At 46.4% G+C, this 217,561-nt stretch overlaps 3 protein-coding genes, 1 long non-coding RNA gene and 1 other non-coding gene across 10 annotated transcripts; 1 reads left to right on the top strand and 4 right to left on the bottom strand.

Annotated features, from left to right (window-relative positions):
- Window positions 1-47,877: 47,877 nt before the first annotated feature.
- On the bottom strand, window positions 47,878-112,144 carry LOC105471284 (solute carrier family 37 member 3). Of its 4 annotated transcripts, XM_011723672.2 has the most exons (15): window positions 112,033-112,144; window positions 95,147-95,308; window positions 92,976-93,084; window positions 80,946-81,038; window positions 75,918-76,001; window positions 72,722-72,867; window positions 69,771-69,867; window positions 65,899-65,983; window positions 65,114-65,292; window positions 62,490-62,631; window positions 59,718-59,819; window positions 59,063-59,110; window positions 56,949-57,100; window positions 50,489-50,554; window positions 47,878-48,105 (listed from the first exon to the last, which is right to left on the bottom strand). In XM_011723672.2, exons 2-15 carry the CDS (start codon window positions 95,233-95,235, stop codon window positions 48,013-48,015), a joined length of 1,485 nt encoding a protein of 494 aa, XP_011721974.1. In that variant the 5' UTR covers window positions 95,236-95,308; window positions 112,033-112,144; the 3' UTR covers window positions 47,878-48,012. The 4 variants fall into 4 exon arrangements, with proteins under 4 accessions (XP_011721974.1, XP_070950471.1, XP_070950469.1 ...); XM_071094370.1 differs by lacking the exons at window positions 92,976-93,084; window positions 112,033-112,144 and having other exon boundaries at window positions 95,147-95,272; XM_071094368.1 differs by lacking the exons at window positions 47,878-48,105; window positions 50,489-50,554; window positions 56,949-57,100; window positions 59,063-59,110; window positions 59,718-59,819 and adding an exon at window positions 64,117-64,217 and having other exon boundaries at window positions 62,496-63,956.
- LOC112424879 (small nucleolar RNA U13) lies at window positions 87,609-87,710 on the bottom strand. The gene has a single exon (XR_003015817.2). It is a non-coding gene; the product is annotated as a small nucleolar RNA U13 (small nucleolar RNA).
- A 3,374-nt stretch (window positions 112,145-115,518) lies between the features above and the next one.
- On the bottom strand, window positions 115,519-118,364 carry LOC105471282 (uncharacterized). Its single transcript, XR_981055.3, has 3 exons — window positions 118,098-118,364; window positions 116,512-116,583; window positions 115,519-115,670 (listed from the first exon to the last, which is right to left on the bottom strand). It is a non-coding gene; the product is annotated as an uncharacterized lncRNA (long non-coding RNA).
- LOC105471283 (RAB19, member RAS oncogene family) lies at window positions 117,666-142,186 on the top strand. Its single transcript, XM_011723668.2, has 5 exons — window positions 117,666-117,754; window positions 117,982-118,130; window positions 121,526-121,749; window positions 125,165-125,348; window positions 140,069-142,186. Exons 3-5 carry the CDS (start codon window positions 121,549-121,551, stop codon window positions 140,335-140,337), a joined length of 654 nt encoding a protein of 217 aa, XP_011721970.1. The 5' UTR covers window positions 117,666-117,754; window positions 117,982-118,130; window positions 121,526-121,548; the 3' UTR covers window positions 140,338-142,186.
- Window positions 142,187-159,119: 16,933 nt separating this feature from the next.
- Window positions 159,120-179,852, bottom strand: LOC105471280 (makorin ring finger protein 1). Of its 3 annotated transcripts, none has more exons than XM_011723663.2 (8): window positions 179,506-179,852; window positions 171,822-171,950; window positions 165,215-165,444; window positions 164,226-164,443; window positions 161,489-161,703; window positions 160,627-160,737; window positions 159,932-160,070; window positions 159,120-159,571 (listed from the first exon to the last, which is right to left on the bottom strand). In XM_011723663.2, exons 1-8 carry the CDS (start codon window positions 179,688-179,690, stop codon window positions 159,359-159,361), a joined length of 1,440 nt encoding a protein of 479 aa, XP_011721965.2. In that variant the 5' UTR covers window positions 179,691-179,852; the 3' UTR covers window positions 159,120-159,358. The 3 variants fall into 3 exon arrangements, with proteins under 3 accessions (XP_011721965.2, XP_011721966.2, XP_024645312.2); XM_011723664.2 differs by lacking the exon at window positions 179,506-179,852 and adding an exon at window positions 179,183-179,311; XM_024789544.2 differs by lacking the exons at window positions 171,822-171,950; window positions 179,506-179,852 and adding an exon at window positions 169,952-170,007.
- Window positions 179,853-217,561: the final 37,709 nt, after the last annotated feature.

The raw sequence follows: 217,561 nt of genomic DNA, 5'->3' as shown, positions 1-217,561 counted from the left end.
TGCTAGTTCCAAACACAGCCCTCAACCAGCCTGACAGCCTCTGCTTCCTGCTTCTTGGAATACTCTCCTCTTGAAGAGCTCCTTCCAGATCCCAGCTGGCATGTTGAGAAGCCCAGGCCACATGTAGAGGCCACAAATAGGTGTCCAGTTTGACAGCCCAGCTTGGCTCCCAGCTGACAGTCAATCTCTGCAGCCAACGGAGTGAGCCACTCAGATGTCCAGCCAGCAGATTCCTCAGATGACTGAAGGTCTGTCTGGCCAGCATCCAATGGCAACCACATGTAAAACTCCACAAGATCCACCCTGCTGAGCCCGGTCAACCAAAGAGCCATGAGAGATGAAACTGACATGTTGTTTTAGGCCACTAAGTTTCAGGGTGGTACGTTTCGCAGCAACAGTTAACTGGAACATTTACTCGCTTAATTAATCGTAGCACTTATCACCACCTGACATTAGATCATAAGCTATTTGTCTCTTGTCTCTTTCTCTCTCTTGATTTTGCTTACTGCTAGACTCTTTGCACTGAGAGCAGTGCCTGGCACATGGAAAGCCCTCAATACATATTCTCTGAATGGATAAATAAATCCAAAGACATTTGGTGAAAAATCTTAATGCAGTAGTCAATGTGATTTCATTTGTTCCTGATAAGCCTAACACTGGTTTGTTTCTGAGCATAGGCTAGGTGTCAGATTTGGTTGGATTTATTCATTAGCAACTGTTTATTGAGTTCCTACTATGTGGTAGGCCCTGGGGATAAATCAGTGAACAAAAGCAAAAATCCCTGCCCCTATTCTAGTGGCAAGGAGACAGGCAATAAATAAAAGACATAAGTAAAATTACTTGGTATATTGGAAAGGGAAAGATTGCAAAGAAAAAAAAATCTGATGGCTGGGTGCAGTGGCTCACACCTGTAATCCTAGCACTTTGGGAGGCACCCAGGCGGGTGGATCACCTGGAGACAGGAGTTTGAGACCAGCCTGGCCAACATGGTGAAACCCCATCTCTAATAAAAATACAGGCTGGGTGCAGTGGGTCACGCCTGTAATCTGAACACTTTGGGAGGCCAAGGCGGGCAGACCACCTGAGGTCGGGAGTTCGAGGCCAGCCTGACCAACATGGAGAAACCCTGTCTCTACTAAAAATACAAAAAAAACCCCAGCCAGATGTGATGGCACATGCCTAAAATCCCAGCGACTCGGGAGGCTGAGGCAGGAGAATTGCTTGAACCCAGGAGGCGGAGGTTGCAGTGAGCCGAGATCGAGCCATTGCACTCCAGCCTGGGCAACAAGAGAGAAACCGCATCTCAAAAAAATAAAAAATACACATACAAAAAATCAGCTGGGTGTGGTGGTACATGCCTGTAATCCCAGCTACTCAGGAGGCTGAGGCCGGAAAATCACTTGAACGCAGGAGGCAGAGGTTGCAGTGAAGCAGGAGAATCACTTAAACCCAGGAGGTGGAGGTTGCAGTGAGCCGAGATCGCGCCACTGTACCCCAGACTGGGTGAAAGAGCAAGATTCCGTCTCAAAAAAAAAAAAAAAGAAAAAAGAAAGAACAAAAGGCCAGCGGAGCCGGGTAGAAGGAGCGAGGAGGCAGAGAGGAGATGAAGCGAGAAAGAGAACCTGGGGCAGATCAGGAAGAGCCTTGAAGGACTCAAAAGGAATTTTCAGGCTTTGGAATAAGAACTTGCCAAAATCCACCAGATCCTCTGTGCCTGGAAGAGCTTCTCTTGTTCCTTTTCTACTGCCTCTGGCTCCAGGCAGTGCATGGCAGGCACTTGGGGAACCCTAGGTGAGTGAAGGAGCATCCCAAGTTCTTGGGAACAGGTCAGTTCCCGCCTCCTCCACCCTTCCTGAGACTCCTTCTCTCCGTATCCGTAGCCACCTGGCCAGCCTCTCTTCTGCTTGCTCCAAGTCTGCAAGCCACTTTGTTAAACTGACACCTCATTCTCTCTCTGGCTGCCACGTAGTCTCCAACTTAATTTTGTCGTCGTGCACTGCTCAGCCCAGTATTGGTTATAACCTGAAACTCAGCCAACTCCAAGCCCCCCTGGCCCATTCCTATGTATGCAGTGTGGACCAAAGAACCCCCGTGTGGTCTAACTCTTGTTCTTGGAACCTGGGATCCCACGCTGCCGTAGTTCATAGAGAGGCCTCACACTGCAGGCCTCCTCTGACCCCCTCAATAACCTACTTCCATAATAACAGAAACTGTTTATGATACACTGATATCGTAAAAGAAGCAGGATGTAAAACTGCCCATTCAATGTGTTTCCCATTTCCTTAAAAATTACTTGGGCCTAGAAACAAGACGGAGGAAATACACCAAAATGTTAACAGTTTTCTTGCTGATAGTGGTGGTATTTTTATTGATATACTTTAAGCTTTCCTTCTTTAAAAAAAAAAAAAACAAAAAAACTGTGGCAATAAAAAGTCGTTTTCAGAACGCACTTATGAACCATTATGCCTAGCTTGAATGCAGTGAAATAGCAGAAATCCCTTGAGGTGATAATCCAGGTGGGTTCTACACTGGACACTTGAAAATTCAGGTTTTATTCACATTGCAAAAGGACTTCTCTGCATTGCTTTCTAAAATTTCATTCATGGGCACTGATTCAGGATCCCAGTTACTGCATAAATTAAGACCACTTGGAACAAAATTGCTTTTGCCAGATGCTCTGCACCCTATCCCTACCCCGGCCCAACAGGACTTCAGTTATAGCCTTTTAGGATGGGCAGCCAGGCTTATCACACATTCCAAAGAAGTCTGTGTGTGTGTGTGTGTGTGTGTGTGTATTGTGTATCTATACATAGAACACACACACATGCTACTGGTTCTGTTTTTCTGGAGCACCCTGAACTGATGCACTAGTTCCTAGGGGAACACTCCCTGTAAAGGGGGTGTTCACAAAGAGATTGGCCATTTCTTTCCCAGAAAGAGCCTTCTAAGGGCTGAGAGGCAGTGCAGCATGGTGACCAACGGCAGGCTGGGACCAGACTGCCTGGGTTGGGAATCCTGACTTCGCCACTTGCCTTTTTTTTTGAGACAGAGTCTCACTCTGTCACACAGGCTGAAGTGCAGTGGCACAATCTCGGTTCACTGCAACCTCTGCCTCCGAGGTTCAAGCGATTCTCCTGCCTCAGCCTCCCGAGTAGATGGGATTACAGGAGCTCACCACCATGCCTGGCTAATTTTTGTATTTTTAGTAGAAGTGGGTTTCACCATGTTGGCCAGGCTGGTCTCGAACCTTTGACCTCAGGCCACCTGCCTCAGCCTCCCAAAGTGCTAGAATAACAGGCATGAGCCATCGCGCCTGGCTTGCCACTTACTTTTCTTCTTCTTTTTTTTAAGGCAGGGTCTTGCTCTGTCATCCAGGCTGGAATGCAGTGGCATGATCTCAGCTCACTGCAACCTCCGCCTCCCAGGTTCAAGCGATCCTCGTGCCTCAGCCTCCCGAGTAGCTGGGACCACAGGCACCTGCCACCATGCCCAGCTAATTTTTATATTTTTTGTAGAGACAGGGTTTCACCATGTTGGCCAGGTTGGTCTCAAACTCCTGACCTCAAGTGATCCTCCCACCTCAGCCTCCTAAAGTGCTGGGATTATAGGCGTGAGCCACCGATCCCACCCCCAACTGTATGACCTTGGGCAAACTGCTTAACCACTTGTGGCGGGCAATATCATGGCCTCCCCAAAGATTCCCACGTTTGAATGCCTGGAGCCTGGAAATACATGACTTTTCCTAATAAATGGATGAAGGTTGCAGATGGAGTTATGCTGGATCCACAACTTCACTAGCAAGAGCCTAACGGGGAAGTGAGAATACCGCTAACAACTCTATGCTAGGAACTCCAGAGAGGAGTGGCCAAGGGGAAAAGATCCTAAGGTGGGGCAGGGCAGGGCAGGTGGTGAAGAAGAACATGATTCCTAATCCCACCCTTACTTCTAGAAGCTCCAACAAAATGGAGGAAAATGGACAAAACCCTTAGCGGTCCCATGGGGAGAGCTCCCAGTCCTGAGGCAGAAGAGGAAGGAACATTCTGTAACTTGAATAATGAAACATAAAGTTAATTTATTAGCACATCTCATTCTGTAGTAGTGTAACGGGGTGGAGGAAGGGAAGAAAAAAATTGGATGAAATATATATGAATTATTCATATTAAAGTAAGAAGAAATGCTTGTAACTACTATAGCCTTCATTTATGTAGTTGATCTCATGACTGTAGCTGGTATTCTTAATCCTTTTCCTCAACTAATCAACATCCCCTTCCCCCTCAACAAGAACACTGGAGTAAGGATAAATTTTTTTTTTCTTTTCCTTTCTTTTTTTTTTTTTTTTGAGATGGAGTCTCGCTCTGTAGCCCAGGCTAGAGGGCAGTGGCGTGATCTTGGCTCACTGCAAGCCCTGGGTTCTCGGCTCACTGCAAGTCCTGGGTTCATGCCATTCTCCTGCCTCAGCCCCCCGAGTAGTTGGGACTACAGGCACGTGCCGCCACACCCGGCTAATTTTTTGTATTTTTAGTAGAGACGGGGTTTCACTGTGTTAGCCAGGATGGTCTCGATCTCCTGACCTCGTGATCCGCCCACCTTTGCCTCCCAAAGTGCTGGGATTACAGGCGTGAGCCATTGCGCCTGACCAGTAAGGATAAATTATAAGCAGTAAGTGTGGTGGTTAAAACCAGCTTTTAAAATATTCATTCACTGGCTGGACACTGTGGTTCACACCTATAATCCCGGCACTTTGGAAGTCCGAGGCAGGCGGATCACTTGAGGTCAGGAGTTCAAGACCAGCCTGGCCAACATGGTGAAACCCTGTCTCTTCTAAAAATACAAAAAAAAAAAAAAAACAAAGAAAAATTAGCCAAGTGTAGTGGGCACGCCTGTAATTCCAGCTACTTGGGAGGCTGAGGCAGGAGAATTGCTTAAACCTGGGAGGCAGAGATTGTGGTAAACTAAGAATGTGCCACTGTACTCCAACAAACAAACAACTCAGCTAGACAGATTCCTTGAGTGATGGGGTGACTCAAGTATTGAGTTCAGGAACAAGAAAGCAAAGGAGAGGAGGACAGTGACACCTCACCTGAAGAATGCGAAAAAAAGCGACAATCTGAAATGAAAAGGAAGCTTCACTTCAACAAAGGACTCAATATTAAATTAGCTAGACAACTAATTTCAAAAGACATACATCATGATGACAAAGATGAAGAAACGTTAGAGAGTGCAGATGGAGAAAGCATGAATACGGAAGAATAATAAAAAAACGGACCTACTGCAAGCGACCAATGGTAAAACAAATCACAAAGTTCACGGAGGAGATTGGTTCAATGCTGCAATCGTTTGTTAGATATAAACTGTGTTACTATAATACATTGCTTCTAGTTCTCCACAATTCATGACTTAAGTACCAAAATGCATACCCATGATTATATGTCACCAAGAATTAAATGATAACCTTAGAGACCGACTAGACTGAAAATACCTAATTGATACATATATATTCTTGTGCCTAGTACTTTACCACAAATACAGTGTAATATCATCAGTCCCAAACTGCATTCTGTATTACTTTTGTAAGAACACTGGTCAATTTGTATACGAAATTATACAGCTTTTTATGCTTTACAGGTTAAACAATATCTTTGGGGGGAACTAATTTATTTTCATCACTCCAAATGTGGTGGTAGCTCTATTTTTTTTTTTTTTTTTTTTTTTTTTTTTTTTGAGAGGGAGTCTTGCTTTGTCACCTATGCTGGAGTGCAGTGGTGCAATCTTGTCTCACTGCAACCTCCACCTCCTGGGTTCAAGTGATTCTCCTGCCTCAGCCTCCCAAGTATCTGGGATTAAAGGCATGTGCCACCAAACCCAGCTAATTTTTTTGTATTTTTAGTAGAGATGGGGTTTTGCCCTGTTGGTCAGGCTGGTCTCGAACTCCCAAAATCAAGGCATCTGCCTGCCTTGACCTCCCAAAGTGCTAGGATTACAGGCATGAGCCACCTCGCCAGGCCGGTGTAGCTCTTATAAAGTGTATTGGTTTGTTTGTTTGTTTTTTAAATCAAAAGCCAATTGAACAATAGGATAAATAGGCTGATAAATATTTGGGCTAAATAGTATTTTAATATTTGTCTTCAACTTGATTTGTCTGTTTAATAGAAAACGATTGTAAGAGTTACTGTTGGATTTTCTGGCCTACTATAACATTCAAAATTCCTGTTGAGTTTCTTTGTGTTTACAAGGAAAGGACTGAACTTTTTTTCATCAAAGTTAGCTTTTTCCCCACAAATAAATTATCAGGTTAAACTTGAAAAAAAAAAAAGAAAAGAAAAGCATAGAGCATACACCAGCTCTATAAGGTGTCATCATCTGGATGGTAGATGGTCCTGTGACTCTTCAAAAGCTCATTCCATTGTTCTATTGGGCCAGCTGCTTCAGGGTGGTGGGAAACATGGTAAGACTAGTAAATTCCATGAGCAGGAACCCACTGACCCACTTAATTTGCTGTGAAATGAATTCCTTGGTCAGAAGTAATGCCATATGGCCTACTTTGACGGTGGGTAGGGCATTCTATAAGTCCACTTACTGTGGCTCTGGCGGAAGTATTGTGGGTAGGGAAGGAAAATTCATGTCCATAGTAAGTTTCTACTCCAGCAATTACAAAGTACTTCCCCTTTCATAATGGAGGTGACCTGATGTAATCAACCTGCCACCAGGCAGCTGATTGGTCCTCTTGGGGAATGGTGCCATATTAGGGCCTCAGTATGGGCTGTGATCTGTTGTCAGTTCAGGCTTGGAGGGTAGAAGACCAGGTTTCTAAGCCCTTGCATCCCTTCTATTGCTGCTGCTATGTCCCCTTTGTTTGTGAGTTCATTGAGCAAGGATGGAATGGCTGGAGAAAAGGGACTGAATGATGTCCACAGAATGAGTGTATCAATTAAGGGTTTAATCAGAGAGGCAGACCCATTAGGATACATATTTCTCTGTGTGTGTGTGTGTGTGTGTGTGTGTGTGTATTTGTTGTGCAAATTTGATCTTAGTAATTGTGAGGCTGGTTAAGCAACTGTGTGTATGTTGTCCTCCTGGATGGGATGTCTGATTCTAGAGAGTCAAGTTCACAGGGCAGGTGGTTAGGAGGGAAATGGATATAAATAGAGAAGAGCAGGACAGCCTGTAAGCTGCAAGCACAAGCTGGAACCCAGCAGCATGGACTGGAACCTGTGCCAATCTCACTGCCCCTGAGCTTGAGGGTCTGGATGTCCTGAAGAAGCCAGTGCCCGTTGTCGTGGAGCTGCCCCACCTAGCCCAGGAGTTGGAGAAGCTAAAGGAGGATCAGGGAAGGTGGAGTAGCTGCAGGCATGGCTGCCATCCACACTGATGAGGGGAGCCTGCAGGTTAAATGACAACAGGTAAATTACAAAATGGTGACTGCCTCACTTCCACCCTCCAATTCTCTCTTGTGGCCCACCCCAACTGGGGACATAGTGGGAGGGAATTCTGAGAAACGGAGTTCAACGCAGCCAGGCTGACATATTTTAAAGTCAGCACAACTGCTCCCTTCTCGAGTTGGCACCCACACACTCCTCTTTTCACCACATTTATCCTCCAGTTACGGACAGTAACAAAGTGACGCTTCCTCCTAACAGAATACAGCCATCCCACAAATCCACACGCACCCTTTCCCCAGCAAAGATGCAAACTCCCTTTTTGTCTTCTTCTAGCTGATTCACACTCCCTTTTTGTGCATTTTATTATCACTCTTTAAACTGTGTATAAACACATCATAAGCTTCTTCCTCACTGATTCACACTCCCCCTTTGAGATCCTGTGACTGAAATACTGAGAGAGAAAGCTAATTTCTATTAACATGCCTTATGTTAGATGTTAAGGGGATAGGAGAGGGGAAGATAATGAACATATTTAGTTAATTCATAAATACAAACATTCGTATCCAAATCATTACTATGGTTCTCATTTCTGCCATTGGTCACGTGTCTGTAGTTGACATTGATAATTACCTGCCACCACCCATTCACTTCTAGTTGCCAATTTGTTATTTAATACACAAGGGAGATTTTTGTTTTTAAATCCCACATATACTGTTACTATCACCAACATTTTACTAACATGTCATCAAAGGAAAGAAAGAGCATCTTACCACCAAAAATAAAGAAAGAGGCCGGGCGCGGTGGCTCAAGCCTGTAATCCCAGCACTTTGGGAGGCCGAGACGGGCGGATCACAAGGTCAGGAGATCGAGACCAGCCTGGCTAATACGGTGAAACCCCGTCTCTACTAAAAAATACAAAAAACTAGCCGGGTGAGGTGGCGGGCGCCTGTAGTCCCAGCTACTCGGGAGGCTGAGGCAGGAGAATGGCGTAGACCCGGGAGGCGGAGCTTGCAGTGAGCTGAGATGCGGCCACTGCACTCCAGCCTGGGGACAGAGCGAGACTCCGTCTCAAAAAAAAAAAAAAAAAAAATAAATAAATAAATAAAGAAAGAATAGTAATGAGAGGAGCAGAATCTCAGAATAAAGTGTCCTTGCACATAAACACTATAATTGGCAACTTACTCTGACATGTCAAAAATTTTTAAAACACAGAATGTCCTAAAAAAAAAAAAAAAAAGTCAAGCAAAAGAAATTGCAGCATAAAATATTATCCTAAGATGTGGCATTGCATTTTCATTTTTAAATTGTGAACACTGCATACAAGTGAAAGAGCACATATGATGTTGATATCTAGTTTTAAAGAATGATAATGAAATGCGCAACAGATAATACAAAACTCTCCTGGTATCTTGGAAGGCCCTGGTGCTCTTCACCACCTTCCTCTCTAGCTCTTGGAGGACACTGCCATCCTGTGTATTTATTAATCACTTCCTGTATTCATTCTCTCTCTCTCTCTATATATATATATGATGTTATAAATATATATATGATTATATATATATGAGATATATATGATTTTTGTTGTTGCTGTTCTTTTTACTTTTGATGAAATCTTGCTCTGTTGCCCAGACTGGAGTCCAGTGGCACGATCTCAGCTCACTGCAACCTCCGCCGACGAGGTTCAATATGTACATATATTTTGTTGTTGTTGTTGTTTTGCTTGTTAGTTTTTGAGACAGAGTCTTGCTCTGTCACCCAGGCTGGAGTGCAATGGCACTGTCTCGGCTCACTGCAACCTCCACCTCCTGGGTTCAAGCTGGGATTACAGGTGCCGGTCACCACACCCGGTTAATTTTTGTATTTTTAGTAGAGACGGGGTTTCACTATGTTGGCCAGGCTGGTCTCTAACTCCTGACCTGGTGATCCATCCGCCTTGGCCTCCCAAAGTGCTGGGATTACAGGCGTGAGCCACCACACCCGGCCTCTCTTTATATTTTACTACCTATGTCTCAACCCAGGAACAAGGCATTAATTTTGTTGTTGTTTTTCTTTGTTTGTTTGTTTTTTTGTTTTGAGATGGAGTCTCACTCTGTCGCCCTGGCTACAGTGCAGTGGCGAGATCTCAGCTCAATGCAACCTCCGCCTCCTGGGTTCAAGCAATTCTCCTGCCTCAGTCTCCCGAGTAGCTGGGATTACAGGTGCCCGCCACCACACCCGGCTATTGTTTGTTTTTTTGAGGCAGAGTTTTGCTCTTATTGCCCAGGCTGACGTGCAGTGCAGTGGTGTGATCTCGGCTCACTGCAAACTCTGCCTTCCTGGTTCAAGCAATTCTCCTGTCTCAGCCTCCTGAGTAGCTGGGATTATAGGCACACACCACCACAGACAGCTAAGTTTGTATTTTTACTAGAGATGGGATTTCGCCATGTTGGCCAGGCTGGTCTTGAACTTCGACCTCAGGCAATCCACCCACCTCGGCCTCCTAAAGTGATGGGATTATAGGCGTGAGCCACCGCAGCCAGCCATGTTGTTTTTTTTTAGAGATGGGGTCTTGCTGTTTCCCAGTGGCTGCCCATCAGCATAGTCATAGCTCACTGTAGCCTTGAACTCCTGGGCTCAAGCAATTCTCCCACTCAGCCTCCTGAGCAGCTAGGACTACAGGAATGCACTACCACATCCAGCTTGCTTTTACTGTTTCTGTGAAAGGAATCATGTTGTATATGACTTGCTTTTTTTTCCCTCTTCAAAATAATGGTTTTCCTTTTTTGTTGTTGTTGCTGTTGTTGTTCTTTTTATTTTTGATGAAGTCTTGCTCTGTTGCTCAGACTGGAGTGCAGTGGCACGATCTCAGCTCACGGCAACCTCTGCCAACCAGGTTCAAGCGATTCTCCTGCCTCAGCCTCTGGAGTAGCTGGGATTACAGGTGCTCACCCCAGCTGATTTTTGTATTTTTAGTAGAGATGGGATTTCACCGTGTTAGTCAGGCTGGTCTCAAACTCCTGACCTCAAGTGATCCACCTGCCTCAGCCTCCCAAAGTGCTGGAATTACAGGTATGAGCCACCGCACCCAGCCCCCACTCAAAATAATGGTTTTCTTGATTGATTCCTGGTTCACTGATTGCTATCTTCTCCCTGAGTCCTCACATGGCCAAATCGGTGAGGGAGCTCTTGGGGTTAGGAGTTTTACATATGAATTTGGTGGGGGACACGAACATTCAGACCATTCCAGGACTGGGACTACAGGTACGTGCCACCACACCTGGCTAATTTTTGTATTTTTAGTAGAGACAGGGTTTCACTATGTTGGCCAGGCTGGTCTTGAACTCCTGACCTTGTGATCCACTCACCTCGGCCTACAGGGGCTCGCCAGAGCTCTATGAGGAGAAGCTGGAATGGCCACTTTATTTATGCAGCAGTCATTGCTGAAAACCCAGTTTCACCCACACTTGTGGCTGGAGAGGGAAGCAAGGCTCCTCATGCCCGCGTTATGTTTTTGTGGGTAACAGCCTCCAGGTTTCCAGTGGTTTCTACGGGGCAGGCAGTCCAGGGACCCTAATGTTGGCTGCAAGGGCTGGTCACCAGCCGATCATTCACTGGGATAGCCCAACTTCAGGCTCTGGTCACCACCCAGCGGTTGGAAAATCACCTTCAAAAGTGCTGTGAGCAGGTGAACTTCACAGACCCACACAAGAGCATGGGCTGGCCTTGGGAACTGCTGCCCTGTCGGTTATTAGCCCAATAGGTTAACAGGATAGGCCTAGGCTACTTTTACCAGATCCCTGGATCTCTCTAAAAAAAGATCCTGACGATACCAGTCTCTGGATCCTTTCTAGAAATACAGAATCAAATGCTGTAGCAGAGGACAAATGAATCTGAATCTTACTTTTTTTTTTTTTTTTTTTTTTGAGACAAGGTCTCACTCTCGTCCAGGCTGGAGTGCACTGGCGCAATTATACTATATAATAGCTCACTGCAGCTCCAACACATACCCGGCCAACCCTGGAGCTCAAGACATCCTCCCACCTCAGCCTCCTGAGTAGCTGGGACTACAGGCACGTGTCACCATGCCCAGTTAATTTTTTTTTTTTTTTGTAGAGACAGGATCCCCCTGTCTTGCCGAGGCTGGTCTCAAACTCCTGGGCTCAAGTGATTCTCCCTCCTCAACCTCCCAAAGTGCTGGGTTTATAGGCGTGAGCCATTGCACCTGGCCTGAATTTTGCATTTTAATAAGATCCCAGGTGACCTGTACCCATGTTCAAGGTTGGGAAGGACTGGCCTACATCTTTCATTGTGTGCATATTTTTAAATAAATGTTTTCATTAAAATAGAACACACATATAGAATCATTTGATAAATTATCACAAAGTGAATCCATAGAGGCACCCAGTCCCCAGATTAAGAAATAGAATAGGGCTAGGGTTAATAGCACCCTAGAAGTTCTCTTTCCCAGACACTCACCCCCATTTCTGGTCCCCAGAGGTAACCAATATTCTAGCTTCTAACAGCATAAGTTAATTTGAAAATCCACATTTGTTCTTCATATATAAGGAATCATATTGCACATTTTTTGTGTGTCTGTCTGCTTTTGTTTGTGAAGTTCTAAATCCCTTGCTAGGAACCCCAGCTTTCCACTGTGTACTTATACATTTTATACTGCTCTCTCGTGTTTCCTGAGTCTTCCATCACCAGAAAACTGTAAAGTTAAGGAAAGCCCATTCTATCCAAATAAATATTTAACGATCACCTACGCTGTGCCAGGATTGTGGGGGACTGAACCCCAAAATGTGTTGCCAAATCGAGAGTTCCATGTCATGTGAGGCATCTTGCTTAAGTAGTTTTCAGAGATGTGGAAGAGTCACATCGGTATGTGAATTCAGTCTCTGAAAGGAATTTATTACCTACCCTAAAGACACCCCAAACTGCAGTTTAGCGCACAGCTACCAAGCGACAGCAGGCTTCTCGCTTACGTCTCTAGAACACATCATAAAACGTAGTTCCCAGGAGCTTCTGTCTCCATGATTTCTACTTTTCTTCAAGTGTTATTTGGTTAAATATTGAGATTCCCTCAGCTAAAAGTTGTAACTCTCGCAGAAAGCCCTTGACGCTTGTTCTTCTCAGGGCTTCGAGAAATAAATTATGCATGGATACTTTCCCCATTGATGGTTGTGACACTTAAGCCCTCTTGTTTAATTGTTTAATTTTTTAACTTTTAAAATATTTTTGAGACAGGGTCTCACTCTGTCACCCAGGCTGGACGGCAGTGGTGCAATCTCAGCTTACTGCAGCCTCCACCTCCTGGGTTCAAGCGATTCTCCTGCCTCAGCCTCCCAAGTAGCTGGGACTATAGGCGCCCGCCACCACACCTGACTAATTTTTTGTAGTTTTAGTAGAGACAGAGTTTCACCATGTTGGCCAGGCTGGTCTCAAACTCCCAACCTCCAGTGATGTGCCTGCCTTGGCCTCCCAAAGTGTTGGGATTACAGGTGTGAGCCCCCACATCCAGCCCCCAAGAACATTTTTTAGTACTATCATTCTGCAGTCATGTGGCTACTTGTGTCAGCTGCAGAGCGTCATGTTTTGCTAAGTGTCTGGTTCCAGCTGAATCTTAAGAAAAAGTGATTCACTTTGCCTTTTTCCTTCCATAAGCTTTTCTGCCCTAACAGAAAGAATACTGTAAAAATGCAGCACCTCTTAATAGCATCACCCTCTGATCTCTTCAGGTGAAGGTCATTTCGTTTAAACTAGCAAGGTCCTGAATCATGTCCATCAATTTTCATATGACCTCAATCTGGGTCCTGTTGTATTTGGCTGGCTCATTTTCTAACTGCTGTAGCGATTCTAACCCTCGGAACGTGTCTGGTTCTCGTAACCAAATGGATGGGAGATGGGAGCATACCAAGATATTGGGAACAATTCAACAATCCCATTGTCTCCACCCAGAGAAACAGCTCTGCAGCAGCCCCGAGTGGCTACATGCCAGGTCTGCCTAACTGGACATAGGTGTTAGCCCGTCACCGGAGGAAAGGAGGGAAGCAGAACCATCCCTGCCCGCCATGTTCGGAGCTCATTAGTTCCCACACAGTCACACTAGGTTACAGATTTCCTGTGTGCCGGTTCCCTGGCAGTACCCTAGCAACAAGTTGAGCCAACAGTTTTCATTACAAACTGCCTTGGTCAGTACAAAGGAACCATCTTATATTTCCTCCAGAGAGCAAAACATGCTAGACTCTTAGTATTCTTAATATTGGCTTCACTGCAGATGAAAGAGGTGGTTGCAGAACTCATTCTCTTCCTAAAATATATATTTCTCTGTTTTCAGTTCTCTAAAGAAATAGAGCTCCATGGCCTGGCGCAGTGACTCACGCCTGTAATCCCAGCACTTTGGGAGGCCAAGGCAGGTGGATCACTTGAGGTCAGGAGTTCGAGACCAGCCTGACCAATGTGGTGAAACTCCGTCTCTACTAAAATTACAAAACATTAGCTGGGTGTGGTTGCGTGTGCCTGTAGTCCCAGCTACTCAGAAGGCTGAGACAGGAGAATCTCTTGAACCGGGGAGGCAGGGAGGTTGCAGTGAGCTGAGATTGCGCCTCTGCACTGTAGCCTGGGTGACAGAGCAAGAGTGCGTCTCAAAAAAAAAAAAAAGAAAAAAAAAAGAAAAAGAAAAAAAAAAGAAAAAAGAAAAAAAGAAATAGAGCTCCATGATCAACCCTTGTGACTCCAAGTGTGGCCCATGAACCAACCACAGCAGCATCATTTGGAGCTTGCTAGAAATGCAAACATCTCAGCCCCACTCCAGACCACCTGGGCTAGAATCTGCACTTTAACCAGATCTTCAGGTGATTCACAATGGTAGGCACATGCAAATTCGAAAAGTACTCCAGAGAAACCACCCAAAGCCCCACTAGTAGACAGTATCTGCCTTACATCTGTGACCTTCTGGCAAGTAATTCATGGTCACTAAATGTGAGCCTCTTTCCTTCTCCCTCTTAAAACCCAGGGCACCACCAGAGAAGCTTAGAGGGAGGAAGGGAAGGAGAAACAGGCCCAGAAGATGAAGCACTTGGAGAAAGAAGGAGTACTGAAGATGGAAGAGTGAAAAATGAAAGGGCTTGGGGTGGCCTTCAGAGCCTCCACATAAGGGGTTCTAGGCCTTCAGGGTGTTCTCCATAGTCACATGCTGCCTCCTAGAGTTACCTGGTTAATAGTCTTTAAATATGACTCACTTTTTAACTTTGATGACTTTTGAAAAGAAAGTGCATGTCTCAGGTTTTATGTGCATGTTATTTTTCTTTTTGAGACAGGGTGTCACTTTGTTGTCCAAGCTGGAGTGCAGTGGCACTATCTCAGCTCATGGCAACCTCCGCCCCCACTCCAGGCTCAAGCCATCCTCCCACCTCAGCCTCCCAAGTAGCTGGGACTACAGGCATGTGCCACTACACCTGGCTAATTTTTGTGTTTTTGTAGAGCCAGAGTTTTGCCATGTCACCCAGGCTGGTCTTGAACTCCTGGGCTCAAGTGATCCGCCCACTTTGCCCTGCCAAAGCACTTGGATTACAGGTATGAGCCACCATGCCCAGCCATATTTTTTTCTAATACACATTAAAATAGATTCATAGCTATTAACATTTTGTGAAGTGTTGTTTGTAACCACTGCAGACGATCCCTGGGGATACCTGCTCTGGAAGAATGGCAGTCCAAGTGGTGCAGGAAGTCCCCTGAGAGCTGGCACAAAATCTACAAGGTTGGTTCTATATCCTCTTTTTGTGTGTGTGTGTGTGTGTGTGTGTGTGTGTGTGTGTGTGTGTGTGTGTGACTGAGTCTTGCTCTGTCATCCAGGCTGGAGTGCAGTGGCGCGATCTCAGCTCACTGCAACCTCTGCCTCCCTGATTCAAGCGATCTTCCTGCCTCAGCCTCCTGAGTAGCTGGGATTACAGCTGTCCACCACCATGCCTGGTTAATTTTTGTATTTTTAGTAGAGACGGGATTTCACCATGTTGGTCAGGCTGGTCTCAAATTCCTGACCTCAGGTGACCCACCCGCCTTGGCCTCCCAAAGTGCTGGGATTACAAGTGTGAGCCACAGTGCCCAGCTTTTTTTTTTCTTCTTCTTCTTCTTTTTTTCTTTTTGAGACAGGGTCTTCCTCTGTCACCCAGGCTGGAGTGCAGTGACATGATCACAGCTCACTGCAGCCTCGACTGCCGATCCTCCCTCCTGAGTAGCTAAGACCACAGGTATGCACTACCATGCCTGGTCAATTTTTTTTTTTTTTTTTTTAGTAGAGACGGAGTCTCATTATGTTGGCCAGGCTGGTCTCAAACTCCTGGGCTCAAGTGATCCTCCCACCTTGGTCTCCCAAAGTGCTGGGACTACAGGCATGAGCCACTGTACTGGGCTGAGGTTCATACTATTTTCTCATGTGTCTAAACTGCATTGCAAGACACAAGGGTGTAGTATAATAGTTGTTATTCAAGCAAGTTAAAGTGGCAGTCCACTGCAGATCAGGAGGACCACTCACACAGAACCTGCTTAAGGGTAGTGGCAAGAACTTGGGATAATGACCGTAGATTAGGCTGAGGGCAGTGGCTCACACCTGTAATCCTGGCACTTTGGGAGGCTGAGGCAGGCAGACCACTTGAGGTCAGGAGTTTGAGATCAGCCTGGCCAACATGGTGAAACCCCTTCTCTACTAAAAATACAAAAATTAGCTGGGCATGGTGGCAGGTGCCTGTAGTCCCAGCTACTCAGGAGGCTGAGGCAGGAGCATGGGTTGAACCCACGAGGCACAGGCTGCAGTGGGCCAAGATTACGCCACTGCACTCCAGCCCGGGCAACAGAGCAAGACTCCATCTCAATGACAACACCAAAAAAAGATTGTAGATTAACAAGCAAATGTTTGCTTAATACTGTAACTTAACATAAGGCACGTGGGTTAGGTTGGCTAGACTCCTCACTACAGTGGCCATCCGAGACCATAATCTGGGCTCAGAGCACGGATCTAAAAGAAGCAAGAAGCCCTCATCTGGATGTGGCTTGGCCTGAAGGAGCCTGGGGGCCTCTGATCTCCTGCAAATAGTCTCCAGCTTTCCTTCACTTAGCGGCTGGCCTCAGCAGAGATGTCAGCGATTCATAGAAATGGTTCTTCCCTTTATCCTTTGAGAAAAGGGACATGCAAAATGAGCCAAACGTTTTCTAGTGTGAACAGACTGAGGTGCTGCTTTTAAAAAGACACATGGAGCAACCGAAAAGTCCAGTGGAAAACAGAAAATAACCAAGAGGTCAGAAACTAACACGAGAGAAGAAAGTAGCGATGATTTAAATGTGCGCATTAACAGTTCACAGGAATGGAACAGAGTTTCCACACACTGAAAGGTGAGTCTCTTTTCCATCTCCACCCAGAGCACAACTTCAAAGAAACAGACTCAAATTGTCGGAAGGGCTAAAAAGAACAACTTTGACTTGTTAGGGATATCAGACTCTGATCCAAACTAACAAAGGAAATAATGTGCTCGCCTTGGAAAATCTTTTTTTTTTTTTTTTTAATGGATAGCTTAAAAAAATAAAAATGAGCCTGGCTGTATTGTGGGTTAGGTGCGGGTTCTGGCTGGACGTCGGGGGAGAGTGTCTGGTGTCTTTCAATCGGTTATAAAAAGCTCCTAGGACCTCAGTCCAGTCTTTTCTAGAAGTACAATTAATTATATTGCACTAACTATTGCCTGTGGTAAGTGGGCATCAATGAAGCTGAGTCTTTCTGTTATTTCTGTTTCCGTGCTTTGAAGACAAGAGTCTTCTCACAGAGCTCTTTGTAAACAGACTTTCTGCCAATTTAATAGTGTAGATTAATTGAACTATAGGAGGAGGGAAAACTTGCAATGTAAAGTGATTCTATGGTACGCTTTACTGTAAAAATGAGAGTCTAGGCCGGGCGCGGTGGCTCAAGTCTGTAATCCCAGCACTTTGGGAGGCCGAGACGGGCGGATCACGAGGTCAGGAGATCGAGACCATCCTGGCTAAGACGGTGAAACCCCGTCTCTACTGAAAACAACAACAACAACAACAACAAAAAAAAAACACAAAAAACTAGCCGGGCGAGGTGGCGGGCGCCTGTAGTCCCAGCTGCTCGGGAGGCTGAGGCAGGAGAATGGCGTGAACCCGGGAGGCGGAGCTTGCAGTGAGCTGAGATCCGGCCACTGCACTCCAGCCTGGGTGGCAGCAAGACTCCGTCTCAAAAAAAAAAAAAAAAGAGAGTCTATTGTAAATGTGGGTTTTTGAAAAGCAAAATGGAAGAGCCCATGCCAGGTAAAAGAATGAATTCCCATCACACATCGGATAGAGAAGCAGGGCGCTGGCAGGTGCCGCATGCACATAAAACTGTTAGCACCATGCCCAGCCCTGAGGACTCAAGCAACACATGGAAGCTCTTGAAATACTATCAGCCTGTGTGGATACTGTTAATCTCCTATTATCCCACATCTACATAAGTACCAGCAGTGACGGAGGATTAAGATTTCATCTAGTGCTCATCAATCTCTTAATCTCTGTTCAGGAACTGACAGTGGTTGAAATCCCAGCTCTCGGCCAGGTGCGGTGGCTCATGCATGTAATCCCAGCGCTTTGGGATCCCTTGAGGCCAGGAGTTTGAGCCTAGCCTGGCCAACATGGTAAAACCCTGCCTCTACTAAAAATACAAAATTTAGCCAGGTGTGGTGGCGAGCACCTGTAATCCCAGCCACTCAGGAGGCTGAGGCAGGAGAATCGCTTGAACCCAGGAGGCAGAGGTTGCAGTGGGCCGAGATCATGCCATTGCACTCCAGTCTGATCAACAAAAGCGAAATTCCGTCTCAAAAAAAAAAAATTCCCAGCTCCCCACACTGGCACAGTTCTCTCCGGCTGCCCTCAACCCCCGCCCTCCTCTCCCTCCACTTGGGTCAAGTCAACCTCCTCCCTACCCTCTGCAAAACTTCAGCTCCTCCCTGCTCATGCCTTTTTCCCCACTCCTGGGGGCGAAGAGATGAAAACAGATGGGTTGCAAATGACTTCTATGGATTAGAGTTGAAATGTAGGTTGAAGATAACTGCGGAGAGAGTACAGGCAAACAAAGCCCAAAGTTCAGCTCCTTCTCTTCAGTTTTCTGCTCCCTCCAACATCCTCTGGAAAGTTCTCAACAGTAAACAGCTCACACAGTTCGGGAAGTATGAGGGGCTTGCACTTTTTCCATGAAACTCTTCAAACACTCATATGAAAATACATTGCAATTATCAGACATCTGGTTTACTTGAATAATATTATATACAAGTACCATTTAATACAGAAGTCAGATTTTATTGCTTTTGGTGAAAGGCCAGAGTAAGATTAAAGAGCAAAGAACAGCACAACGTAACCTGGAGTTAGAGTCAGAGTGAATAACATTGCAAAGGAACTTTCAAAGGAGGAATTATTTCTGGGTCAATTTAACTGTGGAGTCTAAAATAACTTTAGCAGCCAGCTCAGAAGATAAACTCTAAACGGACATGTCTGTGTCAAAGAGTAAGAAACTAGCTTTTTCTGAAACATTTCTTTTCTTTTTTTTCTCCTGAGACGGAGTCTTGGTATGTGGCCCAGGCTGGAGTGCAGTGGCGTGATGTCGGCTCACTGCAAGCTCCGCCTCCTGGGTTCAAGCAATTCTGTACCTCAGCCTCCCGAGTAGCTGGCATTACAGGCGCCTGCCATCACGCCCGGCGAGTTTTTGTATTTTTAGTAGAAACGGGGTTTCACCATCTTGGCCAGGCTGGTCTTGGACTGCTGACCTCATGGTCCACCTGCCTCGGCCTCCCAAAGTGCTGGGATTACAGGTGTGAACCACTGCACCCGGCGCGAAACATTTCTTAAGTGAATATGCGTTAGAATTATCCCCAAAACCTTTCTAGTGAAAAGGGTTGATCGACTGGAAGGGTCTAGATGTGTCACTCCTCAGTCCAAACTGCTGAGTGGGAAATGGGTTCCAGAAAAGGCTTGTCTCCGTTTGGAAAATATAAAGTTGGCCAGCGAATGATGCGATAAGGTCAAGTCTAATCACTGTAAATGTTGTGTCCTCTGCAGCCTGCCTATGGGGCAGCTGGGGCCTCAGCTCTTTGCATTTACACTCTAAGAATCTGTCTCTGCTTATCCTGCCTTCTGCCCTTTTGTAGGTTAAATGTGTCCCCCCAAAAGATATATTGAAGTCCTAACCCCCACTACCTGTAAATGTGACCTTATTTGGAAATAGGATCTTTGCAGATGTAATCAAGTTTAAATGAGGTCATACTTAATTAGAGTGGGCCCTACTCCTATATGACTGGGGTCCTTATGAGATCAGAGATACGCACACACAGAGGGAAGACAACGTGAAGAGATCCAGGGAGAATGTCCCGTGACAACGGAGGCAGAGATTGGACCAGTGCATCTACAAGCAACAGACCACCCAGGATTGTTGGTGACACCAGAAGCTGGAAGAGGCGAGGAAGGATTCCCCACTGGAGGCTTCAGAAGGAGGCTAGTCCAACAGACACCTTGACTGCAGACTTCTAGCCTCCAGAATTATGAGAGAAGAAGCCGCTGTTGGTTGGGCGCAGTGGCTCACGCCTATAATCCCAGCACTTTGGGAGGCTGAGGCAGTGGATCACTTGAGGTCAGGAGTTCCAGACCAGCCTGGCCAACGTGGCAGAACCCCATCTCTACTAAATATACAAAAATTAGCCAGGCATGGTGGCACACACCTGTAATCCCAGCTACTTGGGAGGTTGAGGCAGGAGAATCACTTGAACCCAGGAGGTGGAGATTGCAGTGAGCCAACATCATGCCACTGCACTCCAGCCTGAGCTGACTCAGCGTCCAAAAAAAGAAAAAAAAGAAAAAGAAATTGCTGTTGTTTTAAGCTCCCCAGGCTGTGGTCATTTTTACACAGCCCTAGCAAAGTCATACATCCCCAGATGGCTTTGTCCTCTCCTCTCCTTCTGAATCCCTCCCTGCCCTCATCCACAGAAATGCAGGTTCACAGAAATACAGGTGTGTCAGTCCACAGCCACAGACCTCCACACACAGCTCCCCAAATGCACACACACACACACACACATGCACATTTGATGTGTAACTACTGAACTGCAGATCACCGATGTTTTCATTCTGTCTCTCTTTTTTTTTTAACTTTTATTATGGAAAAAAAATTAACATTCACAAAAATAGAGTGGCATAATGAACACCCACATGTTCATTATGAAGAATTTTGCCCATTGTATTTCATCTAGCCCCCAGCCAAGGTCACTTTGCATGGGGCAGTATGTGGAGCATTTTAAAGCCAACAACACACCATGCCAGGTCATCTGTAAAGCTTTAGTGTAAACGACTTCAGGCGCATTTTTTCAGTCCGCCTCTGAGGAGTATTTTATTACTTATGTAAAAGGAATGAATAGCGTTTTATATCTGGGTCCCCTTTCAGTTCTTTTATAGTTCAGTGATTTTTGTCTGCTTGTTTTGTTTTCTCTTTTTTATAATTTTTTATTTAGTGGTTTTAAATATATTCACACAGTTGTGCAACCATCACCACAATCTAATTTTAGAACATTTTCATCACCCCCAAAAGAAACCCTGTACCCATCATATGTCACTCCTCATTTCCCTCCTCCCCCACACTCCAGCCTCAGACAACCACTAATCTGCTTTTCGTCTCAATAGATTTGCTTACTTAGAACATTTCATATAAAGGGAATCATACAATATCTAGTCTTTTGTAACTGGCTTCTTTTTTCACTTAGCAAAATGTTTCAAGGTGGGTTCATGCTAAAGTATGTATCAGCACTTTAATCCTTTTCATGGCTGAGTAATATTTTATTGCATGGATATGCCACATATTATTTATCCATTTATCAGTTGATGGACATCTGGGTTGTTTCCACCGTTTGGCTATTATGAATAATCCCACAATGAACACTCATGTACAAGTGTTTGTGTGGACATATGTTTCCATTTCTCTCGTGTATATGCCTAAGAGTAGAATTTTTCTGAACATAACTCTATGTCTTGGGGTTTTGTTTTGTTGAGACAGGGTCTTACTTTGTTGTCTAGGCTGAAGTGTAGTGGTATGAACATGGCTCACTGCAGCCTTGACCTTCTGGACTCAAGTGATCCTCCTGCCTCAGCCTCCTGTGTAGCTGGGACCACAGGTGTGCACCAACATGCCTGGCTAACTTTTGTATTTTTTTTTTTTTTTTTTTTTTTTTTTTTGAGACGGAGTCTCGCTCTGCCGCCCAGGCTGGAGTGCAATGGCTGGATCTCAGCTCACTGCAAGCTCCGCCTCCCGGGTTCACGCCATTCTCCTGCCTCAGCCTCCCGAGTAGTTGGGACTACAGGCGCCCGCCACCTCGCCCGGCTAATTTTTTGTATTTTTAGTAGAGACGGGGTTTCACCGTGTTAGCCAGGATGGAACTTTTGTATTTTTTGTAGAGACAGAGTTTTGCCATGTTGCTGAGGCTTAGTCTCAAACTCCTGGGCTCAAGCAATCTGTCCACCTTGGCCTCCCAAAGTGCTAGGACCACAGCCACCATGCCCGGCCTGGTAACTCTGTTTAACTTTCTTTTTTTTTTTTTTTTTTTCGAGATGGAGTCTCAATCTGTTGCCCAGGTTGGAGTGCAGTGGAGCAATCTCAGCTCACTGCAACCCCCATCTCCCACTTCAACCTCTACCTCCCAAAGTGCTGGGATTATAGGTGTAAGCCACCACACCTAACCATGTTTAACATTTTGAGGAGCCACCAAACTGTTTTCCAAGGTGGCTATAACACTTTACTATCCTACCAGCAATGTATGAAAATTCTAATTTCTCCATAAATTCACTATACTTGTTATTCTCCATCTTTTTTATTATAGCCAACCTGGTAGGTGTAAAGTGATATTTCATTGTGGTTTTTATTTGCATTTCCCTACTGATTAATGATGTTGAGTTTTTGTTTTTGTTTTTTTTTTTTTTTTTTTTTTTTTTTGAGACGGAGTCTCGCTGTGTCACCCAGGCTGGAGTGCAGTGGCGTGATCTCGGCTCACTGCAAGCTCCGCCTCCCGGGTTCACGCCATTCTCCTGCCTCAGCCTCCGAGTAGCTGGGACTACAGGCGCCCACCACCACGCCCGGCTAGTTTTTTGTATTTTTAGTAGAGACGGGGTTTCACCATGTTAGCCAGGATGGTCTCGATCTCCTGACCTCGTGATCCACCCGCCTCGGCCTCCCAAAGTGCTGGGATTACAGGCTTGAGCCACCGCGCCCGGCCTGATGTTGAGTTTTTTAATGTGCTTATTAACCATTTGTAAACCTCCTTTGGAGAAATATATCTTCAAATCCTTTGCCTGTTTTTCAATTGGGTTATGTCTTTTTGTTGTTGTTGAGTTGTAAAAGATCTTTATATAGTCTGGACAGAAGTCCCATACTGGGTATATGATTTGCAAATATTTTCTCCCATGTGTGAGCTGTCTTTTCCTTTCTTCCTGGTGCCCTGTGAAATACAAAAGCTTTCAATTGGATAAAGTCAGTTTATCTATTTTTTCTTTTGTTGCTTGTGCTTTTGGTGTGGATCCAAGAAACCATTACCTGACTCGATATCACAAAGATTTAGTCCTATGTTTTCTTCAAAGGGTTTTCTAGTTTTAGCTCTTACATTTAGATGTATGATCCACTTTGAGTAATTTTTTAAATATATGGTGTGAGATAGGGATCCAAAGTCATTCTTTTGCATTTGTATACAGATATTACATTTTGATCCTGTTTCTTTTTGACTTGTTCTATGATATTGTACCTGTTTTCCATAAATCACCTTTTATTTATTTATTTAGACACAAGAGTCTTGCTATATTGCCCAGGCTGGACTCAAACTCCTGGGCTCAAGCGATCCTCTGGCCTCAACCTCCAGAATAGCTGGGACTACAGGCACACACAATCATGCTCAGTTCCACAAATCACCTTTTACATGTCTTTGATGAGACTACACCAAGAGTGATAAAAAAGAAAACCCTAACTACACCAAGAGTGATAAAAAAGAAAACCCTAAATGAAGAAACAGTCCATATGAGGAAGTGGTTAGCCCTTCTTTCATAGCCTGTAATCTGTAACTCATTTCTCCAATTTTAATTTTTCCCCTTTTCTTATAATATTTTACAATGCAATTTAGTACCTGCTAGATTAAGTCAGTGGTAACTGTATCAATTAGTCCTGACCTAACCTTCAGCTATTCTATTCTTTCCCATATCTCTCTCTCTCTATCTCTATCTCTCTATCTATCTATCTATTTAGAGTTGAAGTCTCACTCAGTCACACAGGCTGGAGTGCAGTGGTACAATCATAGCTCACTGTAGCCTTGAATTCCTGGCCTCCAGTGATCCTCCTGCCTCAGCCTTCTGAGTCTCTGGGATTAGAAGCATGAGCCATCAATTTAAAACTTCAATTTGACAAAGATTTTGAGCACCAACAATGTATCTATCTGTTGGTCCTGGGTAAATCAGAGGTGAAAAGACAAGTGCCCTGCCCTCAGACTATCACAGCCAAGATGGAGAGAGGTCTGGCATGTAAACAAATAACGAGGGAGTACGAACATAAGAGGGAAGGAGTGATTGTGTGAGGGGGGCTGGAAAACCTCATAAAGGGAGGGGATTGAAGCAAAGACTCAGAGCAGGGCCCAGGCATGGACCAATGTCTGATGCAAGCTGGGTAAGGCCCTTGTCAAGCTGGATACTAGATGCCCCATCTAGAAGAGGCAGTTTCCACTCATCCCCAGCAGATCATATCACTGTAGGTAGACCCAGGAAGGTCAAAATAAGTTGAAAAAAAATCTCAGCCGGGCGTGGTGGCTCAGGCCTGTAATCCCAGCATTTTGGGATGCTGAGGTGGGCAGATCACCTGAGGTCAGGAGTTCAAGACCAAGCTGGCCAACACGGTGAAACCCCGTCTCTACTAAAAATACAAAAATTAGCTGGGTGTGATGATGGGTACCTGTAGTCCCAGCTACTCAGGAGGCTGAGGCAGGAGAATCGCTTGAACCCAGGAAGCAGAGGTTGCAGTGAGCTGAGATCACACCACTGCACTCCAGCCTGGGCAACAGAATGAGACTCCATCTCCAAAAGAAAAAAAAAGAAAAGAAAAAGGAAAAAGTTGAAAAAAAATCTAATTTTTGTGTGGAATTCCTCATTTTTGAAAGCTGTTAATTAATTTGAATTTTAAAACTTTATAGTGGGTTCCTCAAAATGCTGCATAGAATTACCATACAAAGCAGCAATTCCACTCCTGGGTATATTCCCCCAGAGAATTGAAAACAGGGACTCACAGATATTTGTAGGCCAATGTTCATTGCAACCCAAAGTGGAAATAATCCAAGTGTCTATCAACAGATGAACTGATAAATAATATGTGATATATTCATACAATGCAATGCTCTGCCATTAAAAAAAAAGTTCAGCTCCAATACATGCTACAACATGGACGAATCTTGGAAATCCTATGCTAAGTAAAATAAGCCAGCCGCAAAAGGACAAATATTATATGATTGTACTGCATGAAACACCTAGAATAGGCAAGTTCATACAGACAGAAAGTAGATAAGAGATTACCAGAGGCTGGGGCAGGGAGGTGGGTGGAGGTGCCTAGGAGTTCTTGCTTAATAGTACAGTTTCTGCATGGGGTGATGAAAACGTTTTGGAAACAGTGGGTGATGTTTGCACAACATTGCAAATATAACTAATGCCACTGCATTGTACACTTAATAATGGTTAAAATGGGGGCTGGGCACAGTGGCTCATGCCTGTAATCCCAGCACTTTGAGAGGCCAAGGTGGGCACATCATGAGGTCAGGAGATCGAGACCATCCTGGCTAACCCGGTGAAACCCCATCTCTACTAAAAACACAAAAAATTAGCCGGGCATGGTGGCACATGCCTATAGTCCCAGCTACTCGGAGGCTGAAGCAGGAGAACTGCTTGAACCCGGGAGGCAAAGGTTGCAGTGAGCCGAGATCGCGCCACCGCACTCCGGCCTGAGCAACAGAGCGAGACTCCATCTCATAACAATAATAAAAATAATGGTTAAAATGTTACACACACACACATACATATATATATATATATATATAAAAACAGCTGGGCCCACTGGCTCACACCTGTAATCCCAGCACTTGGGAAGGCCGAGGAGGCAGGATCAGTTGGGGTCAGGAGTTTGGGACCAGCCTGGCCAACATGAAAAACCCCTGTCTCTACTAAAAATACAAAAATTAGCTGCGTGTGGTGGTGCACACCTGTAATCCCAGCTACTTGGGAGGCTGAGGCAGAAGAATCACTTGAACCCAGGAGGTAGAGGTTGCAGTGAGCTGAGATCATGCCACTGCACTCCAGCCTTGGTGACAGAGCGAGACTCCATCTCAACAAAACAAAACAACAACAAAAATGAAAATTAAATGTTGTATATATCTTACTACCAAAAAAACAAAACCAAAAACCTCTAGAGTGGCTAGACAACATGTATCAGGAGTGGCTCTGTGGGCTGTGGGCCAGCAGTTTGGGCCCTTGTGCTCAGTGGTGACAGCCAGCGCCATCTCCACTAAGCCTCTTCATATTCAAGGACCAGCGGTAACGCATAGCTCTATGCTAGACGTTGGAGTGGGGCTGGGCAGGTGGATAAAATTAAAAATATATCTTTTTAATCCTTGAGATTAAAGCTAGAAATAGACCTAACAGTAGTAATATGGCAACGTGCTTTCAGGGGGTTCCAAAAATGTGCCTGGAGAGATTTGGAGAGGAGATCGCATGGATCACACCTGGCTGTGGGGATCACCAAAAGACTGCGAAGGCGCTGGCACATGAGCTGAGCACTGAAGTTTAGGTGAGAGGGCAAGGATGCTGCCTGCCTGAGCAGAGGTCTGGGGGAAGAGCAGAGGGTGTTTGTGAGTACGGATCCAGTTTGACTGGAGCAGACTCCAATTAGAGAAGGAGCTGGGAAGGGAGGAGGGGACTGGGATGAAGAGACCAAGCCAAATCGAGGACTTCCCACTTCATTTTGAGCAGAACAAGCAAAGTTCTCAAAGCTGTTCCTGAGAATGATGAGCCAGGCTCCTGAGAGGAGACAGGGACCTGGAAAGAGGAGACAGGGACATGGGTCTGGAAAGCTGTGGGCAGCGCCAGAGGAATTGAGTCCTGAGCAATTGCAGAGAGGGAGCCTGCTCCTAGGACTTCATTCAAATTCCAAATGGAATATACGGAGTTCTAGGGAAGGGCATGTAAATTCAGTAAAACTCATTCGGACTTTCATTAAACAGCCCAGAGCACAGGTCCTATTAGTGGTGTGTTGGTTTCATCTCTTACGTGAAAGAGGTTTACTGAAAAAAGAGCAGTGTGATAGAAATCAAACACAGATCAGGGCGCTAAGCCCGACTGTGCCAACCAAGTCTGTAGCCTTTGGAATCGATGCTGAATGATAATCTCACTGTGCCTCAGCGTCCTTGCTTCTCAATGGGGTGAAGTCTCTGTCCTACCCATTTCATGGGATGGCTCTGATGAGAAAAATGAAAGCGATCTCCAAACATTTCACATCTAAGTGCCCCGAATTGTCCCAGGGCTGTGTATTTTACCTATCCCTTGTGCTTTACAATGTTACATAACACGTTTGAAATAAGTGGGTCGTCTACCAGGGTTTGGAATTCACTGTGATCTGGAGACCCGGTCGTATTCATTGTAAGTTTTGACTCCTGGACAAAAAGCAAAACATTATTCCCACTCAGCCTCCTCCTGTGTTCTATCCTCACACAGGACATCATCCACACAGCACCCCACTCTTCATCTTACGATGCTCTTTTTGGAAATAAGTATATTTGGATGTTTTGTTACTAAAGCTGCATTCTCCCCGCAGCATGTGTGCTCTGCAGAAACAGGGAAGGGAAAACAGGAACACTCTGAAGCAGTACATTGCCATCCTCACCCACACAGAGCCATGGCTTCCTAGACAAGTCCCCTAACCTGGATGTCTGCAGTGTCCTGGCACGCTGCTGGTAAGTGACAGACACACGCAGGGCTGCAAGGCTAGGAGCTCCCTCTGTGAGGGAGGAACGAGGACACTTCACAGCTTTCACTTGAGTGGATCCAAGAGAATGTTTTGTGAAAGTGGCAAAAGAGGTAAGACGGCTTTTTCGCTGCAGAAGTAAAGTGGGACACCCAGCGAGAGCCTCGCTGAGGGAAACCACGCAGCCTGTGGCCTGGCTCTGGCTGACCAGATGAAGAATGATCCCTTTCTAAGCCTATTATGGCACTAGGATGGTTTCTCAACCCGTGATTGTGTTGCAGGTCAAAGCAGGGTAGCTGTGATGAGCCCCGGGCCTGGACCTACACTTAGAGAGTTCAGTGCTGAGGGCAGCTGGCCACCCCCTCCCGTCATGGCCAGCAATCGGTGTGGACCAGCCAAGAGGCACGGGGGCACCTGGCCGAAAAATTATCCCCAGAGGCAAACATTTAACAGCTGTGATGTCTTAAATAAATATCATTCTTGCTGAGCAAGGGAAGAAAGAAAAGAATAAACAGAAAAGAGTGGGAGAAAGAAAGAGAACAGAATGCAGATTAGATTTAAGAGGGGCAGACACGATGATGAGGGGTGGTATCTAGAGCAGTGCTGGAGCACTGAGTAGCTCGCTAGAGCTAAGCAGGCCCCGCCATCAGACCCGTCCCAAAACTGGCAATGCAGATTCCCCTCTTCTCTAAACGTGCTTAGGGCTTAATGCAGAGGGGAGCCGGGAGCCCTTCAAGAAGCCACGAAGGCTTCACCCTGGCACAGACCCAGAGCAGTCACCCTCTCCTCACTGGCAGCATCCCCTGAAACATCGGCCTCCCCTCTGCTTGGCAGCCTGTAGGGCCCAAGGAGGGCACAGAACCGATCCATGGAGGAAGGGTGATGCGGAGAGGGAGCTGCCTGACTCACCCCATCCTCAGTCACTCAGATCACGGGTGGGCAGGCCTGCGGATGATGAATCACTGAGAGCTGCGAACGCTATTCTGAGCTCTGCCAAGAACACGAGTGCTCTTGTTGGCACCCTGGCACCCTTCACAGTTTCTCTCCTTCCTTGTCTGGCTGCCAGGAGACATGCATTGTAGGAACCGGGTATCTGAGAGGGTTTTTTTTTTTAGCCCAACACAGAAACCATCTAACTCTTTCTATTCTTCCTGCTTCTTAACCAGTTCTTGTTAGTCACTGATTGGAAACCGGAACTGAAAGCCACCTCCTTCCCAGCCTAGCTGAGACAGCCTTGCTGAGAAGCCATTCCAGGGCAGGGCGGACCTTACGGAATTTACCAAATGAATCACCTGGCTACGTGTTTGGCTGTGTGTCTGAAAGTACCTAAGAAGTATGTCAGTTAAGTTCTAGATTCTGTAAGGAAAAATCAGACTGGTACCCAGAGCTCTGTATAATTGCACCACACATGAGTTAATTTCTCAGTCTATCTGGTTCCCATACGTCCGTGAGAACTTTCATCCACTTTCATCTTTCATCCATAGAAAGAGTTAAGTGCTGTACAGACTAAATCAAACCCACCACAGGCTGCTGGGCTCAGCTACCAGGAATTTAAATAAGAACCTGCCTGTGCAACATCCTCACGCTCCTGTGTATTAAATTGCAAGAGGTCCCACAGGGGAAGGTCAGCTGTCCTTCACCTTCTCACTGTCTTGTGTCACAGACCCTTGGGAATGGGGATTTGGAAAAGCAGAGGTCATGCCTGTATGCTTCAGGAAGATGAGGAGTGTATACCTTCCATTCACAAACATATACTGAATATGAAGAAGGCATTTTGAGGGTTACACAGATGGAGGCACCTCAAGGAGATTAAATCTAGTAGGAGAGATAAGAAGTGTACACAGATCATTTTAAATAAGCACCGCCAGGTGCGGTGGCTCATGCCTGTAATCCCAGCATTTTGGGAGGCCAAGGAAGGAGGAACACTTGAGGCCAGGAGTTCGAGATCAGCCCGGTCAACATGGCGAAACCCCATCTCTACTAAAAGTATGAAAATTAGCTGGGCACGGTGGCGTGTACCTGTAGTCCCAGCTACTGTGGAGGCTGAGGCAGGAGAATCACTTGAACCCGGGAGGCAGAGGTTGCAGTGAGCCAAGATCATGCTGTTGCACTCCAGCCTGGGTGATAGAGTGAGACTCTGTCTCAAAAAAACAAAATAAAATAAATAAGCACAGAGTCCTATGTGATATGAAAAAGAATGACCTGGTTTGATGAAAGTTAGGCAGGATTCACAAACTGTGCCTTGAAGAATAAGCACAATTTCCACCAGGGAAGACACAGAGATGATATTAAAGGTGCAGATAACTGCCTCATTCTTCCACAAGGATGTGGGGAGATAAAATCAGAGTGGTATGCGGGGTTTAGACATGCAGTGCCTTAAATGACAGGCTTAGGAGCTTGGGCTTGATCCAGTGGGTCTGGAGAACCCACAAGGCGACAGGGGTGATCCAATCAGAGCTTCCAGAAGCTTGGTCTGGCAGTTGTGGCAAGATGACTTGAAAGGAAGGGAAGCCAGGGAACCAGTATCATAGTTCAGATGGTAACTAATAAAGGCCTGATGAGGGAAGTAACAATGAGATAGAAAAAGAAACTTGTGTGTATAATGTTATGGAGGTAATTAAACAGAGGCCAAACATTCACCAAATGTGAACAAATGAAAGAGGAAGAGAAAGACATCAAAATGATTCTGAAATACTCAAAACCACTAGAGGTAGATGTGTTTTTTTCAACTAGAGAAAATGATTTGTAGCTGAATCGACTGAGAAGATGACAGTGCCATCAACAGGCATATGGACCTCAAGAGGAGAAAACAATTTGGGGGTGGTTCTCCCTTGTGAGGGTGAGAGGCCATGGAGATGACCAGAACACAGTCGAAAATTCATGCAAGTGTGATCAGGGCTGGAGAGAGGGATCCAGGAGTCACCCATGCGGCAGTCACAGTGGGAAGTATGGGACACAGCAAAGAAAAGCATTCCAAAGGCAGAACTGACCAAACAAAGACCTACATTGAGAGAATGGAAGAAACAGAAACAAAATGGGGGAAAGCAAAAAGAATGAGCATTTATTGAGTCACAACCATATGCTTGTGCTAAGAGATTTTACTATGTTATCTGCAAAGTATTTTTTCCATTTTACAGATGAGAAAACTGAATCTAGTCTATTCCATCAAACAACCCAAATTCCACATCAGAAATCCAAGAGTCATTCTCTGCAAATCCATCTCCCTCACCTCTCAGTCAACTGCGACACACCTTGTTATTACTACCTTCTAATCTTTCTTGACTCAATTCCCTTCTTCCAGCCTTACTTTAGAGCCTTCCTTTAGGTCCTCAGGTGTCCCCTGCTTAGGCAATAGCTTCCTCTCTCCAGGTCGCTCTCTTCATGGTCTCACCCATTACCACTCCATCTCCTCTACCACCAAGGGTTCCAATACAAAAATCCAGTTCTCACAACACCTTCAGAAGCTAGCAAGGACCTTGGTGAGGTGGCTCTGCTCACTCTCTGGGATCACCTCAACCACTCACTTGCAGGCACCCCATACTCTGCCCTCACAGACCTATCTGTGGCTCACAGAATACAGCTACCTTCCCATCGCTGCAGGTGCTCCCTGTTTTTCAAGACTATCTCCTACTGTTTTTTAAGAGCAATTCAGGCATCGTATCCTCGAGGTGTCCAAACCTTCCCAGGGGCCGGTTTTCTGTCCCCTTCACTGCCTTGGCCATACCCCCATCACAGCTCTTACCACTACAGCTTAATCTATATGACTAAATCCAATGGAATCTCACTCTCTCTAACACTCAGTATTTTCTGGTGAAATTAATGAACTAATCAATTCAAATCCAAGTCTGATTCTGAGGTTCACATTCTTTCCACTATACAGAGTAGAAAGAGAAACAGGACGGTGCAAGACGACAAGAAGGCAAGAGGCCATCCACAAAACACTCACAGTTAACATCATACTTAACAGTGAAAGACGAGATACTTTCCTCCTAAAATCAGGAGCGAGACAAGGATGTCTGCTCTTATCACTTCTATGCAACACTGTACTGAAGATTCTAACCAGGGAAATTGGGCAAGAAAAAAATAAGGCACCCAGATTGAAAAAGAAGTTAAACTATCTCTGTTCCCAGATGGCATGATCCTATATATAAAAACATCCTAAGGAATCCACAGAATTATTAGAGCAAATAAACGAGTTCAGCAAGGTTGCAGGATACAAGATCAATATATAAAACTCAATTGTATATCTCCATATACTAGTATTGAACAACCCAAAATGAAGGTAAGAAAATAATTCCACTTACAATAAAATTAAAAAGAAAAAAATGGCTGGGCGCAGTGGCTCATGCCTATAATCCCAGGACTTTGGGAGGTCGAGGCGGGTGGATCACCTGAGGTCATGAGTTTGAGACCAGCCTGGCCAACATGGTGAAACCCCATCTCTACCAAAAATACAAAAATTAGATGGGCGTGGTGGTGGGCGCCTGTAATCCCAGCTACTCAGGAGGGTGAGGCAGGAGAATCGCTTGAACCTGGGAGGCAGAGTTTGCAGTGAGCCAAGATCACACCATTGCACTCCAGCCTGGGCAACGGGAGTGAACTCTGTCTCAAAAATAAAAAGAAAGAAAGAAATAAAAAAAAAAAAAATACAAAATAGATTTAACAAAAGAAGTAACAAGACTTGTGCACCAAAAACTACAAAACGTCACTGAAATAAATTAAAGGCATAAATAAATAAAAAGGCATCCCATATTCATGGATTGAAAGGTTTAATATTGTTAAGATGACAATACTCCTCAAATTGATCTACAGACTCAATACGACCCCTATCAAAATCCCAGCTGTCTTGTTTTATAGGAATTGACAAGTTAATTCTAAAATTCATATGGAAATGCAAGGGACTCAGACTCACCAAAGCAATTTTGAAAATTAAGAACAGGCCGGGCGCGGTGGCTCAAGCCTGTAATCCCAGCACTTTGGGAGGCCGAGACGGGTGGATCACGAGGTCAGGAGATCGAGACCATCCTGGCTAACACGGTGAAACCCCGTCTCTACTAAAAAATACAAAAAACTAGCCGGGCGAGGTGGCAGGCGCCTGTAGTCCCAGCTACTCGGGAGGCTGAGGCAGGAGAATGGCGTAAACCCGGGAGGCGGAGCTTGCAGTGAGCCGAGATTGCGCCACTGCACTCCAGCCTGGGTGACAGAGCCAGACTCCGTCTCAAAAAAAAAAAAAGAAAAAAAAAAAAAAAAAGAAAATTAAGAACAAAGTTAGAGGACTCACACTTGCTGATTTCAAAACTTACTACAGGCGAGGCATGATGACTCATGCCTGTAATCCCAGCACTTTGAGAGGCTGAGGCGGGTGGATCATTTGAGGTCGAGTTAGAGACCATCCTGGCCAACATGGTGAAACCTCGTCTCTACTGAAAAAATACAAAAATTCAAACTTAGCCAGGTGTGGTGGTGGGTGCCTATAATCCCAGCTACTCGGGAGGCTGAGGCTGAGGCAGAAAAATCACTTGAACCCAAGAGGCAAAAGTTGCAATGAGCCAGCATCGCACCACTACGCTCCAGCCTGGGCAGCAAGACCCTGTCTCAAAAAAAAGAAAAAGAAAAAGAAAAAAACTTACTACAAAGCTATAGTTATTAAGATAAGACAGAACGGTATTGACATAAAGATAGACATATAGATCAATCTGATAAAAATTGAGAGTCCCGAAATAAACCCTTACATTCATGGCCAACTGATATTAAACAAAGATGCCAAAACATTTCAATGGAGGTGAAAATAATCTTTTCAACAAATGATGCTGGGCAACTGGATATTCATGTGTAAAAAAAAATGAATGAGCCTCCTACTTCATACAATCTGCAAAAAATAACACAAAATGGATCATACACCTAAAAGTAACGGCTAGAACTATGAAACTCTTAGAAGGAAACATAGGAATAAATCTTTGTAACCCTGGATTAGGCCAAGATATCTTATATATGACACCAAACCCAAAAGGGACAAAAGGAAAAATAAATTGGACTTCATCAATATTATTTGTGTGTGTTTCAAAGGACACCAGTAAGAAAGTGAAAAGACATCCCACAGAATGGAAGAAAATTTTGCAAACCCGACATCTGATGAGGGACTTATATCCAAAACATTAGTACATAAAGAACTCCTACAACTCAACAATAAAAGGACAAATAATCTAATTAAAAAATAAAAAAAGATGGCCAGGTATGGTGGCTCACGCCTGTAATCCCAGCACTTTGGGAGGCCGAGACGGGCGGATCATGAGGTCAGGAGATCGAGACCATCCTGGCTAATACGGTGAAACCCCGTCTCTACTAAAAAATACAAAAAACTAGCCGGGCGAAGTAGCGGGTGCCTGTAGTCCCAGCTACTCGGGAGGCTGAGGCAGGAGAATGGCGTGAACCCGAGAGGAGGAGCTTGCAGTGAGCTGAGATCCGGCCACTGCACTCCAGCCTGGGTGGCAGAGCAAGACTCCGTCTCAAAAAAAAAAAAAAAAAAAAAAGGACAAATAATCTAATTAAAAAATAAAAAAAAGATGGCCAGGTATGGTGGCTCACGCCTGTAATCCCAGCACTTTGGGAGGCCAAGGCGGGCAGATCACCTGAGGTCAGGAGTTTGAGTCCAGCCTGGCCAACATAGTGAAACCCCATCTCTACTTAAAAAAAAAAAAAATTAGCCAAGCATGTTTGCAGTGCCTGTAATCCCAGCTACTCCAGAGGTTGAGGCACAAGAATCATTTGAACCTGGGAGGCAGAGGTTGCAGTGAGCCAAGATCACACCACTGCACTCCAGCCTGGGTGACAGAGTGAGTCTCTGCCTCATATTAAAAAAAAAAAAAAAAGAGCAAAGAAGATATTTCACCAAAAAGATATTCAAATGGCCAATAAGCACATGAAAAGATGCTCAACATCGTTATTCATTAGAGAATTGCAAATCAAAACCACAATAACACACCACTTCAAATCTGTTAGGATTATTAAAAGATAGGCAATAACAAGTGTCAGTGAAAACACAGAGAACCTGGAAGCTTCACAGACTGCCGATGGGATTGTAAAATGATGCAGCCACTTTGGAAAACAGTTTGATGGTTCCTCAAAATGTTAAACATAGAATTACCAAATGATGCAGCAATTCTACAACTAGGTATTTACCCAAGAGAATTTAAAACATATGTTCACACCAAAACTTGTACATGAATGCTCACAGAAGCAGTATTCAAAATAGCCAAAAAGGGGAACACAAATATCCATCAACTGATGAATGAATGAACAAAATGTGGCATATCCACACAACGCAATATTATCCATCCAGCCATAAAAATGAACGAAGAGGCCAGGCATGGTGGCTCGTACCTGTAATCCCAGCACTTTGGGAGAGGCCAAGGTGGGCGGATCACCTGAGGTCAGGAGTTCAAGACCAGCCTGCCCAACGTAGTGAAACCCTGTCTCTATTAAAAACACAAAAATTAGCCAGGCGTTGATGCGTGCGTGCCTGTAGCTCTAGCTACTCAGGAGGCTGAGGTGGGAGAATCGCTTGAATCTGGGAGGCAGAGGTTGCAGTGAGCAGAGATCGCGCCACTACACTCCAGCCTGGGTGATAGAGCGAGACTCTATCTCAAAAAAAGTAATGAAAAACTGATACATGCTACAACCTAAACGAACATTTGGCTCAATTGTACCCACAAGAGTTTAATTTATGGAGGTAACCAAGTGACTACACAGAGGTCCATGCCACTGAAGGAAGGCTTTTATGACCTACAGCTCCTGACAGGAGAAGATGCCAGGCCATGTAGGTCCACATGGGGAAGCACCAATTTTGGGCAGGAGGCAGAAGGGTAAGCGAAAAGCCAGGGCCAGAGACTTTATTGTGTCTTCTGCAGGAAAGGCAAGACAGGTTAGGGTTAAACAGTTGAGGACTGACTAGCGTAAATAATTTTGCCAGGCTTTAGAGCGTAGGGGCTGTCAGCTAGTTGCCTGGTGCCTGTCGCTGGGTTGATTGAGGGCGGGGTAATATTAGCTTGGTGTGAGAGTTGGATAAAGAAGACCGCTGATTCGTTTGCAAATGAAAGGTGTTCTCCTGGGCCAGGCCTTGGCGATCTCTAAGAACTGGCTCACTCTGGGAGGGGCAGTGTCTCCCAGTCAGCCAGGCCATGAATAACAAGACATCAAGATTGTAGAAAATAAGAAAATAGAGTTAATCCAGTAGGGCCGTGATGAATGAATGCCAAATAGACAAATACAGAATCTAAGAAAACACAGAATCACCTTGAAAACATTATGTAAGTAGAAGAAACCTGTCACAAAAGGCCCCATATTGCATCCTTCCATTCATATGCCATGTCTACAGGAGGAAAATCCATCCACACAAAATGGAAAGCAGCATTTGCCAGAAGCAGGGGAGTGGGGAGAGTGGAGTGGACTGCTAATGGGTGGAGGGTTCCTTTTTGGGGTAATGAAAATGTCCTAAAGTTAGATGTGGAGATGGTCACACAACTCTGTGAATAAACTAAAAAAAAAAAAAAAAAAAAAAAAAAAATGAATTTTACATTGTAAAGGGGTGGAGTTTCGTGTATGTGAATTACATAAAATGAAGACAGACAACCCGAGGTCCATCAACTGATGACTGGATACTCAAAATGTGGTATATCCATACAATGGAAATCTTTTATGCAATAAAAAGAAATGAAATACTGATATATGCTTCAACATAGATGAACCTTGAAATGATGACGCCGGCCGGGCGCGGTGGCTCACGCCTGTAATCCCAGCACTTTGGGAGGCCGAGGCAGGCGGATCACAAGGTCAGGAGATCGAGACCACGGTGAAACCCCGTCTCTACTAAAAATACAAAAAATTAGCCGGGCGCGGTTGTGGGCGCCTGTAGTCCCAGCTACTCGGGAGGCTGAGGCAGGAGAATGGCGGGAACCCGGGAGGCGGAGCTTGCAGTGAGCCGAGATCGCGCCACTGCACTCCAGCCTGGGCGACAGAGCGAGACTCCGTCTCAAAAAAAAAAAAAAAAAAAAAAAAAAAAAAAAAAAAAAGAAATGATGACGCTATGTGAAAGAAGCTAGTCACAAAAGGCCACATGCTGTTCAATTCCATTTAGAAGAAATGTCTGAAATCTATAGAGACGGAAGTGTGATGGATGCCAGGGGTTAGGGGCTTGGAGAAAATGGAGAGTGAGTGCTAATGGGTATGGAGTTTCTTGGGGGGATGATGAAAATGTTCTACAATTGATTGTGATAATGGTTGCACAGCTCCGTGAATGTCCCCAAAACCTTTGTGCACTTTAAATGGATGACTTATATGGCATGTATAAATTATATCTCAATAAAGTTGTTTAAAAAAAAGACAAAAGAAGAGAGTTGGTCAATACTATTAATTACAAACAGTACATCCATAGAAGAAGAGTGCAGCCTCTGCGTCCTAACAGGTCTCTGGTCTGTCTCAGATTTTGTAGCTAGAGATGAGGATTCGTGCAAGATCTCACACTTAATCCAGCAAGGAAGAGTCACTCTCGACATCTAAGCAGCGGAATAACACCGCAAAAGTCCCCTTAGCAAGACTATTCTAAGAGTTGAGCACAGGGCAGAGTGAAGCGAGGCAAGGCTGGGAGCAGACGCACCAGCGGTGAAGCTCTTGCCAGTCACCCAGGCACAGGATGGTGGCTCGGAAATAAAAATGAAAGATGAATTGGAAAAGTGAGGAGGAGGCTGACTTTTCCTCCTGGAGGAGGCTGACTACATGGAAAGAGAAAGATGTGCCAAAAATGATCCCTGTGGCTGAGAGCTCGGGGGAATTGAAAGACTGGGCTGCCCCCGACAGTTAAAGAGAAACCAGAAAGCGTGAGAATCACGGCCCAGTTGAGGGCCATGGTTCGGGAATCAGAACAACTTCATGAATGAGAATCCAGACATGGCTCGATTCCTAAGGTTCTTCAAAATCGTTTCAAGGAGCTTACTGAACAAAAACCACTAGGAAAGTTATATGGGCAGCAGGTTTGCAGGGACTGGAGGAAACTAGCTATATTAAATTGGGATATCCAGTGATCTCCAGGGAACCTAAGACTGGAAAATGAGTAACAAATTGAGGCTAGGGCTAAATATTTAGTAGTCATTTGTAGATTTTTAAAAATATTAAAAAGTGAACTTTCTAAGGAAGTACTAGAGCAAGAACAGAGAAAATTAAACATTAAGTAATGTTCTACCTCCTGTTTACCAGGCACTCTACTAGGAGATTTTTTTTTTTTTTTTTTGAGACAGAATCTCGCTGTGTCACCCAGGCTGGAGTGCAGTGGCCGGATCTCAGCTCACTGCAAGCTCCGCCTCCCGGGTTCAGCCATTCTCCTGCCTCAGCCTCCCGAGTAGCTGGGACTACAGGCGCCCGCCACCTCGCCCGGCTAGTTTTTTGTATTTTTTAGTAGAGATGGGGTTTCACCGTGTTAGCCAGGATGGTCTTGATCTCCTGACCTCATGATCCACCCATCTCGGCCTCCCAAAGTGCTGGAATTACAGGCTTGAGCCACCGCGCCTGGCCGAGATTTTTTTTTTTAATGATTAGAATGTAGACCTTTCTAGAGTTTTGTAGACTGGTGAAGACAAGGTCGAGTATGAACAAGAATCTCTGGAACACAGAAAATGAAAGAATTTTGCCTAGAGAGTTTCTTGGGATTGAGGATTAGGAGGAAAGAGGAAACCAAGTTGGGAAAGATGAGTAGAGTTCAAAGAACGAGAAGGTACTCAACAATTTCAAAAGGGAAGAACTGGGACCTCCGGTTTGATCAGAAGGCAATAGCGGGGGAAGTGTTTCAATAACATTTTGAAAAAGTGTTTTTTGTTTGTTTGTTTGTTTTGAGAGAGAGAGAGAGGGTCTCACTCTGTCACCCAGGCTGGAGTGCAGTGGCACGATCTCGGCTCACTGCAACCTCCTCCTCCACCTCCCAGGTTCAAGCAATTCATCTGCCTCAACTTCCCGAATAGCTGGGATTACAGGCGCCCACCACCGTGCCCAGCTCATTTTTGTATTTTTAGTAGAGACGGGGTTTTGCCATGTTGCTCAGGCTGGTCTCAAACTCCTGACCTCAAGCAATCCGCCCACCTCAGCCTCCCAAAGTGCTGGGATTACAGGCATGAGCCACCGCACCCGGCCCTAAAAAGCTTTTGAAAGGGAAAGACGGAAGTTGTCTTCAAATACATGGAGTTAGCCCTTCAACGTAAATAAGGAAAAAACTGTATATTACATATCTCAAGAGAAAATATACATTTGTGTTGCTTCTTCCTAGAACCAATGGAAGAAATCATGAGATTCTCAGTGAATAGAAGACCGTTCTAACCATCGGAGCTCTCCAACAATAGAATGGCTTCCCCAGGAGAGCATGCTCTGGTCCTTGAAAGGAGACAGTTTCTATGGACAGGTTAGTGGCCAGCTGGTAGAGATGACACAAAGAAATTCACACATCTGGGAGGGAGGAAGTCGATTGAGCACTAAACTCAATTCAAAGCTGGATTCCAGATGACGGGAGGAAGAGTTGGTGGAAAATAATGTGGTTTTCATAGGTGGACTGTCCATTCAGAGAATCTGTTCGGCATTGGTGGTAGAGGGATGGCAGCTGTAAGGGGCAAAGCGGGTGACTGATGGTCTGTCTTCCCTCCACTGCCCCAATTCAGAGGTCTGGAGACATAAAGACTGAAGAAAAAGGTAGACAGAAGCTAATTTAAGGGAGTGAGATTTCGAGTGAAGTTAAGGATCCAAATCATCTGAGACTTTAGCACAGGCTGAGCCAGGGATTTTGAGGCTGAACCATCTCAGTGGACAATCTCCAGGTCCTCTGCATCTTCCAGTATAAGGAATTGGGAGGTTACCAGCAGAAATAGGAGGCCAGGGGAGGGAACTGAGGACTTACACAGAGGGGAAACTCCTAGCCAGGAGGACATCTAAACAAATGGATATAAAGTGAGACTGAAATAAAGAGCGCGCAGGACTTTCCGTCAAACAAGTGCAGTAGGCAGTGTCTGGGACTTTGTCTCCCCCTGCTGAGCCAAGAGGTATGAATGGCCCGCCATGGGGAAAAGGTTTTCACAGGGCAAGCACTGCTTCTTTGGGAAGGAAAACATAACCAATGGTATAAAAATCTTCTCTCTCACAACCACCACGACCCTGCAGCATTAAAGAAGCTGGTAGAAAGTGACATGGCTGGGCCACAGCTCAAGACCAGATGCACGTGGAAGGGGACAGCAAAGGGGACAGCACTGGGCACCCCATGGCCACTCTTGCCAGGCTTTTCTCTGAAAGCTTCTTCCCTTCACCACCGATCCAACCCCTTTACCCAGAGGCTGTGCCAATGGTCTCTCACGGATTGCAGAGACTGGGGCTGGGAGGGTAGGGGCGGGAGTTGGCCTTAGTTTCGCTTACTTAGAGATCCTTCCTCCGGTCATGACACAGGCTTGCTTCTCAAAAGATCTGTTGGTCAGGTGCGGTGGTGCACGCCTATAATCTGAGCACTTGGGGAGACCAAGGCAGGTGGATCACCTGAGGTCAGGAGTTTGAGATCAGCCTGGGTAACATGGTGAAACCCTGTCTCTACTAAAAATACAAAAATTAGCCGGGCATGGTGGCAAACGCCTGTAATCCCAACTACTCTGGAGGCTGAGGCACAAGAATCGCTTGAACCCAGGAGGCAGAGGCTGCAATGAGCTAAGATTGCACCACTGCACTCCAGCCTGGGCAACAGAGCGAGATTTTGTCTTAAAAAAAAAGAAAGAAAGAAAGAAAAAAAAGACTGTTAAGGGGGATTATGTGGCTCTACACTCTCTCCAAGAGCTTGTTCACAGAATAATCTCTTTTCGGACCCTGAGTAGAACCAATAAAAGTAAAACCCACTAGGGGCATGTGGGGAAGGAGCGCTCTCTGCCGCCAGTACTTTGGTCACTACTCTTGCCCCTCCCAGCCCCGCCTTCCTGGCTCCAGAATGGTTGCTCTTTATTTTATAACCCCATTAACATCTTCATTCTTCATTCTAGAACACAGAGGCCAGTTACGTCTGCTATTTGTTAGGTACTATTTTTTAATGGAAATTAACTGCAGTGCTGTTAGGTTCCTGAGACTTTCCATGGTGAACCTAAGAAAACAAGCACAATGCTAAATAAATAAACAAATGCACATACACGCAAAAAAAAATCTAGGAGTGTAGTACCCTAATGTCACTCTGTAGGGTGTGATAATAACTACTAAACAAGGTAAAGTCCTTTGAAGTCCTCAGATGAAAGGTTTTACCTAAATACAATTATCCCATTAAATCCAAAAGAACATTCCTGTCCAACAGGGTAGCCCTTTTATCTGTGTTTCTCTGCCGATGAATTTCTGAGATGACAGCTTCCTGTGCCACAGTGATAAAGGGGACTGAAAACAGTTTCCAACAATTTTGCTACTTTTTATTTAATTCCTGAAAGGACAAAAAGAAAAAAAACATTCCTTCAACAGAGGGCAAGAACAAGCAGTAAAAAGCTGACCAATGGCATTTTAGAAGCAACAATCTCATTCAAGGTTAATTCAACATTTGTTAGAAAGAGGGGTGCCCGAGCAGGGACCCAAGGCAGACCTGGGTCAGCCAGGCCCATGAAACAGTCACACCTCTGCTGACTGTGCAGACACAGAATGGGGGAGAAACACCAGCGCAGCAGTTTATGAAGTGGATGCTGCAACTCTTAGACTCAAACAGAAGATGCAGGAAAAAGAGTAAAGAGGTGCTGTTTAAAAAGGCAAACCTAGGCCGAACGCGGTGGCTCACATCTGTAATCCCAGCACTTTAGGAGGCCAAGGTGGGTGGATCACCTGAAGTCAGGAGTTCAAGACCAGCATGGGCAACATGGTGAAACCCCATCTCTACTAAAAATACAAAATTAGCCAGGCACGGTGCCAGGCACCTCCCAGCTACTCAGGAGGCTGATGCAGCATAATCCCTTGAACCCAGGAGGTGGAGGTTGCAGTGAGCCGAGATCATGCCACTGCCCTCCAGCCTGGGCGACAAAACTCCATCTTAAAATATGAATAAATAAAAAGGCAAATCTAGTACAGAAGACCCCCTAAAGAGAGGTTAAGACCCCAGGGCAAGGTCAGTCAGCGAGGGTGGCCTGGACATCCCTGTGGGGCCACAGCCCAACAGCAGGAACGGGGCGCAGGTGGTTTCCACACAAAGGTGCAGGTCTGACAATTCTGCTCACCCTTGGGACCCTGGCCCTAGAGAAAGATGAGAACTGGCCACCCAATTTACACCATGGAAGTAAGTCTAGGGGAAGAGTCAATTTAAGGAGAGGCTGCATGGCAGAAAAAGAAGCCACTGAAGTTAAATTTTAAAAACTGGGTTTTAATTTAGTCCTAGTTCTGTTATTTAGATGATTTGACTCCCAGCAAGCCACTTACCCTCTCTGAATCTTGGTTCTCACATGTAAACTACAGAACCATCTGCGGACCTCAGACTGTGTAGGGGAGAAAACAGAGTGGTGAATGGAACAGCAGTTTTTAAAGATGCATCCACCTATGAAGCATTATTTCACTAATGGCTGAAAGACCACACCTTTGGTGTCCAGGTACAGAACTTTTCGAGTATTATTTGATTCACTATGCAACATGCATATGTTCTTACTTCCAAAAAGCCATATAGTAACAAATCATTGTTACATTGCATATAACACACACACACACACACAAATATAAAACCACTGAAGTGATTTGTATTATCTATGATCATGTATATGTAAATATCAGTATTTCATTTTTTTTTTTTTTTTTTGAGATGGAGTCTTGCTCTTTTGCCCAGGCTGGAGTGCAGTGGTGTAATCTCGGCTCACTGCAGCCTCTGCCTCCTGAGTTGAAGTGATTCTCCTGCCTCAGCCTCTTGTGTAGCTGGGATTACAGGCGCCACCACCACACCAAGCTAAATTTTTGTATTTTTAGTAGAAACAGGGTTTCATCACATTGGCCAGGCTGGTTTTGAACTCCTAACCTTAAGTGACCCACCCGCCTCGTACTCCCAAAGTGCTGGGTTTACAGGCATGAGCCATCATGCCCAGCCGGTATTTCACATTTAATTTGATTTATTCTAGACATAAGCTGAAACAAACTTTATGTCACCAGAAATGGCCTAAGGAAAAGCACAAGGCGATGACATTGACTCTAAAGGCACAGAAGAAGCAAGGTAGGAAGGAACATTAGCCAGTGGTGATGAAATGGCTGCTGTGTCCTGGGCCGGGTGCTGACTCCTGTGACTCTCACAATTTAATTGAGGAAATGACAACTTAGCCAGAAACAATAGAGAACAAAATAAGGCAATAAAACCAATCAGCCTGGGGCAGACTGTGTGGTCTAAGGATAAGGGCTTTCAAGAGAGGTTTCCAGAAGGAAAATAGCATTACTAGTAGGGTTATCAGGAAAAGCTTCATGGAGGTGGGCAACGAAGGGGACTATGAGGGATGAAGAGAGTTTGAATGCTTGGAAGGGACAGGCCAAGTAAAAACACACAGCAGAAATAAAGACAGCAGCTTGAATAACATGGAGATTTGTATTGGAGCAAAAGAGCTCACTGTTCGCTGCCGCTGAGCCCTCAGGGAGAGCTGGCGAGGCTGCCAAGAGCCAGAGGAGAGGAGACTGCACTCAAAAGCCACGTAGTCCGAGAACCTGGGCAGCGCCGACAGTCTGCGGCCATTAATTGCAGGCGTGCAGCGTCCTGTGTAAAGCAGGTGGCGGGGCAGTATGCAGGGTCAGGGAGGAACTTTGCCCTGGCCTGCTCTGCCCACACTCCACTCTTGAATCTTCCTCCCACCCTTCCCAACACACTCCACATTTATTCTGCACCAACCATGCGAGGAGCTGGGCACTGCAGAAAAACAGCAGCCGTCTCCTTGGGGAGTTAGATACAAAAATAGGGAAGACAGAAACAGCTAAGCACCAAATAAGCAACACTGACATTACCACTAAGGGAAGGAGAGATGGTAGAGAAGGAAGGGCTAGCATGGCTGGTTGGGAAAGGTTCCTCAGATGAGATGGTGCTTGGCCAAGCCTTGAGGGAAAATTAAGATTCACGAAGCTGGGAGCAAAAAAGCGGTATTAAAGAGAGGTGTCAATCAAGACAAGAAGGTATGAATACGAATGCACAACTTCCCTTTGCAGTGAGTAAACGAGCTAGCTGGTCTGACGCTGCAGAAGGTTCGTGTAGACAGGCAATGGGAGGGTCAGTACAGAAAGTGAGTGAAACTGAACTCTGCAGAATCTCAATCCCAGGTACTTGATTCTCTTGACCAAGGTTTCGAACTTTGTGGTCCAACGATGAGCTTCAAGTTTTGGCCCATGCTCACCCAATAAGAAAATTGCGAATATTTTTTCATATAAGCATTTCAATCTGGGAGACATTAAGTGGCTTTCAGTTTCTCAAAAGGGTTTATGACCTAAAGAGCTGAAAATGATTAATGCAGCAAACTGGCAGAGTGGTCTGTGTGGGGAGGGGAGAAGGGGTTGGGATTATATAAGTCGAGTCCAGTCCCCTCCCCTGAGACCGGCTGTTCTTAACTATGCACCAGATAGTCATTAACAAACAGATGCCATTCCTCTCTTTAGTGGCTTCTTGTTCAATAAGTACTTGACGGGGTTACTGGTAGATTACAAAAGTAGCTCATCAGGGAAACCAGCACAGGGGGAACAGAGGAGAGAACCCAGGAAAAGGGATAGTCGATAAGAAGATTCGATAAATTAAAATGCCAGAGAAGCCAAAGAAGAAAAAGTCCTGGGAAAGACGAAGTGGTTACAGGTGTCAAGCACAAATACGGGATGAGGGGGCAAAAAAATCTCAAAATTCAGTGACCCTCAATGCTGTAGGGTGATGAGAGGCCAGAGGCTAGAGATACGGGGTCCAAACTAGGACACTCAGAGAGCGAAAGGAAGTACCATTGATAATTACGGTGAATGACAGGCATAAACCAGGACCGTCCTGGGCCAATAGATAGGCAGCTACCTAGTTGAGGAGGAAATGAGTAGCACAGACGGGAAGGCAGCAGATACTGTCTATTAACTCAAATAGTTTAGCTGCAAAAAGAAAACTAGGGCATTAGTCAGAAAAGTCAGTAGGGAAAAGAAAAGGCTTTACCATGTATTGATTTGGGAGGCAGGAGGACTTCCGGAGGTTTTGAAGAAGGGGGTTGGGTGCGGTGGCTCATGCCAGTAATCCAGGCACTTTGGGAGGCCGAGGTGGGCAGATCACTTGAGCCCAGGTGTAAGACACCACCAGCCTGGGAAACACAGCGAAATCCCTTCTCTACAAAAAAAAATTTTTTAAATTAGCTGAGTGTGGTGGTGAGCACCTGTAGCCCTAGCTACCCGGAGTGGGCCACTGCGCTCCAGCCTGGGTGACAGAGCAAGACCCTGTCTCAAAAAAGAAAAAAAAAAAGAGCAGCGGGAGGGAAAAAGGAAAAAGGAAAGGGGCGCAAAGGGCTGACAGCATTGTACATTCTCCATCCCACAGAACATCATGAGGCACAGCAGCTCCTCCAATACTGCTGCAGGCATGCTGACTGTGGCACTCTGGTTCCTCGGAACCAGGAAAGGACGGAATAGCAAGAGTAGCGAGAGACATTTCCTCCTTTGAAACTGTAAGAAAAAAAAAACAGCTTCTGAAAAGAAAAGGCAGACCGCAGCATCTGATTTCAACCTAGTGAGCATTGGCGATCTGGCTGTGAGGAAAGGATGCATTTTCAAACCAGCTTTCACTATGGCTTTCTCATCCCTTTTCGAGGGAGAAGATACTAAGAAAATAAAGCAAACTCTTAGATGTTCATTAAAGTTAAATCCTGGCTGGGTGCAGTGGCTCATGCCTGTAATCCCAGCAATTTGGGAGGCCAAGGCAGGTGGATCACTTGAGGAGTTAGAGACCAGCCTGACCAACATGGCAAAGCCCCATCTCTACTAAAGATACAAAAATTAGCCGGGCATAGTGGCGTGTGCCTGTAGTCCCAGCTACTTGGGAGGCTGAGGCAGGAGAATCGCTTGAACCTGGGAGGTGGAGGTTGTAGTGAGCCGAGATTGCACCAGTGCACTCCAGCCTGGGAACACAGTGAGACTCCATCTCAAAAAAAAAACAAAAAAGTTAAATCCTGTGCAGATTGGCAGAACTAGAATAAGGGAATATATCCTTATTTCATGTTGTCCAGTGCCGAGCATTTATTTGTAATTTCATTTTAGGCAGGGCCCAGTGGCTCATGCCTGTTATCCCAGCACTTGGGGAGGCCAAGGTGGGAGGATCGCTTCAGCCCAGGAGTTCAAGATCAGCCAGGAAACAGTGAGACTTCATCTCTACAGAAAATAAAAAGACTAAAAATAATTAGCCGGGCATGGGGGCGCACAGTCAGCTACTTGGGAGGCTAGTCCCAGCTCCTTGGGAGCTGAGGCAGGAGGATCACTTTTGACTCCAGGAGGTCGAGGCTGCAGTGAGCCATGATCGTGCCACTGCACTCCAGCCTGGGTGACAGAGCGAGACTCTTGTCTCAAAAAAAATCAAAAAATGGTTTTATTTCAATACAGCTCGGGGGCCACAGAAAAGTCAGGGAAACAGTCACCAATCTAAGGTTCAAGTGGGTAAGAAAACACTGGCTGGTGTGGGGACACAAAGATGAGACCACACCCACAGTGCAGCTGGAAAGGAAACTCTGAACCAAACGCCAATCAAGAGGTTCGATGAGAAAACAGACGGCCCTTAACTTACAACCAGGCAATTCATCCAAACGGAGCACAGTCTTCCACAGTAGGAAAGGGCAAGTTTTCACAGAACAGATGGAAATGAAGCCACCCCAGCACCTCGGGTGAAGGAGCAGGTGACCCAGCAATGCTGTGGGTTAGCGTGGGCTCACCCGGGAACGCTCAGTATCAGGAAACATTAGGGCACTGATCACATTCTAAATCTCAGCACTCATGGTATATACATTTAAATACCGAAACGGAGGTTCATTATAAAAGTCAGTTTATTTCCCCTTTCTGTGTTTCGTATTTTCCCTTTTTGTCAGTGAATGAGCAATACAATGATTGGAAATCTGCATGATTAAATAATATTAACAAGTTCATAAACACACCCCATATCAGAGTATAAAGCAAGAGGTTGAAAAATATTCCCTAACCCAATGCAAATTAGGTGTCCTTCAAAATTGCACATTCTCCTCCTAGCTTGCTTGTATAATTTAAAATATATACATATACAGAATGATCTTAAAATATTGATAACTAGTATGGAATTCACAGCCCTGAAGATATATACTCTACATTTTTCTAAAGAACGGACACCCCTCAGGCCCTAGTAATCCACTCATTGTGATTCAATGTCACGTACAGTCAGTCCTCAGCTTCTGATTTTTGGACTTTACAATGGTGCGAAACGGTTGCAATTTCGACATAATGTACAGTATTCAATAAATTACATGATATATTCAACACTTGATTATAAAACAGAGTTTTGTGTTAGATGATTCTACCCAACTGTGGGCAATTCTAAGTGTTCTGAGTACATTTAGGGTGGACGAGGCTAAGCTGTGGCGTTCGGTAGGTCAGGGGTATTAGATGCATTTGACTTCCAATGGGTTTCCTGGGACGTAACCCTACCGTAAGTCAAAGAGCATCCGTACTTGACACTTACTAGAACAAAAGGTCTTTCCCTTTTCTCTAATTCTAGTCCTCAGCTGAGGTAACTCCAGGAACCCGGTTGTGCCAGAGATCAATCCTCTAAAAATAGACTAAGCAGATTAGCTTCCTAGAGGATCCTAAAGTTCCCAGACAACAGATCTGGGGTGGAGTTGCTTCGGCTGCGAGTCACACGTCGGAATGTTCGAGATAACTGATGTACCTTATGGTCCTTGAAAGGAAGACTAAATACTTCCAGGAGCCAAAGTTAATTTGAATGAAGATGGAGGAGAACAGTTGACAATAATTTGAAGATATTCATGCTTCTAGGGCTGAATGACTTTTGGATCAGACACAGAGTGACTGAGCCATTCAACGGGCATGTAGTGTGATCTTTCCCACCACAGGGAACAGAGGGATTCTTTGTCCAAGGCAGGCTGGCAGCTCGGTCCAGCTTGAGCATTTGATCGGGATTTGATGCTTCAAAGATGAGCCACTCTCTATAAACTCATTACCAAAGCAAAATGCAATGATCTCTTCCATTTGTGGAACACATCACCAACACAAACCACGCGTGGCTTTGCCTCCTATTCACTCCATTTTTGAGGCTAGAGAAAGTTCAAGTCCAAAACAACAGTTAAGGTTAAAATGCTAAACCTCAACAGGCCACACAAAGATGCTGGCAGAGTCAGAGGTCACTCGGCACATTCATGAAACAACAAAAATCATCAACAATAATTCCTGTAGTGTAGAAAACTCGCTCAGCCTTCACCGCTGGTCAGCATGTCAGGTGGCTGGCAGTGTTGAGAGAGCCCTGACAATCCAAGGTCAGGCTGGTGCTCCTAGACAAACCCAAATTAGGGCAGATTCGAAGCCCCAACGGTCCTGATGTGGCTGACGTTGTTCTTTCTGTCTCGCAGGCACCAGTCACTCCCTCAGTATATGAGCCTGTCTCCTTCGCATGAGAGAGAATATTTCCCTCACTATTAATGGCGAGATAAACACAATTGTACAACTTGTCTGTGAAGAGAAAATAGGATTAAAAATGCAACAACAAGTTACTTCTGTTAGAGCGTCATGTTTTGAACATAACAATGGATTTGTACAATTACATTCATTTTGACTTCATACAAAGGTAACGTTTAATCGTCAATGAATTAGAAAATGATTTTGAAAAGTATGGCTAATACTACAAAATACTTAACATCACATTTCAGTTGCCAAAAAAAAGAACACCACATACACATAATTTGCCATAGGCAGAGCAGAGAACTGAGACCAGAGGCTCAGATTAAAACGATGATCCTTGTAACAAAGTCTTCTTTCTACTACAATTCCTAGCATGATCACATCAGAAAGTTCATCACAAGATACTTCCCTCTACTTAGCACGGATGTCAGAAATGGAACACAAGTTATATGGCCTAGTCTTTGGAAGCTAGATGGGAATTAGATGCAAGCTCCAAGGTATTCCTGGAGCTGGACTATCCCGGGAATCCTTGACCACAGCAAGAGGACAGCTGCCTGGAGTAGGGGTGGTGGAGGCTGCCTTCAGTCCCAGTGCCCTGGGTTTGAGGACAGGATACTGAATGCGTCCCTGGCGCCTTCCACACTCTTGGGTAGACCTGTCTTGAGCACTGTCCCACCAATAATGTGCCTCAGTATGTCACAGCTCATAACAGAGAGCAACATTTTAAAAGCACAAAGCCTCAGGAGTTTGAGACCAGCCTGGGCAACATGGTGAAACCCCCTCTAGGAAAAATTCAAAAAGTTACCAAGGCGTGGTGGCACACACCTACAGTCCCAGCTAATCAGGAGGCTGAAGTGGGAGGACCACCTGAGCCCGGGATCACCTGAGCCCAGGAGGTCAAGGCTGTAGTGAGCTGTATTCGTGCCACTGCACTCCAGCCTGGGTGACTGAATGAGACCCTGTCTCAAAAAAATAAGTTAAAGGCCGGGCGCGGTGGCTCAAGCCTGTAATCCCAGCACTTTGGGAGGCCGAGACGGGCGGATCACGAGGTCAGGAGATCGAGACCATCCTGGCTAACATGGTGAAACGCCGTCTCTACTAAAACATACAAAAAACTAGCCGGGCGAGGTGGCAGGCACCTGTAGTCCCAGCTACGCGGGAGGCTGAGCCAGGAGAATGGCGTGAACCTGGGAGGCGGAGCTTGCAGTGAGCTGAGATCCGGCCACTGCACTCTAGCCTGGGTGACAAAGCAAGACTCTGTCTCAAAAAAAAAAAAAAAAAAAAAAAGTTAAAAAAATAAACAATGACTTATTCTTTATTGGCTATTTCCAAGAAAGCAGAGAATCCCAGCCAAGATTGTCTAGGGCATCATAAATATTTCCTCAAGAAACTATCACCGTTTTAGAACCGGGAAACATGACAGTGTTAATTACAGCAATGCTGCTCTTTTAACTCAGTGTTGCTTGGTGTACATTGTAATTTACTTCAGAATTCCTAAATTATATTCAGCAGATAGAGAGTAGCCTAGAAGAGGATACTGATTAGGGGCTGGTGATACTTTAAATAAGTCTCTTCTTGTTTTTCTGAAGTCATAAATGGCAATATTCATTAGACTCAGGTCAAGAGCAAACTGAGAGCCTTTTTCTTCCTTAAAAAGAAGAATGTGAGGTCAGGCGCAGTGGCTCATGCCTGTAATCCCAGCACTTTGGGAGGCCGAGTCGGGTGGATCCTCTGAGGTCGTCAGAAGTTCAAGACCAGCCTGGCCAATATGGTGAAACACCGTCTCTATTAAAAATACAAAAATTAGCCGGGCGTGGTGGCAGGTGCCTGTAATCCCAGCTATTCGGGAGGCTGAGGTGGGAGAATCGCTTGACCCGGGAGGCAGAGGCTGCAGTGAGCCGAGATCATGCCACCACACTTTAGCCTGGGCAACAGAGCAAGACTGCCTCAAAAAAAAAAAGAAGAAGAAAGAAGAAGAAAGAAGAAAGAAGAAAAAGAAGGAAGAAGAAGGAAGAAGGAAGAAGGAAGAAGGAAGAAGGAAGAAGGAAGAAGGAAGAAGGAAGAAGGAGGAAGAAGAAGAAGAAGAAGAAGAAGAAGAAGAAGAAGAAGAAGAAGAAGAAGAAGAAGAAGAAGAAGAAGAAGAAGAAGAGGAGGAGGAGGAGGAGGAAGAAGAAGAAGAAGAAGAGGAGGAGGAGGAGGAGGAGGAGGAGGAGGAGAAGGAGGAGGAGGAGAGGAGAAGGAGAAGGAGAAGGAGAAGGAGAAGGAGAAGAAGGAGAAGGAGAAGGAGGTGTCTTTTAGACTAATAAAATGTTACTTTTCACAAAGGCGCCTTTAAAAGCAATCAACAATTCTGCTGAAGAAGTGACTTAAGTAAATGCTTTGAACTTAATTAATAGAAAAATGACTTTTTTTTTTTAAAGGAGCACCTACTTACCATGAGAATGAAAAAGTAGAAAACCCACATCCATCCTAGCTTGTCCCGGATCAGAGACACTAAATACTAAAAGGGAGAAAAAAAAATTACAATATAATTCTTTATAAGTTTATAAAAGGAAGCAGCTAAAAAGTAGATTAAACATGGCTATTTTAGAAAATAAGAAGGGGACACAGGATTTGTATGTTTTGCAGTTTACAGAGCTCTTCCACATACATGTGCCTGCTGTGATTAACGGCCCATTTAAGCATGCAGAGTCTAAATGGAAAAACCATATAGTAGAAGTTGTCAGTTTATTTATTTATTTATTTATTGGTTATTTTTTGGGACGGAGTCTTGCTCTGTCGTCCAGGCTGGAGGGCAGTGGCGCAATCTCGGCTCACTGCAAGCTCCGCCTCCCGGGTTCACGCCATTCTCCTGCCTCAGTCTCCCGCGTAGCTGGGACTACAGGCGCCGCCACCACAGCCGGCTAACTTTTTGTATTTTTAGTAGAGACGCTGTTTCACTGTGTTAGCCAGGATGGTCTCGATCTCCTGACCTTGTGACCCGCCCGCCTCAGCCTCCCAAAGTGCTGGGATTACAGGCGTGAGCCACCGCACCCGGCCCAGAAGGTTTATTTTATTCACTTTGCTATTTAGAGAGGAAGATGAACATCCACAAGCTACACCCACTTAATCATTCTTTCTTCCAATGAAAGGTACTATAATTGATGCCTCAAAAAGAGTTTGTCTTTAAGTATGCCACTCATTTTCCAATCATACTGTTTGCTCACAGTGTTGCTGTACTACCTTTGCATCCTACAGCATATCCATTTACTTTTTCAATTACTGAAAAGGATCTAATTGCACTTATTTAACCCATTTTCTTTTTTTCTCTTATTATGGTAAGATATAACTTACATAAAATTTGCCATTTTAATCTTTTTTTTCTTTTTTCTTTTTTTTTGAGATGGAGTCTCCCTCTGTTGCCCAGGCTGGAGTGCAGTGGCGTGATTTTGGCTCACTGCAAGGTCTGCCTCCCGGGTTCACGCCGTTCTCCTGCCTCAGCCTCCCAAGTAGCTGTGACTACAGGCGCCTGCCACCACGCCCAGCTAATTTTTTGTATTTTTAGTAGAGACAGGTGTTAGCCAAGGATGGTCTCAATCTCCTGACCTCGTGATCCACCCACCTTGGGCTCCCAAAGTGCTGCGATTACAGGCGTAAATCACCGCACCCGGCCCATTTTAAACATTTTTAAGTGTGCAATCCAGTGGTATCAGTTACATTCATAATGTTGTACAACCATCACCACTATCTATTTCTAAACTTTTTCATCATCCAAATAGAAACTCTGTTCCTAATAAGAAATTAACTGCCCATCTCCCCAGCTCCTGCTAACCTCTTCTTTCTGGTTCCATGAATTGGCCTATGCTAGATATTTCATGTAAATGGAATCATAATATTTGTCCTTTTATGTCTGGAATGTTTAGCATAATGCTTTCAGGGTAGACTACATTGGAACTTCACTCCTCTTTTTTTGGAGATGGGGTCTCACTCTGTCGCCTAGGCTGGAGTGCAGCGGGCAATCTCTGCTCACTGCAACCTCCGTCTCCCAAGTTCCAGCAATTCTCCTGCCTCAGCCTCCCAAGTAGCTGGGATTACAGGCGTGAGTCAGCATACTCGGCTAATTTTTGTATTTTTAGTAGAGATGAGGTTTTACCACGTTGCCCAGGCTGGTCTGGAACTCCTGACCTCAGGTGATTCACCCACCTCAGCCTCCCAAAGTGCTGGGATTACAAGCGTGAGCCACTGCACCTGCCCCCCCCTCCTTTTTTTTTGAAATGGAGTTTTGCTCTGTCACCCAGGCTGAAGTACAGTGGTGCGATCTCAGCTCACTGCAACCTCCTCCTCCCAGGTTCAAGGGATTGTCCTGCCTCAGCCTCCCAAGTAGCTGAGGTGCCACCATGCCCGGCTAATTTTTGTATTTTTAGTAGAGACGAGGTTTCACCATGTTGGCCAGGCTGGTCTTGAACTCCTAATCTCAGGTGATCCACCTGCCTCGGCCTCCCAGAGTGCTGGGATTAAAAGGGGCAGGGTCTTTCTCTGTTGCCCAGGCTGTAGTGTAATAGTATGATAACAGCTCACTGTAACCTCCCTTCATTTCTTTTTAATGGCTCATTAGTATTCCATTGTATGGATATACCACATTTTGTTTCTCCATTCATCTGCTGATGGACCGGAGTTGTTTCTACCTTTTGGCTACTATGAATAATGCTGCCATAAATGTTGACATACAAATATCTGAGTCTCAGTTTTCTTTTTTTTCTTTTTTGTTTGAGACAGAGTCTTCCTCTGTCACCCAGGCTGCAATGCGGTGGTGCAATCTTGGCTCACTGCAACCTCCACCTCTCAGGTTCAAGCAATTCTCCTGCTTTAGCCTCCCAAGTAGCTGGGATTACAGGCACCTGCCACCACATCCAGCTAATTTTTGTATTTTTAGTAGAGATGGGGTTTCACCATGTTGGCCAGGCTGGTCTCGAACTCCTGACCTCAAGTGATCCACCCACCTCGGTCTCCCAAAGTGCTGCGATTACAGGCGTGAGCCATGGTGCCCGGCCCCCAGTTTTCAATCTTTTGGGAAATACCTAGGAGTGGAATTGCTGGGTCATATGGTAATTCTATTTAAATTTTTTTTTTTTTTTTTTTTTTTGAGACGGAGTCTCACTCTGTCGCCCAGGCTGGAGTGCAGTGGCCGGATCTCAGCTCACTGCAAGCTCCGCCCCCCGGGTTCACGCCATTCTCCTGCCTCAGCCTCCCGAGTAGCTGGGACTATAGGCGCCTGCCACCTCGCCCGGCTAGTTTTTTGTATTTTTTAGTAGAGACGGGGTTTCACCGTGTTAGCCAGGATGGTCTCGATCTCCTGACCTCGTGATCCGCCCGTCTCGGCCTCCCAAAGTGCTGGGATTACAGGCGTGAGCCACCGCGCCCGGCCTTAAATTTTTTTGAAGAAGCACCGAAGTATTTTTCACAGAAGCTGCATCATTTTGCAGTCCCACCAGCAATGCAGGGCTTCAATGTCTGCACAGCCTCGCCAACACCAGTCACCTGTCCTGGTTTTTAATTACAGCCATCACAGAAAGTATGAAGTCACAACTCACTGTGTTTTTGATTTGCAATTTCCTAATGACTAAGGATGTTGAGACTCTTCATGTGCTTATTGGTCATTTGTACACATTTGTCATGAAGATTTGTCCTTATGTTTTCTTCTATGAGTTTTACAATTTTAAGTTCTTAAAGTTAGGCCTTTAATTCATTTTGAGGTAATTTCTGCATATGAGGTAAGGTAAGAGTCCAACCTCATTCTTTTTTTTTTTTCTTTCCTCCCCCACTCCTCAGCTCCAACTTCATTCTTTTCATGTGGATATCCAGTTTTCCCAATACTGTTTATTGAGAGACCATCCTTTCTCCATTGAATGGTCCTGGCACCCTTGTCAAAAATCAGTTTGGCCACAGGCACAAAAGGATAACATTCTTTGATCACATTATTACTGAAATGTACATGTGAAAAAAATTAATGCAGAATGACTATGTGATTTTTATTAGATCACATCATGTGAAGCAAAAAAGAGGTCTAATCATCCACTAAAGGAAGCACAGGGTGCTCCAAACTCTGACTGCAACTTTATCTTTTTTTTTTTTTTTTTTTTTAAGACAGGGTCTTGGCCTGGCAAAGTGGCTCATGCCTGTAATCCTAGCACTTTGAGAGGCCGAGGCAGGAGGATCACTTCAGCCCGGGAGTTTGAGACCAGTCTGGGCAACATGGTGAAACCCCATCTCTACAAAAAAAAATACAAGAATTAGCTGGGCGTGGTGGTGCGTACCTGCAGTCCAGTCTACTTGGGAGGCTGAGGTGGGACAATCGCTTGAGTCCCAGAAGGCAGAGGTTGCAGTGAGCCAAGATCCTGCCACTGCACTCCAGCCTGGGCGACAGAGTCAGACCCTGTCTCCAAAAAAAAAAAAAAAAAGAGAGAGAGAGACAGGGTCTGGCTCTGTCACCCAGGCTGGAGTGGAGTGGTGTGATCATGGCTCACTGCAGCCTTGACTTCCCAGGCTCAAGCAATCCTCCCATCTCAGCCTCTTAAGTAGTTGGGACAGGCACATACCACCATGCCCAGCTCACTTTTTTTTTTTTTTTGTAGAGATGAGGGTCTCACTATGTTGCTTGGGCGCCTCAAGCAATCCTCCTGCCTTGGCCTCCCAAAGTGCTGGGATTACCGGCATGAGCCACCACACCCAGCCTCATGTATAAGTTTTAATGTGGACATTCATTCTCATTTCTCTTGGGCAGATACTGCAATTTAATTTTACTGAACTCCTAGTATATGTCAAAAAAAGCACTAAGCACTGGGTATGCAAAGACGAAGGAAACAAGCACAGCACCTGTCACGGTGTATCCCCTTTACACCGTGACAGGTGCCTACTAGAGGACCGCATCAACTGCTATGGCAACCTGAAGGAGAAACAATTCTTTACTTGGGAAGTCAGGGAAAGATGAGGGCAACAAAGTTATTCAGGGTAAATTAGTACACTGGCTAAGGACAGGACTGATAGAGTTTAACGCTAAGTCACAGAGTTTGGGATTTCACCCCTTAGGCAATGGGAAATCATTCAAAACTCAACATGGAAGAGGAATGAGTAAAGCTAACAGTGACTTACTCCAGATATGCTTCCCCGACCATGAAGGTCAGTCTAGGACCCAAGTTCACAGTGAGGGATCTGGATACTGGCAGGTGAGGCAATCTAAATAAAAGCAAACTCTCTGAAATACTCATTATAATCCACCCATTTAGTTAGTGAAGAAAACATTCGAAATGAAGGATAACTTAAAATAATATAATGTCAGAAAAGGATGCCCAATGCAGTCACTCTCTACCCCAAAGAGGAAAATATCTGAACTGACGGCTGGGAGCATTTTTCAATTCCCACTCCAGAGCATGATCAGGTAAGCACATTTTTCAAGTCTTTGCTAAGGTTTTTGTTTCTTTGGGGTTTTTTGCCCTTTAGTCTTATAATCAAATATGCTAAGCATATCAATCGTTCATTCCACAAGTAATGTCTACCGTGTGCCAGTCACTGTTCTCGGTACTAAGGTGACAGAAGAACATACAACAAAATGCCACATTCAGGAAGCTTATGTTACAGTGGGAGGGACAGACATTAACAAGCGCATATAGACTATTAAAATACGGCTAGGTAGTCAAAGTATTAACATGGCTTACTTTACCTCAATACTTGTCTCTCATTAACCACTAGCAATCAGACATTAGCAATTCACCCCCACCAAGCAAGTAACAATAATCGTCAAGGCTATTAATGACCTCCTAGATGTCAAAACTAAGAGCCTAAGAGACAAATCCTTCAGTTCTCCTTCTACTGACCTCTCTACATCCATGACCTTACTAACGCTTTCTCAAACGCAGTTCCCTTGACTATAGGTTACTCTGCTGCCTTCCTCTTTCTTTGACCACTGGGCATTCCCTGAGGCTCGGCCAACATTCTCTTTCCCCATTAAATGGTTCATTCACTTCCACAGGTTCAACTATTTTTATCCATACAGATGACTCTCAAATCCATCTTTTAGCAAAATTAGTACTCTACAATCTGTAGTGGTATATCCTAGAAGAGGCATGACTCATTACTGTGCCAGAAAAGAAATATCTGTCCCAGAGAAAGCCTGAATTTATGCCAAAAAAAAAAAAAGGTCAACGTAAATAGTTCTAAGTATAGTAGGCCAATCTTAGTGTAGGGATCTCAAACATCCGAGTGCGGAAGAATCACCGAGGCGGCTTGTTGAAAATACAGATCTGTAGGTTCTAACTCAGCGAGTCTGTAGTACACTTGGTGTTCTGTACTTTAATGAGTGCCCCAGATGATTCTGATACCAGACACTTATGGGCCACTCTTTGAGATACGGTCAGAGATTTTTGGACACACAGGAAGTAGAGCAAGTGATTCAGAAGCAGCTGCAGAGTCCATGGCCATGTCTGGTGGGGCCCAGGAAGGAACATGTATGCAGTAGAGTGTCTGGGAGAGGGAGACAGGAGACAGCAATGGTGGGGTCCACATGCCAGGTGGGGATAACAAGAAGCGCCCCTGGCCATGGAACACCAGGTTCAGCCTGGAAAGAAAGAAGGGGGTGGTGGGCTGGGGCAGAAGGATCTGTCTGTCTTATGAGGTCTTAGCTTATTTGCAGACAGGAAGAATCTAGAAGTATAAGTAGAAAAAAGGAACTAAAAAAAATGGAGAGTTCTTCCACATTAGGAGGCATCAGCTGGTTCTGAGAAGAGACGGAAGTCCTTGGGCTCTCGGAACAGCATTCTATAGCACAAGAGTGCCACCTACTGAGGCCCAGAGGGCAGGTTCACGTTCAGGCGCCTTTGAGGGAAGACATTAGAATCCCAGCCCCTCTCCTGTTCTCTCACCTGGCCCACAGCAGCTCCAATGCTCCCCGAACCATCAACAATTCCTGTGACAGTGGCCAAGGCCTCACTGCTCCCTTGGATGAGCTCCTGGCGACCCAAGTCCGCGGAAATAGCAGAACTAATCATATTAGAAGGTCCACCAATAAAAAATCCTGAAGTCACAAACAGAACAGGTTCTTATTAAAACACAATTCACAACCACTAGCAATCTACTGCATAAGGCAAAATAATATCCCAATAGTTTTCTTAATATGTTGGACAGACGTGGAAAAAAAAGGAAACCCCCAGATAGTATCATTTTCAAACTATTAATAGTTAACATCCACGTTCCTGAAATCTCTTCTTGAATTATGTGACACTCTAGTATATTTTGTAGAAACCAAAGATACAAAAATATAGTGAAACACATAGCCTGTCTAATCCTGTGAAGTTTACATTCATTAATATCAACTGCACTAGCTTTTCAAATAAATTCTATTATGGTAGAGTTGCATCATATGATCTTTCCACTACACAAATTCAACCAGGAATACTGAAAAAAAGAGCAAAGAGGAAAAAGCCACTGAAATGGAGCAGGTGACGCTACCTGCCACTGCTCTCAGTGAGGCTGCCCATGAATCAGGCATGGGATGGCCCAGGTGATTCTGTTCTCACTGCTGGTATCAGTTCCATGTACCCCAAGCAGAATGAGCAGCTCACTCTGCCAAGCACGATCTAAAGTTTAAAATAAGTAACTTTTCTGGCTGGGCGCAGTGGCTCATGCCTGTAATCTCAGCACTTTGAGGGGCTGAGGTGGGCAGATAACCCGAAGTCAGGAGTTCGAGACCAGCCTGGGCAACATGGTGAAACACTGTCTCTACTAAAAATACAAAAATTAGCTGGGCGTGGTGGCAGGCGCCTGTAATCCCAGCTACTCGGGAGGCTGAGGCAGAAGAATCACTTGAATCCAGGAGGTAGAGGTTGCAGTAAGCTGAGATCGCACCACTGCATTCCCGTCTGGGTGACAAGAGCAAGACTCCTTCTCAAAAATAAAAATAAAATAAGTTTAAAATAAGTAATTGTTCTGGCTGGGGATGGTGGCTCATGCCTGTAATCCCAGCATTTTGGGAGGCTAAGGCGGGTGGATCACCTGAGGTCAGGAGTTTGAGACCAGCCTGGGCAACATGGTGAAACACTGTCTCTACTAAAAATACAAAAATTAGCTGGGCAGGGTGGTGCATGCCTATATTACCAGCTACTCAGGGGGCTGAGGCAGAAGAATCGCTTGAACCCAGGAGGTGGAGGTTGCAGTGAGCTGAGACTGCGCCACTACACTCCACCTGGGAAACAAAGCAAGATTCTGTCTCAATAAATAAATAATAAATAAAATAAGTAATTTTTCTATAACATAGTCCCTAAATGCACCCAACTATTCTATCTAGTGCTCAAGTGACAAAATGCTGACCGACTCCAACACAGGAGGAGACACAAGCTATTGTGGATTTTTTTGAAAGCTTGTGAATTGGTTTCCCATGTGGCATCTTTCTAAGTCACTTCTAGAAATAAAAGCAGAAGCTGGGACAGTAATCAAAAATCTTAGAAAATCTGCCAGATGCAGTGGCTCACACCTGTAATCCCAGCACTTTGGGAGGCCGAGGCAGGCAGATCACGAGGTCAGGAGATCGAGACCATCCTGGCTAACACAGTGAAACCCCATCTCTACTAAAAATACAAAAAATTAGCCAGGCGTGGTGGCGGGCGCCTGTGGTCCCAGCTACTCGGCAGGCTGAGGCAAGAGAATGGCATGAACCTGGGAGGCAGAGCTTGCAGTGAGCCGAGATCGCGCCACTGCACTCCAGCCTGGGTGACAGAGCGAGACTCCATTTCAAAAACAAAAAAAATCTTAAGAAAATTTCTGTCAATAGGGACTGCTTCTGTCACAATAGGACTGAGGAGGTGATGTAAGAAAGAGCAGAGAAAAAGAATCTGGAAAAGGAGACATCTTTCCTTCTAAAATCTGAATTCTCTGTAATTAAGGTTTCGGTACTACTCAAATTGAGGGAGAAAACAGTTTCCCTTTTCCTCTGAATTGACAGAGTAGCAGAAGCACAGTGGAGCAGAGCCATGGGCCGCACCTGTAACAGTCATCAGAAGGGCATTGATGGCCTTATCGTTTGGAGAACCTGTGAGGGAAGACACAGACAAACCACGGTGACTTAAAAAGCGGACTCCACGTGCCTCTGCCAACAGTACGCAAAGATCTGAGTCTCCGCGACCTCACAAATCACTCCCAGAGACAACAAAGAGACACAACTCTCTCTGCCGCTTTCAACTCTGATTTGTAACGTCTGCCTCTTGCTGGTGCTCAAGCTAACGAGACTTCTAAAAGCTAAAGAAAAGCCCTACTCCTGTCTCAGCAGCATCTTAAGGGACATATACCACACCTACTAATTACCATCTTTCCGCTTTTGAAACCTGTTCCCTTTTTATTGTTTTATTGGCTATAATGCCATGCCTCTGGAGCCTCCCCCAAACAAAGCATATACACTCCCAAGCAAGCTTTTAAGCAAATTAACAAAGCAAAAGAGATGTCAGTTTCCTCCCAAGACAAATAAAACGATGTGATGACAGGTTTCCCAGGCATTCACAGGACAATGCAAAGGTGGCATATCAGGCCTTGAAGCAGGTCTCCAGGCTCTCCCTAGCACTGGTCACTGACTCCAGACAAAATGCCTTATTCCTACCAGATTAGGGAAGCAAAGGAATTCGTAATTGCAAAGGAATACTCACGACTATACCCGACAAGGGACCCAACCGCCAGAAGTAGACTCAAGGCAAGAACCGGCGCTCTCTTCTGTAGCACGTCAGAGATGAAGCCTTGCAAAGTTCCACCTTCAAGCACAGAGTGTCGAGCAATCAAAATCACTTCTAAGTTAGCTCGCTCACCTGAGGTGTGCTCCCCATTGGCCCTCTAGTCTCACTGGCAGCAGCCTAACACTGGTCTATCAAAAAATGTGGCTGGGCCGGGCGCGGTGGCTCACGCCTGTAATCCCAGCAGTTTGGGAGGCCGACGTGGGCAGATCACGAGGTCAGGAGATACAGATCATCCTGGCCAACATGGTGAAACCCCCTCTGTACTAATAAAGTACAAAAAAATTAGCCGGGCATGGTGGCAGGTGCCTGTAGTCCCAGCTACTCAGGAGGCTGAGGCAGGAGAAGGGTGTGAACCTGGGAGGCAGAGCTTGCAGTGAGCCGAGATTGTGCCACTGCACTCCAGCCTGGGCGACAGAGTGAGACTCCGTCTAAAAAAAAAAAATATATATATATGGCTGACTCCCTGAAAAGGGGTCCTCCATTACTTCCTTTTAGGAAGATAAATTGTCTGTTAAATCGCCATGATGACCAATGCGGACAGGCGACCACAAATCAGACAGCAAAACATGAAAAAAGGAAAAACGGTCAAAACCATGGGCTATCCCTTACAAAAACAAGCTGTGAATGCTATTTCTGATTTTTCTTTTTAATTTAAAAGATAATGAATTAAGAACTATGTCTCTCTGGGCATGGTGGCTCACACCTATAATCCCAGCACTTTGGGAGACCAAGGCCAGGGGACTGCTTGAGGCCAGGGGTTCAAACCAGCCTGGGCAACACAGTGCCCTTATCTCTATAAAAGATAAATTAGCCGGGCATGGTAGCACGTGCCTATATTCCCAGCTACTTGGGAGGCTGAGGTAGGAGGATTGCTTGGGCCCAGGAGGTTGAGGCTGTGGTGAACCGTATCGTGCTGCTGAACCCAGGAGGCTGAGGCTACCGTGAGCTGTATTGTGCCACTGCACTCTAGCCTGGGCAACAGAGCAAGACTGTGTCTCAAAAAATAAAAAATTGTGTCTTACAGTATATTGAGGCCAGTAGGTGGACACAGTGGCTCACGTCTGTAATCCCAGCACTTTGGGAGACGGAGGTGGGCAAATTGCCTGAGCCCAGGAGTTTGAGACCAGCCTGGGCAACACAGTGAAACGCCATCTCTACAAAAAATACAAAAAAAATAGCTGGGTGTGGTGGTGCGTGACTGTAGCCCCAGGTACTCAGGGGGCTGAGGTGGGAGGATCGCTTGAGCCCAGGAGGTTGTGGCTGCAGTGAGCCAAGATCATGCCACTGCCCTCCAGCATGGGCAACAGAGCAGTATCCCCATCTCCAAAAAAAAAAAAAAAAAAAAAAAATAGTGGCTAGTAAATATTCACTAAAATAAAATTTAGCAGTTATGGTTTGGTAATAGGACACAATCTTTAAAAAGCAGGGATATGAATCTTTCAAGCAACAATGTCACATACAGCACCATTCTGAGTTCTAGGGGCTACAGGACATCTGGTGTGTCCTTATCAGACAGGAGGCAGCTGGACAATTTCAACTTCAGAGGATACAGAAGTACAGTGAGGTCTAAAGGTTGCAACCTCACCTTTGGCTCTGGATTTAAGAATGCGGGCAGCCAAGTTCAAATACAGTAATATTAGATTGCCTAGCATAGACTGTGTGCTTTCACAAGCTCATGGCAGTTGAGTCTCACCACAATTCTAACCGTTAACATTATTGAAGGTTATTAAGATCTGGCATAGCCATGTAAGCAACACCCACTAAAGTACATTCTGCTCCTCTGTCTTATTTCCTTGTTCATACTTATTACTTCCTTGTTGATACGTCCAGCTACCACAAAATAAACCACTATTAAAATCTTTGTTTACAATGAAACAACTGTAAAACATTCACAAAAGTTAATCCCTGCTGTTACGTCTACCTCTATGATCTGACAACCTACATACTAAGGTGTGGTTCCCCTTTATCCTCAGCCGATATGTTCCATGACCCCCGCATTTGCCTGAAACCACAGACAGTAGCAAACTCTATATATACTATGTTTTTTTCTATACATACATTCCCATGATCAAGTTTAATTTATAAGTTGGGCACAGAAATTAACAGTAACTAACAAAAATAGAAAACAATAACAATATACTGTAACATAAGTTATGTGAATGGTCTCTCTGAAAATATCTTATTGTACAGTATTAAGAGTAACTGAAACTTCGAAAAGTGAAACCACAGATAAGGGGGGGACTGGTGTATTCTCCCTTATTAGGCTGGGGGAGGTGGGGAAAGCGGGAGGTAGATACAATGAACACGTTCACATTCTAACTTGGATCTCCGACATACAATTAGCTTTAGAGCTAAGATATCAATGAGAAAGCCGTATGAAAGGATTGCATTTAAAGAGATTTCCATGTGCTTCCCGAGACAAAAGAACTGATCCATCAACAAAGGACTAAGAAAAAAGAGCCCAGTAAATCACAGCGCTGCCTTAGGCTGGGTCTTCCTTTCTATGGACCACTTGTTTTTTCCTTTTTTTTTTTTTTTTTTTAAGAGTTTGGCTGTTTACTAATAGGACAGTTTAGGGAAATGGTTGTAGAATAAGTAATAAAACTTTAAATGAGGCCAGATTTCACAACCCAGTAAAAGATCACTAGTGACTAACTTTATTATGGAAAAGGCGCATCACTGGCATACCTACGATCCCTCCAACGTCGTACCAAATGGACAGCTTGTCGGCTTCCGCCTCCTTCCAGCCGAAGTTGTTACTCAGATAAAAGGGGAGCCAGAAGAAGAAGGAGTAATTCACTAACTTCAAGCAGGCGTAGGCCAGTGAGTACTACAAGAAAAGCATTCAACTCTCAGTGAGGGACAAATAGCACAGCATGACCACCATTTTTAATGTCATTTAAAAGCAAAACAAAATAAAGGAATTTAGGATGAACAGAACCTGATTTTACAATTAAACATCTCTACAAACCCCCACATGCCTGACTTCAGCCAGTCTCCCTCTGCTCTTCATCCCTGTTAACTTCTAGACAGGCATGTACAGCAGGCCTTTGGAATAAAAAACACATATGGCTACTTCTTAGCTGTCTCCAGTTTCTCCTCCTATCAGTTCTCCAGCAGAAGCAAGCCAGTGTTTGGAGCCTATAAGGCAGGGCACATGCCCACATTTCTTTATTCACACAAAGATGAATGGTATTCATGCCACTAACCAGCGTTAACCACAGGCAAAGAAGTCCAGGAAGCACCACGGCCTTTACTGGGAGCAGCCAAACGGGCTTGGTTATTCTACTCCTTGCCAAGGCAACACTATGAACAATGGAGAGCAAAGGGGCTACACTACAGTTCCAAGGTCTAAGAAGAGCAGCAGCATGATAATCCCTTTCACACTAGTTTCCAAAAGCTCCACATTCCCCGGTCCGGTGGCAAAGAAGAGAGTCTCTCTGGCGAGTCAAAAATGAAAGAACATGTCATCATCGTCCTTGTGACTCTCTCCTTTAGGGGAAAAAATGCTGCAGCTACATGAAGACGGTGGTGGGGCTGAGCCTCCTATATTCAACGCATTACTACCAGGAAATCCTGACATTTAGCATCAAAGGAAAAAGCGGGGGGGGAACAGAGGGGCTGACTTCAAAGGGTGTCTGGCTAGTATATTCTTTTCCCTGGAGCTGCCAGTTATTCCCTAGGTATCACTTGTTTTAAAACAGCTTCCCTGGCAGGCAACAGCCACCCCCTAGAGGGCCAAATCCCAATCACGAGTGCATTCTGACCAGACAGCCTGCTACAAAGACAAAGGAATTAAGTTAACTAGATTTCCTTTACATCCCTGCCCATGTCAGAGAACAATAGCTTGTGAAGAACAAAGGAACAGCAAAAGCGGTCCATATTTAGTCACAACAAAGATCTTTCTCAAAAATTAAACTATTACCAGTAGAGTATTTTAAAAACCAGTTAAAAGATAATAATCAATAGCATAAGAACAGGCCTAAAGCAACCTGCATTTCTCTTATATCGTATATCATCACTGGGTTAAAGGATTGTGGAAAAGCATTTTAACTCATACTTAACTCTGTTGGAAACGTGAGTTCTCTCAGCTTGGGGGCACCGACAGAAGAGGATTGACAGGCACGTATTAAGATGGCCTACAGATCACTCTACCTGAGGGATCACATTCATAAAGCACCGTTGACAAATGAAATAACAACAGGTGCTTGTTCAAAACACAACTGCCCAATGTTACAGGCCCCGGGGAAGACTGGAATAATTTCTATTCCATGGGAAGGGGAACTGAGACATACGGATGGGTTGCGTGACTTACCCCAGGTGTCACAGAAAGTTAGTGGGTAAGCTGGAAACATAACCTAGGCCTCTTAACTTCCACTCCAGTGCTAGAGCGCCCGAAACATCAAGACAGAAAAACTGCAGAAGGGATTTAGTGTAGACGTTAGAAGGCTTTCCTGACTGCACAGGCTGTGGAAAACACTGGAATGCATGACCAAGAAAGACTGTGGAGTGCTCTGTTCTGGACCCTTTAAAAGCGGGCAAGCTGGGCGCGGTGGCTCACACCTGTAATCCCAGCATTCTGGGAGGCCAAAGCGGGCAAGGAGGTCAGGAGATGGAGACCATCCTGGCTAACACAGTGAAACCCCGTCTCTACTAAAAATACAAAAAATTAGCTGGGTGTGGTGGCAGGCACCTGCAATCCCAGCTACTCGGGAGGCTGAGGCAGGAGAATCGCCTGAACCCGAGAGGTGGAGCTTGCAGAGAGCCAAGATTGCACCACTGCACTCCAGCCTGGGTGACAGAGCGGGACTCTGTCTCAAAAACATAAATAAATAATAAAAGGGGCAAGGCAGACTTAGGAACCATTCACAACCCTTCTTCTTGGTCCACATATAATCCTATAATACTTTGAAAGGCCCAAAAGTAGACATTAAAAAATATCAATTTTGCCTTTTTAGTCACATACTAGATCAGGGTCAGGAAAGCAGGGCTCTTTGGCCAAGTCTGGCCACGCCTAACTGTCCCATGTTTTCTGTGACTTATTTTGCTCTACAGAGCTGAGTAGTGGGGAGACTGGATGGTTTCCCGAAGTCGAAAATATTTACTCTCTGCCTCTTCATGGAAGGTTTGTCAACCCCTGCATTAGGGATCAGATAAGCTGAGGGGCACGAGACAACATTCCTCAGAACATATATTCCTAAAATAAAGTATCCAAGACAGGCTCAATACTTAGGGAAGCTTTATCCCAGGCAGAGGGGATGTCACGGGCTCTCACACCTCCCTGGCAGTGGTGAGATGTGAGTGGCTCTTACCGGTATGACTCCAGGAAGGCAACACGCCTGGTAGAAGCTTATTGCCTTGACTTGGGCGACAGAACTATCATCTTGGATTGAATAATTCGGCTCACATTCCTCTTCATTTTCACCACCATTAATTAATGGCCTGTGTGAGTCTTCTTCAAAGTTTTCTTCTGCCTCAATACCTGAGAGACCTAAAACAACAGCGACAGCCACTGTTTATGGAGAGACCACCACGTGCGAAGGGCTCGGCATATATCACTTCTTATGGGGCGATGTTATTTTTATTTCCATTTTACAGAAACAGCAACGAAAGTCCAGAGACCAAGGTCAACTAAGGTCAATTAAAGTCACACAGTCTGTCTAAAAATCCTGAAAAGATAGATGAATTGTACATCTGTTTGCTTCTGTGGTTTCGCTTGTATGTGATCTGTATTTAAGTACAGGTATCATTTTTGTGAATCACTTTTATGGATGAAAAGAAATGTTTCAAGAAGTGAAATTAGAAATACATCCATGTTCATTCCTTGCCAGTGTCTCAATTATAAAAATCATTTGCAAATGCGAAGATTTTCCTGTATCTACAAAAGATGTGCATCACTCCCCTCAAACACGTCCAGCTGTGCCAGGGGCTGGCTACAATGTCGACAGGACTCAAACGGCAGTACTGTTCTCCTTTCACTCACTAAAAGGAGCTCAGAGTTTTCCTAGGAAAAAAGAGATTCGATTTTTTTGGCCTCAGATTTCCTTTTGGCCATAATAGTAAGACATTCGGAATAGAAGGGACGGCTTCTCCTCACCAATTTCTTCTGGTGACACCAGGAGTCCAAAGAAGATAACGATCCCACCGGCAAACTGCACAGACGCCGTCACCAGAAAGGCATACTGGAGGAGAGGGGGAAAGGAGGTCCTTACATATCTGGGGACAGTCATCACAAGCATATTCAGTAAAGGCAGGTGGGGGGAGGTGGGGGTTGGGGAGAGGTGGGAAGGGAGACTGGTAAGCAAGGCAGCACCCAGTGCTTCTACTGGGCCAGGCGATGTGCAAAGTGTTCTACTCGTGTTCTCTCATTTAATTCTTCCTGGTGATTCTATGAGGCTCAGAGAGGAAAATTAAGGTCCCCTGGATACTAAGTGGTACTATTATGGTTGTGAAATTAGACTAGCTCCAAAAATCTAGTTATTTGTATCACATAGCCTCCCATAAAAGACAGTATCTGCCCTCGAAGGTATTACATACAGTTGAAGGGATTAATACATGAAACAATATTATAAAGCACCATGTAGTTGGATAAATGAGAAGGCCCAATCCTACTGAGAAACACATACAGGAATCCAGACGAAGGAAAGAGCTGAAGAGGCTGAAGCAGTAAGACACTGTCTTAGGGAAGAATGGAAAATGAAAGCCAATTGTCCATCTTTCCAGGCACATGGTAAGCAAAGGCACGGGGTGGAAGGAGATAGAAAGCTTACTGCACGACTCAAGGAGAGGGCTTCTGTTAGGGTATAACAGGGAAGAAAACTGATTTGGAAAGGTGACAGGTAGATTAAAGACTTTCCATCATCAGGCTGCACGGCTGAATTTTTATTTAACAGAGAATGGAGCCTGATGTGGACACTCTGAATTTTTAAACCAGTGAGTGACAAAATTAAAGCAGTGTTTCCAGAAGTCAAATCTGAGAGCAGCACAGGTGAACAGAAATTTTCATCTGAACCAACTACATAATCCAGGGGTGAGGCTAAGAAGCCTAGAATAAAGGTGGCCATGAACAAAGGGAATGAAGGACTTCTCACTGACCCTAACTACACCAAAACTCTTGGTGAGCTGTTTAAAAATGTATCCACTTTTTAAAAGAGCAAACTTACTTTTAATAATTTAGGTTTTTGAGTAGGTGATATATTCACATGATTCAAGCAATAGAGGAATAAGATATACAGTAAAGCTGGGCATGGCGGCTCACGCCTATAATCCCAGCACTTGGGGAGGCCGAGGTGGGCGGCTCACCCAAGGTCAGGAGTTCGAGACTAGCCTGGCCAACATGGTGAAACCCCGTCTCTACTAAAAATACAAAAATTACTCAGGCATGGTGGCATACACCTGTAATCCCAGCTACTCAGGAGACTGAGACAAGAGAATCCCCTGAACCCAGGAAGTTGCAGTAAGCTGAGATCACACCATTGCACTCCAGCCTGTGTGACAGAGTGAGACTCAGTCTTGGAAAAAATTAAAAAATGTACAGTAAAAACTCTCCCTCCTACCCCACCTTCCCTATCTGCTCAATTCTCCCAATTTTCCCAACATATAACCATTGCTGTTCATTTTTACTGCCCAGAAATCGTTTTGGAAACATACAAGCTAATACAAGCATATTCTCTTTCATTCTTCCTTCTTACAAAAACGGCATTCAATACAGTTTTACACCCTTGCCGTCTTCACTTAGCACACTATTTTTTTTTTTTTTTTTTTGAGACACAGTCTTGCTTTGCCACTCAGGCTGGAGTGCAGTGGCGTGATCTTGGTTCACTGCAACCTCTGCCTCTCAGATTCAAGAAATTCTCTGCCTCAGCCTCTGGAATAGCTGGGATTACAGGTGCCCGTGACCATGTTTGGCTAATTTTTGTATTTTTAGTAGAGACGGGGTTTCACCATGTTGGCCAGGCTGGTCTCGAACTCCTGACCTTGTGATCCACCTGCCTTGGCCTCCCAAAGTGCTGGGATTACAGGCATGAGCCACCGCACTCGGCCCACTTAGCACACTTTTGAGATTGTTGCAGTGTACTGCTCTGCAACATTCTGGCATTATAAACAATGCCAAAATAAAGAACCTTGTAGATGTATCATTTGCATGTGTTTCAATCTATTCATCTGTGTGAATAATTCCTGGAGGTGGAACTGCTCAGTGTGTGTAGCTGTAATTTTGATAAGATACTGCCTTTTTGATCCCTCCACGAGTTAGTGACTCTGTTAGTCTTTCGATTGTAATGCCTGTCTCTTCAGGTTCTTACAAGTACAACATGTTTTCAAACTTTTGGATTTTTACCAGTCTAATAAGTATAGAGTATAGTTTTTCTCCCCCCCCTCCTTTTTTTAAATAACATAGCTTTAATTTGCATTTCCCTGCTAAGTTCTGTAAGAACAGAGATTTTTGTCTCTTTTGGTCAGTTCTATATTCTACAGTTCCAAGAGCACATATGGGGAGTTAAATATTTATTAAATGAATAAGCAGTGAGTAGAATATTTTACATATAGTTACAAGCCATTTCTATATCCTTTCCATAACTATACATTCAAATTCTGTATCTTTCTGTTGTTGGTCTTTTTCTTAAAATTCATGGATGCTCTTTACATATGAGAGGGATTAGCCTTTGTTTTTGGTGGGTTTTTTTGTTTTTTTTTGAGACAGGGTCTTGTTCCATCACCCAGATTGGAGTGCAGTGGTGTGTTTTGGCTCACTGTACCCTCCAGCTCCCAGGCTCAAGCAATCAATCCTCCCACCTCAGCCTCCTGAATAGCAGGAACTACAGGCACACACCCCCACACTCAGCTAATTTTTTAGTTTTTTTGTAGATACGAGGTCTTATTATATCGCCCAGGCTGGTCTTGAACTCCTGGGCTCAAGTGATTCTTCTACTTCAGCCTCCCAAAGTGCTGGGATTACAGGTGTGAGCCGCCATGCCTGACCCAGGTTAGTCCTTTATCTGTAACATCAGTTGCGGCCGGGCGTGGTGGCTCAAGCCTGTAATCCCAGCACTTTGGGAGGCCGAGGCGGGCGGATCACAAGGTCAGGAGATCGAGACCACAGTGAAACCCCGTCTCTACTAAAAATACAAAAAATTAGCCGGGCGCGGTGGCGGGCGCCTGTAGTCCCAGCTACTCAGGAGGCTGAGGCAGGAGAATGGCGGGAACCCGGGAGGCGGAGCTTGCAGTGAGCCGAGATCGCGCCACTGCACTCCAGCCTGGGCAACAGCGTGAGACTCCGTCTCAAAAAAAAATAAAAAAAAAAAATAAAAACATCAGTTGCAAATACTTCTCAACTGGTTATATGTCTTTAGGCTCTCCATAGTGTTTTTGTTATGAATAATTTTTTATATTAAATAATACTGTGGCCATTTAAAACTATGTAGAACTGTGTCTGGATAATTTTTATGTGTTTGAATATATCAGAAATGTGTCTACTTTTAATGAATATATCAAAAGGTTGTCTACTTTTTTTAAAAATTATTTTTGAATGGAGTCTCACTCTGTCACCCAGGCTGGAGTGAAGTGGTACGACCTTGGCTCACTGGAACCTCCGCCTCCCGGGTTCAAGTGATTCTCCTGTCTCAGCATCCGGAGTAGCTGGAACTATAGGCATGCACCACCACACCCGGCTGATGTTTGTATTTTTTGAGTAGAGATGGGGTTTCACCATGTTGGCCAAGCTAGTCTCAAACTCCTGACCTCAGGTGATCCGCCCACCTTAGCCTCCCAAAGTGCTGGGGTTACAGGTGTGAGCCACCATGCCCGGTCAGAAGTTTGACTACTTTTAATACAAGCCTTGCCCTATCCAGACACAGTTCTGCATAGTTTTAAATGGCCACAGTATTATTTAATATATAAAAAGCAACACACATGTGCGCACACACAGAGAGAGAGAGAGAGAGAGCATGAGAGCTAGAAAACAACACCTACCTCATAACCATACTGAAGAACAGAAGAAGCTAGGCACGCTCCCAAAATGTTGCCCACAGAAGCACAGGCACTCCAGAGACCAAAAACAACTCCTCGTCTAAGATGGAAAACAGTGGGAGACAAAGGACCACGGTCAGAAGAGATACTCTGGGCAGTTCAAAATACAAAACAGCCAAAACCACCAAGGTGCATACTACCAAGACTAAACACGCTATTTTAAAAGTTTTTTAAAATACACTAAAATGGGCCGGGCACAGTGGCTCACGCCTGTAACCCCAGCACTCTGGGAGGCCAAGGCAGGCGGATCACCTGAGGTCAGGAGCTCGAGACCAGCCTGACCAACATGGAGAAAGCCTATCTCTACTAAAAATACAAAATTAGCTGGGCGTGGTGGCACATGCCTGTAATCCCAGCTACTTGGAAGGCTGAGGCAAGAGAACAGCTTGAACCTGCAAGGCGGAGGTTGCAGTAAGCCGAGATCACGCCACTGCACTCCAGCCTTGGCAACAGAGCAAGACTCCGCCTCCCCCCACCCCCCAAAAAAGCTATATCCAGAATGTAAGGCACTCTCAAAACTCAGTAAAATATGACAACAGACAATGCAACAGAATGGTAAAAAGCATGAATCTACAATCATCTCAAAATACAAAGTCTTTGAAAAGTGGGCAAAAGATTTTAATAGATACTTCACACAAAAAAATATGCAAATAAGCACATGAAAAAACACTGAATTGGCCAGGCAAGATGGCTCATGCCTGTAATCCTAGCCTTTGGGAGGCCTGAGGTGGGCAGGTCACTTGAGGTCAGGAGTTTGAGACTAGCCTGACCAACATGGTGAAACCCCGTCTCTATCAAAAATACAAAAATTAGCTGTGCATAGTGGCTGCACACCTATAATCCCAGCTACCTGGGAGGGAGGCAAGAGAATCACTTGAAACCAAGAGGCGGAGGTTGCAGTGAGCCGAGATCACACCACTGTACTCCAGCCTGAGTGACAGGGCGAGACCCTGTTTCAAAAACAAAACAAAGCAAAAATATTTTTAAAAAGATGCTCAAGTCATTAGACATGAGAAAAATGCAAATTAAAGTCACAATGAGATATCATTACACACCTATTAAAATGGCTAAAATCAAAAAACACCAAGCATGCCAAGTGCTGGGAAGGGCACAGAGTAATAAGAATCCTTATGCTGTGCTGATGAGAATGTAAAATGGTACAACTACTTTGGACTGCCAGTGTCTTAAAATGGTAAATGCACCCGGGCGCGGAGGCTCACGCCTGTAATCCCAGCGCTTTGGGAGGCCAAGGCGGGTGAATCACCTGAGGTCAGGAGTTCAAGACCAGTCTAACCAACATGGAGAAACCCTGTCTCTACTAAAAATATAAAAAATTAGCTGGGCGTGGCGGCAGGCCCCTGTAATCCCAGCTACTCCGGAGGCTGAGGCAGGAGAATCACTTGAACCCACGAGGCGGAGGTTGCAGTGAGAGAAGATCACACCATTGCACTCCAGCCTGGGCAGTAAGAGCAAAACTCCATCTTGGGAAAAAACGAAAAAAAAGGGAAATACACACCTAACATATGATCCAGCCATTCTCCTCCTACGTATTTACCCAAGAGAAATGAAAGCATATGTCCACACAAGGATTTGTACACAAATGTTCCCAGGAGCTTTATTTGTAATAGCCCAAAACTGAAAACAACCCAAATGTTCATCTACAGGTGAATGAATAAACATGAATAAATTTCTAATTATGCTGAATAAAAGAAGACACAAAGGCTGGGCGTGGTGGCTCATGCCTGTATTCCCAGCACTTTGGGAGGCAAGGCAGAATAGCTGAGGCCAGGAGCTTGAGACCAGCCTGGGCAACACAGACCCTTTCTTTACAGGGAAAAAAAAAAGAGTACATACTGTATGAATCCATTTATATATAAAATTATAGCTGGGCGTGGTGGCTCACACCTGTAATCCCAGCACTTTAGGAGGCTGAGGAGGGCGAAATCACCTGAGGTCAGGAATTTGAGACCAGCCTGACCAACATGGAGAAACCCTGTCTCTACTAAAAATGTAAAACTAGCCAAGTGTGGGGGTACATGCCTGTAATCCCAGCTACTCAGGAGGCTACGGCCGGAAAATTGCTTGAACCTGGGAGGTAGAGGTTGTGGTGAGCTGAGATCGCACCATTGCACTGGGCAACAAGAGCAAAACCCCATCTCAAAAAAAAAAAAAAATTAGCTGAACGTCGTGTTACACGCCTGTAGTCCCAGCTACTCAGGAGACTGAGGCAGGAGAATCACTTGAACCCGGGAGGCGGAGGTTGCAGTGAGTGGAGATTGCCCCACTGCACTCCAGCCTAGTGACAGAACAAGACTCTGTCTCAAAAAAAAAAAAAAAAAAAAGAAAAAAAAGCTACTTGAAGGTTTAGGGGAAAAAAGTACCCCATTTGATCAAGCCCCAAAGTCTGGTGTTCTTCATCTGAATCTAATTAGAGCCCTTGTTACATGACCTTGGGCAGGTCACATGAATAACCTTTGACCTCAATTTCCTTATCTTTAATATAAAAAGGTTAAATAAGATCACTCTCAAAAATGGGCAGGGAAGGCAAAACCCAAAGGAAGATACACGACAGATAGCAAATGAGATTTTTATGTTCTCTAAAGAAACAATGAGCAAAATAAAAAATTGAGACCTCCTGACTTGGCCCACACTCAGAATCTGCCCACAGCCCAAAGAGTAGTAGGAATGTGTCTCCTGGGCCGGATCACTTCTAGGGCCCACACCATTTCCAACGCACACTGACGTGAAACTCTCTCTCCCTGAACTCCTCTGACTTGCTAATGAAAGATGTGGGTGATATCTAAGGCATCAAAGTAACTGACTTTGACAAATCTGAAAAATTCATCATGGAAACCACTTAAACAGAGAAATCAGAGAGGAAAGAAGTGGCATACCCGGCTTTCCCAAACCAGTTGCCCATAATAGCAACCACACAGGGCCAACCGGTGGACTGCAGCAGGCCGTTCACAATCCACAGGCAGCAGTACAGCCATTTGTTGTAGAAACGCAGCCATTCTGTGAGCGTGCCAAAGACAAACACCTTGAAGAGGAGGAAACAAAAGGAATATGTAACAGCCACACTGAAACTTTCAGGGGATGCCACTCCACCCACTTGCTTCAGAGTAGAGACCACATGAAGGATACACTCACACAGCCAGTGCCTGTAAGTCATGTGGCTGGCATCACAGGGGTCCCGCTCAGAGCCACAATGAGGAGGCAGCCGCCCAATCACTGCCCACCAGAGCGGAGGTGATGTCAAAGACGTCAAGTCATTAAGCTATCAGCGCTCCAACTGACATCTTCCAAGACTAAAAAGTGAATTCCTCGTTTGACATCTATTTCCATCTCCTCACCCTCAGACTGTGCATGTGGAGGGAACAGCAACCTCCAGAGGGTTGCTGTGAGGATGGAATGAGCCCAGGGAGGCCACCTTCCCCGGAACAGTGCCAGGCGCCGCTCTAGGCAGAGGCACGGGGTGAGTACCAGCCACTGTTATGGCTGCAGCTCCTGAGTTAATCAACGAAAGCGAAACCTATCGAACTTGTGATCTGCTGAATCATTTAGCAGCTTTCATCAAGGGGCTGCTTTTTTCCAGGCATTTTGCTCAAGTGGACATTTTATCTACAGTCAAACTCTATTTTGAGAATACTCTGCATGATTAAAAAATAGCATGTATAATACTGTCTGGTTCCAGTTATAAGACATTCTAGAATAAGCAAAACTGTACACAGAAAAATGATCAGGGGTTGCCAGGGGCTGGAGAAAGGAGGGGCAGTCACAAAACTACTCATTTGTTGAAAGTCTGAACAATATGCTTAAAAAGGGCAAGTTTATGTACAAACTGCAGTTTTTAAAAAATATATAAAAAGCAAAAAAGTCTGTACACAGGTTTTAAAATAATATGTTTATATGTGTGGGTGAGCAACTCATAAAAAATAAAGTGCTTCCATCTCTAAAATTTCAAGAGGAAAAAAAGGTTTTACTTACACTCAAATGACAAACACTGAAAAACAATAGTAGGCCAAACGCAGGGACTTGTGCCTCTAATTCTAGTGTTTGGGGAGGCAAAGGAGGGAGGATCACTTAAGGCCAGGAGTTCAAGGATCAACCTGGGCAATATAGTGAGACCCCATGACTAAAAAATCTAAAAATTGCTGAGTATAACAGTACACACCTACAGTCCCAGCTACTCAGGAGGCTAAAGTGGGAGGACTGCTCGAGCTTGAGAGTTCAAGGCTCCGGGATCACACTGTTGCACTCCAGCCTGGGCAGCAAACTGAGACCTTATCTCTAAAAAAAATAATAATCATAATAAATTACAGTCTAACTAAACTCCATGGTTTCATTTAATCAACAAAAATTCCTGACTAGAAGCTAGTAAACAATGACAATTAGTCAGATATAGAGGCCGGGCACGGTGGCTCACGCCTGTAATCCCAGCACTTTGGGAGGCTGGGGCAGGTAGATCACCTGAGGTCAGGAGTTTGAGACCAGCCTGGCCAACATGGTGAAACCCTGACTCTACTAAAAATACAAAAATTAGCCAGGCATGGTGGTGCACACCTGTAGTCCCAGCTACTCAGGAGGCTGAGGCAGGAGAATGGCTTGAATCCGGGAAGTGGAGGTTGCAGTGAGCCAAGATCATGCCACTGCACTCCGGACTGGGTGACACAGCAAGACTCCGTTTCAAAAAAAAAAAAAAAAAAGAAAAGATTAGTCAGATATGGATCCTCCCCTACACAGCACTTGTTTCAAACGCCTCACATACAGAAACTTGCAGTCCTCACTGCCAGCCAGGGAGAGGTAATATGCATATCTCCCTCTGAAGTTCACAGAAATCATAAGCTAGGAAACCACAGAAGAGAGACAGAAACCCAGGCTGTCCTGGTGTAGGGAATCTGTGATTTTAACCACTCCACGCCCACCCTAAGGGAAAGCAAGACTGAAACAGAAACAACCAAGCTAAGCAGCAGACTGTTTCAAGTGCCTGCAAAGAAGCAGGCACAGGAGCTCAGAAGAGAGACCGGCATTCTCAAAGAGGTGTCATTTGGCCAATGCTTGAAGGAGACTGTGAGTCAGACTATGGAGAGCTGAATAGGGGACCATCCAAGGCAGGCAGAACAGCAGGAACAAAAGCACCGAGATAGAAAGGAGCAGGATGAGGCCAGGCACGGTGGCTCACACCTGTAATTCAAGCACTTTGGGAGGCCTAGGTGGGCGGATCATCTGAGATCGGGAGTTCGAGACCAGCCTGATCAACATGGAGAAACCCTGTCTCTACTAAAAATAAATAAATCAGTCAGGCGTGGTGGCGCATGCTTGTAATCCCAGCTACTCGGGAGGCTGAGGCACGAGAATTGCTTGAACCCAGGAGGTGGAGGCTGTGGTGAGGCAAGATCACACCATTCCATTCCAGCCTGGGCAGCAAGAGCGAAACTCCATCTCAAAAATGAAAATAAAAAAAAGAAAGGAGCAGGGTGTTAGTGGCCTGGAAAGCAGTCCAGCTTGGCTGGAGCAAAGGGATGAAGCAGAGTGACAAATATGATGGGAAGGCAGGCTGGGGCCAGGGTCTAGCGAATGCCAGGCCATTTAGTCAGACTACTGATTAACTCTGCTGGTGCCTGAGGGACAACAAAGGGACCTGATTAGAATCTTACTCTAAAAAGACTCATCTGGCCAGGCACGGTGGCTCACACCTGTAATCCCAGCACTTTGGGAGGCCGAGGCAGGAGGATCACTTGAGGTCAGAGATGAGCTTAGCCAACATAGTGAAACCCCGTCTCTACTAAAAATACAAAAATCACCCGGGCGTGGTGACTTGCACCTATAGTCCCAGCAACTCAGGAGAATCACTTGAACCCAGGAGGCAGTGGTTGCAGTGAGCTCAGATCGCACCACTGCACTCCAGCCTGGGGTAACAGAGCAAGACTCTGTCTCAGAAAAAAAAAAAAGACTTATCTAAGTGAAAAGGCAAATGAGGGATTCAAACACTGAGGATTAATCTTACTATTCTATTCTACAGAGAAGTAGGGGGTTGACTTGGATTCTAAAATACCTGACCAAAATAATAATAAGACCTTTTCAACTTACCACGAACGCAGAAGAGCACATGCCGAAAGACAGAACCCACCGCAAATTCAACCGATCCCCAACGATGCCACTGATGAAAAGGCCCTGAAAATAAAGCATTTTCTTTTACAGCTCTAAATAACAACACAGTATGAAAAAGTAACATGCACTGCAAAGCAAATGAGACAAACGCAGACATTATTTAAAATTAACCCTTATTCACATGCCTAGGCTAGCTGTCTACAGGAGTTTCACAAACGTTTCATGAAATGGCAGTGGGCTGGATAACAGGGTCAGTAATGAAGTGAAAACAAAAAAGTTACAAAAATAGAAGGAAAAAAAATTAAAAAAAAAAAAAAAGGAAATGGCCGTGGACTTCTGCATACTCTACCACAAACACACCAAAATTCAGGGCAAACTTTGGTTTTACTTGATTCTCTAACTGGAAAAAAATAAGTAAGAATGATTCTAATGAAACAAGCACACAAACATATTCCATTTTCTAGACTAGATTAATTCCTGCCCATCAGTGATAAGCTCTCCCAAAGGGATTCCTCTTAGCCATCTGCACTCTGGGTTAACATGTGTTACCACACGCCCTGCAGTTTCAGTTCCAAACTTGTAAAAAGTGGAATAGAAGGTTCCAGGGCACACCAGCCGCCTGCTGAATCTGACCTTTGGGTTTCATGACATCCCAAGGCAGGGAGAGTAGGAAGGCAGAGACAATAATTAGTTGGAGACAGGTTCTGTCTTCTACTCTCCTCCCACTGAGGGGCAGGAATTAAAATGCTGAGATCATGGCAGGAAGTGAGACTGAAGACCTTAAGGGCAGCAGACTTTAGGTTTCTTCCATAAATATTTAAAATGTCTTGACTTAAAACCTAAATTCAGTTAGGACCAGGTGTTTCTGATAAATTGAGTGTCTCTATATCACTAGAAAAACTTGGCTGGGCGTGGTGTCTCACGCCGGTAATCCTAGAACTTTGGGAGAGGGGAGAATTGCTAGAGGCCAATAGCTCAAGACCAAACTGGTCAACATAGCAAGAACCCATCTCTAAAAAAAAAAACATGACCAAGTGCAGTAGCTCACACCTGTAAACCCAGCACTTTGGGAGGCCGAGATGGGTGGATCACCTGAGGTGGAGTTCAAGACCAGCCTGACTGACATGGTGAAACCTGTCTCTACTTAAAATACAAAAATTAGCCATGCGCAGTGGTACGTGCCTGTAATCCCAGCTACTCGGGAGGCTGAGGCAGGAGAATCACTTGAACCCAGGAGCCGGAGCTTGCAGTGAGCCAAGATTGCGCCACTGCACTCCAGCCTGGGCGATAGAGTGAGACTCCATCTCAAAAAAAAAAAAAAAGATAAATTTAAATATGAATGTTTCTCCCTCATTATCATCAAGCTTCCTCATCCTAAGAGAACCATGTCAGCCTTAAAGTAAATTCTATGTTGTCTAGCTGCCCCTCACATGGACTTATGCTACACAGAACAAAAGGGACGAAGAAAATCTCAATTCTGCTTTAGACGACATAACAATACATGCTTTTTTTTTTTTTTTTGAGATAGAGTCTCACTCTGTCGTCCAGGCTGAAATGCAATGGTGCGATCTTGGCTCACTGCAGCCTCTGCCTCCTAGGTTCAAGCAATTCTCCTGCCTCAGCCTCCCAAGTAGCTGGGACTACAAGTGTGCACCACCATGCCTGGCTAATTTTGTATTTTTAGTAGAGATGGGGTTTCACCATGTTGGCCAGACTGGTCTCGAACTCCTGACCTCAGGTGATCCACCTGCCTCAGCCTCCCAAAGTGCTAGGTGGGATTACAGGTGTGAGCCACCGTGCCCTGCCAGAATCAATACATTCTGTTTTGCTGCAGAAAGCAAAGTGACCCTAAATTACAGAAGGAAGTACAGCTCAAGATAAAAAACCATGACCATTGATTTTTCATGGCACTGATCTTTTATGTCCTAAATCTATTTATTCCTCTAGATGACTCTATAGATGAGGAAACTAAATACCAAAAAAGGTTAAGTTCTACTTTGCAACCAAGTTTAACACAGCTAGTTAATCATGGCAGAGCTGGCCTTTCCAGTAGACTGCACTGCCTCTTAAAATGGTCCCTGAAGGAAACGAGTGGCTCAAAGAGAAGCAAGCACCCTGTCACCAGCTCTAGCCAAAGCCCAGTGCCCCTATCTGGGGATTTTACACAGACTAAATGAATGACCAGAGAACCATTCCAACTGTTTCTCTGTTTCCTCTTTGAAGAAAAGATACTCTTCATAATTAAACAAATAGACTGGGCGTGGTGGCTCATGCCTGTAATCCCACCCAGAACTTTGGGAGGTTGAGGCGGGCGGATAATTTGAGGTCAGGAGTTCGAGACCAGCCTGACCAACATGGTAAAACCCCGTCTCTACTAAAAATACAAAAAAAATTACCAGGGCGTGGTGGCACATGCCTGCAGTCCCAGCTACTCGAGAGGCTGAGGCAGAAGAATTGCTTGAACCCAGGGGGTGGAGGCTGCAGTGAGCCGAGATTGCACCACTGCACTCCAGCCTGGGCAACAGAGCGAGACTCCATCTCAAAAAAAAAAAAAAAAAAAAATATATATATATATATATACACACACACACACACACACACACACACTATACACACACACATATAGGCCAGGTGTGGTAGCTCACGCCTGTAATCCCAGCACTTTGGAAGGCAGAGGTGGGCGGATCAACTGAGGACAGGAGCTCGAGACCAGCCTGGCCAACATGGTGAAACCCCGTCTCTACTAAAAATACAAAAATTAGCCAGGCATGGTGGCGTGCACTTGTAATCCCAATTACCCAGAAGGCTGAGGCAGGAGAATTGCTGGAACCTGGGAGGCAGAGGCTACAGCGAGCTGAGATTGCCCCACTGCACTCCAGCCTGGGCGACAGAGCAAGTCTGCATCTCAAAAAAGAAATAATAAATAAAATAAATAAATAAATAAATATAATTAACCAAATAAACATTTAGAAACTACTTCAGGACTTTTACCCAGTATTTCACATGGCCTGAACATTGAGAATTAAAAGGCGTTTTTAATAAGGCACACTTAAAGACAGCATCTTATATGCTGGGGAGAAAAGGAAGGCTCCTCTCACAGTCCACGTTCCAGCTGCTGCCACTGTCGGCTCCAGAACTCTAATGTGGGAGCCACCACAGCCGTTCCTACAGCAAGCCAGAGATGCCAGTTGCCTATCCTTATGCTGAATTACTCCTCACCACCGTGGAATGTCTCCCAGGATGCTACCTCTCCAGGATCCCGCCTTGCTTTTTTTTTTTTTTTTGAGACGGAATCTCATTTTGCCATCCAGGCTGGAGTGCAGTGGCACAATCTCGGCTCACTGCAACCTCCTCCTCCTGGGTTCAAGTAATTCTCCTGCCTCAGCCTCCCAAGTAGCTGGGACTACAGGCACCCACATCTGGCTAATTTTTGTATTTTTATTGGAAACGGGGTTTCTTCCTGTTGGCCAGGATGGTCTCAAACTCCTGACTCCAAGTTATTTAACCGCCTCGGCTTCCCAAAGTGCTAGGATTACAGGCGTGAGCCACCACACCTAGCCCCACCTTCCTTACCACTCCATCCCCGCCACCTGGCCCATTCCTCACCCACCTCTGAGGAGTGGAAGCCCTAGGGCTCAGGCTTCACACCTCTTCCCTGCCCTCGCCTGTTCCCTTGATCAATTCATGCAGTTTCACAGTTTTGATCTATAAATCATCTAAAAGGGAAGGCGCAGTGGCTCATGCCTGTAATCCCAGCACTTGGGAGGCCAAGGCAGGCAGATCGCCTGAGGTCAGAAGTTCGAGATCAGCCTGACCAACATCTCTACTAAAAAAATACAAAATTAGCCGGGCGTGGTGGTGCATGCCTGTAATCCCAGCTACTCGGGAGGCTGAGGCAGGAGAACTGCTTGAACCCGGGAGGCGGAGGTTGCAGTGAGCCGAGATCGTGCCATTGCACTCCAGCCTGGGTGACAAGAGCAAACTCTGTCTCAAAAATAAAAAATAATAAAAATAATAAAGGCCAATACAATCCTTGGGATGTGTATCTTCAGCCTGAACCTACACCTTGAACTCCGACTCAATGCCCAAGTGCGTGCTCTTCATCATCTGGGCAGTAGTGGTCAAATGTAATGCATCCAAAAGCGAGTCCCCAAATCTTTCTATCTCCCCAGTTTCCCCTCCGCCATGACACTTCCACCCTGGAGGTGTTCTTCACACATTTCTCTTACATTCCACATTCAAGAGGGAAAAAATATTGGCTTTACCTCCAACACACTACTAAAATCTACTTTCCCGTAACCTCTGTTACTGCTATGCTGGACCCAAGCCACCATCATCCTTCACCTCCAAAGAACTCAGCTCCCAGAGCAAGTGCGCCTGTCCAAACCTAAGTCAGGTCCTGCTGCTGCTCTGCACAAAACCTTCCAGCAGCTCCCATCGCACTCAAGGTTAAAGCCAAAGCCCCTACAAAGGCACCAAAACCCTACTGATCTGAGCCCCGCCACATCTCTGGCCTCACTTCTTACAGCTCTGATCCAAGCACACCGACCTCACTCACCTGCTTGGGTCTTCACTCAAATGCCCGCTGCCTCCTGAGGTCTCCCAGCTATGCTACTAAAAATTACAACATCACTCAGGCCCCTTTAGTCCCCCTTCTCTGCTTTATTTTCCTTCATTGCACTTATCACCTTCAAATGTACTCTACAATTTATTTATAGCATTTGGTGACTGTCTCCCCAAGCTCCCCACCGAAGAACACAGGCTCCATCAAGGCAGGGCATTTTTGCGTTGTTCAGGATAAATTCCCATTGACATGTGCTACATGAGCAATAAATATCTGTTGAATGAATTAATAAATGAATGGGAAGAATAAAAAATATAAACTTCAGAAATACTGAACTCTGCCTCGGTCAGCAAATTCAAAATCCTGTACACATTTCGTAAGGCTCAGCGTTGTTTCCTTTTACATTTTTCTTTACCTTTAAACCCTAGAGTTCTAAAACTTACCACAGCATAGGAGAAGAGGAAAATGGTATCCAGTGTTCCGAGGAAAAGAGTCGCTTTCTCTGCACTGGGGAACAAATGGTTGCTGCTCCAGATCTGCAGTAAGACAGCAGGAATGGGTCAGTCCCTGTGGAATCTGCCAGCGCTTTCTGTTTCCCAAAGCCCCTTCACAAACACTTCCAAAACACCAGTAATGCTCAAGACCAACTTTTACTTCAAATGCATTCAGAAATGACTAGTATAGCCGGGTGCGGTGGCTCACACCTGTAATCCCAACACTTTGGGAGGCCGAGGCAGGCAGACCACCTGAGGTCAGGAGTTTGAGACCAGCCTGACCAACATGGAGAAAGCCCATCTCTACTAAAAATACAAAATTAGTTGGGCGTGGTGGCACATGCCTGTAATCCCAGCTACTCAGGAGGCTGAGGCACAAGAATTGCTTGAACCCGGGAGGTGGAGGTTGCGGTGAGCAGAGATCGCACCATTGCACTCCAGCCTGGACAACAAGAGCAAAACTCCGTCTCAAAAAAGAAAAGAAAAGAAATAACTAGTATTTTTTTTTTTGCTTTTATTATTTTTAATTGACACATAATCATTGTACATATTAAGGGAGTACAGTGTGATATTTCAACATATATTCAACATGTAATGATCAATTCAGGGCAATTAACCTATCACCTCAAACATGTATCATTAGAATGCCCAAACGCTAGTGACTAAGTGAATTAAGTAAGAAAGTGGGGCAGTAAGTTTAAAAGCAGACATTTAGAAGAAATACATTCTGATTATAATCTTTTTGTTTGGCAGAATTCAATATCCAATCAATTAGAAATTATGCCTACCATCTAGGGCCATACCACCCTGAAAGCATGTGATCTCATCTGATATAGGAAGTTAAGTGGGGTCAGGCCTGGTTACTACTTGGATGGGAGAAATTAAGTCTAACTCCATCTAAGGAAACATTTTACAATACTCTTCAAAAATAATTTCCTACTGATCAGTGGTTGCCTAGGGCTGAGGGAAGCAAGAAGGGCTAACAAGGGGTAAAGAGAATCTAGGGAGTGATGTTCTATATCTTGGAATAGTTACAACACTGTATGTGTTATCAAAAACTGTAGAACTGTATACTAAAAAGGTAATTATAAATCACATCTTGATTTTTAAAATGAAAAAAAGTGTCCTTCATTAACCTACTTCAATCAAATCACAATGTCTTGCCAACTTTATTATCTTTCTAGTCTGGTACTCAGAAAACTTACAACCCCAACTCTATGCTTAAGAATTTGTTGCGCTACAGGAGAATGGCGTGAACCCGGGAGGCGGAGCTTGCAGTGAGCCAAGATCGTGCCACTGCACTCCAGCCCGGGCGACAGAGCGAGAGTCCATCTCAAAAAAAAAAAAAAAAAGAATTTGTTGCCCTAGAGAGGCCACTTATCCCAATACTTCTCAGCTTCTTCATAGGCACACAGAGAAAACAATCTTTGTACAACACACTGGGGTAAACTGAAGATGATGTTCAAGGTCAGAGCTGATTGGCCTGGGAATATCCACCAGTCTAAAATCAGGAGGAGACTATCCCAAGCCCCACCTAGCAACCCCAGGAGCTTAGGGAAGGGAGATCGCATCTCACCTACAACCCATTCACGACAAAACAGCTGAGCAGCTCTCAGAGTACCTCAGTGGCCAGTCTGTAGAACCACAAAACGAGTTAAGTTCTATTTTTATTTATTTATTTATTTTTTTGAGATGGAGTCTCACTCCATTGCCCAGGCTGGAGGGCAGTGGCGCGATCTTGGCTCACTGCAACCTCTACCTCCTGGGTGCAAGGGATTCTCCTGCCTCAGCCTCCCTCAGCTAGGATTACAGGCACGTGCCACCATGCCCAGATGGTTTTTGTATTTTTAGTAGAGATGGGGTTTTGCCATGTTGGCCATGCTGGTCTTGAAATCCCGACCTCAAGTGATTTGCCCGCCTCCACCTCCCAAAGTGCTGAGATTACGGGCATGAACCACCGCACTCAGCCGAGAGCTAGGTTCTTTCTAACTGCAAAATGCCATGTATGATTCTGCAGGATGTTTATATTCTTCAGCTGTGCTGAAATGAATCCAGTTTTTAAAATTCCTTTAGGATAAGAACCAAGTCTTACACATATTTATACAGGGTCTAACAGTGAAAATAACCCATGGTTATTTTGTCAGTATCTTTTGTAATGAATTAAATAATGTCCATTCATTTTCATTCTAAAGAAAGATGAGCAGGATATACGAAACCAGGCCATGAGAGGAACCACTGAAGGAAATGGAAATACAAATTTATGCTGAAAAAGAGAGACACAGGGGATCTGTGAAAAGTTATCCTCAACTTTACGAAGGGCCAGCGGTGGAAAAAAGATCTGAGTTAGTTTACAGAACTTTCAAAAATGTAATGGGCTGCTTCACGGTGTAGTGAATTTCCCCCACAATAGACATCCCCGAGGGAAACGGGAAGGTAATTTCTCAAAGATACAGAAGGGGTTCTTCAACAGGATGGGAGATGGACCAGATCACAGCCCTCCAACTGTGGTCCACGGAACTCGGGTAGACAGAGAGGCCTCCAGAGCCTTCCTCCAAGGGGGTCTGCAAGGTCAAAATTATTTGCACCACATTAAAATGTGATGTCCTTTCGACTTTGTTTCCTTCTGCACTGGAGAGAAACTGCCGCACCTTAGCATAAACCAAGGCAGTAATGCCAGACAGCACTAGTAATCACCATATTGCCCACTGCAACATCCTTACAATAAAAAACCAAAAAAATATTTTAAAAAGCCAATGTCGGCTGGGCTGGGCGGCTCACACCTGTAATCCCGGCACTTTGGGAGGCCCAGGAGGGTGGATCACTTGAAGTCAAAAGTTCAAGACCAGCCTGACCAACACGGTGAAACCCCCATCTCTGCTAAAATTATAAAAATTAGCCCGGTGCGGTGGCGAGTACCTGCAATCCCAGCTACTCGGGAAGCTGAGGCAGTAGAATTGCTTGAACCTGAAAGGAGGAGGTTGCACTGAACTGAGATTGTGCCACTGCACTTCAGCCTGGGTGACAGAGTGAGACTCTATGTCAAAAAAAAAAAAACAAAAACAGTGTCACATAAGACTGTCCTTCATGAAGCAGTAAAAATTTTTAATTTTATAAACCTTAGGTCCTTGAGTAAAATAATTTTTCTTTTTCTTTTTTTTTTTTTTGAGACACAGCCTCACTCTGTCGCCTGGGCTTGAGTGCAGTGGTGCGATCTCGGCTCACAGCAACCTCTGCCTCCCGGGTTCAAACGATTCTCCTACCTCAGCCTCCTGAGTAGTTGAAATTACAGGCACGTGCCAGCATGCCCGGCTAATTTTTGTAATTTTAGTAGAGACGGGGTTTCACCATGTTGGTCAGGCTGATCTCGAACTCCTGACCTCATGATCTGCTCCCCTCAGCCTCCCAAAATGCTGGGATTACAGGAGTGAGCCACTGCGTCCGGCCAATAATTTTTCATATTCTGTGTCAGTAAGTAGAAAGTCTGCAAGAATCACTTCTGATACCAAAGCAGCTAGAACGCATTTTGACTTGAAAGACTGACTGAGAAACTAGTTACGGCCGGGCGCGGTGGCTCAAGCCTGTAATCCCAGCACTTTGGGAGGCCGAGACGGGTGGATCACGAGGTCGGGAGATCGAGACCATCCTGGCTAACACGGTGAAACCCCGTCTCTACTAAAAATACAAAAAACTAGCCGGGCGAGGTGGCGGGCGCCTATAGTCCCAGCTACTCGGGAAGCTGAGGCAGGAGAATGGCGTGAACCCGGGAGGCAGAGCTTGCAGTGAGCTGAGATCCGGCCACCGCACTCCAGCCTGGGTGACAGAGCGAGACTCCGTCTCAAAAAAAAAAAAAAAAGAAACTAGTTACTCAGATTTGAGTATTTGGCAGGGATTGCCTCAGACATGAATGAAATGAGCCTGTCACTTTAAAGATCCAAAGAACACCACAGACCAATGGATCTTAATGTAAGAGTATTCCAAAGTGCATTGATAGTTTCAGATTCCATCACTGGAACTAATTTTTAAGAAATTATCACTTACCCAAATTTTGCTGTAGTACCAAAGACAAATGAACATCTACAACTAGCTGAAAAGGCTACAAAAACACTTCCCTCTTTTCTAACTTCAAACCTGTAAAAAGGCCAAATTTTCTTCCTATATTTCAAAGAATTTTTTTTTTTTTGAGATGGAGTCTCATTATGTTGTCCAGGTTGCTCTTGAAATCCTAGGCTCAAGCGATCCAGCATTAGCTTTCTGAGTATGTGGGACTACACACTCCACCATGCCCAGCTAAAGATCTTTGAATAAACTCTGCAATACACTGAATTCAAAAGAGACATGAAAACCCACTATCTCCTATTAACAGACATGAAGTGATGTGCAAAACTGTAAAAACAATGCCACTCATTATTTTGTTTTGAAAAAGTCATTTTTCAGAAGATGTTATTTATGTTACTATTTATTGACTTATTTAATTCATTAAAATGCAATCCCAAAAACTCCAATGTATTTTTTAAATTCTCAGCTTTAATTTCTAAACTAGTATCTATAGATATAAACCCATATAACCAAAAACATTTTGAGGTCCTATGACCAAAAAGCTAGAAAATGCTTGGACTAAATCATTTCTGAGGTACTTACGAATTATAATATCCTGGCATTTCTGAGACGGGTTGTTACAGAAAGAAATTTTTTTTTTTTTTTTTTTTGAGACGGAGTCTCGCTCTGTCACCCAGGCTGGAGTGCAGTGGCCGGATCTCAGCTCACTGCAAGCTCTGCCTCCCGGGTTCACGCCATTCTCCTGCCTCAGCCTCCCGAGTAGCTGGGACTACAGGCGCCTGCCACCTCGCCCGGCTAAGTTTTTGTATTTTTAGTAGAGACGGGGTTTCACTGTGTTACCCAGGATGGTCTCGATCTCCTGACCTCGTGATCCGCCCGTCTCGGCCTCCCAAAGTGCTGGGATTACAGGCTTGAGCCACCGCGCCCGGCCAGAAAGAAATTTTGATTTTAGGCCAAGTACAGTGGCTTATGCCTACCATCCCAAGCACTCTGGGAGGCCGAGACAGGCTGGTCGCTTGAGGTCAGGAGTTTGAGACCAGCCTGGCCAACATGGCAAAGCCCTATCTCTACCAAAAAATACAAAAACTAGCCGGGCGCGGTGGCATGTGCCTGTAGGCCCAGCTACTCGTGAGACTGAGGTGGAAGAATCGCTTGAACCCAGGAGGCAGAGGTTGCAGTGAGCTGAGATTGACACTGTACTCCAGCCTGGGTGACAAAGCAAGACACAATCTCAAAAAAAAAAAAAAATTAGATTTTAGAATATTTAAAGAGGCTGGGTCCAGTGACTCATGCTTATAATCCAACACTCTGGGAGGCCCAGGCAGGAGGATCCTTTGAGACCAGGAGTTGAAGACCAGCATAGGCAACATGGTGAGACACCCCCCACATCTCTACAAAAATAAAAATAAGGGCTGGGCGCGGTGGCTCACGCCTGTAATCCCAGCACTTTGGGAGGCCGAGACGGGCGGATCACGAGGTCAGGAGATCGAGACCATCCTGGCTAACACGGTGAAACCCCGTCTCTACTAAAAAATACAAAAAACTAGCCGGGCGAGGTGGCGGGCGCCTATAGTCCCAGCTACTCGGGAGGCTGAGGCAGGAGAATGGCGTGAACCCGGGGGGCGGAGCTTGCAGTGAGCTGAGATCCGGCCACCGCACTCCAGCCTGGGTGACAGAGCGAGACTCCGTCTCAAAAAAATAAAAATAAAAATAAAAATAAAAATAAGTTAGCTGGGCATGCTGGTGCACACCTGTAGTGCCAGAGTACAGGAAGCTGAGATGGGAAGATCGCCTGAGCCCAGGACTTCAAGGCTGCAGTGAGCTATGATCATGCCACTGTACTCCAGCCTGAGCAACATCTTAAAAAACAAACAAGGCCGGCGCAGTGGCTCATGCCTGTAATCCCAGCACTCTGGGAGACCGAGATGGGGGGATCACGAGGCCAGGAGTTTGAGACCAGCCTGGCCAATATGGTGAAACCCCATCTCTACTAAAAATACAAAAATTAGCCAGGTGTGGTGGCACGCGCCTGTAGTCCCAGCTACTCAGGAGGTTAAGGCAAAAGAATCGCTTCAACCCAGGAGGCAAAGGTTGTAGTGAGCACAAGATTGTGCCACTGCACTCCAGCCTGGGCGACAGATCAAGACTGCACCTCAAAAAAAAAAAAAAAAAAAAGGAAAAAAAAAACAGGCCGGGTGCAGTGGCTTATGCTTGTAATCCTAGCACTTTGGAAGGCGGGGGCAGGTGGATTGCCTGAGCTCAGGAGTTCGAGACCAGCCTGGGCAACACGGTGAAACCTCATCTCTACTAAAATAAAAAAAATCAGCCGGGCGTGGTGGTATGCACCTGTAATCCCAGCTACTCCATAGACTTAGGAGAATCGCTTGAACCTGGGAGGCAGAAATTGCAGTGAGCTGAGAGAGAGCGCCATTGCACTCCAGCCTGAGCTACAGAGCAAAACTCCGTCTCAAAAAAAAAAAAAATTTACCTTTAAAAGAATTTTAAAGAGAAAAATCGCAATCAGCAATTTAAAAAAAAATCTTTATTTTTAATCCATGTCAAGTGAGTAATGTGCCCACGTTGTAACAAGGTCCAAGGGTGGCACATCTCACACGTGTGTGAATACTCAATAATCCAGCTTATGAACAAAAAAAGAATCAAAGAAATATATCTTTAACAAAAAATAAAATCCCCAAATCATAAACAAATAATAAAGTGTGATTCCAAAGCAGTGGAACTCATTTCTGGGTGGCTTCTGGCACCAATCTGGTTACTTTAATGCCACCTCACACATACTGTGAAGACGCGTTCTATCCAAGATGAGAAAGCAGCGCAGGCTCACACAGCTGACATCAAACAGGATTTTCAGCAATGCCAATGTGGGGTCCTAAATGTCTTCAATGAGAGTGACGTTCCCACATTTTCCCTGCAACCACAGTCTTCCATCCTTGTGTGCCCACCAGACTGATCAGGACCCATGATTAAGCCCTGCTGGGTACACGCACCGGTGTGAGCTAGAGACAAGGACCTTATCAAGCAGCTGCTCAAAGTTGTAGGTTTTCTTTACTCCTCCAAGAAGTTACCGAAAACTCCCTGCAGGTGTGGCTTTTCCAAGAATTAACAGATTTTAAACAGCTTTTTTTTCTGCTTCACTGCCAGAATTCAGTTGAAATGTATTTTTTGACTGTTGACTTAAATGGAAAACAAAACCGAACCAAAAACTAAAAGAAGAAAGTAGGACTAACAAACAGATGCAGGAAACAGGGTAACAGAAAAAAGCCTGGAGAAGAAAGTTAACATCAATAACATAGCTCAGATCAGGATGACTATACTACTTGGTTAGTCATGTTCCAGTTATTCACAGTGAACCATCCAATGTTTAATGAAAGTCACCAATACAACTAAGTCAACATGCTAAATGGGATTCAACCTGGTCTGAGCGTACGTTTGATGTGAACTTACCAGCCTGAATGTACTGCAGGGTTTTCTTGTATTGTGCTGGGGGGACTATATAAGCTACTACACTTGCTCGATGTGAGGTACTTCCTGTGCACACACTAAAGGTCCCTGTGTGGGTTTCCCAGGTGAGAATGTTTATAACAGAATAAGGGCTATGCAGGAGGACAGGGGAGGCTCACTAACACGGAAGGGCTTCCTCAAAGTGGTGAGCAGAGGATGGACGACAGGCCAACTTATGCATGCGGTTCTTTGCATAAGGCAGAGTGGAACATGTTTACGTGGGAATCTACCAAGTAGCTGTGCACAAGGTTGAGATGGAATCTCCAAAGACACTTTTTGAGACAGGGTCTTGCTCTGTCACCCAAGCTGGAGTGCAGTGGCACAAACATGGCTCACTGCAGCCTTGACCTCCAGAGACCAAATCATCCTCCCACCTCAGCCTCCTAAGTAGCTGGGAGTACAGATATGTGCCACCACACCCAGCTAAATTTTTTTTTTTTTTTTTTTTTTTTGAGACAGTCTCACTCTGTCACCCAGGCTGGAGTGCAATGGCATGATCTCGGCTCATTGCAAACTCCACCTCCCGGGTTCAAGCCATCCTCCTGCCTCAGCCTCCCAAGAAGCTGGGACTACAGGCATGCACCACCATACCCAGCTAATTTTTGTATTTTCAGTAGAGATGGAGTGTCGCCATGTTGGCCAGGCTGCTCTCAAACTCCCGACCTCAAGTGATCTGCCCGCCTCGGCCTCCCAAAGTGTTTTTTTGTTTGGTTTTTTTGGTGTTTTTTTTCATTTTTGTAGAAACAGTGGTCTCTCTATGTTGCCCAGACTAGTCGCAAACTCCTTGCCTCAAGCAATCCTCCTACCTAGGCCTCCCAAAGTGGTGGGATTACAGGCCTGAGCCATCGCGCCTGGCCCAAGACACTTTAAATTCTTTTTCCTTCTCCTGGGGATAATTTTAGATTCTCTAGCACTATTCTCATGTAAGAACTGTACAAATTTTTATTATAGTTTTTAGCTGAGTTGTTCCCAAATATAATACCTAGTGATTATTATCTATAGACATAGATTTTATATTTATTATGTTTATTTACCATTTCCAATGTTTGTCCATGTCAGTGGATCCATTATAAGTTCTAAAGGTAACAGAGACTGTGTCTGCTGAACTCATTTTGTAAAACACCCAGAGCTAAGCATAGAAATGAAAGCTATAAAAGGTACTTTTTAGGATACTATTTAGAGCACTTAAGAAATGTTTTTCTGTTTAACTTTTTAACTTTTAAAAAAATATAAGCAAAATATTTTTTTAGTTGGCCACGGTGGCACACACGTGTAGTCCCAGCTACTCAGGAGGCTGAGGCAGGAGGATCGTTTGAGTCCAGGAGTTCAAGTACGGCCTGGGCAACATAGCAAGAGCCCCATCTCTTAAAAAATAATTTAAAAACTTTTTAAATTAAAAATTAATGAAAGAGGCCTCTGGGCCTGGCCTCTTCCAGACTTCACACCAGGCCGGCCTCTTCCCTTTGCTGAGTTTACCTCATATCCTCTCACTGGAATAAATTACAGCCACACATACTCTATGTTGAGTCCTCCTAGTTAATCACCAAACTGGGGGTGGTCTTGGGAACCCCCAACCCAGTTACTTAAAAATAAAGGCAGCCTTAGGCAATACAACCAGAAATCTAGTGCCTAAACGAAATCCTGTTTTTCTCTATATTGTTCAGGCTGTACCTGAAATCCCACAATCAGTGCTCAGTGTCACTAAACTACAGCTGAAGGAGCCAAGAATGTTTTGCCTAAACAGAAACTTACAGAGACAGGGAGGAATATTCTTCAAAAGCTGAATAAAAATGTAAGCATCCACCTCACACAACAGCAAGTTTCTTCTGCCTAGAACTACTGAAGCAGAAGCTGGATGGTTATCTTCCAAGAATGACAAAGAAAGATTCCAATCTGGGAGGGCAGGGTGCATGATCTCTCTGAGACCACTTCCATCTTTAAGATTTATGATCTGGGCCGGGGCGGTGGCGCACACCTGTAATCCCAGCACTTTGGGAGACCGAGGTGGGAAGATCACGAGGTCAAGGGATCAAGACCATCCTGGCCAACACGGTGAAACCCTGTCTCTACTAAAAAATACAAAAAGTAGCCGGGCATGGTGGCGGGCGCCTGTAGTCCCCAGCTACTCGGGAGGCTGACGCAGGAGAATCGCATGAACCCGGGAGGTGGATGTTGCAGTGAGCTGAGATCACGCCACTGCACTCCAGCCTGGCGAAAGGACAAGACACCATCTCAAAAAAAAAAAGATTTATGACTCTAGCCAGGGGCAGTGGCTCATGCCTGTAATACCAACACTATGGGAGCCCGAGGCAGGCAGATCACTTGAGGTCAGGAATTAGACTAGCCTGGCTAACATGGCAAAACCCCTTCTCTACGAAAAACAGAAAAATTAGCTGGGTGTGGTGGTGCACGCCTGTAATCCCAGCTACTTGGGAGGCTGAGGCCGGAGAATTGCTTGAACCCCAGAGGCGGAGGTTGCAGTGAGCCGAGATTGCGCCTGACTTCAAGGCACATAAGCAAGATACAAACAAATGAAACAGGCTGGGCGCAATGGCTCATACCTGTAACCCTAAAACTTTGGGAAGCCAAGGACGGAAGATGGCTTGAGTCCAGGAGTTCAAGACCAGCCTGGGCAACAGGGCAAGACACTATCTCTACAAAAAAATTTAAAGTAAAAAAAGAGGCCGGGCGCGGTGGCTCAAGCCTGTAATCCCAGCACTTTGGAAGGCCGAGACAGGTGGATCACGAGGTCAGGAGATCGAGACCATCCTGGCTAACACGGTGAAACCCCGTCTCTACTAAGAAATACAAAAAACTAGCCGGGCGAGGTGGCGGGCGCCTGTAGTCCCAGCTACTTGGGAGGCTGAGGCCAGAGAATGGCATGAACCCGGGAGGTGGAGCTTGCAGTGAGCTGAGATCCAGCCACTGCACTCCAGCCTGGGCTACAGAGTGAGACTCCGTCTCAAAAAAAAAAAAAAAAAAAAAAAGAAACAGGCTGGGTGTGGTGACTCACACCTATAATCCCAGACTTTGGGAGGCCAAGGAGGGCAGATCACGAGGTCAGGAGATAGCAACCATCCTGACTAACAGGGTGAAACCCCATCTCTACTAAAAATACAAAAAAAAAATTAGCCGGGCGAGGTGGCGGGCGCCTGCAGTCCCAGCTACACGGGAGGCTGAGGCAGGAGAATGGCGTGAACCCGGGAGGCGGAGCTTGCAGTGAGCCGAGATGGCGCCGTGCCAGGGCACTCCAGCCAGGGCAACAGAGCGAGACTCTGTCTCCAAAAAAAGAAAAAGAAACAATTAGAAAATATTGAAATACCAAGACATTACAATATGCTATACACAGTGTACAAGAGTTTAGTGAAGGGAAAAATTAGAAGTTGGGAAAAAACTTGATTGAAAACGTGGCATTTTCCCCGGGTGTGATGGCTCACATTATAATCCCAGCATTTTGGGAGGCCAAGGCAGGTGGATCACTTGAGCTCAGGAGTTCAAGATCAGCCTGGGGAAATGGTGAAACCCCATCTCAAAAACAAAAAAAAAGATTAGCCGGGCATGGTGGTAAGCGCCTGTAGTCCGTCCCAGCTACTCAGGGGGCTGAGGTGGGAGGATTGCTTGAGCCCAGAAGGTGGAGACTGCAGAGATGTTTCCTGAGAGATTGTGTCACTGCACTCCAGCCTGGGCAACAGAAAGATACCCTGTTTCAAAAAAAGAAAAAAAAAAAAGTGGCATTTTATCTTGACACAAAGAGAAAGGCAAACTTCAGACAGGTGGAAAAAGGCAAAAGAGCACATAAAAGATAACATGCAATATCTCAAAGACAGAAACGAGTACAGCACTAATGAAAGCCAGTGAAAAAACAGCCTCGTCAGAAGGTGTGATTTCTTTTTTTGAGACGGAGTCTCGCTCTGTCGCCCAGGCTGGAGTGCAGTGGCCGGATCTCGGCTCACTGCAAACTCCGCCTCCCAGGTTCACGCCATTCCCCTGCCTCAGCCTCCCGAGTAGCTGGGACTACAGGCGCCCGCCACCTCGCCCGGCTAGTTTTTTTGTATTTTTTAGTAGAGACGGGGTTTCACCATGTTAGCCAGGATGGTCTCGATCTCCTGACCTCGTGATCTGCCCGTCTCGGCCTCCCAAAGTGCTGGGATTACAGGCTTGAGCCACCGCGCCCAGCCAGAAGGTGTGATTTCTAAACGGTTAGAAATAAGCCAGCTGGAGAGGTAAAATGGGACTGAGTCGGAGTAGGCTTTGAAATTAGTAGAATAGTTTGGCTCTTACGTGATAGGAAACAGTGAGCCATTTCAGAGTCCTGGCAAGCAAAAGATGCAAAAAAGAACGTAAGAAGAATCTAGGGGTGGGCACGGTCTCCTTCAATCCATCCCAGCACTTTGTTCTGCTTACCTCCACAGGCAGCTCAACTGACGTGTTAAAAGCACTTGGGGTCCACTGCTCAGAGATACTGACTTTGACATTGCTAAATGTTTTTCGTGAAGCATGGAGCAATGAATAACTACAAAATAGAGAGAATACAGATGAATGAATAGCAAGGAGAAACAGCATTCAATAAAATCACAGGTATAAGCCCATTTCTTTTATTCAATTGTGTTTTATTTTATTTGGGGAGCAGCCACTTGAACCAAAATAGATTCAGAGAGGCTCTCTCAATTTTATTTATTTTTAGTTTTTGAGACAGGATCTCCCTCTGTCACTCAAGCTGGAGTGCAGTTATGATCATAGCTCACTGGGCTTGACCTCCCACGCTCAAGCGAACCTCCCGCCCCAGCCTAAGTAGCTGGGATTACAGGCGCACCCCACCACGCTCAGTGCACCTGTAATCTTAGCTACTCAGGTTACTCAGGCTACAAAAATTTCTGTATTTTTTATAGAGACAGAGTCTTGCTATGTTGCCCAGGATGGTCTCAAACTCCAGGGCTCAAGTGATCCTCCCACCACTTGGCCTCTCAAATTGCTGGGATTACAGGCATGACACTGAACAATTTTAGAATTCTTCTCTTTTTTTTTTTTTCCTGAGACGGAGTCTCGCTCTGTTGCCCAGGCTGGAGTGCAGTGGTGTAATCTCAGCTCACTGTAAACTCCGCCTCCCAGATTCAAGCCAATTCTCCTGCCTCAGCCTCCCGAGTAGCTGGAATTACAGGTGCGGGCCACCACGCCCAGCTGATTTTTGTATTTTTAGGAGAGATGGGGTTTCACCATGTTGGCCAGGTTAGTCTCAAACTCCTGACCTCAGGTGATCCACCCGCCTCGGCCTCCCAAAGTGCTGGGATTACAGGTGTGAGCCGCCATGCCTGGCCAAGAATTCTTCTCTTTAAAAAAAAAAAAAAAGGATGAGCCAAGCATGGTAGCTCATGCCTATAACCCCAGCACTTTGGGAGGCTGAGGCGGGAGGACTGATTGAGCCCAGGAGTTCAAGACCAGCCTGGGGAACATAAGAAGACCTCATTTCTACAAATAATAATAAAAAAATAAGAAGAAGCCAGGCGTGGTGGTTCGTGCTTGTGGTCCCAGCTACTCAAGAGGCTGAGGCAGGTAGAGCATTTGATCCCGCGAGTCAGAGGCTGCAGTGAACCGTGATCACACTACTGCACTCCAGCCTGGGTGACAGGGTGAGATCCCATCTCAAATAAATAAATAAACAAACAAACAAACAAACAAACATTATTTCTGGTGTCTTTCATAAAGATTAATAATAAAATCTACTCAGCAGAAATATCAAAAAAAGCTGAGTAATAAGGTCACTTATAGCACGCCTCTAACACCCAATGGCCTGATGTATATGCTATGTTTCTAAGAGAACCACTTAAGATCACCTTTGTTCTCCAGCTCCTGGTTTTAACAAATAGAGGACTTCTCTCTCCAAACAGGGTGATGAAAAGAAGTGAGATATGTTGGCCAGGCGTGGTGGCTCACACCCGTAATCCCAGCACTTTGGGAGGCCGAGGCGGGCAGATCACGAAGTCAGGAGATCGAGACCATCCTGGCTAACACAGTGAAACTGTTTCTATTTAGTAGCTGGGCATGGTGGCACGTGCCTGTAATCCCAGCTACTCGGGAGGCTGAGGCAGGAGAATCACTTGAACCCAGGAGGTGGAGGTTGCAGTGAGCCGAGGTCATGCCACTGCACTCCAGCCTGCGCAATAAAGCGATATTCCGTCTCAAAAAAAAAAAAAAGTACAAAATAAAAAAAAAAAAAAAACACAAACAGACCAGGGCTTCTCCGCCTCCACATTATTGACATTTTGAGCCGAAATGTTCTTTGTTGTGGAGAGCTGTCCTGTGCATGGGAGAACGTTTAGTAACATCCCTGGTCTCCACCACTAACTACAAGTAGCATTCCTCCCTGCTCATGACAACCAAAACTATCTTAGACACTGCCAAATGTCCTCTGGAGGGCAAAATAGCCCTCGAGAACTACTATATTAGAGCTATCAAGACTACAACAGAAGGAATAACTAACATTGTAAGTGTATGCCCATCAGTGCATTTGACACTTGCCATGCAATAGCTCTCTCAAAAGAAAAAAAGCAGGAGAGCAGCTTTAGCAACGTGCTTACCTGAAGAAGGTGAGCAGGAACACTACAACGTGATGATGGCTGAACCGGGACAGCAGAGACCCTCTTTGAAAAACACTTGGCCAGGCCATGTTCTTCCTGACCTTCCTTCTCACCTTTGACCTTAAAGTTTGGAGAGAGAGTGATTTACATCATTTCTTCTTTCTGGAAAGACAAAACACATTATGGACTTATTAAACCTTGGCAGATTATCCAAAAACTGAATTATTTCGATTTACAGTCACCATATAATCAGGCCTTGTGGGAAAAAATCTCATGGCCTAGTTGACACCAGAAAACTAGATTAATAATTATGTTAAAGCTATTAGGTAGTCTTTAAAAAAAAAAAAATCCTGGACAAGAGATTATATCTTAATAGAAAGAGCTCATACAAACTGATAAGAAAATCACTCATTCTTACAGAAAAAATGAGCAAAGGAAATAGACAGACAACTCAGAAGAAATGAAATGGCTATTGAACTTAAGAAATAAAAGTTCAATCCCACTGGTAATATTAGAAATATAATTAAGGCAAGAAAACATTTGGATAGTTAAAAAAGATTGTGCTCAATGCAGCTCAGGGTATAACGGTTCCTGAACTCCCACACGCTACTGACAGAAGTAAAAATTAGTATAATATTATGGGAGGACAATCTAGCCGTGTTCATCAAGAGTGTTTGACACAAAAATTCAATTTCTAAGCCGGGCGCGGTGGCTCAAGCCTGTAATCCCAGCACTTTGGGAGGCCGAGACGGGTGGATCACGAGGTCAGGAGATCGAGACCATCCTGGCTAACACGGTGAAACCCCGTCTCCACTAAAAAATACAAAAAACTAGCCGGGCGAGGTGGCGGGCGCCTATAGTCCCAGCTACTCGGGAGGCTGAGGCAGGAGAATGGCGGGAACCCGGGAGGCGGAGCTTGCAGTGAGCCGAGATCTGGTCACTGCGCTCCAGCCTGGGTGACAGAGCAAGACTCCGTCTCAAAAAAAAAAAAAAAAAAAAATTCAATTTCTGGGCTGCTCTCTCGATGGAGTGCTGCCCTTTTCTTCCTTTACTTTTGAATAAACTTGCTTTCACTTTAAAAAAATGTATTTCCAGGGATCTATTCCTTAAAAAATACAAGATGTGTTTAGGCCTATAAAAAGTATTTTTCACAAAGTGTTGGAGGAGATTTTTAATATCAAAAGAAAGGAGGAGCTGGGCACAATGGCTCACACCTGTAGTCCCCCAGCTATTGGACAGGCTGAGACAAGAGGATCCCTTGAGTCCAGGAGTTCGAGGTTACAGTGAGCTATGATCACGCCACTGCAGTCGACCCTGGGCAACAAAGTGAGACCCCTGACTCTAAGCAAAACAAAACAAAATGATTCAAGACAATGTTCTACACGATATTCTATTGCCTTGAGGTGAGGTCCCAGTGCAAGACTCTGGGCAAGCTGCCTAACCCCTGTCTGCCCCCCAGTATCCCCTCAAAATGAAAAAAACTGTGTCAGTCAACGAAACAGAGAAAGAGGTCGGGCCACTCCTTGCCATCTCCTTCCACTACTTCCAGCAGCTTCTTTTTTTTTTTTTTTCTTTTTGAGACAGGGTCTCACTCCGTCACCCAGGCTGGAGTACAGTAGCACGATCTCGACTCACTGCAACCTCCGCTTCCCAGGCTCAAGCCATTCTCCAGCCTCAGCCTCCCAAGTAGCTGGGACTAGAAGCATGAGCCACCATGCCTGGTTAATGTTTGTATTTTTTGTAGAAACATGGTTTCATCACGTTGCCCAGGCTGGTCTCAAACTCCTGAGCTCAAAGCAATCTGCCCACCTTGGCCTCCAAAAGTAAGCCACTGTGCCCAGCCCCAGTGCCTTTTCATTTGACTGTATTCTCTAAAAGCTGCACCCATTCTCTGATATCCAAGAACAATTAAGCATAAAGTAAGCAGCTACACTTAATGTCTCCAGTTATGAGTCTGCAGAATCGATTTAAAGATACAATAATAGGGGAATAATTAAATAAATTATGGTATGTCTGAATGGCTGAATCATTTATAATCATTTGCCATGAAGACTTTTTAATGACATGAGAAAATGTCAAGTGAAAAAAAGTGGGAGCTGGTTATGGTTATAAATCTAATCAACCCAACTGTATTTACATAATACAAATAAATAGGGAATATACCAGTTCTCTCTGGGGAGTGAAATAATGGATAATTTTAATTTTCTTCTATATACTTTTTTCTTAAAAAGCCTACAATAAACATCAATATAATTTTTATAATGGAAACACCCACAGCATTAGAAAAGTACTGTAATTTAGGCTAGACATGTTGGCTCATGCCTGTAATCCCCACACTTTAGTAGGCCAAAGCGGGAGGAACACTTAAGCCCAAGAGTTTGAGAACAGCCTGGGCAACATAGTGAGACCCCATCTCTACAAAAACTAAAAAAAAAACCAATAGCCAAGCATGGTGGCTCGTGTCTGTGGTCCCTGCTACTCAGCAGGCTAAGGCAGGAGGATCGCTTGAGCCCAGGGGTTCAAGGAGGCCGGGAGCTATGATCACACCATTGCACTCCAGCCTGTACCACAGAGTAAGACCTTGCCTGCCCCCCGCCACAACAGAAAAAGTAATGTAATTTATTCTCATATTCAGGGGAAAAAAATACATAAAATGGCTTGTATGATAAATATACAACAGTAGTCAAGGTAGGGAACACATGCAAGAGCTCCCAATACTCAAGAGAGAATCACAGGGCTTGGCTCTCAGATCTATGTTCACTGGAACTGTTACACTACTTATTTTCACTAGCCACAGCTCAATAGATGCACCCAAACCTTAAAGGCTAAGAGACCCAGCAGAAAGGCCATTCTTGCAACTTGCAGATAAAAGAAACAAAGTTGAGATGGTTACAATTATGTACACATAACAGTTGTTTTCCTTACTGGCTGTGAGCCCTGGGACAGGTCATGCTCTATAAATCACAAGTGGTCATCCATAAAATGGCTTATCTCATTTGAGAGCTGTAAGGCTAAAAGTAACAATGTATGTGACATATTCAGATAAATTATATTAGCCACTGATCTGCCAAGGATTAATTCCAAATCAGTAGAATTTAGCTAATTTCATTTTAAAGTCATTCTTCTTGGAAAATGTTAATAAAATTACGTGCAGAGTAGGACAATAAAATTCCACTCACAAAATGTAAATAAACTTCCTGTCTATAATTCCAGGAAGTTACAAAAACAAGAGCTATTAGTGTTATGACTAAATTTACTTCCATCCTGAAAATTAAACATGAAACCCAAGTGGAAAAACTCAAAACTTTAATCATTCTCTACAAATCATAGCTCTTTGAACTGGACACCTTCCCACCTCAAAACACTGTAGTATGTACTCCAGGAAAGGGCATGGGATATGAAATTCAATAATGTATCGTGTAAAATCATAATTCCAAAAATAAATGCTCCAACAGATTGAAATTACAGCACATTGGCAATAGAGCTGCATAATCTAGGGCTGTACACTTATATTAATAGCTTTAAATAACTACCAAGATATTTGAGGCCATTTGGATTTAGCTTCTAAATAGACGATCTTTTCCTAAGTTACAATGACTGGGGAGAAAAGGCTTAATATGCACATTGGGCAAACAGGCTTTATTTTATTCTTTTATTTATCTATTTTTTTCTGAGACAGAGTCTGGCTCTGTTGCCCAGGCTGGAATGCAGTGGCATGATCTCAGCTCACTGCAACCTCTGTCTCTCAGGTTCAAGAAATTCTCCTGCCTTAGCCTCCCAAGTAGCTGGAATTATAGGTGCCCGCCATCACGCCTAGCTAATTTTTGTGTTTTTAATAGAGACGGGGTTTCATCATGTTTGCCAGGTTGGTCTCAAACTCCTAACCTCAGATGATCCACCATCCTTGGCCTCCCAAATTGTTGGGATCACAGGCGTGAGCCTCCATGCCCGGCCTGATTGATTGATTGATTGATTGACTGAGACAAGGTTTCATTTTGTCACCCAGACCAGAGTGCAGTGGCACAACCTCAGCTCACTGCAGCCTTGACCTCTCAGGCTCAAGCAATCCTTTGGGAATACAGGCGCACACGCCACCACATCCAGCTTATTTTTTGCATTTATGTTAAGTCAGAGTTTTGCCATGTTGTCCAGGCTGGTCTTGAATTCCTGGCCTCAAGCAATCCTTCCACCTCAGCCTTCCAAAGTGCTAAGACTACAGGCGTGAGCCACCTTGCCCAGGAAAATAGTTTTAAACATTCACCTGCTGTGTGCGTAATGGCATTTAAGATAAATACTGTAACATTTGGTCCTATGCAATAATAATACCTTTGCACATGTATCCTATCTATCACAGAAGCGATTTCCAATCATTCATGAGCTCAGGGACCCTGGGGTGTACAGGAGTTTGTGTCAAGTCGGAGTCCATCGAACACGTCCTACTTTTTGAAGAATACTCTCTTTACCACTCTAAATACACACTGAACAAGAGTGTTCCAAAATTTTTCAAGTATGTGTAAATGCTGTTAAAATTAATAAAACCCGCCGGGCGCGGTGGCTCACGCCTGTAATCCCAGCACTTTGGGAGGCCGAGGCGGGTGGATCACAAGGTCAGGAGATCCAGACCATGGTGAAACCCCGTCTCTACTAAAAATAGAAAAAATTAGCCGGGCGCAGCGGTGGGCGCCTGTAGTCCCAGCTACTCGGGAGGCTGAGGCAAGAGAATGGCGTGAACCCGGGAGGCGGAGCTTGCAGTGAGCCGAGATTGCGCCACTGCACTCCAGCCTGGGCGACAGAGCAAGACACCGTCTCAAAAAAAAAAAAAAGAAAAAAAATTAATAAAACCAAATTTCAAAACGGAATTTCATTTCAGCATTTCTGAATTCATTGTAGCTTGTCATTCAGTATTTTCTCAATCGGTGAATTTTTATTTCTTTTTTTTTTTTTTTTTTTTTGAGACAGAGTCTCGCTCTGCCGCCCAGGCTGGAGTGCAGTGGCCGGATCTCAGCTCACTGCAAGCTCCGCCTCCTGCGTTCACGCCATTCTCCTGCCTCAGCCTCCCGAGTAGCTGGGACTACAGGCGCCCGCCACCTCGCCCGGCTAATTTTTTGTATTTTTTAGTAGAGACAGGGTTTCACCGTGTCAGCCAGGATGGTCTCGATTTCCTGACCTCGTGATCCGCCCGTCTCAGCCTCCCAAAGTGCTGGGATTACAGGCTTGAGCCACCGCGCCCGGCCGAATTTTTATTTCTTAAAGCCTATAGCACCGGTATTCACAGGCAGTTTCCCAGCCAAGCACTAACCAGGCCCCACCATACTTAGCTTCCAAAGTCCAACAAGGCAGGCCATGTTCAGGATGGTGTGCAGGGATGGTTGCAGACTCTATTAATGAATACTGAATACACAATTATCAACTGATGGTTGACAGCAACAAGATTTTTAACATTACAGTATTTTTAATTGACAAATAAAATTGTATATATTTACCATGTACAACATGTTTTTAAAATATGTGCTCACTGTGGAATGGCTCAGTCAAGCTAGTTAATATATCCATTACCTCACCTACTTATTTTTTGTGGTGAGAAAATTTAAAATCTACTCTTATAGCAATTTTCAAAATAGAGTACATTGTTATTAACTATAGTCACCGGTCCGGCACAGTGGCTCACAGTGGCTCACAGGCCTGTACATCAGCACTTTGGGAGGTCAAGGCGGGTGGATTGCTGGAGTTCAGGGGTCTGAGACCAGCCTTGGCAACACAGCAACACCCTATTTCTACAAAAAATACAAAAATATTAGCTAGGTCGGGTACAGTGACTCACATCTGTAATCCCAGCACCTTGGGAGGCCGAGGCGAGTGGCTCACTTGAGGTCAGGAGTTCGAGACCAGCCTGGCCAACATGGCGAAACCCCTGTCTCTACTAAAAATACAAAATTAGCTGGGCATGGTGATGCACACCTGTAATCACAGCTACTCAGGAGGTTGAGGCACGAGAATCACTTGAACCTAGAAGGTGGAGGCTGCAGTGAGCCAAAATCACGCCACTGCACTCCAGCCTGGGCAACAGACCGAGACTCCATCTAAATATATATACATATATTAGTCCGGTGTGATGGCACAAGCCTATAGTCCCAGTCACTCCAGAGGCTGAGATGGGAGGATCACCTGAGAGTTAGAGGCTCAGTGAGCTGTGATTGTGCCACTGCACTCCAGGCTGGGTGACAGAGTGAGGGCCTGTCTCAAAAAAACAAAGCCTATAGTCACCATATTGTACAATAGTTCTCTTAAACTTATTCCTCCTAACTGAAATTTTTTATCCTTTGGCCAACATCTCCCCAAAACCCCATTAGAATTATTTTAAAAGACCAAAAAAAAAAAAAATCCTTGTTAAAAATAAGATTCTGGACAGGCATGGTGGCTCATGCCTGAAATTTGGGAGGTTGAGGTAGGAGGACTGCTTGAGCCCAGGAGTTTGAGACCAGCCTGGGAAACATGGCAAAACCCCGTCTTCACAAAAAATACAAAAAGTAGCCAGGGGTGGTGGTGCGTGCCTGTGGTCACAGCTACTCAGGAGGCTGAGATAGGAGAATCACTTGAGCCTGGGAGGCAGAGGTTGCAGTGAGCCAAGATTGTGCCACCACATTCCAGCCTGCACGGCAGAGTGAGACCCTGTCCCCCTCACCCCAACCAAAAAAAAAGGATTCCTTTCCTTCCATTCTCTGCAGAAAAGAAAAATATATATATATTTATATATTTTTTTATATATAAAAATATATATATATATAAGATTCTTGCCATCAAATAAAATCCAGAAAACCATTGGCCGGGCATGGTGGTTCACACCTGGAATCCCAGCACTTTGGGAGGCCGAGGCAGGAAGATCACGAAGTCTGGGGTTCGAGACCAGCCTGGCCAACATGGTGAAACCCCATCTCTACTAAAAATAAAAAAATTAGTCGGGCGTGGTGGCAGGTGCCTGTAGTCCCAGCTACTCAGGAGGCTGAGGCAGGAGAATCGCTTGAACCTGGGAGGCAGAGGTTGCAGTGAGCCAAGATCACACCACTGTACTCCAGCATAGGCAATAAGAGCAAAACTCCGTCTTAAAAAAAAAAAAAAAAAATCCAGAACCATAACCTTCTACTTTCCAAAGCAAGTTCACAATCACTAACTCATGTGATTTTCGTAGTGAAGTTTTTCCAGTTTTTCTTAGTCCTAGAGGACTACCCATCAAAAATGGTAATTTCCAGAATGGAACACAATAGTGAAACTGCCTTTGCAAAACTATCACTGAGGAAATTATGACAGTGAAAGCAATCAGAGCTAACCGGCCCTACTTGCTTCTAACCCGTAAGCTGTCCTTGTTCATTCCTGGGCATAGGCTGAACTAACTTTAGGAAGGAATTCAGTTCATGGTTTGACTCTGAAACAAAATTGATAACAGACCCCCTTCTTGCCTGGGGTCCAGTCTGCCTTTGCAGGACTAACCAATTAGCTATAAGATTAGAAATTACAATTTAGGGGTCATGCAGCCTCTGGCTCCAAGGGTCTGAACCTCCCCAAATTGCTCCTGGGGAACACATCACTATTGTAAAACTTAAGATCAGTGCCTGAGATATTTTGCAGCCCCTGCACTCAATGGATCAGCTGACACCACCCAGACCGGTAATGTGGCTCAACCAGCTCTGCCATCCCACCCAGGAACAGAAGGCAGCAAGAAAAACTCCTTTCAGCCCGCGATGACTCCATCTCCAACCTGACCAATCAGCACTCCCCCACTTCCCAAGCCCCTACCCGCCAAATTATCTTTAAAAACTCTGATCCCCGAATGCTCAGGGAGACTGACTTGAGTAATAATAAAACTCCCATCTCCCACACAGCCGGCTCTGTGTGAACTACTGTTTTGCCATTGCAATTCCCCAGTCTTGATAAATTGGCTCTGTCTAGGCAGCAGGCAAGGCGAACCCATTGGGCGGTTACAATAGTGTGCAATCACTGCTTAGTAAAAGATGACTTCGCGCTGCAGCAACACGTCCAGATGGAAGGCAATGCGCTGCCTTCTACAACACTGCTTTGGGATATAAAATTTCCCCCAAACATTATTTCTAATTTCACTTTCTGTAGTGGTATTTAGAGTCCTTTCCAACCCAAATATAAAGCTGTTCTTCAGAGGCCAAGGCAAGAGGAAAACTTGAGGCCAGGAGTTCAATATCAGCCTGGGCAACAGACCTTGTCTCTATAAAAAATTTAAAATTTTGCCAGATGTGGTGGCATGTACCGTAGTCCTAGCTACTAGGGAGGCTGAGGCAGGAGGATCACTTGAGGCCAGGCCTTCAAGGCTGCAGTGAGCTATGACGATGCCACTGCACTCCTGCCTAGGTGACAGAGGAAGATCCTGCCTCAAAAAAAACAAAACAAAACCAAAAAACCCAACTGTCTCGTATGAGGAACTCTCTGAAGAAAGTCGACTGCAGAGTGGGCAGGGGAGGGGTCAGCAGGAAAAGAGATGACATACGTGAAGCCACCACACACCCACTCTGCCCCATTCATCTCTTCTGCCCAGCCTTCCCACACACCCCACCCCCAGCCCTTTTGACCATGCCATCTGGAAACAGAGATACACGGTTAGCAAGCCCCGTATCCTTGCTCTCTGGAAACCTAGTTACATGGGTAGCAGGCACCATATCCTTACAAGACTCTGGACACTTCCGATACCTTCACTTCCCCTAACGCCTCTCAAGAGGGAAAATCTTCCCTCCAGCAACCTACATGCCTCAAGGACACAAGGGGTCCAAGTTGTCTTTGCTCCCCGAGGCCATTTCTGGAGCGTCTTCCTGCCAAGAACCCCCTTCTTTGAAACTCACACCTTGGGGCTCTATAGCCTGCTGTTCCCCATAGATGTCAGAGACTGATCTCCCCGCATCCTGAGCCACGGTCACCCAACCTCCATCCCCACGGCCAGGTGGATAAGTTTCCTCCTGGGTCTCTCAGTTCCAGTTCTCTTCACCACCACCCTTCTCCTCCATCCCGCAATAAAAACCCACGCAAGGCTGAACGCTGGTAACCGGATTTCAAACCTTCTGCTTCCTTTCCTTGCAGATCACTTACCTGAATACACCACACCTCAACAGTCATTTGACCTCAACAAGGCTCCCAATTCAGTAGCCTCGTTTTTCCCTTATCCAGCCCCGTCCTGTCCTCATTTCCCGCCTTACCAACTTAGAATCTACAGTGCACTTCCTTGTTTCTGTCCTTCTCCTTCCCTGCACCCAAGCAGCTGAGTTTTGCCACAGAAAAACCACTCGAGCAGGCTGATTTCACTTTTTATTCAAAACCACAAACCTCAAAGGGCATGCAATACTGCCCAGCAAGCCTACTACGCTTCCAAGTAATTTTGCTTTCTCAAACTGAGACAGCGATTTCACACTTCTCTTTTTAAACTTCCAACATCTTTCTCTCCTCCTTCCTAGGGTACCATGCCTTTATGTCAACAATTCTCAGATTCATGGCTCTAACTTAGACCCTCCAGGATCCAAATGACCACTTCATATCCCTCCATAGATCTAAAACAGAACTCGTAGGCCAGGCTCAGTGGCTCTCGCCTGTAATCCCAGCACTTTGGGAGGCCAAGGCAGGCAGATCACTTGAGATTAGGAGCTCGAGGCCAGCCTGGCCGACATAGTGAAACTCCGTCTCTACTAAAAATACAAAAATTAGCCGGTCATGGTGGCATGCGTCTTGTAATCCCAACTACTTGGGAGGCTGAGGCAGGAGAATCGCTTGAACCCAGGACGCAGATGTTGCAGTGAGCCGAGATCAGGCCACTACACTCCAGTCTGGGCAACAGAGTGAGACTCCGTTTCAAAAAAATAAGATAAAATAAAACACAACTCTTCACTTCTCCCTCCAAATCTATCCCTCCCATGTGGAGTTCTAATTAGAGAAAAAGGAGTCAGGCTGGTGGGATCAGGGGAAACCAAAAAGGATAAGCAGATAAACTAAGTCCGCCTTTCTTCGTGGTCCAGGACACACACCCCTTTTGCGCAAGTAACTTACAATCTTCCTGCACCCAGTAATCACCAGACGCTCAGCTGATAGAAAAATGCAAGTTAGCTCACTGCAACCTTATCGTTATCTGTACTGCACAAAGCCCTCTTCAGCACACAGCACCATCCTATAAAATCTCCAGCAAGCCTTCATCTCCTTGTAGTCAGCTCCTCTCTTGCTGACCTGCCTGTTGCTTCCTTGCAAACATACTCTCCTACCTTCTCTAATAAATCTGCCTTTCTATACCTATCACTGCCTTGGCAAATTCTTCTCACCGCCTACACCACCAGCCCAGATAGTCGCTGATCACCTGCAACATTTTGGTGGCCTGTACGGGAAACTCTCCTTAGGGAGAACCCTCTCCCCTCCCTTTCTCTTTTCCAACTTGGAACCCTCAGTGGACCAGCATCTAAGCAGGAAGATAACTGAAGGCCCTGGCTGGAGCTACACTCCAGTGGGACTGAAAGGTGTCCATGTAACCTCCACCAGCCCAGATAGTCGCTAATGACCTGCGACATCCCTTGGTATTCCCCATCTCAGCAAAGGTACTGCCATTCGTTACAGTCAACCAAGGTAACTACGAGGTAGCCTTTACTTCTTTTCCCTTAACTTCTACATCCAATCCATTACTAAATCCAGTCCTTTTCACCTCCAAAATATATCCCAAACCCCAACATCCAGATGGATAAGCTCACTCCCCAGCCTCTTGGTTCTGGTCCTCTTCACCGCCACCCTCTCCTCTCCATCCTCACTGCCATCGCCTAAGATAAACCACCAGCAGCATCTCCCACCTGCCTACCTCGACAGGTTCTGCTTAAAACCCTTTACTGCCTTCCCAAGACTCAGATAAAAACACAGATTCTTTGCCACAGCCTTCAAAGCCTGTCTAACCTCTGCAGGTAAATAGGATGCTTAGGGCTGGGAAGGGACTGGGCTGACAGATGCGTTGGTACAGATGGAGGAGGAGCCTGCTGGAGCCAATAACTAAACTGCAGAGGTTGGGTTTTGTTTTATTTCATTACTTTTCAACTGGTATTATATACCTGAGGTATAAAATTCAAAGGATATGGCTTGGCACAGTGGCTCACTCCTGTAATCCCAGCACTTTGGGAGGCTGAGGTGGGCAGATCACCTGAGGTCAGGAGTTTGAGACCAGCCTGGCCAACACAGGGAAACCACGTCTCTACTAAAAATACAAAAATTATCTGGACGCAGTGGCATGTGCCTGTAATCCCAGCTATTCAGGAGGCTGAAGCAGGAGAATCATTTGAACCCAGGAGGTGGAGGTTGCAGTGAGCTGAGATCACGCCACTGTATTCCAGCCTGGGCGACAGAGCAAGACTCTGTTCCAATAAAAAAAAAAAAGAAAAAAAAACCTCAAAGGATACAACTCCCTCCTGTGTTCTCAGTCCACCCTGATCTCCTAACCAGTTTTTTTCATATCTTCTTTCTTTCCTTCAGGGGCACAATCTGTGCCTCTGCACACATACCAGGGAGAGCCCCCAAGATCACACATGCAAGCACACAGCACACACTATCTGCTGTGCATTTTCTTCACTTCCCAGAGGTTGGAGGTCCATCCATATAAGCAACCGCAGAGCTGCTGCACTTTTCTGAACACATGTACCGTCCTCCCTGACATGAACGAATCTTTAGATATTTAACCAGTCCCCCACCGGGCAGCTGGGTGGTTCCCAATCCTTTGCCAGGCCGCCTGGTGAGGATCTAGCCTGTCTCCTTTCTACTTGGCCCACCTACCTCCCACCCTCACCACCACCACTGTCTCCCCACACCTAATCCCTCTCCTGTCCCTGAACCCATCAAGCCTCCTCTTGCTTCGGGCTTTGTGTTTGCTGTTCTACAAGAGAAGTGCTTCTGTCCTGCTTCTTGGCAAACGGCTTGCTCCTTTTCTTGGCTAGTCAATGAAATGTCACCCCCTAGAGTGACCTCCCTGACCACCCTATCTAAAATGGTCTCCCCTGGTTACTACCTGTCTCATCTCTTTCGTCATTTCTTTCCTTCAGAGCATTTCTCCCAATTATCTGGTTTAATTGTTTCCATGTCTACTGTTCATCTGTAAGCTCCATAAAAGCAGTGGCTCTCTCTGTCCTGAGTCCCACAGCTACATCCACAGGACCCAGCAGAGCACTGAGAATGATCAATAAAGATTTTTTGGGCCAGGCGCAATGGCTCACACTTGTAATCTCAACACTTTGGGAGGCCAAGGCAGGCAGATGGCTTGAGCCCAGGAGCTCGGGACCAGCCTGAGCAATATGGTGAAACCCTGTCTCTATAAAAAACACAAAAATTAGCAGAGCATGGTAATTTCCCATCCTCAAAAGGATGGGAAAAATAGCACACCTGTAGTCCCAGCTACTCAAGAGGTGGAGGCGGGAGGATTGCTTGAATCCGGTAGGTGGAGACTGAAGTGAAGTGAGCCAGGGTTGCACCATTGCACTCCAGACTGGGCAACAAAGTGAGACCCCATATAAAAAAAAAAAGTTTTTTTTTAATCAATGAATTGGCTGGCTGAAGGCAGAACACTGAATGCTTACAAAGTACCAGGTACCATGCTAGGTACCTACCATGCATTACTGCATTTAGTTCTCTCAGTATTTTACAGATGAGAAAACAGATATTAGAAAGTAATCTCTAGGTCTGGTCCAGTGGCTCATACCTATAATCCCAGCACTTTGGGAGGCCAAGGCGGGAGGATCACTTAAGCTCAGGAGTTTAAGACCAACCTTGGCAACATAGGGAGACCCCATCTCTACAAAAAATACAAAAATTAGCCAGTCATGGTGGTGGACACCTGTGGCCCCATCTATTTGGGAGGCTGAGGTGGGAGAATCACTTGAGCTCGCGAGACTGAAGCAGCAGTGAGCCATGACTGCACCACTGCACTCCAGCCTGGGGCGACAGAGCGAGACTCCATCACACAAAAAAATTTTTTTTTGAGACAGGGTCTCGCTCTGTCACCCAGGCTGGAGCACAGTGGCATGATCTTGGCTCACTGCAACCTCCACCTCCCAGGTTCAAGCAATTCTTCTGCCTCAGCCTCCCAAGTAGCTGGGACTACAGGCATGCACCACCACGTCCAGCTAATTTTTGTATTTTTAGTAGAGACAGGGTTTCACCATATTGGCAAGACTGGTCTCGAACTCCTGACCTCGTGATCCACCTGCCTCAGCCTCCCAAAGTGCTAGGATTACAGGTGTAAGCCACTGCACCCAGCCCTCAAAAAATTTTTTAAAACAGAAAGCAATCTCTCTTAAGAGATGGAGTGCACATTCCAACTCAGACCTAACTCTAGATCCTCCCAGACTTCATTTTTTTTGTCTGCAGAGTAAAAAGATTATGTGTATTCAAAGTGTAAAGAAGAATGTGGGAAATTATTAAAAGGATAGTTGAGTTCACCCTTTTTTTTTTTTTTTTTTTTTTTTGAGACGGAGTCTCGCTCTGTGGCCCAGGCTGGAGTGCAGTGGCCGGATCTCAGCTCACTGCAAGCTCCGCTTCCCGGGTTCACGCCATTCTCCGGCCTCAGCCTCCCGAGTAGCTGGGACTACAGGCGCCCGCCACCTCGGCCGGCTAGTTTTTTGTATTTCTTAATAGAGACGGGGTTTCACCGTGTTAGCCAGGATGGTTTCGATCTCCTGACCTCGTGATCCGCCCGTCTCGGCCTCCCAAAGTGCTGGAATTACAGGCTTGAGCCACCGCGCCCGGCCAGAGTTCACCCTTTTTACAGTATTGTATATGATGCAGTTCAGCATCTCAATGCTCACACTCATACAAGTATCTTTTTTTTTTTTTCCAAAGACCGGGTCTCACTCTGTTACCCAGGCTGGAGTGCAGTGGCGTGATCATAGTTCACTGCAGCCTCAATCTCCTACCTAGGCTTAAGCGATCCTCCTGCCTCAGCCTCCAAAAAAGTTGCTGGGACTACAGGTGGACACCATCACACCTAGCTAATTTTCTTAGTTTTTATAGAGACAGGGTCTTGCTATGTTACCCAGTCTGGTCTTGAATTCCTGGCCTTAAGAGATAGATCCTGGCCGGGTGCGGTGGCTCAAGCCTGTAATCCCAGCACTTTGGGAGGCCGAGACGGGCGGATCACGAGGTCAGGAGATCGAGACCATCCTGGCTAACACAATGAAACCCCGTCTCCACTAAAAATACAAAAAAAATTAGCCGGGCGTGGTGGCGGCGCCTGTAGTCCCAGCTACTCGGGAGGCTGAGGCAGGAGAATGGCGGGAACCCGGGAGGCGGAGCTTGCAGTGAGCCGAGATCGCGCCACTGCACTCCAGCCCGGGCGACAGAGCGAGACTCCGCCTCAAAAAAAAAAAAAAAAAAAGAGATAGATCCTCCTGACTCAGCCTCCCAAACCCCTAGGATTATGGGCGTGAGCCACTGCAGCAAGCCACAAGTATCTTTTTTATCCCACATTATCTTATATGAAGCCATTTACTTGTACCGCATAATCCTTTTTATTCATAACTCAAGTCTTCCTGTAATTTTTCTCTCTTCTTAAATTGTCTCATTACCACAGACATAAAATACCTGGCATTTATCTGTAAATATCTCTCATCTTATTCCAGGGTTTCCAAAACCACATTCTTCCTCCCTGTTTTTGGACATGTTTCTTTTTTTTTTTTTTTTTTTTTTTTGAGACGGAGTCTCGCTCTGTCGCCCAGGCTGGAGTGCAGTGGCGCGATCTCGGCTCACTGCAAGCTCCGCCTCCTGGGTTTACGCCATTCTCCTGCCTCAGCCTCCTGAGTAGCTGGGATTACAGGCGCCCGCCACCGCGCCCGGCTAATTTTTTGTATTTTTAGTAGAGACGGGGTTTCACCGTGGTCTCGATCTCCTGACCTTGTGATCCGCCCGCCTCGGCCTCCCAAAGTGCTGGGATTACAGGCGTGAGCCACCGCGCCCGGCCGGACATGTTTCAAAGACAACTAGTTTTCAAGATAAAAATCTTTTCCTCTTCTACACAAAGGATTTATAATCTAGTTAATGGTCACTGTAGTGACATGACATTAGCACTGATGAACAGAGACAAATCAGAACCTTAAACAATGAACAAGACAGTTGATCCTGACAGCCAGAAAGCAGCAAGACACTGTTGACTTAACTTTTATAAAGTTATTGTTTCCGGGTCACCTTCTTAGGCAGAGACTGGAAATCAAAGACTAATAGAAGAATGGTGTCATTCAAGAGACAAGCCAGGTATGGAATCTAAGACCTTCCACTTAAGCAGCTTCTCTGAATCTCAATTTCTTTTTTTCTTTTCCTTTTTTTTTTTTTTTTTAAAGACAGAGTCTGAGGCCAGGCGCGGTGGCTCACGCCTATAATTCCAGCGTTTTGGGAGGCCGAGACAGGCAGACCATCACGGCCACCATAGTGAAACCCCGTCTCTACTAAAAATAGAAAAGTCAGCCGGGCGTGGTGGCGGGCGCCTGTAGTCCCAGCTACTCGGGAGGCTGAGGCAGGAGAATCACTTGAACCCGGGAGGCAGAGGTTGCAGTGAGCCGAGATGGTGCCCCTGCACTCCAGCCTGGGCAACAAGAGCAAAAACTCTGTCTCAAAAAAAAAAAAAAAAAAAAAAAGAAGAAGAAGAAGAATAAAAAGACAGAGTCTGGCTCTGTCGCCCAGGCTGGAGTGCAGCGGCATGATCTCGGTTCACTGCAACCTCCGCCTCCCGGGTTCAAGTGATTCTCCTGCCTCAGCCTCCCGAGTAGCTGGGATTACAGATGAGCGCCACCACGACCGGCTAATTTTTGTTTTTTGTTTTGTTTTGTTTTGTTTTAGTAGAGACGGAGTTTCATCATGTTGGCCAGGCTGGTCTTGAACTGCTGACCTCAAAGGATCCACAGGCCTCGGCCTCCCAAAGTGCTGGGATTGCAGGCATGAGACACCACGCCCGACCTGAAGCTCAATTTCCTCATGTATTGATTAAACGAGATAATTTATATGGAGTTTTTAGTATAGAGCCTCGTATCCAAGAAACATCAAACCAACGGAAAAGAAATCAAGCACCAAAGCACTGAAGACATTCCCTTCAACAACTATTACATATATATGTATGTATGTATAAATTTGTGTAAAGGTAGAAATAAAGCGGTGGACAAAAAGGTAACAACTGAATGATTTTGCTCACCCCAGGAACCACTCCTCCCTATAAACTTTTCAATAACAGTTACCACGAGATAGCCTACCATCTTACATTTCAAGAAAACACTAAAAACTCCGGGGACACATTCCCATTATCTCCTGTCAAAACTGAGAATAAACAGAACACATCCTGCGAAGAAGAGTAAAGAGGGAATGACGAATAATTTGACCAAACTCCTTCATAGAGTTCATGCTACCAGAAAACAAAACCAGTCACTCCACTGAGACCACGCTTCTTCTTTGATCTCTATACCTCCTTCCCAAAGAGCTTCCTTCCCTACCTACCTGAAAAGCATCCCCTCTCTCCTGGTCCGAACGACAAGCTCTTTTCTGATCAAGTCAGAATCTCCCAACCCACGGCTGGAGGACAGGCGGGCGAGGAGCACAAAAGCCGCCGCCGCGTGGATCCAGGCCGGGCCGCAGGGTCCCCCGGGGGTCCTTCTCCTCCCCATCCTCCCCATCACAGCCTCCCCGTGACCGCCGGGACGCCAGGCCCGGGCCCAGGGAGTAGATGTAGGGGGCGAGCGGCCGACCCTGCCTAGTCGCCCCGCCCAAGGGGGGCCGCCACCTACATCTCCCCACCGCCCTACCGACCGGGGAAGCCCCTCGGATTGGACCCGCCCCAGCCCCCGCCCCTAGCAGGTCTTCGGCCCCACGCATCACGGCTCGCCCACCCGAGATCCGCAGTGGTTGCCGCTCTCCAGCCCCGGCTCCGCTCGCGGATTCGGCTTGGCTCCGCTGCCGGCCGCCCCCGCCGCCAGCTCACCCCTGGCGCCGCGGCCAGGGTTTCCGGACGCCCACGTGACCCTCCCGTCCCGGGGCACGCTGGGAGTTGTAGTCCCTCGGCGCGGCCTCACCTGCCGGCGCGGAGAAGGGCGAGGAGGGCGGAGGCTGAGAGCCCAGAGAACTCGGTTGCTGCAGACCTGGCCAGGAATGTTAGCTGCAAACACCAGAGGTAGAGAGAAGAAACGATATGGGGAGAACTGGTGCATACTTTTTCTTTCCCCCCCCTCCCAAAAAAGCGGTATTCGGTCTTTGTTTTTATAAAAAGTAACATGCTGCTAAGTGTGCCACTGACCAGCCTAAATTTTAGGTGTCTAATTAAATGCAGGCCGGGCACAGTGGGCTCGCGCCTGTAATCCAACACTTTAGGAGGTCGAGAAGGGAGGATCACTTGAACCCAGTAGTTCAAGACCAGCCTGAGCAACATAGCCAAGACCTCATCTCTACAAAGAATTTAAAAATTACCCAGGGGTAGTGTGGCATGTGCCTGTGGTCCCTGCTACTGCGGCGACCGAGGTGCAAGGATCGCTTGAGCCCAAAAGTTTGAGGCTGGCAGCTGTGATCGCTCCACTGCACTCCAGCCTGGGTAACAGAAGGAGACCCTGCCTCCAAAAATAAAAATAAAAAAATAAAAAATAAAATAAAATCTGGCACAAGTGGCTCACACCAGTAATCCTAACACTTTGGGAGGCCGAAGTAGGAGCATCATTTGAGGACAAGAGTTTGAGACCAGCCTGGGCAAGATAGTGAGAGCCCCCCACCACCACCACCAGCACCGCAGCCGTTTCTTAAATAAAGGGAAAAAATACAGACACTTATCCGAATTTTAAAGAAAAAAAAAAACTTCTCTTAACCCAGAAAATCTCCACAACAACCATTACATAAGATAAACGATCACTAGTCTTCAAATAACAGAACTTGACAACACCTTTTGTCAAACATAGTTCCTCCTACTTAATAGTAGTAATTGGGTAGACCACTCATGTTGGCTTTATCCAGAAGCAAAACAAACTTCACATAACTTTTTGTTGTTGTTGTTCGTTTTTTAAACTTCGCATATCTTTTTTGTTTTGTTTTGTTTTTGAGGCGGAGTCTCGCTCTGTCGCCCAGGCTGGAGGGCAGTGGCGCGATCTCGGTTCACTGCAAGCTCCGCCTCCCGGGTTCACACCATTCTCCTGCCTCAGCCTCCCGAGTAGCTGGGACTACAGGCGCCCGCCACCTCGCCCGGCTAGTTTTTTCGTATTTTTAGTAGAGACGGGGTTTCACCGTGTTAGCCAGGATGGTCTCGATCTGCTTACCTCCTGATCTGCCCGCCTTGGCCTCCCAAAGTGCTGGGATTACAGGCGTGAGCCACCGCGCCAGGCCAAATTTCGCATATCTTTATAGCAGGAGGTAGTTTTATAAGTTGAACAAGGCGCCCATGCCCACTAAGTGTAGTCTCCTACCCTCCTGTAGGAACTGGGAGATACAGGCACTAACTCCACTGCATTTCAAAAAGATGACCCCCAAGTCCTTGAGGACACATTTCTGAGTTGTGATACTGGCAAGAGGCTCATTTTGCCGTTATAAAGATTTGTATACATTTGAAAAGGACAGAGAAAGAAATTTTGAAAGAAAAGAGAGAAGGCTGAGAAGTCTCTATTTCCAGCAGAGGAATTAAGCCTGTTATTTTTCATTTTTATTTGCCCTTATACAGTGGTAGTTTTGTCTCTGGGCATCCAAGGAGAAATATGATGTCAGGGTGAGTAAAAATAAATGAGCCAAATATGTTACTTTTATTTTTAAAAATATATTGTGAGTCGTTTATTTTTCAGCCTAAAAAAGGAAGCAAATTCTGACACATGCTACAACATAGATGAATCTTAAAAAACGTTATGCTAAGTGAAATAAGTGAGACATAAAAGGACCAGTACAGTACAATTACACTTATATGATGTAGACAGAATAGTCAACTTCATAGAGTCGGAAAGTAGCATAGTGGTTGCCCATGGCTGGAGGGAAGGGGAAATGAGAAATTGTTGTTTAATGGCTATGGAGTTTCTATTTGGGATGACAAAAAAGTCCTGGAGAGGGATGGTGATGTTGGTTGCACAGCAATGTATTTAATGCCATTGAATTGTACACTTAAAAATGGTTAAAATGGGCCGGGCGCGGTGGCTCAAGCCTGTAATCCCAGCACTTTGGGGGCCGAGACGGGCGGATCACGAGGTCAGGAGATCGAGACCATCCTGGCGAACACCGTGAAACCCCGTCTCTACTTAAAAAAATACAAAAAACTAGCCGGGCGAGGTGGCGGGCGCCTGTAGTCCCAGCTACTCGGGAGGCTGAGGCAGGAGAATGGCGTAAACCTGGGAGGCGGAGCTTGCAGTGAGCTGAGATCCGGCCACTGCACTCTAGCCCAGGCTACAGAGACTCTGTGTCAAAAAAAAAAAAAATGGTTAAAATGGTAAATATATATACATAGAGTGAAATACATACTTTTTTGTATTATATTTATATATGGGTGTATACATATATATGTGTGTGTGTATACTATCAAGTATATGACCTGTGTCACCACCACTCAGGGCTAGAATGCCTTCTTAGCCACGTGGTGGTGTGGACCTGAAGTCCCAGCTGCTAGGGAGGTTGAGGCAGGAGGATCACTTCAGCCCTGCCTTTGGAGGCTACAGTGAGCTCTGATTGTGCCACTGCACTGCAGCCTGGATGACAGAGGAAGACCCAATCTCTTAAAAAATAAAAAAAAAAGGTATATATATACACACATATTTATACATATGAATGCCTTCTTTCCTGTAGCCCAAGCTATGCTCTTTGTATTTATAGTGACCTTGGTGGAGAGGGTCGGGTGGTAGACAGAGGCAGCATCTCTCTCTCCTTGACTTCCAAAACCATCAGGATATTTAAATATTTGTAAAATGTGTTTTCTACCTGTAGATGTTCTCCGAGTGCTCAGTGGGTCTGAGTCAGGTGACTTTTTTTTTTTTAAACTGTAACCACCCGGGGTGCAGTGGCTCACCCCTATAATCCCAGCACTTTGGGAGGCCAAGGTGGGCAGATCACCTGAGGTCAGGAGTTCGAGACCGGCCTAGCTAACATAGTGAAACCCCATCTCTACTAAAAATACAAAAATTAGCTGGGTGTGGTGGTGGGTGCCTGTAATCCCAACTACTCGGGAGGCTGAGGCAGGAGAATCGCTTGAACCCGGGAGGTGGAGGTTGCAGTGAGCCAAGATCGCACCATTGCACTCTAGCCTAGGTAACAAAAGCTAAACCTGATCTCGGAAAAAAAAAAAAAAAGAAAAAAAAGTAACCATTACCGGAAAAAGACAACATTTGGACACTTAGCTTCATGACATTGACACCTAACAGGTTTTATTTCCCGATCACACATTTGGGGCGAATCTTGACCTACACTGGATTTCCACATTGTGCTGGTGGTTCTCACCCTGCAGCAATATTTGGCAGAGTCTCTTGTTCTCTTGCTCTGCTTGCCAGTGTTGAGTTTATCTCACCCAGAAGAGAGTATCCTGAAAATGGATATGTAACTGGAATTTTGGGTAAGATAAATATTTTCAAGGTTATCTGAAGACATCATAGAAGTAATATTCTTGGACAGTGAATACATTGCCCTGTATTTCAGTGCTTCCCAAACGTTGTGGACCCCAGCCTACAGTAAAAAAGACATTTCAGGCCGGGCACGGTGGCCTACACCTGTTATCCAGCACTTTGAGAGGCTGACGTGGGAGGATTGCTTGATCCCAGGAGTTCAAGACCAGTCTGGGTAACAAAGTGAGGCCCTGGCTCTGAAAAAAATGAAAAAAAAAATAGCTGGGCATGATGGTGCACACCTATAGTCCCAGAAACACAGGAGGCTGAGGCAGGAAGATTGCTTGAGCCCAGGAGGTTGAGGCTGCAGTGAGCCATGATGGTGCCACTGCACTTCAACCTGGGTGACAGAGTGAGACCCTGTCTCAAAGAAAAACATTTTTTTTTTACATCACCCAATACAATATGCACGTGTACAACTGACCCAAACATTTTGCAAAACATTAGTCACTGTTACTACACAAGATACATTCTGAAATTATTTCCTAATCCCTGCTTGTGAAAAAGCTGGTTGCAACCCACAAAGATTGATTTCATGACTCATTTATAGGTCTCAGCCCACAGTTTGGAAACAGGACACCAATGTCGACATTTTATCAAACCAGATGTCTCTGTTTCAATTTTACTTATTGTGTCTTTAATGCCATTTAACTGCCTACATATCACATCCTATGTAGTGGAGAAAATCTGGTCCCTGTGATAGACAATGAGAGACAGTTACTGTTCTAGACTCTGTGGAAAAAAATAGTAAGGAAAATTCACCTCAGCTTCATGCTTCTACCGCCAGCGTCTGGGACTGATAAACTGGAGGGTTTCTGCACGGTAACCTTTGCTCTATGGTAGAATTTTTGAGAGAGTGAGGCAGACTTTTTTTTTCAGCTCTTTCTTCCCATATACCTTCAAAGTTCTTTTAGTTTTAATTTTTGTTTCCTTCTTTTTGCATCATCTCCTTTCTCTGACTCCTCACAAAGAGATATTCAGATCGACAAAACAAAGACTTAAATTACTTACAATCTGGCCAGGCACGGTGGTTCATGCCTTGTAATCCCAGCACTTTGGGAAGCCAAGGCAGGAGGATCACTTGAGCCCAGGAGTTTTTCTTTTTTTCTTTTTTCTTTTTTTTTTTTTTTTTTTGAGACGGAGTCTCACTCTGTCACCCAGGCTGGAGTGCAGTGGCGCGACCTTGGCTCCTGCAACCTCCACCTCCCAGGCTCAAGCGATTCTCTTGCCAGAGTAGCTGGGATTATAGGCACACCACCACACCCGGCTAATTTTTGTATTTTTAGTAGAGATGGGGTTTTGCCATGTTGGCCAGGCTGGTCTCGAACTCCTGACCTCAGGTGATCTGCCCACCTCAGCCTCCCAAAGTGCTGTGATTACAGGCATGAGCCACCACGCCTGGTCAAACCAGGAGTTTCAAACCACCATGGGCAACATAGGGTGACCCCATCTCTAAAAAAAAATAAATAATAAGCGGGCATGGTGGTGTATGACTGTAGTCCCAGCTACTTGGGAGGCTGAAGTGGGAGGCTTCCTTGAGCCTGGGATGTTATGGCTGCAGTGAACCATGATCACGCCTCTGCACTCCAGCCTGGGCCACAGAGCAAGACCCTGTCTCTAAAAAATATGCATATATATAATAAAATAAATTACTTAAGGTCTATATCCTCCTTTAGTTGATACTCTCTCAGCTAACAACCCCCAGGCCAGCTGTAGTCCCAGATATTCGGGAGGCTGAGGCAGGAGGATTATTGAGCCCAGGAGGTTGAGGCTGCAGTGAGCCATGATGGTGCCACTGCACTTCAGCCTGGGTGACAGAGTGAGACCTTGTCTCAAAAAAAAAATTTTTTTTTACATCACCCAGTACAATATGCACATGTACAACTGACCCAAACATTTTGCAAAACAGTCACTGTTACTACATGAGATACATTCTGAAATTTTTTCCTAACAAGGGACAGCAGGACAAATTGAGAGCAAAGGATGCAAGAACACACAAGAGAAGGTAAGTAGAAGAAAGGAGCAGGGGCAGCATCGTATGGGCCAGCGCTGGTTGAATTCGCTGGCTATTCCTTCCCGTGAGGGCTTTCTGCTAGGCTGGCAAAGGCTGGTGAGAAAGCCGGCTCTGCGCTCTGCCCTGTGCTGGCCACTTTCACCTGGTGCTTTGTACCCTGCGGCAGCCCTGGGCTCAGGGCAGGTGGGAGGGATTGTACTTTCCTTTCACTTTCTCAGGACGCCAAACCTGACACCTGGGGCCAGAACTACACTTCCCACCAAGCAGCGAGGCAGGAGGAAGAAGGGGGCACTGAGGGCTGAAAAGGAAAACCAGAAGAAAGAGAAAACATTACCTGCTGACCAGCAGAGGTGAGAGAGCCGGACAGGTAAGTGACAGGTGAACCAGGAAGGCAAAGGTTGCGGGATGCCGGCGGGAGGACATCATCGGGGTGGACCCTGCCTGTGTCTCCCGGCAAGGCTTGTAAGCTAAATGAAAGGGGGCTTTTGTGGAAACCCTGAGGACTCCGGAGGGTGAGGGGAGACATGGAAGTAAAGTCTCAGCTCAAGTTACAGTGATAAGACCAAGACACCGGAAGTGGAATGGCTGTCTTTAGTTGAAAAGTCAGACAGGAAAAAAGTGGTTTGCTTGTGTCTGTTGTCTGCTGGATCATCTACCCATATTGATTTCAGAGAGGTCCAAGAGAGGTATGGGATCCTTCTTCATCGCCTTAAAGCCCTGGGTTTTTGCATGCAGATTGGACACTTGAGTGCATTTTACCTTGTGTGATGAGACAGACTGTCCTTGTCTATGACTTTAGAGAAAACCAGGGTAAAACAGAGAAGAAGGATGTCACAAGGCAGGGGCAATTTGCAGCACATCAGATGTGATCATTAAGTGGGATCAGGTTTCAGTTACTTTTAGAGCTATTGGATGAGGAGTCCGAACACACTCTCATGAAGAACAGTTAAAGAAGATGGAGATATTCTCCTCGGGGGGATATTCTTGCTGCTTCAAATATCTGATGGGCTGTCATGTGGAACAGGAATGTGATGTGTCTTGGCAGAGTAAGGATAGCACTGAGCTAGACAGATGGAAACCTCATGGAGGGAGGTGTCAATCCCACAGAAGTGAGAACTGCCCGGTGTAAAATGGAAATTTTTCAGGAGGTAGTCAGTTCCTTGTGATCAGAGATATTGAAGCATAGGTGGACATTTAAGCCAGGGATGCTGATGGTGGGAGTAAAGTTTCAGGTAGGTGACTTGGTCAATTGGTGTTTTCCAAGCCTGGCTCGTCATCAGAATCACCTGGGGAAGAGACAGCATGAGAGAGAGGAGGGGAGGGGAGGGGAGAGAGAGAGGTTTTTAGTTTTGTGTTTTTGTTTGTTTGTTTGTTTGTGTTTTGAAATGGAGTTTCGCTCTTGTTGCCCAGGCTGGACTGCCATGGTGCGATCTTGGCTCACTGCAACCTCTGCCCTCTGGGTTCAAGCCATTCTCCTGCCTTAGCCTCCCCTGTAGCTGGGATTACAGGTGCATGCCACCACACCCGGCTAATTTTTTGTATTTTTAGTAGAGATTGGGTTTCACCATGTTGGCCAGGCTGATCTTGAACTCCTGACCTCAAGTGATCCACCTGCCTCAGCCTCCCAAATTGCTGGGATTACAGGTGTGAGCCACTGCACCTGGCCTATTTCTTATGATTTTAATAAAGATGGGCTGGGGGTTGGGGGGGCGGTGGGGAGTCTCATTATGTTGACCAGACTACTTTCAACCTCCTGGTATCAAGTGATCCTTCCGCCTCAGCCTCCCAAAGTGCTGGGATTACAGGCATGAGCGACTGCGCCTGGCACAGTAAACGTATTTTAAAGTTAAAAACACAAAACACAAAACCTGGCCTGGTGCAGTTTTGAGATCATACCACTGCACTCCAACCTGAGTGACAGAGCAAGACTCTGTCTCAAAAAAAAAAAAAAAAGAATACTAAGAAATAATTTTTAAAAGAACAAGGTAAAATTAGTTTAGCAAGTCTGGGATGAGCTCCAAAAATATATTTTTTTCAATGATATTCCCAGATAATTCTGACCATCAGTTAGTTTGTGAAACACTGTCATTAGAAACCTTTATTTTCCAACCAGACACTGTGGCTCATGCCTGTAATCTCATCACTTTGGGAGGCTGAGGTGGGCAGATCGCCTGAGGTCAGATGACTGGAGTTTATAACCAGCCTGCTCAACATCGTGAAACCCCGTATCGACTAAAAATGCAAAAATTAGCTGGGCCCGGTGGCAGGCGCCTGTAATCCCAGCTACTTGGGAGGTTGAGGCAAGAGAATCGCTTGAATCAGGGAGGCCGAGGTTGCAGTGAGCCAAGATCACACCATTGCACTCCAGTCTGGGCAAGAAGAATGAAACTCTGTCTCAAAAAAAAAAAAAAAGAAGGAAATATATATTTTTCAATGATACTCGCAGATAATTCTGATAATCAGTTAGTTTGTGAAACACTGTCATTAGAAACCTTAATTTTCCGGCAGTGCGTGGTGGCTCAGGCCTGTAATCCCGGCACTTTGGGAGGCTGAGGTGGGTAAATCACTTGAGGTCAGGCATTCGAGACCAGCCTGACCAACATGGTGAAACCCTGTCTCTACTAAAAATACAAAAATCAGCTGGGTGTGGTGGTGCAGGTCTATAGTCCCAGCTACTCGGGAGGCTGAGGCAGGAGAATCATTTGAACTGGAAGGCAGAGGTCGCAGTGGGCTGAGATCATGCCATTTCACTCCAGCCTGGGCGACAGAGCAAGACTCTGTCTCAAAAAAAAGGAAAAAGAAAAAAAAAAACCTTTGGTAAAACATGCCATAACCAGCCTTTGGTAAAATATGCCATAACAATATAGCCATGATTTTAATTTTGAATATTCTCAAAATCCTAATTCCCTGGTTGAAAAAATTAGGCTCCAAACAAGACAAAAAGGCCATGTCACTCTTCTCCAAGTTGACTTACCAATCACCGCTTATCAGTCCTTGTTGCTGGCTGCCTGGATGGTCAGCATTTTTGTTTTTGGTTTGTTTTTTGAGATGGAGTTTCACTCTTGTTGCCCAGGCTGGAGTGCAATGGCGTGATCTCAGCTCACTGCAACCTCTGTCTCCTGGGTTCAAGGGATTTTCCTGCCTCAGCCTCCCAAGTAGCTAGAATTACAGGCATGAGCCACCACACCCAGGCGGTTTAATATTTTTAGTAAAGACGGGGTTTCTCCATGTTGGTCAGGCTTGTCTCGAACTCCCAACCTCAGGTGATCCATCCACCTCAGCCTCCCAAAGCGCTGGGATTACAGGCATGAGCCACCGTGCCTGGCCTGGATGGTCAGCCTTATAGCAGTTGGGAGTCTTTCTCCCCAGGTAAAATTGACACTGGTGGAATGTCCAATGGCAGGTGAGTCACTGCTGTAGGCATTTCCTCAGCCATCCTCCTGCTTTCCAGGCACTCTGATGGAGCATGTGGCACCTCATCTCTAGGCCTAGGATATATCACTGCTTTTATCTGATGGTGTTGACCGTCCACTGGACCCACCAGAGAATGGCAGTAGAAACTATTCCAAGAGCACCCCTAAAGTAAGATCAACACATGTAAGGCAGATGTCCGCTTATGGGGACAACTCCTCTATGCCTAACTAGCATGATTAGCATCATCCTCTCACAAGGATGTAGTGCTGTGAAGGTAATGACCTCCCTCCGTCTTGTCTTGTACTGGATCCCCAGTTCCTGGTGCTGAATTCCATCCTTTCTACCTAGCTCTGTTCTAGGTGGCAAGAACCATGCACTTCTCCGGCTCAGCCAGGGCAGCAGATGAGAACTTTGACTATCTGTTCAAGATTATCCTCATTGGGGATTCCAATGTGGGGAAGACGTGTGTGGTGCAGCATTTCAAGTCTGGAGTCTACACGGAGACACAGCAGAACACGATTGGAGTGGACTTTACCGTGCGCTCCCTTGATATTGATGGCAAGAAAGTGAAGGTCAGAGGGCACTGGGACGGGACTGATTCCACCTTTTTTGTTGTTTTTTTTTTTTTTGAGACAGAGTCTTGCTCTATTGCCCAGGCTGGAGTGCAGTGGTGCAATCTTGGCTCACTGCAAGCTCTACCTCCCAGGTTCACGCCATTCTCCTGTCTCAGCCTCCCAAGTAGCTGGGAGTACAGGTGCCCAACACCACGCCTGGCTAATTTTTTTTTTTTTTTTTTTGATATTTTTAGTAGAGACAGGGTTTCACCGTGTTAGCCAGGATGGTCTGGATCTCCTGACCTCGTGATCTGCCCGCCTTGGCCTTCCAAAGTGCTGGGATTATAGGTGTGAGCCACCGCGCCCAACCAGTTCCACCTTTTTTAGCCAGAATTCCCAACAACAAAGCACATGTCTGAGCGATAAAATATTTCAATACAAAACATGAAATCATACAAATAGTGGAAGAAAACATGAGAGTATTTATTTTTCTCATCATGGAATGGGAAAATCAGGCTTTAAATGAGACATGAATCCAGAAGCCAATAAAAAAAATATTGCTGAATCTAACTATGAAGCTCAAATTTATACATTTCTCTGACTATATAAAGGTCAAATTGGCTTTTATTATTTTTTTTTTGGCGGGGGGAGGGGATAGACAGGGCTTTTTGTTTTTGTTTTTTTGAGGCAGAGTCTCACTCCATCACCCAGGCTGGAGTCCAGGAGCGCAATTTCAGCTCACTGCAATCTCTGCCTCCTGGGCTCAAGCAATTCTCATGCCTCAGCATTCCAAGTAGCTGGATTTACAGGTGCACACCACCACGCCTGGCTAAGTTTTGTATTTTTAGTAGAGATAGGGTTTCACTATGCTGGCCAGACTGGTCTCAAGGTCCTGACCTCAAGTGATCCACCTGCCTCTACCTCCCAAAGTGCTGGGATTACAGGTGTGAGCTACCACACCCAGCCTGAGACAGGGTCTTGTTCTGTCACCCAGGCTACAGTCCAGTGGCATGATCACAGCTCACTCCAGCCTCCATCTCCCTGGCTCAAGTGATCCTCTCACCTCAGCCTCCTGAATAGCTGGGACCACAGGTGCACCCCACCATGCCCAACTCATTTTTTAAATTTGTTGTAGAGACGAGATTTTCCTGTGTTGCCCAGGCCAGTCTCAAACTCCAGGGCTCAAATCCTCCCACTTCACCCTCCCAAAGTGCTGGGATTACAGGCATGAGCCACCATGCCTGGCCTTAAAAGGTCAAATGTTCTAGCGGCCAGGCAAGGTGGCTCACACTTGTAATCCTAGCACTTTGGGAGGCTGAGGCAGATGGATCACTTGAGGTCAGGAGTTCAAGACCAGCCTGGCCAACATGTTGAAACCCTGTCTCTACTAAAAATACAAAAATTAGCCAGGCGTGGTGGCTGGCGCCTATAGTCCCAGCTACTCAGGAGGCTGAGGCACAAGAATGTCTCAAACCTGGGAGGCAGAGGTTACAGTGAGCCGAGATCATACCATTGCACTCCAGCCTAGGCGACAGAGTCTCAAAAAAAAAAGAGGTCAAATTTTCTATGTACTCAAAAATGCCATAAACTGCCAGGCACGGTGGCTCATGCCTGTAATCCCAGCACTTTTGGAGGCTGAGGCAGGAAGATTACCCAAGGTCAGGAGTTCAAGACCAGCCTGGCCAACGTGGTGAAAACCTGTCTGTACTAAAAATACAAAAAATTAACTGGGCGTGGTGGCACACGCCTGTAAGCCCAGCTGCTCGGGAGGCTTGAGGCATGAAAATTACTTGAACCCAGGAGACAGAGGTTGCAGTGAGCCAACATCACACCATTGCACTCCAGCCTGGGAGTTAGCAAGACTCTGTCTCAAAAAGATAAAATAATAAATAAAAATTTTAAAAATTTAAAAATACCTCAAAGAAATCAACAGAAAGGGCTAGATGAAGCAAGTAACAAAATCTCATTAATTATTAAATCTGGATGATAGGTGTATGAGGGGTTTTTTAAATTTTTTTTGAGACAGGGTCTCACTCTGTTGCCCAGATGGAGGGCAGTGGCGCATGATCTCAGCTCACTACAGCCTCAACCTCCTGTGCTCAAGGGATCCTCCTGCGTCAGTCTCCCAAGTAGCTGGGACTACAGGCATGCGCCGCCATGCCCAGCTAATTTTTGTATGATTCGTAGAGATGGGGTTTCACCATATTGCCAGACTGGTCTCAAACTCCTGAGCTTAAGCAATCCGCCACCTCAGCCTCCCAAAGTGCTGGGATCATAGGCATGAGCCACTGCACCCAGCCTCATTTTTCTATTATCTCTAGCTTTGGTGTATGGTTTGCAAACTTTCTCTAAAAAATAAATTTTATATAAATAGTGTGAGAATATGAAGAAATTGTTACCCTCAGACACTGTGAGAGGCTGTGTGAATTGGTGCTGCTGCTTGGGTGGCTAATTTGGGAGGCATTATTGTGAGGACATTCCAGACATGAACAGCTTGAGTGTTCCTTTTTTTTTTTTTTTTTTTTGAGACGGAGTCTCGCTATGTCGCCCAGGCTGGAGTGCAGTGGCCGGATCTCAGCTCACTGCAAGCTCCGCCTCCCGGGTTTACGCTATTCTCCTGCCTCAGCCTCCCGAATAGCTGGGACTACAGGCGCCAGCCACCTCGCCCGGCTAGTTTTTTGTATTTTTTAGTAGAGACGGGGTTTCACCGTGTTAGCCAGGATGGTCTCGATCTCCTGACCTCGTGATCCACCCGTCTCGGCCTCCCAAAGTGCTGGGATTACAGGCTTGAGCCACCGCGCCCGGCTAGTGTTCCTTTAAAATCAAAACAGTTCGGCCAATATTATCACCTTTGCCGGTGTTCAGATCCATGCGCAGGCTCAAAAGATGAGTCCCCAAATCTGGACCACGTGATGAATCAGGTGAAAAGGCAAAGAACACAAGACCCCAGGATAAAATAGGTCCGCCTCTCGGACAGCAGCATCCCTTCAATCAGGGCTGTCCAAGCTTCTGGTTTCCCTGGGCCATGTTGGAAGAAGAATTATCTTGGACCACACACAAATTACACTAACACTAATGATACCTGATGAGCTAAAAAAAAAAAAAAAAAATTGCAAAAAGATCTCATAATATTTTAAGAAAGTTTAAAAATTTGTGTTGGGCCACATTCCAAGCTGTCCTGGGCCAAATGTGTCCCGCGGGTTGCAGAATGGACAAGTTTGTCTTAGATGGTAGTTCCCCAGCCAAGGAGGATACCCAAGTCATCCAGTGAAAAATTGAAAGAATAGATTCCTGCATCCTACTCCAGATCTACTGGGTCTGAATATCTAGAAGTGAGACCCAGAAAACTGTGTTTTTAAGACGATGTAGGTGAAGGAGTTCCCATTACCTGTGGGAACCCCTGATTTGGACTCCCCTTCCTGTCCTTCTCCAGATGCAGGTGTGGGACACAGCTGGCCAGGAGCGCTTTCGCACCATCACCCAAAGCTACTACCGCAGTGCCCACGCGGCCATCATCGCCTATGACCTCACCCGGCGGTCCACGTTTGAGTCCGTCCCTCACTGGATTCATGAGATAGAGAAGTATGGAGCTGCAAATTTGGTCATTATGCTGATTGGTATGGCATTTTTGAAGTTTTTAACTTTGGTTTACTCTCCTCTGAGGATGCTCAGCTTTCTGCGTGTTTCTGATGGCAGTGGAAAATGAAATCTTAAATGTGCAAGTGATGGATAGGGCCCCAGAAAGTGCCTTTAAACTGGATCCCACCATGCCCAGTCCCTTTTTTTTTTTTAATTTTTGTAAAGATGGGGTTTTGCCTTGCTGCCCAGGCTGGTCTTGAACTCCCAGGCTCAAGTGATCCTCCTGCCTGGCCCTCCCAAAGTGCTGGGATTACGGCATGAGCCACTGTGCCTGCCCCTTTGTTTTTATTTTTGACAATCTCTACTGCAGAGTGAACAGGTGAATTTTGTTTTTTACTTGTTTATGGGAATCTAGTAGGTATATATATATTTATTGGGTACAAGTGGGTTTGTTTGTTTGTTTGTTTTTGAGACGGAGTCTTGCTCTGTCACCCAGTCTCGAGTGCAGTGGCGCGATCTCAGCTCATTGCAAGCTCCGCCTCCCAGGTTCATGCCATTCTCCTGCCTCAGCCTCCCGAGTAGCTGGGACTACAGGTGCCTGCCACCACGCCCGGCTAATTTTTTTGTACTTTTAGTAGAGATGGGGTTTCACCATGTTAGCCAGGATGGTCTCGATCTCCTGACCTTGTGATCCCCCCACCTCAGCCTCCCAAAGTGCTGGGATTACAGGCTTGAGCCACCACTCCCGGCCACAAGTGGATTTTTAAAAAGAAAAAAGAAGAGTCAATTTATAAGTGTTTACCAATAATGTACATTAAAATACATAAACGGCCGGGCGCGGTGGCTCAAGCCTGTAATCCCAGCACTTTGGGAGGCCGAGACGGGCGGATCATGAGGTCAGGAGATCGAGACCATCCTGGCTAACACGGTGAAACCCCGTCTCTACTAAAAAATACAAAAAACTAGCCAGGCGAAGTGGCGGGTGCCTGTAGTCCCAGCTACTTGGGAGGCTGAGGCAGGAGAATGGCATGAACCCGAGAGGAGGAGCTTGCAGTGAGCTGAGATCCGGCCACTGCACTCCAGTCTGGGTGACAGAGCAAGACTCCATCTCAAAAAAAAAAAAAAAAAAAAAACATAAACTAGGTGGGGCGCGGTGGCTCATGCCTGTAATCCCAGCACTTTGGAGGGCAAGGCAGGTAAATTGCTTGAGCCCAGGAGATCGAGACCAGCCTGAGCAACATAGCAAAACCTCATCTCTACAAAAAATTAAAAAAATTAGCTGAGTGTGGTGGTGTGCACCTGCAGTCCCAGCTACTCAGGAGGCTGAGGAGGGAGGATTGCTTGAGCCCAGCAGGCAGAGGTTGCAGTGAGCTGATTATACCATTGCACTCCGTATGGGTATCCAGTTTTCCCAGCACCATCTATTGAAGAGACTGTCCTTTCTCCAACATGTGTTCTTAGCACCTTTGTTGAAAGTGACTTTATTGTAGATATATGGATTTATTTCTGGATTCTGTATTCTGTTCCATTGGTCTATGTGTCTGTTTTTATCAGTACCACACTGTTTTGGTTACTATAGTTCTATAGTATAATTTGAAGTCAGGCAATGTGATTTCTCGAGGTTGGTTCTTTTTGCTCAGGATATCTTTGGCTATTCTGAGTCTTTCATGGTTCCATATAAATTTTAGGATAATCTTTTCTATTTCTGTGATGAATGTCTTTGGGCCAGGGGTGGTGGTTCATGCCTGTAATCCCAGCACTTTGGGAAGCTGAGGCAGGAGGATAGCTTGAGACCATCCTGGTCAACATAGTGAGACCTCATCTCTACAAAAACTAAAACAAAATAAAATAGTGAGATGTGGTGGGAGGTTGGGGTGGGGGGATCACTTGAGCCCAGGAATTTGAGGCTGCAGGGAGCTGTGATCACACCACTGCACTCCAGCCTGGGTGAGAAAGTAAAACCTGGTCTCTTAAAAAAATAAATAAATAAATAATAAAAGGAAACAGTTATGTCGTAGTAGAGCAAAGATGGGAGAGCTGTGCCATGGCATACAAAGGGCCAGAGTGGACAGGCAGGTGCAGCCCATGCCCTCCAGGGGCAGAAGGAAACTCAGCAATAGTGACTCCTAGAGAAGGGCAGAATAGCACGCATCTCACTTGGGAATGAAGCAGTTCTAAGCTACATGCGGTTTCCCCAGGAATGTGGACCAGATCTACCTTTTTATTAAGGTCATGCATCTCCAGGACACAATGGAGGCAGTTCTTCCTCTGGGCTGAAGGGAAAGCTGTCCAACCTCAGGTGCCTCCCTCTGTGCTACCTTCTCTCTTTTTGAGGCGGAGTCTTGCTCTGTTGCCCAGGCTGGAGTACAGTGGCGTGACCTTGACTCACTGCAATCTCTGCCTCTCAGGTTCAAGCAATTCTCCTGCCTCAGCCTCCCGAGTAGCTGGGATTACAGGCTCCCACCACCACCCTCAGCTAATGTTTGTATTTTTAGTAGAGACAGGATTTCACCATGTTGGCCAGGCTGGTCTGGAACTCCTGACCTCAGGTGATCCACCCACCTCGGCCTCCCAAAGTGCTGGGATTACAGGCATGAGCCACCACACCTGGCCCCACTGTGCTATCTTTGAAGGCAGCTCCCTGTCTCCAGCCCACAAGCCCCCAGCTGCCTCTCCCCCAGCCAGCTCCATCTTTAACTAGTCGCCCTGTGAAACAGATGCATCAGAGAAGGGTGACAGATGCCAGGATGTCGCAGGATTTCCAGGAGTCTCAGAATGTTTTCTTGGTATTTTTACCCTAGTCTGTCTTTCATAACAACCATCTCTGCCTCACTTCTTCCTCGGTTCTAGAAATACCCCCAAAGATGACCTGGAGTGTTGCAATCTCCCAGTTGATAAGGTGTCCCTGTCAGAGGGCTGACACAGGGGCCTTCCTGTTTTCTGTATGTGGCCTCCCCGCCTGAATCCAGAAAAATTTATGTCATCCCTCACAGAAGTGTCCCTGCACATATTGCCTCATACAGGTGCTTCTTTCTGTCTCAGAAGTTTATCCCCAGCTCCTTGAAGCCACTTCATCAGCACAGGAATGACCCCGGTGTCAGTGGTTGATTGCATGTTGATTTGTACAGCTCTTCCTCCTCTAGCTGGCCACAGGGGGCCCGGCTCCTCCTAATGGCCCCATGTAAAACCCTCAAAGGCCCCCATTTCCCTTAGAATAATGCACATATTCCTGAACATGGTTCATAAGGTACTTCAGATCCCAGCCCTGCTTTCTTCTGGGCATGGCTGGCTTCCCATCTTTCTCCCATCCCCACTCCATCGCAGCAAGGGCTTTAGGAGGTGACCTCATTTTTTATTTATTTATTTATTTTTTAAAATTTTTTTTTTTGAGATAGGGTCTTGCTCTGTTGCCCAGGCTGGAGTGCAGTGGTGCAGTCTCGGCTCACTGCAACCTCTGCCACCAGCGTTCAAGTGATTCTCTTGCCTCAGCCTCCCAAGCAGCTGGGATTACAGGCACCTGCCACCATGCCTGGGTAATTTTTATATTTTTAATAGAGACAGAGTTTCACTGTGCTGGACAGACTGGTCTCAAACTCCTAACCTCAAGTGATCCATCCGCCTCGGCCTCCCAAAGTGCTGGGATTATAGTGAGCCGACCATTTTTTATAGGTTATCCTGGATGCTCTGTCTCATAACTTTCTTCAGCATCTGATAGTTGTCCCTCTAAGGATCTTAGCCAAACCTTCTGCTTAAAGTCCTGTTATATTTACAGGTCCACAGTCACTCAACAAAAACCCTCAGCAGGGTTTTTTTCAAATATTTCAGAGTTCAGAATTTGTCAGATTTTAGAAAAGTGTACTCTGTGTTACATAACACCCTCAGCAGGGTCTGGGCCAATGCCCCATGGCCAAATACATTACTATTTATGCAGTCAAATGTATAAATAGTCATACAGAACAGATTGAATAAAATCTTCAAGGCCGGGCGCAGTGGCTCACGCCTATAATCCCAGCACTTTGGGAGGCCGAGGTGGGCGGATCACTTGAGGTCAGGAGTTTGAGACCAGCCTGGCCAACATGGTGAAACCCTGTCTCTATTAAAAATACAAAAAAAATCAGCCAGGCATGGTGGTGAGTGCCTGTAGTCCGAGCTACTTGGGAGGCTGAGGCATGAGAATCGCTTGAACCCAAGAGGCGGAGGTTGCAGTGAGCCAAGAGCATGCCACTGCACTCCAGCCTGGGTGACAGAGCGAGATTCTGTCTCAAACAAATAAATAAATAAATAAATAAAGAGTTGACTCAGTGGTATATGCTGTAGTCTCAGCTACTCCAGAGGCTGAGGTGGGCACATCACTTGAGGCTAGGAGTTCAAGGCTGAAGTGAACTATTATTGAGCCACTGTGCTCCAGCCTAGGTAACAGATGGAGACCCTATCTCTAAAAAAAAATAATAATAAAACAAAAAAAGTCAAAATGCACAGATGGCGCAGGATGCAGGGAGTAGATCAGATTCCTGGCTGCAGAGGTTCCTTTTCCCACCACATCCCTTCCTCCACCAGGGGCTCTCATTCCTTTCTTCTAGAAGCAGAGCTCAGCCCTGAGCTTCAGGCTCACCAGCTAAAAACACGCGCATGCTTCTCCTGAAGGTGCGCGCTATACGAGCTTCCTGTGGCTGCTGTAACCAGCTGCCACAAGCTGGGGGCTAAAAACAGCAGATGTGTTCTCCCACTGTTCTGGAGGCTACAAGTCTGAAATCGGTCCTGCGGGGCTGAAATGGAGGTGTTAGCAGGGCCGTGCCCCTCTGGAAGCTCTAGGGAAGACTCGGTCCCTCACCTCCTCTGGCTTCTGGTGCAATCTTTGGCTTTGTGTGCCTCTGCCTTCACATCACCTTCTCCTCCCTGTATGGGATCAAGGCTCCTTCTGCCTCCGCCTTGTAAGGACACTTGCGGTTGCATTCAGGGCCTGCCCAGCTAATCCAGAATAATCCCCCCATCTCAAGATCCTCAAATTAATCACACCTGCAAAGACCCTGTTAGCATTGACAGCTGCCTGAGGCTAGAGCCTGGTCTCCATGGGACCCCTTTCCCAGCCTACTATAGCACTCAAATGTGCTAATGTCTGCTGAAAACGGTCTTGGATTGAAACTTCTTTGGGGATCATTATGATCTAAGTCCAGCTTTGACACTGAGCAGGTTGATGACAGCGACTATGGGAAAGGATTTTCAAAATCGTTTTTGTTGGGATATATTAAGTATATAAAGAAAAGTACACATTGATTTATCTCAAAGGGAACAGCTGAGCAAACACCAGCTGGGTCAAGACAGAGAATATTGGCCGGGCGTGGTGGCTCATGCCTGTAGTCCTAGCACTTTGGGGGACCGAGGCGGGCAGATTGCCTGAGCTCAGGAGTTCGAAACCAGCCTGGGCAACACAGTGAAACCCTGTCTCTACTAAAATACAAAAAAGAAAAGAAAATTAGCCAGGCATAGCGGCGTGCACCCGTAATCCCAGCTACTTGGGAGGCTGAGGCAGGAGAATTGCTTGCACCTGGGAGGCGGACGGTGTGATGAGCCAAGATTGCACCACTGCACTCCAGCCTGGGTGACAGAGACTCAGTCTCTTAAAAAAAAAAAAAAAAGACAGAGAATATTGACTGCTTGTGGGCTCACACCTGTAACCCCAACACTTTGGGAGGCAGAGATGGGAGGATCTCTTGAGCCCAGGAGTTTGAGATCAGCCTGAGCAACACAGGAGACCTGATCTCTATAAAAAATTGCAAATTAGCTGCGCATGATGGCATGTGCCTGTAGTCCCAGCTATGAGGGAGCCTGAATTGGGAGGACTGCTTTAGCCCAGGAGGTAGCGTCTGCAGTGAGCTGTGATCACGCCACTGCACTCCAGCCTGGGTGACACAGTGAGACCCTGTCTCAGAAAAAAAAAAAAAAAAAAGAATATTGCCAGCCCACTCTCCACCCCCACCAGCTTTCACTTCATTACTCCCTACTCCCTGTGCCCCAAAGGCAAGTGCTTTTATGATAAATACTTCTTTGCTTTTTTCTTTTTTAATCATTTTAATACCTAAGCCCACATCCCTAAATACTGCAGTTTTGTTTTGTTTTGCTTTTTTTTTTTTTTTTTTTTTTTTGAGATGGAGTTTCACTCCATTGTCCAGGCTGGAGTGCAGTGCCATGATCTCGGCTCACTGCAAACTCCGCCTCCCAGGTTCAAGCGATTCTCATGCCTCAGACTCCCAAGTAGCTGGGATTACAGGCAGGTGCCACCATGCCCAGCTGATTTTTGTATTTTTAGTACATACAGGTTTTACTATGTTGGCCAGGCTGGTCTTGAACTCCCAACCTCAAGTGATCCACCCATCTCAGCCTCCCAAAGTGCTGGGATTACAGGCATGATCCACCATGCCTCATCTTGTTTTGCTATTGTTTTATACGTTATATATAAACAAAATCATACCTTTTTGCCTAAGTTTCTTTCCCTCGATATTGTTTATGAGTTTCATCCATTGTTGCATGTGGCTGTAATCTATTCTTTTGTATAATTTGTATACTATTCCTTTGCAAGAACACCCTACAGAGTATTTCTGTGTTCTGTTGGCAATGGACATTTGAGTTGTTTCTAGTTTGGGGCAACTAGGAAAATAATGCTGCTCTGAGCATTCTGGTACATGTTTATTGATGCCGATGGGCACACGGCTCTGTTGGGTAATACCCAGAAGCAAAATTGCATGGTCATGCCGCTCTAGATAATCTCAAACCACTTGCAGAGTGGTCATTCTAGTCTGTACTCCCATCAGCAGCATGCGCGGGTTCCAGTTGTTCTACATCCTCACCAACATTTGGTGCTGTTAGTTCTTTTACTTCCATGCATCCTGAGAAGTGTGTCATGAGATCACTAGTGTTCTTCATTTGCACTTCCCTGTCTATTAATGAGACTGAACACCTTTCAGATGTGTGTTAGCTATTTGGATATCCTCTGTTGTGAAATACTTTTCAAGTCCAAGTCCCATTTTTCTGTTTGTTATCTTTTTCTTGTTAATTCCTCAGAGTAGCTTATATCTTCTGAAAATGAGTCTGTGTCAGTGTGGGTCCTCCAGGAAGCAGATGTTGGGACAGGATGAGATAGACATGCAAGAGATATATTGGGAGAAACAGCAGTGAGGGATAAAGAAGAAGGAGCAGGGCTGGGCACGGTGGCTCATGCCTGTAATCCCCTTGGGAGGAGCACTTTGGGAGGCCGAGGCAGGTGGATCACCTGAGGTCAGGAGTTCGAGACCAGCCTGTCTCGATGGTGAAACCTCGTCTCTACTAAAAATACAAAAAATAGCTGGGCGTGGTGGTGGGCCACTGTAATCCCAGCTGCTCAGGAGGCTGAGGCAGGAGAATCGCTTGAACCCAGGAGGCAGAGGTTGTGTGAGCTGAGATCGTACCCTTGCACTCCAGCCTGGGGGCAACAGAGCGAGACTCCATCTCAAAAAACAAACAAAAAAAAGAAGGAGCAGAAGGAGGCAGGGAGTCTTCTATGAGATGTAGACCTGCCCCTGGGAAGGAGAGAACGGAGGAAGGACAACTTTGTAGGTAGAAAGAGTCTTAGACTAAGCACAACTCGAAGAAAGTTTATTTTTCAGGCAATGGGGTGCTCAAAAGCCAAGGTTGCCTGATAGAGGAATCGAATCCTGCATCTTGCAGCATGGTTGTGCATGAGTGCCTGCACGGTACGGGGGATGGGGTGCTATCCCCCCAGGGCACTGCACTAGTCCTGCTGGGCTCTGTCACCTGCATTCCCTGCACTAGGCTCTCTTGAAGGAGGCCCCAGCCCTTGTCAGTTACATGTGTTGCAAACATCATCTTCCACCCTGTGGAGTCACCTTTCCCTCTCTCTTCTTAAAAATACCTGAAGGAAGGAACATTTTGGTTTTTTTATGTTTTATTTTTTATAGATAGGGTCCAACTCTGTCACCCAGGCTGGAGTGCAATAGTGCCATCCTAGCTTACTGCAGCTTCGAACTCCTGGGCTGAAGCAATCCTCCTGCCTCAATCTTCCAAGTAGCTGGGACGACAGGCGCATTCCACCATGTCCAGTTAGGTTTTGTTTTTGTTTTTGTTTTTGTTTGAGACAGAGTCTCGAACTGTGACCCAGATATACTGTGACCCACTGTGTATAGTGGCCCAATCTTGTCTCACTGCAACCTCCACCTCCTGGGTTCAAGTGAGTCTCATGCCTCAGCCTCCCAAGTAGCTGGGATTACAGGCATGTGCCATTACACCCAGCTAATTTTTGTATTATGAGTAAAGATGGGGTTTCACCATGTTGGCCAAGCTGGTCTCAAACTCCGGTCTCAAACTCCTGGCCTCAAGTAATCCACCGGCCTCAGGCTCCCAAAGTGCTGAGATTAGAGATGTGAGGCACCACGCCCAGCCCCAGCTAGTTTTTTTTATGTTTTGTAGAGATAGGGCCTTGCTGTATTGCCCAGGCTGGTCTTGAATTCCTGGGCTCAAGTGATCCTCTTGCCTCAGCTTCCCAAACCACTGGGATTACAGGCATGAACTACTATACCCAGCCTTTTCCTCTCTTGGTGGTGTATTTTGGTGAACAGACACTCTTAATTTTAATATATTTCAATCTATTGATCTTTTCTTTAATAACGATTACTTCCTGTGTCCTATTTAGGAAACTTTTTCTTAATTGAAATCATCAGGATTATATTACCTTTTAAAGTTTAATCGATTAATTATTATCATTACTCTGCCTTTACATTTAGATCTGTGATCTACGTGTAATTGATTTTTTGTGTATGGTGAAAGGTATGGGTCAAAACTTTTTCATATAAAGATCTAATTGTCTTGGTACAGTTTACTAAAAAGGCAACCTTGGCCAGGCACAGTGGTTATTGCCTGTAATCCCAACACTTTGGGAGGCCGAGATGGGCTGATCACCTGACGTCAGGAGTTCAAGACCAGCCTGGCCAACATGGTAAAACTCCATCTCTACTAGAAAAATACAAAAATTAGCTGGGCGTTGTGGTGGGTGCCTGTAATCCCAGCTACTTGGGAGGCGGAGGCAGGAGAATCACTTGAACCCAGGAGGTGGAGGTTGCAGTGAGCCGACATCGTGCCACTGCACTCCAGCCTGGGCAACAGAGTGAGACTCTGTCTCAAAAAAAAAAAAAAAAAAAAAAAGGGCAACCTTTTCCACTGCTCTGTGGCACCATCTTTTTGTAGAGTACACATCATTTATACATGAGTTTGCTTCTGAGCTGTTTTTCCTCTCCATTGATCTTATTCATTCATGCTCTTGGGAGTGAAAATATCTTCAATATTACAATGGTTTATGACCCTCCAAAAGGCCATACACAGTACATCTGTGGTATTAAATTTTCATAGGCCAAGATCACTCCACTGAACTCCAGTCTGTGCAACAAAGTAAGACCCTGTCACTCACATACACACACACACACAAATTTGCCATGTGTGGTGGTGTGTGCCTGTAGTCCTAGCTATTTGAGAGGCTGATTGCTTGAGCCCAGAACATTAACGTTGCAGTGACCTATGACCATGCTACTGTACTCCAGCCCAGGTGACAGGACAAGACCCTGTCTCAAAAAAAAATGAATAAAGGCCAGGCACAGTGGCTCACGCCTGTAATCCCAACACTTTGGGAGGCTGAGGTGGATGGAACACTTGAGGTCAGGAGTTCAAGACCAGCCTGGCAAACATGGTGAAACCCTGTCTTTCCAAAAAATACAAAAATTAGCCAGGCATGGGGGTGCACACCTGTAATCCCAGTTACTCGAGAGGCTGAGGCAGGAGAATCGCTTGAATCTGGGAGGTGGAGGTTGCAGTGAGCCAAGATCGCACCACTGCACTCCATCCTGGGCGACAGAGCAAGGCTGTGCTCAAATTAATAAATAAATAAGGTGGATGGTTAAACAAATGTTGGTCCTTGGCTGGGTGTGGTGGCTCATGCCTGTAATCCCAACATGTAGGGAGGCCAAGGTGGGCAGATCAGCTGAGGTCAGGAGTTCAGGCCAGCCTTGAAACCCCGTCTCTACTAAAAATACAAAAATTAGCTGGGCATGGTGGCGCACTCCTGGAGTCCCAGCTACTCAAGAGATGGAGGCAGGAGAATCCAGCCTGGGCAACAGAGAGACTATGTTTGAAAAAACAAAAAACAAAAAACCACAAATGTTGGTCCATGCATACTATTGAATACTACTCAGCAGTGAAAACCATTAGTGGTATGCAGAAAACAAACTACTGATTTATACAACAACTTGAATGGATCTCAAAGGAATTATGCTGAGTGAAAAAAAAGATAATCTCAGGCCGGGCGCGGTGGCTCAAGCCTGTAATCCCAGCACTTTGGGAGGCCGAGACGGGCGGATCACGAGGTCAGGAGATCGAGACCACCCTGGCTAACACAGTGAAACCCCGTCTCTACTAAAAATACAAAAACTTAGCCGGGCGAGGTGGCAGGCGCCTGTAGTCCCAGCTACTCGGGAGGCTGAGGCAGGAGAATGGCGTGAACCCGGGAGGCGGAGCTTGCAGTGAGCTGAGATCCGGCCACTGCACTCCAGCCTGGGTGACAGAGCGAGACTCCGTCTCAAAAAAAAAAAAAGAAAAAAAGAAAAAAAGATAATCTCAAAAGGTTACGTATATGAATCCATTTATATAATATTCTAGAACTAGAAGAGATTGGTGGTTAGCAGGGGCGGAGGACCGGGGGTGGTGAGAGTTATAAAGGAATAACATGAAAGACAGCTTTGTGAGAATGGAGCTGTTCAATGCTTTGACTGTGGTGGTGATTAAAGGAATCTACGCATGTGATCAAATTGTGTATAATTATAAACATACACACAAATAAGTGTGTGGGACATTGATTCATTTCATAACAAGAAGTCTTTTTATTTTTTATTTTTTAGAAAGAATTTTGTTCTTGTTGCCCAGGCTGGAGCGCAGTGGCACGATCTTAGTTCACTGCAACCTCCGCCTCCCAGGTTCAAGTGATTCTCCTGCCTCAGCCTCCTGAGTAGCTGGGATTACAGGCGCCCGGCACCACACCCAGCTAATTTTTTGTATTTTTAGTAGAGACAGGGTTTTTACCATGTTGGCCAGGCTGGTCTCGAATTCCTGACCTCAGGTGATCCACCCACCTTGGCCTCCCATAGTGCAGGGATTACAGGTGTGAGCCACCGCGCCTGGCCAAGAAATTTTTTTTTTTTTTTTTTTTGAGATGGCATTTCACTGTTGTCGCCCAGGCTGCAGTGCAATGGTACGATATCAGCTCACTGCAACCTCTGCCTCCTGGGTTCAGGTGATTCTCCTGCTTCAGCCTCCCAAGTAGCTGGGACTACAGGCATCCACCACCACACCCAGCTAATTTTGTATTTTTTTTTTTTTTTTGAGACGGAGTCTCGCTCTGTCGCCCAGGCTGGAGTGCAGTGGCCGGATCTCAGCTCACTGCAAGCTCCGCCTCCCAGGTTCATGCCATTCTCCTGACTCAGCCTCCCGAATAGCTGGGACTACAGGCGCCTGCCACCTCGCCCGGCTAGTTTTTTTGTATTTTTTTAGTAGAGACAGGGTTTCACCATGTTAGCCAGGATGGTCTCGATCTTCTGACCTCGTGATCCGCCCGTCTTAGCCTCCCAAAGTGCTGGGATTACAGGCTTGAGCCACCGCGCCTGGCCTAATTTTGTATTTTTAGTAGAGATGGGGTTTCGCCATGTTGGTCAGGCTGGTCTTGAACTTCTGACCTCAGGTGATCCACCTGCCTCGGCTTCCCAAAGTGCAGGGATTACAGGCATGAGCCATCAAGCCTGGCCTCGTGACAAGAAATCTGATTAAAGTCTGTGGATAGCACCCATGTCAATTTCCTGATATTGATAATGTGCTATAGTTATACAAGATATTACCATTGGGGGAAACTGGGTGAAGAGTAAACTGGACCCCCCCTTTCTCTCTCTCTCTCTCTCTCTCTATGTATATATATGTATAGAGATGAAGGGGTGGCCTGCCCCTCCACACCTGTGGGTGTTTCTCGTTAGGTGGAACGAGAGACTTGAGAAAAGAAATGAGACACACAGACAAGGTATAGAGAAAGAGAAAGTGGGCCCAGGGGACCAGCGCTCAGCTTACAGAGGACCCACGACGGCACCGGTCTCTGAGTTCCCTTAGTATTTATTGATAATTATCTTTACCATCTTAAAGATAAGGGAGTGGCAGGACAATAGGATCATTGTAGGGAGGAAATCGGCAGTAAGACATATGAACAAAAATCTCTGTGACATGAATAAGTTTAAAGGAAAATGCTGTGCCTTGAGATGCATATGCAAACATCTCCATAAACCTTTTAGCAGCATTGTTTCAGCCTATCACATGGGGAGAAACCTTGGACAATACCTAGCTTTCCTAGGCAGAGGTCCCTGCAACCTTTGGCCCTGTACGTGTCCCTGGATAGTTGAAATTAAGAGAATGGTGATGACTTTTAACCAGCAAGCTGCCTTCAGGCACTTGTTTAACAAAGACACATCCTGCACAGCCCAAAATCCATTAAACATTGAGTCACCGCAGCACATGTCTCTTGCAAGGACAAGGTTGGGGGTAGGGTCACAGATTAACAGCATCTCAAATACAGAACAAAATGGAGTCTCTTATGTCTACTTCTTTCTATATAGACACAGTAACAGGCTGATCTCTCTTTCTTTTCCCCACATAGATATGTGTGTATATATGTATATATGTGTAGATATGTGTGTGTATATATACGTGAGTATATATACATATGTGTGTATATATGTGTGTATATATACACGTGTCTATAATATATACATATATAATGACTTCCCATATATCTATAATTGTTTCAAAATAAAAGGCTTAAACATGTTTTATAGAAGAAGGGGGAAGTAGGGGAAAAAAATCTCTACAGAGGCTCCTGTGGGGACAGTAATGAAAACCAGGTTGAGTAACACTAGTCTAGCTTGTCTTAATTACTACAGTTTTGTAATAAATCTTGATGTCTGGTAGAACAAATCCTGTGGGAAAGTAATTTTATCTTTAGATTCCTGCCTCAGGGAAACCAAGGCAAACTTTTTTTTTTTTTTTTTTTTTTTTTTTGAGACGGAGTCTCGCTGTGTCTCCCAGGCTGGAGTGCAGTGGCGCGATCTCGGCTCACTGCAAGCTCCGCCCCCTGGGTTCACGCCATTCTCCCGACTCAGCCTCCCAAGTAGCTGGGACTACAGGCGCCCGCTACCACGCCCGGCTAATTTTTTTTTTTGTATTTTTAGTAGAGACGGGGTTTCACCGTGTTAGCCAGGATAGTCTCGATCTCCTGACTTCGTGATCCACCCGCCTCGGCCTCCCAAAGTGCTGGGATTACAGGCTTGAGCCACCGCGCCCGGCCTATGGCAAACTTTTATTGTATGTAAATTATAGCTTTCTCAGAAAGTCCTTTAGGCCAGGCGTGGTGGCTCATGCCTATAATCCCAGGCACTTTGGGAGGCCAAGGCGGGCAGATCACTGGATGCCAGGAGTTCAAGACCAGCCTGGCCAACATGGTGAAACCCTGTCTCTACTGAAAATACAAAAATTAGCCAGGCATGGTAGCACTGGCCTATAATCCCAGCTACTCGGGAGTCTGAGGCACAAGAATAGTTTGAACCTGGGAGGCAAAGGTAGCAGTGAGCCGAGACAGCACCACTGCACTCCAGCCTGAGTGACAGAGACTCCATCTCAAAACAAAAGTCTTCCATTATGCACCTCCAATCCAGCAAATCCCGATCACAGTCTACTCAGCTAAATGAGCCCCGTCTCACACAACATCCAACACTCTGCTGTTTGAGGGGGGAAAAAAAGAGAGTAAAAAGAGGAGCAAGGGCTGGGTGCGGTGGCTCACACCTGTAATCCCAGCACTTTGGGAGGCCAAGGCAGGCGATCACCTGAGGTCAGGAGTTTGAGACCAGCCTGGCCAATATGGCGAAACCCCATCTCTACTAAAAATACAAAACTAGCCGGGCATGGTGGCAGGTGCCTGTAATTCCAGCTGCTTGGGAGGCTGAGGCAGGGGAATCGCTTGAACCCAGGAGATGGAGGTTGCAGTGAGCCAAGATTCCGCCATTGCACTCCAGCCTGGGCGACAAATTGTGCATAATTATACACAATTTGATCACATGCATAGATTCCTTTAATCACCACCACAGTCAAATTGCACTCCAGCCTGGGCGACAGCCTACACTCCACCTTGAGACAAGAGTGAAACTCCATCTCAAAAAAACAAAAGAGGCCGGGCGCGGTGGCTCAAGCCTGTAATCCCAGCACTTTGGGAGGCCGAGGCGGGTGGATCATGAGGTCAGGAGATCGAGACTATCCTGGCTAACATGGTGAAACCCCGTCTCTACTAAAAATACAAAAAACTAGCCGGGCGTGGTGGCGGGCGCCTGTAGTCTCAGCTACTTGGGAGGCTGAGGCGGGAGAATGGCGTGAACCCGGGAGGCGGAGCTTGCAGTGAGCCGAGATCACGCCACTGCACTCCAGCCTGGGAGACACAGTGAGACTCCGTCTCAAAAAAAAAAAAAAAAAAAAAAAAAACAAAAGAAACAAACAAACAAAAAAGTGTGCCCTCAATTACCATTTGTGAATGAATGCATGCATGCCTATTGAAGAACTAAAATGTTATTTGTAAAGTTCATCTTGAAAGAAACCAGATTAAGTTATTCAATGGAATATCTGCTTATCTTTTTCCTTCCAGGAAATAAATGTGACCTCTGGGAAAAGCGGCACGTCCTGTTTGAAGATGCCTGCACACTGGCTGAGAAGTACGGCCTCCTGGCCGTTTTGGAGACATCGGCCAAGGAATCCAAGAACATAGACGAACTCTTCGTGCTCATGGCCAAGGAGCTGATCGCCCGCAACAGCCTGCACCTATATGGGGAGAGTGCCCTGAACAGCCTCCCACTGGACTCCAGCCCCGTTCTTATGGCCCAGGGTCCAAGTGAAAAGACCCACTGCACTTGCTAAGATGTTTGCAAAGCCAGTCACACCCACCAAAGAGGCAGCCTCTGAAACTAAAGGTAGCCAGGATACCGTAGTGTTGCCCCAGTGGCACTTTAGACCCCAGCGTGGACTTGCCGCTCACCCCTAATCCTCCCAGTCTGGATGGGTCACGCTTCTCCCTTGACTCACACCACAGGTCGTAGCTGCTGACTCTCAGGAAAACCAGCACCATTGTTTTCACTGACTCTTGACTCCGGAGAAAGCAGGACTTCAGGCCAGGAGAGGGAGGACGAATTGTACTCTTCTCCCCTTTCACTTTTCTGTCTCCCCAACGCTTCTGCTGCCTTCTACCGAATTTTGTTTCTTGCTTGAAGAAGAGCGTAGTGAAGGAGAGGAGGGAGGCAAAACAGCAAGAGAGAGAAGAGGCTGTTTGGAACATTCTGGAGCAGTTTGAAACAGCTCAGGCAGGGAGAATGGAACAAAAGCCCGCAATTAGAAACCAGAATGCTGCTATCATTTTGTTCCTGACATTCACACCTCAGGTCTTCACTTTGGGGAGCAAAGCCTTTTAGCAGAAATACCAGAAGTACCATCTTGCCAAATGGTCAGGAACTGTCTGATGGAGATGGAACTGGAATTCACTCTATTCTAGCAGGGCTGCCTTGGCCACCCACCTGGGATAGGGGAGACACCTGCAATGTTTTTTCTTTCTTTCTTTTCTTTTCTTTTCTTTTTTTTTTTTTTTTTGAGACAGGGTCATACTCTGTCACCCAGGCTGGAGTACAGTGGTGGGATCTTGGCTCACTGCAACCTCCGCATCCTGGGTTCAAGAGATTCTCCCACTTCAGTCTCCCAAGTGGCTGGGACTACAGGCACACGCCACCACACCTGGCTAATTTTTGTACTTGTTGTAGAGACGAGGTTTCACCATGTTGCTCGGGCTGATCTTGAACTCCTGAGCTCAAGTGATCTGCCCACATTAGCTTCCCAAAGTGCTGGGATTATAGGCATGAGCCACCACGCCTGATCTTCTTCTTCTTTTTTTTTTTTCTTTTGAGACTGAGTCTCACTCTGTCACCCAGGCTGGAATGCAGTGGTGCGATCTCGGCTCACTGCAACCTCAACCTCCACCTACTGGGTTCAAGTGAGTCTCCTGCCTCAGCCTCCCAAGTAGCTGGGACTATAGGCGCCCACCACCACGCCCAGGTAATTTTTTTTGTATTTTTAGTAGAGACTGGGTTTCACCATGTTGGCCAGGCTGGTCTTGAACTCCTGACCTCGTGATCCACCCATCTTGGCCTCCCAAAGTGCTGGGATTATGGACATGAGCCACCATGCCCGGCCTTTTTTTTTTTTTTTTTTTTGAGACGGAGTTTCACTCTTGTTGCCCAGGCTGGAGTGCAATGATGCGATCTTGGCTCACTGCAACCTCCCCCTTCCAGATTCAAGCGATTCTCCTGCCTCAACTCCCTAGTATCTGGGATTACAGGCGCCCGCCACCACGCCTAGCTAATTTTTGTATTTTTAGTAGAGATGGGGTTTCACCATGTTAGCCAGGCTGGTCTCGAACTCCTGACCTCGTGATCTGCCCGTCTCGGCCTCCCAAAGTGCTGGGACTACAGGCGTGAACCGCTGCACCCAGTCTTTTTTCTTTTTTCTTTTTTAATTGTAGAAATGAAGTCTTGCTGTGTTGCCCAGGCTGGTCTCCAATTCCTGAGCTCACAGGATTCTCCCACCTCAGCCTCCCAAAAAGCTGGGATTACAGGCGTCAGCCACCATGCCTGACCCAATTTCTTTCTAGAACCCCAAATCATCTGCCAGATCAGAAGTCATTTTTGAATTAAAATTAAATTGGTTCATAGATGAATATCAAGCCAGCGTTGTACTGCCCCTTCTGTAAGATGTGGCCAGAGAGCAGCTGGTGCCTTCTGGAATGGAGTAACCCTGGATTTCAGAACTAAACATGTAAGAGGAGGCTGGAAGGCACCAGGCGCCCCTCGTTTCCAGGACTGTGTTAGGGGACATCAGGGTAGGCAGCAGGAGCAGGCCAGGGAGCCCTTCCAGGGTCCCAGGGAGCTGTGCACACTCACCTGGGGCTTCCGGAGGACAAACACCACTTATGACTGCAGCTGCCATTTACTGAGCTGCTTCTTGTGGCCAGAAGTTGTGTGAGGTCTGTGGGAAGTGAATGGTCCCCTTGGTTTGTGATGCCAGTGGAGGGGAAAGAGGTACCAGCTGCGTTCTGCTGCTCCTCTTTTTTTTTTTTTTTTTTTGAGATGGAATCTCACTCTGTCACCCAGGCTGGAATGCAATGGCACGATCTCAGCTCACTGCAACCTTCACCTCCCAGGTTCAAGTGATTCTCCTGCCTCAGCCTCCTGAGTAGCTGGGATTACAGGGGTATACCACCACACCTGGCTAATTTTTGTATTTTTAGTAGAGACAGGGTTTCACCATGTTGGTCAGGCTGGTCTTGAACTCCTGACCTCAGGTGATCCACCCGCCTCAGCCTCCCAAAGTGCTGGAATTACAGGCTTGAGCCACTGCGCCCAGCCTGCTACTCTTAACATCCTTGGACTTTCTCTCATCCAGCATCCTCTCATCCAGCAGTAGCTCTCAGTTCCCCCTTTCCCTGCTCCACTCTTTTTTTTTTTTTTTTGAGACAGTGTCTTGCTCTGTTGCCCAAGTTGGAGTGCAGTGGCGTGATCTTGGCTCACTGCAAGCTCTGCCTCCCAGGTTCAAGCGATTCTCCTGCCTCAGCCTCCAGAGTAGCTGGGACTATAGGCGTGTGCCACCACACCCGGCTAATTTTTTGTATTTTTAGTAGAGACGGGGTTTCACCATGTTAGCCAGGATGGTCTCGATCTGACCTCGTGATCCGCCCCCCTCGGCCTCCCAAAGTGCTGGGATTACAGGTGTGAGCTACTGCGCCCAGCCCTTTTTTTTTTTTTTTTTTTTTTTTGAGATTGGGTTTCGCTCTTGTTGCCCAGGCTGGTGTGCAATGGCACGATCTGGCTCCCTGCAACCTCTGCCTCCTGGGTTCAAGTGATTCTCCTGTCTCAGCCTCCCGAGTAGCTGGGATTACAGGCACGCACCACCACACCCAGCTAATTTTGTATTTTTAGTAGAGACAGGGTTTCTCCCATGTTGGTCAGGCTGGTCCCTAACTCCCAACCTCAGGTGATCCGCCTGATTTGGCCTACGAAAGCGCTGGGATTACAGGCATGAGCCACCGCGCCCGGCTCCCTGCTCCACTCTTAGCATCTGAGTATCAGGGCCCCAATCACAGCCCATCTGCCTTTCAGCGAGAGGAAGGCAGTCTTTGGGCTCCTTCCCTGGACTGGTCTTCTCCTTGGCCTTAAGTTATTCTCCTGCTCCTTTATACATTTCTTGGTTCCCAAGGAGTCCTTAGGTAGGAGCCAGAATTTAAATTCTGACCTTCGGGATACATCCATAAACTAAGCCAGCCACAGAGAAGAAGGACAAAACTAGGAGACCTACGGAGCATGAGCCTCCTCCCAGTTCTCCTTCACCATCAGGAAGCACTCTTCATTTTTCTCAGTTAAGGTGCCTTTTAGACATTTCTTGTCTTGCGACAGAGTCTTCCTTCCTTGTTGATTAGTCTATTCTTGAGGAATGGATCCATCAATCTGTTCAGTGTGTGTCCCAGTGCCGGCACAGGGTGGGCACCGATCAAGATGAAGGGCCTGCCGTGCCTCCCATGGGGGCTAGCCCTCTCCCGTTCTGAGCAGCAGCCATGCAGCCTCGGCTGAAAGCAAGCCTCACCCTCTTTCCCTCCTCCTCCACCCCCAGGAAGAGATCTCAGGTCAGAGGCCAATGGCAGCCTGGAGTACCCGTCTTCCCTGAGACACCTGTATTTTGATGGGAATCAAAGACACAAACCTATACATAAAGCTGTAAGGTTGGAACTGTAGCCAGGACTTCAGCTCACAGGATCACAGGAAAAGAAAGGCATCTAGAGAGAAGGAGGCCTTCTGGGAACGCCTGAGATCACCGCTAGGACAGCCATCATCCTAGTGTGGACATCCCCACTGGGAGATTGTTTTTCTATGCATAGGTGTCCTCCACTCCAGGCCTCCCAGACAGGTGTTGAGGGGATGCAGATGGCTGCTTGGTGCCGAGTGGAGGGAGGGCTCCACACAAAGACACCAGTCGCCCGAGCAGCTCCCCTAAACAAGCCGCAGCCCGGAGGAGTCATGTGAGTCCCTCGTTTTTGCTGGAGTGTCTGCCCTTCCTTACAGAACCCTCCTCTCCTCACTGTGTTCACAAAGGGCAAGTTCTGAGACCAGCTGCCAAACCCTGGCTTCCACGGTCCAGTTAAGAATTTGCATTAGGCCAGGTTACCTGAGGTCAGGAGTTCGAGACCAGCCTGACCAACATGGTGAAACCCCGTCTTTACTAAAAATACAAAAATCAGCCAGGTGTGGTGGCGTATGCCTGTAATCCCAGCTACTCAGGAGGCTGAGGCAAGAGAATCACTTGAACCTGGGAGGCAGAGGGGGCGGTGAGCCGAGATTGCACCATTGCACTCCAGCCTGGGTGACAGAGTGAGACTCCGTCTCAAAAATAAACAAACAAGCAAACAAACAAATAAATAAATAAATAAAAAGAATTTGCATTAAAGTTCTGAGAGGTACCACAGCCATATCCACAGGTCCTTCCTCACTCAATCAACTGTCTCTACCAGGACACCTACCAGAAAAACCAACTTCCTAAGTCTGTCACCAATATAGCGGCCTCCTGTGTTTGGGTGCAGGTACTTGGCAGTGTGTGTGCACGTGCCCAGGCTCACCCACTTAGTCAACGAGTCAAGGCAGGGGCCCACAGCTCTCTGCAACCCACCTGGACAAACGTGGCCCATGATAGAAGGAGAGGGTGATGGTGTGAGACTCAAACCCCTAGGCTTGGGCACTATGTATCCTTGGGCAAGTCACACACCTCTGTGAATTCCCTTTGCTCAAGCATATGATGCCGTTGCTTAATTAAACACTTGTGAGGACCAAGAGAGGGAATGGCTGTGAAAATGCTTTGAAAATATAAAACCAGGCCTGGCGCGGTGGCTCATGCCTGTAATCCCAGTACTTTGGGAGGCTGAGGTGGGAGGATCACCTGAGGTCAGGAGTTCAACACCAGCCTGGCCAACATAGCAAAACCCCGTCGCTACTAAAAATACAAAAAATGAGCCGGGTGTGGTGGCATGTGCCTGTAATCCCAGCTACCCAGGAGGCTGAGGCAGGAGAATCGCTGGAACCCAGGAGGCAGAGGCTGTAGTGAGCCGAGATTGCGCCCCTGCACTCCAGCCTAGGCGACAGAGCAAGACTCCATCTCAAAAAAAAAAAGATATAAAAGCAAGACAAAGGTGATAGGGAATCATTGTCATGTTGTTCAGCAGCCATCAGGGAACTGAAGCTCAGTGTCTGGACACTTGGTTTGGGATTTAAGGCCTTGCCACCTGGGAAGAGGTGGAAAGGGGTGCATCTTCCCTGTGGCCTACTAGTTCCTTGAGAATAAAGCCCTTCTCTATTCCATGTGTTGGCACAAGTACGCTTGATGACATAAAGAAATTCTTGAGAAACTCACATTATCTGAAAATGCATATGTCAAAGCACTGTCCTCACAAGAAGCGATGGTAAAGGACTTCGTTGTCCATCCACAGAGCAAACAGCCCGGAACTACCTACACCCAACCTCACAGAGCCCCTGCGGCTGGTGCCTGCCACTTAGCCTGCCCAGGGAAGAGTTATGGTGGGGGATGTGAAATTCTGGGGTGGTGTCTCTTCAGAAAGAGGGTTCGCAAAACCCTTCCTGCCGCTATTCCAAGCCCTGTGCCCTTCAGCCCCAGAAAGGACCTTCTACAGCTTCTTGGTGCCAGCATGTTCTGACAAACGCCATTTCTTTTTTTTAAGATTTCTTTTTTTTTTTTTGAGACTGAGTCTGGCTCTGTCGCCCAGGCTGGAGTGCAGTGGCCGGATCTCAGCTCACTGCAAGCTCCGCCTCCCAGGTTTACGCCATTCTCCTGCCTCAGCCTCCCGAGTAGCTGGGACCACAGGCGCCTGCCACTTCGCCCGGCTAGTTTTTTGTATTTTTTAGTAGAGATGGGGTTTCACCGTGTTAGCCAGGATGGTCTCGATCTCCTGACCGCGTGATCCGCCCGTCTCGGCCTCCCAAAGTGCTGGGATTACAGGCTTGAGCCACCGCGCCCGGCCGACAAACGCCATTTCTAGAATAATTTCCTAACAGGTTCCAAGATCAAATCACACATGGTTAATGCAGCATAATTTCCAGGGCATAGGAACAGAGGGATATGAAATTGACTGGATGTCGGAGGGATGCTGTGTGTCACTCATGATGACCAATCCTGGAAAGGCCTCGGGTTGCCTGGCCCACAGAAAAGGCTGAGGCAGTGCTCCTTGGGTTCTCTGGACTATCTTTTTTTTTTTTTCCTTTTCTTTTCTTTTTTTTTTAAGAGATATGGTCTCACTCTGCCACCCAATCTGGAGAGCAGTAACATGATCATAGATAACTCCCTGTAGCCTTGACCTCCCAGGCTCAAGTGATCCTCCCACCTCAGCCCCATGAATAGCTAGCTGAGACTACAGGCTTGCACTACCATACCCACCTCATTTTTTGTATTTTTTGTAAAGATGGGGTCTTGTGGCTGGGCGTGGTGGCTCATGCCCATAATCCCAGCACTTTGGGAGGCCGAGGCGGGCAGATCACGAGGTCAGGAGTTAGAGACCAGCCTGGCCAACATAGGGAAACCCCGTCTCTACTAAAAATAGAAAAATTAGCCGGGTATGGTGACACATGCCTGTAGTCCTAGCTACTCGGGAGACTGAGGCAGGCGAATCACTTGAACCTGGGAGGCAGAGGTTGTGGTGAGCTGAAATCGAGCCCCTGCACTCCAGCCTGGGCAACTGAGCGAGACTCCATCTCAAAAAAAAAAAAAATAGATGGGGTCTTTCTATGCTGCCCAGGCTGGTCTCAAACTCCTGGGCTCAAGCAATCCTCCTGCCTCAGCCTCCCAAAGTGCTGGGATTACAGGTGTGAGCCACCACACTGGGCCCCTGGACTATCTTCTTCTGACTTGGCCATGGGTGAAGCCTCTGGGGAAAGCAGGCTCCATTATGAACCCCAGGCAAGTGAGAAGAGTAAGGTGACAGCTGCCCATCCAGCTCAGACCTACTAAGACCTGGAGAAGGGTTGGGGTGAAGAGCAGAGTTCAAACAACTTCAGTACAGGAAACCCTCCTACGTTTCTTGATGAATCCACTGACCAAGATGTAATCTTCAAAGAAAACTCCCTCTTTGGAGAGACTCCTACCTTATTCCATTTAAAAATTCTAGGGGCCAGGTGCAGCGGCTCACATCTGTAATCCCAGCACTTTGGGAGGCCACAGCAGGTAGATCACTTGAGGTCAGGAGTTCAAGACCAGTCTGGCCAACATGGTGAAACCCCATCTCTACTAAAAATAGAAAAATTAGCCAGGTGGGGTGGTGCATGCCTATGAAAAAAAATATTATATTTTAGAGATGGAGTCTCTCTGCATTGCCCAGGCTGATCTTGAACTCTTGGACTCAAGGGATTCTCCTGCCTCAGCCTTCCGCGTAGCTGAGATTACAGGTACTAAAGTTGGTGGCTCAAACTCCTCTGGGTGGGGCGGGGCAGAGGTGAACAGGGAAGCGGTTTGGGAGAGGCAGATATGGGTGTGGGCCTGGGTTCTTGCTGACCGAGGGAGTTGGGAGGGTGGCCTGGGCCTCAGGCTGGGTGGCCGCAGCTGTGCTGGCGCCGTGCCCAGCTCACCAGGTCCCTGATCGGGAACCACAGCGGGATCCGTCTCCGAGCCCCCTCCACAGAGTTTCTTGCCTGGAAGAGGTTCCTGCTGATGTGGGCGCTGAAGTCTCCCCATGTGGTCCCGGGGCGCGGGACCACACTGGACCCTTCGCAGGCCTTGGGTAGCAGGGTTTTCCCGCTGTGCGCCTGCAGCGTTTTCATCCCCACCAGCGTGAAGCCGCCTCTCAAAGCGCTGGATCCCGTCCCCAACGAGCCGCCGCTGGGCCCCATCTGGCTTCTCCGCGACGAGGGACCACTCCAGGGTCCAGGAGGGCCCTCCTGAGCTGGGGTGCACGAAGGCTCGGCCGGGGCCCACAGGCAGCAGCGACACCCGCGCGCAACGTGCCCGGAGAAGCCACCTGTGACGCCTGGCCCGCGGGTCGCCTGCCGAGCGCTAGTATCAGTTATTTCTACAACCTCACAACATGCAGCTTGGAGCATCCAGCCACCCTGTACTCCCATTCCTCGCAGGCTCATGCAGCAGCGTGTCACTGGCACTCTTTGGAGTGTGTGGGTGTGTGTAACAGGGTCTCAGGTTAGGCGCGGTGGCTCATGCCAGTCATCCCACTTTGGGAGGCCGAGGTGGGAGGATCGCTTGAGCTCAGGAGTTGGAGATCAGCCTGGGCAATATAGTGAGGAGACCCCCATCTCTACAGAAAAAATTTTTTAAATAGCCAGGCATGTTTGTGGGAGTCTGTGGTCCTAGCTAATTGGAAGGCTGAGGTTGGAGAAGGGCTTTAGCCCGGGAGGCAGAGGTTGCAATGAGCCAAGATCCACAACTGCACTCCCGCCTGGGTGACTGAACCAGACCCTGTCTCAAATTAAATAAATAAATAAATAAATAAGGCACCTGGTTCTGGCACCACAATGTACTCCTATGCTTCTCAGGCTGTTGGAATGAGGTGATTTAAGATGAGGTTCTTCTTCAGCAGAATGAGGTTCTTTATGTAGTCACACAAGAAGCTTGTGATGAAAGAGCTGGGAACCTGGGTGGCCACCATTAATTCTCTTTGATCACTATTTATAATAAAATGCCAACTTGGCTTATATTAGCCAGCACTTCATCTTTGGATTTTTTCATTTCCCTGGCTTTTCTGCAGCATCCCCCCGACCCCTGCCCATACATACATATACACCATCCTTCTAGTTCCCCAGCCCCTCAGTGCCTTCTGCTGCTATGGACAGCAGAGTTTCCAAGCTTTTTCCCTTCCTGACTGTATTCTAGATAGCTAGTGAGATGTGAAAAAATAATATTTCTCTCCTAACATTTTTTTTTTGAGATGGAGTCTTGCTTTGTTGCCCAGGCTGGAGTGCGGTGGTGCAATCTCAGCTCACTGCAGCCTCCACCTCCTGAGTTCAAGTAATTCTCCTGCCTCAGCCTCCCGAGTAGCTGGGATTACAGGCGCCCACCACCATTCCTGGCTAATTTTTGTATTTTTAGTAGAGACGGGGTTTCACCTGAACTCTGCCAGGAGCTCACCAGACAGGGTCTCAAACTCCTGACCTCAAGTGATCCACCCACCTTAGCCTCCCAAAGTGCTGGGATTATAGGCGTGAGCCACCACACCTGACGTCTCCTACCTTTTTATATGAAAAACTTCAAACACAGAGAAAAGTTGAAATAATAGAACAGAACAATGAATGTCTACCCATCACCCACATACCTAGATTTGAATTTTGTTATAATTTTCCCATATTTGATATATAGTAGATATCACACTTCAGCCCCCCAAAGGTTTAACATGCATTTCCTACAAATAAGAGCATTCTCCTCTTAGCTGGGCATGGTGGCCCACGGTTGTAATCCCAGCTACTTGGGAGGCAGAGGCAGGAGGATTGCTTGAACCCAGGAGGTAGAGGTTGCAGTGAGCCAAGATCATGCCACTGCACTCCAGCCTGGGCAACAGACTGACACCCTGTCTCAAAAAAATTAAAACAAAAAAAAGTTTAAAGAATATTCTCCTAAATACAACGATCACATCCAAGGAAATTTACAGTGATTCACTAATATCATCTAATATTCAGTCCAAAATGTCTTTGGTAATTTTACTTTTTTTTTTTTCGTTGAGATGGGAGTTTTGCCCCTGTTACCCAGGCTACAGTGCAATGGCATGATCTTAGCCTACCACAACCTTCGCCTCCCGGGTTCAAACAATTTTTCTGCCTCAGCCTCCCAAGTAGCTGGGATTATAGGCATGCGCCACCACGCCCAGCTAATTTTGTATTTTTAGTAGAGACAGGGTTTCTCCATGTTGGTCAGGCTGGTCTCGAACTCCCTACCTCAGGTGATCTACCCGCCTTGGCCTCCCAAAATGCTGGGATTACAGGCGTGAGCCACTGTGCCCGGCTTACATTTTTGTATCAAAAAAAAAAAAAACCCCCCAAAAAACACACAATTCCAGCGCCTGTAATTCCAGCTACTCAGGAGACTGAGGCACAAAAATTGTTTGAACCCAGGAGGCAGAGGTTGCAGTGAGCCAAGATCATGCCACTGCACTCCAGCCTGGGTTGAGGACCCCTGCAATAAAACACTGTCCATCCATTGAAAGAAATGAAGTACGGATAAATGCTACAGCACAGATGAAACTTGAAAACATTATGCTAAATCAAAGAAACCAGTCACAAAAAGCCAGATTATACAATTCCATTTATATGAAGTGTCCAGAACAGGCAAATCCATAGACAGAAATCCTGTCTCTATGTAGTAGTAGCATGGGTTAGTGGTTGCCAGGGGCTAGGGAAACAGAAATGGGGAGTGACTGCCAATGGGTATAGTGGTTTTTGGGGTGATAGGGGGGTGGTGATGAAAATGTTCTCGAGTTAGTGGTGAGTACTGCATACTCTTTCTGGTTTTTTGTTTGTTCGTTTGTTTTTGAGACGGGGTTCAGAGTTTCACTCTTGTTGGCCAGGCTGGAGTGCAATGGTGTGATCTCTGCTCACCGCAACCTCCGCCTCCCGGGTTCAAGCGATTCTCCTGCCTCAGCCTCCCAAGTAGCTGGGATTACAGGCATGTACCCGGCTAATTTTGTATATGTTAGTAGAGACGGGGTTTCTCCATGTCGGTCAGGTTGGTCTCGAACTCCTGACCTCAGGTGATCCACCCACCTCGGCCTCCCAAAGTGCTGGGATTACAGGAACGAGGCACCGTGTCCAGCCTGTTTTTTGTTTTTTTATGAGACAAAGTCTCATTCGATCATCTAGGCTGCAGTGCAGTGGTGTGATCTTGGTTCGCCGTAGCATCCGTCTCCCGGGTTCAAGCAATTATCCTGCCTTAGCCTCCTGAGTAGCTGGGACTACAGGTGCATGCCACCACACCAGGCTAATTTTTGTGTATTTTTAGTAGAACTGGGGTTTCAACATGTTGGCCAGGCTGGTCTCAAACTCTTGAACTCAGGTGATCCACCTGCCTTGGCCTCCCAAAGTGCTGGGATTACAGGCATGAGCCCAGCCAACATTGTATTTTTTTTTTTCTTTTGAGATGGAGTCTCGCTCTGTCGCCCAGGCTGGAGTGCAGTGGTCGGATCTCAGCTCACTGCAAGCTCCACCTCCCGGGTTCACGCCATTCTCCTGCCTCAGCCTTCCAAGGAGCTGGGACTACAGGTGCCCGCCACCTCGCCCGGCTAGTTTTTTTGTATTTTTTGGTAGAGACGGGGTTTCACCGTGTTAGCCAGGATGGTCTCGATCTCCTGACCTCGTGATCCGCCTGTCTCGGCCTCCCAAAGTGCTGGGATTACAGGCTTGAGCCACCGCGCCCCTCCCCAACATTGTATTTTTAAAACCACTAAATTGTACCCTCTAAAAGGGTGAATTTTAGGGTATGTAAATTAGATCTCCATAAAAAAGAGATGGCATGAGAAATAGATTAAGACTAAAGTTTAGCTCATAGATGGTCTTTAGGGTGTGATGGAAGGAGGCAGTTGACAAGCCTCGATGGGGAGAATAACAATGGGATTGAAGGGAGACATACAGGGCACCCAGCAGTATGCAGTGGTGAAAGACGATAATGGGGCTGCGATTCCGAGCAAAAAGTTCTACATTCAATGCTTTTGAAATCACATGTGGGCCGGGCGCGGTGGCTCAAGCCTGTAATCCCAGCACTTTGGGAGGCCGAGACGGGTGGATCACGAGGTCAGGAGATCGAGACCATCCTGGCTAACACAGTGAAACCCCGTCTCTACTAAAAAATACAAAAAAACTAGCCGGGCGAGGTGGCGGGCGCCTGTAGTCCCAGCTACTCGGGAGGCTGAGGCAGGAGAATGGCCTGAACCCGGGAGGCGGAGCTTGCAGTGAGCTGGGATCCGGCCACTGCACTCCAGCAAGGGGGACAGAGTGAGACTCCGTCTCAAAAAAAAAAAAAAAAAAAAAAAAAGAAATCACATGTGTCCTCTCAAACTCAACCACTTACCTGACGCCACCCATCATAACAGAAATATGTTTACTGAAGACTTACTGGCTTAATAGAATAATAGCTGTTATTATTAGAATACTTCAAAAATCAGACTAAAGAAAGGACTGGGCCTTTCAACGTTGCATGCGTGATGGTTTATCAATCACTAACTTGCTAGATTTGACTGGTTATTGAACCCCAGCAGGGTAAAAGGGTGTTTGGAGTTCTTTTACTAGTACCCTTGCTACACCCCCTTACTTAATACAGTCTGCACTTCCATATGGTCATTTTCAGTTGTAAATTATTTCAAATGTTAAATCAAAATTCCTCTACATGCATTTGGCCTGCAGGATTTGCTCTTACTGGTTTTGGCCTATGGAACCAAGTTTAAATTTTTTTTTTTAAGTGGCTGGGCACGGTGGCTCACACCTGTAATCCCAACACTTTGGGAGGCCAAGGCGGGCTGATCACGAGGTCAGGAGATCAAGGCCATTCTGGCCAACACGGTGAAGCCCGTCTCTAATAAAAATACAAAAATTAGCTGGGTGTGGTGATGCACACCCGTAGTCCCAGGTACTTGGGAGGCTGAGACAGGAGAATCACTTAAACCCGGGAAGTGGAGGTTGCAGTGAGCCAAGACAGCGCCACTACACTCCAGCCTGGGTAACAGAGTAACCCAGTCTCAAGAAATAAAAGTGTCTTGTGCCTATTCCAGACCCATGAATCAGAATCTGCATTTTAACAAGAACCTCCTCCTCTCATTCATTTGCGCATTAAAGGCTGAGAAGCCCTGCGCTGGAGACTGGTTCCAACCGCAGCAGGTCATGATCAGGTGAGTGTGTCGCAGTTTATTAAAGCATTAAATTGTAGAAGAATGTTTTTGATATTTTAAGGCAATCCAACATTATTCCTGTAAATGTTACTGACATTATGTTACTGACTTGCACGTATATACTTTTCTGAAAGTAAAAGTTATACCTAACACAGGAAGTTGAATGCACCCTGTAGGCCACCCAGTGTCCTTAATGGTGATGTCCAGGAAAAGCTGTTGGATGTCTTGCCTTTGCCTGCCTCAGGCTATAACACAGGATGTCTTCTGTCTGCAGGGTAGCTTTTCTCCCATTCAGATCTCAATTCAAATGAGCTTTCCATGGCCAGACTAGCCCAGGCCCCCTATGGAAAGCAGTCACCAGTTTTATGAAGGGCCACAACTGCCTTATTAGGATATTTCATATTAGGCTACTGGCAAAACAAAACAAAAAACTCCCAAATCTCAACTTATCTGTTTACACAAAATTTGATTTTGGGGGTGGGAGCTCTTCTTCTATCCATGACACAGAGATCCAGGATCCCTCCTCTCTTCTGACTATGCCACTTTAACACACAGCTTCCAATACCTCCATGAAACAGAGACAATGACAAGGAGGGCACACAGCACATGATGTGAGTTAGCCCCGCAGCACCAACCAAACTGCAAAGGACCTGGGAAGTGGAAGGGACCACATGGGCTAGTTTGATGAGCACTTGTTCTGCAAACTTTGTTCTGCTCACAGCATCTCTAGCAGTAGTACAGTGCCTGTATGCACAAGGACTCAAATTATCTCTAAAATATGTGGATACCTTCATTTTGCTAAAGAGGTCATCCATTAAGTGTTTTAGGACAGGTGTGGTGGTGCCTGTAGTCTCAGCACTTTGGGAGGCAAATCACCTGAGGTCAGGAGTTTCAGATCTGCCTGGCCAACATGGCGAAATCCCACCTCTACTAAAAACACACAAATTAGCCAGGCGTGGTGGCTGGCGCCTATAATCTGAGCTACTTGAGAAGCTGAGGCAGAATAGCTTGAACCCAGGAGGCAGAGGTTGCAGTGAGCCGAGATTGTGCCATTGCACTCCAGCCTGGGTGACAGAGCAAGACTGTCTCAGAAAACAAACAAAATATGGCGAAACCCTGTCTCTACGAAAAATACAAAAATTAGCTGGGCGTGATGGCATGTACCTATAGTCCCAGCTACTTAGGAGGCTAAGGCAGGAGAATCGTTTGAACCCAGGAGGCAGAGGTTGCAGTGAACCAAAACTGTGCCACTGTACTCCAGCTGGGGTGATAGAGTGAGACTCCATCTCAAAAACACACGTGTGCGCGAAGCCTATCACTAGAACCTAAAAATGCTTTTATTTGCTCAGGTACTGTGTGGTGTTATTTCTTCTATACACTGATGAGGGGGCTGAGATAAAGACCTAGTGAACTAAACAAAGAGCCCAGGACAGTTCTGGGGAAGTAAGATCTAAGGCATATTCTATTACCAGCAACAGATCTCTTCCTGTCATTCAATACAAAGAAATAAGCTGTGTCTTAAAACAATTTGCAACAGAGCACTTCCTTTATCAACAATGTAAACTTGTTTAAAGGTTTGTGAAATAAGTCCTGGACACTGAAAAGTAATAAAACTCAGCCACTGCGTGAGAGTTTGTATTAACCACTTCAGATGAACAAGTACGTCAGTAACAGGACTTACTGTTTTTAAAAATTATTTCTCAGCTGGGCGAGGTGGCTCATGCCTGTAATTACAGCACTTTGGGAGGCCAAGGCAGGCGGATCATGAGGTCAGGAGATGGAGACCATCCTGGCCAACATGGTGAAACCCCATCTCTACTAAATATACAAAAAAAGTAGTTAGGCATGGTGGCGCACATTTGTAGCCTAGCTACTCAAGAGGCTGAGGCAGGAGAATCGCTTGAATCCAGGGGTAGAGGCTGCAGTGAGCCAAGACTGTGCCACTGCACTCGAGCCCGGTGACAGTGAGACTCCGTCTCAAAAAAAAAAAAAAAAAAAAAAAAAAGTCTTTTGCTTAATTTTCCTTATACAATGACAGTTTAAACAAGATTTCAAGACAGGACAGGCTGTTTGGCTCAGTGGCTTCTCACCCCAAAGGTTTATCAGTTGCTCACATTCCATGTCCCTCATGGATTAACTGAGTGTTCCAGTTAAGTATACCAGCATGGTGACCCAGGCTGGTTGAACAGTCACCTTCTCAAAATTTACTAGTTGCCATGGAAAGAGGATCACATGTGGGCTCTTAAACTTTCATCCAGAAACGACACTTCTGCTCACATTTCAGCCTAGGAAAGTCAGCTGGGCCTTGCAACGGAACCACGAACCCACAAAGCAGGATTGGAAATCTGTTGCCAGTACTGTGACTACCATTTCAACACCTACCTTTATCAATATCAAGCCTCTTTCTTCTCCTTTATCGACTACCTTTATCAATACCAAGCCGCTTCTCTCCCAAATCACTGGCACGATGCCATGTCATTTATTGTGTATATTGGCAGGGAAGAGGTTGAAATTGTAGTTTTGCACAAATGAGAAAGTAAGACATTCCATCCATCAATGCTTACACCTCAGCTTGTTTTGCAACAGGCAATTAACACTAGCGGGAAGAAGAGAACTCACTCTTCAAAGCATCCAGCGAGCGGGGCAATCTGCATTCCAGATTACTCCAACTAGTACAGACGCTTCCACTGCCTTTTCCAAGATACAAAAGTTGCTCTAAACATACACTTCTCTACACCCCAGAAGTGACTGATTGCCACTCCCTGGACCTTGCCATACCCTTCTCTCCCTGTTGCAGATTCAGATATGCAAACAGGGTGCTTCTTCCTACTTTCCAGAAATGCTCAAGGCTCTCCACCTCCTAGCTCCAGCACTACCAACCCATCTCTCAGGCTCTTTCTTCCCCATCCCTCTGCAGGTCCCCAGAATAGCCTGATTAGTACAGCTGAGGGTGAGCTTAACTCCCCCAGGGAGCTGCTGTACTGCAAGCTTACGGAAACAAACTACTCAGTGGATCTCCAGTTATTGTCATGACTACAGTAAGCACACTCAGAAATGATTCCTAGATGGTTAAACATTTTACAATAGCATAAATTCTTTTTTTTTTTTTTTTGAGACAGAGTCTTGCTCTTTTGCCCAGGCTAGAGTGCAGTGGCATGATCTCGGCCCACACCTTTCTCCTGCCTCAGCCTGCCAGTCTGTAAGCTGGGACTACAGGTGCCCACCACTACGCCCGGCTAATTTTTTGTATTTTTAGTAGAGACGGGGTTTCGCCGTGTTAGCCAGGATGGTCTCGCTCTCCTGACCCCATGATCCGCCCGCCTTGACCTCCCAAAGTGCTGGGGTTACAGGCATGAATCACCGCGCCCGGCCCCAATAGCATAAATTCTTTCTTTCTTTTTTTTTTCTATGAGGTGGAGTCTCCCACTCACTCTACTGCCCAGGCTGAAGTGCAATGGTGCAATCTCGGCTCATTGAAACTTCCACCTCCCAGGTTCAAGTGATTCTCCTGCCTCAGCCTCCCGAGTTGCTGGGATTACAGGCACGCACCACCATACCCAGCTTATTTTTGTATTTTTAGTAGAGATGGGGTTTCACCATGTTGGCCAGGCTGGTCTCAAACTCCTGACCTCGTGATCAGCCTGCCTCAGCCTCCCAAAGTGCTGGGATTACAGGCATGAGCTACTATGCTCGGCCATAAATTCTTAATATAAATATTAAAATCAAGGAAGTTATTTTTACAAGTGTGGAAAAAAGGTCACCTGAAGTCTTCCACGGGAGTGGCAGAATGGTTCTTAGTCACAAAAAATTCACAATAATGAAAACTCCTTAAAAATTCACAAAATAGGCCGGGCGCGGTGGCTCAAGCCTGTAATTCCAGCACTTTGGGAGGCCGAGACAGGTGGATCATGAGGTCAGGAGATCGAGACCATCCTGGCTAACACGGTGAAACCCCGTCTCTACTAAAAAATACAAAAAAAACTAGCCGGGTGAGGTGGCGGGGCGCCTGTAGTCCCAGCTACTCGGGAGGCTAAGGCAGGAGAATGGCGTGGACCCGGGAGGCGGAGCTTGCAGTGAGCTGAGATCCGGCCACTGCACTCCAGCCTGGGAGACAGAGCGAGACTCTGTCTCCAAAAAAAAAAAAAAAAAAAATCACAAAATAATTATGCAGAACAACAAGCTTTCAAAACACAATTATGTTATGACCTTCCCCCGTTATCTGAGGGCATGAAGCAAGTTCAACCACAAGTGCATGGTGGCAGAAAATTGCTGGTGCCTTTTGCTGATCAGGCGGCTCAGCGTTAGTCTTGAACATTTTCAAGTATAGAATTGTTTGATGACCCCGGTTAGTTAAGGTTCCTCTTTCTCTCTCTCACACATTTCTCAAATTATCTATCCTCACGAATACCTGACAAGAGACCAATCGAAGAGTCAGTGAAAGAAAATCATTATTCTTTGACATTGGCACATTTCAAAACAGCTCATTACACAGAACAGCCAACTTTTTTTTTAAATTGTTTTATTTGGGAAAAGTGCTTCTTACAAAAGGGCAGCTGCAAAATACAGAGACCTCTGCAACAATTATTTGTTTTTTCTTAAAGTGAAAGAATGAGCGGGATCCAAGGAATCAAAGCAGTAGATGGACACACCAGGAGCATCCCCGAGTTACTTTCAGGAAACAGAGCAACAAAACACAAAGGTAAAATTTCCAATCAAGGAATTCTTTCAACAACTTAACTTTAGCTAGTCTCAGGGATTCTCCCAAGCCCTCCCCTTCGGTGGAAAAGTATGACTTATCACTGCAAACCCATTACTCCACTACAATAAACACCTTAGAACAGAGTTTTGAACCACATCTGTCTACCTGAAAGCTCAGGGGTGGAATGAGGCAGATACTCACAAAAACAAACACTAAAAACCCGACAACAAAATGCCCCAAATGAGGACAAAGGTTTCTCAGAAAGTGCCTGTACTGGAAAGGCTAGATCGTAAAACATTAAATACAACTGTGTATCCAAGACCCAGTTTGTGTTAATATATGGGATAACCAGGTAGTTTTAACCTCTATGGCTAACCCCATTTCTCTATTTATATAGACAGAGCTAGCACTGCTATATTGACAACTACCAATATACTGCTTTGCCCTTTAAGATCTATCCGTCACACAAGGCTTAAACCACTAAACCAAGTTTTTCTACTAAGGCTAAGAATACTGCATCTATGCAGGGATGAGAAGCTTATCACACACCCACACTCACACACACCATGTCAGCCCTTGGGAGTCAACTTCCAACTCTGCATTGATGTTATGCCTCTCTATCTTTTATATGTATTCTTTCTCAATTTTCCTATCATGCAAAACAGTAGAAATCTCAACACATTCACCCCTGATTCTGGTTACCCAGTAGTATTACTTGTGTGCAATTAAACAAGAGACCAAACCACAGAACAAGTGCACGTGGTAGGGATTACAGGGTAGGGAACAGATAAAAAAACACAGATGTGCAGATTTCACCAGAAACCTCAAGGATCCACATCCCATGTCTGGGGCAGAGGGCTATTGGCCAGCTTAGGTCCCTTCACCCATCACTCCTATTCTTGGACCCCAAAGCAGGGCCACTGCTTTTACTTTTGAACCTGGGGTCCTCAAAATGAGTGTGTGAAAAGTCCATAAACGCAATCTGGTTGAAAACAGATGACGCAACACACCTACACTAACTGTCTGACAGTTAAATTTGTGTTACAAAAAACTAACTTTAAGATTTATTTTTGTAACTTTTTTTCAACAGGGAAAACAACACACTCCGCAGGGAAAGGTGAGGGGTTGAGAAGACAGGCCCTGGGTAAAAATTCTTAGGACAGCACCTGGAGTTGAGAGGCCTGCCTAGGAGAGAACACAGGCCCTGCCGCACCGCCACAGGGCACAGCTGCTGTCTGGGGTCAGCAGACCAGTTCACACGCCACGCAAGGTTGCTATAGATCCAAGTCATAAAAATCTTCCAGCTCATCATGAAACAAGTCCCACTCATCTTCAGAGTCTGTTAGGTCGTCGTCCCCACCTGCAGCCAAAAGCATAAGCAACATCTCGCCCAGCTCAAAGGTGACAACCTCTTCTTCATCGTTGTCAAAGGGGTTGCTGTTCTCTCTTTCCTCAATCAGTTCCCAGAAGTGGTTCCTTCGTTGGGCCTGTAAAAAACAAGGCCATGATAGGGATGGCACTGTCGAGCAGTATCTTCTATCCTGTTGTTTATAAGGCAAAACGTCCAGCACACCAGAGGGCATGACGAACCAGACTTCTTAGTTAGGGTTTCCATTTACCACTTCCTCCCCTATGGTTACTTGATGGAAATCGTTTAGGCTAGAACTTTAACACATTTTTTCCTTTCCTATCCCTCCCAGGCTTCTGAGGTTTGTTTCCTCCTTTAATACTCTACACTTTCGCTCCCAGATCTGAGCGTTAACCTTTTCCTTCCCCTACCCCAGTATGTGCAGGACTCAACTGATACCTTGGAATTTCCCCTCTTTTAAAAAAACAGTGAGAGTTACCCGGTATCTGCTTGATGTTCCCACTTTCTGTCTCTGTGGCTCCTCTCTACGGCCATCAGGGTACGCATGCTTGTAAAAACAGTTCCCTCCAAATGGGCAGCTCCCACGTCCTTCATCAAAATACCTGCACGCCTTGTTGCTGGAAAGGAAAATATCGCAACCCTTATTCACAGTGGATTTCAGGTCTGTATTTGACTATCATCCGGGGTTTCTTTAAACAGGTAGGGATAGAACCAGTATGTCAGCTTACAGCCCTCCCCAAGATGTGTTCTTATGAACATGTGTGTGCCAATGCAAGAAACACTAACTAGAAACCGATAACTCTGTTCAAGTCTATGCTGGTTAATAGCTCTAGTACAAGCAGATGCCATAGAGAGAAAATCTTCTAGAAAGCCAACACACAAGAACACAGGACAGCTATGACATGGATTCAGAATAACGCAGAACCCCACTCGTGGGGCCTTGTCAACAATAGAGACCTCTTTATAACACAGTCCCTTGGTATGGACCCCAAGGACTGTGTTATAGCAACATACGTACTGGGTAAGTGTTATCAGGGTGACAAAATAAACTCTCCTGGGAAGTCAAAGAAGGGTAGGAAGGAGGTAGGAGTGTATAATGCAGCACCATTCTTTTCAAAGTGAACCCAAGCTCTGTTGGGCTCTTCGCTTGAGAAAAGGCTGCAGTGCTCATACCTCATTGCCTCCTTGTATTTCAGAATGAGTTTCTGCTTCTCTTCTTTCTCCTCCACCCAGTACTCACTTGGAATGACAAAGTTAGATGTGATCCGGCATTCTGGGCAGGACCTGGGAAACAATGAACAGGCTGCAATGCAAATTCCCCTTTCACAGGCCCACTCTTCAAGGACACACCCTGGTGTGTCGCCTCCAGACTTAAAGACTTAACTGAAAGGCACGTGGGCATTTCCTGAAAGGGTTCCACATACTGTCACACAACTGACCATTTCTTTCAAGCAAAACAACCTCCTTTATAAATCCAACTCAACGGCTAGCCAGTTCGTTTTTTTTTTAATATAACTTAGGTAAAAAACAAAAACAAAAGAAGACATTTCACACAGACTCCTTTTTCTTTCGTTTAAATAAATTTATTTCTTGTAGCTTTGCTCTGTTTAGATTATGTGGTTTTTGTTCAGTTATGAGAACAATCTTTAAAGGATGGTGGATTATTGGCTAGCTTAATGAATGGAATAGGAAAGTGGAAAATGTAAAACGTCAGGAAACATACATTCAGAGCTAGATCAGTTTGTTCACTGAGCCTAAACTGGCTAATAATCCATTAAACACAATCTCCTCAGAAAAAGCACGAAGATTCTACTAACTGATACACAAGGTTTCCTCATTCAAATAAAAGTAGGTAGATAGACCAACTAACCTAGAAGCTAGCTGAAATACAAAGAAGAAATCCCCATTAGAATATCCCAGTTTCAAGATAAAATGCATGCATTTAAATGCGGTCCATCTGGTTGAAAGTTGGCATAAGTTACTAAATTCTTCCCCAAAAGAGAAAGCACAAATGAAGACTGGGGAGGAGTCTCACTTTATGATCTTGCTCTCAAATTGCTTAGCACTCCTCCACTTGCGAATGCACTTGAGACAGTAGGTGTGGTTGCAGTTGGAGAGGATCCCGAAGCGGCGCTCGCTGGGGTTGGCTTTCTCATAGACCACCTCCATGCAGATCCCACACACCATGTCCTTGCTGCGCTGCACAGCAAATGAGAGCTCCATGTCCTTCTCATGGGCCTCAATGCACGACTAGAGAAGGTGGAGAGAGAACAAGTGGAATCGAGTCATTGAATCCTGAAAAACTTGACCAACAGTTAATGATGCACGTTCAAAGAATCAAACAGTCAACTGAAAAAACAATGTTCCCAAGCTGACACAAAAATTAGCTTTGCTGACTAGTAAACACAGGTGTGGTGTTTTCTGGGTTTTTTGTTTGTTTGTTTTGCGGCGGTACTTAACAATACTAGAAAATCAAACTATGAAGACTCAACTTTGGGAATGGAAAAATTACCCAATTTTCTCTGCCCCAAACCTGGAGCTCAACTACATTAAAGACAGCTTTCCACAATGTTTGTTATTTCTGGTTTCTACATGAGGTTAAGACCCTAGTTAAAACCTGTCAGAAAATAAGGGTGACAGGCACGTAACTCTCTTGTGCCTTTAAAGAAAACCATCTTCGAGATTTTTCAACTACTCAGCTTGACAGATTGATGAACACTTAGGTTAGGTTAGATTAGCCCACTTTGGGGCTATTATAAATAATGCTGCCAAGAACATTCATGTACCAATTTTTGTGTGGACATCATATTTTATAAAGTCCAAGGTTGGGTGGATCACACGAGGTCAGGAGTTTGAGACCATCCTGGCCAACATGGCAAAACCCCGTCTCTACTAAAAATACAAAAATTAGCTGGGCATGGTGGTGCACGCCTGTAGTCCCAGCTACTCGGGAGGCTGAGGCAGGAGAATGGCTTGAACCAGGGAGGCGGAGGCTGCAGTGAGCCGAGATTGTGCTGCTACACTCCAGCCTGGGCGACAAAGCAAGACTGTCTCAAACAAACAAACAAGGGGATCAAATTATGTCTACCTCATAACATGCCTCACCCCCTACAACCAAATTTAAACAGATGGAAACTTAAAAGAGATAGAAATGATTAGAAGCAAACTTTGCTCCAATAAATTTAAAGTTTGTAATAACACTGTCTTCTGAACCTACCCTGGCTCCCATACATTGCTGCTGGAAATGTAAAATCCTAAAGCCACTATGGAAAAGTATGGCAGTTTCTCAAAACATAAAGCATAGAGTTCCTATGTAACCCAGCAATTCCACTCCTAGGTATATATACCCAAGAGAACTGAAAACATATCTTCACAAAAAAATCTATGTACCAATATTCCTAGCAGCCTTATTCATAATAGCCAAAAACTGGAAATGACCTAAGTGTTCATCAACTCATGAATAGAAAAACAAATGTGGTCTAGTCATACAATGACAATAATTCAGCCATCAAAACTAAGAACAGGCTGGGCGCGGTGGCTCAAGCCTGTAATCCCAGCACTTTGGGAGGCCGAGGCGGGCGGATTACAAGGTCAGGAGATCGAGACCACAGTGAAACCCCGTCTCTACTAAAAATACAAAAAATTAGCCGGGCGCGGTGGCGGGCGCCTGTAGTCCCAGCTACTCAGGAGGCTGAGGCAGGAGAATGGCGGGAACCCGGGAGGCGGAGCTTGCAGTGAGCCGAGATCGCGCCACTGCACTCCAGCCTGGGCAACAGCGTGAGACTCCGTCTCAAAAAAAAAAAAAAAAAAAAAAAAAAACCAACTAAGAACAGATACACACAACCACACGGAGAACCTTGAAATCAGTATGTTAAGTGAAAGAAGCCAGTCACAACGGACCACATTACAGGATTCCATTTATACGAAATGTCCACAATAGGCCAATCCAGAGACAAAGCACATTCGTTATTGCCAGGAGCTGGAGGAAGGGTGAAACGAAGAGTGACTGCTAATGGGTGTAGGATGATCAAAGTATCCTAAAATTTGTAAAATGGCAATGGTTGCACATCTCTGTAAATATTCTAAAAACCAATGAAATGTGCATTTTCAAAAGATTAAATATGTTCAGCGTGAATCTCAGAAACATTATTATTATTATTTTTTGTTTTGTTTTTTTGTTTTTTTTTTTTGAGACGGAGTCTCGCTCTGTCGCCCAGGCTGGAGTGCAGTGGCGCGATCTCGGCTCACTGCAAGCTCCGCCTCCCGGGTTCACGCCATTCTCCTGCCTCAGCCTCCCGAGTAGCTGGGACTAAGGCGCCCACAACCGCGCCCGGCTAATTTTTTGTATTTTTAGTAGAGACGGGGTTTCACCGTGGTCTCGATCTCCTGACCTTGTGATCCGCCCGCCTCGGCCTCCCAAAGTGCTGGGATTACAGACGTGAGCCACCGCGCCCGGCCTAAACATTATTTTTTAAAAGAGAAAAAAAATGTTAGAAGTCCATAGTCTGAGGTTCTGGAAGTATGACCTCTTTTTCTCTTTTGCCTCAACCTCCCAAGTAGCTGGGACTACAGACACACGCCTCCATGCCCAGTTAATTTTGTTCACTGGACTTCTTGATAAAGCATCCAAGAAGCCCAAGGAAGGAAAACTTCCCTACTCACTGATAACCATTCAATTCATCAAATGTTTCTCTGAAATAAACCCACCATGCTGTGAAAAGGCAAATAATGATTATCACACCTAATAACACACACACTCCCTAAAGACTTACTTTGATATGCTGTGATCTCTGGGCAGCATCCATCGGATGCAGGACCTGCAGCCCACACATGTCACAAGAATCTCCGTGGAGATACACACAGTTCTCCCCGTATCGGCACTCTCCCACTGCAGCATAGGGGCACAGCTGCTTCTTCGTCTCCACGGCGGTTTGCTCTTTCTCTGATTCTTCCTTGCCCTGCAGGGGTGCTTCAGTGCAGGAAGGTGCAGCTGAAAATGTGTAAGAGGGTGATAAAAGTCCAAACGATAAGGCAGATACATGAACTATAAGGGAACTGAGAATCTAACTTCAAAAAATGAAAATAAAACTGCAATTAAATACCAAAACAGTCTACTGAACTAATTTCTTCACTTGAAAGAAAGGAATGTTGGCCGGGCGCGGTGGCTCAAGCCTGTAATCCCAGCACTTTGGGAGGCCGAGACGGGTGGATCACGAGGTCAGGAGATCGAGACCATCCTGGCTAACATGGTGAAACTCCGTCTCTACTAAGAAATACAAAAAACTAGCCGGGCGAGGTGGCGGGCGTCCGTAGTCCGTAGTCCCAGCTACTCGGGAGGCTGAGGCCGGAGAATGGCGTGAACCCGGGAGGCGGAGCTTGCAGGGATCTGAGATCCGGCCACTGCACTCTAGCCTGGGCTACAGATTTCTAACGCTGGTATTTCCAAGATTAGACTTGTAAAACAAAACAAAACAAAAAACACTGCTTCTTTATCTACGTCTTGGGTAATTGAAATTTAATTTCAAAAAGTACTCATTAAAGAGAGGATTCAGTTTTTCAAAACATTCTGAATTCATTTCACTGGGATTCAAAGTTTCCTTCACTCTATCTGTAAATCTTAGGTAATCCAAATTAAAGTACTGTACTAAGATTAAACTAAAAAAGGAATGGAATCAGAAAGGGGAAAGTTGTCAAAGCTAAGCAAATGGATGAACTGCTATCCAAGCCCTCTAACTCTTATTTTCTTCTTCAGAATACTTACTACGGCCACAGTAGGGTTGCCCAGGAACAAACTCAATAGCATTCACCCAGTCCTCTGAACCTGCTCCTACGGTTGCAAAGTTTGAATTTCTTGACTCAGCTTCGCCTGTATTCATTTCAACAAGTGGTCCAACTATCGATGAGAGACTTGAGGAAGCAGCAAGGGATGACTTTGTAGTTAGCTCTGTAGCAGTTGCTTCTTCCTGTTTCAATGGCTTGCTATGTTCATATCTAAGAAAAAATTCAAAAGTAAGCAGTTGGCCGGGCGTGGTGGCTCACGCCTATAATCCCAGCACTTTCACCAGAGGTCAGGAGTTCGAGACCAGCCTGGCCAATGTGGTGAAACCCCTTCTCTACTAAAAATGCAAAAATTAGCTGGGTATGGTGGTGGGCAAACAAACAAAACAACTCTGGTTTAAAAGATAATTTTTTTAAAAAAATTATTTTTACACACTTTCTATCTTTTGTTTTCTTTGAGACAGGGTCTCGCTCTGTTACCCAGACTGGAGTGCAGTGGCACGATCGCAACTCACTGCATTCAACCTCCCTGGGCTCCCCAGCAGCCGGGACCACAGGTACACACCACCACACGCAGCTAATTTTTATTTTGTAAATACGGGGTTTTTGCATTGCTCTCCTGGGTTCAAGTGATCTGCCCCGCCCAGCCTAGTATAAATGTGTAAGGAAGTTTAATCAATTTTTCTGTCTCTGCGAGAGAAGACACCCTCTCTTTCCCCGGCTGGTTTACAACCCCCACCCCATTGCTTCTGTGGCCTTTAGTATTTTAAAGTATCAGATTCTTCAGCTGGTCCAAAAGTCAAAACTCCAAACAAGAAGTCAGCTAAGCCAGCCCAGGCACAGTAGTTCACACCTGTAATTCCCAGCACTTTGGGAGGCCAAGGCAGGCAGATCACTTGAGGGCAGGAGTTCGAGACCAGCCTGGCCAACATATTGAAACCCCATCTCTACTGAAAATACAAAATTTAGCCAGGCGTGGTGGCACATGCCTGTAATCCCATCTACTTGGGAGGCTGAGGAGGATGGTGCAGGTTGTGACACTGTGCCACCACACTCTAGTCTGGGCGACATAGCAAGACTGTTTAAAAAAAAAAAAAGACCACTACACTCTAGTCTGGGCGACACAGCGAGACTGTCTTAAAAAAAAGAAAGAAGTCAACCAAGCCAATATCGCCCCTTTCCCCAGAGGGTGTCCAGAAACAAAGACTGGGAGTTCTAATGGCATTCTGGGAGAATACTAGGTATCTGCAATATGCAAAACAGTCCCAAAGAACAGTCCCAAAACAGCAACAAAGAACTGGCCTCACTAAACAACAGCACCATCATTACAAAACACTGATGCAGAAAATCCTCTGAACTGCTGTGGCTACGATGCTATCCTTCATTATCAATGATCTACTCCCTCTATGAAGAGGGAAATCCCTGGGCATTGAGCAAGTTACATAAAAGGATCCCAACACTAAGAGTAAGAAGTAGGTGGCTAGGCATGGTGGCTCATGCCTGTAATCCCAGCCCTTTGGGAGGTCAAGGCGGGTGGATGTCACCAGGTCAGGAGATCGAGACCATCCTGGCCAGCATGGTGAAACCCTGTCTTTACTAAAATACAAAAAAATTTAGCTGGGAATGGTGGTGGGAGCCTGTAGTCCCAGCTACTCAGGAGGCTGAGGTCGGGGAATCGCTTGAACCCAGGAAGCGGAGACTGAAATGAGCTGAGATCACACCACTGCACTCCAGCCTGGCGACAGAGTGAGACTCCGTCTCAAAAAAAAAAAAAAAAAAAAGAGTAAGGAGTAGGTTTAAGTTCCTAGATATAATTTTAATAGGAAAACAAGATCACAGAGCAAGCCTCTCTTTAAGATTCCTTATTTAGCTAGTCCATAATCAATCTTTTAATAATCACCTATATCAGCTTGTAATCAACAATTATCACCAAACTTTCAAGTAGACTACTATAGTTTCTCTACATTCTTTCACTTTATGCTATGAGATCTAAACTCAGCTCAATTCTGGCTCATCCTTTAAAGAGTTTTAGAAAAGAGGCAGCTATGGCCGGGTGCGGTGGCTCACACCTGTAATCTCAGTACTTTGGGAGGCCAAGACAAGGGGATCACAAGGTCAGGAGGAGACCATCCTGGCTAACACGGTGAAACGCCATCTCTACTAAAAATACAAAAAATTAGCTGGGCATGGAGGCGTGTGCCTGTAGTCCCAGCTACTCGGGAGGCTGAGGCAGGAGGATGGTGTGAACCCGGGAGGTGGAGCTTGCAGTGAGCTGAGATCGCGCCACAGCACTCCAGCCTGGGCAACAGAGCGAGACTCTGTCTCAAAAAAAAAAAAAAAAAAAAAGAGGCAGCTACATCCTTATTAAAAAGAAAACTAAGCGGTCAGGAGGCCCAGTGGGTTCACACCTATGATCCCGGCATATTGGGAGGCAAGGGTGGGAGGATCAGTTGAGGCCAGGAGTTTTGACACCAACCTGGGTGAGAGACCCTGTCTCTACAAACAAAACAAAAAACTTAGCCAAAGGTGGTGGTTGCAGTGAGTCATGTTCACATCATCGCACTCTAACCCGGGCAAGGGAGCAAGACCAGATCTCAAAACAAAGAAAGAAACAAACAAAAAAAACAATTAAGGTTCCTTTCAGCTTTTTTTTTTTTTTTTGAGACGGAGTTTCGCTCTTGTTGCCCAGGCTGGACCGCAATGGCACGATCTTGGCTCACCACAACATCCGCCTCACAGGTTTAAGTGATTCTCCTGCCTCAGCTTCCAAAGTAGCTGGGATTACAGGCATGCGCCACCATGGCTGGGTAATTTTGTATTTTTGGTAGAGACGGGGTTTTCCATGTTGGTCAGGCTGGTTTCGAACTACCCATCTCAGGTGATCCACTTGCCTCAGCCTCCCAAAGTGCTGGGATTAAAGGCGTGATCCACCATGCCCAGCCACCCCCCACCCCCCGCCCTTTTTTAAGATGAAGTCTCATTCTGTTGCCTAGATCTAGATTCACTGCAAACTCCACCTTCCGGGGTTCAAGTGATTCTCCCACCTCAGCCTCCCAAATAGCTGGGATTCCTGGCACATGCCACCATACCCAGCTAATATTTGTACTTTCAGTAGAGACCGGGTTTAACCATGTTGGCTAGGCTGGTCTTGAAATCCTGACCTCAAGTGATCCAACCGCCTCAGCCTCCCAAAGTGCGCGGATTACAGGTGTGAGCCACCGTGCCTAGTCCCTTTCAACTTTTAAGTTGAGCCATTTGCATCTGCCTCAACATCAGAGGCTCACCAAAATAGGGAACCTACCTAATTTCTTCTGGTCTCAAAACTATTTGGGGCTGGCAAAGTTGCCTGAAAAAATAAGCTGGTTAATATGCAAAGCCTAGGGCTTAGCACAGATGTCTTCAATTTAACCTTCAATTTTTCCATTCACTCATCCACACAGTCCATTCAGATGAGCACTTCTTCTGAAATAGGGACCAAATGCTAATTAACTATAGCCTTCTGATTCTATCTCAAAGTCTATTCTCATCCCTCTGCTTGGGAGGTTGGATTCTTCACTCTCATCAATATTCAACTCCTCCTGCCCCAGTAACAGTTGGCAGTAACTCTCAAAAGACTGGAACCCAGTTCAAGGAACACAGCTCCCTTACAATTAGCCTCAATACCTGCAGAGACTGTACCACCACAAAGATTCCCCCATTCATCACTGTAGGGTGAAGTTCTCACCACTTTTTCTGCCTTTTATAGTGGGACTGCAGAAGACATGTCTAGTGGAGAGGCCGGGCGCCGTAGCTCACGCCAACACTTTGGGAGGCCAAGGCAGGTGGATCACCTGAGGTCAGGAGTTCAAGACCAGCCTGGCTGACATAGCGAAACTATCTCTACTAAAAATGCAAAAATTAGCTGGGTGTGGTGGCGCATGCCTCTAATCCCAGCTACTCGGGAGGCTGAGGCAGGAGAATTGCTTGAACCAGGGAGTCGGAGGTTGCGGTGAGTCAAGATCATGCCACAGCACTCCAGCCTGGCGACAGAGTAAGACTCTGTATCCAAAAAAAAAAAAAAAAAAAAAAAAAAAGGACATACCTGGTGGAGAGTTTGAGAATAATGTCACTGTGTCATTTTTCCCCTTTTCAGCAATACTCTAATGACAAATTAGCAGAGGGCAAAATGAGTAACAACTAAATAAAGTTTTCATGGGATCAACTTCTGAAATCCTACAGTCATTTGAAAAAGATCTTCTCTTCACCCCCATCTTGACTGGACTCTCTAATAAACAGATGTGGGATGACTTAATATTAATATCCCACCCCATCAATAATGTCAGGTTCTGAACTCTAATCATTTGAACCCAGTGACTCACACTAGATTTTCTGATAATGACAGTAGAATTGACTATGACATCAGGCACGGTGGCTCATGCCTATAATCCCAGTCCTTTGGGAGGCCGAAATGGGTGGATCACGAGGTCAGGAGATCGAGACCATCCTGGCTAACACGTTGAAACTCCACCTCTACCAAAACCACAAAAAATTAGACAGGCATGGTGGCGGGCGCCTGCAGGCCCAGTTACTTGGGAGGCTGAGGCAGGAGAATGGCATAAACCCAGGGGGCGGAGGTTGCAGTGAGTTGAGATCGCGCCACTGCACTCCAGCCTGGGCGACAGAGCCAGACCCATCTCAACAACAACAAAAAAACATTGACTATAACACTGTCAAGTCTTACCGAGGGTAGTGGTTTAAAGTATGTGCAAAACTCTTTGACATGTCTCCCTTCAAAAGTTGGAGCCCAATCCTCTCCCTTTACATGTGGGCTGGACTTAGTCCAGAATCAGTGGAAGTGACACTACATGACTCCCTTTTATGACACTAGGTCATAAAAGGCATTGTGGTGTCTCCTTTGTTAAATTGTTTGCTCTAGGGAAAGCTAGCTGCCAAGCAGCAAGGACACTAAAGCATCCCTATGAAAAGGCCCATGTGGGCCAGGCATGGTGGCTCAGGCCTTAATCCCAGCACTTTGGGAGGCAGAGGCAGGCAGGCAGACTGCCTGAGCGCAAGTGTTGAGACCAGCCTGGCCAACAACATGGTAAAACCCCCTCTCTACTAAAAATACAAAAGTTAGTGGGGTGTGTGGGCCGGGCGTGATGGCTCATGCCTATAATCCCAGCACTCTGGGAGGCTGGTGTGGGCTGGTCAGGAGATTGAGACCATCCTTTCAACAAGGTGAAAACCCTGTCCCTACTAAAAATACAAAAATTAGCTGGGCGTGGCAGTGCATGCCTGTAATCCCAGCTACTCGGGAGGCTGAGGCAGGAGAATTGTTTGAACCTGGGAGGCAGAGGTTGCAGTGAGCTGAGATCGTGCCATTGCACTCCAGCCTGGGTGACAAGAGCAAGACTCTGTCTTAAACAAACCAAACAAACAAAAAACCAAACCAAACAAACAAAAAACAATCCTGGCTGGGCATCGTGGCTCATGCCTGTAATCCCAGCACTTTGGGAAGCCGAGGTGGGCAGATCACTTGAGGTCAGCAGTTTGAGACTAGCCTGGCCAACATGATGAAACCCTGTCACTACCAAAAATATAAAAAATTAGCCGGTCATGGTGGCACACAGCTGTAATCCCATCTACTCGGGAAACTGCGGCAGGAGAATTGCTTGAATCTGGGAGGCAGAGGTTGCAGTGAGCCCAGATCTTGCCACTGCACTCCAGCCTGGGCGACAGAGGAACGAGACTCTGTCTCACAAAAAAAAAAAAGAAAGAAAGAAAAAAAAAAAAAAAAAAAAAAAAAATATATATATATATATCCTGGAGTCCCCATCAAGTCTTCAGATGACTACTACCCTTGTTAAAATTTTGACTACCATCTCTTAAGAGTCTCTGAGCTAGAACCATCCAGCTAAGGCACTCAGAATCCACAACCCCAGAAACTGAGTTAATAAATGTTCACTGTTTTAAGTTACTCAATTTGGGGGTGGATCAGGTTCCGTGGCTCATGTCTGTAATCCCAACACTTTTCCCGAGGCCAAGGCAGGAAGATTGTTTGAGCCCAGGAATCTGAGACCAGCCCATGCAACATAGCGAGACCCCCATCTCTACAAAAAATTAAATTTGAGGGTTACTTGTTTCACATCCATAGATAATACACCTAAGACATTTCTGAACTAGGAAGACAGAAAAGCCCTACCCAATTTTCTTTTTAAGGTGGAGTCTCACTGTGTTGCCCAGGCTGGAGTGTAGTGGCAGGCTCTTGACTCACTGCAGCCTCCATCTCCCGGGTTCATGCAATTCTCCTGCTTCAGCCTCCGAAGTAGCTGGGATTACAGATGCACACCACCATGCCCAGCTAATTTTTCTATATTTTGTAGACACCAGGTCTCACTAGGTTACCCAGGCTGGTCTCAAACTTCCAAGCTCAAGCAATCCTCCTACCTCAGCCTGCCAAAGTGCTGGGATTATAGGCATGAGCCACTGCCCAGTCAAGAGTCATTTTCAAAGCATTATTTTTAATCAATGACATATAAAGCTATCAGAATTACGTCTTTTACATTTTTCCTCCAACCCACCCCTGAACAAATTTATAAACAAATTCTTACCTGCAGCGGTCTCCATAAATACAGTACCCTCGCTGAAAATACTTGCACACTACACTATACGGACTGTCAGAGAGGTCATGCGAGTAGCGACAGTTGTCTCCTTCCTTACAAACCCCATGCATAAAATACCTGTGAGACAAAGGACCACAAAACTAGATTAAAACCAACCCTTGAAAAGATTAAAACCAATTAGTATTCATGGCTAATATATTCAACCATCAAATACATAAACACACGAAATAAACACAAAGAAAGGGCCGGGCTCGGTGCCTCATATCTGCAATCCCAGCACCTTTGGGAGGCTGAGGCGGACAGATCACGAGGTCAGGAGATCAAGACCATTCTGACTAACATGGTGAAACACTATCTCTACTAAAAATAAAAAAATTAGCTGGGCGTGGTGCAGGCGCCTATAATCCCAACTACTCGGGAGGCTGAGGCAGGGGAATCGCTTGAACCCGGGAGGCGGAGGTTGCAGTGAGCCAAGAGCCTGCCACTACACTCCAGCCTGGGCAACACAGTGAGACTCCACCTTAAAAAGAAAATTGGCCGGGCGCGGTGGCTCAAGCCTGTAATCCCAGCACTTTGGGAGGCCGAGACGGGCGGATCACGAGGTCAGGAGATCGAGACCATGCTGGCTAACACGGTGAAACCCCGTCTCTACTAAAAAATACAAAAAACTAGCCGGGCGAGGTGGCGGGCGCCTGTAGTCCCAGCTACTCGGGAGGCTGAGGCAGGAGAATGGCGTGAACCCAGGAGGCAGAGCTTGCAGTGAGCTGAGATCCGGCCACTGCACTCCAGCCTGGGCGACAGAGCGAGACTCCGTCTCCAAAAAAAAAAAAAAAAAAAAAGAAAATTGGGTAGGGCTTTTCTGTCTTCCTAGTTCAGAAATGTCTACGTGTATTATCTATGGATGTTAAACAAGTAACTCTCAAATTTAATTTTTTGTAGAGCTGGGGGTCTCGCTATGTTGCATAGGCAGGTCTCAGATTCCTGGGCTTGAGATGGCGCCACTGAGCCACTGCACTCCAGCCTGGGCAACAGAGAGAGACTCCACCTCAAAAAGAGAGAAAAAGAAAAAAAAAAAGATAGTCTACGTCAAAGAATTTCTCCTCCAAACAAAACCCAATGAATATAAGTAGGTGTCTTGTTTTTAAATGACACCACCAAAAAAAAAAACCATCATCCAAATTCACCTTAATGTCACTACCCAAGTTGAGTTTGCCTTCGGTGAAAGCCTGGGCCATATATTATTTCTGAAGTTCCTTCCACCGTGCAGACTGACTCCATGAGAGACACTGTCCAGTAATAAAGACAAAATTTACTAGAATCCCCCTACTGCTGTGCCTCTTAGAAACCTAATAGTGGCCTCCAAGATAGAAAACAAACTGCCAAGTTACCCTGTAAGGGTACAAGAGAACCATACAGCACCCTCAGAGTATCTCTAAGCATCTTAACAACCTCTTTAGGAATTTCTATAAATTATAGATGTGGCATTTAATCAATTCATCTGCAGTGACATTTCTTACTTTGATATTTAACTTTTAATGAGTGAGTACACTGTTTATCAAACTAGATTATAAATTCCTGATGGGTAAAGACTGGTTTATTCCCCCTATTATCTCCTACTATCTGTGCACATAATATGTACTCGTCAGATAAAAGTAGAAGGCTGGGCGCGGTGGCTCCCGCCCGTAATCCCAGCACTTTGGGAGGCCAAGGCAGGTGGATCACCTGAGGTTGGGAGCTGGAGACCAGCCTGACCAACATGGTGAAACCCGTTCCTACTAAAAATACAAAATTAGCTGAGCGTGGTGACACAAGCCTGTAATCCCAGCTACTCAGGAGCCTGAGAGGAGAATCACTTGAACCCAGGAGGCAGCGGCTGCAGCGAGCTGAGACTGCACTGAGCCAATATTGTACCACTGCACTCTAGCCTGGGCAACAAGAGCAAAACTCCATCTTAGATTAAAAAAAGACAGAGAGAGAAGAAAAAGAAAAAGGTAGAAGAGCCGGGGTGGTGGCTCATGCCTGTAATTCCAGCTACTCTGGAGGCTGAGGTGGGTGGATAGCTTGAGGCCAGGCCAGGAGTTCAAGGCCAGTCTGGGCAACACCCTATCATAAAACAAAAAAAAGTAAATAGAATAAAAGGCTATATAGCCCGGTATGGTGGCTCACGCCTGTATTCCCAGCACTTTGGAAGGCTAAATTGGGCGGATCATCTGAGATCGGGAAATTAAAAAAAAAAAAAAAAAAAAAAAGAAAGAAAAAAGAAAGAATAAAAGGCTGTAGGGTGGGCTCACACCTATAATCCCAGCACTTTGGGAGGCTGAGGCGGGTAGATCACCAGAGGTCAGGTGTTCAAAACCAGCCTGGCCAACATGGTGAAACCCTCTACCTACTAAAAATACAAAAATTAGGCCGGGCATGGTGGCTCACACCTGTAATCCCAGCACCTTGGGAGACTGAGGGAAGTGGATCACGACGTCAGGAGATCGAGACCATCCTGGCTAACACTGAAACCCTGTCTCTACTAAAAATACAAAAAACCAAAAAATTAGCCAGGCATGGTGGCACGCACCTGTAATCCCAGCTACTCGGGAGGCTGAGGCAGGAGAATTGCTTGAACCCGTGGTGGGTGGGGGGCCCAGAGGTTGCAGTGAGCCAAGATCACGCCACTGAGACTCCGTCTCAAAAAAAAAGAATAAAAGGCTGTAGAAGACAGCTAGATGTGATGGTGAATCACGGTACCAATAGCAAATTAATTTTTCTTTCCCAGCTGCATAACCTTTTTAATACCATCTAAATATTTATTACTTATTTCCTCTCACAATCACTAGGTAGTTTCCAAGTAATAAATTTCACTACGGACATCACAGCACTCAGATAAAGAATTTCTAGAAGGATTTCCTTCTTTCTTTCTTTTTTTTTTTTTTTGAGATGAAGTCTCGCTCTGTCACCCAGGCTGGAGTGCAGTGGCACAGTCTTGGCTCACTGCAACCTCCGCCTCCTGGGATCAAGCAATTCTCCCACCTCAGCCTCCAGAATGGCTGCAATTACAGGCGCCCGCCACCACGCCCAGCTAATTTTTGTATTTTTAGTAGAGACGAGGTTTCATCATGTTGGCCAGGTTGATCTCGAACTCCTGACCTCAAGTGACCCGCCTGCCTTGGCCTCCCAAAGTGCTGGAATTATAGGCGTGAGCCACCATGCCCAGCCGATTTTTTAAGTTATGTTAACCACATTTTTCAAAACTTTTGAGACCAGGTACGGTGGCTCATTCCTGTAATCCCAGGACTTCGGGAGGCCGAGGCGGGTGGATCACCTGAGGTCAGGAATTCAAGACCAGCCTGGGCAACATGGTGAAACCCCATCTCTACTAAACATAAAAATAATTAGCCGGGCGCGATAGCACGCACCTGTAATCCCAGCTCCTCGGGAGGCTGAGGCACCAGAATTGCTTGAACCCAGGAGGCAGAGGTTGTAGTGAGCCGAGATCATGCCACTGCACTCCAGCTTCGGCTACAGAGAGAGACTCTGTCTCAAAAAAAAGAACAACTTTCAAGGCTGAGCATGGTGGTTCACACCTGTAATTCCAGCACTTTGGGAGGCCAAAGCGGGTGAAACACACTCGAGCTTAGGAGTTCAAGACCAGCCTAGGCAACAGGGTGAAACCCTGTCTCTACCAAAAATGCAAAAAATATTAGCCGGGGTGGTGGCATGTGCCTGTAATTCCAGCTACTGGGGAGGTTCAGGTGGGAGGATTGCTTGATTGCTTGAGCCTGGGAGGTGGAGGCTGCAATGAGCCAAGACACTGCCGTTGCACTCCAGCCTAGGGGACAGAGAGAAACCCTATCTCAAAAAATAAAAATAAAAGAGTTTTTTGAAAAATCAAAAAACCTTTGATTTTTGTGTATTATTTCAACTACCAGAACACTCATCTACCATTACAGAAGCACTCTAATAAAGCGGGGTCTAAATTCAAATTACAACTTCTCTTTAAGTATTAACTGTTCTAACTGCACACACTCAAGGTAACTCAAGGTAGCAGATGCAATGAGCATATTTCTATTTCTTAGTATTCCTGTAATAAAAGATACGAAAAACAGCCTGGTGGTGGCAGCATAACACAGTTTCTGAGGAAAGGTATTCTTAGGTTTTACTTAAGCAGCAGAAGTAAAACACAATGAAAACCTCGGGAGAAACATCAGAAAAAATGTAACCAGTAAGAAAATACAGGTGATTCTGAGCAATTAAAAACATTCTAATCAAAACTAACTTAAGAGGATTACACCCTAAGTGAAGAAAACAGCTTTAGTCAAATTCCTAGATACAGGAGGGATGTGCTATAGGGAGAAATCAGCACAAACACTAAACCACACCTCTACCTGATTCTCTTTAGGGGACGTTTACCTAGAAAACATTGAAAATGTTTATTTATAATATAGTATACACGTCTGCACTCTCTTGAGCACCTAATATTGTGTCTCCCATTGCTGGCGTGCAATGTTTACTTACTGAATGACTGAACAAGGTCAAGTTCCAGAAAGACACACATGCGGCTGGGCATAATCCCAGCTACTCAGGAGGCTGAGGCAGAAGAATCGCTTGAACCCGGGAGGCAGAGGTTGCAGTGGGCCGAGATCTTGCCACTGCATTCCAGCCTGGGCAACGGAGCACGATTCCGTCCCAAAGAAAGAAAGAAAGAAAGAAAGAAAACAACCACTGCACTCCAGCCTGGGAAACAGAGCGAGATTCCGTCCCAAAAAAAAAAAAAAAAAGAAAGAAAACAACAAAGATACACATGTGTTCTATTAAGTACTTTGTCTTTAGTAATTTACAATTTTTTTTTTAAATGAAAGGAGAAGGGCCGGGCGCGGTGGCTCAAGCCTGTAATCCCAGCACTTTGGGAGGCCGAGACGGGCGGATCACGAGGCCAGGAGATCGAGAGACGATCCCGGCTAACACGGTGAAACCCCGTCTCTACTAAAAAATACAAAAAAACTAGCCGGGCGAGGTGGCGGGCGCCTGTAGTCCCAGCTACTCGGGAGGCTGAGGCAGGAGAACGGCGTAAACCCGGGAGGCGGAGCTTGCAGTGAGCTGAGATCCGGCCACTGCACTCCAGCCTGGGTGACAGAGCAAGACTCCGTCTCAAAAAAAAAAAAAAAAAAAAAAGAAAGGAGAAGAATCTTACAAAGTTCCTGTTAAAGTGGGTAATTCTAGGTATGGCTTTAACAACATCATTCAAGCATTTACTGAGTATCTGCTCTATGCCAGGAACTGAGGAAAGTCCTGCAGATAAAATAGGGGCCCTGCTCTTCTCAGAGAGTTCAATGTGTACAATACAGATCATAGGCCGGGGGCAGTGGCTCACGCCTGTAATCCCAGCACTTTGGGAGGTCAAGGGGGGGAGCAGATCACCTGAGGTCGGGAGTTCAAGACCAGCCTGACCAACATGGAGAAAGCCCTCTACTAAAAACACAAGATTAGCCGGGTGTGGTGGTGCATGCCTGTAATCCCAGCTACTAAGGCATCTGTAATCCCAGAGACTGAGGCAGGAGAATCAATAAAACCTGGGAGGCAGGGGTTGTGGTGAGTAGAGAGCACACCTTTGCACACCAACCTGGGCAACAAGAGGGGGACTGTCTCAAAAAAAAAAAAAAAAAAAAAAAAAAAAAAAAAAAAAAAAAAGCTCATAGTTGACATTCCTCTATCCAAATGAGAAAATAGTTTTTAGTAAGAGATCATGTTGGTACCTAGAACAACCGAAAACAATGTCAAACACTAAAATCCCAGACCTATCAAGTAATCTGCACAACAACAACAAAAAAAGTCTCAAGCAAAAGCTATACAAAAAAACCCCCAAAAACTGGTAAATCTAAGGTCTTTTTTTTTTTTTTCCTTCTGACAGAGTTTCACTTTCGCCCAGGCTGGAGTGAAGTGGTGTGATCTCGGGTCACCGCAACCTCCGCCTCCTGGGTTCAAGCAACTCCCTGCCTCCGCCTCCCGAGTAGCTGAGATTACAGGGGCCTGATACCACGCCCGGCTAACGTTTTTTGTATTTTTAGTAGAGACGGGGTTTCACCATCCTGGCCAGGCTGGTCTTGAACTTCTCACTTCGTGATCTACCTGCCTTGGCCTCCCAAAGTGCTGGGATTACAAGTGTGAGCCACCGTTCCCGGCCTAATTTTCATATTCTTAGTAGAGACAGGATTTCACCCTGTTGGCCAGACTGGTCTCAAACTCCTGACCTCAGGAGATCCGCCTCTGCCTCTCCAAATGCAGGGATTACAGGCGTGAGCCACCGCCGACCTAGCCACCCGGACAGGCCGGCTTCAAATAAATCAACTGTAGCATTGTAAAAGGGAAACAGATACTCAAATAATTTGCTCCATGAGTAGAAACTTTAAAATCATCATTCCTTGCAATATTCCATTTTTACAATCCACCGATGAATAAGACAAGTGATCTAAAATTGCGTTTCTACTTTCTACATCCCATTATGTAAAATAATTAAGCTTATTTTTCACACCTCAAATGTATCATATCAAAGGCTGAGAGAGCTTCAAAGGTCGCCAGGATAAATGTATCCCAGCAAAGACTGGGAAGGTTTCAAATTTCACCCTTAATACTACAAGTTCTTATTAGGAATCATTTTTACATACTTGCATTTAAATTACACCACCTAGGTGAAAACCGGCATTTCAGCTGATTTATTCAACTGATAGAAAATGAAAAGCTTACAGTCGCTACTGATCACTATTTAAAAACTGGAATATAAAAAACGTACAATTAAATGCCCTCTTCTGCGTAGAGCTAGTTTTTTTTACAAGCGTACACATCCATACAACCGCCATCCCTTAATTTTTCTAATATTTAAGTCTCGCATATCAAACCAAAACCAAACCTCTCTCTTCCGGGAGCGAAGAGCACTTTCACTCCCTTCAGAAGATGCGTAAATTTCAAAAGAGGAACACAGTGCTGGGGGAGGGTAATAATCTGCAGCTCAAAAACCCACGGGTGGAGAAGACGACCCCGGCCCCCGAACGCCTGCTTCTAAGACAAAGCTCGCACCGCCAACCTCGACAAACAAACAAAGAAGAAATACAAAAGCTTCTTCTCACAGTTGGGCGGAGGATGGGGGGCGGAGGGACCGAGGGACGTGAAAAGACATTACAAACGGATGGCACGGAGGGAGAAGAGGGCCGGGAGCCAGGCAAGCTCGCTGGGGCCCTCGGCGGGGTATCTAGGCCCGGAGAGGATCGCTGGGAGACCGGCTGGAAGAGCCCACCTCCCGAGCCCCGGGAGCCGGAGGCAGCGGCGGGGGCATCCTTCCAGCGGCAGGGGAGGAGCCAGCCCACCTCTCCCCGATGCACTCGCAGCCAGCTCAGGCAGCGCTCAGGGAAGGGTAAGCGGCGGTGCAGCCCCGCGGCTCCGCAGCAATCGCGCACCGCCAGGCCTCCGCGGACAGCGCTGAGGTCTCCGCGGCCCAGCGGGGGTTGACGCAGTGACTGGGGGAACGCGGCGGCGGCGGCGGCCGCGAGGGCTGCAGAGGTCGAGACAACGCCGGTCCCCGCCCTCCCGCGCCTCACGCCGCCGGCCGGCCGCTCTCCTTCCTCCCGCGCCGCAGGCTCGGCCAGCGGCCCCCTCCCCGCGGCCGGCGCTCCTTCGCGCAACGTCCTACCTGCAGGTGACCTGTTTAGTCCAGCCGCCGCCGCTGCCGTCGCTGCCGCCGCCCCCTCCGCCCGCCCCCAGGGACGGGGCGGTGACTGTGGGGATCGGGGTGGGGGAGGCTGCTGCCGCCGCCGCCGCTGCCGCTCCTGCTCCTGATGTTGTGGCTGTTGTTCCGGGAGCTGCAGCCTCCGCCATTACTGTTTATCCCACACAGCAAAGGCCCCGGAACTTCCGGGATCACATAGTTCCGGTCCGGCTGCGGGGAGAGGACGGCGAGGCCAGGAGAGGGGAGGGGAAGGACACTGAGGCACCCGCTCCGTCCCCGCCTGCTATGCGTCGCTTCTCTGAGCGCTCTCGCCACTTCAACTGCGGGCCCGGAGCGTGCGCGCCCGCGGCCCGCCCACGGCGCCGCTGATTGGTGGAGGGGACGTCTCCTCCGGGAAAGGGGCGGGGCTAGCGGGGGGTCTGTACAGGTGTGTCCTGGGCTCGAAACCCCAGCGACGAAAGTCCGCAGTTAGCGGCTTGCTTCCTGGCTGAGGCTGATATAGTGGAGCGGGGGCTGGGGCCACTAGGAACCCGCAGTCGGAAGACCTGGGTTTGAATCTGCACTTTCCCAATTCTCTAGTAAGATTTGAGCTAGGTACCTGTTCTGAGCCTCAGTTTCAGCCTCTCTCAAATCAGGATGACAGCAGACCCACATATGGTTGCTGTGAGGATTACATGATGTCTTTAGAAATCACTGAACTTAGTGCCTGGTACATGGTAAACAGTTAATAAAGGTTATATCATTCCTGGTATCAGAGATGTGATCTTGGCCAAGTATTTTGGCTGAGCAATGGGCTGTTCCCCTTATCTCCCGGCTTCCCTTTCTAAGCTATGTGTGTCTTCCAGCAAATTATCCTACTTCTTGGTGCTCCTGCTTTCTCCTCTGTAAAAATGACAATAATAATAATAATAATAATAATAACAGTCCAGGCGCGGTGGCTCACGCCTGTAATCCCAGCACTTTGGGAGGCCAGTGTGGGTGGATCACCTGAGGTCATGAGTTGGAGATCAGCCTGGCCAACATGGTAAAACCCCTGTCTTTACTAAAAATACAAAAATTAGCCGGGTATAGTGGCTAGTCCCAGTTACTCAGGAGGCTGAGGCAAGAGAATTCCTTGAACCCGGGAGGCAAAGGTTGCAGTGAGCTGAGATTGCACCACACTGCACTCCAGCTTGGAGGCAGAGTGAAACTCCGTCTCAAAATAATAGTAATAATAGATAATAGTACCTACTCTAGAGATGGCTGTGAAAATTAAATGAGAGTCTGTTTAAAAACCTTTGCATTGGCTGCGCGCAGCGGCTCACGCCTGTAATCTCAACATTTTGGTAGGCCGAGGGGGGCGGATCACGAGGTCAGGAGATTGAGACCATCCTGGCTAATGCGGTGAACACCCCGTCTCTATTAAAAAATACAAAAATATTAGCCGGGCGTGGTGGCAGGCGCCTGTAGTCCCAGCTACACGGGAGGCTGAGGCAGGAGAATGGCGTGAACCCAGGAGGTGGAGCTTGCAGTGAGCCGAGATCGCACCACTGCACTCCAGCCTGGGCGACAGAGCAAGACTCCGTCTCAAAAAAACAACAACCCTTTGCGTTGTGCTTTTCACACTGCAGTGAATATAAAATGAGTAACAAAATATGTCTGGAATATCCTAGCTTTTTTTTAAATGCATCTTTAAAATTGTATATATTTAAGGTGTAAAACATTGTTTTAATATACACGTACATAATGAAGTGATTACTACAGTCAAGCAGATTTAGCATATCACCTCACATGAATATTTTGTGTATGTTTGTGGTAAAAACCCAAGCTCTACTCTTAGCAATTTTCCAGTATACAATACGATATTATCTATTAACAATAATCATAGTCTTCGTGTGGTACATTAGATATCTAGACTTATTCATCCTACGCAGCTGCAACTTTGTCCCCTTTGACCTAGATGTCCCCACTCCCCACTCCGCTCCTGGTAAACCACTGTTCTACTCTGTTTCTATGTATTCAACTTTTTCACATCTTCACATATAAGTGAGATAATGTAGTATTGTTCTTTGTGTCTGGCTTATTTCGTTTAGCATAATGTCCTGCAGGTTTATCCATGCTGTGGCAAATAAAGGCTACCATACAGGTAGTAACCTTCAGAGACACAATAGGTGGTAAATGTTTCTTTCAGACTTTCAAAGTTGTCAGACTCTCAGTTAATATCTCCTAGATCTGGGGAAGGGAGCAGCCAAAGAAGTCTCTTGTAAATACAGCCTTCTATTTTATGGCTTAGAAATAAGGCATATCCGAACTTCTAAGGATTACTTCTTTTTTTTGTTTTGTTTTGTTTTGTTTTTGAGACGGAGTCTCGCTCTGTCACCAGGCTGGAGTGCAATGGTGCAATCTCGGCTCACTGCAACCTCTGCCTCCCGGGTTTAAGCGATTCTCCTGCCTCAGCCTCCCAAGTAGCTAGGACTACAGATGCGTGCCACCACACCCAGCTAATTTTTTGTATTTTTAGTAGAGACAGGGTTTCACCACGTTGGCCAGGATGGTCTGGATCTCTTGACTTCATGATCCTCGCCAACCCCCCCGCCTAGGCCTCTCAAAGTGCTGGGATTACAGACGTGAGCCACTGCGCCCAGCCTAGGTTACTTCTAAAACTATGAAAAGTTAAGTGTACTTAACTTTTAATTTTGTTTAGAGATGGAGTCTCACTATATATTGGCCAGGCTGGTCTCCAGCACCTGGGCTCAAGTGATGCTCCTGCCTTGGCCTCCCTAAGTGCTGGGATTAGAGGCATGAGCTACCACTCCAGGCCTTAGAGCGTATTTAATTATTTTTCCCCATAAGGCCTACTGTCCACTAAGATGCAACATATTAAACTCTGAGCTTCCATAGGCAGTTTTTCATAAGCCCTTAAGTTCGACTTTTCTGTAGTCTCTACTTTGAGAAAGTGAAAATCAGCCTATTGATCATCAGACCACAATGCGCCCAACGCAGGCAAACAAAGAAGGTGGCAAAAACAACAGAAAAGAATGCATCTCCCAAGGCCACACCACAGCAAGATAACTAATAATTCCCTTGAAGGAAACCAAAATATTTCACTTCACCTCAAAATATATACTTCTGGCCAGGTGTAGTGGCTCATGCCTGTAATCCCAGCACTTTGGAATGCAGAGGTGGGCGGATCGTGTGAAGTCAGGAGTTCGAGACCAGCCTGGGCAACATAGCGAAATCCCCGTGTCTACTAAAAATACAAAAATTAGCTGGGCTTGATGGCGGGCGTCTGTAATCCCAGCTCAGGAGGCTGAGGCAGGACAATCTCTTGAACCTGGGAGGCGGAGGTTGCAGTGAGCCGAGATCACACCACTGCACTCCAGCCTCGGCAACAGAGTAAGACTCCATCTCAAATAAATTAGTTAATTAAACTTATTTGACATATTTTATTATTTCATAATAAAAAAGAAAAAGAAGATACCTCTTCAGAAGGGTTGGAAATACAAGAATAGAAGGAAAGCTGTCTTTCATGGGAAAGACGTGCATCTGTAGAGAAAATCTGCCCTGAGGCAGCCAGGATTTCTTTGGAGCCCTCCTTTCCCCAGATGTAGAAACATTAGCTGAGAGCCTGACAACTTTTAAAGCCTGAAGGAATATTTACTACCTATTTTGTCTCTGAAGGCTGCTACCTGTGTGGCTTCAATGACCTAACAGACCACTGTGGCTAGCCAGGCTTCAGCTTCTCTCCATCCCATAACTGCTGGCCACCATATGATTTACCCTTATATCCTGTTTTGGGGTATGTTCCCCATTCTTTCAGTAACATCAAGATGGAATATAACCTTCCCTTCCCCGTTGAGGGGCTGGGATCATCACTCTCTTATTCTCCCTGTGCGCATTAATAACTTTGTATGCCTTTTCACCAATTAATCTGCCAGGGTTTTTGTTTGTTTGTTTGTTTTGAGACAGGGTCTTGCTCTGTCGTGCAGGATTAAGTGCAGTAGTGCAATCTCGGCTCACTGCAATCCCCCCACCTCTCGGGCTCAAGCGATCCTCCTGCCTCAGTCTTCCGTGTAGCTGAGACCACAGGTACACACCCCTATGTCCAGCCAATTTTTGTATTTTTGGTAGAGACAGGGTTTCGCCATGATGTCCTAGCTGGTCTCGAACTCCTGGGCTCAAGCAATCTTCTCGTCTTGGCCTCCCAAAGTTCTAGGACTACAGCCTCTCGGAGGACTGGGATCTTTGCAGAGATATATCCCAAGTGACTAGAATAGTGTCTGGCATATAGTAGGTGCTCAATCTCTGATGTTATCAAAATTACCCAGCAATAAATACTATGCCTTGGCTCACCATTCATACCAAACAAAAGTAACAACGTGTTGTATTAAAAGGAAACAAAATAAACAAAAGCCATCTCTCCTTTAGTGTGCGGGGGTAAACATGAAGCAAAAGGGCAATTCATGCATTTATTTCCTACCAAACTATTTATTAGGGACCCTACTGTGCCCAGCACTACATAGCCAGGTGTTTTTTGTTGCTGTTGTCGTGTATATGTATGTGTTTGTGTGTGTTTGTGGGATGGAATCTCGCTCTGTCGCCCAGGCTGGAGTGCAGTGGTGTGATATCAGCTCACAGCAACATTTGCCTCCTGGGTTCAAGCGGTTCTCCTGCCTCAGCCTCCCGAGTAGCTGGGACTATAGGAGCCCACCACCATGCCCAGCTAATTTTTGTATTTTTAGTAGAGATGGGGTTTCACTACGTTGGTAAAGATGGTCTGGAACTCCTGACCTCAAGTGATTGGTCCACCTCCTCCTCCCAAAGTGCTGGGATTACAGGCATGAGCCACCACGTCCGGCCCGTGTTTTTGTTTGTTTTTAATAGAAACCAGGCTGGTCTTATCCCCCCTTCCCTTCCCACGCCTTGGCCTCCCAAAGTGCTAGGATGATAGCCTTGAGCCACCATGCCTGGCCTAGGTTCTTAATTGTAGGCGGAGTAAAGCCTTGGTGTGATGTGAAGGTACCCAGAACTTTCTCCGATTACTAATGCCTTCTCAGATGCCAAAGTCCAGAGGGGGATGCCTGTATGCTGGGAAGGACTCCAGTAGGAGCAGAAGATCTTTGCCTCATCCATCTCCACTGACTGGGGTTAAGGCCAGTAAAGGAACACAGGGAACTTCACCCCAAAATATGACTCCCTGGTATAATGAGTCTTTTGAAATAAATATGCCCTAGAGATCAACAGGGTCGGAAGAGACTTCCCCAATCTACATAAAGACCCAAGGACCCTCCAAGAGCAATTGTTTTTCCTCCCCCTGTCTATTATCTTTTGATCTTTTGCAGGAAGGAAGACCAAGAATGTAATCACATCAGAACAGATTCTTTTACAAGACAATGTCTGTCTTTCAGGCTCATTCAGTTTCCAAAGAGAACCATTTACAAGTTAATCTCTGTTCCCTTATCCATTCATTCTGACTTGTAATCATTTATTGCCCCTTAACAGAACTGCTGTGTTTCTGATCTCTCCCTCCTCTCTGAAATAAGGCTATACAACTACTGGGATATTGGGTAATTACTGTGTGATTCGCCCCACCCATACCCCGTGCATGTTAATAAATGTGTATGCATTTTCTCTATTAATCTGCCTTTGTCAGTTGATTTTTCAGCGGGGACACTTGGTAGAGAAAGCAGGAATAACAAGAGGCGGTGGTGGGTATCTCCTTCACAACTTTACATGAAACTATAGTCATTTTCTTTCTTTCTTTTTTTTTTTTGAGACAGAGTGTGGCTCTGTCACCCAGGCTGGAGTGCAGTGGTGCGCTCTCGGCTCGCTGGAAGCTCCGCCTCCAGGGTTCATGCCATTCTCCTGCCTCAGCCTCCGGAGTAGCTGGGACTATAGGCGCCCACCACCGCACCCGGCTAATTTTTTGTATTTTTAGTAGAGACGGAATTCCACCGTGTTAGCCAGGATGGTCTCGATGTCCTGACCTTGTGATCTGCCCGCCTTGGCCTCCCAAAGTGCTGGGATTACAGGCGTGAGCCAACACGCCTGGCCGAAACTATAGTCATCTTCTGAGTGTGGTGATCATACTCATTAGAACAAAATGTTGCATGGCTTGGCAAGGAGTGTTGAGTAGAACTAGTCAGGATAACAGAATACTTAAAATCATAACTGCGCAGAAAATCTGAGCTATATAGGAGTCACATGGGCACTTTTGTTCCTGTACATAGTGGCTGCGTGACATTGGGCAAATTACCACCTCAGTTTCCTTGATGAAATAAAGCCAAAAACACGCCAGGTGTGGTGGCTCACGCCTGAAATCCCAGCGCTTTGAAAGGCCCAGCTGTTCGTGTAACTGCCCAAGGAATTCACCTTGCCCGCTGCCTAGAGAGACCCAATTCATCAAGATGGGAATTGCAATAGAGAAAGAATAATTCATGCAGAGCCAGCTGTCCGGGAGACCAGACTTTTATTATTACTCAAATCCGTCTCCTAGAGCATTCGGGGAGCAGAGTTTTTAAGGATAACCTGGTGGGTGAGGGGAAGCCAGTGAGCCAGGAGTGCTGATTGGTTGGTCAGAGATGAAATCCTAAGAAATCGGAGCTGTCTTCTTGCACTGAGTCAGTTCCTGGGTGGGGGCCACAGGATCAGATGAGCCAGTTTATTGATCTCTTTCCTGGGAGCAGCTGGGATTATAAGCACCCGCCACCATGCCGGGCTAATTTTTTTGTATTTTTAGTGGAGACGGGGTTGCGCCATGTTGGCCAGGCTGGTCTCAAACTCCTGACCTCCGGTGATCAGCCCACCTGGGCCTCTCAAAGTGCTGGGCACTGATCTTAGGAGAAATTTAGGGAGGGTCAGAATCTTGTAGCCTCCAGCTGCATGACCCCTAAACTGTAATCTCTAATCTTGTGGCTAATGTTAGTCCTACAAAGGCAATCTAGTTCCCAGTCAAGAAGGAGGTCTGCTTTGGTAAAGGGCTGTTACGGTCTTTGTTTAAACTATAAAGTATAAACTAAGTTTCTCCCAAAGTTAGTTCAGCCTACACCCAGGAATGAACAAGGACAGCTTGGAGGTTAGAAGCAAGATGAAGTCAGTTAAGTTAGATCTCTCTCTGTTTCAGTCATAATTTTGCAAAGGTGGTTTCAGTCATGTCACTTGAGGTCAGGAGTTCAAGATCAGTCTGGCCAACATGATGAAACCCTGTCTCTACCAAAAATACAAAAATGAGCCAGACATGGTGGTGTGTGTCTGTAGTCCCAGCTACTCAGGAGGCTGAGGCGGGAGAACCGCTTGAACCTGGGAGGCGGAGGTTGCAGTGAAGCAAGATAACGCCACTGCACTCCAGACTGTATGACAGAGCAAGACTCCATCTCACACACACACAAAAAAGAAAAGAAATAAAGCCAAAAGCAAAAAACAAACAAAAAGCTGCACACAAAAACACCTTCCTTATAAATATTAAAGGAGTTAATGGATACAAAACTCAAAGGCTATTCACTTCATTTAATAACTGCTAGATATAGGCCGGGCGTGGTGGCTCATGCCTGTAATCCCAGCACTTTGGGAGGCCAAGGTGGGCGAATCACGAAGTCAGGAGATTGAGACCATCCTGGCTAACATGGTGAAACCCCGTCTCTACTAAAAATACAAAAAACTAGCTGGGCGTGGTGGCGGGCGCCTGTAGTCCCAGCTACTCGGAGGCTGAGGCAGGAGAATGGCGTAAACCCGGGAGGCGGAGCTTGCAGTGAGCCGAGATCGGGCCACTGCACTCCAGCCTGGGTGACACAGCGAGACTCCGTCTCAAAAAAAAAAAAAAAAAAAAAAAAAAAATTAAATCAGGATGCCAAGTTAAATTTGAATTTCAGCTAAATAATCAGTATTTAGTATAAATATATTCCAAATATGAGATATACTTAAAATTTATTCATCATTTATCTGAAATTAAAATATAACTACTGTGTTGGCCTTGCACAGTGGCTCATGCCTGTAATCCCAGCACTTTTGGAGGCCAAGGTGGGAGGAACACTGAGGTCAGGATTTTGAGACCAGCCTGGCCCATATGGTAGAACCCCATCTCTACTAAAAATACATAAAAACTTAGCCGGTTGTGGTGGTGAAGTATGCTGTAATCCCAGCTACTCAGGAGGCTGAGGCACCAGAATCACTTGAACCCTGGAGGCGGAGGTTGCAGTGAACCAAGATCACGCCACTGCACTCCAGCCTTGGCCACACAGCAAGACTCCGTCTCAAAAAAAAAAAAAAAAATACATGTATATAGTGTTAAAGGAAAATAAATCTTGGGACCTGTAAATCACTAAACTAAAGGGAAAAGTCAAGCTGGAAACTCCTTAGGGCCAACCTGTCTCCCATTCTATTCTATTCATTCTATTCAAAGTCACCCCTCTGGTCACTGAGATAAACGCATATCTGATTGCCTCCTTTGGAGAGGCTAATCAGAAACTCAAAAGAATGCAACCATTTGTCTGTTATCTACCTATGACCTGGAAAACTCCTCCTCGCTTGGAATCTTCCCTTTTTTGCTTCAAGTTGTCCTGCCTTTCCAGACTGAACCAATGTTGGTGTTGCATATGTTGATTGATGGCTCATGTCTCCCTAGAATGTATGAAAAGCAAGCTGTGCTCTGATCACCTTGGACACATATAAACAAGAATCTCCTGAGGCTGAGTGCAGTGGCTCATGCCTGTAATCCCAGCACATTGGGAGGCCAAGGTGGGCAGATTACTTGAGGTCAGGAGTTCCAAACCACCCAGGCCAACATGGTGAAACTCCATCTCTACTAAAAATACAAAAATTAGCCAGGCATGGTTGCATGCACCTGTAATCCCAGTTGCTCAGGAGGCTGAGGCAGGAGAACCACTTGAACCCTGGAGGTGGAGGTTGCAGTGAGCCAAGACCATGCCATTGCATTCCAGCCTAGGGGACAGAGTGAGATTCTGTTTCAAAAAAATTAGCTGGTGGGGCACACCTGTAATCCCAGCTTCTCCTGAGAAGCGGAGGTTGCAGTGAGCCAGGATCGTACCACCGCACTCCAGTTTGGGCAGCAGAGCAAGATTCCATCTCAAAAAAAAAAAAAAAAAAAAAAGACCTCCTGAGGTTGTGTCACAGGTGCACATCCTCAACCTTGGCAAAATAAACTTTCAAAATCTTAGATTTGGGGAGTTCACACTAGTTAATCTATATTTTACCTGGCAACCTTATATAAAGAACCACACTTGATGATTTTCAAAGGCCTTACACCTGCATTATTTAGTTTGAGTCCTACAGTGGCCTTTAGAAGTAGAAGTACAGAGTACTTTGCCATTTTAAACCCCGGAAAATGAGGTTGTCAAGTCTTGCACAAATGCCCATAATCACATAGCCCATAAATGAGCTTGGAGCTTGAGGAATTTAAGCTTCTGCTCTATTGTTTCCCTGGCTGGTGCTGGAGATTAGGCCTTGCCCTAAAGGAGCTTTTCCTTTGAAAGAAAAGACTATGGCTGGGTGTGGTGGTTCACTCCTGTAATCCTAGCACTTTGGGAGGCCAAGGCAGGTGGATCACGAGATCAGGAGATCGAGACCATCCTGGTTAACACGGTGAAACCCCGTTTCCACTAAAAATACAAAAACAAAATTAGCCCAGCGTGGTGGTGGGCGCCTGTAGTCCCAGCTACTCGGGAGGCTGAGGTGGGAGAATGGCGTGAACCTGGAAGGCTGAGCTTGCAGTGAGCCGAGATCACGCCACTGCACTCCAGACTGGGCGACAGAGCGAGACTCCGTCTCAAAAAAATAAAATAAAGTAAAATAAATAAGATAAAATAAAAATAAAATAAAATAAAATAACTCATGGCTGGGGGTGATAGCTCACACCTATAATCTTAGCATTATGGGATTACCGAGGGAGGCCCAGGCAGGAGCATTGATTGAGGAGGATTTCAACGTCAGTGAACCACTGGCCTACAAGAGAATACAGACTGTTTTTACAGGGAACAAATCATTAATTAAACTCCCTTTGGAAAGAAAATAACACATAGATCAACATTATGTTTATTGTGTAGACTATAGTTTCCAGATTAAGGTTGTCAAAACTTGTGTAACATAGTACAAACCAGATCTGCTGACAATAAAATATTCCACACTGGCTTGGGAAGATGCCAGACAAATCTCTTATCTTTTAATTTTGCAGCACTTAATGTGATTGTGTCTTATTTGTAGTCTTCTCTCCTTTCTTTTCTTTTTTTTTTTTTTTTTTTTGAGATGGAGTCTCACTCTGTGGCCCAGGCTGGAGTGCAGTGGGCGGGAGTGAACCCGGGAGGTGGAGCCTGCAGTGAGCCAAGATCACACCACTGCACTCCAGCCTGGGCGACAGAGCGAGACTCTGTCTCAAAATAAATAAAAAAATAAAAGTAAATAAATAAAAAACCAAATGAATGGATGACACATGAATCAATGAATGCAAATGTGAATTTGTGGGGCCTTACCCTATCTCTTAGCTCCCCTCCTCCCTCAAAAGGGTTAGGAACAAAAGGATTTTAGGAAAAGATCAGGAAAACGTAGAGCAGTTCCTCCCTAGAAATGGCAAGATATCTCAGCTCTCCCACCCCAGCCCTCACCCCTGGAGGGGATTGTGCTTATGCTGCTGGAGGGCTCTCTTAGGGAGGGGCAAAAATACCAATAAAGTTACCTTCTTCTGTTCTGTCCCCTGCTACCAAATCTGACCTGCAATTAGCCCGTAGGTGTCCTAAAGTATGGAAATGTACTGGGGCCACCTGCCGGTGGGAAAAAGATAAATTAGATTTCAGAAAAGGGCTGATAGTAAGCATTTTGAAATATAATACCGTCAACAGGCACGGTGGCTCACGCCTGTAATCCCAGCACTTTGGGAGGCCGAGGTGGGCGGATCACGAGGTCAGGAGATAGAGACCATCCTGGCTAACACAGTGAAACCCCGTCTCCACTAAAAACACAAAAAATTAGCCGGACGTGGTGGTGGGCACATGTAGTCCCAGCTACTCTGGAGGCTGAGGCAGGAGAATGGCGTGCACCCTGGAGACTGAGCTTGCAGTAAGCTAAGATGGTGCCACTGCACTCCAGCCTGGGTGACAGAGCGAGACTCCTTCTCAAAAAAGTAAAAATAAAAATAAAATAAAATAAAATACCATCAAGTGCGGTGGCTCACGCCTGTAATCCCAGTACTTTGGGAGGCCAAGGTGGGTGAATCACTTGAGGTCGGGAGTTCGAGACCAGCCTGACCAACATAGAGAAACCCCATCTGTACTAAAACTACAAAAAAATTAGCCAGGAGTGGTGGCGCAGGCCTGTAATCCCAGCTACTCTTGAGGCTGAGGCAGGAGAATCACTTGAACGTGGGAGGCAGAGGTTGCAGTGAGCCGAGATCTCACCATTGCACCCCAACCTGGGCAACAAGAGTGAAACTCGGTATCAAAAAATAAAATAAAATAAAATAAAATACCAAGAAGCTATATTTATAAAACTCTTACATGCTTGAACCTTTACTTCTTTGATTTTTTGTTTCGTTTTTTGGCTTAACATCCATTTACAGGCCAGGATTAATGGCTCATGCCTGTAATCCCAGCACTTTGGGAGGCTGAGGTGGGCAAATCATTTGAGGTCAGGAGTTCAAGACCAGCCTGGCCAACATGGTGAAATCCCATCTCTACTAAAAGTACAAAAATTAGCCGGGTGTGGTGGTGTGCCTCTAATCCCAGCTACTCGGGAGGCTGAGGCAGAAGAATCCTTTGAACGTAAGAGGACTGGGCAACAGAGTGAGACTCAGTCTCAAAAAAAAAAAAAACAAGCCAGGCGCGGTATCTCATGCCTGTAATCCCAGCACCTTGGGAGGCCAAGGCAGGCGGATCACCTGAGGTCAGGGGTTTGAGATCACCTTGGCCAACGTGGTGGAACCCCATCTCTACTAAAAATACAAAAATTAGCCGGCTGTGGTGGCAGGCACCTGTAATCCCAGCTACTCGGGAGGCTGAGGCTGGAGAATCGCTTGAACCCAGGAGGGGGAGGTTGCAGTGAGCCGAGCATGCCACTGCACTCCAGCCTGGGCAACACAGTGAGACTCCATCTCGAAAAAATAAAAATAAATAAAATCCATATATTAGTGAGGAGTTCTTGATTTTTGTGTGTGTGTGATTTAAAAGTTATAAATGGAGGCCGGGTGCCGTGGCTCACGCCTGTAATCCTAGCACTTTGGGAGGCTGAGGCAGGTGGATCACCTGAGGTCAGGAGTTCGAGACCGGCCTAACCAACATGGAGAAACCCCGTCTCTACTAAAAATACAAAATTAGCTGGGCGTGGTGGTGGGCGCCTGTAATCCCAGCTACTTAGGAGGCTGAGGCAGGAGAATCACTTGAACCCAGGGTGCAGAGGTTGCTGCCAGCCAAGATCACGCCATTGCACTCCAGCCTGGGCAACAGGAGCGAAACTCCATCTCAAAAAAAAAAAAGTTATAAATGGAACTACGATGTATTCATGTGCATGAGTTTGCACTGCAGTTTGATAGAAAGCCTGACTGCATTGTGTGGTAAGCGTGTGTGAGTGATTTGTGTGCTGGTACCTTAGCCCTTCGAGCTAATGCTGCTCCAACTCTCCTCTGCCGTAGCAGAACCCAGCCTTCCAGGAAAGAAAGGCCAGGAAAGGCAGCCTAGTGTCTGCAGAAACTAGGAAGTGAATGCTAAGAATGAATTGACGAATTTCCTGGGCTTATTGGGTGAAAATGTAGCTTGCTTTAAAAAGAAAGGTCTCAGGCCAGGCACGGTGGGCTCACGCCTGTAATCCCAGCACTTTGGGAGACCAAGGCGGGTGGATAACGAGGTCAGGAGTTCAAGACCAGCCCGACCAACATGGTGAAAACCCGTCTCTACTAATTACAAAGATTAGCTGGGCGTGGTGGTACGTGCCTGTAATCCCAGCTACTCAGGAGGCTGAGGCAGGAGAATCGCTTGAACCCCGGGAGGCGGAGGTTGCCGTGAGTCGAGATTGCACCATTGCACTCCAGCCTGGACGAAAGAAAGAAAGAAAGAAAGAAAGAAAGAGAGAGAGAGAGAGAGAGAGAAAGAGAAAGTGTCTTCCAGGTGCAGCCTAAATGAGCCACAGTCTTAGGGGATAATGGCATCAGTGGATTCATTCATTCCTTCATTCAGGTACGGTGGTCAGGAAAGGCGCTTCTAAGACAGTATTTGAAAGTAGTCCTAAAGGAGTGGAAAGAATGAGCCATGTGAAGACATGAGGGCAGAGGGCACAAGCCAGAGGGAACAGCAGGTTTGGCCTGGAGGCCGGGCCCTGCTTGGGGTGATCCGGGACCTGCTGACGCCACTGTGGCTGGACCCAGGGAGCCAGGCCAAGGGTGGTCAGAGACAAGGCAGACTGGAGAGCAAAGGGGAGATGGAATCACCTGATGGGTTCTTCCTGCCTGCAGAACAGACAAAATCAATCCCCTGAGACCATGCATGGCACAGCAGTAAAGAATGTTGAATTGACAGAAGCTGGCTACGAATCAATCTCCTTGAAGTCTCTGAGGTTAGGGATTTCCTTTCCTTTTCTTTTCTTTTCTTTCTCTTTTTTCTTTTCCATATCAATACCTGGTTTAAATTTTTTTTTTGAGATGGAGTCTTGCTCTGTCACCCAGGCTGGAATGCAGTGGCGCGATCTTGGCTCACTGCAAGCTCCGCCTCCCGAGTTCAAGCGATTCTCCTGCCTCAGCCTCCCAAGTAGCTGGGACTACAGGTGCCTGCCACCATGCCCAGCTAATTTTTTGTATTTTTAATAGAGATGGGTTTTCACTGTGTTAGCCAGGATGGTCTCGATCTCCTGACCTCGTGATCTGCCTGCCTCGGCCTCCCAAAGTTCTGGGATTACAGGCGGGAGCCACTGTGCCTGGCCAATTTTAATTTTTTTTTTAGAGTAAACACTATAATCTTTTTTTTTTTTTTTTTTTTTTTGAGACAGAGTTTCACTCCGTCACCCAGGCTGGAGTGCAGTGGCATGATCTCAGCTCACTGCAATCTCCACCTCCCGTGTTCAAGCAATTCTCCTGCCTCAGCCTCCTGAGTAGCTGGGATTATAGGTGCCCGCCACCACACTCAGCTAACTTTTGTATTTTTTTTTTAGTAGAGACTAAAAACCAGACCATGGTTTTTTGTTTTTTTTTTTTTTTTTTTGAGACGGAGTCTCGCTGTGTCTCCCAGGCTGGAGTGCAGTGGTGTGATCTCGGCTCACTGCAAGCTCCGCCTCCCGGGTTCACGCCATTCTCCCGCCTCAGCCTCCCAAGTAGCTGAGACTACAGGCGCCCGCCACCACGCCCGGCTAGTTTTTTGTATTTTTAGTAGAGACGGGGTTTCACCATGTTAGCCAGGATAGTCTCGATCTCCTGACCTCGTGATCCACCTGCCTCGGCCTCCCAAAGTGCTGGGATTACAGGCTTGAGCCACTGCGCCCGGCCCAGACCATGGTTTTTTTTTGGAGAGACTAAAAACCTGACCATGTTGGTCAGGCTGGTCTCGAACTCTTGAACTGGTGATCCACCCACTTCGGCCTCCCAAAGTGCTGGGATTACAGGTGTGAGCCACTGCGCCCAGCCGGAAGTACTATAATCTTAAAAAAGAGTTCCAAAAAACTTAACAGCATTTTCAATCATGACTATTTCTGAAATGTAAAGATTTGAAACATAATTTATACAAAACTAAAAACCAGAAAGATTCATTCTTGCTTTTTCTTTTTAAAAAAATCCAGATAAAATTTGTCACAAGAAGGTTCGGCAAGTTACTGGGCACAGTAGCTCACATCTATAATCCCAGCACTTTGGGAGGGGGAGGTGGGTGGATCACCTGAAGTCAGGAGTTCAAGACCAGCGTGGCCAACATAGTGAAACCCCATCTCTACTAAAAATACAAAAATTTGCTGGACTTGGTGGTGCGCCTGTAATCCCAGCTACTTGGGAGACTGAGGCAGGAGAATCACTTGAACCCATGAGGTAGAGGTTGCAGTGAGCCAAGATCATGCCATTGCACTCCAGCCTGGGCGACAAGAGCAAAACTCCATCTCCAAAAAAAAAAAAAAAAAAAGTCATTCTACTCAGTGTCTGCATTGGGGGTTCTACATCTTATTTCCAGTCACTCAAACCAGTTGCGCCACCTGAGGTTAAGGGTTTTCAAGGATCGTTTGGTGGGCAGGGGATTAGGGGTTGGGGAATGAATGCTGGGGATGCAATCATAGGGGTGTGGAAAATGGACCTTGTGTACTGAGTTCCCTCTGGGTGGGGTCCACAGGACTGGTTGAGTCATGAGTCACAAGTGCAGGTGGAGCCACCAGGTAGCCAGAAATGTGAAAGTGTGAAAGGACATCTGGGAAGGCCAGTCTTAGCTTCTACAATCGTGATGTTATCTACAGGAGTAACTGGGGAAGTCACAAATCTTCTGACCTCCAGAACAATGGCTGGTTATCCTTTAACTATGCCTATATCTCAGCAAAATTCAGGCTCCTCTCATAATCCTAATCTTCTGGCTTTTCATTAGTTTTACAAAGGCAGTTTGGTTTTGGGAAGGGCCATTATCATCCTTACTTTAAGGTTAAATTATTTATTTATTTATTTTGAGACGGAGTCGGGCTCTGTTGCCCAGACTGGAGTGCAGTGGCATGATCTTGGCTCACTGCAACCTCCACCTCCTGATTTCAAGCAATTCTCCTGTCTCATCCTCCCAAGTAGCTGGGATTACAGGCACGTGCCAGCATGCCTAGCTAATTTTTGGTATTTTTAGTAGAGACAGGGGTTTCACCATATTGGCCAGGCTAGTCTTGAACTCCTGACCTCAGGTGATTTACCCGCCTCGGCCTCCCAAAGTGCTGGGGTTACAGGTATGAGTCACTGCACCCTGCCTAAGGTTAAACTATAAACTAAATTTCTCTCAATGTTAGTTTGGCCTACTCCCAGGAATGATCAAGGACAGCTTGGCGATTAGAAGCAAGATGGAGGCAACAATGTCAGGTTTCTCTTACAGTATTAATTTTGCAAAGGCGCTTTTAGAGACACAGTGAGAACTAGTGTTCCCACTGAACAGACTCCTCCTCCCCAGCTCGCAGCACACTTTAGGGTATCTTTGGGTGTTACTCTACCAGCCATGCAGAAGTTATCAGACCCAGTGAGACTGCAGCAGACTCAGGCCGCTGGGATGGGAGCGTTCTGAGTGGTGGGGTAGAGGGAGACAAGACTCCTTTTCCACACTTGGATAATCCCAGGTGTGCAGTGTCACTCTGGCTTCGTGGCTGCTGCGGGTCCTGGCCTCACATTTGTCTGGGGGCTTCAGTCTGAGAGACTGCAGCAGTACATTCTGGATTTAGTAGTTAGCTAACATAGAGCTCAGTGTCATGTGCCTACTGTCCAAAAAATAAAATCGCACATGTAATTGATGGCTGAAACCTGTTGATAAAAAGAGCCAAACTCTAGGGGTTGGGCTCAGTTGCTCATGTCTGTAATCAAGCACTTTGGGAGACTGAGGAGGGAGGATCACTTGAGCCTAGGAGTTCAAGACCAGCCTGAGCAACATTGTAAAAATTTTTAAAAATTAGCCGGGTTTGGTGGTGCGTGCTCATAATGCCAGTTCTTGCTCTTTGTTTTTTCATTAAAAAAAAATATTCTTAGGCCTGGCACAGTGGCTCACGCCTGTAATCTCAACACTTTGGGAGGCCAAGGTGGGCGGATCACAAGGTCAGGAGATCAAGACCATCCTGGCTAACACGGTAAAACCCCGTCTGTACTAAAAATACAAAAAAATTAGCTGGGCGTGGTGGCGGGCACCTGTGGTCCCAGCTACCCAGTTACTCGGGAGGCTGAGGCAGCAGAATGGCATGAACCCCAGGAGGTGGAGTCTGCAGTGAGCCAAGATTGAGCCACTGCACTCCAGCCTGGGCAACAGAGCGAGACCCTTTTTTTTTTTTTTGTGCAATCTCAGCTCACTGAAACCTCCACTTCCATGGCTCAAGCAATCCTCCCACTTGAGCCTCCTGAGTAGCTGAGACCACAGGCATGCTCCACCACACCTGGCTAAAGTCCTGGCACCTTAGGAAGCTGAGGCAGGAGGATTGCTTGAGCCCAGGAGTTCAAGACCAGCCTGGGAAACATAGCAAGACCCTGTATTTATTTATTTATTTGTTATTAAAAAATTGTATTTATTTGTTCTTTTTTTTTTTTTTTTTTTTTGAGACGGAGTCTCGCTCTGTCACCCAGGCTGGAGTGCAGTGGCGCGATCTCGGCTCACTGCAAGCTCCGCCTCCCGGGTTCACGCCATTCTCCTGCCTCAGCCTCCCGAGTAGCTGGGACTACAGGCGCCCACAACCGCGCCCGGCTAATTTTTTGTATTTTTAGTAGAGACGGGGTTTCACCATGGTCTCGATCTCCTGACCTTGTGATCCGCCCGCCTCGGCCTCCCAAAGTGCTGGGATTACAGGCGTGAGCCACCGCGCCCGGCTATTTGTTCATTTTTGAGATGGAGTTTTGCTCTTGTCGCCCAGGCTATAGTGCAATGGTGCAATCTCGGCTCACTGCAACCTCTGCCTCCTGGGTGCAAGCAATTCTCCTGCCTCAGCCTCCCGAGTAGCTGGGATTACAAGCACCTGCAACCACGCCTGGCTAATTTTTTGTGTTTGCAGTAGGGACGGGGTTTCACCATGTTGGTCAGGCTGGTCTTGAACTCCTAACCTCAGGTGATCCACCTGCCTCGGCCTCCCAAAGTGCTGGGATTACAGGTGTGAGCCACCACGCCCAGCTGATTTTTAAATTTAAATTTTAATTTTTTTTTGAGACAGAGTTTCGCTCTTGTCCCCCACGCTGCAGTGCAATGGTGCGATCTCGGCTCACTGCAACCTCCACCTCCCAGGCTCAAGCAATTCTCCTGCCTCAGCCTCCTGAGTAGCTGGGATTACAGGCGTGTGCCACCACATCCGACTAATTTTTGTATTATTAGTAGAGATGGGGTTTCACCATGTTGGCCAGGCTGGTTTTGAACTCCTGACGTCGGGTGATCTGCTCGCTTTGGTCTCCCAAAGTGGTGGGATTACAGGCGTGAGTCACCATGCCTGGCCTTCTGTTTAAATATGCCAGGCGTGGAGCAAAGTGGCCAAATTTGAGATAGATCTCATAAGTAAAAATGCCAGGACTTGGGCAGGTTTCTTGCTGCGTTGTTACAGTGACCTCCTAACTGGTCTGTCAACATCCACTCTGACCCCTTCTGTTCTATTGTCTGCATTGCAGTCTGTGATTTTCTAAATCCAAAGGTACTTAATGTCATTCTCCTGCTTAAATTTTTTTTTTTTTTTTTTAATTTTTTGAGACAGAGTTTCTCTCGTTAGCCAGGCTGGAGTACAATGGCGCGATCTTGGCTCACTGCAACCTCTGCCTTCCGGTTTCAAGTGATTCTCCTGCCTCAGCCTCCTGAGTAGTTGGGACTACAGGTGCCTGCCACCACATCTGGCTAATTTTTGTATTTTTTTTTTTTTTCTGAAACAGAGTTTCACTCCTTCACCCAGGCTGGAGTATAGTGATACAATCTCAGCTCAGTGCAACCTCCGCCTCCTGGGTTCAAGCAATTCTCCTGCCTCAGCCTCCTGAGTAGCAAGGAGTATAGGCATGCGCCACCACGCCCAGCTAATTTTTTTTGTATTTAGTAGAGACAAGGTTTCACCATGTTGGCCAGGCTGATCTTGAACTCCTGACCTTGTGATCTGCCCGCCTCGACCTCCCAAAGTGCTGGGATTACAGGCGTGAGCCAACGGGCCCTGCTAATTTTTGTATTTTTTAGTAGAGATGGGGTTTCACCATGTTGGCCAGGCTGGTCTCGAACTCCTGACCTCAGGTGATCTACCCACCTCGTCCTCCCGAAGTGCTGGGATTATAGGAATGAGCCACCACGCCCAGCAAAAATTTTTCATAGTTTCAGATTCCTTTCATCTGATTTTTAAATTTTTATTTATTTATTTATTTTGAGATGGAGTCTCATTCTGTCGCCCAGGCTGGAGTGCAGTGGCACAATCTCAGCTCACTGCAACCTCTGTCTCCTGGGTTCAAGCGATTCTCCTGCCTCAGCCTCCCAAGCAGCTGGGACTATGCCATGTGCCACCATGCCTGGCTAATTTTTTTTTTGTAGTGACAAGGTCTCTTTATGTTGGCCAGTTTGGTCTTGAACTCCTGGGTTCAAGTGATCCTCCTGCCTGAGCCTCCCAAAGTGTTGTGATTACAGGCTTGAGCCACCACATCCAACCTCTGATTAATGTTAAAGTTAAAATCCTTAACATGATCTACAGAGCCTTATGAAATTTGACCCTGTTGTGAGCTAAATTGTATCCCGCACCCCTAAATTCATGTAGAGTCCTAACCCCCAGTAGCTCAGAATGTAACTGTATTTGGAGACAGAGTCTTTATTGAATTAAAATGAGCTCATTAGGATGGGCCCTAATCCAACATGACTCCTTAGAAGAAGAAGAGATTAGGACATAGACACCCATAAAGGGACGGCCTTGTGAGGACACAGAAGACTCCTCTGCAAACCAAGGAGAGAGATGTTAGGGGACACTTGCCCTGCCATTAAAACCACGTTTGCCAAAATTATAACTGACAGAATTATTATAGTGAAAGAGATCTGACTTAACTGACTCCGTCCTGCTTCATTTTTTTCTTTTTTTTTTTTTTTTTTGAGACGGAGTCTCGCTGTGTCGCCCAGGCTGGAGTGCAGTGGCCGGATCTCGGCTCACTGCAAGCTCTGCCTCCCGGGTTTTTACGCCATTCTCCTGCCTCAGCCTCCCGAGTAGCCGGTACTACAGGCGCCCACCACCTCGCCCGGCTAATTTTTTGTATTTTTTAGTAGAGACGGGGTTTCACCGTGTTAGCCAGGATGGTCTCGAACTCCTGACCTCGTGATCCGCCCGTCTCGGCCTCCCAAAGTGCTGGGATTACAGGCTTGAGCCACCGCGCCCGGCCCATTTTTTTCTTTTTTTAAGACCAAGTCTCGCTCTGTCACCCACGCTGGAGTGCAGTGGCTCGATCTCGGCTCATTGCAACCTCTGCCTCCCGGGTTCAAGAGATTCTCCTGCCTCAGCCTCCCGAGTAGCTGGGATTACAGTTGCCTACCACCACCCCTGGCAATTTTTGTATTTTAGTAGAGACGGGGTTTCACCATGTTGGCCAGGTTGGTCTCGAACTCTTGACCTCAGGTGATCCACCCACCTCAGCCTCCCAAAGTGTTGAGATTACAGGCATGAACCACCACACCTGGCCCGAGCTGTGCATTTATTGTTGGAGCGTAAAGGCCTAGGCAGCCAGGGCAGCTTGCAGCCAGCTGGTGGCTGGACTGAGTCCTGCAGGCCACAGGGAGCCCCTGGGTGGTTTCAGGCAGAGGACTGGTATGGTCAGATTACATTCTAGCTGTGGAAGAAAGGTAGCTCTGGGCCCTGCAGCTGCCAGTTTTGCTGGTGTTATCTAGCCTTCTAACTGGGATGTTTCCAAGTTCTACTCAAGGTTTCTACACACAAGCTGTTCTGAAAAACAAATCAACCCTGTTAATTGAGTCAAGTAAACAAGTCCTGACCATTTATCAGAGACCTTGGCGCCCGCCTTGACGTCTTTCTATGCCAAGCCATATCAAAATTCTGGACATGTTTAAAATCCACATGTGGGCTGGGTACGGTGGCTCATACCTGTAATTCCAACACTTTATGAGGCCGAGGTGGGAGAATCGTTTGAGCCTAGCAATTCAAGACCAGCCAGGGCAACATAGTGAGACTTGGTCTCTACAAAAAACAAAAAAATTAGGCCAGGCGCAGTGGCTCACGGCTGTAATCCCAGCACTTTGGGAGGCTGAGGTGAGTGGATCACCTGAGGTCAGGAGTTCTAGACCAGCCTGGCCAACATGGTGAAACCCCATCTCTACTAAAAATACAAAAATTAGCTGGGTGTAGTGGCAGGCACCTGTAATCCCAGCTACTCGCGGGGGCGGAGGCAGGAGAATTGCTTGAACCCAGGAGGCGGAAGTTGCAGCAAGCCAAGATCACACCATCATAGTCCAGCCTGGGGGACAAGAGCGAGACTGTCTCAAAAAAAAAAAAAAAAAAAAAAGCCAGGCGTGGTGGCGCACACTTGTAGTCCCAGCTACTCGGGAGGCTGAAGTGGAAGGATCACCTGAGCCCAGGAGGTTGATACTGGAGGAAGCTATGAGCTCACCACCACACTCCATGCAGTGTGTGTGACAGTGAGACCCTGTCTCAAAATAAAATAAGAAAAACATAGTCAAATTAATAGAGACAAAAAGTAGAATGGTGGTTGCCAGGGGTTGGAAAAAGGGAGAATAGGGAGTTGTTTCATGGGTATAGAATTTGGGAAGATAAAAAAAATTCTAGAGATAGATGATGGTAATTGTTGTATTAGGTTGGCACAAAAGTAGTTGCAGTTTTTGCCATCACTTTCTTTTTTTCTTTTTTTGAGATGAGACGGAGTTTTGCTCTTGTTGCCCAGGCTGGAGTGCAATGGCATGATCTCGGTTCACCGAAACCTCTGCCTCCTGGGTTCAAGTGATTCTCCTGCCTCAGCCTCCCTAGTAGCTGGGATTATAGGTGCCCACCACCACGCCCAGCTAACTTTTTGAATTTTTAGGAGAGATGGGGTTTCACTATGTTGGCCAGGCTGGTCTCGAACTCCTGACCTCAGGCGATCCACCGGCTTCAACCTCCCAAAGTGCTGGGATTACAGGTGTGAGCCACCATCACTTTCAATGGCAAAAACCACAATTTATTTATTTATTTATTTATTTATTTGAGACAGAGTCTCGCTCTGTAGCCCAGGCTGGAATGCAGTGGCGCAATCTTGGCTCACTGCAAGCTCTGCCTCCCAGGTTCACGCCATTATCCCGCCTCAGCCTCCCCAGTAGCTGGGACTACAGGTGCCCGCTACCACGCCTGGCTAATTTTTTGTATATTTAGTAGAGATGCGGTTTCACCATGTTAGCCAGGATGGTCTTGATCTCCTGACCCCGTGATCCTCCTGCCTCGGCCTCCCAAAGTGCTTGGATTACAGGCGTGAGCCACCGCACCCCTGCCACACAATTACTTTTGCACCAACCTAATACAATACTTAATGCCACTCAATTGTTTATTTTAAATTGATTAAATGGTAAATGTTACGTTATATATATTTTACCGCATTAAAAAAAAAGATGTATGGTGTAAGCCAGGCCCGGTGGTGCACGTCTATAGTCCCAGCTGTTTTCCAGCCTGAATAGCATAATTAAAAAAAAAAAAAAAAAAAAGTATTGTGTGTGGTAAAATGCTCCCTTTAATGGTGGGCCTTCACCAACTGGAACCAGGGAAGACCAGCTTGTTTTATCTGAGTTTCTTTCTCAGGAAAGACTTTTGGTCCTATAAAAAGAAAAAAAAGAACAAAAAGAAAAAATGTATCAGGTCAGGCATGGTGGCTCACACCTGTAATCCCAGCACTTTGGGAGGCTAAGGCAGGTGGATCACTTGAGGCCAGGAGTTTGAGACCAGGCTGACCAACAGGGTGAAACCTTGTCTCTACTAACAATACAAAAATGACCCAGGCATGGTGGTGCATGCCTGTAATCCCAGAATTTTGGGAGGCTGAGGTGGGTGGATCACTTGAGGCCAGGAGTTCGAGACCAGCCTGACCAACATGGTGAAACCAGGTCTTTACCCAAAATACAAAAATTAGCTGGGTGTGGTGGTACACGCCTGTAATCCCAGCTACTCGGGAGGCTGAGGTAGGAGAATCGCTTGAACCTGGGAGGCAAACATTGCAGTCAGTAGAGATGGCCCCATTGCACTCCAGCCTGGGAGACAGAGCAAAACTCTGTCTCAAAGAAAAAAGCCTATCAAAGAATTGAAACTCACCAGATCACTACCTCCATACAGTGAGATACCTGATCCCTCATTCATCATGATTGTTGCTTCCTTGCCCCTCTCTAGTTCCTGTTTTTTTACACATTGTTACATTTCTTCCCTGCTATATAAATCCCTGGCTTTAGTCCATCAGGGAGATGGATTTGAGACTGAGCTCCCATTTCCTGGGCTGCAGCGCCCCTCGCACCCCCTACTCCAACACCAATTAAAACCTTCTTCTTGGCAACACTTGTAGTCTCAGTCATTGTCTTACTGTGTGGTGAGCAGCAGAACCTAAGCCAAGCTTATCCAAGCCGTGGCCCAGCCTGGCCAACATGGCGAACCCCATCTCTACTAAAAATACAAAAATTAGCCGGGTGTGGTGGCACACGCCTGTATTCCCAGCTACTCACGAGGCTGAGGCAGGAGAATGGCTTGAACCTGGGAGGCGGAGGTTGCAGTGAGCCGAGATCGCGCCACCGCACTCCAGCCTGGGCGACAGAGTGAGTGTAAGATTCTGTTTTAAAAAAAAAAAAAAAAAAAAGGCCGGGCGCGGTGGCTCAAGCCTGTAATCCCAGCACTTTGGGAGGCCGAGACGGGCGGATCACGAGGTCAGGAGATCGAGACTATCCTGGCGAACACGGTGAAACCCCGTCTCTACTAAAAAAATACAAAAAACTAGCTGGGCGAGGTGGCGGGCGCCTGTAGTCCCAGCTACACAGGAGGCTGAGGCAGGAGAATGGCGTAAACCCGGGAGGCGGAGCTTGCAGTGAGCTGAGATCCGGCCACTGTGCTCCAGCTCCGGCGACAGAGCGAGACTCCGTCTCAAAAAAAAAAAAAAAAAAAAAAAAAAATTGGCCGGGCGCAGTGGCTCACACTGTACTCCCAGCACTTTGAGAGGCCGAGGTGGTTGGATCACCTGATGTTAGGAGTTTGAGACCAGCCTGACTAACATGGTGAAACCCCGTTTCTACTAAAAATGCAAAAAAAATAGCTGGGTGTGGTGGCACGCGCCTGTAATCCCAGATACTCGGGAGCCTGAGGCAGGAGAATCGCTTGAACCTGGGAGGTGGAGGTTGCAGTGAGCCGAGATCGTGGCATTGCACTCCAGCTTGGGCAACAAGAGCAAAACTCCGTCTCAAAAAAAAAAAAAAAAAATTCTTCCCCACTAGGTGGGATCTCCTGAGAACAAGGAATGGGTCATTTTTCTTGTGCCATTGCTTGCTGGAGTCTCCGGCCCATAGAAGATACTAAAGCGACATGTGTTGAGTGGAATCTCAATGGATAATTCCTTTAGGGGTGGACTGTGATGTGGGGAGGGGTGGAAGGACTCAGGCCTGTGGAGCATTGTGTCTTGATTCACGGTCATTGCTCAATGTGTTTACATAGACATGTGTCTATGTTAAATGCTGCCTCACTGGCCACAGCCTCTACTGGGGAAATCCTCGTGGCGCAAATGAGGCCTGGGAAGCTTGGTTTGAGGTGAGACCCATGTGAGATGGGCAAGTTGGAAGGCCATCAGAGCTGGGAGAGGACAGCAGTGACACTGGCTCCTTGAGAAAGCAGCAGGGGGCTATGGGAAAAGGTGTCCGTCCAGAGGTCCCGGGAATCCTGGTGTGTCAGTGCTGTGGAGGACTGAGGAGGGTGAGCCTCAAAAGCCCAGCCAATGCTTTGCCATTTGAACCTCTCTTTGCCCCAAAAATCAAATTTGAGGAGGAATCCAGCTCAGGATATTCTTTGTAAAATCAGAGAACAGAGGAGGGGAGTTATAAGAGTCGACTAGGGCTGCCATTACCAAGTTTCACAAACGTGGCTTAACTAAGAGAAACTCATCGTCCCCCAGTTCTGGAAGCTGGAAGTCTGAGATCAAGGTGTTGATTGGCAGGGTTGGTTTCTTCTGAGGTCTCTCTCCCTGGCTTGTAGATGGCCACTGTCTCCCCGTATCCTCACACAGTTTTCTCTCTAAGTGTGTTTGCGTCCACATTTCTTTCTTTTTTTTGAGATGGAGTCTCGCTCTGTCACCCAGGCTGGAGTGCAGTGGCATAATCTCGGCTCACTTCAACCTCAGCCTCCCAGGTTCAAGTGATTCTCTTGCCTCAACCTCCTGAGTAGCTGGGATTACAGGCATGCACCACCACGCCCATCTATTTTTTTTTTTTTTTTTTTTGTATTTTACGTAGAGATGGAGTTTGTCATGTTGGCCAGGCTGGTCTCAAACTCCTGACCTCAGGGGATCCTCTTGCCTCGGCCTCCCAAAGTGCTGGGATTACAGGCATGAACCACCGCACCTGGCCCCAATTTTCTTTCTTTTAAGGACACTAGTCATGTTGGATTAGAGGCCACCCATAGGCCCTCATTTTAACTTAATTACCTCCTCCAGACCCTATCTCCAAATAGTTACATTCTGAGGTGCTGGAAGTTGAAACTTTAGCATATGAATTTTGGGATGGACACAGTTAAGCCCATAATGGGTGGGAGAGGAGAGACGGGTACCCATTGTGCCCCCAAATGCATGACAGGGTGGAAAGACTGGTCCTTTAAAGATTCTGGGGGTTAGCAGGTGTCTTGGATTGGTGAGAGTACATAGGCTAGAGTGATCACCTCCAAACCCTGGCCAGTCACAGAGGGCATCCTAAACCCCATTATCTTCTTTTTTTTAAAGTATAGATGGGGGTCTTGCTATGCTGCCCAGGCTGGTGTCAAACTCCTGGCCCCTCAAATGATCCTCTGGCCGCCTCATCTCCCAAAATGCTGGGATTATCTTACGTGTATTTTAACACAATTAAACATGTAACGGCTATGTAAATGACTTTAAAGGGCATTTGGAATAGGTAAGTCTCACACAGCTGTGAGCCTGTTCTGTGTAAAGCCTGCAGGAGACAGAACTGCATCAGGAGCCTGGGCTGCTTGTCAGGAAGGCAGGCATCCCTGTGGAGAGAGGCCGCAGCCTGCAGTGCAGTCAGCTACCAAATAAGGAGGCACCCGAGCTATAAATAGCTGTTAAGACAAGCTGAAGCGTGCCCTGACTTTAAGGTCAGCTCAGCTGTTAGCTGCTTGGCAGACATGGGGGCAACAGCTAACTCTCGTCTCCTCCCTCCTCAAGCACCCCCTTGTTTTGCACAGGGCTCCAGCTCCTCCCTGCCTCCTGAATCGGACAATGTCACCATCAACTGAAGGCCCTGGACCAGGCTTCCAGGTCATCCATCCTGGGTATGGCCACAGGTGTGCCTGGTGTCAGACAAGGCTGGGGACAGGAGGGACCTCTTCTGTTGTACAGATAGGGGAACAGGGGGCCAGGAGGAGAGGAGTCATGTTCCAAGTTCCACAGTAAGCAGGTGGCAGTGCTGACGCAGCTGCTCCGTGCCTCACTCTCTCCTGTGCCCCTCGGCCCCTTTGGTGCCCTGGCCCCCAGAAGGGAAGGTAAGGGTCTGGAGCAATGGCTGGCATAAGTCTCCTCCCCTCCCCCAGGAAAGGCCAAGACAACCGGTTTGCCATTGAGATGCCAGCTGGGGCCGTGTGCGATGGCTCACATCTGTAATCCCAGCACTTTGGGAGGCCGAGGAAGGCAGATCACCTGAGTTCAGGAGTTCCAGACCAGCCTGGTCAACATGGTGAAACCCCGTTTCTACTAAAAATACAAAAAAATTAACCTGGCATGGTGGCATGCACCTGTAATCCCAGCTACTCGGGAGGCTGAGGCATGAGAATCACTTTAACCCGGGAGGCAGAGGCTGCAGTGAGCTGAGATCACGCCACTGCACGCCAGCCTGGGTAACAGAGCAAGATTCTGTCTCAAAAAAAAAAAAAAAAGAGAGAGATGCCAGTTGGCTGGGCTTGGCATAACATGAAAAGGGGATGATGACTTTTTTTGAAGATTATTGCTTTTTCTCAGCAATGTGCACAGTTTATTTATTTATTTATTTTTTTTGAGACGGAGTCTCGCTCTGTCACCCAGGCTGGAGTGCAGTGGCCGGATCTCAGCTCACTGCAAGCTCCGCCTCCCAGGTTCACGCCATTCTCCTGCCTCAGCCTCCCGAGTAGCTGGGACTACAGGCGCCTGCCACCTCGCCCAGCTAAGTTTTTGTATTTTTAGTAGAGACGGGGTTTCACTGTGTTACCCAGGATGGTCTCGATCTCCTGACCTCGTGATCCGCCCGTCTCGGCCTCCCAAAGTGCTGGGATTACAGGCTTGAGCCACCGCGCCCGGCCAGTGTGCACAGTTTAAATGGAAAGGGATCAGGTTGTGCCAGCCCCAAGCAATGCACTTTGGCATAGGATTATTTTGAGCTGAAAGAAATTGAGGATCAACAGATGGAAGAAGGTTCTCTGCCCTCTTCTTAGCCAACCAAGAGCAGAGCAGAAATTTCCCTCGGTGGTATGAATTTCCCTTGTGAAGGTGCCTCCCTTCTTGTACCAGAAAGAGGAGAGCCGCTCTTATCACCAGAGACAGAGAGCTGGCAGCAGGGTGAGTCTGCATAAACAAGCCTGGTGAAAATAACCCTTGTCTGCCATTAGTTTCTCCTGTATTCCTAGTCACTTTCCCACAAGTAGTCAATCAACCCTTGAAGCCCAAACCCCCTTTCTTTTTTTTTTTTTTTTTTTTTTTTTTTGAGACGGAGTCTCGCTCTGTCACCCAGGCTGGAGTGCGGTGGCCGGATCTCAGCTCACTGCAAGCTCCGCCTCCCGGGTTCACGCCATTCTCCAGCCTCAGCCTCCCGAGTAGCTGGGACTACAGGCGCCCGCCGCCTCGCCCGGCTAGTTTTTTGTATTTCTTAATAGAGACGGGGTTTCACCGTGTTAGCCAGGATGGTCTCGATCTCCTGACCTCGTGATCCGCCCGTCTCGGCCTCCCAAAGTGCTGGGATTACAGGCTTGAGCCACCGCGCCCGGCCCAAACCCCCTTTCTTTTGTTAAAATGGTATATAAGCCCCAGAGTCTAAGCGACCTTCTTTGAGTTTCAATTTTCTGTGAACTCCTGTGCTCATAAATATTAATTAAAAATTTATGCTTTGGGGGCTTGGTGAAGTGGCTCATGCCTGCTACCCCAGCACTTTGGGAGGCCAAGGCGGGTGGATCATTTGAGGTCAGGAGTTCGAAGCCAGCCTGGCCAACATGGCGAAACCCCCCTCTCCACTAAAAATACAAAAAAATTAGTTAGTTGGGCGTGGTGGTGCATACCTGTAGTCTCAGTTACTCAGGAGGTTGAGGCAGAGAATTCCTTGAAGCCGGGAGGTGGAGGTTGCAATGAGCTGAGATAGCATCATGGCACTCCAGCCTGGGTGACAGAGCGAGACTTCGTCTCAAAAAAACAAAAAAACATAAAATTGGCCAGATATAGTGGTGTGTGCTTGTAGCTACTTGGGAGGCTGAGGTGGGGTTGAGCCCAGGAGGTCCAAGCTGCAGTGAGCTGTGATGGTGCCATTGCACTCCAGCCTGGGCAACAGAGCCAGATCCTGTCTTAAGGAAAAAAAAAAAATACTAATCCTTTGTTGGTTATATGTGTTACAAATATTGTTCCCCAGTGTATGACGTATCTTTTCACTCTCCTAATGATATTTTTTGATGAGGTGACTTTTTTCCCCCAGTATTTTTTTCAATTACACTTCTCAAATTGAGAAATAATTTACATTTCCAGCCAGTGTATCTGCAGAAAAAAAAAACCAAACAAACAGGGGGGCAGGGCTTGGTAGGTCACGCCTGTAATCCCAACACTTTGGAAGGCCGAGGCAGGCAGATCACTTGAGATCAGGAGTTCAAGACCAGCTTGGTCAATATGGTGAAACCCATCTCTACTAAAAATACACAAATTAGCCAGGCATGGTACCCCCTACCTGTAATCCCAGCTACTCTTGGAGTCTGAGGCAGGAAAATCGCTTGAACCCAGGAGGCGGAGGTTGCAGTGAGCCAAGATTGTGGCACTGCACTCCAGCTTGGGCGACAGAGTGAGACTCTGTCTCAAAAATAGAGAAATAATTTACGTGCAAAAACATGCACAGGTATTACATATTCAGTCCTTCCCTTCCCTTCCCCTCCCCTCCCCTCCCCTCTCTTCCCTTCCCTTCCCTTTCCTTTTTCTTTTTCTTTTTTTTTCAGAAGGAGTCTCATTCTGTCGCCCAGGCTGGAGTGTAGTGGCACGATCTCGGCTCACTGCAACCTCTGCCTCCTGGGTTCACACCATTCTCCTGCCTTAGCTTCCTGAGTAGTTGGGACTACAGGCGCCTGCTACTACACCCGGCTAATTTTTTGTATTTTTAGTAGAGATAGGGTGTCACCGTGTTAGCCAGGATGGTCTCGATCTCCTGACCTCGTGATCGGCCTGCCTCAGCCTCCCAAAGTGCTAGGATTACAGGCCTGAGCCACCACGCCCAGCCCTTTTCTTTTCTTTTTTTTTTTTTTTTAAAAGATGGAGTATCCTTTTGTTGCCCAGCCCAGAGTGCAGTGGCACGATCTCGGCTCACTGCATCCTCCACCTCCTGGGTTTGAGCAATTCTTCTGTCTCAGTCTCCGGAGTATCTGGGTCTACAGGCGTGCACCACCATGCCCAGTTAATTTTTGTATTTTATTTTATTTTTTTTAGACAGGGTCTCACTCTATAGCCTAGGCTGGAGTGCAGTGGCGCAATCTTGGCTCACTGCAACCTCTGCCTCCTGGGTTCAGGCGATTCTCCTGCCTCAGCCTCCTGAGTAGCTGGGACCACAGGCATTCACCACCACACCTGGCTAATTTTTGTATTTTCAGTAGAGACGGGGTTTCACCATGTTGGTCAGGCTGGTCTTGAACTCCTGACCTCATGATCTGCCCACCTCGGCCTCCCAAAGTGCTGGGATTACAGGCGTGAGCCACTGTGCCTGGTTAATTTTTGGATTTTTATTAGAGATAGGATTTCACCATGTTGGCCAGGCTGGTCTCGAACTTCTGACCTCAAGTGAGCTGCCTGCCTTGGCCTCCCAAAGTGCTGGGATAACAGGCATAAGCCACCACACCTGGTCTTTTTTTTTTTTTTTGACTTGATGTTGTTTTTTTGCCCATGCTGGTGTCGAACTTGTGGCCTCAAATGATTCACCTGGCTGGGCCTCCCAAAATGATAGGATTACATGCATGAGCCACCAAGCTCAGCTCTGCTTTTTGCTTTTAATTTTGGTAAGGCCAGGAAGTACAGTCATGACGCCTCTGCTTGGTGTGGCAAGCCCTCATTCAGCCTTCCTCCTCAGAGGGTGAACGGCCCCCGTCTCCAGATACAGGGCATCTGTGGCTTTACACTTGGCTCTCATAGCCCCATCTCTTTTAATTTTTTTTTTTAAGCTTTTTGTTTTGTTTTGTTTTGTTTTTGAGACACAGCCTGTTACCCAGGCTGGAGTGCAGTGGCGCAATCAGGGCTCACTGCAGCCTCATCCTGTGGGTAGTCCTCCTCAATCACCCACAGCCCCATTGAATAGCTCTTTCACACCTGTCCATGGGGCTGGTGAGAGAGAAGGGCAGGTCGGTGTGAATCTGGAGTTCTCTGACAGGAAAACAACCCAGTCCACATTCCGCCAGGGTGGGGGTGGGGGTGGGAGTGGGGGGTGGTGGCAGGGTGAGGGGCACTGGAATTAGCTCTATAGCAGGAGGGACAACCTGTTACGAGGTTCCAGTTTCGGACCTTAAGTGTGTGGTCTTTTAGGATTATACTGGGGCGGAAAGGGGTGATGGGCAGAGTACGAGGAGAGCAAGAGGGACCGGTAACGAGCCCAGGGCTGATCAAAGGTCAGATGGTTTGCTCCCTGGCCTGCTGCCAGCATCTGTTCATGCCAGAAAGAAGTCAGAGGTTGGGCTGCTGAACTCCAGCTAAGTGCCAGGTGAGGGCTGGGTGTGGTCACTGTACAAGCCGTGGGCTGAAGTTAATAGGCTTTCACAGGTGTCAGCAGGTACATGGCCCTGCTCGCTTGCCTTTGGCTTTGCTTTTTTTTTTTTGATTTTGATTTTAGGTTCAAGGGTACATGTGCAGGTTTGTTATATAAGTAAACTCGTGGCTGGGCGTGGTGGCTCACGCCTGTAATCCCAGCACTTTGGGAGGCTGAGGTGGGCGGATCACCTGAGGTCAGGAGTTCGAGACCAGCCTGGCCAACATGGCGAAACACTGTCTCTATTAAAAATACAAAAATTAGCCGGATGTGGTGGTGGGCGCCTGTGGTCCCAGCTACTCAGGAGGCTGAGACAGGAGAATTGCTTGAACCCGGGAGGCAGAGGTTGCAGTGAGCCAAGATTGCTCCACTGCACTCCAGCCTGGGTGACAGAGTGAGACTCTATCTCAAAAAAAAAAAAAAACAAAAAAAAACTCACGTCACTGGGATTTGTTGTACAAATCGTTTCATCTCCCAGGTACTAAGCTTAGTACCCCATAGTTATTTTTTCTGATCTTCTCTGTCCTTCCACCCGTCCTGTCCCAAGTAGGCGCCAGTGTGTTCTCCTCTTTGTGTCCATGTGTTCTCATCATTTAGCTCCCACCAATAAGCAGGAATATGCGGTATTTGGTTTTCTGTTCCTGCATTAGTTTGCTAAAGAAGATGGTTGGTTGGGTGTGGTGGCTCACGCCTGTAATCCCAACACTTTGGGAGGTCAAGGCGGGTGGATCACCTGAGGTCAGGAGTTAGAGACCAGACTGACCAATATAGTGAAACCCTGCCTCTACTAAAAATACAAAAAAAAAATTAACCCGGTGTGGTGGTGCATGTCTATAATCCCAGTTACTCGGGAGGCTGAAACAGGAGAACTGCTTGAACCCAGGAGGTGGAGGTTGCGGTGAGCCAAGATTGTGCCACTGCACTCCAGCTGGGATGACAGAGTGAGACTCCATCTCAAAAAAAAAAAGATGGTTTCTAGATCATCCATGTTCCTGCAATGGACATGATCTAATTCTCTTTTATGGTTGCATAGTATACCATGGTGTATATGTACCAAATTTCTTTTTTCTTTTTCTTTTTCTTTTTTTTTTTTTTTTTTCGAGATGAAGCCTCACTCTGTCACCCAGGCTGGAGTACAATGGCACAGTCTCAGCTCACCACAATCAGCCTCCTGGGTTCAAGCGATTCTTGAGTCTCAGCCTCCCGAGTAGCTGGGAATGCAGGTGTGCACCACCATGCCTGGCTAATTTTTGTGTTTTCTTTTTTTAGCTTTAGTAGACATGGGGTTTCACCATGTTGGCCAGGCTGGTCTCGAACATCTGACCTCAAGTGATCCACCTGCCTTGGCCTCCCAAAGTGCTGGGATTACAGGTGTGAGCCACCACACCCGGCTCTCAAAATGTTTGAAGAAAGTTAAGGAATTTGTATTGGGCCACATTCAAAGCTGTCCTGGGTCGTATGTGGCCCATGGGCTGTGAGTTTGACAAGCTTGTTTTAAGCATTACTTTTTCGCAGACAACCTCTCCAGCATCTGTTATTTTTTGACTTTTTTTTTTTTAATTGAGATGAGGTCTCACTCCTCTGCCCAGGCTCGTCTTGAACTCCTGGCCTCAAGTATTCCACCTGCCGTGGCCTCCCAAAGTTCTGGGATGACAGGCATGAGCCATCACGTTTGGCCGACTTTTTAATAATAGCTATTCTGAGAGGTGTGAGATGGTATCTCATTGTGGTTTTGATTTGCATTTCTGTAATGTTAAGTGATACTGAACTTTTTCTCATATGCTTGTTGGCCGCATGTATAACTTTTCTTACTAACCTTTGCACAGGCCTCCAGCTTCCACTCATCTTGTTCTCCCCTAAGCCCACTCCCACAGCTTGTTTGGCTCCTCAGGGTCTTTGGGGCCTGCTGTGTACTGCTTTGGGTTTGCTTTTCAAGCCTATGCAAGGTATCCAGAGCAATGGTACTTAAAAGAAAAAAGACCAGGTCAGGCATGGTGGCTCATGCCTGTAATCTCAACACTTTGGGAGGCTGAGGCAGGAGGATTCTTTGAAACCAGGAGTTCAAGAAAGCCCTGACGGCCGGGTGCAGTGGCTCATGCCTGGAATCCCAGTACTTTGGGAGGCCGAGGTGGGTGAATCACAAGGTCAGGAGTTCAAGACCAGCCTGGCCAAGATGGTGAAACCCCGTCTCTACTGAAATAAAGAAAATTAGCCGGGCATGGTGGCGGGTACCTATAATCCCAGCTACTCGGGAGGCTGAGGCAGGAGAATCGCTTGAATCCAGGAGGCAGAGGTTGCACTGAGCCGAGATAGCACCACTGCACTCTAGCCTGGGTGACAGACTGAGACTCCGTCTCAAAAAAAAAAAAAAAAAAAGAACAGCCCGAGCAACATAGTGAGACCCCTATTTCTACAAAAAAAAAAAAAAAAAAAAGAAAGAAAAAAAATTTCAATTTACCAGCTTTAATGTGCCTGAGAGTGTGACACCGGTGGCCCTGGATGCTTTCACTCATTTCATTCTTTTTTTTTTTGAGACAAAGTCTCTCTCTGTTCCCCAGGCTGGAGTGCACTGGCGTGATCTCAGCTGACTGCAACCTCTGCCTCCCGAGTTCAGGTGATCCTCCCACGTCAGCCCCACGAGTGGCCGAGATTACAGACGCCCGCCACCACACCTAGCTACCTTTTGTATTTTTAGTAGAGACGAGGTTTCACCATGTTGGCCACGCTGGTCTTGAGCTCCTGACCTCAAGTGATCCACCCACCTCAGCCTCCCAAAGTCCTGGGATTACAGGCGTGATGTTTTGCTTTGTTTTGTTTTGTTTTGTTTTGTTTTGAGTCAGGGTCTTGCTCTGTCACTGAGGTTGGAGTGCAGTGGTACAATCTCGGTTCACTGCAACCTCTGCTTCCCAGGTTCAAGCGATTCTCCTGCCTCAGGCTCTCCAGTAGCTGGGATTATAGGCGCCCACCACCACACCTGGCTAATTTTTGTATTTTTGGTAGAGATGGGGTTTCACCATGTTGGGCAGGCTGTTCTTGAACTCCTGACCTCAGGTGATCCGCCTGCCTCGGCCTTACAGGCGTGATGTTCTTATTCTTCAAAGCACTTTAGAAGCTCTTAGGTAATGCTGAATTTAGGACTTGAGGGACTGAAGAGTTGTTTCCAAAACTTAGCCCTAAGATCACTCTCTGTCAGTGAAACTTAAGGGAGAATATGCGTATAAGACAGGCTATCAGTCACCTGAGGAAATGAGCTAAGGAAGGCATCCTTTAAAGGCGGGCATTTGAGGGAACTATTGCCCCACTGCACTCCAGTCTGGGTGACAGAGTGAGACCCTGTCTCAAAAAATAAAACAAAACGTTAATTGTATGTTGTGTGAATTTCACCTCAATAAAATAAGAAAGAAGAAAAAGAAACAGGGGAAGAAAGAGAATGGGGAGGGTGGAGAGCGCAAGTGGTTGGGGAACAAAGGGTTGTCTAGCACTGCCAAGAGGAAGCAGAGGAAGATCTGGTGGGCAGAGGACACACTCTCTTGTAAGACAAGGCCACAGTGCCAGACCTCCCCAGCCCTCCAGGGAAAATGTTCCTCCGGCTCTTGGATCCCTTGGTCTGACTTCCTACTCACCAAGCAAGCTTATGATGATGATTATTTTTTGGCTGGGCACAGTGGCTCACGCCTGTAATCCCAGCACTTTGGGAGGCCGAGGCGGGTGGATCACCTGAGGTTGGGAGTTCGAGACCAGCCTGACTAACATGGAGAAACCCCGTCTCTACTAAAAATGCAAAATTAGCTGGGCATGGTGGCACATGCCTGTAGTCCTAGCTACTCAGGAGGCTGAGGCAGGAGAATCACTTGAACCCGGGAGGCGGAGGTTGCAGTGAGCCAAGATAGCACCATTGCACTCCAGCCTGGGCAACAAGAGTAAAACTCTGTCTCTAAATAAATAAATAAATATTATTTTTTGAGACCGAGTCTCTTACTCTGTCGCCCAGGCTGGAGTGCAATGGCTCTATCTCGGCTCACTGCAACCTCCACCTCCCGAGTTCAAGCAATTCTCATGTCTAGGCCTTCTGAGTAGCTGGGATTACAGGCATGCACCACCACACCTGGCTAATTTTTGTATTTTTAGTAGAGACGGGGTTTCACCATGTTGGCAAGGCTGGTCTTGCACTCCTGACCTCAGGTGATTTACCCGCCTCGGCCTCCCAAAATGCTGGGATTACAGGTGTGAGCCACCATGCCCAGCCTTTTTCTTTTCTTTCTTTTTTTTTTTGAGACGGACTTTCACTCTTGTTGCCCAGGCTGGAGTGCAAAGGCGTGATCTTGGATCACTGCAACCTCCGCCTCCCGGGTTCAAGGAATTCTCCTGCCTCAGCCTCCTAAGTAGCAGGCACGCACCACCATGCCCAGCTAACTTTGTATTTTTAGTAGAGATGGGGTTTCTCCATGTTGGTCAGGCTGGTCTTGAACTCCCGGCCTCAGGTGATCTGCCCGCCTCGGCCTCCCAAAGTGTTGGGATTACAGGCGTGAGCCAATGTGTCCAGCCTATTATTTTAATTTTATATTCAGAGGATATGTATGTAGATTTGTAACATAGGTAAACTGCATCTGTTTCTTCTTCTTCTTTTTTTTTTTTTGAGACAGGGTCTCACTCTGTCACCCAGGCTGGAGCGCAGTGATGTAGTTTCAAGTGATCCTCTTGCCTCAGCCTCCCGAGTAGCTGGGACTACAGGAGTGTGCCACCACGCTAGGCTAATTTTAAAATTTTCTGTAGAGACAGGTGGACCCACTATGTTGCCCAGGGTGGTCTTGAACTCCTGGTCTCAAGTGATCCTCCCGCCTCAGCCTCCCAAAGTGTTAGGATTATAAGCATGGACCTCTGTGCCCGAAAACCATGTTTATTTGAGGATAGCCATTGCAGAGGTAATACACGGAACATAGTAAACTATGTGCTGCATATTCAAGGAGGTAAAGGAAGACGAGGATTTTAAAGGAAAAGTAGGGAGGACCACATTGTTTTGAGATCATTATGCTTGGCTACAAGGATCCGTAATAAGGCTGGCGCCAGTCTGAGGCCGGACAGGCAGTTGCTGGGCAGATATCCTCACACAAGTATTTTGTGTGTCTGTGTGGCTCCATTTTGATTCTGGCAACGTTCACATGGTTGTTTGTGAACATTTGTTAGGCTGTACACTAATATCTGTATGTGTATTTTGGCAGGGCGTGGTGGCTCATGCCTATAATCCCAGCACTTTGGGAGGTCAAGGTGGGCGGATCACCTGAGATCAGGAGTTTGAGACCAGCCTGGTCAACATGGTGAAACCCCGTCTCTACTAAAAATACAAAAATTGGCCGGATATGGTGGCACACGCCTGTAATCCCAGCTACTCGGGAGGCTGAAGGGGGAGAATTGCTTGAACTCGGGAGGTGGAGGTTGCAGTGAGCCAAGATCGTGCCAGTGCACTCCAGCCTGGGCGACAGAGCGAGCCTCCATCTAAAAAAAAAAAAGTAAATAAATAAAAAAATAAAGTATGTATATTTTACTTTAAGCAAAAAATGAAAATTAAGATGGGGCAAGTGTGCTAAGATACTTGTACAAAGATGCTTTTTTTGATGTTATAATGTTAAAAATTGGAAACGTCCTGCATGCATAAAGAGCCAAAGGCTGATGAACTCATAGCTTTTAGTATCCCCACAAAATGGAATATTATGCAGTCATTAGGAATGTTGATAAAGATGTACATTTATTCGCTTGGAGTTATTAAGTAAACAATATAATGTGAAATAAGTTAAAAAAAGAAAGTATATTCCAAAAAGTGACCCTTTCTGGTCAATATACAAATATGCAGACTATTAATAAAGTTGACTAGTCTGAGGAGCTTGTTAGATACATATATTCCTGAGCCCCCACACAAACTTGACTAATCCAAGGAGCTTGTTAGATACATATTCCTGAGCCCCCACACTCAAGGATTCAGGGATTCTCATTCAGGCATCCCCCCAGTCCCCACCCACACACACCCAACCAGAGATTTTTTTGAGAAGGAGTCTTGCTCTGTTGTCCAGGCTGGAGTACAGTGGCATGATCTCAGCTCACTGCAACCTTCGCCTCCCAAGTTCAAGTGATTCTTCTGCCTCAGCCTTCCAGGGAGTTGGGATTACAGGTGCTCACCACCATGCCCTGCTGATTTTTTTTTTTTTTTTTTTTTTTGTATTTTTAGTAGAGATGGGGTTTTGCCATGTTGGCCAGGCTGATCTTGAACTCCTGACCTCAGGTGATCCACCTGCCTTGGCCTCTCAAAGTGCTAGGATTATAGGTGTGAGCCATTGCGTCTGGCAAGGCAGATTAATTTTTATGCACAGCCTGATTTCTACCATTCTGGGGGCATCTTTGAGAATTTGATGTGAACTGTGGATCCTCACCTCTGAAAAAGTAATGGACACACCAAAGCCTGGGTAGAAGTTGGAGGGGAGAGGTGGTCCATCATTCCAGCTGAGAGGAAGGAGGAGAGGTCACCGTTCCTCATTTTCCTCTTGTTTCTATGTATCCTCAGGAGGTCCCTTGCTCCCCCTCCCTAAAGGTTGAGAACCCCTGCCAGGTAGCACAGACCCCCTGGGCCACTGTTGAGGTCGGGGCCCCTCCCTTTTGTGTTTCTGTGAGGGTCGCTGGTGAGGGCTGCGGGCAGCGGTCCGCTCGGTAGTGGCCCCGAGGCCTGCTCTGGGAACCTGCCTGAGCTGCATTCTGGGCTCTTCTTGCCTCCCCGCTGTCCCTGCTGTCCCCACTGTCCCCGCTGCAGGACAGCTCTTAGGTCGCCCTGAGGTTTCGGCCTTCTCCACACTCTCCCTGCTTCTGGTCCAGAAAACGCAAGCTGCCTGTGTGGCTGCACAAGGCTAATGCCGCCGCCCCAGCGTTCTCACCCTCCATCTTGTTACCGTCTGTCACAAAAGGTCCCCCCGCCCCCCACCGTGTACACGCAGTGCACATCCACTACTGCATTAATGCTGCTGCTCTGGGCCCCTGGAATGAGATGGGAATGGGGTCAAAGTTGTGGCTATGTGTTGGAAGGTGGGCCGTAGGCAGTGTCATAAACTTGAGGACCCCCAGAACAGTTTACTAACAGACTTCCTCTTTTCGTGTGTGCCTGTAAAAGCCAGGGACTACTCAGGCAGTGGACAGTTCATGGCTGCTTCTAAGAGAACAGGCAGTCAAGAAGAGTCAGGTCCATTTGGGAAGAGAGACGTCCATGGCCTCAGCCA

This window comes from Macaca nemestrina, chromosome 4, assembly GCF_043159975.1.
Source record: "Macaca nemestrina isolate mMacNem1 chromosome 4, mMacNem.hap1, whole genome shotgun sequence".
NCBI classification, from domain to species: Eukaryota; Metazoa; Chordata; class Mammalia; order Primates; family Cercopithecidae; genus Macaca; species Macaca nemestrina.
Note: the sequence above shows the minus strand (reverse complement) of the source record. Positions and strands in the feature narration are given on the sequence as shown.

Excerpts from the sequence above, each read along its gene's own strand:
- LOC105471284 (XM_011723672.2), bottom strand. The coding sequence starts at position 95,235 with ATGGCCTGGCCAAGTGTTTTTCAAAGAGGGTCTCTGCTGTCCCGGTTC. Across the intron at positions 69,868-72,721 it reads AACTGGTTTGGGAAAGCCGG|ACGAGGAGTTGTTTTTGGTC; the intron begins GTATGCCACTTC and ends TTTCCATCTTAG. Across the intron at positions 65,984-69,770 it reads TTCTTCAGTATGGTTATGAG|TATGCCTTTCTGGTGACGGC; the intron begins GTAGGTGTTGTT and ends CCTCTCCTCCAG.
- LOC105471283 (XM_011723668.2), top strand. The coding sequence starts at position 121,549 with ATGCACTTCTCCGGCTCAGCCAGGGCAGCAGATGAGAACTTTGACTAT. Across the intron at positions 121,750-125,164 it reads TTGATGGCAAGAAAGTGAAG|ATGCAGGTGTGGGACACAGC; the intron begins GTCAGAGGGCAC and ends GTCCTTCTCCAG. Across the intron at positions 125,349-140,068 it reads TTTGGTCATTATGCTGATTG|GAAATAAATGTGACCTCTGG; the intron begins GTATGGCATTTT and ends TTTTCCTTCCAG.
- LOC105471280 (XM_011723663.2), bottom strand. The coding sequence starts at position 179,690 with ATGGCGGAGGCTGCAGCTCCCGGAACAACAGCCACAACATCAGGAGCA. Across the intron at positions 165,445-171,821 it reads ATTTATGGAGACCGCTGCAG|ATATGAACATAGCAAGCCAT; the intron begins GTAAGAATTTGT and ends ATTTTTTCTTAG. Across the intron at positions 160,071-160,626 it reads AAATACAAGGAGGCAATGAG|CAACAAGGCGTGCAGGTATT; the intron begins GTATGAGCACTG and ends TTTCCTTTCCAG.